At 38.8% G+C, this 280,276-nt stretch overlaps 6 protein-coding genes across 7 annotated transcripts; 2 read left to right on the top strand and 4 right to left on the bottom strand.

The window, feature by feature from the left end:
• The first annotated feature begins 13,784 nt into the window (after positions 1–13,784).
• On the top strand, positions 13,785–17,261 carry LOC134742111 (RNA-splicing ligase RtcB homolog). Its single transcript, XM_063675063.1, has 5 exons — positions 13,785–14,238; positions 14,333–14,463; positions 14,911–15,615; positions 15,950–16,114; positions 16,943–17,261. The coding sequence occupies exons 1-5, from the start codon at positions 13,947–13,949 to the stop codon at positions 17,168–17,170; spliced, it is 1,521 nt and encodes a 506-aa protein (XP_063531133.1). The 5' UTR covers positions 13,785–13,946; the 3' UTR covers positions 17,171–17,261.
• Positions 17,262–17,578: 317 nt separating this feature from the next.
• LOC134742110 (glycerol kinase 3-like) lies at positions 17,579–31,765 on the bottom strand. Its single transcript, XM_063675061.1, has 12 exons — positions 31,565–31,765; positions 31,242–31,370; positions 30,089–30,218; positions 25,382–25,599; positions 23,554–23,766; positions 23,243–23,345; positions 22,879–22,986; positions 22,061–22,223; positions 21,226–21,427; positions 20,721–20,850; positions 18,183–18,275; positions 17,579–17,878 (listed from the first exon to the last, which is right to left on the bottom strand). The coding sequence occupies exons 1-12, from the start codon at positions 31,634–31,636 to the stop codon at positions 17,775–17,777; spliced, it is 1,665 nt and encodes a 554-aa protein (XP_063531131.1). The 5' UTR covers positions 31,637–31,765; the 3' UTR covers positions 17,579–17,774.
• A 1,997-nt stretch (positions 31,766–33,762) lies between these two features.
• Positions 33,763–71,677, bottom strand: LOC134742107 (sodium- and chloride-dependent GABA transporter ine-like). 2 transcript variants are annotated; one of them, XR_010127922.1, is made up of 10 exons: positions 71,097–71,677; positions 49,093–49,286; positions 40,804–40,938; positions 38,365–38,578; positions 37,551–38,047; positions 37,337–37,449; positions 36,970–37,249; positions 36,594–36,826; positions 35,552–36,428; positions 33,763–35,518 (listed from the first exon to the last, which is right to left on the bottom strand). XR_010127922.1 is itself a non-coding variant. In XM_063675058.1 (9 exons), the coding sequence occupies exons 1-9, from the start codon at positions 71,501–71,503 to the stop codon at positions 36,282–36,284; spliced, it is 2,220 nt and encodes a 739-aa protein (XP_063531128.1). In that variant the 5' UTR covers positions 71,504–71,677; the 3' UTR covers positions 33,763–36,281. The 2 variants fall into 2 exon arrangements, 1 of the variants encoding a protein (XP_063531128.1); XM_063675058.1 differs by having other exon boundaries at positions 33,763–36,428.
• Positions 71,678–78,210: 6,533 nt separating this feature from the next.
• Positions 78,211–240,164, bottom strand: LOC134742125 (uncharacterized). Its single transcript, XM_063675087.1, has 133 exons — positions 239,821–240,164; positions 203,111–203,172; positions 202,235–202,436; positions 201,754–201,858; positions 201,525–201,641; positions 201,298–201,429; positions 199,601–199,716; positions 198,104–198,353; positions 197,302–197,567; positions 196,366–197,101; positions 195,010–196,182; positions 194,673–194,882; positions 194,293–194,586; positions 191,220–194,210; positions 190,464–191,132; positions 189,672–190,382; positions 189,382–189,573; positions 188,464–188,646; positions 187,140–187,271; positions 184,876–185,596; positions 184,568–184,743; positions 183,418–184,329; positions 183,034–183,171; positions 181,509–182,282; positions 180,500–180,643; positions 180,207–180,278; positions 175,220–179,389; positions 174,753–174,968; positions 172,918–173,100; positions 172,630–172,830; positions 172,238–172,528; positions 170,212–171,366; positions 169,802–170,137; positions 167,818–169,074; positions 167,140–167,445; positions 166,537–166,857; positions 166,083–166,400; positions 165,680–165,991; positions 165,281–165,595; positions 164,888–165,202; positions 164,478–164,789; positions 163,950–164,264; positions 163,538–163,864; positions 163,141–163,449; positions 162,602–162,922; positions 162,211–162,525; positions 157,829–158,152; positions 157,414–157,728; positions 157,008–157,340; positions 156,516–156,815; positions 155,952–156,275; positions 154,933–155,868; positions 153,741–154,670; positions 153,307–153,621; positions 152,907–153,215; positions 152,472–152,789; positions 151,265–151,585; positions 150,864–151,178; positions 150,370–150,696; positions 149,842–150,150; positions 149,451–149,753; positions 148,637–149,275; positions 148,242–148,553; positions 147,505–147,840; positions 146,279–146,887; positions 145,544–146,167; positions 145,036–145,350; positions 144,618–144,941; positions 137,472–137,771; positions 137,086–137,391; positions 136,365–137,000; positions 135,948–136,265; positions 135,503–135,829; positions 135,121–135,414; positions 134,711–135,016; positions 133,978–134,610; positions 133,098–133,418; positions 132,566–132,892; positions 132,160–132,462; positions 130,768–131,076; positions 130,032–130,652; positions 129,625–129,939; positions 129,216–129,539; positions 128,831–129,130; positions 128,425–128,730; positions 127,451–128,083; positions 126,645–127,268; positions 125,631–125,939; positions 124,604–125,533; positions 124,214–124,528; positions 123,284–123,919; positions 122,900–123,205; positions 121,503–122,132; positions 120,522–120,833; positions 120,077–120,412; positions 119,691–119,990; positions 118,534–118,836; positions 118,113–118,430; positions 117,171–117,488; positions 116,779–117,081; positions 116,104–116,439; positions 115,696–115,989; positions 109,953–110,255; positions 109,221–109,865; positions 108,466–109,098; positions 107,901–108,203; positions 107,523–107,819; positions 106,785–107,438; positions 106,042–106,347; positions 105,632–105,952; positions 104,522–104,827; positions 104,084–104,398; positions 103,687–104,001; positions 101,584–101,910; positions 100,571–101,500; positions 100,156–100,458; positions 99,766–100,077; positions 99,166–99,483; positions 98,789–99,091; positions 98,215–98,676; positions 97,776–98,132; positions 95,539–95,742; positions 94,847–95,029; positions 93,901–94,089; positions 93,045–93,809; positions 92,130–92,327; positions 91,293–91,487; positions 87,741–89,840; positions 87,269–87,651; positions 86,511–86,690; positions 85,514–85,784; positions 82,196–82,440; positions 78,211–78,927 (listed from the first exon to the last, which is right to left on the bottom strand). The coding sequence occupies exons 2-133, from the start codon at positions 203,165–203,167 to the stop codon at positions 78,538–78,540; spliced, it is 58,668 nt and encodes a 19,555-aa protein (XP_063531157.1). The 5' UTR covers positions 203,168–203,172; positions 239,821–240,164; the 3' UTR covers positions 78,211–78,537.
• Positions 240,165–261,469: 21,305 nt separating this feature from the next.
• On the bottom strand, positions 261,470–263,184 carry LOC134742088 (uncharacterized). Its single transcript, XM_063675022.1, has 2 exons — positions 261,869–263,184; positions 261,470–261,831 (listed from the first exon to the last, which is right to left on the bottom strand). The coding sequence occupies exons 1-2, from the start codon at positions 263,107–263,109 to the stop codon at positions 261,789–261,791; spliced, it is 1,284 nt and encodes a 427-aa protein (XP_063531092.1). The 5' UTR covers positions 263,110–263,184; the 3' UTR covers positions 261,470–261,788.
• Positions 263,185–273,408: 10,224 nt separating this feature from the next.
• Positions 273,409–275,032, top strand: LOC134742549 (uncharacterized). Its single transcript, XM_063675765.1, has 2 exons — positions 273,409–273,903; positions 273,959–275,032. The coding sequence occupies exon 2, from the start codon at positions 273,987–273,989 to the stop codon at positions 274,872–274,874; it is 888 nt and encodes a 295-aa protein (XP_063531835.1). The 5' UTR covers positions 273,409–273,903; positions 273,959–273,986; the 3' UTR covers positions 274,875–275,032.
• Positions 275,033–280,276: the final 5,244 nt, after the last annotated feature.

Below are 280,276 nucleotides of genomic sequence, written 5' to 3'. Positions count from 1 at the left end.
GCCATTGAAGTTAATTCGGATTAACTTTAATTCGGATTAACTTCAATGGCCATTAAAGTTTCAAAAAATTTATTAGAATTACTCTCAATTGCATCAACGTCTAATAAAATTACATTCGTGATATTTTAAAATGAGACAGCAAAATGACCCTGACTGAACCCTGGCAGTAGTAGCAGTACCTACCTACTACCTAGTAGAATTCTGGTTTGGTGCAACACAGACATACGCGGTTTAAGTCATTTAAATCGTCTTGATGAGCACTTCGGAGAGCCGTACCCACGATAGAGCTGATGCTGAACCCTGGCAGTACCTAATGGATCTAAGGTTTGGTGCAACATAGGCACACGCTGTTTTAGTCATCCGACTCGTCTTGATGAGCACTTCGGAGAGCCATACCCATGATAGAGCTGATGCTGAACCCTGGCAGTACCTAATGGATCTAAGGTTTGGTGCAACATAGGCACACGCTGTTTTAGTCACCCGACTCGTCTTGATGAGCACTTAGGAGAGCAGTACCCATAATGGAGGTGATGCTGAACCCTGGCAGTACCTAGCGGAACTAAGGTTTTGTGCAACATAGGCACACGCTGTTTTAGTCATCCGACTCGTCTTGATGAGCACTTAGGAGAGCAGTACCCATGATAGAGCTGATGCTGAACCCTGGCACTACCTAGTAGATCTAAGGTTTGGTGCAACATAGGCACACGCTGTTTTAGTCACCCGACTCGTCTTGATGAGCACTTAGGAGAGCGGTACCCATGATAGAGCTGATGCTGAACCCTAGCAGTACCTAGTGGATCTAAGGTTTGGTGCAACATAGGCACACGCTGTTTTAGTCACCCGACTCGTCTTGATGAGCACTTAGGAGAGCAGTACCCATAATGGAGCTGATGCTGAACCCTGGCAGTACCTAGTGGATCTAAGGTTTGGTGCAACATAGGCACACGCTGTTTTAGTCACCCGACTCGTCTTGATGAGCACTTAGGAGAGCAGTACCCATGATAGAGCTGATGCTGAACCCTGGCAGTACCTAGTGGATCTAAGGTTTGGTGCAACATAGGCACACGCTGTTTTAGTCACCCGACTCGTCTTGATGAGCACTTAGGAGAGCGGTACCCATGATAGAGCTGATGCTGAACCCTGGCAGTACCTAGTGGATCTAAGGTTTGGTGCAACATAGGCACACGCTGTTTTAGTCACCCGACTCGTCTTGATGAGCACTTAGGAGAGCAGTACCCATGATAGAGCTGATGCTGAACCCTGGCAGTACCTAGTGGATCTAAGGTTTGGTGCAACATAGGCACACGCTGTTTTAGTCATCCGACTCGTCTTGATGAGCACTTAGGAGAGCAGTACCCATGATAGAGCTGATGCTGAACCCTGGCAGTACCTAGTGGATCTAAGGTTTGGTGCAACATAGGCACACGCTGTTTTAGTCACCCGACTCGTCTTGATGAGCACTTAGGAGAGCGGTACCCATGATAGAGCTGATGCTGAACCCTGGCAGTACCTAGTGGATCTAAGGTTTGGTGCAACATAGGCACGCGCTGTTTCGGTCATCTGACTCGTCTTGATGAGCACTTAGGAGAGCGGTACCCATGATAGAGCTGATGCTGCACCCTGGCAGTACCTAGTGGATCTAAGGTTTGGTGCAACATAGGCACGCGCTGTTTAGGTCATCCGACTCGTCTTGATGAGCACTTAGAAGAGCAGTACCCATGATAGAGCTGATGCTGAACCCTGGCAGTACCTAGTGGGTCTAAGGTTTGGTGCAACATAGGCACACGCTGTTTTAGTCATCCGACTCGTCTTGATGAGCACTTAGGAGAGCAGTACCCATAATAGAGCTGATGCTGAACCCTGGCAGTACCTAGTGGATCTAAGGTTTGGTGCAACATAGGCACACGCTGTTTTAGTCACCCGACTCGTCTTGATGAGCACTTAGTAGAGCGGTACCCATGATAGAGCTGATGCTGAACCCTGGCAGTACCTAGTGGATCTAAGGTTTGGTGCAACATAGGCACGCGCTGTTTAGGTCGTCCGACTCGTCTTGATGAGCACTTAGGAGAGCAGTACCCATGATAGAGCTGATGCTGCACCCTGGCAGTACCTAGTGGATCTAAGGTTTGGTGCAACATAGGCACGCGCTGTTTTGGTCATCTGACTCGTCTTGATGAGCACTTAGGAGAGCGGTACCCACGATAGAGCTGATGCTGAACCCTGGCAGTACCTAGTGGATCTAAGGTTTGGTGCAACATAGGCACGCGCTGTTTTGGTCATCTGACTCGTCTTGATGAGCACTTAGTAGAGCGGTACCCATGATAGAGCTGATGCTGAACCCTGGCAGTACATAGTGGAAGTAAGGTTTGGTGCAACATAGGCACGCGCTGTTTTGGTCATCCGACTCGTCTTGAGGAGCACTTAGAAGAGCAGTAACCATGATAGAGCTGATGCTGAACCCTGGCAGTACCTAGTGGATCTAGGGTTTGGTGCAACATAGGCACACGCTGTTTTAGTCATCCGACTCGTCTTGATGAGCACTTAGGAGTGCAGTACCCATGATAGAGCTGATGCTGAACCCTGGCAGTACCTAGTGGATCCAGGGTTTGGTGCAACATAGGCACACGCTGTTTTAGTCATCCGACTCGTCTTGATGAGCACTTAGGAGAGCAGTACCCATGATAGAGCTGATGCTGAACCCTGGCAGTACATAGTGGAAGTAAGGTTTGGTGCAACATAGGCACGCGCTGTTTTGGTCATCCGACTCGTCTTGAGGAGCACTTAGAAGAGCAGTAACCATGATAGAGCTGATGCTGAACCCTGGCAGTACCTAGTGGATCTAGGGTTTGGTGCAACATAGGCACACGCTGTTTTAGTCATCCGACTCGTCTTGATGAGCACTTAGGAGTGCAGTACCCATGATAGAGCTGATGCTGAACCCTGGCAGTACCTAGTGGATCCAGGGTTTGGTGCAACATAGGCACACGCTGTTTTAGTCATCCGACTCGTCTTGATGAGCACTTAGGAGAGCAGTACCCATGATAGAGCTGATGCTGAACCCTGGCAGTACCTAGTGGATCTAAGGTTTGGTACAACATAGGCACACGCTGTTTTAGTCACCCGACTCGTCTTGATGAGCACTTAGGAGAGCAGTACCCATAATGGAGCTGATGCTGAACCCTGGCAGTACCTAGTGGAACTAAGGTTTGGTGCAACATAGGCACACGCTGTTTTAGTCATCCGACTCGTCTTGATGAGCACTTAGGAGAGCAGTACCCATGATAGAGCTGATGCTGAACCCTGGCACTACCTAGTGGATCTAAGGTTTGGTGCAACATAGGCACACGCTGTTTTAGTCACCCGACTCGTCTTGATGAGCACTTAGGAGAGCAGTACCCATAATAGAGCTGATGCTGAACCCTGGCAGTACCTAGCGGAACTAAGGATTAGTGCAACATAGGCACACGCTGTTTTAGTCATCCGACTCGTCTTGATGAGCACTTAGAAGAGCAGTACCCATGATAGAGCTGATGCTGAACCCTGGCAGTACCTAGTGGGTCTAAGGTTTGGTGCAACATAGGCACACGCTGTTTTAGTCATCCGACTCGTCTTGATGAGCACTTAGGAGAGCAGTACCCATGATAGAGCTGATGCTGAACCCTGGCAGTACCTAGTGGATCTAAGGTTTGGTGCAACATAGGCACACGCTGTTTTAGTCACCCGACTCGTCTTGATGAGCACTTAGGAGAGCGGTACCCATGATAGAGCTGATGCTGAACCCTGGCAGTACCTAGTGGATCTAAGGTTTGGTGCAACATAGGCACACGCTGTTTTAGTCACCCGACTCGTCTTGATGAGCACTTAGGAGAGCAGTACCCATAATAGAGCTGATGCTGAACCCTGGCAGTACCTAGCGGAACTAAGGATTAGTGCAACATAGGCACACGCTGTTTTAGTCATCCGACTCGTCTTGATGAGCACTTAGAAGAGCAGTACCCATGATAGAGCTGATGCTGAACCCTGGCAGTACCTAGTGGGTCTAAGGTTTGGTGCAACATAGGCACACGCTGTTTTAGTCACCCGACTCGTCTTGATGAGCACTTAGTAGAGCAGTACCCATGATAGAGCTGATGCTGAACCCTGGCAGTACCTAGTGGATCTAGGGTTTGGTGCAACATAGGCACACGCTGTTTTAGTCACCCGACTCGTCTTGATGAGCACTTAGGAGAGCGGTACCCATGATAGAGCTGATGCTGAACCCTGGCAGTACCTAGTGGATCTAAGGTTTGGTGCAACATAGGCACACGCTGTTTTAGTCACCCGACTCGTCTTGATGAGCACTTAGGAGAGCAGTACCCATGATAGAGCTGATGCTGAACCCTGGCACTACCTAGTGGATCTAAGGTTTGGTGCAACATAGGCACACGCTGTTTTAGTCATCCGACTCGTCTTGATGAGCACTTAGGAGAGCAGTACCCATGATAGAGCTGATGCTGAACCCTGGCAGTACCTAGTGGATCTAAGGTTTGGTGCAACATAGGCACACGCTGTTTTAGTCACCCGACTCGTCTTGATGAGCACTTAGGAGAGCAGTACCCATAATGGAGCTGATGCTGAACCCTGGCAGTACATAGTGGATCTAAGGTTTGGTGCAACATAGGCACCATCATGCCAGGGTTCAGCATCAGCTCTATCATGGGTACCGCTCTCCTAAGTGCTTATCAAGACGAGTCGGGTGACTAAAACAGCGTGTCCCTATGATGCACCAAACCTTAGATCCACTAGGTACTGCCAGGGTTCAGCATCAGCTCTATCATGGGTACTGCTCTCCTAAGTGCTCATCAAGACGAGTCGGATGACTAAAACAGCGTGTGCCTACGTTGCACCAAACCTTAGTTCCGCTAGGTACTGCCAGGGTTCAGCATCAGCTCTATCATGGGTACTGCTCTCCTAAGTGCTCATCAAGACGAGTCGGATGACTAAAACAGCGTGTGCCTATGTTGCACCAAACCTTAGACCCACTAGGTACTGCCAGGGTTCAGCATCAGCTCTATCATGGGTACTGCTCTTCTAAGTGCTCATCAAGACGAGTCGGATGACCTAAACAGCGCGTGCCTATGTTGCACCAAACCTTAGATCCACTAGGTATTGCCAGGGTTCAGCATCAGCTCTATCATGGGTACTGCTCTCCTAAGTGCTCATCAAGACGAGTCGGATGACCAAAACAGCGCGTGCCTATGTTGCACCAAACCTTAGTTCCACTATGTACTGCCAGGGTTCAGCATCAGCTCCATTATGGGTACTGCTCTCCTAAGTGCTCATCAAGACGAGTCGGGTGACTAAAACAGCGTGTGCCTATGTTGCACCAAACCCTAGATCCACTAGGTACTGCCAGGGTTCAGCATCAGCTCTATCATGGGTACCGCTCTCCTAAGTGCTTATCAAGACGAGTCGGGTGACTAAAACAGCGTGTCCCTATGATGCACCAAACCTTAGATCCACTAGGTACTGCCAGGGTTCAGCATCAGCTCTATCATGGGTACTGCTCTCCTAAGTGCTCATCAAGACGAGTCGGATGACTAAAACAGCGTGTGCCTACGTTGCACCAAACCTTAGTTCCGCTAGGTACTGCCAGGGTTCAGCATCAGCTCCATTATGGGTACTGCTCTCATAAGTGCTCATCAAGACGAGTCGGATGACTAAAACAGCGTGTGCCTATGTCGCACCAAACCTTAGATCCATTAGGTACTGCCAGGGTTCAGCATCAGCTCTATCATGGGTACTGCTCTCCTAAGTGCTCATCAAGACGAGTCGGATGACTAAAACAGCGTGTGCCTATGTTGCACCAAACCTTAGATCCATTAGGTACTGCCAGGGTTCAGCATCAGCTCTATCATGGGTACTGCTCTCCTAAGTGCTCATCAAGACGAGTCGGATGACTAAAACAGCGTGTGCCTATGTTGCACCAAACCTTAGACCCACTAGGTACTGCCAGGGTTCAGCATCAGCTCTATCATGGGTACTGCTCTTCTAAGTGCTCATCAAGACGAGTCGGATGACCTAAACAGCGCGTGCCTATGTTGCACCAAACCTTAGATCCACTATGTACTGCCAGGGTTCAGCATCAGCTCCATTATGGGTACTGCTCTCCTAAGTGCTCATAAAGACGAGTCGGGTGACTAAAACAGCGTGTGCCTATGTTGCACCAAACCCTAGATCCACTAGGTACTGCCAGGGTTCAGCATCAGCTCTATCATGGGTACCGCTCTCCTAAGTGCTTATCAAGACGAGTCGGGTGACTAAAACAGCGTGTCCCTATGATGCACCAAACCTTAGATCCACTAGGTACTGCCAGGCCAGGGTTCAGCATCAGCTCTATCATGGGTACTGCTCTCCTAAGTGCTCATCAAGACGAGTCGGATGACTAAAACAGCGTGTGCCTACGTTGCAGCAAACCTTAGTTCCGCTAGGTACTGCCAGGGTTCAGCATCAGCTCCATTATGGGTACTGCTCTCATAAGTGCTCATCAAGACGAGTCGGATGACTAAAACAGCGTGTGCCTATGTCGCACCAAACCTTAGATCCATTAGGTACTGCCAGGGTTCAGCATCAGCTCTATCATGGGTACTGCTCTCCTAAGTGCTCATCAAGACGAGTCGGATGACTAAAACAGCGTGTGCCTATGTTGCACCAAACCTTAGATCCATTAGGTACTGCCAGGGTTCAGCATCAGCTCTATCATGGGTATGGCTCTCCGAAGTGCTCATCAAGACGAGTCGGATGACTAAAACAGCCTGTGCCTATGTTGCACCAAACCTTAGATCCATTAGGTACTGCCAGGGTCCAGCATCAGCTCTATCTTGGGTACTGCTCTTCCAAGTGCTCATCAAGACGAGTCGGATGACTAAAACAGCGTGTGCCTATGTTGCACCAAACCTTAGTTCCGCTAGGTACTGCCAGGGTTCAGCATCAGCTACATTATGAGTACTGCTCTCCTAAGTGCTCATCAAGACGAGTCGGGTGACTAAAACAGCGTGTGCCTATATTGCACCAAACCTTAGATCCACTAGGTACTGCCAGGGTTCAGCATCAGCTCTATCATGGGTACTGCTCTCCTAAGTGCTCATCAAGACGAGTCGGATGACTAAAACAGCGTGTGCCTACGTTGCACCAAACCTTAGTTCCGCTAGGTACTGCCAGGGTTCAGCATCAGCTCCATTATGGGTACTGCTCTCATAAGTGCTCATCAAGACGAGTCGGATGACTAAAACAGCGTGTGCCTATGTTGCACCAAACCTTAGATCCATTAGGTACTGCCAGGGTTCAGCATCAGCTCTATCATGGGTACTGCTCTCCTAAGTGCTCATCAAGACGAGTCGGATGACTAAAACAGCGTGTGCCTATGTTGCACCAAACCTTAGATCCATTAGGTACTGCCAGGGTTCAGCATCAGCTCTATCATGGGTACTGCTCTCCTAAGTGCTCATCAAGACGAGTCGGATGACTAAAACAGCGTGTGCCTATGTTGCACCAAACCTTAGATCCATTAGGTACTGCCAGGGTTCAGCATCAGCTCTATCATGGGTATGGCTCTCCGAAGTGCTCATCAAGACGAGTCGGATGACTAAAACAGCCTGTGCCTATGTTGCACCAAACCTTAGATCCATTAGGTACTGCCAGGGTTCAGCATCAGCTCTATCATGGGTACGGCTCTCCGAAGTGCTCATCAAGACGATTTAAATGACCAAAACCGCGTATGTCTGTGTTGCACCAAACCAGAATTCTACTAGGTAGTAGGTAGGTACTGCTACTACTGCCAGGGTTCAGTCAGGGTCATTTTGCTCTCTCATTTTAAAATATCACGAATGTAATTTTATTAGACGTTAATCCAAATTGAGAGTAATTCGGATTAATTATTTGACTTTCATGCCCATTGAAGTTAATCCGAATTAAAGTTAATCCGAATTAACTTCAATGGCCATTAACGTCTCAAAAATTTAATCCGAATTAACTTTAATCCGAATTAACTTTAATGCAATTGGTTAATGGCGGAACTAATGGTTAATAAAATTGATCAATGGTTAATTAAAATTAACAATTACGGCCAACACTGCGTACACATAAGTTATCAATGTACTTAATACACGCTGTGTTAACTTATAATGTTACGATCGCATTGTAATGAATAATGAATATGTATAATTAATAATCTGTATGAATAATTTCGTTTGATATATTGGCTTACATTTGTACCTATTGTGACTTGTAACTTCGGCGTACATCGGTAAATAAAGATTTGTTTTTGTGTTTGTAATCCTTTATCATCGTATTTTCACGGAAACGTTGGTATTCGTCATGCTACTTCAGTCAAGACTGACTGAAATAGCATGACACGTTCGTACGTTTCCGTGAAAATACGATAAATAAATTAATAAACATTACAGGGACATTCTTACACAGATTGACTAATCCCACATACAAAACATCCATGACTCAGGTACAAATAGCTGTGCCCATCACTCGGGACATTATCGGGATTCGAACTCAGGACCATCGACTTCATAGACAGGATCACCACCCACTAGGCCAACCAAGCTCAGCCGGCTGCCGGGGGCGCAGTCGAATGCTGATAGTGATCCTGCGGCGCTCCTCTACAAGGCGGAGTCGATATTCGTTGGTGGTTTTAGACGGTAGTCCTACGTTAAAAAAAAAAAGGCCAACCAAGCCGGTCGTCAAAATGGTAAAGGATTATGCACTACACCTGTAATCTACCCCGTGAACTTGAGTAATACCTACCTCTGGTAACAAGGCGAGTAAGAGTATTGTGTCTATCAGTTTTTGAGAGACGTCATCATGCTCGCTTGTATAACTATTCGCATCTTCCCCTGCAACTGGCGACTGGCACCTGGCACGAAGACGTCAGACGGCGACTCAGCAGAGACTCATTCTGGCTGCCTGTATCCAGTGTTGGCCGAACGTTAATTGCAATTAACCATTAACCAGTACAAATTGAACCGTAAACCGTAACGGACAGTTACAGTTTACGGTTCAGTTTGTACTGGTTAATGGTTAATTGCATTAACGTTTCGGCCAACACTGCCTGTATCAGCTCCTGAAATTTGAGGTAAATTTCCATTAGAATCGTCGTTTAAAGTGATTTTATCAGTGCAACATGAACTTGTATTTACTTTCATAACTACATTGCAAATATTGCAATTGACTAATATCACTACACTACTGGTGAGCGTCAGGATGGCGGGTTGATATATATCTTGCATTATACCTACCGCACTAAAAGTATGCAGTTATATTGTACTTTCAGTGTACCTCTGTAAATATAATCACATTTAAATAAATAAAATCTTCTTCTTCTTGCTGTGCCATATCCTCAGCGGATGTCGGCGACCATCTTACGGAACTTGGTTCTATCCTGTGCCAGTCTAGACAAACTGGCAGTGTCATTAATATTGGACCAGCTTTTAATGTTGTCTATCCAGGTTAGCTTTCTCCTTCCTCTGCTCCTTTTGCCGTCGATTTTCCCTTCCAAGATGTTACGAATTATGTTATACTTGTCGTGTCTATAGATATGTCCAAAATATGAGGTTTTCCTTGTCTTTACGGTGGTCAAAAGTTCAAGTTTTTTGTTCATTCTATTCAGAACTTCAATGTTTGAAACTTTGTCTCTCCAGGAAATTTTTAACATTCTTCGGTATAACCACATTTCGAATGCATTGATCTTAGCCTCCATAATCTTATTAATGGTCCACCCTTCGACACCATAGAGAAATATCGACAGCACGTAGCATTTGACCATGCGCCATCGTAACTTTAAGTTAATATCCTTATTTGTGTAAAGTTTCTTCATTTTCATTAACGTACTTCTGGCAATTTCTATTCTGATGCGTATTTCTTTTTCTGGATCCCATTTCTCATTAAGTGAGCTACCCAAATATTTATAACATTTAACTCTTTCTATTATATTACCGTTTATAGTCAATGAGGTCGGTTCAGTTACATTCTTACCCACAATCATGCATTTGGTCTTCGCTATATTCATTCTGAGGCCGTATTCTTCTACTACAGAGTTGAGACGATCTAGTAGCTGCTGAAGTTCGTCCATTGAGTGGGCAAGAATAACGGTATCATCGGCATATCTGAGTTTCACGTTTTCGAAAGCTTCTTGAAATATAGATTCTGAATAAAGGTTGAACAACAGCGGTGACAGAATACAACCTTGTCTTACACCTTTTAGGATATTGAGGTCGCTCGTTTTCGACGTTCGACGTTGCTCGCTTGATGTTCCTACTTTTATGTTGGCTGTTTGATTCCAGTACAGGTTCCTGATGATTCTTTGATCCTTGCCGTCTACATCCGTTTTATTGAGTATTTGCATTAGTTTGTCATGTTTCACGTTGTCGAATGCCTTTTCAAAGTCAATAAAGCATGCGTAGACATCTTTGCTGAATTCCAAGCTGTTCTGAATCAAGACCTGCACTGCTACTAAAGCCGCTCGCGTTCCCAACCCGCTTCTGAATCCAAACTGAGTTTCTGATATATTTTTATCTATTTTATTGTATATTCTCATGTGTAAGATTTTCAGAAATACTTTTAGTGCATGACTCATAAGGCTTATTAATCTATGATCTCCGCATGTTTCTGCGTTCACTTTCTTGGGTAATGGGAGGAATGTGGATTTGAGCCAATCTTCTGGAAGCTGTCCTGTGTCGTAAATGTCATTGTAAAGTCTAACTAAAATTTGCATGCTTGTCTCATCCAATAACTTTAACATTTCCGAGTATATACCATCGGGTCCAACAGCTTTTCCGTCCTTCATGGTATTGATTGCCTTTTCTATTTCAGCTTTTAGGATTGGAGGACCTTCCAAAAATTCTTGTCTATTTGTGTTTACCGTAACAAGCTCTCCTCTTTAATAAATAAAATAAAAAAATAAATAAACCTTTAATAGAAATCAGTATATCTATCCCTAAAACGACCTAAGCTCAAAACAAGGCTCAAAACCTGACGTCAGGTTGGCGGGTGGACTTATGAAATCTCGTATTATTTCAAGCAAAATGTATGTAGTTATATTGTACCTTCGCTTCAGTGTACCTTCAATAAAAACCATTGTAGGTATACCTCTACCTAAAACGAGACATTTAAAAAGTAAGGGTTATTGGACACAACTTACTTTTGGAAGAGGTAAAGCTATTTTTTTTCATGTAGTTTAGTATCTTGCCTATTATTACCAATCAAAACTTTACATCTAAACATTCTAAACCCATCCATCCAGAAAAATATAAACTTTTCTATAAGACGTTTTTCGTCTCAGAGTGTACTAGTAGTCCATCATTTGGATTTGTTGATTTTTGAGTTTTGACCGAACTTGGTTTGTCATGGGCGGCACTATCATTTAGAGCCTCAAACAAACAACCAAAACCAAGTATTTGGTCAACAATCAACAACAAAGTCCGAATGATGGACTAGGTAGGTACTCGTACACTGCTACGAAAATCGTCTTATAGAAAAGATTTTTTTTTCTGGATGACATGGGTCAAAGCTTTGATTGGAATGATTGGAAATAATAGGCAAGATACTAAATTACAATTATAGTACACAATTGTATTTCTTTCATAGGGTTCTATCATCCATACTAATATTATAAATGCGAAAGTCTGTCTGTTTGTCTGTTACCTCCATACGCTTAAACTGCTGAACCGATTTACATCAAATTTGGTATGGAGATACTTTGATTCCCGGGGAAGGACATAGGATAGTTCTCACCTCAGAAATCATCCCTTATGGGGGTGAAAAGGGGGGTGGAAATTTGTATGGAAAACTATTAAAACGGATGTATGTAAGTACATATTATGTCGATGAAATTCGCATGGAGATAATATTTTTAGTTGCGAGGAAGGTTGTAGAACAGGTTTTATTTCCAAAATCATCCCGTAAGAGTGTAAGGGGGTTCTCATCTCTTCTCTTCCCGTCTCTTCTCTTTTCTTCTAACACTTAACGTGCCGCTGGTAGTGTATGATAGATGCAACTCAAGACCTGGAACACCTGGAGTGCTGCTGGGTGCAATGGATCAGGGGTAACACTCAGTATGACTACAAGCTCTTTTGATCCTTTTAAATCTTGCAGTTGTACACATACTCTAGAAGAAGGAGAGAGGCATCCATAGTCTACAGCAACTGCTTAACATCAGGCGGGCCATATGTTGATATACCAGTCTGCCCCACATTGACCTTAAGTCATTAACAATGTTGTTACATGACCATTATAAATTATCATTAAATAAAATTATTAAGTACTTATTATTTTTATTTATATCTATGCAGTATAATTAGAGCATACATATTTTGTAAGTGTTATGTTTCTTTGTATAAAGGGGATGCACCAACATATGTATCCTTTTGTAGTTTTGCTGAACCTACAAACACAAATTTTTTGCTCTTAAGATCTAGTTTTTGATGGTGTTTGACCCATTGACCAGTGACCCAGTCCATACATTACAGGGACATTCTTACACAAACAATGGACTCACCCTAATATATTTTCCAGAGACCTGCACCTTGCTGTCTCAGCCAATTTCGATAAACCAAGATATTCTATTGAACAAATGGCCCATGTCACTGCTGGTTTCAATCTGTGCCCTTCATAATCTACATACTGCTGTCTGTGCCTCATGTAGTCTGCAAAAAAAAGTAATGTGGGGTGTCAAAGTTACCAAGCTTTGGTTTTACAACAAGATCGAAAGCTTTTTAAAAGTCAAATTAAGCAGTATCAGTGGTGCTACATGACTAAGAAGATTGCTAGCCGTACTTCCTTTTGGTACTGGTAATCACTCAAGAAATTTTCCAAATTTCTGGGAATACTTCTAGCTTGAGACAGACCGTATTTAACAATATGTGCAATAGCGGCTCCGCCAGCACCATTCTACAGTCCTTGAATACGCGCGTCCATCCGGACCAGAAGATTTTTTTTGGCTTAAGTTGTTGAAGGGCTCGCCGCACGTCTCTAGCCTGTCAACCTGAACCCGCGCCGCGCTGTTTTCGGTGCTCGCTGCCACTTACCTCCAACTTTGGCTTCTCCACGCTGACCACGGAGTGAAAAAACCTAGCAAATTCATTACTTGTTCACCGGACAAAGGTTCTCCATTAATTAATATTTTTTCCGTACCTACCTCTACTGCTTTTAGAATTCATTTAATTCCAAAACGATTAAGGATCTCTTGCCATGATTTCTTGCATACTTGTATATAATGAAGACATTAAGTACGGAAAAATATTAGGACTTTTGTTGCAAAAAATTAAAAAATTATAACAAATTGTAAACCAAACAAGTGTCAATACTGTCAATGTCACTGAAAGATGTCACTAGAAAAAACCGATTATTTTTAAGCTGTCACGAGCTCGAGTCAGAACGTCCCTACTAATTTTGACAGCTCTCTTAAAAAAAAGAATGTCTCTGGTTTTTGGCTTCCTATTATTGGGTCGTACATTATTGGGTCGGGCTTTCTCGACGTGTGCCAATAATGCGCAGCCCAATATTTGAAAGCCAAGGACTCAAATTAGTGGACGCGTATTATTGGGTCGTACATTATTGCCCTGTGAAAAGAGTGGCTTCGTATTATCGCCCCGGACCAAGCCTGCGCGGACCGAGAATGCTCAACCCAATAATACACGACCCAATAATAGACGTACATCATGGACGCCAATTATTGGGCTGTACATTCTTGGGTTGAGCATTATTTGGCTGTGTATTAGCGGTTCCCTAATAATATATGTATAGCAAGTTACTCTATGATTTAATTTTGTACTTTTGTAGCTTAAATTGGCGACTACGATTATTTTTCTGTATTCAATTGAAATTACTTATATTAAACTGTACCATTATTGTGGTAAAAAGACTTAGATTAGTGCTTAATCGGGTGTGAAGCTATCAAGATGGTTGTTCGTCAATACAACGAAGAATTGAAGTATTTGGAAAAAATTAATCCATATTGTTGGAAAATTAAGAAGGGATTTCAACCCAACATGAATGTTGAAGGCATATTTTATGTAAATAATTCACTAGAGAAGCTTATGTTAGATGAATTGAGAAATGCATGCCGGCCCGGCATGACTGGCGGCTTTCTTCCCGGTGTAAAACAAATTGCAAACGTAGCGGCTTTACCGGGTATCGTAGGCCGGTCAGTGGGTCTACCCGATGTACATTCGGGATATGGTTTCGCTATAGGTAACAAGATATATAATCACTGGAAATTACTTAAACTCAGCCAGTTGTGATGTATGAATATTTTACAACATAATTTTGTATTGCTTTGTTTCAGGTAATATGGCTGCATTTGATATGTCTGATCCTAAGTCTATTGTATCTCCTGGAGGTGTGGGTTTTGATATTAACTGCGGTGTAAGACTATTGAGGACTAACTTACATGAAAAAGATGTACTGCCACTGAAGGTAGTACTAGTATTTATTTAAAAAAATATATTGTGCTCATGTCAAATTAAAATACCTGCAAGTTTTAACACATTCGCTGTGGCAATTAGCATAACTCATAATTAACCATACTTTTCATGGGGTCTTTTGACCCCCTACTGCAGTGAACATGTTAATTAGAAATACTAGCCTGTGCCCATAACTTTCTGCTTATAAATTATTAAACTGTTCCTACTCCTCTCATACTAATTTGCAACCCAGTAAATTGCAACAGACACAGGATTCAGCAATATAGGATATTGCAATTGTACAATATCTTAAAGTATCCTGTGCTGTTTTACACTACACTATTTGCCAAACTTCATTGAAAAGATTAAATGAAGGAGGAAAAAACATCCAAATACCCAAACATACATCCTTTCATACTTGTAATATTAATAGGGTAATGAAAACTTTTATCAATTTCAGGAACAATTGGCTCAGAGTCTTTTTGACCATATTCCTGTGGGAGTAGGCTCTAAAGGTATTATTCCAATGAATGCCCGTGATTTGGAAGAAGCACTGGAGATGGGCATGGATTGGTCTCTTAGAGAGGGTTATGTGTGGGCCGAGGACAAAGAACACTGCGAAGAATATGGCAGGATGCTCACAGCTGACCCCTCAAAAGTTAGTCTTCGAGCCAAGAAGAGAGGCTTGCCCCAACTTGGAACCCTTGGGGCTGGTAACCATTATGCTGAGATTCAAGTTGTAGATGAGATCTATGACAAATATGCAGCTGGAAAAATGGGTCTGGAAAGAGTTGGCCAAGTGTGTGTGATGATTCATTCGGGCAGCAGAGGCTTTGGGCATCAGGTTGCAACTGATGCATTAGTGCAAATGGAGAAAGCTATGAAAAGAGACAATATTGAGACTAATGATCGTCAGCTAGCTTGTGCTAGAATTAATTCTGTTGAAGGACAGGATTACTTGAAGGCAATGGCAGCAGCAGCCAACTTTGCCTGGGTAAATCGTAGCTCTATGACTTTCCTCACAAGGCAGGCTTTTGCGAAACAATTTAAAATGACACCTGATGATCTGGACATGCATGTTATTTATGATGTTTCACATAATATTGCAAAGACGGAGGAGCATGTTGTGGATGGAAAAGTTAAGACATTACTGGTCCACAGAAAGGTAAGATTTCATTTATTTTATAGTCATTAATTACCTGACTGTTGTGAAGGACATCTCACTACAAGTAGTTTAAATGACAACTCACTACCCAGGGCCTGACTTAAGAGTTCTGACCACTCTAGGCTGACTATATATATCTGCCCCCTGCTTGTCTCAACTCAGAGCTGCCGCCGCGCCCCCTTGGTCCTTGCGCCCTAGGCTGTAGGCTTATTAGCCTGTGGGTAAATCAGGCCCTGTCACTACCAAAACACCACATATCAACCACACATCAACCCCTTATCAGGCTGAAAGTTCAAAAATTACAATACAAAGAAAATCTTTGTTTTTCTCCTAGGGTTCCACAAGGGCATTTCCGCCTAACCACCCGCTAATCCCAGTGGATTATCAGCTAACTGGGCAGCCTGTTCTTATCGGAGGGACCATGGGGACTTGCAGCTATGTACTTACCGGCACTCATCAGGGCATGACTGAGACTTTTGGCTCAACATGTCATGGAGCTGTAAGTATAATTTGGCATGATTTTAGGTAATCTTACTAATAGTTCTGTTCTCTGGTCTGAATGAGAACTCATTGATTTTTAAGATATGGACACTACTTAATAGTTTATGATGATTTGTTTCATAATTAGCTCCATGCATGTTTTTTTTTTGTAATCATAATTTATATCGTTTGAACACCGGAAAAACTAAAAATACTTTTGTAAACCTTCACATTGATTTATTAAAAAATATTTAATAAGTTGAAAAATTTTGAGTGGTTGAAACGCTCATAATTTTTGACGCGAATTCGACAGAGCGTGATGACGTCACACGTTGGACGGTCCAACTGACGTTTGCTCGGTTTGCTACTAATGACACTTATGTGAACTAATCTGTCGAACGCGCGCGCGTTTCGCTCACTAGCTTTTCGCGGGCAAGTTTTTGTATTTATTATTTTATGCAATTAAATGATAATTTAATAACGGAAATGCATTTGTAACATGATATAACGGTAACAAACATCCGAATAAACAAATATTTCGTTCAAATATAAACTTCATGCATGAGGCTAATTAGCTGTAGGAACAAATAGGCCAAGCAACAAGAAGGTATAGAGGATATAATTGAAAAACCGAAAAATGGGACCTTTCAACCCCCTCTCCCCCCCTCCCCCGGCTCAATGGCTACGGCCGGGGAAAATTGTGTTCCAAGCATTTCCCTCTATAACTTTTTTTGAGCATTCGTTGCCTGACCTAAAAGCAAATTTTCTTCATAAACATAATGCATTCTACAGGAGCTATGTAAACACGTAATTTTATGTTATTAATAGGTTCCAATTTTATTTACAGGGCCGCGCTTTGTCACGTGCAAAGTCTAGGCGAAATATCGATTACAAAGAAGTCCTTGAAAAAATGGAAAACATGGGTATTTCTATTAGAGTCGCCTCACCAAAACTAGTCATGGAAGAGGCCCCAGAATCTTACAAAAATGTTACCGATGTTGTGAATACATGCCATGCGGCTGGTATCAGCAAGAAAGCTGTCAAACTCCGACCGATCGCAGTAATCAAGGGTTAAATAAGTTTTCCAATGCATTTTCACAATATAATATAATGAACTGTGTTAAGTAATTAACAATATAAGATCTTTTGTAATAAACGTATTTTATTATGTCTCGTTTATATTTTCACAAAAAACATACTAGTTAACCTTAACCTTTTCGACGCCGTGTCAAACACAAAAGCTGTCACACTGACACCACGTCACCGAAGTGTCAAAACTGAAATTGAACTTTATGCATATGCACATAGGTTGCTCTGTGGTCTTTGACCGATTAATCCGTCTTTGGCGTTGGACCTGCGGTGCCGATATATACGTCATTGGCGTCCAAAAGGTATCATCAAAAATCAACTGTTCCATAAAACTGAACATGGTTACTAAAACATTTGTGAATGGCACATTACAAAGGGTTAGTAAAAACACGTGTAGGAACAACAACTATAATCAAAAACAAAAACTGAAATCTAATAATGGTATACAATATAGCTAACCAAAAGCAATCACAAAAATATTATGTTAACAATTCAACTACTAATATATTAATACTTTATTTGTACAAGCCAACATTAACGTAAGGAAGTGGTATCTAATGACTAAGCTGGACTCACGAATGTGACATGAACTAGATAGATTTTAATTTATCGGCTATGACTACGAGAAGCGCGGTACCGAGGAAGAACAGGCCTGGAGGCAGCACTGCTCCTGTTCGATCAATCTCCTCTGAAACTGAACACCAAAAAAATTATATAAAAGCGTTATACACCTTCTGAGTCCTTCTGACATATTTATATTACTCGAGTGCTGCGATGTAATAAAGTAAACACCTCTCTCACTTTGCGAAAATTTCTGTGCTCCTGGCTTCCAGTTTGTTCGGATTAATGACTTGGTGAGCAATTGGCTGCTTTCAACCCCATTCACTTCGTGATTTGTTATCGGTCAACCGAAACTAAAGTATCTACCTCAACATTAGGTATTTAAATATAACTAGTTGACTACGGAACCCTAAAAATGTAGGTGAGAAATATCTCACCTGGTTTGAATGTGGACTCATCGGATTCTTCTTTCACCCAGCCCATACACCGCTCCAATGCGGTTTCCCATCGAACCCGTCGGATTTCGCGATCTATAACGAAACAACTAGATGTACCTATAATAATACTTTGTGGTGCTCATCCATAAGATAAGACAAGATTTTTTTTGTATAAAAGCATACCTAAGATTTTAATCATTAGATAATTTTACATGTGTAGGTTGCAAGTTGCAACACATTTTTCATTCATGTATTTAGTAGCCTGTGCCAGCGGTACTACAGTACACGTGTACTCACCCTCGGGCGAGATGGCGGGCAGGAAGGTGTCGGCGGGCGGCGCGGGGGTGCTGGTGGGCCACACGCGCTGCACCACCGGTACTACAATACACGTGTACTCACCCTCGGGCGAGATAGCGGGCAGCAAGGTGTCGGCGGGCGGCGCGGGGGTGCTGATGGGCCACACGCGCTGCACCAGCGGAACTACAGTACACGTGTACTCACCCTCGGGCGAAACGGCAGGCAGGAAGGTGTCGGCAAGCGGCGCGGGGGTGCTGGTGGGCCACACGCGCTGCACCAGCGGTACTACAGTACACGTGTACTCACTCTCGGGCGAGATGGCGGGCAGGAAGATGTCGGCGGGCGGCGCGGGGGTGCTGGTGGGCCACACGCGCTGCACCAGCGGTACTACAGTACACGTGTACTCACCCTCGAGCGAGATAGCGGGCAGGAAGGTGTCGGCGGGCGGCGCGGGGGTGCTGGTGAGCCACACGCGCTGTACCAGCGGTACTACAGTACACGTGTACTCACCTTCGGGCGAGATAGCGGGCAGGAAGGTGTCGGCGGGCGACGCGGGGGTGCTGGTGGGCCAAACGCTCTGCACCAGCGGTACTACAGTACACGTGTACTCACCCTCGGGCGAGATAGCGGGCAGGAAGGTGTCGGCGGGCGGCGCGAGGGTGCTGGTGGGCCACACGCGCTGCACCGGCGGTACTACAGTACACGTGTACTCACCCTCGGGCGAGATAGCGGGCAGGAAGGTGTCGGCGGGCGGCGCGGGGGTGCTGGTGGGCCACACGCGCTGCACCAACGGTACTACAGTACACGTGTACTCACCCTCGGGCGAGATGGCGGGCAGGAAGGTGTCGGCGGGCGGCGCGGGGGTGCTGGTAGGCTACACGCGCTGCACCAGCGGTACTACAGTACACGTGTACTCACCCTCGGGCGAGATGGCGGGCAGGAAGGTGTCGGCGGGCGGTGCGGGGGTGCAGGTGGGCCACACGCGCTGCACCAGCGGTACTTCAATACACGTGTACTCACCCTCGGGCGAGATAGCGGGCAGGAAGGTGTCGGCGGGCGGCGCGGGGGTGCTGGTGGGCCACACGCTCTGCACCAGCGGTACTACAGTACACGTGTACTCACCCTCGGGCGAGATAGCGGGCAGGAAGGTGTCGGCGGGCGGTGCGAGGTGGGCGCGAGGGTGCTGGTGGGCCACACGCGCTGCACCAGCGGTACTACAGTACACGTGTACTCACCCTCGGGCGAGATAGCGGACAGGAAGGTGTCGGCGGGCGGCGCGGGGGTGCTGGTGGGCCACACGCGCTGCACCAGCGGTACTACAGTACACGTGTACTCACCCTCGGGCGAGATGGCGGGCAGGAAGGTGTCGGCGGGTGGCGCGGGGGTGCTGGTGGGCCACACGCGCTGCACCAGCGGTACTACAGTACACGTGTACTCACCCTCGGGCGAGATAGCGGGCAGGAAGGTGTCGGCGGGCGGCGCGGGGGTGCTGGTGGGCCACACGCGCTGCACCAGCGGTACTACAGTACACGTGTACTCACCCTCGGGCGAGATGGCGGGCAGGAAGGTGTCGGCGGGTGGCGCGAGGGTGCTGGTGGGCCACACGCGCTGCACCAGCGGTACTACAGTACACGTGTACTCACCCTCGGGCGAGATGGCGGGCAGGAAGGTGTCGGCGGGCGGTGCGGGGGTGCAAGTGGGCCACACGCGCTGCACCAGCGGTACTTCAATACACGTGTACTCACCCTCGGGCGAGATAGCGGGCAGGAAGGTGTCGGCGGGCGGCGCGGGGGTGCTGGTGGGCCACACGCGCTGCACCAGCGGTACTACAGTACACGTGTACTCACCCTCGGGCGAGATAGCGGGCAGGAAGGTGTCGGCGCGGGGGTGCTGGTGGGCCACACGCGCTGCACCAGCGGTACTACAGTACACGTGTACTCACCCTCGGGCGAGATGGCGGGCAGGAAGGTGTCGGCGGGCGGCGCGGGGGTGCTGGTGGGCCACACGCGCTGCACCAGCGGTACTACAGTACACGTGTACTCACCCTCGGGCGAGATGGCGGGCAGGAAGGTGTCGGCGGGCGGCGCGGGGGTGCTGGTGGGCCACACGCGCTGCACCAGCGGTACTACAGTACACGTGTACTCACCCTCGGGCGAGATAGCGGGCAGGAAGGTGTCGGCGCGGGGGTGCTGGTGGGCCACACGCGCTGCACCAGCGGTACTACAGTACACGTGTACTCACCCTCGGGCGAGATGGCGGGCAGGAAGGTGTCGGCGGGCGGCGCGGGGGTGCTGGTGGGCCACACGCGGAGCGCGCGCCCCGCCGCCACGGCCGCGCCCAGTGCTGTACTCTCCATCATCAGCGGGCGGACCTAGACCATATTGACAAATCACTTTACAATGCATATTAAAATACACGGCACACACGCAGTACACCGCGCGCCTTCGACCAGTGAAGACGTGTCGTGCTCTGTGAAGACGGTCCTCGTAAATTGGACCGAAACATGTCGAGCTATTCGACTTAATAATACGTGAGTGACACGGTTTAAAATAATTTAATATGTTTGAGTCTCACGGGAGTTTTATAGTTAGAATCACTTTACAATGGGGAAGGCAACTGACAAAATTCCGATCCTTGTTCCGAATTGCTCTGAAATAGGAACCCATCGTTTTACGTAATTGTAAACCTATAATTAAAACTAGCGTTGTGGACAAGGTAAACTCCGAGACGCATGAGAGATACTTACCACGGGTATGCCGAGCGTGTCGGCCAGCATCTGCATGAGCAGCGCGTTCTGCGACATGCCGCCGTCGGCGAGCAGGCGTCGCAGCGGCGCGCAGTCTGCCGCCACCGCGCCCGCCACCGCTCGCGTCTGCTGGCACACCGCCTCCAGCGCCGCGCGCACCACGTGCGAGCGCCGCGTGAAGTTGCTCAGCCCGCACATTATTCTGAAAGTTCACGATAGTTCACTTCAAAAAGAAAATTGTAGAAGACCAGTCTAAGAAAAAACGACATGAAACACACAAACAACAAAAGTTGGTACTATTAGGTATAAGATTGCTGTAGATCATTGGTGGGCAAACTTTCTACATGGGGGGCCAGAAAGTTTAAGTAAAATCAGAGGAGGGCCAGAATTGCAGCAAAAATGCATTTTTATTATTCCACGGGATCACGGACCATATACTAATTATTTCGAATGACCTTCGGCGGGCCGGATAAAATCCTATCGCGGGTCGGAGTTGGCCCGCGGGCCGTACTTTGCCCACCACTGCTGTAGATGCATGCAATAGGCACACGCACTGGTATTCGTCGCATTTAATATGTAAATTAAGACTTTATAGACCAAACCATAATAACATACTTTTTCCTTGTTGTATACTCTGTGGCATTTGCGACTCGGCTAAATTATTTACTAAAGAACACTTTAGTGTAGGTAAGTACCTAAAAACCATAATAAATTTGATCATTTTGATCAATCACTTGTCGATTTGCCAAAAATATTGGAGTATGTCTCTGGTGACAGACCGTGTTATATCTTCTGCAATATGTCTCCTAGTTACAAATGTATATGGAAAACTTACCCCCTGGCGTCTTTCCTCCAGTGCGGCGAGTATATCCCGTTAAACGCGGGCACGAAGCAGCAGCTGCCCTCGTCGCTATCTCCGACCTCGGCGGCCTGCGTCTCGCTGTCCGCCACGTCCTCCAGTATGCCTAGGCCGTGTTGCAGCCACTGCAATGTGTCTCCTAGATAGAATTCCGCCATTATATCACACGGTCAATTGAATCAAACCGAGGCAGACTGACCAGCCGATGTGTCAATAAAATTTGAACCTTCTAGCTTAGAAGTTAGAATCGCATAAAGTATAGCTAATTCCTTTGATTACTTCTTTCTTTTACTTTGATTGATTCTTTTTTCAATTTTAATAAGGAAAATAATGATTTGATTTGGCCGAAAAAAAAGTGGTATCCTATCGAACAGGAAAAAAAGGGTACGCACATAGCCTTTTTTCCTCTTCATTACGATACATCTTCTGACGGGAAGATCAAACTATAAAACCAAAAAATAATTCTTATATAATGTATTTATTCCTGCGTTTTAATTCATACGTGGAAAATGAGAAAAAAAGGAAGTATTGGGAAAACAAACTATGCTAACTGTGCTAAGTGAACTATGATTTAGACGTACCAGCATCAGCTGCCTGTCTAAAATGAAATAATAATAATAATAATAATAATAAAAAGGAGTGAACAGGTTTTTAAAGGGTCGGCAACATGCAAGTAATATCTCTGGTATTGCAGGCGTCCATAGGCTACGGTGACTGGTTACTATCAAGCGGGCCCGTATGCTTGCTTGCCACCGACGTGGTATAAAAAGAAATAACTCAAAAATATAAACTACCTGCTATTGCAACGGATCCCTCTAAGGCGTAAACGGGAGGCGCGTCGGGCCCGAGCTTGTATGCTACCGTCGATAGGAGCCCATTTTGTGAGTGCACTATCGAATCACCTGTGAATAAATAACACAAAACTGTAAAACAAGTTTCGACATACCGACACGTAGTTCTTCAATTTAAATGGACAGCAAATTCACAAAAAACTAAATACAAGAATAGCATTTTATTACAAGCGTTCCGTTTAGTAAGCATTTCTATAAGGCGCGAGGCGGCATGACATTTTTTCGCGGGTTCAAATTACAGTCATTTAACAGATTTTTGCTCTACAAAACACATTACATTTTTTTTTTACTAACTGAATGTTCATACCTGTATTATATAAGAGAAAACAACCAGTACCAAATGTACATTTCACTTGACCAAATCTCATGCATCCCTGACCAACTAAAGCTGCTTGTTGGTCACCCAAGCACTGAAACGAAAGCACACAATAATTGTATAAAGAAGCCCTTTAATATATTTTAACATTTTTAACCCCTTTTTGAATAAGACATAGAGCTCTTTATTCCCGGAAGGTAAAAAGGGGTTAAAAATGTTAAAATATATTAAAGGGCTTCTTTATACAAGAGGTCATGAAATATGTTTTATACCCTAAATGTGATACCTCTTTATTTACTCACCCCAGCAATTGGCACGCCAAGTAGAGATCCCATAGAAATGTAACCATAAATTTCAGCTGAACTTTTTATCTTTGGCAATATTTGTTTAGGTATGTCAAAAAATCTCAGCAGGCCCTTATCCCACTGCAAACTTCGTAGCGACATGAGTTGGGTTCTGGAGGCGTTGGTCACGTCCGTGGCGTGGATGCCTCCCCGTGTGCCGCCTGTGAGGTTCTGAAATGAGGGCTACCGCGTATGATTTCGCCGCTAGGGGCGCTAGTGTAGATGAAGGTCTTTCAAAATGTCAAATGCATAAAAGTTTTGGGGGTTTCAAGCTTTTTCATCGGGAATTTTCACTCCTTATTCATAACTGTGGTAAATCTTTGTCCATATTTGGATGTCCATCATGGTAAACAAAAGATACTCGTATAGCTCAATAAATGTTAGTGGTTTTAAAAAAAAACAGCCAAGTGCGAGTCGGACTCGCGCACGAAGGGTTCCGTACCATTACGCAAAAAAACGACAAAAAAATCACGTTTGTTGTATGGGAGCCCCACTTAAATATTTATTTTATTCTGTTTTTAGTAATTGTTGTTATAGCGGCAACAGAAATATAGGGTGGGCCAGTGATAAATTCTCTTTTCGTTCTCGACCCCTTACGAAAAGAGAATTTATCACTGGCCCACCCATACATCATCTGTGAAAATTTTAACTGTCTAGCTATCACGGTTCGTGAGATAGAGCCTGGTGACAGACGGACAGACAGACAGACAGCGGAGTCTTAGTAATAGGGTCCCGTTTTTACCCTTTGGGTACGGAACCCTAAAAAGTGCCAACTAAAATATATGCAAAATCGGCAAAGCCAATAAGGTTCAACACTGCACTGGCGATATTTTTAGGGTTCCGTACCCAAAGGGTAAAAACGGGACCCTATTACAAAGACTCCGCTGTCCGTCCGTCTGTCTGTCCATCTGTCACCAGGCTGTATCTCATGAACCGCGATAGCTAGACAGTTGAAATTTTCACAGATGATGTATTTCTGTTGCCGCTATAACAACAAATACTAAAAATAGAATAAAATAAATATTTAAGTGGGGCTCCCATACAACAAACGTGATTTTTTGCTGTTTTTTGCGTAATGGTACGGAACCTGACTAGGGCCAATCGCCGATCAGTTTATTTAAAAAAAACTCGTGCGCGAGTCCGACTCGCACTTGGCCGGTTTGTTCAACTAATGAAATAATTCACATTCAACACTCATTGTATACTTGTCAACTTCTTATGAGCTTTCATTATTAACAATGGCAAAAAAGAGTAGAAATTAAAAAGTGGCAACACTGTAGTGTCGTCCCTTCCAAATTAATCTAAGAAAAACGGGACGATGCTACAGTGTTGCCACTTTTAAATTTTTACTCTTTATTGCCAGACTGTATAGTAAAAAGTCACTGCGCGCTCTGTTTGCTTGTTTAAATATAGGTTTCTTTAATTGGTACTTGATAATTTTTAGGGTTCCGTACCCAAAGGGTAAAAACGAGACCCTATTACTAAGACTCCGCTGTCCGTCTGTCCGTCCGTCTATCCGTCTGTCTGTCTGTCACCAGGCTGTATCTCATGAACCGTGATAGCTAGACAGTTGAAATTTTCACAGATGATGTATTTCTGTTGCCGCTATAACAACAAATACTAAAAACAGAATAATATAAATATTTAAATGGGGCTCCCATACAACAAACGTGATTTTTTTGATGTTTTTTTCCGTAATGGAACGGAACCCTTCGTGCGCGAGTCCGACTCGCACTTGGCCGGTTTTTATTATATACTCGTGGTCAATTAACAATACATAACATACCCATATTAGCCAGGAGTCCACTGTGCCAGCCATGCACTCCCCAGCGGCCACAGCATCTTTGATAGCCGTCACATTCTGCAGCAGCCATTTCAGTTTCACTGACGAGAAGTATGTGGATAATGGAAGCCCACTAGTCTGTGACACTGCATTTATTGCCTGTGCACCTTTGTTCTTGAGTAGGTCATCGACGATTTTAGATGTTCTCACATCTAGCCAAACTAGAATCATTCAAATATTTACTTCATTAGGCGGCATGGATTATGTTATGTTATTATGTTAGAGTAGGATAGGTGCATCAACAATCTATATCATTATGAATTTTAAGTTTTAGGTATATAGAATACTCGGTCCAAATGTGACAATTAGCTCCATGCATGAATTTATTTTTATTTTTGGATTCATAATTTATATCGTTGGAACACCGGAAATGATAAAAATACTTTTGTAAACCTTAACATTTTTTAATTAAAAAATATTTAAAATGTTGAAAATTTTTGAGCGGTTGAAACGCTCATAATTTTTGGCGCGAATTCGACAGAGCGTGATGACGTCACACGTTGGGCGGCCCAACTGACGTTTGCTACTAATGACACTAATCTGTCGAACGCGTGACGTCACGTGGCGTTTCGAGCGTTTCGCTCACTAGCTTTTCGCGGGAAAATTTTTGTACTTTTTATTTATAATTTTAAGTAATTAATTGGTAATTTAAAAACGGAAATGCATTTGTAACATGATATAACGGTAACAAACATCCGAATAAAACATATTTCGTTCAAATATAAACTTCATGCATGAGGCTAATTCTGAAACTTCATGAGATTTGTTCAGTTCAGGCAGTACCTTAACCACAGAATAACTAATAGTACTACCGTACAGAAAATTCACTGGTTCACAAAAGCCAGATTTAGGTATAAAATTATACCTACACTCGCCGCCTGCAAGCAAAATTGAAACTTATAACCGCGCACGAACCGTGAATCTTCTTTGCGCGCCGCAGTTTTATGACCGAGCTGCGAGTGTCGGCACGGGGTTGTCACTTGACAAGTTTTTGTACCTATATAAGTTTTTATACCTACTGATTTTAAGATAAATATGTAGGAATTACAAACGTTGATTCTGTAAACATACAATTTTTAGCCGGAGATAGTATGTCTGATTCTCACGGAAGTAGGTATGCCACAGAAGTACTTATTCCTTTGAAAATATGTCGGTCAATATAGTCCGGAATTAAAAAAAAAAGTTTTTTCTGCTTCCTTGTTCTTCCGTTTATTCAGACATCCGTAAACAGAACATTATCTTTTATACAGATTAGATCGCGATTTAGGTTTCGAAGCCATTGCGTATTTACAATTTTGCGCGAGCGCCACGTGACACGACTATCGTGCGAGCCGAGCGGCAGCCCACTACCATACTCCTTCCCGGGCGGTGCGCCGGCCAAATATACCTAAACTGCGCAGTGACACCCCCCTGCCTTAACCTCTCGAATGCTGGAACGCGGATCCACGTTAGTAGGTACTAGACGTGTGCGCCGATCACGATTAAAAAATGATCGGCGGCGGCGTTTGCCAAAAAATTGGCGGCGGCGGCATATTTTCGGCGTGAAATCGGCGTGACCTTGACTTTCATGTTTCTTAAGAAAAATCATAAATTTGTCGTTTTTTTTTGAAATATTGATCAATCCAGGTCGCTGGCCAGTGATTCCAGTGAACTAAGTAAAAGTTTTGAATAGGCTGTGACTCTGTGAGTAAAATAGGATTTGTAAATTAATAATATAGGATAGGTATAATAACCCGATTTCCCTAGTAACTTGGATTAAGGGGCCGTAGTCGATTTTGGAGCAAAAATTTAAAATTGATAGATTTAGTCGTTGAAATATACACGTTTTGTTACGTAATATCTAAATAACAAGTATTGGTTTCTATTAGCACGTCTTCTCATCTTGCCTTTTAATAATCAGGTCGCGAGCGTGCGTCACCGGTAATATATGAAAAGAAGGGGTAGTTTTTAAAAATTCATCAAAAATATATGGTGGTAAATTATACAAATTGATGTATAAGAATAGTTTCAGCAAATGTAGTAGATTGTTTAAGTATCAAAATTTTGTTGAAATTAAGTCGATTTTCAGAGAAATTGTCACTTCTTTTGAAGTAATTTCTGGAGAAAATTTATTTCGTCTAACTTTCATTTACACTACTTCAAAGTCATAATAATAAAAATGTAGTCTGATAAACGTCAAGTACAGGATATGTGCAGTACAAAATTACCATGTTTAGCCGTCCAAACTTTACGAAATTTACAAATAAGAGCGACAAAATCAGTGCTTTACGCGCGTTAACCTAAACGTCCATCAGAAAAGCCAACATTACTAATTTAGTGTCTGTTTTCAAAAAATTGATCTGATAAAAGGTAAGATAAGAAGACGTGCTAATAGAAACCAGTACTAGTTATTTCAATAAGGTAACAAAAGGTGTACAGTTTCACCGACTAAATCTATCAATTTTACATTTTTGCGACTAAAATAGACACCGGCCTCTTAAGGGGTTACCTGGTCCCAATGACCAACGATCCGATCTGTAACTCCATTTTCTCATGATTTCCATGGTTTATCGTATTAAAAATGACGGACTTTAACAAAACAGAACTCCAAAATCTTTGAAATTTGCTAGACATAGTGGTCTGCTATGGCTACCTTTTAACGGTTTTCTTGTCGTACAAGCACCAGGCTTACTGAGACGTATCTTCTTTCTCGTTTTCTCATTGCTGAGGATCGCGATAACATCATTGCGTTCGACCTTCTCACAATGCTCCAACTCGAGCACGTTTGGCATCGGCCTAAATACATGTGTTTCTCCACATCATGCGTTGAAAACCGTATGATATGTCCGAGGAATCTAAGGGCTCGCCCATGGCATGTTGTGAAGAGGGGAGTGGCGATATTGAGCTATCAGAGTTTGGGGTATTTTCTTTCTAGCTGTCCAAGGTTTAAGCAGCAGTCTTCGTCAACACCACATCTCAAAAGCACCAACCTTTGCCACTTCACACTTTATGAGACTCCACGTTTCGGTACCATACTGGAATATTGAAAAGACGAGAGCACGCAAGCGCACTTTATTTGCACTTCGAATACCTCTGTTCCTCCAGATCTTGTAGAGGTTAGCCATAGCACTCTTAGACATGACAGCTCTGCGGCGTATCTCGGCGGTGCAACCACCGGCACTGGTTATCAACCCAAGATATACAAACTAGCTCGCTTTTTGGTAATCGCCGTGCTTCGGTAACTGGGGGAATATTTGCCGTCTACTACCATCACTTTTTTCTTGGAACGGTTGATCTTAAGACCTCTCTAAAACTTTTATCTTCAATTTTCTTCAGAAGAGCCGACATTTCGATATATTTGCTGTTGTTATTCCCGTCAGGCAGGCGACAATAGTAGCACGGTGTCTTACAAGAACTTTTGTACCAAGTCATATTATCATTAATTATTGTTAGATGGCCTATTATGGAAAGGGCTTATAAGTTTATAACTACTACAAAAATGTTTGGTTAATTGAAAGCCCCAGTGACCCAGGTGACCCATAGCAACGAGTGACAAGAAATTGTTGCTTCACCCATTTACAGCTTGCACATTTCCGTAGGGCAAGCGAATCTACAGTGTTGTCACTCTGTCTCCCTCTTTCTTTTTTTAGGACATTGAGTCTCGAGAGTATTCGCAGTATTATAATATTCTCAGATTTTTGCTGGACTTAAATACAGTTTAAGACGCAAACAAATAAGCTAGGATGATGGTCGCAATATTAGCCAGTTAGTTTTCCTTTTCTATTCCACCTTGAGGTCCCATGGTACATGAGCCCTGTGTTTTCGTTGCTCGTAACTCGTAAGTCTTGTCATGAGTTCATGACTGAGGATTCTGCCTTCGTATGTGAGGCAATGTGTATTCACAATTAACAAGAACAAATCCTGCTTCATATACCTATCGCTATCTCATCTTTCTTGACGCTGAATACTGAGGATTACTCAGTTACTTTAATCGGTGTGTCAAACAGTTTGTGCAACTGGCTCTTCTGTTTTATTTAATTAATAATTGATGTATATATGACAAAAAAATCCATATTGTAATTCAAAAACCAACTTGGAATAGCTAATTTACAACACTCAAGGTCACGCCGATTTCACGCCGATCATTTATCGGCGGCGGCGGCGCGCCGGCGCGGCGCACACGTCTAGTAGGTACCTATTGAACTCTAATTATTAATTAATTAGAATTAAATAACTCCGCGGCACGCAGATTCACGTTTGAGAGGTTAGGTTAGGTAAATATTTATGGTAAAGTTTCTATTCAGAGCTTTTTATGAGCTCATTATTATTTACAACGACGGGACTTAATCGCGTAAAATAAGTTTTAAATTTACCTCCGACGAAAATAATAATGAGTAAAAATCGTGAAAGTTTAAATCAGCGTTTTTATGAGCTCACAAGTACATATTATAAATTTAAGTATTTATGTATTATAAATGTGAAAGTAACTCTGTCTGTCTATTATCTCTTCATGTTTAAACCACTTAATCCGATTTAAATACAATTTGGTAGGTATGGAGATAGTTGCAGACCCGAGGTAGAACATAGGAAAGCTTTTATCAATCACCAATCACCATCATCGTCCCATGCAGCATGCAGACCACGGGCAGAAGCTAATAATGACATAATTACCAATGGCACTATAAAGTGGTTGTCCAGTAGCAGAGTTCCATACAACAGTGGTTTCTCTTTGGTTGGTAACTCCAATACCAACAATATCTTCAGGATTTATGTCTAATTTTCTCAAATTATCTGCAGTTACCTGTAATATGAATTAAAACAACATATTTTAAGCAAATACCATTTACCTATGACCGATATTTATGGATGGTCAGTTATGGTCTTATGGTTACAGCATCCTATACAGAAATATAATTTACATCAAAGAAATATATTTATTGTGGGACGATCTACACAAATCGACAGTCCCTTTAAGTGAAGTGTAAGGAATAAGAGTTGTGTTGTGGGCACTAGAGAATTATATATATATGTATATATATTTGTATATACAAATATTTATGATCAGAGGCCAGAATTCTCATGGCAGTTTTAATTGTCATTAGGGATTTCTCACTTATCGACTTTCGATATAGGTACCGTACCGATATCGGTACAATGTATACCTACATCATATTAAAAAATATTAAAAGTAGAGGTAGATAACAAGCGATCTTATAGCTAAGAGCCATTTCTTCTAGATAACTTTTGAGTAGTTGAAAATGCCAAATAGATTTGCAATAAAAAAAAAATAACTTAGCTTCGTATTTAATTACTTCAGTTCCGTGTTTTTTTTTTTAATTTCACGTTCAAACTCTGTTTTAGTACTAACAAGTATTCCAATAGTTTCTTTATAAAATAATTAAGTAGTATTTTTTCCATATTATCTGCTTAAATTACTTCTTTTACAGTCAAATATCCATTAACTATTATACCTATTTAATAGTTTGTGTTCTACGTTGTATTGATATATGTGTATTGGAAGTCGATAAATGAGAACTCCCTATGACAATTCAAAAATGCCACAATAATACCGGTCTCTGATTACAATACATTGAATTTGTACTAAAGAGAGTGTAAAGAGAGTTTAATACAGGCATATAAAATAAAGTGCTGTACAACTTAAATTAGTATCCATACCACGAGTCACTAAAAGTGTCAACACTGACAAAAATATATTAACGTCTACATAATTCACTTTCTATACATTTTGCTTGCACTAAGTACGAGTATAATAATATGTCAGTGTTGACACTCATTCTCATTCAAAAATTGGAGCAGAAATTACCTCAATACATTCCACCACAGCATTTAAAATTTCTAGAGCGTCTTGTTCAACCCATCCTTCTTGCGGACTGAAGCGTTTTAGAGATGTTTGATGATAAGTTAACACTTCTGAAGTGTTCGCTGCAAAAACCTACGAATAATTTGACCTTTAAAATCACAAAAGGCAAGACAATATAAAAAAACAAAGGTAGGTATAATAATGATGAATTCAAAGGATAAATATAAATATTCATGTTTCATGTAATACTCCAATTATTCAAATTAATATCAGGATACGCGGTTACAAATGCATTGCAGAATATTTATAAAACAACTGGTTATTACCAAAAACTTTACGTTGGATGTTCCTTCATCTATGGCACCTATTAATGGCCCAAATTTTCCAAATGTACGCATAATATGTGGTTGGTGGACTGAATGTTTTCTATTACAAAATTAAGCAATTACATTGTGAATTAATATTTGACTCCAAACAGTATTCAAAAATTAGAATTGGATAAATCAAATCAGCTGATTGTCTTGAATAACGTTCATGAATGACCCCATACATAGTACATACATATTTATTGCTTGAAGTTTTACTAAAATACTACGATTTGTTATGTCACAGAACCCAAAGTATCCTGAATTTCAGTTGTTTGAATAAATTATGGTTTTAGTAAATAGATTATATTTTATTTCATTTCACTACTAATTAAAAATTATAAAAGTTACTTTCTTAGAGCATTTCGCATGTGGAATTTGAACGGTCTTAAGAATTGTCATTTTGACAAGCTACTGACATTGCTAATGAACGACCAAAAAAACACGGCCTAATCCATGCCTAATCAATGATCAAGTTGTTTTGAAGAAAAACGATTACCCAAGTTTTTTATCTCACGAAAGCTTTTTCTATTAAGCTTTAAATATTTGTGCCTTTTTTTACTCACTGCTTTCACTTTAGCATTTATATTATTGGCAACTTTGCAACTGCAAGAAAACTGGCAAGGTTAATACATCCAAACGTCAAAATCATGTCAGTGTCAAAGTTCAAACACTTGTCAAAGTGCAAAAACACGAAAAGGCGAAAAAGCAAGGCATGCAAATTTAGAGAACAAGTTTAAATTTGGGAACTTTTATCCATTAGTCGACAAACACCACATCAATAGCTAAACATGGTGCCGGAAATGCAATTGATAATTACTGAGAATAAGCACGTAATAAAAACAATTGTGAAAGACACTAATCCACGAGCTTCACATCTAGTGAAGTCTCTTCAAGAGTTTCAACAATTAGTAAATGCGACCCTAACTAACATCATAGAAGACCGTGGTGGGAGCAACCAAGGAGATAATGAAGGTACGATGTTCGTTACTGACTCATGTCCAAAAACCTTTAATAGCTACTGAGAGCAGGTTATAAAATATCTTTTTTTAGGGTTCCGTACACAAAGGGTAAAAACGGGACCCTATTACTAAGACTCCGCTGTCCGTCTGTCTGTCACCAGGCTGAATGAGGTCTGTCTCATGAACTGTGATAGCTAGACAGTTGAAATTTTCACAGATGATGTATTTCTGTTGCCGCTATAACAACAAATACTAAAAAGTACGGAACCCTTGGTTCCCCAATTGCGACTCGCACTTGGCCGATTTTTTATTTTAAACAACATGTTGTATAATAAAATCATCTAAGAACATCAAAATCATAAGATCTAACTGTAATTTATGTCATAATAATCTTTAAATTATTTTTTCATCATAAAGGATAACTTTATTAATTGGAATTTTTAGGACATTTTTTAAAATATTTATGCCAGATGTTGATACCACCCATAAAATATTATACCCCATTTATTATATTTTATTGTATTTTAAGAGTAGAGATCTGCTTGCCTCATTTAATTATATCAATTTCAGAATTGAATGAAGATAGTGAAAAAGATGAAGATGTTCCTGTTACCCGAAAGAAAAAACGGAAATAATTCATAGGTACATTTTCATTATTTTATTTTAGTAGTAAATATAGTCAAGAGTGATCAAAATGGGTACACCATGTTTCTGTTTTATGTCTTAAACCTAGGCAATTTTTCTTGTTAGTTTTTGTTTCATTAAATCTGGTATGGTACTTTTACACTACTTTTAAGATACCTAATTGTTAATAAGTTATAATCTGATAGAGGTGACTTGAGGTGAGGTGATTGACAGGAGTGAAAAAACTCCTTAAATTAATAAACATGTATTAGAACAACCTTCACTAAAAATTGACCTACATTAAACATTTCATTGACAAGTATGATTACCATTTGAATTAATTGTATGTTTAGCTAGGTTATTCTTTTTAGTGAAACATTGTTCTCCAAGTTATTGATATATGTAAATTATAAAGATTCTTTTATTGTTATAATTCTGTATGAATAATAATGCCAATGTCAAGACAGAGGTATTGGAATTTAACAATAATAGGGTCTACAAAGTATAATGTACCCATTTTCATTACTGTTGGGTGTATATATAAGTGGTTTGTAAATAAAACATCAAAAAGTATTTTCAGTATTGTTGGTATTATTTATTATACCACTAACATTGGTAACATCTCATAAGCAACTTAAATATTTACATCCCTAAATATTTACATAGCTTCATGTAGTAATACATGCATTATATTCTAATCTTCTAGTAAAGTGCATTGTACTTTCAATTTGTAATATCGTTTCATGTGAGGTAATTTATTGAATAATTATATTAAATTTATTTAATTCGGCTTTAGGGCATAGGACTTTTTTGAAAGTAACAACAGTTGATCATTATCACCTTAGACTTATAATTGTTCGTGATAAAATCTGCAGTCAATAGTAACTGACCATAACTATTGATACTGTTTCAAAATTATGATATGGGCAGTATATGAGCATGTAAGGGAACCACCTTGAAATTTGCATCTGACATAAAGGGAATTAGATTAGAATCAGTCTGAGCATAATGTGATTAGGGCACAGGATAGGCCCAAATGAGTACAAGTACTTCTTCAATCGTGGAGACAAAGAGTGCTTTCTATTATATACCCCAAAATACAATAAGCATTTTTTAAACTTTTTTGTATAGTGAATCATCAAGTAAATTTCAACTAATCTTTTATCGATAATTTATAATCAATCAACACAATATGTTATTGACTTTTCTTTTGTGGTGCAATAATAGTTATTTGTTATACAAGGGTGCAAAGTTGTATTTTACCCGCGAGTGTTTCAACACACGAGAAGTAAAATACATTTGCGCCCGTGTGTAACACAAAACTTTTCACCTCACTATAGCGAGGAAAGTGCAACATCCACAGGCGTTAGATCATCTTCATCACTGGAATCACTCATTTCTTTACGATATTATAACAGAAAACTCTGGAAGTTGTGTATTTTTACGCGAGTCGGTGAGAAAAGGTTTTAAGTACTTAAAAAAATTGTTGACAATGTTTACATTTCTGATGTATGAAATGTCAACGATGCGTTTTGAAATTGCATCGACTCAACTTGTGCGTTCAGAATTATATTTAACATCATTATAAAAAAACAAACGTTTCTTATGGAATTTTAGGGTTTATGACTTAAAATCATTAAATAAAGCTAAATTTGGTATTTTTTATTAGATTCTCAAACCATTTATTTAATGATAATTAACAGCGAACGAACCATTATCATGAGCGTTTTACGTTTTGTTACCTGTCAAGCTACTTAAACACGCTCCATCCAAGGTCAAATTACTTTCCCCACTAGTGGATAAAACGCGTTTTTCCCCGCTTGTATTGAAGGATAAACGACAACTTTCCGAGCTAGTGAGGGGAAAAGTGTATTTACTTTACTTACTTACAATCATTTTTTTATTTTACTTAGCAGTTATTAAATACTTGAAACAATAAATACTTAACTTTAAGGTGCAGACTGTTCAGCCAGCAGTGTTTTTGAAAAATCGTAAAAATATGACTGGCAACCTTGAGGCCTTTCTCAAAAATTAATCAAAATCAAAATTCCTTAATAATTACTCAAAATAACAATGATATCCGCAATCCCGGGTACGTGCCGGCGTCCGCCCAGTGCTTAGCGACCTGCGTTCGGAGGACCTGAGCTCACTGCACCTTAATTAGCTACGTAGAAACACGGCAATCATATCGTTTTCTTAACAGGAAACTTATAACACATGGAATGTTTTTTTTATCACAAAGAACTACTTTACTTTGAACTTATAATAGCGATTAACATTGATTCACAGCAATTTGGAATGTTACCTACATATAAGTTAATTTGGATTACTGTTTTGAAATACCATATATAATTAGATATACGTACTTAACATTTTAAAACTCGATATTTTCTTATTGAATGACCTTAACAATCGATATCCTGAGATATCTTCATATATAGCCTATTATGAGAACAATACATGTTAATATTAAACACAACTGCTTGACTTAGGTACAAAAGTCACGTTGTTATCTCGATTTAATCAGTAGAATGAGTGATTAGCGTTAACTTGACCGTAGGTACGGTAGCAGTAGCACACGTCTCGAGTGCTAAGATAATTGTGTCACTGCTAAACGTGATAGCATAGCAGTATTAGGTCAAGTGCCTGTACCTCTACGATCATTATAAATAAAAAATGTAATGATAGCGCGGAAAATATCTTATTCTACTATTGTCTTTATTTCTTATATATTTACTACCTATGTTCAATACATTCTTATATTTAACACGCGTCGGCCTCTTAAAGGTGAGAATGGTGAGATTATGCCCAGGCCGATTTATGGTATTTTCGACCGATTTTCTATAGAACATACTTTATGTATTTTGACATCCATTTAGTATGGCGTTCAAAATTACCTACATAAAAGCAAGCTCAGGACCACGACGACTGACAGTGCGTTGTGTTATAAATATATACGAGAATGGAGTTCAAGTTACCCTACCTATTTTAATCATTCTACTCCGACGTTTCATGCACGGCTCCATAAATAGGCCTGGGCATATCTCACCTTAATCGCAGCTAACAGATGAACACTACTTAATTTTGATTTATTAGTTAGGACTAGGAAACGATGGTTGTTGATAATAGGTAATGGTGGGCTGTTTGTCGTCGGGCGGCTCGGAGTCGGAGCCGCACACGTCACACTCGTTCACTCCACACTCGCACACTGAATTAGGACGGATGGAATACCGCAATTTCTGTAAATAAAAATAATTTTCATTAATTATGTAGCATTCTTGCGTACGTTTATATAACTTAAATTTATAGAATGATTATGTTTTTAGATATCATGATTGAAATCTATTTTCGTCAATTATCAAAACAGGAAGTGTTCAAACGATAAGAACGTAAAATATACGTACCTCTACTATTGTTTTTCCCGGCGCTCTTGCGACGATAATGCATGCATAAACTGGTATGCACAATAGCGAAAGAGACGCGATGACCCAGCCGAGACCCTGCGCCCACCCAGGGTACTGGTACTGGCGGTAGCTGGGCGGCGTGTAGTCCACGAGGCTAGCGACCCATAGCGCCAGGAGCAGTGCTGGCGCCGCAATTAACCAACATATTCGGAAATATAGCGATGGGTAGCGACCTGGAATATACAAAAAGCGATTTAATTATGATACCATAATTCTCATAGATACAGTATCAGCATCTGTGTATCTATACACTGCTGGTTTCCTACTGTTGCGGGTTCATTTCACTATTGACAGAATTGTTGAAATGCTGTCTCACCTGTCATTTGCTTGATGTTCTGGGACAGTTTGCCGGCGCCATAAAACCATGCTATAGCAACCACTTCAAAGAAGGCGAGATATGTGATACTGAGCGAGGCAGCGTAATAATCCATTAGTTGGAATACGTAGATGCCACTGTGTATGATGTGTGGTAACCCAAATAGAAATGACACCACACAGACACATAGTACCAACAGTTCGTGGTACACAAGCTTCTTCCGTATCATATCTGGAAAACCATCTTGAATTGAAGTTACCACGACTTCAACGATGGCAAACTGAAATATAAACTGTTTATTAATATTTTAATTCATTTTCAATAGGTAACTGATATAAAGTTAGATGACATGAAAGCAGCCAAGTACCTGGCTGTTTAATCCTAGGCAAAGGAACATAAAGAAGAATAAGACTGCCCAAAGTTGCGATGCAGGCATCTTTGCTATTGCTTGTGGATATACGACGAACAGTAACCCGGGACCTGAAATTATTTAACATTAGAAAGGCACATGGTTGATATTTTAAGGGTTGCTATTAAAGTACTAGGTTTGGTTAGTAATAGTTATACTAGTAAATACTTACTGTCAGCAATGACATCCTTAACAGAAGTGTTCTGTTCGAAAGCTATGTTTCCAATCGTAGCAAAGGTAAATATCCCCACGATCAGACTAGTGACGGCATTGACGAGAGATACGGCCAACGTGTCGTGCAAGAAATTGTTGTCAAATTTGTTATATGAGGCGAACATTATCATCGATCCAAAAGCTATTCCAATCGAGTTGAAGATCTGCGACGCCGCGTTAACCCAGGGCCTTGATGTCTTTAATAATTCCCATTCCGGTTTGAAGAAAAATCTTAATCCTTTGTCGGCGCCATCGAGGGTGAGCGATCGCCCAAGAAAGACTATAATCAGCAGAAATGGAAGTGTTGTTGTGATGTACCGCACTTTAGCCGAAGATTTGATACTTTTCCACAGGGCGAAGTACACTAACAACCAAGCACAGAATAAGCAAGCTGCCAACTCCCACCGCATGCCACCGGGATATTCGATACCGTCACTCATGCTTAATACCTTTTTCCTGAAAAAATAGAATTGCATGAGTAAAAGTAGGTAATAGTAGACCAGGTTATATCATTTGAAATACTTAAGAAACTTGATAATATATAGACATAGATAGTAAACATAATTAGCATTAAAACTTGTGACTAGGATTAGATGAATGAGGTTTTTATCTCGTACAGATTTCTGGGTATTTTTGTATTAAGTGATTCGTGGAAAATGACTTGTTATAAAAATACTGATAATACATAGAAACTTGAATCGTCTAAAAGATAACACTAAGGGAAATGAGACACACCATGCTTGACGCGCTTCAACAGAAAATATAAAGCTTACTCGAAGAATTGTTCAGTGGCCGTTTGAGATCCGTTTGGCTTGGTAAGATTATGAACAGGTTGCCAGCATTGAGCCGTATTCCATCGGTTGTTGCAGTTAGCCCACGGGACTACGGCCTTAAACGATGTGAAGAAATAGTAAATTGCCCAGGCTATTATTACTGCGTAATATGTCGACATTAAGAACGAGATCACCACGCTTGCGATTCCAGCACCTGGAAGCCATTAGATACAGAATAAATTACAATGTTGAGTGATTTAAGTTTGTATCTTTTTTATTTTTTTAGGCTCATGACTGTGCCTACATAGGTAGGGCTATTTGGGACCCATGAGGATACGCACTTTGATTCAAATGTTTCGACTTTTATAGTTCCACATAATCCCTTGGGTCGTAGATAGCTCTACTTTAACTATCGCACGGGAATGTAGAGCATTTTTTCGAAAGATAAATAGCTTCTCCGGGTTTTTATTAACCTTCTTCCAGTTCTTCCTTGTGCTATACAGGTTGGCAAAAAAATTAGTGCATTCCCGTTGCCAGGGAGGTTTTGGGATTATTACTGAGAATTTTTTACTACTGGGACCAACCACGAAATCGCGTTTTTTTTTACCATAGTTACCAATTATTATAGTTATAGGTACCTAGTTAAAATTTATAAACTATATTACTTACTTACGCATTGTATGCAACATGTAGATGTGACGTTAGCGCAGCCGATATACACTGTGGCTAAAAAATAAGTGCATTCCCGTTGCCAAGGAGGTTTTGGGACTATACTAAGCAACTTTTACTATGGGACCAACCCTGAAATCGCGAAAAAAAATTTGGTTGTTTCAAACATTTTGGCTGGTCCATTTTCTATGGGAGGGTAATTTTTTTTCGCGATTTCGTAGTTGGTCCCATAGTAAAAATTTCTCAGTAATAATCCCAAAACCTCCCTGGCAACGGGAATGCACTTATTTTTTAGCCACCCTGTATAGTACAAGGAAGAAGGTTGTACAACTTGGACATTTATTGAAGGTATAATAATACTGTATCGTTTACTACAACCATAATACTACCATTTATTGTAATATGTATTTTTTTATTTCTGTCTTTGTCTTTTGTATGTTATATATTAATTTTGTTGTTTTTCTTGTTACCTGTCGTGATTGTTTCACCGGATGGTCTCACCGGAAGATCAGCGCTGGAAGTCGCTAGCAACATTTCGTGGCACCTTTTCTTTCTATGTTTCTCTGTTTTGTATAATTTTATATTTTTGTGTTTGTGCTAACGAATAAATTATTTCTATTCTATTCTATTTATATTGTATAGCAGTTTGTATAAATGTCATTCAATTTATCTTCGCCGTGAATCATTACGTAAACACATGCGTGCGGCAAAACATGTGTTCTTCTTATATTGTTGAATTATTGAACCCGACAAAAGACTATTGTAGGTTACAAGATATTTGAGTAAATGTTCTTCTTCTTCCTTGCTCCATCCCACTTCAGGTGGGGTCGGCTCTCCTAATTATTTTGCGCCACGAGATTCTGTCGAGGGTTGTCGGATCGGGTAAATTGTTCCTCTTAAGTAATTAGGTCATGCTGGTCCACCATGTTGACGGCGGGCGTCCCTGGCCTCTCTTTTTCTCCGGCAGGTTCAGAGCTTTTTTGGCAACGCACTCTTCGCCCCTTCGCATCACGTGTCCGTACCACCTGAGTCGGTTCTCTGTGAGTTTTTCAGGTATAGGGGCTACCTTGAAGCTGCCACGAATGTACTCGTTTTTGACTTTATCAAGCCGTGTAACACCTCCGGACCACCTAAGCATCTTCATTTCGGCTGTATGGAGTTTTTGCACGTTAGTTTCCTTGATAGGCCAGCACTCCGATCCATAAAGCAGCGCTGGCCTAACAGCCATTTTGTAAACCTTTCCTTTAGTTCGCACGGGCATGTGAGTGTCACACAGTACTCCAGACAGCGTGCGCCACTTTTGCCAGCCAACATTTACTCGGTGCGCCACATCTTCCTCTATTTTACCATCTTCTGAGATAACCGATCCCAGGTACTTGAAATGTGTAACTTTAGGCACCGGTGTCAAGTCGGGGTAGCAGACAGTTGCTTGTTGGTTTCTGCCAGTGAACCTGCATTGCAAGTGTTCGGTTTTGGTTCGACTGACTTTGAGTAAATGTTGACTGTGAATATTAAGACGTACGTTCACGTACATTACTACACTTAGTCGTTCCATATAAGTACTGTTTCAAAGAATTTTATTTATAAAAAGTTACAGGTAGAGGTCCCTTATTATTCATACATATCACTTGCTGTTGCAATTTTGCACAATTTTATGTAACATTAGGAAGTCATCATAAAGTCATCACTTCCTGTTCAAGATGATTTTGATCCCTAGTATAAAGTAAGTACATACATTAGTAGTAACGTACCTGTATTATCTTAAGTTACCTGTAAACAGAGGACATATTTGCGAAAGTGCTCCAATTGGTCCGTGCGCAGTGTACTGTCCAATCGCTAGCTCCATAAAGAGCATAGGCACGCCACAAACTAGGAGTATTATGAAGTAAGGGATGAGGAATGCACCTGGAATAAAGAATATTTTGTTACTATGCTTACCGGCGGACACGTAAAAATTGTCGAATTTTAGTCTATCATCGGTAAAAAGATTTATAGATTTACACGATATCACGACGATCTGGTTAAGGTCGCGGGGAGCCGAGGCCGACGGCGACGAATGAGAGCGGCGCAAGACCGGTCGTTGTGGAGATCCCTGGGGGAGGCCTATGTGATGATGATGACACGATATATCTATATCGTGGTCTTTCTCCGGGACCACGAGGGCAATGTCGCTTTCGAAACTTCAGAGGTAATTTTCAACCTTATTTATACGCCGAAGTGTACTAAAAGTTAATAATAATGACCGGCTGTCAGATGCAGTTCACTTAGTGCAAATATGAACGAATCCGTCGAACGTATCCTACTATAATATTTGTAAATGTTAAAATGTTATCGATCGATGAGTCGATAGACGATTAACGGTGTGGTCCGTGTCATCTCTTCCATTCCACCTGATTTTAAAGCATAGCATGTCTGTAAACTGGTATTGTATGTACATGCTATAAAGATCATTACAACGAATGGCACGTTCATAACATTGTCCCGTCCTCTAGTTGCGCTAACAACGAATTGACCTACAGGAACTAGCGTAATTAACCTGCTAATTCGCCCACTGTTGATTGAGATTGAGATGATTGTTGTGGTCTTTTACCTTTTGGTTCTGGGCTTTGTTTCTCAAATAGGTAAACGAGTTTTCCTGTTTGGTAACAGGCTACACGTGTTTATGCCAACACATGTTATAGTTAAATGAAAATATAGTCAATTTTTTTTTTGTCCTTGCATGTATAAGAAGTAAAAATTATCGAACAGTAAAGTTGGGGTCAAGGTAGTATTTTTTCGTTAAATCTTTAAACATTAGGCGAACCGAATTATTTGTTTGTACCAGAGGCATTCGTAATGCGTTAAAATCGTGGTAAGTGCAGTTGTCATCATTTCGTAATATTATATATTGGTATATTACAACATTTGAAATGTAACAATTTACCAGAAAACAAAGCAGAATACCGCTACGGGTGATCAAATGACTATTTGTATCTTATGTGTATCTTATACTTAACTAGCGACCCGCCCCGGCTTTGCACGGGTAGTTCAACTAATTTACACAAAACCTTTACAAATTATACATATAAACCTTCCTCTTGAATAACTCTATCTATTTAAAAAAACCGCATCAAAATCCGTTGCATAGTTTTAAAGATGTATAAGCATACATAAATATACTCTGATTTTTTGTAATTAGATTCCAAAAAACTAACCTCACTTTTTCTCTTTTCCGTATGTTTTAAGAAACTAAACAAAGCTAAAAGGATACATCTATATTTATTTTAAATGCTAGAGTATGCAAAAGGGAAATTTGAGTTTACTTCTTTACATATTTTCCATTATTACGAAAGAAAAAGGATCTGAGTGAGGTTAGTTTTTTGGAATCTAATTACAAATCAGAGTATAGGGACAGACAATCCATCCAGACAGCAGGAAGCGACTTTGTTTTATATTATGTAGTGAAGACTGTACACGATGAAACCCGGCCACGCAGCCATTTTCAAGCAGCACTTTTCGCTTAATAATTTGTGGTTATCAAACTACATAATAAAATACGCAAAGCGCGGCAAATGTGCCTTGCTCGCTGAAGCCCCCGGGCCTTAGCCGGTCCGATGGCAAGAGGCCGGATGGCATGACGTTGGTGCCTTGGCAGCAGGGTAAGTGCTTGCTTTGGGACGCTACATGCGTCAGCACTTTTGCTGCTTCGCACATAAGTCGCACAGTAGGTTTAGCGGGGGCTGCTGCTGAGATAGCCGCTCTTAGAAAACGGGAAAAGTATGCGTGCTTGGGTAATTATTTGTTTGTTCCACTCGCAGTGGAGACCACTGGGTGTTGGTGCTCGGAAGCACGGGCCTTCTTTAGGGAGCTCGGGAGTCGCTTGCGTGAGAGGGGTCCGGATCCCCGCTCCGGGTCATTCCTAGTGCAAAGGTTATCTATTGCGGTTCAACGCGGAAACGCAGCGAGCGTGTTGGGAACTTTTGCGCCTGGAATGACCCGGGGTGGGTTATTTGATTAGTTGTTATTGTGCTTTTATGTTAACTGTTTTTTTTTGTAATTTATTCATTTAATCTAATAATTGACATTGTAATTGTATTTAGAATTATGAATTTTATTATTTATGTTTTGATTTATGTATTGCCTATTTTCTGTGTAATTTAATCATAATAAATAAAAACATAATAAAATTATCTGTAGAAACATAATATAAATCTGTGACTTTGAGTGATATATATACCACAGTACCTATATTTAGTGTTTACCAAATTCAGTAAAAATATTTTATTATTTTTAATTATATAAACCGAATTATACCTTAGATAGATAGCTAGATTTTAATAAATTATTCCAATTCGAATAAAGATTAATGTCAACGATTTAAAAGTTCTAATGTTTTAGGAAATCAATAAAATATAATTCAAATTAACTACTCTACTTAATTATTACATTCTCTTTTCACAATACTTAACATTGTTTTGATTGTGGTCAGATTGAGATAGTTCTTTAACTTTGTTGAATTTGACTTTTTGACAAAAAAATGACTCGCATATAAAAACAACTTTCAGTGCTTGGAGTAGAAAGTTTTCCTGACTACCTCAAGTAAAAAAGAGTTTCAAAAAGTATGTGTTTGGTAAGATGACATTCTAATGAGCATAAAACAGCTAACGAAAATATAAATACAGTTGTGGCATTGTAGTACAGTCACCAGCAATAATTACTAAGCGGGCGAGGTGTTCAACATTACCTTGACGCGCTCTTATTATCTTAACAATAAAGTCGCGTCATAGCTATTTATGCAACAAGTGCGGGAAGTGTGTGTTTGTGTGTGTGTGTGTGTGTGTACGAGTCGGAAATCGTCTTTACGCACGTGTATCATACAATGTTTTACTATGCATTGTGCGAGTAAATAATTTTAATTTAATTTATTTTATTTAAGAAACAAACAGTCGTTTACAAACAAGTTTACAAATATTTCTTAAATTAAGACCTGGAGTTTCATTATTGTATATAAATTGCAGTCTATAAAACAACAAAAACATAAAGTAGGTAGGTACTAGGTAGTAATAGTTTGAAGGTAGGTATAGGTAAAACTCACGAGAGCCGGCGGAAGATTTGTACTGAAACTGTAAATTATATCTAAAAGAAAATCCTCGCCGATTCTCGTGAATCGACCCATGAGTAGGTACAGGTAATAAAGTTAATAAGTAATGTAGGAATTAATAAGTAATGACATGATTTCCGGAAAGTGACATAAGTATACATAAGAAAAATTTACATAATTAATTAACTACCGAAAAACACATTTTAATGAATTAATGGAACAGTTAAACAAATCCAAATTATTAAGTTTTTCATTTTCGTTAAAAAGTTTACAAACACGTCTTATAAATACATTCGTCTTATAAAAAAACATATCATGGCAAATAAATTTAATTATTAAAAGGAGTGTTTTAAATCGACACGAGTTGCAAATTACATATTCGCACGTGTAGTACATATGGCCCTTTAAACTTTCGACATATGCACGAAAAGTGCTCTTTTCCGCACTAGTGCGAGAAAGTAGCACCAAATATAATATGTGCTGTAAAAAAAAATTGAAAACAAAAAGCACTAGTGCGGAAAAGTAGTACTTTCCGCATGATATTGGCTCCGTAGGAAACGCACTTTTCGAGCACATGCATTGTAATAGTACATTTCGATGCTAGTGCGGAAAGTATGTCATTATTCCACGAGTACCGAGATATCTTGGCACGAGCCGTAGGCGAGTGGCAAGACTCGAGACGAGTGAAGAATGACATTTCCGCACGTGTATCGAACGACGTTTTTTAATACAGTTGCGAAAAAATAAGAAAAACAACAAGTAAGGAATTCGAAACTTTTATATTATTAATTCTGTGACATCATTGACATCATGAAGAGGTGTTTTTTTGCTTTTATTCGACTAGAATGGATTTTGTTATTATTATTGAACCCACTTCAATGAAAGTTTTTTTTTCAAATGCATGTTCTATAAGACAGAAACAATTGTAAATATAAAACATTGTACTATTATTACCCAAATATCGTTATTTACGATTATTTGTGTATCTTATATTTATAAAAACAATATCGAATGTTGCCTTTGGAAACTTAAAACATTCTTGCAGTAAGAAAAAACGCCTCTTCTTTGACAGGTGTTCCGTTCCATTCAGACAACTTATTAAAAACGGTTTTTCAACATTAAAAAATAAACGTGTTATAATACTTATAATGATGAAGAGGTAAGTAATAAAATATGAAATATGCATATTTTTCGTATTCTTACATTACCAGTAGGTTTTTATGTTGATTACGACGTTTAAAGGAAACTAATATTAACACTCATCAATAAGTAGTCATGAATTGGAACAAGTATAAATTTAAAAAAATTGGAAAAGTAAAAAGCACTAGTTCGCGAAAACCAACTTTCCGCACGCTAAACAGCCACGAAAAGTGAGCACTTTTTGAGCAACTGTATTAAAAAGATTATTTTGAACACCTCGCCCACTTAGCAACTATTGCAGCTGACTGTACGAAGCAAGTGAAGATTATCAAAAAACGCTGGACAAAAATTCAAGGTATGATGGAATATAGTTGACGAAAAGTCACAGAAGCCCATACATTGTAAAATGATTGTATTTTTATTATAAATTACAGATTATTAAAATGAAAGAACTGCCTGAATATGTGCATTTGGTAAAAAGATATCATGCATCGCCGGGTTTGATCGTGTAGTCTTTAGGGCTTGCACCATTGACTAACCCGGGGTTAACCGGTTAAACTTTTTTTTGTTTGACGCAGGGGTAAATGCATTTACGCATCTCACCCTCGGGCTGGGGAAGTCCATTGGGGGGTGGTATGTAAGACTCGCTCCTCCCGTAACTTCCTCTGCTAGCCAGAGGAAGAGGAGGAGAATGAGAATACCCACTAACATCCCCTGCGGCGTTTCCGTCTATGCCGTTGAGGGGGGTGCAATGGGGTCGCGAGCATGTCGACCACGGCACACCCCCAAACCGGTTATACCTGGAGTTATTATGGTTACCAGTACAATTTGACACTGTGTTAACGGTTTAACCGGTTAACCCCGGATTAGTGGGATGGTGCAACTGGCGCTTAAAGATTAAAAATTTGGAAACATTCAAAGCCGTATTAATAAGCAGCCTATTTAACAATAATAAAGATAATGACTAATAATCACTTGATATCTCGAGTTTGCGATGTGTGAAGTATCAATTTACCGAAGGAATCAGCTGTAATTCACACCACATTGTCGTGTAGCTTAGTTTGTGTGATGGTACCTCGGTGTCAACTAGCCGCAGTTAGCGCGCTGGGACACAAACAAATCTCGGACACGATCTCACGATTTGTTGAATACAAAACATATCCTACTCCACTTATCGTGATTTACTCGTATCTCTAATTCGATACTGCCAAACTTACGTAGATTGATTACGATAATGACGTGTCTATTTTTACCGGAATAATACAGATAGCATTTTGCTTGAGACCATAACGTGACGGAGTGACTCAGGAGGGTTTGGTAACGCTGAGTTTACTTCAATTGTTTGTCGAAAACACTAAATACTTATAGTCATACTCGTACGTATAGTCTACTCGACAAACTGAAAACGATGAAAAATAGAGATATCTACTAGGTACTCCTAAAGCTACGTGTCATACCGTGTTGGGTTCGGAATGATGTATGGAAAAAAATATTCGAAGCGTTTATTAGCAGACAAAAAATTCAAAAGTATAGGAAAAAAAAGCTGAAAAAATAAAATATTAATTTTTTCACCAATATCTCAAAAAGTGTTGAAACAAAATATGTATTATTAAAGAGGAGGTAATTTCCTCCCCAAAAAAAAGTCCCTACTTGATGAAGAACTATATCTCTATTATTTATATTTTATACTTTTTATTCAACGCTGAACACAGTAGTGTAAAATCGAGTAGGTAATATTCAATATAATTTTAAAGATATAAAGATTTGTCGACGGGCCTAATAGAGGCCTCGGGCGACCAGAGGGCTGGCCACTATTTCGCACAGCATATTAGTATCGCTACACAGCGAGAAAATACGGCCAGCCTTCTGGGCACTTTGCCCGTTGACGGCGATTTAGGCCAACATTTTTACCTATAGGTTAAGTTTTATTATGTTTGATTTTGTTATTTTCTTTTAAAGATATTAAATATTCAATTAAAAATTTGAAAAATTGATGGTGTATTTTAAACATGTCAAAGAATGTAACACTGTTAGAAATTTATCTTAAAGTTGTTTTTTCAACAAGTTCCATTTAGCCCATTCTGACAGAACGGTAACTACGGAACTACATTGAGCATGCTCTTGGTCGTTTTTTAGGGTTCCGTACCCAGAGGGTAAAAACGGGACCCTATTACTAAGACTCCACTGTCCGTCTGTCTGTCCGTCCGTCTGTCACCAGGCTGTATCTCATGAACCGTGATAGCTAGACAGTTGAAATTTTCACTGATGATGTATTTCCGTTGCCGCTATAACAACAAATACTAAAAAGTACGAAACCCTCGGTGGTCGAGTCCGACTCGCCGTTGTCCGGTTTTTTTTCAATATATTACATACTACACGCCTACCTACAGCTACAGCTACTTATACATATGTTCGTGATCACCTGTTAAAACTTCTCTTTTTGATACTCCAGTCGGTAGGTTTGAAAGAAAAATATGTATCTAAACAGGCATTTACGCGCTAATAATTTTGATTTTGTACAATGTTAATATACCTACACTATTGTTATTGTTTATTGAGTAGTGCATGTCATTACACTCGCGAAATACGACGTTTCATTTTTCAAATATGGTTCAGACGTTTGCTATGAGCTGTGAAGGAACATAACTTTAGTTTTGATTCTTCGTACCTACTAATACGAGTATTATTAATCATAAAGTTATTCTGCCTGTCTGTCAGTTCCATCTTGATGCTTAATCCGCTGAACCAAAATAAAATTTGGTATGGCGCTAGTCCCGTGAAAGGACATAGTTTTTTTATATAATGGAAATCATCATTTCACTCAGACGAAGTCTTCAAGACAATTCAGAACAATTCTTCTCACTGAACAATTACCTACTAGCTAGTAGAATAAACAGCTGAATAATAAATATATATTATCCTATGGATACACATATAAATATACCTATTGCTTTTTTCACTTCTTCACGTGGGGTAAAAACCACGTCGAACGATTAGCATTAGAACGCCAATCATGGTGGTTTTTAGGTACCCTACTTTTGGCATGGGAACTTACGATGTCGAATTTAAAAACCGGCCAAGTGCGAGTCGGACTCCCGCACCGAGGGTTCCGTACTTTTTGTATTTGTTGTTATAGCGGCAACAGAAATACATCATCTGTGAAAATTTCAACTGTCTAGCTATCACGGTTGATGAGATACAGCCTGGTGACAGACAGACAGACGGACAGCAGAGTCTTAGTAATAGGGTCCCGTTTTTACCCTTTGGGTACGGAACCCTAAAAATGACGGAGATTATTGCCATACTCTGGGTCTGGGCCTTGCGTCCCGGATAGACGCATTAGTAAGCAATACAAACAAGATAATGTGCCAGTCTGCCAGTAAATATCATAAATAATCATAATAATACCTTTCATTAGTGTCAATGTCCTCATGGTCGCCTTAATTTATGATTCCGTGACATCGTGTAAGGATAATTTTTACCAAAGTGATAATAAAATGGTCGCGGAACATTCTGTAGAGATCGCGGTGCAATGCCACGAAGATCACGACGTTATTGTCATCCTAATGAGTGATTTAGCGTCGTCCGGCGACAGCATAACTTGTTAACATTAGCGTCGAATGAGTGTTAAATGGTCTGTGCAAAAATTGCGCTCGTCGCTAAAACATATGCTTAGATAGCTTCGTGTACATAATATATATATATTATGATTAACGCTTCGGAAACGACCGAACCGGACCGACTTCAATTTGTTTATTTTTGCGGGCAAAAATATATAAACCACAATTATCTCTGTTCGTTCTCGTTAATGAGTAAAACTTGGCAGTTGGTAATCTTACCTCCCCCGCTTTTGTAGCAGAGGTATGGGAAGCGCCACACATTGCCCAAGCCGACGGAGTAGCCTACACAAGCTAGCACGAACTGTATCTTGTTTGGCCAGAATGGCCGTCGTGGTTTGAGATGGTCCGTTTCTGCATCCTCCTCTTCCTCATCGCATTCGCTTTCGTGAGACCCCGTGTCTTCATCCGGCGGCCTGTAAATTAGAAATAAAATGTTAAAAAGTTGCTGTAGTTTACTGACGAATGAAGTTTCTTCTACTACTTTTATCTAAATTCTCTTTAGCGTTGACCAATTAACCTAAAAAATTACGCGCCGCTATTTATAATTAGTCTTTTTAACGAATTCACAGAGTGTATTGTAAAAATGTACACATGGTGGATGATGTACCTAGTCAACTCATTCTATCAGGTTTTTACATGCGTTTGTTGTAAATATTTCCTCAAAGTGTATAGAGTCGCAAATCACATGTATATTTGTGAAATGCACGTGTAGTCGTGTATTTCTGTATATGGGGTCATCATTAAACCGAAAGTTAATGCCAAATGACATCCATTTGTCACTAGGTAAATGGAAAATTAAACATGATAATGATAACTTAAGTCGGGCTTTACTAAACGCCTCCTATAGTTTCGGACTGCTGACTCTGCATACGGCAGCGAGGTTAGGTCCTAACCTTTATGGCTTACTTTTTTCTACTCTTCAAGTCCTAATACTTTACCAAAATATAACTTTTGTACTACTTGTTAGATCCTAACATATCAATTAGCCCGCGTAAGGATAATAAGTATTTAATTAATGATATCATTTTTATACTTAATTGTATTATATTTTTATATGTATCATCATCTTCCTCGCGTTGTCCCGGCATTTTTGCCACGGCTCATGGGAGTCTGGGGTTCGCTTGGCAACTAATCCTAAGAATTGGCGTAGGCACTACTTTTCACGAAAGCGACTGCCATCTGTCCTTCCAACCCAGAGGGGAAACTAGGCCTTGTTGGGATTAGTCCGGTTTCCTCACGATGTTTTCCTTCACCGAAAAGCGACTGGTAAAAATATTAAATATTTCGAACATAAGTTCCGAACTTCCACCTCACTGCTTTAGGTAGTCTAGTAGTATTCCTTTGTACGGGCGATGAGAAAAACTGGTCTCATGTAATGGTTTTTTCATAGAGGTTTTTTTTTTAAATGTATTGTTAACTTCATTTTTTTACTAGAGGTTTTTTAGTAATATGCTGAGTATCCTAATGTACTTCACAGTATTTCATTGCAATATTCGTCATATATTTGTATAAAATGACTAGTAAAATGTGCAATCTACAAACTAACCTATATTGTTTACTTTATACGAGCTCATACAAAAACACTCGAAGGTGATATATTATTGGCCGGTACTGTATATAAATATGTAAATATTAGTCAATCATGATAATGAACATATCTTCAAGTAGATAAGTACGAGTAAGTAGGCAACGATGAGGTGTTTTAATTTGTAGTGACATGTTTACATAACTAATTAAATAGGCAGGTACCTTCTCGACTAGGTGCAGATAACGACGACATTGTCATGCATGTCAAATTAAAGCTAGAACTTATCCCATTTTGTGCATTTATTTGTGTTTGTTATGTAGCGAAACCGTGTTTGTAATAAAATCTTATAGTTACATTTCTGTGAACGTTGTTCGTATCTAAAGTCAGTCAAATGTGTATATTTTTATGTCATAGAGGTAGACTATAATAGAGCCGGAAGGTGCCCATAGGAACTCTGCAATAAATCAACGTAACCCCATCGTACTATTTGCGTAGTTTACCGTGAAAAGTACAGTTGGCAGTAAAACATTTTTTGACACTTACCATAAGACTCATTTTTGGAACAGGACTGTATGTTTTAGAAGTTGCTTGTCGACCGCCATCTTGGTGATATCGAGTCGTGATTATTATTTTGTTTTTGCTCATTAACGTTGTTTAAATTGTAATACTGATAGCCAGTAAAATAATGTGGAAGTGTGCGGATAATGAAGAATTAATCTAGATACGAGTTTATCCATCGTTCTGGCGTCAACGCCAAGTAGCTCCACGTGGCCCTTGTATATGTCCTGCTATCGGTTTACAAGAGCTAATAACCGTACACTGTCTTGTACTAACCGTACAATATTCGTCTATATTATAGCTCTTTATACCTTAACACTGGCTAAATTGTCCCAATGGACTGAAACTAAAAACTGAACCGAACTGTATGTTTTAATATAAGTTTTAAATGGATTATGTATTGTGTTCCTTCAACGCGCGGAAGAATAATGATAGTGGCTCTACGGTAACTGTTTAACCTTGTCACTTGTCTGGTTTTAAAGATGGATAACTCGTGGAGCTGTAGATTAAAGTAACGTCATTTAGAGCTCAAGGGATTTAATTCTGACACCGATTAAGGAATTTTTCCTGATTATGAAATATAGATCGTAGAAAATTGTAGTATCCGATTAATTAGAATAATTAGTTTACCAATTATACATAACTTTGATCATGGCTTTGAGTTATTTGTGTGAACTCTGATGTACCTACAATAAAGAATAAGAAAATATCGTAAATACAAAATTCTATTTAGATTTAGAACTTCGAGATTAGAATGGATGTAGTAATTCAAAACATCTCTTTAAATAAGTAAAACACTTTAGTAACTACCGAGATATCACATATCATTCACACAAGTAACGTATTTTTCGGTTGTGAAAAATAATTTCATGCGTTAAGTAAGTAAAGAATACGTATTTCGATCATTAATCAGTTAGTGATAGAGCGTATGATTCATGACCGTCGTTCATTGTTGATTCCAAGATAAAATGCATGATATCAAAGTTGCAACCTTTTCGTTTCCAGTGAATTAAGGTCATGTCGGCCAAGGCGCGCAAGATGTAAAGCTAATGGGATTTTGAATGGGAATGATTTGAGCGCACGTTCTTATTGATAATGAAGTTGTGTTCTCATATTTTCAGTTCTTTTCTTTTCACTTTAAGTGTACAGTCGAGGGCATAAATATATGTATACATTCCCAAAGTTTCAAAAATATGTGTACGCTCTTACACCTTAGACAATAAAGTCGTGTTCATATATTTTTGAGCCATTTGTCTGGATCGATATTTTTGCTTCGTCTGTACCAAAAAATGCACTCGAAAATGTATTAATGTCAAACAGATGATATACGAACCGACAATTGAAAGCGTAAGTCACTCGGCGTAACATGATAATTTTTTTTTTTTTTCGATTTGATTGCTACATCATGGCTACATCACTCATTCTCACATTAGCACTTGAGTGCTTCCAACAGTAGCTCGGAATACGATAATTAGCACTCAATTCAGTACTTAAGGTCCAACAAGCCAGTGAACTCCAAATGATCGTCACTGAGTTGGTGAAGTAAAATAAACCATTCCGAAATAAATAAAAGTTTTGTTTAAGTTTTACATCGGATAATTTGTTTGACGGCCCCCGACCCCAGGGCAGACCAAAAAAGCGACGGCTCGATGTCGTGAAAGCCGATATGAGCGTAAACGGGCTCACACGAGAGGACGCCCAGGATCGCGCAAAGTTGAGAAAGGCTAATAGGAAAGCAGACCCTGGCAAAGGCCGGGATAACGCTAGGTAGAAGAAGAAGAATTTGTTTGAACAATATTTTTGACGCTATTTTGCGAGTTAAGTGCCTATGAAAGAGGCAAAATAACCGCCCTTATTTTACTAGGGTCCCGGGTAGAGATGGGTAGTGAGTAAATACTCAAGAGTAAATACCGAGTAAATACTCAGTATTTACTCAATTTACCCGTATTTACTCGTTTATACCCAATTTGGTGGGTATAAACTATTTAGAGTGCTGACACTTCTGACAGGGTATAGAAATCTGAAATAAATGTGTATTTTGTACTGGATTTAGTAGTCCAATTAGTAAAAAAATATATTTTAAGAGGGGCGTTCCATACATGTAACTAAGTGTCACAATAAAAAAAATCTAAAACCACCAACGTGTGGCACATCATTAAATTGGTCTTTAAAAATAACTTCAATGTTATTATGCACTTTTTTCGATAAATTTATTACTTTTGGAAAAAAACCGTTTCCAAAGGCCAAAATAATGTTCATCCCTCTATAACTTTTGGAACAAAGTTTAATAAAATATGAAAAAATAGCAAGAGAATAGACCCTAGAAAACACTTTGAGAAAAAAATATTTTAAACATGATCGGTCGGGTCATTTTTGAGTTTTCATTAAAAAAACTCTTCATAAAAGGACGTAAGTGCCGCGAAAACACGTAATTTGGCGTGTACGGGGATTCAGGATTCTAAAAGGCGGACCTGTGGATTCTATTCCAGTCCTCAGTCACTTATTTTAATGGGAGAGTGGAACCCAGCGTGGAACGACGCTTTTTAAGCAGCAGTTGGCCGCAACTAGATGGGTAGTTAGTAAAAACCCACCAAATATTTACCTAAAATACCCGTATTTGCCGTATACCGTAACTATGTATTTAGTGTGGTTAAAATATGATTTAATTATAGTCGTTAGTTTTCAGGCTGGCCCTTTCGGTTAACTCTTTGTCTATTGTAAGTAAAACCGCACGTGCTACTACCTGCAAAAAAAAGAATCGCTAACTTTGACCGCGTATACTATACGGCTGTACTATGTATAGTCGTTAATTTTCAAGCTGGCCCTTGCAGCTAACTCATTGTCTATTGTAAGTTAAACCGCACGTGCTACTCACTCAATAAAAAACGGTTCGGTCAATTTAATCGGTTATTGAATTACAATTTCTATGGAACTTGCAATAAGATTCAAAATGAACTACGGAAAAATTGCGAGGCTGTGTGGGGTCCCTCTACGGTTACTGAGTTTCGGCGAGTCGAACGCTACAGAACCAGTCTAAAATATGTCAACGAGATGCGTAACAAAGGCGCATTATCTGATATAAAATATATATTTATCGGAGAGCTTACTTACACTGGTTTTTGAGCGTTGGCCTAGGGGGTCATCCATAAATTACATCACACGAATTTAGTGATTTCACATTTGGCAATCCCGTTCCCTCTCGTGTGACTTCACATATTTGACAATTTTGTTTTCAAAGAAATTAGCAAATTGAATGAAATATAGTTATTTTAATAAAAATATTTTAAATAATAGGAATATTAGAAATTTTATGACACGAAACCGATACGATATACCGTTTCAAAAACTAGCTTATTTAGTTGTATCGCGAATACAAACAATCAAAACAATTTTCGACTACAAGTGAAGTTAAAGTGACGTCACAAAGTTTGTAACTCCTCTCCCCCTCCTCCCTAATTAATAGTTTTCCATTGTAATTGCCACGTATTTAACCGGTCGACTAATTAATCGAATTTGGGTAGTTTAAAAAAAATATGGGTGCTTTTTTATTTTTAGTTAGCCTACTTTGGTGTCCCACTGCTGGGCAAAGGCCTCCCCTCGTTTTTTCCATTCGACCCTGTCATCGGCATTTTCCCACCATTTGGGGTAGAATGCGTCCAAGTCGTCCCGCCATCTCCTTTTCGGTCTGCCTGAACCCCGGCCTGCACCGTCTATGGTGTTCCGTGGGTCCCACTCAGTAACCATTTTAGCCATGGGTACTCAAATTAATAAATTGGCAACAAAAACGGAGCCTTAAATTAATCAATATGAGTTGTATTTTTATGAATTTTGGCCACAATGCCAGGAAAGACAGTGATAACCTGGAAAAGCTGGTAATCACTGGTAAAATCGAAGGCGATAAGCCGAGACGCAGGAGCCCAATGCGGTGGACAGACCAAATTCGCTCAGCCCTTGATGTAACGCTCCACGGTGCCCTACACTCGGCGACAGACAGAAAGAAGTAGCGGCAAATTGTCCAAGAGAAGCTAGAAGTTACCTAGAAGTGACCACGACCCTCAGTGATGAGGTAACCGATAAAAGGAGGAGGAGGAGACCATATTTTAAAAAGAAATAAAACAATCTAAAATATTATACACAGCCAAATTATATTATTATATGCCCAATGAAAGTTCGTGTTTAATATTTTAGATTACCGAATATTGATAAGACAATAGCGTATTTGACTGTATTTAAAATTAATTATTTTACATCATGCATAAAATAAAGCACCAGAAGATTAATAGAGAAACGTAGACAGCAGTTATTTTTAGACACAATTTCTATTTTAAAGCCCGTATAAAACAATAAAGAGTACGTAATTTGATTGTGACGTCACATGCTAGTGTTTTATATAAATTCCGTAGTAGCAAAATCGTTTTGACAGTTCGAAAAAAGAAACTGATTTGACTAGTAGTCAAATACCTTATTAGAATTATATGCCAATGACCGAACCTTTTTTGCAGGTAGTAGCACGTGCGGTTTTACTTACAATAGACAAAGAGTTAGCCGTAAGAACTACTATAAATACTATGTAACAATCGCCGCGCTATCTGGTAAGAGCTATATTGTAAAGTATTTTCGTCGCAGTTTTATTTTAATAAAGAACTGGTTAAAAACTGTATAATATGTGAATCAGCTTGCAACATGCACTTATCTAGAACGTAAGTAAATAAGTAACTTTGAATGTAATTAAGTACCTTCTTATTTAAAACAAAATTGTTAACTATACTTTATCACGTCTATATCCGCTAAATTCCAAATTACCTCTCACTGATAATCACCTTTTTGCCCAACACTAAGCGTAATAAGCTTCTTACAACATAAATATCATTAATACACGTTAACACAATTAAATAAAAACCAATTTAGTACTTAAATCTCACCAAAATATTGAAATTTTGTTAATAATCGTTTTTACTCACCAAAATGAGTAAATACGAGTATTTACTGTATGCTTTGAGTAAATACTGAGTAAATACTCAGTATTTACTCACCCCTACCCATCTCTAGTCCCGGGTAGTTTAAATTAGTAAATTCCTAATCGTTTGGGTTACGTATTGAATATTGAAATTGGCTTCGAACAACATATAAACCTAACCTGCAGCACGTAACCGTATACAGGATGAGCAAGGAAAATGGAAATAAAATAATTTTATTCAGTATTGTCATAAATTCAATAACGGCTTCAGGATGCTGTTGGGGCTACCACGCTTTTGCAGTGCATCAGGCATGTTTGCGGAAGCACGAATGGACGATTTTCATGCCATAATGAGAAAAAGAATCGCCTCTCAAATGTATCGCCTGCGGGGTAGCACCAACAGCTTGCTGGTAGATATAGCCGAGAGGTGGGATTGTCCGTTTTTTAGCCACTGGGCGTCGGCTCATCGTCCTGTTTACCGGGACCCCAAATAAGTAAAAAAAAACTGTAATACCTAGGTTAAGATGTACTAACTCTAATATTATAAGTCTGTATATAACTAACAATCTATGGGCAATCTGGCCTGAAATAAAGAATTTTAATATTATTATTATTATTATAAATCCTTACACGTGACCTGCATACATGCACGACTATATTTTTTAACCGATTGAAAAAAGGAGTTTTTTAATTAGGTCACCTGGATCTTTTTTTGTGTATGTTTCCCGATATTTCAAGCACTGGTAGATCGATTAGGAATATTATTTTCACCACACCAACGGGTAAAGGCTCTCTTGATTGTTCAAAAACTGATAGAAAGTTGCATTTTATCCACATGTGGGTCAAAGTAATCTGATGCAAATTTTGAGTTGTTTCCTTATGTTGGCTAGTAGAATTGACTTTTAAATGATGATTTTGAAAATAACGTTCATTGCATTGTTCCTTGCATTGGTGTGGTGAAAATTTTTGTGTTTTATTCGGTGGCAAAATTTGTTTTATCTTCGTGCCTTGAAATCCTCGCAACGCTATGCTCGTGGTTCAATTTTGGAATTTTTCGTAAAACAAATAACTATTATTTGCTTGAAAGGACATCTTTGGCAGTTGGTCTCATTGTTATCGTGACAGCTTAGTAGTATCCAATAATGGGTTCAGGAAGATATTGCGTTGCGGGAGCTCTCTCTTATATTATTATTATACGCATATATATTGATATGTGCATTTTTCTTGAAAATTCTTATTTGGAGAAGCGGAACTGCTGATGGAGATCATTAAATTATCGGTCGAATATTTTAATGTTAAATAAAAGATTATTCACACTAATACCTAAATCACAATAATGCATCCCTAAATAGCAAGCCTACTAAGGTGGGGACGCCCACCCCCGCGACAAGGACGCGCCGGCCGGGTATTGCTTAAGTGAGGGATAGAGAAGGTCACTCTAACCCCCCAGAAGCCGGGTTAATGGCCAAGTTTGATGCCCTGACCAAAGGCAAGGTGTGCGGGTGGCGAAGTTCGGTCGGGGACCCAGTGCTGCGGGGTATAACGCGGTCCCCTGCCCAGGGTTACGGGTGAAGACCCTAACGGCGATGTCATCGGAGAGGAAGGGCTTCGGTACGGTGTACATTGGCGGATGGGGCAACGGATCTGGAGTACCGTAGGCGACAGTAGGGTCCAACCCGAACAAGTCGGCAACTCCTGCAGCCGAATCAGCTCCGCACGTAATGACCAGCTTCATTCCTGTGGGCCAAGCTGACTAGGTCGAGAGGGGGTCTCGGATGCTGGGCAAGTTCGTGATCCCAAACTGCGTCCCAGGCATGCAGCGCCTGTGGAGAGGACACTCCACCCAAGCCTGAAAAGGTGCGGATTACAACACGGGGAGTCGCAGTCACCGGTGATAAGCTTTGCGCTAATAGGCGTGTGCGCGGGCGCCAGGGGTGACTCCTGACGGTAGGATAGTCCATCGCGGCTAATTGACCAGTTACCGCCTGCCTCAGCTGGGCAGCCCCCGGCCAATAAGGTACTGGTCCGCCTCTCATCCTGCGCTTTTATAGGTGTGTGGAGCAGCAGGCATGTCACAGTGTCTGAAACAGGATGGGTATCTAATGCACCTGACAAAACAATGAGAAGGAAAAATAATTACACAAACGTCGTTAATATTATGCGATTCGCCACATGGAACGTGAGAACCATGCTTGACGGAACCGACAATACATCATCGGCCACCGACGGTGCACCAGAACTCAGGAAGACTGCCCTTATAGATAGAGAACTTCTCCGTCTCCGTATTGACGTAGCCGCACTGCAGGAGACCCGTCTTCTTGGCGAGGGCAGCATCCGTGAAGACAATTACACCTTTTTCTGGAAGGGAAAAATGACGGCGATAGACGTGAGCACGGTGTTGGGTTCGCTGTTCGTAACAGCTTACTTAGATGTTTTGATACACCTACATGTATGTCCGAACGCATAATGGCACTAAGACTAATGTCAACAACAGGTCCCATTACTCTTGTTTCAGCCTATGCACCAACCTTAAAAGCTCCTGCCGATGTCAAAGACAACTTCTATGAAGATCTACGTCAGTGTCTGGAAAATGTTTGCACATCCGACAAACTCCTATTACTCGGCGATTTTAATGCGAGAATAGGAAACAAAGCTGAGGACTGGCCGGAATGCATCGGTAATCACGGAATTGGCAATGTCAATGAAAACGGACAGCGCTTGCTGGAGCTCTGCGCGTCTCTGTCATTGTGTGTGACGAACACTTACTTTAAGAATGCACCTATTCGCAAGGTATCATGGAAACACCCACGCTCAGGTCACTGGCATCAGATCGACTATATTATCACAAGGAGAACGGACCTGCGGGATATACTTAACTCCCGTACATATCACAGTGCTAACTGCAACACAGATCATTCCTTGATTATGGCTAAATCACGTCTAATTCCAAAGAAAATTCACTCTGCTAAGAAAGCGCCTTGTAAAATTGCATTGAACACCGCCGCTATGCTAGACAAGAACTTATGTAAAGACCTAGAAAAACTAATTGAACACAAACTTAGTAACGGAATTCTGGAATCATCTGCTAACGCTGAAGAAATGTGGCAATTGATAAAGAGGGAAATAACGCAGACATCCGAAAAGGTGTTCGGCAAGAAAGGAAAGATTTCCAGTGACTGGTTTGGGGAGTATGAACACATTCTGCTACCATTAATTGAGCGGAAACGTACAGCTTACATAAACCTATTGAACAGCCATAGAGATCCTGCAAGACAAGCTGCATACAAGGCAGCCAAAGCAGAAGTGCAACGCACCAGTCGCAGTTGTGCGAATGAGTACTGGGTTAAACTCTGCCAGTCTATACAGCAATGTCGGGATGTGGGTGACTTTAGGGGCATGTACCAGGGAATAAAATCAGCAATCGGCCCGACAAAACGTAAACGTGCAGCGATCAAGGACCTCGATGGAAATCCGATTACCGAGAAAGCTAAGGAACTTGATAGATGGGCACAACACTACTCAAACCTGTTCTCTCAAGAAGTGTCTATGCACCCCGCCACACTGGCTAATTTGAGTTTTCGATCGGCGGTGACTGAGCTTGACAACCCCCCCACAGGCGAAGAATTCTTTGAAGCTCTCCAGAGTCTGAAATTGGGTAAAAGTACAGGTCTTGATAACTTACCTGCTGAACTTGTGAAAATCGGTTGCGTTTCTTCTCCCCTGTACACTCTCTTACTGCGCTGTTGGGATGAGGGAACTATTCCTCAAGACATGAGAGATGCGGATGTCATTACCCTATATAAAGGCAAAGGAGATAGAGGAGACTGTAATAACTACAGGGGCATATCCTTGCTAAGCATTGCAGGAAAGGCATTTGCAAAAGTTGTTTTGCGAAGACTGAACACCTTAGCCTCCCGGATCTTCCCCGAGTCGCAGTGCGGGTTCAGAGCTGGCCGTTCGACCAATGACATGATATTTACTCTCCGGCAACTGCAGGAAAAATCTCGTGAACATCGTGTACCGCTGTATATGGCCTTTGTCGATCTCAACAAGGCATTTGATACCGTGAGTAGGGATGGTCTATATGAAGTATTGAGCGGAATTGGATGTCCTCCTAAACTTTTATCAATCATCAAGTCCTTCCATGATGGCATGAATGCCTCCGTCATATTTGATGGTGAAAAGTCGGTGCCTTTTCGCGTAAACCGTGGAGTCAGACAAGGCTGTGTGCTAGCACCTACCCTCTTTAATATCTTCTTCTCGGCTCTGCTTCTGACTGCTTTTGAGGAGTGCGATGTCGGAGTACACCTGCATACTAGAAAGGATGGGAAACTGTACAATATTAGTCTTCTCAAGTCCAAAAACAAGCGTCTAGACGTAATTGCTAGAGAACTTCTGTATGCGGATGATGCTGCACTAGTTGCAAACTCTGAAAGCGAACTTCAGGAGTTGGTGACACGTTTTGGTCGCGCCTGTCGACTGTTTTCTATGAGCGTCAACACCAAGAAGACTGTCATCATGGTGCAAGGCGTAAGCCAATCTCCGAGGATCATACTCGACGGTGCTGTACTCGATGTTGTGGACCATTTCTGCTATCTTGGCTCTACTACCTCGCAGTCTCTATCTAGCGACAAGGAGATTGATACTCGGATAGGCAGAGCATCAACTGTTTTTGGGAAGCTTTTTGCGCGCGTATGGAGAAACCGTATGCTCACTACTTACACCAAAGTCCTTGTATACCAGACCTGCGTACTAAGTGTATTGCTGTACGCATCGGAAACATGGACTACATACGCGAAACAAGAACGCAAGCTCAACGCTTTCCACATGCGCTGCCTGAGGACTATTCTTGGAGTTACTTGGCAAGATAAGATTAGCAACGAGGTAGTGCTCTCAAGAACGCATTGTTGCAGCCTAACTGCTATGTTAAAGCAGAGAAGACTTCGCTGGCTCGGTCACGTACATCGCATGGACCCTGAGAGACTACCACGCCAAGTTATGCTGGGTCAGATAGCGGACGTAAAAAGACCTGTTGGGCGTCCAGCTCTACGGTTTAAGGACTCCTGTAAGCGGGACATGGACAGTTTTGGCATTCGGACCGACAGTTGGGAGAAACGTGCTGAAATGAGACCGGAATGGCGTCACGACATTAAGGTCGGAACATCAAAGCACGACGATGACTGGCTGGAGAACCTTAAGCAGAAAAGTCTTCGTCGTGCTCTACCACCTCCTGCGGACTCGCGTTTTGTGTGCGATCGATGTGGCAAGAAATGCCGCGCTGCGATAGGACTTTACAGCCATCAACGGCGATGCAGGACCCCATAAACCCACAAGCGCCGCAACAAGCATCTACAACAGATGATGTGGCCAATGATGATGATGATGATGAAATAGCAAGCACACTGTCTATTGCGGCGGTAGTATTGGAACAGTAGAACTGCCTTTATCTCTTACTCTCAACTTGTATTCATGGAGTTATCGCATTTGGGCCAATTATTATAATTATGTTGGCGTTATATATCTTTCCTGTGGACATAATAACATAAATGAGCTTAAAGTCTAATTTCCTTGCTTAGACCCTGACCCTTATGTTCAAAACTTGTACTTCTTAAAAACTGTATGAATAAAGCATTAGTATATATAATACGAGTACCTACCTATAGGTACTATACCCAAATCGTTAAGTATAATTGTCCACATGAAAACCGACCGTTTTCCGGAATTATTATTACCTATTTAGCCTACCTATTGTCTCATATTGAGCCTGGAGGTTATTACAATAAGTATTAACCATTATTTTTATTTACTTTTTATTTTTACTGAAATTTAAGGCTTTTGGCAAACGTCGAAATACTCGAAATGCATTTTCCTATATAATTGTCGCTATATGCATTAATTTAATTGCAATTTAGCTATATGAAAAACGTCTAGCGTACAATTTTTTAAAGTAGGCATAGGTATGTACTGTACGCGGCAGAAAGTACATTGTTTACGTATGATATAAAACAAATACAAAGAAGTATTTTAGTTTCATCTGGAAGTGCGATAAAGTGATTTATTGATGTCTGTGCAACAGACATTCATAACTGATAATGTAACTTGTGAATGTGAATAAGACAAAGCAATTTATTATGGTTAGTTTTGTCATTGTATTGTATAGGTAATATGAATTATGTACATAGTGCGTGCTGTGGTCAAGTAAAACTTATAATTAGTTTTCCACTAGGTACCCTTTAGTTACATCTTTTATGTTAAGATCGGTTAATTCAGTAGGTAATATATTTATATGTTCAAACCTTCAACTATTTTTGATATTGATTTGAACTTTACACAGTCTTATAAATAAGTAGCTACCTACCTGACTTCTATCAAAAATTTATGAGTTAGGGGCAGCTTTCCTCAATCGTACTCTACTAACTCTATGGAAATACACAGAGATTTCTTTGGAATGACTAGTCAGTTTAAGGGTTCCGTACCTCAAAAGGAAAAAACCGAACCAATAGAGCGTTTTCACATTGTCCGATCCGATATCGGATGTAGGATCCGACCTCCGCGTAGTCAGGCCGCGGGGGCGCGCCCGGGCCCCGTCTATAGCGGTCACTCACACTGCGACAAGCACTATGCCTACATGCCTACACATACGCACACACTCCGGTGTTGCAGGCGTCCATAGACTACGGTAACTGCTTACCATCAGGCGGGCCGTGTGCTTGATTGCCACCGACGTGGTATAAAAAAAAAAACAAACAAATATTATCGGCCCGACAGCTGACGGGGGGCTCCGACCTCCGAGACATGGCTGAATTTATCGAAAGCGCCTTTCCAATATCGGATGTCGGAAGGCGCCTATGACAAAAACAGCTGCAGGAGAGTGCCATATATCTTACATGTTACTTCCTTCCGACATCCGATATCGGATCGGACAATGTGAAAACGCTCTATTTATATATAAGATCACTTTGTTGTCCGTCCGTCCGTCTGTCTGTTAAGACCCTTTATCTCGGGAACGGGTAGAGGTATCGACTTGAAATTAAAACCATGCTCAGGTCTACAGCCCCTTGAAGCGGTGAAAAAATGAAACTTCTAAGTTAACGTAAAAAAAGGATACGGCTGTTTATGCCACAAAATATACGTATATTTCGAAACTCTCGAGGGAATCACAATTTATAGGGTACTTCCCGTTGACCTAGAACTATGAAATTTGGCAAGTAACATCGTCTTACACTACAAGTACAGGAAATAATCTGAAAACTATAAATTTGTCAAAAAAAAAGTTAAATTTGTACGGAACCCTCGGTGGGCGAGTCCGACTCTCACTTGGTCGGTTTTTTTATCAAATACAAGTGGTGTTTAGTTAGTAGGTATTTTGGATATATGTAAAGTTAAATGTTATTTTACAGGTGCGCGCGCTTATGGTGGTGAGAGAGAAATAACTATGCAGTGAAGGTAAGCAATTATAACATGAATCATCTATGGGTTCATTTCTGCGTGTAATCTTACTTATCTTTGTGTGTATCATCGAATGACAACCAAAAGCCACCAAGTATCAAAAACCTACGTACGAGGTGGGACCTACGTTGGCTACGTTTAAATTTCAGTTCATATTATTCGAAATAAGTTCCAAGAGTAGGAGTGATTTGCTGGACATAGTATCCGTCATACGAACTGGCGAACTGCGGTGCGGTGCGTAATATTAGGTAATTTAGGTATATATAGGTATAAGTATATAATTCGGTTTTAAAATAGTGGTGTACTGTAACGTCGATGTTCAGTGGATAGACACTCAAATTGAATTGAAAGACCTGCTGAAAGATGCCGTTCTATTAATTAATAATTATTCTATAAAAGTTAAATAAGTGTTTTTCCTGTACACGGAAGCATGGAGCAATAGTGAATACCAAAGAGCTTCGATAATTTAATGGAATGTAGGGAGTACACCGAGCTTTATGCTGTCCGCCCCTGTGCCATGGGAGTCGTGGGTTGCACGCAGGAGTATTAGCAGACGGCAGGGTGTAAGGATTGCAGAGAGTTGATATAATCAAAAATATACTAGGAAATACAATCAAAAATAAAACTACTAAAAATATACTAGGCAGTTTGGCGAGGAATATAATTTTAAGAAAATTGTTGTGTTGTACTTTGTGATAAATTAATACAAAAAAAAAACGTTGAAAACGATAGGCTAAATATGGGATGAAACCCGAACGCTTGTATGCTATGTTTTAGCTACCTGCAAACATTTCAGCACCTGAAATCGGCTGTCGCCGGTCCATCAAGTCAAAGGAAAACAGTATTTATTTAGTTTCGACTTACCTATTTGTTTTTATACAAACAAATTATAAATAATTATAGGAATATGAATGGTATAGAAGAGATTTGTGTGTCTCTGTCTATTTGATCTTGCAAATATGCAAAAAAATTGCCATGCCATGAGTGCTTCGATATTAGATATGAATGGATTTTTAAAATAATAAGATATCAAAGAGCCGACTAAAGGGGAACAAAACCCACTTTAATAAACCTGTATAACACTGAATAAGGAAAATAGCGGTAAGGTGTACGACTTTCAAACCGAAGGTCCCGCGTTCGAACCTCGGGTTGTACCAATGACTTTCTTGAAACTTATGTACGAAATATCGTTTAATAAGTATTTATACATTGCTTTTCGGTGAATGATAACATCATGAGGAAGCTGGACTGTTCCCAATAAGGCCTAGTTTCTCCTCTGGTTTGAGGGTCAGATGGCAGTCGCTTGCTTAAAAAACAATCTATGTCAATTCTCGGGATTGGGTTGGCGAGCTTACTCCAGGCTGAGCCACGGCTCACTTGGCAAAATGCCGGGAAAACGAGAGGAGGATTAATACTTGAATAGTAGGTAATAATTATTTAAATCTTACGTAGGTGAGTCCGAAAATTTTGAGATGCTACAAATTTAATTTACCTCTAACAACAAACAAAAACAAACACAGTTGCAAGATCGAAGTGATCCCATAGTGTTCCTTAAACAGAGTTTTGTATTGTACGGAGCACTTAAAATTAACCGATTTCACAAAACAGTTTGCAATCATTTCAATCAGCAGTTCCAGTTCATCAAATGTAATGTGTCAAATGTGTGTTTCCGAAAGAAAGTTACTATGAAAAATACCCAAAACACTAAAGGTATGTACTCTGGTCCTCTTATGAGATCCTGACCTAATGGCAATTAGACCAACTGAGAAGTACACCCTTCCCAAAATGTTTTTCTAAATCGGCTCGGCCATCTTCGAGAAATCAGTGAACGTACAAAAAAAACCGTTAAATTTAAAAACAAAAAAACAAAAAACAGCCGACTTCACTACACAGTATAACCTTTTGGACGCCAATGACCGATATTATACGCACCGTAGGTTCAACGCCTAAGACCGATTAATCGGTCATAGACCACAGAGACAACATAGACCTACATGCATATGCATAAAGTTCAATTTCAGTTTTGACGCTTCGGTGACGTGGCGTCTGGATGACAGCTTTTGTGTTTGACATGGCGTCGAAAAGGTTAAAATACAAATAGCACTTATCTAGAGCCAAACTTTAAGTTCCCTCGATTTTTCCAGGATCCCGTCTTCGGACCCTGGCTTCATCCTTGGGTATTATTGACAATGGAACCAATTAGAAAGCCTATCCTTTCATACAAAATAATATTTTCGCCTCACTAGCTCGGAACGCCGTCTTTTATCCTTTAAAACAAGCGGGTAAAAACGCATTTTGGATGGAGCGTGTTTAAGTAGCTTTTGACAGATAACAAAACGTAAAACGCTCATAATAATGGTTCGTTCGATATTAATTATCATTAAATAAATGGTTTGGACTTTAATAAAAAATACCAAATATAACTTTATAATTAATGATTTTAAGTCAAACCTTAAAATTCCATAAGTTTTTTTTTTTAATGATGTTGCATATAACGCACAAGTTGAGTCGATGCAATTTCAAAACGCATTGTCAGAAATGTCAACATTATCAAGTGTCAACTAAATTTTTACTTTAAAACTTTTCTCACCGACCGACGACCGTTAAAAATACACTACTTTCAGAGTTTCTGTTACAATATCGTAAAAAAACCGGCCAAGTTCGAGTCGGACTCGCGCACCGAGGGTTCCGTACTTTTTAGTATTTGTTGTTATAGCGGCAACAGAAATACATTATCTGTGAAAATTTCAACTATCTAGCTATCACGGATCATGAGATACAGCCTGGTGACAGACGGACAGACGGACAGCGGAGTCTTAGTAATTGGGTCCCGTTTTTACCCTTTGGGTACGGAACCCTAAAAATGAGTGATTCCAGTGGTGAAGATGATCTAACGCCTGTGGATGAAGTTTTGTGTAACACACGGGTGCAAATGTATTTTTCCCCTCACTAGCTCGGAAAGTTGCCGTTTATCCTTCAATACAAGCGGGGAAAAACGCGTTTTATCCACTAGTGGGGAAAGTAATTTGACCTTGGATGGAGCGTGTTTAAGTAGCTTGACAGATAACAAAACGTAAAACGCTCATGATAATGGTTCGTTCGATATTAATTATCATTAAATAAATGGTTTGAGAATATAATAAAAAATACCAAATTTAGCTTTATTTAATGATTTTAAGTCATAAACCTTAAAATTCCATAAGAAACGTTTTTTTTTATAATGATGTTAAATATAATTCTGAACGCACAAGTTGAGTCGATGCAATTTCAAAACGCATCGTTGACATTTCATACATCAGAAATGACAACATTGTCAACAATTTTTTTTACTTAAAACCTTTTCTCACCGACTCGCGTAAAAATACACAACTTCCAGAGTTTTCTGTTACAATATCGTAAAGAAATGAGTGATTCCAGTGATGAAGATGATCTAACGCCTGTGGATGTTGCACTTTCCTCGCTACAGTGAGGTGAAAAGTTTTGTGTTACACACGGGCGCAAATGTATTTTACTTCTCGTGTGTTGAAACACTCGCTACGCTCAGGATTCTATTTTAGAACCACTCGCTTCGCTCGTGGTTCACCTATAGAATCCTTTCGCTTGCTCGTGTTTCAATTCTACACTCGCGGATAAAATACAACTGCACCCTTGTATAACAAATAACTATTTTAATACAGTTGCTCAAAAAGTGCTATTGTAAAAGTGTATATTATAAAAGTGTAATTACCACATTACATTATGTTGAAAAACCGTTCTTAATAAGTTGTCTGAATGGAACGGAACGCCTGTCAAAGAAGAGGCGTATTTTCTTACTGCAAGAATGTTTTAAGTTTCCAAAGGCAACATTCGATATTGTTTTTATAAATATACGATACACAAATAATCGTTAATAACGATATTTAGGTAATAATAGTACAATGTTTTAATATTTACAATTGTTTCTGTCTTATAGAACATGCATTTGAAAAAAAAAACTTTAATTGAAGTGGGTTCAATAATAATAACAAAATCAATTCTAGTCGAATAAAAGCTAGAAAAACACCTCTTCATAATGTCAATGTCAATGATGTCACAGAATGAATAATATAAAAGTTTCGAATTCCATTTCTTGCTTGCTTTTGTTGCTTTTCTTATTTTTTCACAACTGTATTAAAAAACGTCGTTCGATACACGTGCGAAAATGTCATTCTTTACTCGTCCCGTGTCTTGCCACTCGCCTACGGCTCGTGGCAAGATATCTCGGTACTCGTGAAGTAATGTCATGCTTTCCGCACTAGCATCGAAATGTACTATTTTAATACAGTTGCTCAAAAAGTGCTACTTTTCGTGGTTGTTTAGCGTGCGGAAAGTTTGTTTTCGCGAACTAGTGCTTTTTACTTTTCCAATTTTTTTAAATTTTTACTTGTTCCAATTCATGACTACTTATTGATGAGTGTTAATATTAGTTTCCTTTAAACGTCGTAATCAACATAAAAACCTAGTGTTAATGTAAGAATACGAAAAATATGCATATTTCATATTTTATTACTTACCTCTTCATCATTATAAGTATTATAACACGTTTATTTTTTTAATGCTGAAAAACCGTTCTTAATAAGTTGTCTGAATGGAACGGAACGCCTGTCAAAGAAGAGGCGTATTTTCTTACTGCAAGAATGTGTTAAATTTCCAAAGGCAACATTCGATATTGTTTTTATAAATATACGATACACAAATAATCGTAAATAACGATATTTAGGTAATAATAGTACAATGTTTTAATATTTACAATTGTTTCTGTATTAGAACATGCATTTGAAAAAAAAACTTTCATTGAAGTGGGTTTAATAATAATAACAAAATCTATTCTAATAGTCGAATAAAAGCTAGAAAAACACCTCTTTATAATGTTAATGTCAATGATGTCACAGAATTAATAATATAAAAGTTTCGAACTCCATTCCTTACTTGTTGCTTTTCTTATTTTTTCGCAACTGTATTAAAAAAACGTCGTTCGATACACGTGCGGATATGTCATTCTTCACTCGTCCCGAGTCTTGCCACTCGCCTACGGCTCGTGGCATATCTCGGTACTCGTGAAGTAATGACATACTTTCCGCACTATTCGATTTATATCGAAATGTACTATTACTTCTCGTATGTTGTTATTGTTGTGCGTACTCGCTACGCTTAGGATTCTATTTTAGAACTACTCGCTTCGCCCGTGGTTCAACTATAGAATCCTTTCGCTTGCTCGTTTTTCAATTCCACACTCGCGGGTAAAATACAACTTTGCACCCTTGTATAATAAATAACTATTTTCGAAATCGATCTAATTAATTGTTAAAAGGTTCGCCTCTTTTTTTAAAGTGATTTATTCATTCGGAATAACCACCATAATAGATTTTAACCACGCATTTCTGAGGTCAATCATCATATGAGTTTAGGTCAACTGTGGGTCAACTTCACCAAAAAATGTTTTTTTTTGTTTTGCTTTTTTTCCGGTTTTTTGTATGTATTTGTACCCATAAAATGTAAGTAAATGTTATTTGTAAAACTGTCGCTCAAAAAGAATTTTAACTTGTTTTTAGGGTTCCGTACCTCAAAAGGAAAAAACGGAACCCTTATAGGATCACTCGTGCGTCTGTCTGTCTGTCTGTCCGTCTGTCTGTCTGTCTGTCCGTCTATCACAGCCTATTTTCTCCGAAACTACTGGACCAATTAAGTTGAAATTTGGTACACATATGTAAGTTTGTGACCCAAAGATGGACATGTAACGTAAACAAATTAATTTTAAACACGGGGGCCACTTTTGGGGGGTAAATGAGAAAATTAAAAAATAAAGTTTGTCAAACTATATCGTGTTACATATCAAATGAAAGAGCTCATTGTGAGAATCTCAAGTATATTTTTTGTATAATTTTAAGATAAATAGTTTAGAAGTTATTCAAGAAAATAGGCAAAAAATGACCAAATGCCCTTTATCTCCGAAACTACTAGGTCAAAAATTTTGAAAAAAATACACAAAATAGATCTTTACCTATAGATCACCGGAAAACCTATTAGAAATGTGCAGTCAAGTGTAAGTCGGACTTAATTACTTAGTTTTTGATCCGACCCCTACGGGTTTTTTAAAGACATTTCACATAAAAAATACATTGTTTAAATTGTGTAATGTGTAACCCTTGGAACGCGAGTCCGACTTGCACTAGACTAAAACCTAGTTGCTGCAAAGTGTAACTGAAACTTGTCACTTTTTGACTCATATCAATAAGGATAGCAGGATAAGTATTTGAACTAGGTCCCATAGTGGCAACATCGACTCAAAAAAGTCGTTTTGCACTAAGTAACAATAAAAAGATGTTTTTTTTTTACTGGTATTAACTCTGAAACTAGGCGAATTCCAAAAAGTTTATAGGACATTTTAGTCTTTAAATATGATCAGGAATATACTGTTAAAATCTCTCGGGTTCCTCGTGGACTTGGGCATGTTGTATAAGTAGCGATAGAACACTAATAGCCATATACATACGGCAAAACATTTTTTTGCAAAAAATAACTTGAAAGATTGATAATGAAAATAAGCAGTTATTATGCAAATTTTTCTTTGGTGTATTCGGGTAATTCCGAATACACCATAATTTAACGGAATTAAAGGTGGTTTATGGATTTAACCGACATTCTGATCTGACGTATTCGTCATTATATACCTACCCGAAAGTCAAAACTTATTAATGTCATTTATTATGATCGTCTATTCAAACACTACATTATGATATGTTTGTAAATTTAAGAGTGGAAAAATTACTGCCTTGGGTGAGACTTAAACTCACGGCCTCTGGATCGATACTCCAGCGCTCTTAATTAATAAATTTAAAAGTGGAGTAATTTTTTCACTTTTAAATTTATTCTAAGCTTAATAGAATCGTAATTTTAGTAAAAAAATATATATAGAAAGGAAGATGGGTAATTATTTAGCTCTATCATTGTATGAAACATGAGATACGATGGTACATTTCGCATTTTGTCGGTACCGAATAATGGAAAACTATATACTATGTTGAGTTATTAATGTCACTTTTGTTATTATTCATGCTTCTATTGTTTTCCAAATAGTGTTTGATGTGCTTGCCTTTTTAATCCGGTCGGCAATTTTAATCCGTGTTTTTGTTTCGTATCTACACAGAATCAGTTTATTTTGACATCCAGTTATAATTGATACAAATAATTGTACTTGCACAAACAAACGCGAGCTAATCCTTTAATATAATTTATCACTTTTGAATTAGACTTTAATCAGTTGTTCTACTTAAAATCCATCATTAAATACACATTGCTAGCCTCGTTTATTAACTTTTTGGCAAACTAATTTAATATATAATGTCATTAAAAACTCTTAACACAAAGTACAAACATAATTATGATTATTTGATAGGTATATGGAACGTATCTTTGTAATTTGTATGAAGGTACCTAGGTATAATGCAAAGTAGATTATACTTATATTAACTTTAGTAAAATGACTCTACCAAGATAATACAATAAATGACACGGAGTGTAAAGGTGCGAATGGTTGTTTGATAAGAGCAGCTAAATCTAAATAGGATTGTCGGGCAGGGATACCTGGAGCTATGCAGTATCGTTTTCTTCCTATGTACCTAAATGCACATGTGTGCTAAGATTGATAATGATAACTAATTGTCGAGGAACCATAGGTATGTACCTATATCCATTTGTTGACATAATACTCACGTAGGAGGTCGCACTAAATGAAACAGTTCCGTAGGCGAAGTCGGCACTCTTCTAATAACCAATTTACGCCCATCTGTGCATCCCATCCCGATTGATGCCAGAGATCTGACTGAAGGTGCTCCATATTGGTTTGTTCCACACTCGGAGCCTTCGGGGTATGGGGTCACCTGCTCATAGGGGCGCAGGCACCGGGCTGATGCTGCTCCTGAAGCGGTAGACACATCTCGGAGTCTGTGTGTATCGCTAAAGCTCTTCACCTTGCGCATTTGTCCAGAGGGCGTCACGATCGGTGTGGGTGCATTAGTATGGAGAAGCTTTGAACTTTCCTCGTCCGGGTCGTCATATTGGTCTACGTTTATTGCCACGCTGGGCACGGCGGCTTCCGCAGAAGATTCGGCTTTATTCATACTATCGGTTCACAGTGCCATAACTATGATGAATGATGTCGCGTACGTCGCTAGCGACGCGCGACGGCTAAATAATGAACGGACGCAAGCGAACGAGGTCGCTCTTAGCGTGGCGGACACCCGACTGTATTCGTCCGTCAATCGTAGCAATTGGTGAATAACTGCGATTCTGGGTAGTGGGGAGACCACAGGAAGGGGGGAGGGTAGGGGGCCGCGCCTGCGCTCGGCGTTGTGTGCTGGCGATGACAGTTACGTCACGGCTGCGCCTGCGAGTGCGATCACGTCAGACAATTCACATTTCATTTCAAGATAATATAATATTGTAAATTGTTGCCGAGCTCTTCTTTTAATCTTAACAGCGTTCGTTTAATCTTACTATTTACAAATATATACCATGACTATTCATATTCGTCCCCTTAACTGTGTCATCCGGGTTTATTATATTTGTACCCATTCATCAATTGAGTTATTTATTCAATGTAAACCGCTTACTGTCCCTACCTATACTACGTAAAATAATATTCTCTTCGGTTAGGTATCGTGGTTTTAAGTTTTAAAACTACTTATTTTAAATTGATTAAATATGTTGCCTATTGTTAGTGTGTTGTGTTGTGTAGTTGTAGATAATTCCAACGAATGATTTAAATGTCAAAGAAAAGAACTTTTTTATTTAGGTCCATCAGCGCTTTTGCTAAAATTCAAAACAATGAAGGTTTCATCAGTACAGCGATATCTGTGGCACGGCACAGATCATATTCTGTGGCTACCAGCCAGACTTTTTTCACTTGGACACCCTATACTCGTATACACAGTGGGAACGAGTAATCCGACAGATTTTAAAGGTGTATTCTTAACCGCATTTAGAGGCTAAAATGTCATTTAAAGTTTTCTGAAATCGGTCTTGTTTTAGACAATAGACGTACCTACTGACAGACATCAAAGTTTTAAAGAAACTCGTAAAATTTATCTGTTTTATGTATGTAAATAAAAAAAAACGTATTCGTTGTAAAAAATTTTTTCGCCAAGATGAAAAAAGTAAACGTGCCTTGTGTGTAGAAAACACACATGCACACACAATTATTTGTCGGATTGTCGAATTTGACCAAATGTCATAAAACATTTTCTGCTTCTTATGATCTCAAGGAATGCATGGTGAGTGGTTAAAGAATGCGGGGTTACTCGTTCTCATCGTGTATATTCTCCTGACTCATTATTTCCAGGTGCCCGAAACTTGCATACCTATAATATTGAATAAATAACTGTCAAACTTCTTCAATTCACAAAACAAAACTACTTAATGCCTAATTTTCTTTTAGCCAACAATGTAAATTACTAGTTTCTGACACGAAAACTATCCTATGACTTTCCCTGGGACTCAAACTACTTCCTTAACAAATTTCGTCTAAATCTTTTAATTAATTGACGTGTGTGTAATTTAGGTTTAATGAGTTTTAGGTGTGTGTGTTTTCATTTTTATTTTGTACTAGCTTTTGCCCGCGACTTCGTCTGCGTGGAGTTAGTAATTTGGGTAGCTTAATTTTTATCCAATCTGCTTTTTATCGATTTTCCATACAAACGTCGCTCCCCGGTCATTCCCCGAGGCTCAAACTATCTCTATACCAAATTTCAACTAAATCGGTTCAGCGGTTTAAGCGTGAAAAGGTTACAGACAGACAGACACTTTCGCATTTATAATATTATATAGATTAGCTAGTTATCCAGACCTGCAGTCGGTATATGTCCGTCTCGTATCGATTGCTCTACTTCTACTGCGTGTTCTATCATTTAAAAAATAACACAGACACATGCATATTTTGTTTTATTTCGATGTCAAAATACGGATGATGGTTGACTTGACCCCTGCTTATTCTATTGACTCCGGTCTACTCTACAGAAAACAGGTAAAGCAAAAACTTGTTAGATTAAAAATACCGAATTTTAAGAACTAGCGATTAGTTTTGAGAAGTAAATGTAATTCATGCCCTGCCATACAAATACGTGATATACATATATGTGTTTTTAAGATGGTTTCGCGGGTAAAAATATTAATATTAATAAATAAAAAAAACCGGCCCAGTGCGAGTCGGACTCGCGCACCGAGGGTTCCGTACTTTTTAGTATTTGTTGTTATAGCGGCAACAGAAATACATCATCTGTGAAAATTTCAACTGCCTAGCTATCACGGTTCATGAGATACAGCCTGGTGACAGACAGACAGACGGACAGCAGAGTCTTAGTAATAGGGTCCCGTTTTTACCCTTTGGGTACGGAACCCTGAAAAGCATAGTTCTTTGTAGCTCCTTCTTATTTAGACCTATAGGGCCGTTACATAATCTTTCAATTGTTTCCTTAAATAAAACCTTACTTTTCTAAAGCCACCTTAACGCCTTCTTTGTAGTTTTGACGCTTTGACGCTTGGTATTTTCACGCACAAAAACCTACTCTTGAAATAGTTATTTGTTATACAAGGGTGCAAAGTTGTATTTTACCCGCGAGTGTTTCAACACACGAGAAGTAAAATACATTTGCACCCGTGTGTAACACGAAACTTTTCCCCTCACTATAGCGAGGAAAGTGCAACATCCACAGGCGTTAGATCATCTTCATCACTGTTACATGATATTATAACAGAAAACACTGGAAATTCTGGTTTTTACGTGAGTCGGTGAGAAGTGTTTTTAAGTAAAAATTTTGTTGACAATGTTGACATTTCTGTTCTGACGTATGAAATGTCAACGATGCGTTTAGAAATTGCATCGACTCAACTTGTGCGTTCAGACTTCAGAATTATATTTAACATCACTATAAAAAATCTAACGTTTCTTATGGAATTTTAAGGTTTATGACTTAAAATTATTAAATAAAGATAAATTTGGTATTTTTTATTAGATTCTCAAACCATTTATTTAATGATAATTAATATCGAACGAACCATTATTATGAGCGTTTTACGTTTTGTTATCTGTCAAGCTACTTAAACACGCTCCATTCAAGGTCAAATTACTTTCCCCACTAGTGGATAAAATGCGTTTTTCTCCGCTTGTTTTAAAGGATAAAACACGGCTTTCCGAGCTAGTGAGGGGAAAATGAATAATAAGCTCTTGACTTACCATATTTGTTCATATTTCCTCTGTGAAGAGTCGAGTAACACCGGAATTCGAGACATCAGATGTAGATCGTTATCGCTCTAGTTGTTCGATTAAACTGGACGTTGCCAAAAGCTGGCAAACAATATATAACTTACCGAAAGTACACATACCTATACACACCCCCTTTGCAAATAACTGATGTTTGTCGCCATTCGTTACCTTTTCATTAGCGTTCCTAATTTACAAGTCCGTTTATATTAGTGATACGATACGCGGTACGTCGTAAGTAGGTACCAGCCATGTGGCATTCTTTGCTGGTAGTTGCTTGAGTATAGTTGTAATTGTGGTTTTTCAGGTGGGTATAATAAGCCTATAGCATTGGATATAATCTACAGGAATGCTGCTTTCTATCACACTTCTAAAATAATTTAACATTCAATATTTTACAAACCTGGATTTCATCACAACTATTCAAAACGAATGGCGGAAATATATAAGAATAGCAGTAGATCTTGCGACAGGTGACAGGTATTGTGTATGGGCAGGTACTATATAGTAGTGAAAAAATGTAGAAATCCATATCGGAGGTTTCGTTAATTCTATCGCAGCGGACAAATCTTTTGTAAACTTTTAAGACCTTAATTTATTTTGTCACTACATTTATTTAGGTATTTATTTAGTTTTAATATGAAGAAATACGAAATGCAGCACCGCACAAGATAAGGAAAATTCACGTCTAGTTTTCACGACAGTATCAGGGATTTATAAACGTTAATAAATAAACTTAATTTCTACATATATAAACTTATTTTACACAAATCGATCTGGTTCTTGCATTGTGGGAACTAGACAATGATATAAATACCTATAGAATTCATACTATACGAATTATCTGAAATGATTTCGGTCCCTAATCTGTTAAACAAAAGGTATTGTTCACTTTACTGCTAATCTATACTTATGTCGATAAGTATAGATAAAGTTTTCTCTACTGAGCTCGTTCACTTACCTGTACTAACAATGACAGTCTGTTAAACAAAATCCATTATTTATTTTGTGCGAGCGCGTGGCCTTTGTGCCTGAGGCTCACACACAATGGCCACGCGCTCATAACGGGACCAAGCCCGTTTAAAAATCAAATTTACTATATGAAACAGCCCATTGGGAGATAACACGTTTTGTTATCTACAAAAAAAAAATGACCACCCGCATGGTGGCTAATTGTTCTCGACAGTATTGATCTGTCACTTAAATTTGAACCTTAATACTATCACGATAGTTGCTTTTTAAACGACATTCTTGCTTAGGCACGCGCCGAAGTTGCTCTGCATAAAAGAAACAAAAGCATTTGTTTAACAGATTAGGGACCAAGCCAGAAAAAATCATCTGAGATAGTTCATTCATACTACCTATAGAAAACGCATCACGCAACAACATCCTGGGTCTCATTGGCAGGGCCGCCACTAGTGTCACTACTATGTTGTTTAGGGTTCCGTAGTCAACTATAGGAACTCTTATAGTTTCGCCATGTCCGTTTGTCTGTATGTAGTGTTTGCCTGTCTGTCCGAGGCTTTGCTCCGTGATTGTTAGTGCTAGACAGCTGAAATTTGTTATGGATATACAGTATATCCATAACAAATTCATTTAGTATTAAGTTATATCATATACTCGTACTATATCCGTACCTTAGTATTTCGGCTGAGAAGCCTAGACACCAGTACTTTATGGACGGCTGCACTGTATAGCAGGCTGTTTTGGATGCGAAAATTGATTTCCTCCTCCCTGGTGTTTGTAACGGTAATGGTGCATCCAAGGTACCGAAACTTGTCGACTCCAAACTAGACGGTACCCCAAACATGAAGACTTTCGCGCTAAGCTCGCGCTACGCTATTTTTGTATCGTTTTATGTGGAGGTATTCCGTTTTTGACTGGTTGATCCTGAGACCTATTCTAGAGGCCTCTCGCTCCAAGACACTAGCGGCCTTCCCCTAATAAGCCATCCGCGTACCCTATCACTTTGTGCTTGCCGCTCAACTCCAGCCCTATGTCCAGCGCCAACACTTTTCGTACGACATGTTCAAGGGCCAAGTTGAAGAGCACGGGTAATAAGGCATGTTCTTGTTTTAGACCGCTCATCACCTCGAATGCCTCGGTTAGCTCTCTGCCTACTCTAACACGCATCCTACTCTATTTTGTTGCTGCATTGATCATGGTACTAGTTTTCTAGGGATGTTAAAATTTACAAGAATGACATACAGAGCGTCCCTATCTATGCTGTCATATGCCTTTGTGAAGTCTACAAACAAAGACTGAACGCGTTGGGCGTACTCTCATTTCTTCTACATGAGCTGTTTGAGCAAAAAAATCTGGTCTGTCATGCTGCGGTTTCTACGGAAACCACATTGGTAATCCCCGAGGATTCTTTGGACAAGACTTTGTACACTGTAGTGAATAAATCAATTCAATAAAGCGATCCCTCGATGGTTTGAGCACTTCTTATTCGAGCCTTTTTTGTGAACTGGACAGATGACACCGACGTTCGATTCCTGTGGCTGTTCCTATACCAGCTCCCATATTTTCAGCAATAGCTCGTAAATTTTAGAATAGACAGTGCCACCGCTATTTTTCCAAATTTCTGATGATAGCCCATCAATAATTTAATAATTTAATATAATTTAATTTAATAATTTAATATAGATTAGAATGTATAAATTAGATTAATATAATAATTATACTTAATGTAATGGGTTGATACCTAAATAAATAACATTTTATTATTTATTTATTTTATTAATACCAGGAACCTTATTGTTTTTAAGTCGCATGATTGCTTGTTATTAGTCTAGTGAAACTAACCGTAAATCATTCAAAACTCTAACCTCATCAAAATTCAATATTCTATTTTAAAATTATTCAATGCTAGAGTATCCTTAATATGTGAATATTAACACTTACTTAGTAGTCTTTTGTTCGAGATACCGTAGGTACTTTTACTCAATCCTGAAAAAAAAAATACATATAAATATGCATAAAATGGCAAAGTATCAAAACTATTTGTCAGTTTTTTCAAGATCATGAATGTCCTGCATATTTAAGAAAATTAATATATTTTGAATGAATATACTTACCGATTATTATGTACCGGAGGCAAGTTACTTAGGGGGCCTATTAAATTTATTGTTTAATATTAAATACAACATCAATAGCCGTCATAACGGAAACACGTTCCGCGACTTTATGTAAGTCGATAGTGGGGCTTTTAGCCGCTTTTTCCCGCTGACAAAACCGAATAATATTTTCCCTTGTGGAACTATGATGGTTTTATTCCGTTTTGAAAGTATTTTATACATAAATCTTGCGATTTTTGTAAATAAAAATACACAACGACGTATAAACGACGGAAGTGTGTTTATTTTTTACAAGGCAGGTGTCAAAAGTTTAATTGCCATATTAAATATATAATGTTAGTTCCCGTTTCTGCCACGACACTTCTCTTGCCACACAGACTTCTAAAAGTAAGTAGCTTGATATAAAGAATATTTCGACCTAAGTTTAACCCTCTCGGTAAATATAACTTAGCAATATGAGTGGGCACGGAGAAAGATAACAAAAACACGATTATTTATTAATTGTTTATTTTTCCTAACCTAAGTTTATTTTACATAAAAATCTGGTGATTCCTTTCAGTGTATATTATGTTTTATGAATATCACAAAATTCGAAGGATTTTACGATTCTACGTTAATATAGATACAATATAAATCTAAAAAGGGCGCTGGTAGCGCGAGCGAGGGGCGCGGTTTCAAGCCGCGCGGCGCTCCCGGCGCCCTTGCCCGGCGGTCCTCCGACGGCGCGCATATATTAAAGCTAAGTGAGTAAGAAGAAAGGAGCCGACACCGCCCAGCGCCGGCGGAGGAGCGGGGCGAGGACTAGTAGTAGTGTGTCTTAGCGCTGGAACAGAGGGTTCGGGAAGTCAGGCGGGTGTGGTAGTGGCGCAGGCGGAGGCCTCGCGCGTCGCCACGCCACCAGCCAGCACGCCACGGCCGCCGCTACCGCCACGAGCGCTAGCAGAGCCGTCAGCGCTAACGCCACCGCCAGCCCGGCCGCTGACACGCACACCTCGCCGGCGCCCGCCGCCGGGTCCCCGCTGCCGCCGGACGCATCGCGCTGACGTGCAACACGCGACGGATCGCGTCTTTCTAATGTCAATATCTGATTCGATTCGACCTTAACTTCTTCTCGAATTTGGTCCTCTCTGGTCGACAGAGGGCCATCGGTGTCGATCGCTTCTCGTTTTCTTCGTTTGCCGTAAGCATCAGCGCCGCGGCAATTAACCTGCGGATATATAAAAAATAAATGTATCAAGTTTCTCAGAAAAAACTCGTTAATTAAAATTTTGTTACCACTAGGACTGGTATTATAAATAGATGGAAGAGATATATAGAAAACTTATATGCGGGTCAGGGCTTAGACGTAGAAGATATAGAACCTGAAATAGCAGTTGATAAAGATAGAATGGGTCCGGATATACTAAGGGAAGAATTTGACAAGGCGCTAATAGGTATACAAAATGGAAAAGCCGCAGGCGATGATGGCATATTCATTGAATTCATTAAGTACGCAGAATGTGACCCCATTAAACAAGAGATTTTTTCAATAACACAAGACATATACAAAACAGGAGTTATACCAAAGGATTTCCAAGTCAGTAAAACTATCACATTGCCCAAAAAGCCCAACACATTAAAATGTGAGGAACACAGGATACTAAGCTTAATCTCACAGGCATCGAAAATATTGCTGAAAATTATTCAAAATAGAATTAGACCAGTTATGGAAGAGTACCTTGGACCGGACCAATATGGATTCCGACAGAAAAAAGGCACGAGAGAGGCCATACTGGCGCTGAGAATGGTTGTTGACAGGAGAATAGACTTGGGCCAAAACACACATATAGCCTTTATCGACTTGGAAAAGGCCTTTGATAGGGTCAATTGGAAGAACATGATGGAAATTTTAAGGGAGGCAGGCTTAGACTTCAGAGACCGAAGAATAATTTTTAACTTATATAAGGAACAGGAGACAATTATTAGTGTGGGAGAGGAAAAATGCAGAGCAAGGATAAAACAAGGTGTGCGGCAGGGTTGTCCACTCTCACCCCTTATTTTTAATATATTTATAGAGTGTGCCATTAGAAAATTTTTAGAAGAAACTGAAGGAGGAGTCAAATTTAATGGGGAAAGAATAGTATTTATTAGATTTGCGGACGACATAGCAGCACTGGCCCCTAGTTCAACTGAATTAAAAAGAGTAATGGAACAGATGGATTTAACCTTTACACAATTTGGACTCAAAATTAACACTAATAAAACTAAAACACTTATTGCTTCAAAATCTCACCCGGTTAAGGAACAACTTGACATCAGAGGGACACACATAGAACAAGTAAACAAATTTAGATATTTAGGCAGCTTAATTACACAAGACTCCAGATGTACAGAGGAAATAGTATCAAGGATAGCAATGGCGAAAACAGCTTTCAACGCCAAAAAACATTTGCTTAAAGGCTAGGATCTCTAAGAGTACAAAAAAACGCCTAATTAAGATATACATCTGGAGCATCGCTTTGTATGGGTGTGAGACGTGGACAATGCGGCAGAAAGATAGGAAGCGATTAGAGGCTTTTGAGATGTGGTTGTGGAGAAGAATGGAGAGAATAAGTTGGACGGAGAAAAAAACGAACGAGGAAGTGCTGCGAATTGTGGGAGAGAAGAGAAACCTGCTGAGAACCATAGAAAATAGACGAGGCAGAATGATAGGTCACTTGATAAGACACGACACTTTCTTTAACACTATATTAGAAGGCAAGATAGAAGCGAGAAGGGGCCGCGGAAAACCACGAGCAAGCTACACACAACAACTGAAAGCGAAAGCAAATGTCGTGTCTTACAGGGACCTAAAGAACCTGGCCGAGGACCGAGAAAACTGGCGCATACTCCACCGACATGAGCCATGCTCTTAAATTATGATGATGAGGACTGGTAACACTGTTGTCACTTATGACTAGAGGTTTTTTGTTCATGGGTTTTTAATCATAAATATTAAATATTGATTCTGCTCTCTGACTTCTCTTAGTAGAGTTTCCTCTTTTTTAGGGTTCCGTACCTCAAAAGGAAAAAACGGAACCCTTATAGGATCACTCGTTAGTCTGTCTGTCTGTCTGTCCGTCTGTCACAGCCTATTTTCTCCGAAACTACTGGACCAATTAAGTTGAAATTTGGTACACATATGTAAGTTTGTGACCCAAAGATGGACATGTAACGTAAACAAATTTATTTTAATCACGGGGGCCACTTTAACTTGGGGGGTAAATGAGAAAATAAAAAAAAAATATTATTATAAAAAAACAAAAAACCCGACTGCACACTAAAAAGAGGAAAACAAGCCCCACAAGAATATTGTTTAATCAAATGCTTAATAAAACCAAACCATGGAATACCGTTTAAACAATATAAAATGCACTATGAAATGTGTTCGTAATCGATAGTTAAATAAATAAAAACTTATTCTAAATACAAACTAAATATAATTTATAAATGTTGATGGTAAGTATCGCAGGCGGGGACCAACAGAGGGTTACTTATAGTCATTTTGGTTGTTGGTTGAAATCTGAAAATCTGAAATAAGTTTTTATAACTATCGATTACGAACACATTTCATAGTGCATTTTATATTGTTTAAACGGTATTCCATAGCTTGGTTTTAGCATTTGATTAAACAATATTCTTGTGGGGCTTGTTTTCCCCTTTTTAGTGTGCAGTCGGCTTTTTTGTTTTTTTATAATATTTTTTTTTATTTATAACTTTTTAACTGTTTTATTTAACGAAAATTTTGTAGATTATTATGTAAGTATACGAATAAATGTAAAGAGAGAAACACGAACAAAAAAGAACACGTTATTACTATATAATTTTCGCTTCGGACGAGGAAGTATCGAAAAAAATCACTTAGAAAAGTAGACCGTCAACGACGTGTGCCCTCATGTGTGTGCCCGCGTTCGGGTTGTAGACTCAAGAATATCCCCCTCCGTACCGCACCGCGCGCCACAAGGCAGGCCACGCCCTCTTTGCCGGTTTACACTCGAAAAACATTACCCTCCTCCTTTGGCAGTCGGGTAAAAATAAAGTTGGTCAAACTATATCGTGTTACATAGCAAATGAAAGAGCTCATTGTGAGAATTTCAAATATAATTTTTTTTAATTTTAAGATAAATAGTTTAAAAGTTATTCAAGAAAATAGGCAAAAAATGACCATTCCCTCCCCCTTTATCTCCGAAACTACTGAGTCACAAATTTTGAAAAAAATACACGAAATAGACCTTTACCTATAGATCACCAGAAAACCTATTAGAAATGTGCAGTCAAGCGTGAGTCGAACTTAATATCTTAGTTTTTGGACCGACCCCTACGGGTTTTTTAAAGACATTTCACATAAAAAATACATTGTTTAAATTGTGTAATGTACGGAACCCTTGGAACGCGAGTCCGACTTGCACTTGTTTTTACGTCTCGCGAAGGAAAGTGTAGGTACATGAATGTCGTACCGGTTGACATTTTCCAAAGCAGACTCGTATGTTGCACTGGAAGCGTATGTTGTCGCTGCTTGGGAATTTGAAAGCATTGAAGGCGGCGCGTAGCGCACTGCCGTCCTCGCTGCGTTCCCAATCGTTGAAAATGGTGGCGTCAGTGGCGCAGCCGTCCGCGTCTGTCACCGTGTACTCGTTCTCCACGTTCGTCGATGCTTCGCTCGTCTTCGCGATACAGCTGCGTGCAAAACCGCCGTAGATACCTTCGAAACAGAGAAATCTATCAGTTAGTGGTTTTCATTTGTGGGTATTGGGACCGTGCACGAGGATATCGCCACACAGCGGTTGCAACTATAGACCCGTATTTTGTCACAACTACTTATTAAGCGAGAAGTAAGTAAATCGTAATAATTTCAGTGAAAACAATGAACAGAAAACTATTATAATCTGAGTCGTGACTGAAATAGTTTAGCTTTTGTAAATACGCGTACCGTACCGTACCATAAAAAAAATGTAATAAAAGTATGAAGTTCATGGCCTTCACTAAATTAAAAAGCTACATTGTTTCACTCCCTGGAGTGACGAAAGTCGCACTTTCCTCACTCCAGGGAGTGACGAAAGTAGGCTTGTTCGAGCTGCTGAGGTGAAAAAATACTTGTACAATTAGCCTCATGCATGAAGTTTATATTTGAACGAAATATTTTTTATTCGTATTTTTGTTACCCTTATATCATGTTACGAATGCATTCCCGTTTAAAATGATAAATAAAGAGTACAAAAATTTGCCCGCGAAAAGCTAGTGAGCGAAACGCTCGAAACTTTACATGACGTCACGCGTTTGACAGATTAGTTCACATAAGTGTCATTAGTAGCAAACGTCAGTTGGACCGTCCAACGTGTGACGTCATCACGATCTGTCGAATCGCGCCAAAAATTATGAGCGTTTCAACCGCTCAACATTTTTCAACATTTGAATATTTTTTTAATAAAATCATGTGAATGTTTACAAAAGTATTTTTATTTTTTCCGGTGTTCAAACGATATAAATTATGATTACAAAAATAAAAAAATACATGCATGGAGCTAATTATTGAACCAATTTTTGGAACACAAAAACATTATCTACCCGACCACGACAAAAAAATGGTGTGGAAACTTGTAAGCTTCTGAGCCCTATTTCTAGAAAAAAGGCTTCGTTTTTGGGACATGGGGTTGTATACCTTTTTAGTGTGGAATGGTGTCATATTTGATTACTGTCACTATTGTTTAAACCCCATTTAAGACCTAAAATCTGTTTTTGGAATCACATTTTTTAGTCCTAAACATTTTTCCTCCGTTTATTTTAGTAAATTTGATTTGCATAGCACTCGTATACCAAATATGGATCTACTCGCCGTAAAGCGATCGCAGCGCATAAGGTGGTAAAAATAGCCACTAACAGGAGTTAGCGTCTTTAACATTTCATACAAGAAATATGGCTCGAAATGGAACTTTAATTTACGATTAATGCTTATATATTCATTTAAATTGTATGGCGTAAGGGACCATTGTAATCTGTATAAAATGCTTAATATAACTAACTTATTTGATTTGATAATTATTAATACTGTATCCGTGTAAATAGCTTTGGAAATACCACATTATGATTATTATGAAATCTTTTTGTAAAAGATAAAATTGGGTATAGTAAGTTAGAGAGTTAAAAGACAGACATACCTACACCATCGCGGACTTTTTTGTAGACCAATGAAAGAGAGATAATTCCACCATACATTGTGTTGTTATAAATAATAAAGTTAATTCTAAAATCTCCATTAAAACATTGTCCGTTAGAGAAGCCCAGAAAATAGTATCAGCCTGGCTCAGCTCCCTTACGTATGAGGATATAGAGGATCTCATGAAAGTAGTCAAGTAATTATATTCACTCAACAACACACACACACACACACACACACACACACACACACACACACACACACACACACACACACACACACACACACACCTAAACAGTACCTATACATCCAAAATTGCACATGCATCACCTGTAAACCTAAGTTTAGTTATGTATGTAGTTTTAGTTTCACCCTGTCCTAAATTTAGCTTTGTAACTAGTATTATTGTTATTACCTACTCATTAGTAACTTCTTTAAATTTAAGTATAGTGTCTTATTGGCATTTCGCACAAATCATGTCACTGATATGTCGTGTCTGGATTGGTTACCTACGTGACAAGCTACGCCTAGTGTAGGAACCGGTACAACCGTCATTGTAAATGCATAAATGTACATAAATTGTCCCTTAGTTTTAAGACCAGTTAATTCTGTTTCTGCCTAATTCTTTGTGTACAATAAATGATTTTTACTTTACTTTTTTTTATCAGTATTTAAACCCGTAACCCTACTTTCTGTGTTTAAGTCGCAGTCGAGTAAAATGTTTTTATTCATATTCCTATTCCTCCAAGTTTCCTATTATGAGAGTATCCCCTGAAAGGGTATAAATAAGCGCTAAATCAGGATTCAGAAATTATTTTCTATAACAAGATGTATTTTTTCCGCAAAGATATCTAGGACTTTTTTGTGTATAATTTAATTAGCTTTAAACATTATTAAATTCTACACAAAAACAGGCAACAGCCTTACACCATATTTTCATAGAGAACGTATATTTAGAGTAAAACGCAAATTTCTCTAGGACGATACACATTTTCTAAGATGGCTACGATTCCTCGAGGTCCCCAAATGTCAAATAGTGTGGACATGAAAAAGAGACCTTTAATTAACATATTATGTACTAAATTTCATTACTGTCCAAGAGATTTCGAGTTTAGTCCTAATCCGATTGTGCTATAATGTTTATTGTTATAAATATCTGTCTTGTTTATGATAAAAAGATAAATTTTTTTAATGATTCAATTGGTGTTTCCATAGTTTTCAAACGTGGCTGTATGCCGAATGGGCTTTTGCCTTTCACGTCTTTACGACAAACAATATTAGCTATTTACGATACAAGTGCGGAAAAGAGGAAATTCGAAACGAGTGGCGATAAATTAAAACACGACCGCAGGGAGTGTTTTAAATCGACACGAGTTGCGAATTACCTTTTCGCACGTGTATCGTACAACGTTTTACAGTACATATGGCCCTTTAAACTTTCGACATATGCACGAAAAGTGCTCATTCCCGCACTAGTGCGAAAAAGTAGCACCATATGTACTGTAAAACAAATTACCGAACGGTATTAAACAAAAAAAAACTTGCAATATTAAGTAAGACGGGGAAAACTTCAAAATATGCGTACCTAAACTTAATCAAAATAGCTATCGGAAATACTTACTTGACGGTTGGACATCAACTTGTAAGACGAGGTTCTCTCCGATCTCTGCAGAGCTAACTTCGTCACCAGTCCTTGAGACGATGCGCATTGAACACGTGGGTGGTGGGCCAGTATTTGCGATTGTACCAGCTGTAGTCAACATGGACACATTGAACGCCAGCGTTACGTTCTTTTCACCCGTCTGGTATATACACTTGATGTGGAATGCCTTTGCGTTTGATGTTAGTAGTGTTGGGTGAATCTGCATCACGAGCACGAAGCTGGCCATGCCCTGCAAGAAGTACATTAAAACATTAAAGTGCAGGAATTCATTCTTAAAACCTATATAACCTCAAACGACGTAAATACGCCACCCTCGGCAGATGCTACATTTTTGAGGTGTTTGGGGTCGAAACGACTTTACAAGGACCTAGCGACGCGCCTTATAGACGCCACAGGTGACCAGAGGATGGCCAGTATTTTGCTCAAAGGATAAGCAGTGTCATCCAACATGGCAATGCGGCCAGCCTTCTGGGCACACTGACCATCGGCAGTGACTTGGGGGACGTTTTTTATTTATAAAGCCTTTACTTTGTTTATTTGTAGTTTATATTATTATTTTTAAGTTTATTTATAATTTACTGTTATGTGCTGTGTAATTAAGAAACCATATTATAAAAATAATAGTTGAAATACAATTATTTAGCTACCAATTCAATACATCCGCGGGTGTAAATACGTAATAGTTTTTTTGACCCGAGACTTGATATTTAGAGCCTATAGGTACTTACCGTTTTTTTTTTAAGTTAAAATACTAAAATCTTTGTTAGGTTTAATGTAACCCAAAATTATTAAACAATTGACGTAGCAGGGTTGGGGCCTACTAATATTTATATGATTGAAGTAGACATGTATGAACTTTATGCATACCGCGATATTATCTTATCACGAAGCTGCGCATGTGTTTAGGCAGCTTTACATTTATTCATTTAATTTAATTCAAAATGATTGTACTTACATTAACGTGCACCAAACCGCAATCTCCAAAGTGCACAGTGAAATCAATAAGTTCTTCGTGCTCGGGAATATGTACAACTAGTCTACAGCGTTCATCTTTGCTGTATCCCTTTACGTACAAAACTCCATTAAAGTCCTTGATCTTCAGGCTCACTTTTACAGCGTCAGCGAGACAATGCACCTAAAAAATGTGTTATTTATAACATATGTATACAAAAGTCCCTACTCTGTTAAGAAATAACAAGCCGAGGATCTATCTTATCTATATCTATCTTTGGCGTCGAATTATATTTACTTAATAAGAAATTTATAACTGTCCAAAAAATTACCTTAATACCTATTTCATGCTTATAAATTAAATATTTTTTTATTTCTCATGCTCTGAAAGAGGGTCATTGTTGGTCTAAAATGTGTGCAGAAAATGATACGTGTCTGCACTAGAGCATTTTACGTTCGAAGTAAGATTTTTTTAATTTTTTTACGATAAACAAATCAAATTTTAGTTTAAATGGGTTTGTTATACAATTTCCATTCTGATATTTGACTCTCCATTCCAAAAATAACAATACTTTTGCCTGAATTGTTAATTGAAAGTACCTTCAAGAAGTACTATAAAAATGTATACTTAGTCATGTTTTTACAAAAACCACATGCATTTTAATTTCCTCGTATTCGAAATGAAAAGTAGAGTGTTTAACTCGGGTGAAAGGCATCATTTCATCCCTTGGTTAACAAACTACTATAGATTAGTTTACGTACTTGCATGTCCGGCAATGGGAAGTCCGTACGATAGTTAGGAGTGGTAGCGTTGCAGTGTTCTTTCGGGTTTCCGGTGTAACCGTTGGCACATGTGCAAATGGAGCGATGCCCCTGTGCGGTGCAGATGGCGTGTAATCCGCAGGGCTCAGCATCGCAGGCTGGTATGCAGATGCTGTTGCGACATGTGGCGCGGTCGTCGCAGTCGGTGTCGGAGCGACAGCCCGCAATAGGCAGGCACTCGTCGCCACGCAGAACAAGGCCGCGACTTGCGTCACATACGCAGCGTCCGCGTGAGTCCACAATGCGGCCCTCTGACTCGCGGCATGGAACGCATTCACCGTTCGCATCCATTGCTTGTCCTTCTATGCATACCGCAGTAGGTGCTGAAAAATGACGTAATAGTTTGCAATTATATTGATATGTATTCAAATAAATTGATTGCATTATACTCGTAAATAATGTTAAAACTTACGTATATTTGGTGTGCATTCCACTAAAGCATTTCCTCTATATCCTGGTAAGCATTCGCAAACCATTGTCCTAACAGGAAGCGAGTCGACCACTCTACATTCTGCGTTATTTCCACACGGGCTTGTCTCGGTACAAGGTTCGACGCACTTAGCATTCAGACACGCGGTTCCTGCTGAACATTCTGAATCGGTAGTGCACTGGGGTTTCGTCGTTTTAGTGCAGCCTTGGTCTGTACTCTGGTAACTGGGTGGACAGACACAGTGCACCTCGTGAAGATGTACCCTGCACTTTGCAGGTTGTTCGCAGGTGTTTGCTGTACAGGGTTCTATGCACTGTGAGTTAACACATAATCTATCCGACGGGCAGTCCGAGTTCGCCCTACAACCGATAGGCGTACAGCCGATAGACGGGTTACCGGTAGTTCCAATTTTACAGCGACACGAAGCTCTATGGTTGGTTCCGTAACATTCGGCCGATGTTCCACATATTTCGCCGTCCACTGAACAAGCTGGAATACAGCGGTTATTGATGCAAGTTTCGTCGTCTGAACATTGTGAGTCTGATCGGCAAAGAACATCGTAGCACCCAGTGCGAGCATCGCCGATGAATCCTGGTCGACAAGCGCATACTGGCTTATGATTCTTAATTTGGCAATCTGTGTTTGGACCACATTCACATGGATTCTGACAAACCGAAGATATGCAGGCGTGATTAGACGTGCAGTTAGTATCAATTTCACAAGCGACGTCCGAAAAAGTAGTGAATGGGCGGCATAAGCCTCCTCCGCTGCTAATGTAACCAGGTGGACAGGTACAGATCATAGTGCGAACAGGCAATGTGGGTGAGACTTCACACTGCGCCGGTGTGGCGCATGGTTTAAGCACTGAACAAGGATTAACACATCTCGATGATAAGCATGCTGCTTTAGGTGGGCAATCTGCATCAACGAAACATTCTGCTATAATTTCAGGTTTACATTCTACATAGGGACTTCCAATAAATCCTTGTTCACATTTACACACTGCAATATGATTGCGCACTAAGCAAACTGCGTTGTTTCCGCAATTAGTTTTCGAGTAACATGGGTTAATGCATCTGTGGCCGCGGCATTCTTTGTCTAGAGGACAATCTCCATTTGATCTACATTCTATCGCATTACATCCTTCATATGCGTCTCCTTCGAATCCAGGTCGACAGCGGCAGAGTGGTTGATTTCTTTCGACGTAACAATCAGCATTTGGTCCACAGTTGCTATTCAATAAGCATGGGCTAACACAATTTCCATTCACACATGCTTGATTTGATTCACATTCTGAGTTGGAGCGACAACCAACAGTGCGGCAAGTTTGATAAGGATTTCCGTCAAAGCCCTCGCGGCATGAGCACGCCGGACGATGATTGCGTACAAAGCACTCTGCATTTTCTCCACAATTACATGGGTTCCGACAAATTCTGTTAACGCATGATTCATTATCGCTGCACTCATCGTCAGACGAACAACTGGGAGCAGGAAGTTGTGTAGGTCTGCAGGCGCCGCCGACATCCGGAATGTAGCCTTCAGCACAACGGCATATCAATGTGCGGAAAGGTACACTATTCGATACGGTGCATCTTGCATTAGCCTGGCATGGTTGTAATTCTGCGCAAGCTTCACGACATTGATCTCTGAGGCATGCTTGGCCACTTGGGCAATCGCTGTCCATTATGCATTCAGGCCCAATGATGACTTTTTCGCAGTTTGTTAGAGGATCGCCTATAGGGAGTGCTGGAGGACACTTACAAGATGCAGCGTGGTTTCGTGCGAAGCACTCTGCATTACTTGCGCATGCACTGCGCCCTTCTGTAGAACAGGCATGTCGGCAAACTCCTTTCATGCAAACGCTGTCATCATTGCAATCGGCATTAATTTCGCATTCTACTGGTTGACATCTGGTGTATGGATTGCCATTTGTGCCAGCTGGACAGCGACAGTTTCCTCGGTGATTTCGCCCGAAACATTCGGCGCTTATGGAGCATGGAGCCTCAACAATACAAGGATTGACGCAAGCGCTGTTGTAGCATGTATCGCTGTCAGGACATTCAGAGTCTGATGAACATCCAACTGTAAAAAACAAAAAATAGTTATTTGTGCAACAAGAGAGGAGTTGGTTTTTCTTGCGAGTGTTTATTTTGAGCCCCGAGAAAGCGAAAAATCCTATAATTGAATCACGAACGAAGCGAGTGATTCTAAGTTAGAATCTTGAGCGTAGCGAGGGACTCAAAAACACGAGATGTAAAATAACTTTGCTCTCGTGTTGCACATATAATTTTTCACCTCAGTAGTGAGAACATATTAAAGGTTAAAAATGTGTTATTTTCTATAAAACCGGCCAAGTGCGAGTCGGACTCGCACACGAAGGGTTTCGTACCATTATCTATAAAAACGGTCACCCATCCAAGTACTGACCCCGCCCGACGTTGCTTAACTTCGGTCAAAAATCACGTTTGTTGTATGGGCGCCCCACTTAAATCTCTATTTTATTCTGTTTTTAGTATTTGTTGTTATAGCGGCAACCAAAATACATCACCTGTGAAAATTTCAGCTGTCTAGCTATCACAAATCACGAGATACAGACGAGACAGAGACAGAGAGACTGGTGACAGACGGACAGACGGACAGCGAAGTCTTAGTAATAGCAAAGATAGATATAACTTCGTAATAGATGGATACAGACTAAGGAAAAAACGTGCCTCGAAAATCAAGAAAATTTGATTCTCGTTCAGAGGGCGCTACTAGCTTTGACCTACTGTCGTATAGATGGCGTTGACGGTTTCGTTTGTTATTTAACAATTTTAACGCATATCAATGAAAGAACATGGGTCATAATCATAAAAATAATTAATGCAAATAAAAAAAATCATTTATCCATATTTAAATACATTTTATCGTATTTTTATAAATCTTCATTTTTAGTTCTAAAGTGTGTCGACAGATGGCAGTGAATTTACTGGGGTTACAAAATTTACTATGACAGTACCGCTCTAGTATAAGTTACTCTATGGTAATATGGTCCCGTTTTTACCCTTTGGGTACGGAACTCTAAAAAGGGACCTTATTATCGATGGCGCCGATACGCCATTATAAACGATGCTCCGATATAAATACAATGCCGCGCGACGCTGTGCGGCGTAAGCGCCATCGACAATAAGGTCCCTTTTAATAGAAAATGCCCCAAATATATTTCGAATTACACACAATAATACTAAGAATAAATAAATAAAAAAAACGAATTTGTAATAGAAGTATGAAGTGGCAGTTCACTAAATTAAAAAGCTACTTTGTTTCATTCCCTGGAGTGAGGAAAGTCGCACTTTCCTCACTCCAGGGAGTGACGAAAGTAGGCTTGTTGCAGTTGCTGAGGTGAAAAAAATATTTATATTTTTTAACTTTTTAACAAATTTGTCAAAAAGTTTCCGGAAAGTAGGCATTCCTCCTGTGGGCAATATAAAACTTCACGGCAGGTAAATTTTCCTAAGATTCTCGTTATACAGCATTTTTTAAAGCAGAACCTACCTTTAGTGCATCCGATGTACGGGTTGCCAGAGTAGCCTGCTTCGCAGTAACATACGGGATGGTGTCGTACAACATTGCACTCTGCATGTGATCCACACGCGCACGGTTCAGCGCAAGCGCCATTTATGCACGCTTGAGACAGGGGACAGTCCGAGTTGGCCTTGCATCCCACTGGAACCACTTGAACGTCTGATGCTGAAATATACAAAATTGTTTGTTTAGTGGACACGCTCAGAAAAGTTTAATTTATCATCAGATGGAACAGTGTGATATTGTTAACAAATAACATTATAAAAATAAGCCTTAAAAGTAGACTTTAAAATGTAAGAAATTGGGTTGTACAGAAACAGAAAGCTATTTATGATTTTTATGACGTTAAAAATGAGCTTTTTTAGCTAGGAACAAGCGCTGGTGGCCTAGCGGTAAGAGCGTGCGACTTTAAATCCGGAGGTCGCGGGTTCAAACAATTCAAACCCCGGCTCGTACCAATGAGTTTTTCGGAACTTATGTACGAAATATCATTTGATATTTACCAGTTGCTTTTCGGTGAAGGAAAACAGTCGCTTTCGTAAAAACTAGTGCCTACGTCAATTCTTGGGATTAGTTGTCAAACCGGGCCCCAGGCTGCCATCAGCCTTGGCAAAAATGCCGGGATAACGCGAGGAAGAAGAGAAGAAAACGGAGCTTTCCATAATGTTCCATTTACTACAAACGCTGGTTTTCAGGCAGACCCTTAGTACAAATTTTAATCCTTCACTCGATGTCTACTCGATGTTTAGTCATATTGCGCGTAACATTTATTTGATAATGTGAATAAATTTTGTTTTAGGAACTTACGTGGTTGACATCTAACACGAGCATCACCAGAAAATCCTCTAGGGCAAGAACATTGCGCCTTGTGGTCAATAACTCGACACAGTGCGCCTTTGCCACAAGCAGAGCTACATGGGTTTATGCATCGACGATCCTCGCAGGCACGCTCTGGGCCGCATTCGTCATCGTTGTAACATTCCCATATAGATGGCAGTCTGGGTTCTAAAAATTAAATTAGAATTTGAGATACCCATTTTTAATCTATATATATAAACGTAAAAATCCTGACTGACTGACTGACTCACTTAAATCAACGCCCAGCCCAAACCGTAGGACCTAGAGAGCTGGATTTTTCAGAGTGGGTAGATTTTATAGGCATATTATTAGAATACAGGAAAAGTGATTTCAGCGTTTTTAAAAATTCATCCCCTAAAAGGGTTAAAAAGGGGTTGAAAATTTGAATCCATTACAAATGCTTTGAAACTTCTTAGAAAGGCATTGTATAATATTACAAAAAAAAGTTATTTCAACGTTCTTAATAATTCAACCCCTAAGGGGGTTAAAAAGAGGATGTAGTTTATATGTAGTACAAGTTTTCGTTTAAGCTAGGAACATGAAACTTGGTAAAAGGGCATTATATTATAATAGACGAAAACTGATTGCACCGTGTTTGTAAAGTTTTTATTAATAAAGTTTGCATAGGGAGCGAACATTTTATTTTAATAGTGGACTTGAAAATCTAAGTGTTGAGAAGGATGAAACTTCGTACTTTGTGAAAGACAAATTTCATGCGTTGTATAATTATTAACAAATTATTAACCGTCCCTACTGATATCTTTTGCTGCATAATGTTACAAATCCACGCGCACGAAGTCGCGGGCAACAGCTAGTTACTACATATACTAATTACAGATGGTTTGTAATTTTAAAACACCTTACCTAAGTTGCATTCTGTTCTCGGGTTTCCAGTGTATTCAGGTGGACATGAACAACGGGAGGCATGGTCGATAGATTCGCAAAGGGCGTTGAGTCCACACGGGTCGGCTCTGCAAGCTTCGACACAGCTGCCGCGGCGACAAGTTTGACTATTCGCGCAGTCTGAGTCTGCTGAGCACTCTGCATCGGGTGGCGCGCGGCAGCCACTATCGGGGGCCACACGTCCTCCATCCGGACAGACACAAGCCACAGCGCGCAATGGCAATACATCGACCGTTTTACACACAAGCCCGGTTTCGCATGGGTTGCCCACACACAGATCTACGCAGCGAGTGTTAACGCACGCTAGTGGACCCGAGCAATCGGAGTCGCTTGTGCATTCGGGGCCGACGTCGTAAGAGGCACAACCAAGCGAGTAAGGATCACCGGAGCGCCCAGGTGGACACGAGCAGACCGGGCGATGTCTTTGAGCTGTACATAGTGCTCCAGGCGCGCAAGCGCTGTCGGAACAAGCGGGGCGGCAAACTCTATTGAGGCGGTCGCAGATCTGCGTATCATCACAGTCTTCGTTATAGTGGCAGACGGCGGAGATGCAAGCTCGTCGTGGGTCGCCCTGTGTTCCCGCCGGGCAGCGGCACGTAGCCACGTGAGCGATGGCCTCGCACGTAGCATCCCGACCGCAAGGTGATCCCAGTATGCATGGGTCTTGGCAGTATCCGTTAATGCAGGTCTTGTCGAATGGACAATTGTCATCGGATGTGCACTCAGCTAAAAAAAGGAGATAATGTTTCATTAGAATTCTGAACTGAATGTAAACATTGACTTATTGGACATTAAGTAGTGTAAATTGGAATCTTACGTGTATAACAAGTGCGGGCTGGGTCTCCGGCTGTTCCGGGCGGGCAGTGGCAGCGCGCGCGGTGTTGCAAGGCCTCACACAAGGCGCCGGTGCCGCACGCTCCAGCGCACGCTGACACGCATTGCCGATTTACACACGCTTCCGCGGAGCCGCATTCTGAATCCGTTGTGCATTGAACGTCTGGAAGGCCTAGATATATAAAAAACAAAGTTAGTATTAAAACAAAGGATGGAAGAAGCTTTTATGAAAACATTGTTACAGTGCTCCAAGCTTGGGCAGCTTTAAATTCCACCTAAAGCAGTGGCTTATCGAGCAATCGTTTTATAGCTATGACGAATTCATTGCGTGTAAGGCATAATGCTTACTAATTATCATATGTTAATTCCACCATTTGCGGTATACATTATTATATTGACAATTATTATTAAAACATTTAGTTAATTATTATTAATCAGAACTGTTTGTACCTAAGAACTAGATCACTATTATTGGGAAATCACTATTATTAATTATTTATTATTGACTCGTAAATTGGTTTTATAAATAAATTATTATGATTATGATTATGATATACCTAAACATTTAAGTACTGTTATAAAACAAACCTAACATAACGGACAGACAACATTAAGCTTAGGAATAGGGTTCCGATTGTCACCCTTCGGGTTCCGAACCCCAAAAATTTGCATAGTGTAATTGATGTGTACTTATGGCTAAATTGTTTGATTTAGGCAAGCTGCCTTAGGGCTGGGCAAAGGGTGAAAAACTATAATAGGTGTACTACTTAGGCTACTTATATACACCGACCCACGGATAAAGACAAAGGTAAAGAAAAAAAATTGAATTGAATTGAACACATCTCCTCGTCACCGCAAAGAGTCTTCGTTACATTGCAACATTTTCAACTATTTCAAGCAATGACACAAACGTATGCTATACTACTAACCTGGCAAACACGCAACTCGAGAATCGCCCTGTAACGGCGGCACGCAAGTACAGGAGGCGCGATGCGCGCGGCCGCGGCACTCGGCGCCCACGCCGCACGCGCCGGGCCCGCACACCGGGACGCACCGCTTTGAGGAACACGTCTCCTCGTCGCCGCACTCTGAGTCTTCGTTGCATTCACCTCCTAAACACCACAAGGTATAATTAGGTGGTGTGTTTAATGTTCCATAACGGAACGCGAGTCTGTATTACTAATTGCAGTCTTTACTATTTTTACTCACCTTTGGATATTAGATAATCTTAACATTTTTTTATGCTACGCTAAGTTATCTTCTTATTATATTTAACATTTTATTACATGGCTAGGAAAAATTTACTAGACGTACCGTGTACTTTGACTAGCTAAAAAAAGTAATAAAGAGTATCGTGTATCTAATTTATACAGTGGAAATTTGTGTATATATACAATAGTGCATATTATAAAACATGCTATATTATACCCACTCATTTTATTTGGGTTCTTTTTTTACATTTCAGTGTCGTCGATGCCATTAGAAATCGCACCTGCACTTTAAACAATAAAATTTTAATCATTAGCATTATACTTGATAATCATATTATTACAAAATATTTTATAGGTAAACGAATAGGTGCGAATAGTCGAATGTAGACTCTACTGTGAAAATAACTTACTTGGACTACATTGGACGGACGCGTCACCCGTTAGTGGTTTAGGGCATTCGCATACTAGTGTTCGGAACGGTAGAGTATTGGCGACACGGCACACAGCGCCTCTCCCGCATGACGTAGCGTCGCAAGGATTCTTGCATTTGCCTTGCAGACATGCCAAATCGGAGCCGCAGCCAGCGTCAGTTTCACATTCCACGTCATCAACAACTAGAAAAAAACAATTATATATAAAATAAAACTATGAAAACGGATTATATAGCGTATATTGATTTTATAATTAGGGTTTATTATCGACTCAGGGCTGACCTGGACTCCCAACATAGACCGATTATGTAATAAACTGGCCTCGGCGTGCTTTGCTCTGTCTAGGCTTGCCCCGACGTTGTCTACTGACAATCTCAAAAAAGCATATTTTGGATATTTTCACTCAATCCTCATACAAGGAGTAGATCTATGGGCCACATCCGCTGATCGAGATAGACCATTTAAACTACAAAAGCGAGCATTACGAATCATTGCTAGAAAAACGGCCGATCACCCGGCTAGGGACCTGTTTAGACACCACAAAATCTTGACGCTGCCCAGTGTATACATACTGACCGCTTGCCTATACGTTAGAGCAAATACGCACAACTACTCAGCTTACGGTGTTAGAAGCAATAGGCGTCGCGCGCTAAATCTACTCGCGCCCCCGCGGCGACGGTTGGCCAAGGCCCGAGCATCTCTCAGCGTCTTTGGGCCCAAAATATACAATAAAATTCCAATTGACATAAGAAATGCAGGCAGTGACACAATTTTCAAAAATAAATTAAAGGCGTTACTAATTAAATGTGCTTGTTACGATATAAATGAATTTGAAAACCTAAGTGATAATTTGCAGTATTAGTAGTAGTGGATATTTGTTGCATGCATCTTTTGTTTGTAATTTAATCGAATCGATGACACTGACATTTTGTAATTTAATTATTAATTTATAACATTATTCTATGATTATTAACTTGAACCAATAACTGACATATTGAAATTGTATTTAATTATATCTATCGTACATTTAAGTCTAATCTTAAAGCACTTGGAAATATTACGTGTAAAAAATTGTATTATTTTTACCAATAAATAATCTGAATCTGAATCTGAATATAATACATCCCGACGTTTCGAACCCTTTACAGCGTTCGTGGTCAACGGGTGACTGAGGAAAAATTACAAAGTGTAAAAATACCCACATACTAAAATAATGAACAATCATAGACTATAAACTTTAAGGCTGGTTGTACATGCAAAATCGGTTCATAAGGCTAGTTATACACTACAATTATTTTCAAGTAAAGATATATATATACGCGATAAAAACTACGCCGGCTCCAACCTTACACCACGGACCCGAGAAAATTTAATTCCCTCCTAAATTGTAGGAGGGTATCCCAATATGGGACCGGCAACAAACTCGGCGGCGAGTTTTTATCGCGTATATATATATATCTTTACTTGAAAATAATTGTAGTGTATAACTAGCCTTATGAACCGATTTTGCATGTACAACCAGCCTTAAAGTTTATAGTCTATGATTGTTCATTATTTTAGTATGTGGTATTTTTGCACTTTGTAATTTTTCCTCAGTCACCCGTTGACCACGAACGCTGTAAAAGGTTCGAAACGTCGGGATGTATTATAAAATCAATATACGCGATATAATCCGTTTTCATAGTTTTATTTCATGAGTAACTATCGCGGTAACCGAAGACAATTATATATATTTTAAATGATACATTTTATCTTTTATGTAATGTTTTTCTTTTATGTATTTCATTTTATTGTATGTTAACAGCACTATAGGTATTTATAAGTAATGTTTTTAATGAGGGCTACCGCGTTTAATTTCGCCGCTAGGGGCGCTAGTGTAGATGGAGCTCTTTCAAAATGTCAAATGCATAGAAGTTTGGGGGGTTTTTATCGCGAATTTTCACTCCTTATTAATAATTGTGGTAAATCTTTGTCCATCTTTGATTAATCATGGTAAACACTAGATTTAAGAATTAAACAGGTTGAAAAAATAACGTATTGATTTAAAAATAAATAAGCATAGAAGAATATTGAGATCTGTTTTACTGGACCTACATCAACAGTGGCGCCAACTGGTGAGCACAAAAACGGTAGCCCTCATTGGTTCGGAAGAATGAAAGAATTAAACCTTGTTAACTGAAAGAACCTTGTTGAAGAATTAACTGAAATAAATTTACCTCGTCGGCATTCAACGTTCGGGTTGCCTACAGTACCGCGCGGGCATTCGCAGACAGGTGAATGGCGCGTGACAGTGCACACCGCGTCCGGCGCACAAGCTCCGGGACAAGGGTTCTGACAAGTGCCTCCACGGCACGCCAGCCACGTGGCACAGTCGTCGTCTACTGTACATTCGGCTCTATGGCAGGCCGTCCAAGGGTTGCCACGAGCTCCGCTGTCACATTCACACGTGGCAACGTGTCCACGCGCGACACAATGCGCCTCCGTGCCACAACGAATACGCGGACACACCTTTACACAAGACCCACCATCGCAACTCTCGTCGTATGGGCAGTCGTTGTTGCTGTGACATTGCACTGTGAAACATATTTGAAATGTAAGCTTTAAACGTTCAAACAACTATATCATTTGTAGTGAGTGAATGATAGATGTTTATACCTGAATAGCAGCCAGTATAGGCGTCGCCTTCGTATCCTGGCAAGCAAGCACAGCGAGCCCTATGCTGTCTAGCTATGCAACGTGCGTTGAGGCCGCAATTTGAGGGTCCGCATACAGGAGAGCAACGAGAGTCGACGCATGCGGCATTGTCGGCGCACTGGTCATCTCTGATGCATTCTGGTACAGGTGCGGGTTTGGGTATGATGATTCGTTCGCAACGTACAAATGGAGAGCCCGTGTAGCCATTGGGACAGGAGCAAACCGCCGAGTGCCGCACGCCTGAACAAATCGCATTTAATCCACAAGCTCCGACGCATGGATCAGTACATTTTTGATTAATGCAAGCGCGGTCTCCAGAGCAGTCATCGTTAACAACACATTCCGGATAGGTGCAGAAACCGTTGCGGCATGTTCCGTGTGGTCCACATGGGTTAGGATCACATGGGCCCATACTGGGTTGCACTGAAATGAGAAAAATATTGCTTAAAAGTGAGGGGACACTCCTTTAATTTTATTTTATTTATTTAAGTAAACCCAAAGGTCTCTACGTAATCAATACAAGTAGGTATATTACCATCCAGCTGTCTACATCCTAGGAATGGATTTCCAGTTGTTGGTGGTGGGCAGGAGCAAATTGGCGCATGATCAAACACACGACACTCTGCACCGTTGCCGCATGCGCCGGTGCAGGGATCGACGCACCGGTTTCGCACACAAGCACGATCGCGCGGGCACTCTGAACTGACGACGCACTCGGGTCGACAGCCGCCTGCGGCTGCATCGCCGCTGGTACCTTGCGGGCACGAGCACACCGCATTTTCACCGACGGCAGTGCACAAAGCTCCTGGACCACAAGGGGATGGATCGCACGGCGGCACTAAAAATACAATAATGAAATTCAATACCTAGAAATCAGTATTATTAGTTGTGTTTTTTTTTAAATATATTTACCCGATTTGAGCACTTCTTCACATCGTACAAAAGGATTGCCCCTTGTTCCCGGTGGACAAGAACAAGTTGGTAGGTGGTTGAAAGTTTCGCAATCTGCTCCTATGCCGCAACTGCCGATGCAAGGGTCACGACAGTGAGAACGTACGCAAGCGCGCGAAGGTGAACAGTCCGAGTCCGCCAAACATTCCGGTCGGCAACCCGTATACGGGTCACCGCGGAGACCTGGTTCACATTCGCAAGATGCGCCTGTGCCTCTGGTGCGACAGATCGCCCCAGGCCCGCAGGGTGACGGATAGCAAGGATCGTCTTTTGGTTTCTCTGAAACATTTGAATATCAAAAATAAGATACATTTTCTCGAAACGCTCTAGTATTAGCAAAATTGTAGGAAGCGCTTTTCGCAAAGCGACCTAAGAACGTTCACGCTCACGTAAATTTTGGGATAAACAGCTCACTCAGTTTCACTAGTAAAACCCATGCCTAAGTTTTAAAAGCGAAAGCCGAGCTTACCGTCTAACCTAACCTAACATTGTTTTTTTATCTAGCAACACATTCGTAATAATTTAAAGGACAAAGCAATCTTTTATTTGAGTCTGTCTTACGGATATCACTAATTGGACGACATTCAACAAGAGGGTTTCCAGTAGTAGAGGGGGAACATTCGCAGCGAGGTTCATGGGAGACAGGCGAACAGATCGCGCCACGACCGCACGCGCCGGGGCAAGGGTCTATGCAGCGACGATTGACGCAAGTGAGGCGCCATTCGCAGTCAGTGGAACTCAGACATTCAGGGCGACATAAAGGAGGCGCTCCAAAGTAATTCGATCGGCATCGACATTGGCCATCAATGCAGTCTGCGTTCGGTCCGCAGTCGGGACATCGTGTGACAACCTTAGACTCTACGTCTGTGGGTGCTGAAAAGTATATGCAATATTAGAAAACAGTTTTCAAATGAACGATATGATAAAACTTATTTATGTAATATATTTTACCTGGTGAACAATGAACAAATGGATCTCCAATGAAGTTTATTGGACAAGAGCAAATAGGCGAATGCATTCTAGTTTGGCAAAAAGCTCGGAGGCCACATACGCCTGGACAAGGGTCGCGACATTTGTTATTTCGGCAGGCGCGATCTGCTGGGCAGTTGGAGTCGGTGCGGCACTCGGGGCGACAACTGGTCTGATCGGAAAGCGCGGGTGGCCGGCAAGAACAATGCGCCACGGTGCCCTGTGCTCGGCAAATGCTGTTTGGACCGCATGGATTTGGAGTGCATGGGTCAGTTACCGTTGGAGCTAAAAGAATAAACGATTTTATGAAACAAGAAGATTAAAAAACATTACTGTACCAAGTATGTGATATTAATTGATATAATATTACGGATAAATATTTCTTGATTAGTCTTACCTATGACAGGGCGACATGCAATAAATGGATCGCCTTTTAGAGGAACGGGACATTCGCAAATCGCAATGTGATTGTAAACGTTACAAATTGCATCTAAGCCACAAGCATTATTGCATGGGTTGACACATTTATATTTAAGACAGGCCTGTTGTTTCGAGCATTCATTATCGTTTATACATTCAGGCCGACATTCAATGAAGGGGTTTCCTTGATATCCGGAAATGCATGAACAAGAACCGTTAGAACAAATTGCATTGATTCCACATGGAGATTGCGCACAGGGATCTAGCGGTAAATCTTTTTGAGGTTCATTAAACGGATAGCAATTGACAAACGGATTGCCGCTATAACCAGCTGGGCACGTACAAACAGCGAGATGATTCATTGCTCGACAGTCGGCAAATGTCCCGCAGGACCCACGACATGGGTCGACACACTTTTCTCGCACACATGCCTTGTCATTAGAACAATCCTCATTAATCGTACATTCGGGTGCGCAGTTTGGTGGCGCACCGGTGTAACCTTGCAAACAACTACAAATAGCTGATCCAGCAACGTCTCTGCATGTAGAATATCTACCACAAGGACTAGGTTCACATACAGGTGGTTTTGGTGGTGGAGATGCTACTGGTTTGATGCATCTAACAAATGGATCTCCTTCAAAGCCAGGGGCACAGGTGCAATAAGGACTATGATAATGTACTCGACATTGTGAATTTTCTCCGCACGTTCCAATGCATGGATCTACACATTTTTGTCTTATGCAAGCTTTGTTTGGAGGACATTCCGGATTCGTTACACACTCAGGTCGACAATTAGGAGGGCTGCCGAAATATTGTGGTAAACATGTGCACATAGCTTGACCGTTCAATGCTTTGCACGTGCTGTATGCTCCACAAGGAGATGGGGTGCAAGGATCAATAGGTGATTCTGAAATAAATAAAAATGATGTTTATTAAATGAAATAAATAAAAACTGATATTTATAAGCATACGATCGTTTAAACTCATTACCTTCTCTCAAAATGCAACCATCATAAGGATTTCCCACGTATCGATCGAGGCAAACGCACATAGGATAATGATTGACCATTTCACACCGAGTATTTGATCCACATAAGCCAGGGCATGGATTTTGACATTTGTTATTTATGCATGCGAGATTTTCTGGACAATCAGAGTTAATTAAACATTCTGGCCGGCAACCTTCATATGGATTACCGAAGTAGCCACTAAGACATGTGCAGCTGCCCACATCGTTACGCTCTTGACAAATCGCGTTTGGCCCGCAAGGATTAGGAACACATGGTTGAGTTGAGGTGGGTGGTTTCCGATCTGGTACTGAAATAAAAAAGTAAGCTATTTTTACCCGACTGCTAAAGGAGGAGGGTAATGTTTTTCGAGTGTATGTATGTATGTATGTACGTATGTCTGTTTCTTTGTGGCCTCCTGTAGCCTAACCGGCTTGATGGATTTTGATGTATGAGGTATCGTTAGATTCGTCTTGATCACGGGAGTGTCATAGGATACATTTTATTCCGAAAGTCCTACGGGATACAGAGATAATATTTCCTATTTCTAGAAAAAGGCTTCGTTTTTGGGACATGGTGTATAACTTTTTAGTGTGGAATTTGATAAGCTTTCTTTTCGCCATACACAGTATTCACATTAAACCCAGATATTCCGAGATAAAAAGAAAAACCTAAATAGATTTATACTTTTCATGATGGCGTTTGAGCCCCGTGGTCCCCGAAGCTCCAATTTTATGACACGCAAACAGGGATCCCTGAAATTGTAGGTATCAACTTTCATTACTGTCACTATTGTTTAAACCCCATTTAAGACCTAAAATCTGTTTTTGCAGTCACATTTTTAAGTTTTACACATTTTCCTCCATTTATTTTAGTAAATTTGTATTGCATAGCACTCGTGTACCAATTATGGATCTACTGATGTCTATTTTATTGAAGTCCACTCAATAGTTTACGCGCTAGAAGTAAAAATATGATTTACTATTCGGCGCCCTCTCAAGGCGGCTGTATTAATTTTTCTTTAATAAAACAGGTGTAAACAGGTTGTGAAGGGCATGAGGAATCTACCGATATGTCACTTTAAAAAATCCGTCCAGTATCCTGAGCTACAGGGTGTACTGATTTTCAGTATTTAAACCCATAACCCTACTTTCTGTTTAAGTCGCAGTAAAGTAAAATGTTGATATTGGAGTAGAACGTGTACAAATATATAGACAAAAGTGGAATTCATATTCCTCCAAGTTTCATATTAAGAGAATATCCCGTGAAAGGGTATAAGCGCTAAATCTGGATTCAGCTATTATTTTCTATAACAAGATGTATTTTTTCCGCTAAGTTATCTAGGACTTTTTTTTGTAGAATTGAATAAGCTTTAATGTTGTGTTACACCATATTTTCATAGAGAACGTATATTTATTTATTATATTTAGAGCAAAACCCAAATTTCTCCAGGATGGTACACATTTTCCAAGATGGATGCGATTCCTCGAGGTCCTCAAATGTGAAATAGTGTGGACATGAAAAAGAGACCTTTAATTAACATGCAAACCAAATTTCATATCTTTGCAAGGATTTCGAGGTGAGACTTAATCCGATTGTGCTATTAGGTAGGTATTTTCGTTGGTGGCGGTCAAGTTGGTCCCCGTCTGCGATACTTACCATCAACATTTATAAATTATATTTATTTAGTATTTAGAATAAGTTTTTATTTATTTAACTATCGATTACGAACACATTTCATAGTGCATTTTATATTGTTTAAACAACAGCTATGGAATACATAGCTTGGTTGTAGCATTTGATTAAATAATTTTCTTGTGGGGCTTGTTTTCCTCTTTTTAGTGTGCAGTCGGGTTTTTCTTTTTTTTTTATAATAATTATTATGTTAATTCATTTTACTACCTACCTTAACATCTTTGGTTTTATTGAAATACGATGTATTAGATATTTAAAAAGGGGTAGAAAATAGATTCAGCTATATTTTTGCTATAAGTTCAGTTATAATTCGCTTTGACTAGGCATGATCATTTAAATACAAGGCAGTTTTTTTCGTAGTACTTGCTAGAAATGTAACTATGCATCATACCTTTAATTGGTAGACATTGATCAAAGGAGTTTCCTTCGTATCCTGGTTGGCAAACACATTGAGGTGAATGACTGATGACGCGACATATGGCATTTTGTCCACAAGCACCAGGGCATGGGTCTACACATTTGTTATTGATACACGCCTTATCGAAAGTACATTCACTGTTTGTAACGCATTCAGGACGGCAGAATGGAGGTGTTCCTATGAAACCTGTTGAGCAGGAACAGGACGGCGCGTCATTTACAGCTCGACAGATGGAATTAGGACCACAGGGCGATGGTTCACATGGAGCCTTTCTTGGTGGTTGATCACCTGAAATAATATATTTCTTATTGAATATTGATTCTCTCGTTTTTGTATTTCAGATGTTAATAGGATATTTATCTTTACTTACGGTCGACAACAATGGAACATCTGGTGAATGGATCACCAGTAAAGCGATTAGGGCAATAGCATATCGGCTTGTGGTTGTGCACTCTACATTCAGCGTTAAGGCCACAAGAGCCTGCGCAAGGATTATTACATTTCTGATTGGAGCAGGCCATTAAACTTGTACAGTCTGAATCGACAGTGCACTCCGGCCTACACGCAGGTGGTGCGCCAATGTATCCCATTAAACACGAGCAAATTGCTTGCTCATTTATTGCTCGACATACGCTGTATGGTCCACAATGTGAAGGCGTGCAAGGGTCTCTTCTGATGGATATAGCTGAAAATAAATATATTATTAGAACATGTGGAGAAGAGTAGGTAGGTATACAATATATTCAAAGAAAATTAAAACGAGTTCCGGGCTTCTTCATTAATGTAACAGTCTAGATTGATTACTTACATGTAATAGGAGTGCAAGAGAAGAATGCATTTCCTGTTGTATTAGAAGGACAACTACACATTGGTATGTGATTATAAACTTCGCAAACGGCACCTTGACCACAAATATTTGCGCATGGGTTTTTACACTCATTATTAATGCATGAAAGGTGTGGCGCGCAGTCAGAATTGTGTGTGCATTCGGGCTGGCAGCTTATGTAGGGGTTGCCGAAATATTTTTGTCTACATGTGCATTGGCCATCTGTGCAGTCAGCGTTTGCTCCACAAGGGCTGGGATTGCATTTATCATATACAGTTGGTTGGGTTTCTGAAAGAAAACAATATTATAAGGAAAAATCAATGCCACCCCTTTTTTAACTCGTCATATTCAAAGATTAGATATACCTATACTTATTTAGTAAGGGTAACCTTGCTAAAATAAAATAAAGAAACCGGCCAAGTGCGAGTCGGACTCGCGTTCCAAGGGTTCCGTACATTACATAATTTAAACAATGTATTTTTTATGTGAACCGTGAGTGAAATGTCTTTAAAAACCCGTAGGGGTCGGATCAAAAACTAATAAGTAATTAAGTCCGACTCACGCTTGACTGCACATTTGTAATAGGTTTTCCGGTAAGCTATAGGTAAAGATCTATTTTGTCTATTTTTTTCAAAATTTTAGACCCATTAGTTTCGGAGATAAAGGGGGGGGGGAATGGTCATTTTTTGCCTATCTTCTTGAATAACTTCTAAATTGTTTATTCTAAAACTATAAAAAATATATATTTGAGATTCTCACAATGAGCTCTTTTATTTGATATGTAACACGATATAGTTTGAAAAGCTTTATTTATTAATTTTCTCATTTACCCCCTAAAAGTGGCCCCCTTGTTTAAAATTCATTTGTTTACGTTACATGACCGTCTTTGGGTCACAAACTTACATATGTATACCAAATTTCAACTTAATTGGTCCAGTAGTTTTAAAGAAAATAGGCTGTGACACACGGACAGACAGACAGACAGACAGACAGACGCACGAGTGATCCTATAAGGGTTCCGTTTTTTCCTTTTGATGTACGGAACCCTAATTAACCATAATGTTTTCAAACAATTTGTTGCTAGACATTTACCTATATGTTCTTGGATGTAACAATTCTGGAATGGATTCCCAGTGAAACCCTCTCTACAGCTACATACAGCAGCATGTTGATAAACTTGACACACGGTCTGTAGTCCACACGAGCCGGGACAAGGGTCACGACACTTTTGATTCATGCAAGCCATAGTACTGGGACAGTCTGAGTTTACTGTGCATTCAGGCCTACAGTTTGGAGGCGTTCCGATGTAGTTGTTAATACAAGTGCACACAGGTGCTTGATTTACAATTTGGCAGAGTGCGTTTGGTCCACAGGGAGATGGTACGCATGGATTCACTTCAGGTGGTGGAGTTTCTGAAAAAAATAGGTCGGTAACAAAATTTAATAAATAATAACGCACTTCGAGTACGAGTACTTAGTAAGTAAAACTAAATTTAACTTACTGTTAACTACTACGCATCTGATGAACGGATCTCCTTTAAAACCTGGTCGGCAAGAGCACATAGGAGCATGGTTGACTACTCTACACTCAGCGTTTTGTCCACAAGTATTTAGGCATGGGTTAATACATTTCTGCCTTGAGCAACTCTTTGTAGTTTCGCACTCCGAGTTAACAGTGCATTCAGGTCGGCAATTTGGAGGAATTCCCAGAAAATCGGGCTGACATGAGCAAGCCACATGTCCATTGTTGTTATTGCAAAGTGAATTGCTTCCGCAAGGGTTTGGAACACAAGGATCTTTGGTTGGTTCTGTAAAAAAACGTTATAGAATTAGGTAGTTTGACCTTTCATATTGAATAGTTATTTGTATTAGAGATAGACCAAGAAAAGTCAGCAACAATATTGATACTCAGTGCGTTATTTATACGTCATAATTTCATAGAATTTGACGTTTAAAATAACACTTGCACTGCGTGTGCTATAAAAATCGTTGCAAACTTATCTTGGTCTAATCTCTATTGACATTATAATAAGTGACGTTTCAGTAGACGACACGTCCGATCGTGCGAAGTGGAGAGAAAAGATAAGGAAAGCAGACCCAACAATCAGATGGGAATAATAATGCTAAGGAGAGAGAGAGTGTAGGTATTAGCAAAGGTAACTTTAAACCCGCAGAAGAGGAATATGTACGATACGCAAATATGCTTTTGTTTCCAAACCTAGGTATGAATGAATAAAATAATTACCCGGAGTGTTGATTATAATGTGGCAATATGCGTAAGGATTTCCAGTGTATCCTGGTGTACAACTACATGATGGGATGTGGTTGATAACTTGACACACGGCTGAAACACCACACGTCCCGGGACAAGGATCAACACATTTATTCTTTAAGCATGCTTTGTTATACGGACAATCTGTTTGTGTAACGCATTCGGGCCTGCATGCTTCGTAAGGATTTCCATAATAATCTGGGTCACATATGCATGCAGCAGCTTGGTTTCTTGAAACTTTACAATGGGCATTAGCACCACACGGCGTCGGATTACACGGGTCTGTCGGTTCAGGCAATGGTATTCTGTGACATGCTGTGAACGGATCACCAGTATAACTTTCTTCACAGGAACACATGGGACTATGCAGCCGTACAATGCATACTGTGTTGAGTCCACAAGATCCTGGACAGGGGTCTTTACATTTATAGTTTATGCATGCTTTGTCCATTGAACAATCATCATTGCTTGTACATTCTCGACGACACTGTGGCGGAGTACCTTCAAATGTCGGCTGACATGTACATACATAAGATGAACCGCCGTTAGTTGGTTTGCAAATACTATTCTGTCCGCATGGGGAAGGTACACATGGGTCAGACGGTGGTAGTTCTTCAGGAACAAATACTGCAATATAAATTTAATGAATGTTATAAAATGATTCTTTACGGAGAATCCGCATATCCAGTAAGATACTTTAAAGAAACATACCATAGCAATGGGAGAACGGAGAACCAGTGTATCTGTCAGGACAACTGCAGATAGGATTATGTTTTATAACATTACAGATAGCATTACTTCCACATGATCCCGGGCATGGATCTTCACATTTTTGATTAATACATGCACGCGATGGAGCACAGTCTGAGCTTTGAATACATTCGGGGCGACAATTAGGTGGATTTCCAATATAATTTGGTAAGCACGCACAAACTGCTTGTTCATTAATTTCTCTGCAGTTACTGTTAGGCCCGCATGGAGAAAGTTCACAAGGTCTATTTGTAGGCTCTGGGAATAAACAAATTAATGTATTTAAAATCGAAAACAGGTACATATAATACTTGAAATACCTTTAGCACCTATACTTACTTTCGATTATGCTGCATTGGCTGAAAGCATTACCCGTCATACTAGCCGGGCAACTGCATACTGCAACATGGTTGTAAACGTTGCACTCGGCATTCACACCGCACATGTTTCGACATGGGTCAACGCATTTGGATCGCACGCAAGCCTTGTCCAGAGGGCAGTCTGAGCTCAGCACGCACTCAGGACGGCAACCGAAATATGGATCCCCGGAGTATTCAGCGAGACATGTGCATATGCCGTTATTGCATTGAGCATTTGCCCCACACGGTGTCGGATTACAAGGATCTGTCTTTTGTGGTGGTTCTGAAATAAAAGCAATTTCCATAATGTCAATGTGCTAAAAAAGATCTGCGTTAACTATCATGTTTCCAGTCTCGTGAACATTCAATATCACTACATAGTATTAAACAAACTCGCTTCCTGCTGTCTGGATGGATGTCTGTCCCTATGTATGCTTGGATCTTTAAAACTACGCAACGGATTTTGATGCGGTTTATATGTATAATACATCAGCATTGCACCGGTGCGAAGCCGGGGCGGGTCGCTAGTATATTATAGATCGTACCTGAATGTTTACGGTTGCAAATGGCAAAGGGATCTCCTTGATATCCTTCTAGACACGAACACATAGGCACGTGATTAACCACATTGCATACAGCATTTACTCCGCATGAACCTAAACATGGATTTTCACATTTCATGTTTATGCAAGCTCTGTCATTGCTACAATCGGCATTTACAACACATTCCGGTTTGCAGTTCGGTGGGCTGCCAAGGTATCCAACATTGCATGTACACGAAGGGAGGCCACCGATGTCACGGCATATAGCGTTCGAACCACATGGCGAAGGTATGCATGGGTTAACCGGATCCATAAGCGGCCGTTCTGGTATTGGAGACACGTAACATTGTGAGAATGGATCTCCAGTATAACCTTGTCTGCATGTACAAATGGCGTTATGCTTAATAACTCTGCAGTCTGAATTAACACCGCAGCCTTTCGGGCATGGATTCATACACTTAAGGTTTTCACAGGCCTTATCCATGGAACATTCGGAGCTAGTTAAACATTCTGGCCGGCACATTGGAGGTGATCCTTGGTATCCATCCAAGCACGTGCAGATAGACAACCCATTCTGAGACCTGCATTGACTATTAGGCCCGCATGGTGACGGATCACAAGGATCATGTATTTCAGCTGAAATTAATAAAATATATATTCATAAACAAATGTTATCAACAAGATATACTAAATATTAATAGTAGAGTATGACTGTTAATTAAAAATAATTAGTGTATTAAGTAGAAATTGATACTCACATTGAAGCTTAAATGTGCATATTTTGTAAGGATCCCCGTAGTGTTGGTCTAAACAAGAGCAGCTCGGAATATGATTGATTACATTGCATAGCGCATTTAGTCCGCAAGTGCCAGGACAGGGATCATAGCATTTATTATTTCGGCAAGCTAGATTGGCCGGACAGTCCGAGTTAAGTACGCATTCTGGTTTACAGGCCTCGTATGGGTTTCCGAAATAACCTTCTAGGCAAGTACAAGACCCGGCGTTGTATTGTTCACGGCATTCTGCGTTGACACCGCATGGTGAAGGAATGCACGGTGTAGTGCGTTCCAGTTCCGTAGCAACAACTTCAAGGTAAGTACACGTAAGGAACGGATCACCAGTATATCCATTTTGACATAAGCATATCGGTGTATGGCTTACAACTCTACATTCAGCGTTCAAGCCGCATGAACCGATGCAAGGGTCTACACATTTCCTATTGATACATGCCATTTTCAAAGCACATTCAGTGTTACTAGTACATTCGGGTCGGCAATTGGGTGGTGTACCAACAAATTCGGGTAAGCACGTGCAAACGTAATTTTCACCATTTTCATTGCATTGCGAATTTGGTCCACAAGGAGACGGTAGGCATGGATTGACCTTCACTGGCGGTGCTGGAGCTGCAAAAATATGTACAATGTGATATTTTTTGTTTACCTATTTCGACAACTGTTCTTGTTATAAATATTTGAACATTGGTTACTTACGAATAAATTGGCAATATGAAAATGGATCGCCGGAATATCCAGTCAAACAAGTACACACTGGATTGTGGTTCACCACTATGCATTGAGTGTTACGACCGCATGCTCCTGGGCATGGATCAATGCACTTTTGATTAGAGCAAGCTCGATTTAATGCACATTCGGCGCTTATTGTACATTCTGGTCGACAATTTGGAGGGCTACCTATGTAGCCTTGAATACAAACGCACACCGCGTTTCCATTTACTTCTCTGCACTGACTGTTGGGCCCACACGGGGACGGTTGACATAAGTTGGTTGGCATGTCTGCAAAAGCGAGAAAAATAAGTATTACCGATGAAGTTCCCTACCTGCATTAGGCTAGCGTGAAATAAATAAATAAATTAATAGTACATTATGATACAAGTGTGCTAAGTTGGTCATTACACACGAGGCGATATTGTGCGCGCGAGCTGTAAGCGAGCGCGCAATAAGAAAGCCGATGTGTGTAATGACCAATGCACACGCGTTACATACGACGTTTTTCAACACACTTGCGAGAAAAAAAAAGATACTCATATAAATCAAATTTTAATAGTTAAAACAGTTAGTATTGTGTGTTGCATCTGTCATACTGCCGGCCGCCCCTCGCCCCGGCCGCGGGCGGCGAACCGAGCGGGCCGGTCGGGCCGCGCACCGCGCAGGCGGTCGGGCGCGCCGGTGCCCGCCAGTCCGACCAATTAAAGAAGGCTCCCTTTCCATGCATATTATTAGCAATCAGTTACCTTCTTAACTCAGTCGGATAATATAATGAAAAAGCACGAGTGGAATAATACACTAAAAGAGCACGCGTGTTTAAGAGGCCGTAGTCGATTTTGGAGCAAAAATGTAAAATTGATAAATTTAGTCGTTGAAATTATACACGTTTTGTTACGTAATATCTAAATAACAAGTATTGATTTCTATTAGCACGTCTTCTCATCTTGCCTTTTAATAATGAGGTCGCAAGCGTGCGTCACCGGTAATGCATGAAGAGAAGGGGCAGTTTTTATACATTCATCAAAAAAACATGGTGGTAAATTATACAAATTGATGTATAAGAATAGTTTCAGCAAATGTTGTACATTGTTTAAGTATCAAAATTACGTTGAAATAAAGTCGATTTTCAGAGAAATTGTCACTTGTTTTGAAGTAATTTCTGGAGAAAATTGATTTCGTCTAACTTTCATTTACACTACTTCAAAGTCATAATAATAAAAATGTAGTCTGATACTGGTATAGTATTTCTGAAGAGGAGTAATGTAATGCTGATAATAATGCCATCTCTGGGTTATGCTGGACATATATTCCTCAGCCGTGGTGCCCTGCTGAGCTAAAAAGCGGTATCTCAATTGAAAATTGCATGCAAATAAGTACCTTAAATTTGAATCATAACGTTCCATTTCCAGTTCATTCGTTTTTGAGATACCGCCTTTAGCATAAGGAGGGCTGAGTGTGGCTAGATATCATTCTTGTGTGTAGATAGTAGAAAACAAAATATACCAAAACAAATATTTAAGCAGGTAACTTAATCGTATTTAATTAAATCTAGAAGAATATATTTTAATAAAAAATGTTTTGATAGTGTTACTAACCTTACGTTGCAAATGAACTAGGAAACAAAATAAATTTGAAACGTAAAAGTAGTTTTTTTAATATGTAGTGCAAACACCGTACAATGACAGACTGACGTATTTAGACGAATAAAAAAACCAAATGACGTTTGGTTTGACGGGAAATTTTGAAATTATTTCTAAGTTGTTTTTTAATATAAATTCCGTTTAAACATATTTTTGGTCAGATTTATGTTAAGATATTAACAAACAGCGTTTCTTTATATCACAACCAACCTTGTAAGTTGTGTTGAGTTGTGCTCTTACTCATTCAACCAAACCAACGCAGGCAAGATGAAAAGCAATGCCGGCCGGGCCGCGCCGAATCTGTGTACCTTCTTGTATGTACATCGGTATAAGGGCAAGGTAAGTAAATTTTCGAGTTTATAATATATATATACCTCCTGAACATTTATTTATTATTTCATCTTTATCAAAAGCTTTGATAGAGGCTTCGGGTAAAGCATATTTATGAAATGTTGGCGATGGAACATGGAACATTGTAACATTTCAAATAACAGCCGTTGAACTAGCACCATTCTTAGTGCCCGTAAGGCCCGTCATACACGTTGCTCTGATTATCATAATTAAGATACTATTTTCCGTGCCTAGGTCTTAATCTGATAAATCAACTACAACCTGCCAAAATTAGAAAGACATACATCTACTGATAAAATACATCTACTGATAAAATCCAACCACAATACGTTACCTTTGTCGACATTTTACATGAATAATATCCCGATTCACTGATTTCTTGTTACCTAACATTAAATGTGACAATAGCACACCCTTAAAATGCATGCTCAACACTTGTCCTGTTTCGCTGTAAAATAACCTTTTTATACTTTTGATAACATCTTAACTGTTAATATATTTTCAGGTATTAAAAAGCTTTCAGAATAAAGTTGCGACACGGCAGGTATCGTGCTTTTCTTCGATAAGTTTTTCGATGTTGTCAATGGCAATTTCAGTGAACCTAAAAAAGGAAAATCTACCTAATCTAATGCGCTGTAACACCCAGATCACCGCACCACAAATTGTGGATAAAAAGCTTGAATGTTCTCAAAACTATGAAATATGCGACAAAAATGGATCTAAATTAAATCAAAAAAGTTGGATCAAACTATTGAAGCTTTCCAAGTTATTTTGGGATCAAGAAGAAGAAATGAATTAGGTTGCCTCTAATTATTGTTTAAAACATAGTCAGGAAATAAATTGTTACATACTTGCTGTTAAGTTATTTTCACGGAAGTGCGCTTAAAGCGTCGCTGTATTTGCATGTGTCTTAGTTACTTGGAATGGAACGTATGTAAATAAGTAGGTACTTATAAATAATATATTGTACTTGATTCAACATAAGTTTTCATTTATTTATTCTGAAAAACTGATTTATGTAGTTTTCTAAGCAAATGGAAATTGGTACGACAAAGATTACTACATAAATCAGTTTCCAATATTAAAGTTGTTACATGTAGGTAAAGAACCCATAAGTACGTGTGTGTGTGTGTGTGTGTGTGTGTACATGTGTGCGTGTTTACTGCATATACAGTCTCATTAGTTGAGAGCAGGACCGCTAGGGGCAGCACTAGTAGAGACGTGAACGTGAAATGTCCGAGAGTTTCTTATCTATTACAGTAATAACATATACTAATCTATGGTCTGGTCAAGTACAGGATATGTGTAATACAAAATTACCATGTTTAGCAGTCCAAACTTTACGAAATTTACAAATATGAGCGATAAAATCAGTGCTTTACGCAAACTAGTGTATTACTAATTTAGTGAGTCTGTTTTCAAAAAATTAATCTGATAAAAGGTAAGATAAGAAGACGTGCTAATAGAAACCAGTACTTGTTATTTCAATTAGGTAACAAAAGGTGTAAAATTTCACGGACTAAATCTATCAATTTTACATTTTTGCGACTAAAATCGACACCGGCCTCTTAATATCTAGGATTATGAGCAGTGATCGGAATAGGCAGAGTATAAATACCTAAACTTGGTAGAACAAAGTCATAAAGTGGAGACTGCCTTGCGATAACATTTTTTTTCGGGACTAAAGTCCCGGAAACGTACGAAGTAAATAATATTGTTATAAATACGGTAAAAAACAATGCATTCCTCGTTTTTGTTCAATACAAGCAATAGGCGTAAAATAAAATAACCAATTTGTTTCTGCAACTTTCCATATATATTTCTTAAATCTAAATACACACATATTGTCAATTAAATATTAGTTGCGAATATGATCCTGATTCTGACGACATATACTTAGATTTAAGAAATATACATAATCATTATTATTATTTTTTAATGTTATAAGCTTTATTGAAAAGATGATAAATAAAATTTACATTAATTGTATAAAACAATCATTGTACGTCGCGAGACATATTACAGAGAACAATAGTATTTTATACAATCGTGATATAATAGAGAGCTTTTCAGTCGAGTACCGTGTTTAAGCAACGAAGCTTGCTGAGTTGCTTAAGTTAAGGTACGAGATTGTAATATGTCTCGCGACGTACAATGATTGTTTTATACAATTAATGTAAATTTTATTTATCATCTTTTCAATAAAGCTTATAACATTAAAAAATAATAATAATGATTATGTATATTTCTTAAATCTAAGTATATGTCGTCAGAATCAGGATCATATTCGCAACTAATATTTAATTGACAATATGTGTGTATTTAGATTTAAGAAATATATATGGAAAGTTGCAGAAACAAATTGGTTATTTTATTTTACGCCTATTGCTTGTATTGGACAAAAACGAGGAATGCATTGTTTTTTACCGTATTTATAACAATATTATTTACTCCGTACGTTTCCGGGACTTTAGTCCCGAAAAAAAATGTTATCGCAAGGCAGTCTCCACTTTATGACTTTGTTCTACCAAGTTTAGGTATTTATACTCTGCCTATTCCGATCACTGATTATGAGCCAAAGATCGGTGGAATAAAAACGTCGTTTTGAGCAAGTGTGTTGAAATAGTTATTTGTTATACAAGGGTGCAAAGTTGTATTTTACCCGCGAGTGTGGAATTGAAACATGAGCAAGCGAAAGGATTCTATAGTTGAACCACGAGCGAAGCGATTGGTTCTAAAATAGAATCCTGAGCGTAGCGAGTGTTTCAACACACGAGAAGTAAAATACATTTGCACCCGTGTGTAACACAAAACTTTTCCCCTCACTATAGCAAGGAAAGTGCAACATCCACAGGCGTTAGATCATCTTCATCACTGGAATCACTAATTTTTTTACGATATTATAACAGAAAACACTAGAAATTCTGATTTTTACGTGAGTCGGTGAGAAGAACAGTAAAAATTTTGTTGACAATGTTGACATTTCTGTTCTGACGTATGAAATGTCAACGATGCGTTTTGAAATTGCATCGACTCAACTTGTGCGTTCAGAATTATATTTAACATCATTATAAAAAATCTAACGTTTCTTATGGAATTTTAAGGTTTATGACTTAAAATCATTAAATAAAGCTAAATTTGGTATTTTTTATTAGATTCTCAAACCATTTATTTAATGATAATTAATATCGAACGAACCATTATCATGAGCGTTCTACGTTTTGTTATCTGTCAAGCTACTTAAACACGCTCCATCCAAGGTCAAATTACTTTCCCCACTAGTGGATAAAACGCGTTTTTCCCCGCTTGTATTGAAGGATAAACGACAACTTTCCGAGCTAGTGAGGGGAAAAATAACTTTACCGGCTCATTACAACCGAGCCAATGATTTACAAAAAAAATGATTCCAAATTATCATCTCTTAAAAAAATAACACATGCAAGCCCACATTTTATCATGGACGCTCTTTATTACGATTTTAATAATTTACCCCCTTATTCATAAAACCCAGCAAACTTTTGTAAAATTGTGTCCCTTTCTAATAAACACAAATCTTAAAATGACAGACAAGCGTTTATGAATAACGGCATTAAGCTTTACTTTTTTAAGATAACATTTGCATGCTTAACCAGCAAAATATGTCACTGTACGGGAAAACCTTTCCAATATCATCTTGTTGTACCATTATTTATGCAAATAAAAGTTTTTATTTTATTTTATAGAAACATAATACTTACCAATAACTTCAGTACAGTACGAGAATGGCGATCCGGTATAGCTCGGTGGGCAAGAGCACATAGGAATATGATTGAAAACTTCACAAATAGCGCCGCTGCCACATGTTCCAACGCAAGGATCTTTGCATTTATTGTTCATACATGCTTTGTCGCGTGGACATTCGGTGTTCAAAACGCATTCAGGATGGCAACCGAAATAAGGATCACCTTGATATTCAGGTAAACATGTACAGGTGCCATCTCGACAGACTGCATTAGAACCACATGGAGAAGGAGAACACGGATCTATTGAAACTAAAATGAAAAAAAAAAAACAGTGTTAATTAGTTAGCTGTTTGCTGCTTACGGTTCTGTGTCATTTTACGGGATCACATTCTAAGCAACTTTATATTTTGATATGTAACTAACCTTCGGGCGGCATATAGTGACAGGCAACGAACGGATCCCCAGTGTTGCCAGGTGTACATAAACAGATCGGCATGTGGTTAACGACGCTGCATTGGGCACGAAGACCACAAGCTCCGGGACATGGATCCGCGCAGCGGTTGTTAATGCAAGCAGTTGCAGCACTACATTCCGCGCTGGTCACACATTCCGGCCTGCATCGAGGTGGTGAACTTATGTAGTTCGGTAAACAGATGCATCGAGCGCTGCCTCCGTATACTTGGCATTCTGAATTCGGTCCACACGGCGACGGGATGCACGGGTTGACTTCTGCAGGTGGCGGTGAAATCGACTCTACAACTGTAAATAAATTACATTGTATACATAGACAGACAGAAGACGATATCACAAGACATATATTTGTCAATAACGTAAACATTTTCTATTATTCTCAGGCACGAGAAGAGACATGAAATAAATATACCAAATTAAATAAATAAATTCTAACGTTCAAAAGAGATTAAATACTTAAATGTGATATTTTCTATAAAAAGGGACCTTATTGTCGATGTCGCTTACGCCATTTTAAACGATGCTCTGATATAAATACAATGCCGCGCGACGGTGTGCGGCGTAAGCGCCATCGACAGTAAGGTCCCTTTTCATAGAAAATGCCCCAAATAAGTACAGACAACTTACTTGGCATACAGTTGGTAAAAGGATCTCCAGTAAACCGTTCTTGGCAGGAGCATATCGGATTATGTGATATTACCCTACAATTAGCATTTCTAGCACATTGACCAACACAGGGATCAACGCACTTGCGATTTATGCATGCTTTATCTGTCTGACATTCGCTATTAATCGTGCATTCCGGCCGGCAGTTTGGTGGAGAACCGATAAATTCTGATAAGCAGCTGCATACTGCTTGAGAGTTCACCTCTCGACATTGACTATTCGGTCCGCATGGAGATGGAGTGCACGGCGCCGGTTTAATTTCATCTGAAATAAAATGTTTTACTTTTTAATTCAAATATATGACTATACTAAAACATAAAGAATTATTACGTAGCAGTGTAACAAAATAATACCTTCCAATTGTGGTACGCAGTAGGAGTATGGATTGCCAGTTAGTCCTGGAGGACAATAACATGTGGGTAGATGATTCACAACTTGACAAATACCATTTGATCCACATACACCAGGGCAAGGATTTTTGCACTTGTTTTGAATGCAAGCTAACATGGGTGGGCAGTCTGTATTTATGACACATTCTGGGCGACATCCTTCGTATGGGTTACCGACATACGATTCAATACATCTGCATGCGCCCGCTCCGTTTCGTTCAGAACACTCTGCGTTAAGTCCACACGGCGATGGCTCACAAGGAGAATCATAAACGATGGAATCTGTAAAAGACAATTATATTTTTATAAACTGATATAGATATCATACACTAAAGAAAAAGTAACCAAGTCCACCGGTGGCCGAGTCGGGAATCGAACTCGCGTCTTCGGCTAACGTCCTGACCACTAGACCACCCGGCCACGGCGGTACCCGTCCCAAATTCTATGCTATCTTTGAACGGCTAGGCGCCTTTGACCAACTCTAAGGGCGAGCAGTACGTGCTTGCACCTCCTATACGAATCCTTTACTTTACTACTTTCAAAATTTAAAGTCTGTTTTAACTTCCAAAAAGGAATAAAGTAAGGGTACCATTTTATCAAAAAAAGATTGTATGGCAACTATATGCATAAACGCAATATTTCACCGACAAAATCGCAATTTGTCTTATTTTCCATACTTCAAGATGGGCTCTCAGTGACCTTGACGTCACGTTCACTTATCGTTTTGCTAGGAGCGTTTCGCGAGTGAAGTACAACTGTTGGACTTTGATTATCATTTCAGATTTTTGTATTGATTTAAGGCTGTAGGTCCATATAGATTCCAAAAACAAACCTGATCGATTGATACCATTAATAAAAATTTGTCATCTAGCGTTATTTTAATTTTATTATTAGTAGGTATCTTACCTGGAATAGAATTACAGGAAACAAGAGGATCTCCAGATAAGCCGAAAGGACAGGTGCAGACCATAGCATGGCTAATAATTTTACAGTCTGCATTATATCCACAACTACCCGGGCAGGGATTTTTGCATTTTTGATAAATGCATGTTAAATCGCTTCTACATTCTGAATTACTGACACACTCTGGACGACAACTGGGAGGTTGGCCTAAGTAATCGGGTTGACATGTACATGATGGCGACTCTCCAATCACTTTGCAAACCGAATACGGTCCACATGGAGAAGGCGTACATGGGTCTCCCTGCGGTATTGGCATGGCAGCTGTAATCAGAAGTATTCGTGTCATGTTGTAATCAGAAATTGTTTCAGTGCTATTGCTCTTACATACTTTATAGAAGGAAACAAGCGAACGATGGTTACTTACGTATTGGAGTGCATTGAGTAAATGGATTTCCTGTATATTGGTTTGGACACGAACATATCGGGTTGTGATTTATAACTTCACATTTAGCTGCATAGCCGCAAGCACCAACACACGGGTTGATACATTTATGATTGTTGCAAGCTTCATTCTGCGGACATTCGGCGCTGATAGTGCATTCCGGTCGGCATGATGGCGGGTTCCCAATAAACGTAGGTAAACAAGAACATACTGCTTGATTATTGATTGAACGGCATTGGCTATTCGGACCGCATGGACTTGGATTACACGGTTCGACCAAAGACACTGCAATAAATACATCCATAGTCAACAAACTGGGCTGTATGCCATTTTTCTCACCCAAAAAAAGAAGGCGACATAAAGCAAGCGGTAGGGGTTTGCCGATGATGATGACGCTGATGATGTTAATTACATTATATTAAACCAAAATCATAATACAATACATCATAATCATAAATATCATACTCAGTGTAACTATATTCAATCAATACGAGTAGGTACATAATAAATTACCCTAAAATTGACTATAAACTAAACTAAATTAAAACTAAACTAAAAAAAGACACAATTAAGAACTTAGTCAAACCACTCATCCCGTGCCCTTCCAGAAGCAAAGGTGCCCACCACGCTCGCCGCGTTGCCACGCTGGATCGCGATAGACAGCCTCTGCATCAGGAATGACCTGGAACGAGGGTCATGACCCCTCCCCCTGAAACGCTGCCCCAATTCGCCTAAGAAAATTTTGGCCTCGGCACACCAACACCCGGACGTCTCCACTGTTAAAGGGACAAAAATATATCTAGTCAGCAGCGCCGAGTACTTGTCGCGCTTCCTAAGTGCCGCCGCTCCTGCCGTCCGGACCGTCCGACCATTGTACAAAGCGGCATACGTGCTGACACATGTCGCATCCCAAAGTAGACACTTACCCTTTTCCCATGGAATAAGTTAATTAAATTACATTATTAGATTATCACCTATTGTTTGGTATGTAATATTCCGGAATAAATAATTATTGATTTGCACTCATTCACTAATCACTATGATAGTTACTTATTATTTCATAGCAAATTGCTATAATTAGTTTATGTCCTGAAACATTTACTAAAAATTATTTAGTTTAAAAATGTTGTACAACGTACCTGTGATTGTATGGCATCCAGTAAATGCATTTCCTGAAGTACCTTCTGGACATGTGCAAATTGGTATGTTATTATAAACGTTACATTGAGCGGTTGCTGCACACATTGCAGGGCATGGATTGATACATTTGTTCCTGGAACAAACTCTGTCCGGAGCACAGTCTGTACTCGATACGCATTCGGGTTTGCAAGCGAAATATGGATCTCCCTGGTAGTCACTAATACACGTGCATTCCCCATTTCTGCATTGGGCGTTGATACCACACGGTGAAGGATTACAAGGATCAGATGGTAATTCATCTAAAAAATAGAACAGATTAATTAAAAATAAATTTAATAATTTATGAGTTCTTTAAATATTTGAAATTTTTTTGTGATTATTTTACCCCTTTCCGGTGGAATTGGTCTACAGGCAACAAACGAATCGCCACTATAACCTTGAGAGCATGTGCAAGACGGAGAATGATTAAAGACTGTGCATATCGCGTTTTCTCCGCAGCTTCCTGGACATGGATCACGGCATTTCATATTTATGCATGCCATGTTAGACGGGCAGTCCTGGTTAATAGCACATTCAGGTCTACAATTAGGAGGCAGTCCTTGATATTGTGGCATACAACTGCAAGATGGACCTCCATTTATTTCTCGACAAATTGAATTGTCTCCACAAGGATTTGGGACGCATGGGTTTCTCGTCGATTCTGGTGGTAATTGCAATGGTTCTAAAAGAAAGTACATCCAATCATTAGGCCGAATAATCTCACATTATTAAAAAATGTTATTGCATTTTTTCTACTTATACATTATTAATGTCAAAGTTTAAGGACTTACGTTGCGGATAGCAGCGGGTGAATGGATCGCCTGTGAATCCAGGCGAACATGAGCACAGAGGACTATGATTAATAACTCTGCAGTCTGAGTTTAAACCACAACGTCCGGGGCATGGATCAGCACATTTCTGATCAATGCATGCTCTATTGGTAGAACATTCCGAGCTAACGGTACACTCAGGTCTACAACCAGGTGGCGAACCGATGTAGCTAGCCATACACGAACAAGCGCTTTGTCCATTTACTGCCCGACAGACGCTGTTTGGTCCACACGGATTTGGTACACATGGAGTAACAGGTTCCGGTGTAGCTTCTGTAAACATGAATCAATTACTAGTGACTAAAAGTAGACCCATGACTGCTTTGGAAAGGGTATTCACATTTTACATACAGTAGCCGCAAAAAATCTATCATATTGTTATTTTTATGCAGGCATTCATCCAAAAATTCTTGAAATTAGACTTTATATCATATAAACAATGATTGTATCATCATCACGACTATATATCTATATACTTACGTCCCACTGCACGTGGCAATAGGCAGCCACGTTAGCACAATGCGGATTGGGGACTTCACACACACCAATTAATGTATGTTATAAATAATGAATTTCGTATTTGAAAACACTCAAAAGCGAATCTTACCAACAATAAAACCTAGATGGATCGATGTTTCGCCCTCGTTAGCCTCTGGTTTGAAAATAAATCGAATCATTACTTTACAATTTAATACCCACCGGGCTACCGCGAAAACTCGGCCAAACTAATTGTTTTAAAAATTTAAAAATGTACCCTAGGTTGATCGAATTGTCGTTTTCATACTTTCCTATATTATAAATTTCATCGAAATCGCTAAAGGTAAAGCCGTTTTTGAGAAATTACCAAAAAATTATGCAAATATGTCTAAAAAATATGATAGATTATTTGCCGCTACTGTATAGCAATATACTCGTGAAATAATGTGTTTGAATAATAATTACCATTCTGAATCAGGCACTGCCGATACGGGTCACCAGTAAATCCAGGCAAGCAAGTACAAGATGGTAAGTGATTAACGACAGTACATGTCGCTATCGTTCCACATGTGCCTGGACAAGGGTCTTGACATTTATTACGTATGCAAGCTTTGTTTGACGTACAGTCAGTATTAACTGTGCATTCGGGTCGACATCCTTCATATGGATTCCCTATATAGTCTGGCAGACAAGTACATGATCCAGCGAAGTTCAATTCTTTGCACACTGCATTAGCACCACAAGGTGTTGGATCACAAGGAGTTGGTATTTCTTGTATTACATCTTGAACATAGCAGTTAGAAAAGGCGTCGCCAGTAAAACCATTATCGCAGAAACACATTGGAGAATGGCTTATCGTTCTGCATTGCGCATTAGTACCACATGCATTGATACACGGGTCTGAACATTTTGAATTGATGCAGGCTTTGTTGGGTGGGCATTCGCTGTTACTAGAACATTCAGGTCTGCAATATGGTGGTGATCCGAAGAAGTTAGGCATGCAAGTGCACGATGGTGTCCCTGAAGTTTCCTTACAGATAGAATTCGGGCCACACGGCGAAGGCGTGCATGGAGCTACAGGGTCTTGCGTGGGAGCTGAAAATAACAGAAAAATAGTACAAAGAGAAAATAACCCATGCATGGCATGAGTGAATATCTCACTCGCGCCACAAGGGTTTCGTACCATTACCGTCACATTTTTTATCACGTTTTTTTTCTTATATCCGACTCATGCTTGGCCGGTTTTTATAAATTGTCGATATGAAGTTTGTTTAACAGGTACAGATGACGACCGGTCTGGCCTAGTGGGTAGTGACCCTGCCTGTGAAGCCGATGGTCCTGGGTTCGAATCCCGGTAAGGGCATTTATTTGTGTGATGAACACAGATATTTGTTCCTGAGTCATGGATGTTTTCTATATGTATTTAAGTGTTTGTATAAGTATTATATATATCGTTGTCTGAGTACCCACAACACAAGCCTTCGTGAGCTTACCGTGGGACTTAGCCAATTTGTATAAGACTGTCCCTATAATATTTATTAATTATTTATTATTATTAGATATATAAAAAATAAAACAAAAAAACGTTGCTTTAATTTTTCAACAATATTAAAAAAAAATTGTACGTTGTGATAGCGTAAGTAAATATACACATTATGTATAAATTTGAACCGTTTTAGAAGACGTGATGTTCTCTCTTTGATGCAGGACGAAAAACCGACAAAACTCGAGGACCAAGGCGCGAAATCTAGGTGCGAAAAATGTGCGAATCGTTTCCACGCCCGCGCGCTGATCTTGAATTATCAGTACTAGGTAGTAATTATCAGTACCTACCTAATCAATGTGTTGTTATTGAGACTTACCGAAGGGTACGCATCGCACAAATGGATTTCCCGTGTACATTCTTTGACAAGTACAGATCGGGTTGTGTTTCACCACTTCGCACTTTGCTTCGACTCCGCAGGCTCCCGCACAAGGATCGATGCATTTCTGATTGCTGCAGGCTCGATTCAATGGGCAGTCTGAACTGACTGTACACTCTGGTCGACAAAGCGGAGGGCTGCCAATGTAGCCTGATACGCAACTGCAGACTGCTTGTCCATTAATTTCTCGGCATTGACTGTTTGGACCACATGGAGAGGGTCGGCAGGGGTTTGTCGGTATTAGCACTGTAAAATCAAGCGCTATTTATACGCAAATCCAATGCTAAATGAATGAAAATTATATAAAGTAAGTTAAATTAATACCTTGGATTGCCGTACAGTCGTAGAATGCATTTCCTGTCATTCTCTGAGGACAGCTACACATAGGCACGTGATTGATTACGTCACAAATAGCAGTGGCTGCACAAGTGCCTAAGCATGGATTAATGCATTTATTCTTTGAGCACGCTTTATCTCTTGGACAGTCAGTGCTCAAGACACACTCGGGTCGGCAGCCTACGTACGGGTCTCCTTGATGCTCAGATGTGCACGTGCATATACCGTCGTTACAAATTGCATTGGATCCGCATGGTGATGGATTGCATTTATCGACAATATCAGAATATACTTGTGGTTTAGGAGCGCAGGATGTAAATGCGTCGCCGGCATAACCTTCAAGGCACGTGCATATTGGATTGTTTTGAGTTACGGTACATATAGCACTAATACCGCAAGAACCAGGACATGGGTCGCGGCATTTCTGTTGGATGCACGCTTGAGATGTAGGACATTCAGAATTTATAGTACATTCTGGTCTGCAATTAGGAGGACTGCCAACATAAGTTGGCATACATGCACACGAGGGTATATTTCCAATATCGTGGCACACCGCATTAGGCCCGCAAGGGGATGGTACGCATGGATTCCTATATGGCTCCAGCTCAGCGTTTGCAACTGGTGCTGCAAACAAAAATAGTTTTTACAATACACACTTATATAGATAACGTAATAATAGTGACTAAACGAAGAAACCAAAAATAACTTTTTCGAATGGACGCCCCCTTCAGAGGAAAGTTGACGATCGTGCACAAACCCTTCTCCATATAACGTACCTACATCAAATTGTTTAAAAATATTTCAATATGTCAATATCCTTTGATGAAAATTAAGACTACGTTTGTATGAAGAAGACGGTCGTCGTAAAAAGTGACAGCAAAGGAAGTCATAAAAAGAAATGTTGTATTGGAAACTTACGAGGTATAGGCGAACACCTTGCGAAGGGATCTCCTGTATATCTTGGTTTACATTGGCAGATTGGACTATGATTAATAACTCTACAATCAGAATTTATGCCACATGCATTAATGCACGGAGCTTGACATTTTCGATTGATGCAGGCCTTGTCTTTCGAACATTCAGCACTAGTAGTGCACTCTGGACGACATCCTGGAGGTGTTCCAATGTATTCGGGTAAACAAGAACACACAGCTTGCTGATTTACTTCTTTGCATCTGCTGTTTGGTCCACAAGGTGATGGGCGACATACATCTTTATGTGTATCATATTGAACTGAAATAAAATAAACGCAATGGTGAAAACTTGTTTCAAATTTGATTATCAATTTACTAGAAAATGTAAACTTACTCTCAGGTACACAGTAGCGGAATGGATCGCCCGTAAAACCTCCTTGACATGAACATTGTGGAGCATGATTGACCACTTGGCACAAAGCGTTCGGTGCACACGCGCCCGGACATGGATCACGACAGTTATTCTGTAAGCAGGCTTTGTTCGATGGACAATCAGTATTAATTAAACATTCAGGACTGCATCCTTCATATGGGTTTCCGAAATAATTTGGTTGACAAGTGCATGATCCAGCACCATTCAGTTCTTTGCAAATTGCATTAGCACCACATGGAGACGGTTGACAAGGAGATGTAAAGTCTTGCTCTGGCAATTGTGTATGACATTCAAAGAATGGATTTCCTGTGTATCCTGGTAAGCAAGAGCATGCCGGAGAATGGCTGATTACGTGACATTGAGCATTCACTCCGCAAGAACCAATGCACGGGTCTAGACATTTTTGTTTGATGCAAGCTTGATGAGTAGGGCATTCTGTGTTACTAATACATTCTGGTTTACAGTAAGGCGGAGATCCAATGAATCCTTTTTGGCAGGAACATGAAGGTGATCCTGAGGTTTCTTTACATATCGAATTAGGTCCACAGGGTGTCGGAATACAAGGATTTACTGGTTCCTGTTCGAACAGCTGGGCGATGCATCTTATAAATGGATTTCCAGTATATGAAGTTGGACAAGAGCATATAGGATTGTGATTGATTACTTGACATATTGCCTCTACTCCACATGCACCTTGACATGGCTTAATACATTTATTGTTACTACAGGCTTCGTTCGGTAAGCAATCGGAGCTGACAGTACACTCAGGTCTGCATGATGGTGGACTTCCGATAAATCCTGTTACGCAAGAGCACACTGGTTGTCCGTTAATATTGCGGCATTGGCTATTAGGCCCACAAGGGCTGGGTTGGCACGGCTCTGGCTTAACAACTAAAATATAAAAATAAAAAACCAAAAAGTTGTAGTTTTATCGAATTACATAACTGGATTTGTTTTTGTATACATGATTATTAAACTATGTAGTTACCTTCCATGGGTGTGCATTGAATAAAAGCATTCCCAGTCATAGCTTCAGGACATCGGCACATCGGTATATGTCTGATAACTTCACATATCGCATTGCTCGCGCATACACCACTATTACACGGATTAACGCATTTGTTATGCATACATGCTTTGTCTTGAGAACAATCAGAACTCAAAATGCATTCAGGATGACATTCAAAGTACGGATCCCCTTGATATTCCGGGATACATGTGCACAGTCCGTTATTGCATACTGCATTTGCTCCACAAGGTGAAGGATTACAAGGGTCGATTTCGTCCTGAGATGGAACTGTAAAAGAAAGTTATGAATTTACATATGGTGAAGTTTTTTATTTTCTTGGTCGAGCTCATACTTGTTAGAGGAGAGAGAAAGAGACAGAGAAATTAACCTTTTTAACAAACCTATTTGAGGAATGGTAAATACATATAATACATAGACATAGTATATACAAGAAGTTATAGACATGAAACCGAGCGACCAGGGGTAAGAGAAAGACATATTCATGTATTGATATATTCATGCATAATCCTTTTTCTCTTTCACTCTTATAAATTTCGGTATTTCGCTATCGCCTCCTTGCTATGATGCCATAACGTCGGTGATAAAGACAAAGCATGGCACTATTTTCTCTTTCCTTTTATAGGAATCGCAGTAAGATAAGACTATCTTTCTCTAACAAAGAGTGTCAGGCCCTTGGTATAAATACGAGTATTTATTTAGGTTTGCCTACAGGTGCAATACAAAAAATATTTATAAATGACAAGTTATAAAATAAGATTGCTAGAGTATTCACCCAATTACCTACAGGCAAACAGTAACAGATGTTGCTTACATGTTTTTTTAATCCTAAGTACTAAATATAAATCAAGGTAATGCTGAAATTAGGTAGTAGAATACAGAAAATAAGCTTAGTAACTAGTGAGATTGATACTATCCATAGTCTAAGTTAATATAAGTTTATGATATATATGTATTATTAAGAATTAAAATTACCTTGTAATTTACATTCAGTGAAGGCATCGCCAACATAATTATCGATGCACGTACATATGGGAGTATGATTTTGAATTAAACAACGTGCATTTAAGCCACATGATCCTGGACAAGGGTCTCTGCATTTTTGATTGATGCATGCTGTATTACTGGGACAATCCGAATTTATTGTACACTCGGGTCGACACTGCGGTGGAGCACCTATATAGGTAGGCAAACAAGTGCATGACGGGATACCGCCTATATCTCTACACTGACTGAAAGATCCGCAAGGAGAAGGTAAGCATGGATCCTGGGGTTTAAATTCCACGGGGACGGTCATTAAGTAGCAGCGGCTGAAAGGATCACCGGTATATTGGTCGATGCAGGAACATATTGGACTATGGTTTATAACGTGACATCTAGCATTCTGTCCGCATTGGCCTATGCAAGGATCTGTACATTTCTGACGAAGGCAAGCCATATTTGTCGGACACTCGGCACTGATAATGCATTCCGGTCTGCAGTTTGGTGGAGATCCCTGATATTCGGGCTGACAAGAGCAAACTGCTTGATCGTTTATTACTTTGCAGGCACTGTTGGGACCACACGGCGATGGAGAACAAGGGTTTCTGTGTTCTACAGCTGTAAAAGAAAACTTTATTTGAAATACACATATATATTTGTCATAACTTTTTACTTGTATGTATTTTAAACTAAGTGAATGTTTCTTTTGAGGAAATAAACCTCTTCTTGTCTTTAACCACACATATTATAATACTTATACCAATACTATTCATATAAAAAATGATGAATTTCGAACTTACGTCGTATAGGAACGCAATTCTGGAAGGGGTTTCCAGTAAATTCTTGCAGGCAGGTACAAGTCGGAGAGTGATTAATCGCTTGACATTGGGCGTTTACTCCACAAGTGCCAGGACAAGGATCTCGACATTTGTTTTGCTGACATATTCTATCAGATGGACAGTCGGTATTAACCGAGCATTCAGGTCGGCATCCTTCGTAAGGGTTTCCAATATATTCTGATGCACAAACACATGAGGCAGCGTTGTTTCGTTCCTTGCACACCGCATTGCTTCCGCAAGGTGACGGAGTACAGGGCTGCGGTGGTTGTTCAGTATCAACTTGCACACGGCACAAAACAAATGGATCACCCATATATCCCTGAGGGCACACACAGTTCGGCGTATGACTAACAACTCTACATTCAGCCATCGTGCCACAAGCACCTATGCAAGGATCGGCGCACTTGTTATTAATACACGCTAAATTATTAGAACACTGGCTGTTACTAGAGCATTCAGGGCGACAATTGGGTGGTAATCCGATAAATTGTGGCAGACAAGAACACGACGGTGAATCATTTATAGTTTGACAAACTGCGTTGGGCCCACACGGTGAAGGCTGGCATGGATTAACTTGAGGTGGGATATCCAGTGCTGAAAAATAGGAATTCCAATTAATAATAATCAAGTATAATATTTCAGAATAAGAAGCTAAATAAGTATTTTTCCGTATATTTCCAAGATGGCTCGGCTCGACTGATTTCGAAAATTCTATTTATTTATGTTTTAAAGGGTGATTATAGTTGGTCAAAATCTAATATTAATAACACACCTTTTAGTAATTTCGGTATTTTTATAGCAACTCGTGCATTTGCTGTCCGAAAGAATCATTTAGTAAATTGGAACTCGTAATGAAGACTATTTAAAGATTGGTATCGGATTTTAGACTCTTTTGTGAAGTCGGTTATTTTTTTGTTAAAAGTTATACTACTTACGTCTTGGAATACACCTGGAGAATGGGTCACCCGTGAGTTCGTTTGGACAAGAACAAATGGGATTATGGTTGACAACTTCGCAATGTGCCCGTATACCACAAGCTCCGATGCATGGATTCACACATTTGTAGTTGTTACAAGCCTTGTTCAATGCGCATTCGGCGCTTGTTGTGCACTCGGACCTGCATGTGGGAGGATTTCCAGAAAAGCCAGGCAGACAAGAGCAAACCGCTACGTTATTTATTTCCCGGCATTGGCTATTCGGACCGCAAGGACTCGGATTACATGGCATTGTAGATAATGGCGCTGTAAATTTAAAAAAATATTATGAGTACATACTTAATACTTATTATGTCATTATGATAACACTTACTTATATATAACATGTCATTATGATAACACTTACTTTGAACAGTATTACAGGTAACGAACGAGTTTCCCGTGAAACCTGGTGGACAACTGCACATGGGTACATGGGTGATGACTTCGCATATTGCGTTGCTACCACATGTATCGGGGCATGGATTTACACATTTCTTGTTGATACAAATTTGGTTTCTTTGACAGTCCGTACTTATGGTACACTGTGGTCGACAACCAATATAAGGATCTCCACCGTATTCAGGTAAACATCTACAATTTCCATTATTACACTCTGCATTGGGACCACAAGGCGATGGGTTACATAAATCCGTTGGTGTAGGATCTAAAACATAACACAAATGTAAATATACCCACTTTATATCATTAATTAGTGTTCTTTGTTGCGCAATTAATATGATAGGTATTACCTTCTTGTATAATATTGCAAGCAGTGAAAGGATCGCCTTTGAAGCCTTCTATACATGTGCACATAGAAATATGATTTAAAACGGAACAACGTGCGTTTTGGCCACATGCTCCAGTGCAAGGATCTCTGCATTTTTCGTTGATGCACGCAAGAGAGCTAACGCAATCTTGATTGGTGATGCACTCTGGCCGGCAGTTGGGAGGGCTTCCAAAGTATCCTGGAGAACACGAGCAAGATGCTTGCCCGCCATTGTTGCGACAAGATGCATATATACCACACGGTGATGGTACGCACGGGTCTCTTTCCACGACTGTCGGCTGTGTCACTAAAATAATTCACACGTCGAGTTTAGTTACTTCATATCAATTATCAATATTAAGAATAATTTAAACGATGAACGATGGGCTTACCTGGCTTTGCATAACATCTTGTAAATGGGTCTCCAGTAAAGCCTGATAAACAGCTACAAATTGGATTATGGTTGAATACTTTGCATTCTGCTTTCTGGCCACAAGGTCCAGGACAAGGATTAACGCATTTTTTATTGATGCATGTTCTGTCTGATGCACAATCAGAGCTTAATAAACATTCAGGTTTGCAAGAAGGCGGTTCGCCGGTGTAGTCGGGTAAACAACTACAAACAGCCTGATTATTAATCTCGCGACATTGGCTGTTCGGTCCGCATGGGCTAGGGGAACATATGTTTCTTATAGGTGTATCTTGAGCTAAAATAAATAATACTATATTAATCAGACTAGGTATTTAAATAAATATTATTATACTGACGACAGGTCACTAAAATAAAAATATTACTTACGAGAAATATTACAGATGCGTAAAGCATTACCAGTGTATCCCGCAATACAAACGCAATTAGGAGAATGATTAATGACTGAACATTCCGCATTAATTCCACATGTGCCAGGGCATGGATCTTGGCACTTGTTTCCAATACAAGCTTTATTTCCGGGACAGTCAGAATTAGTCACGCATTCTGGACGACATCCTTCGTATGGGTTTCCAAAATAGCCTTCATTGCACATACATGAGCCCACATTATTTTGTTCCTTGCATACTGCATTCGAACCGCAAGGTGAGGGCGTGCAAGGTCTTAATATTTCAGTTGGGGGTTGCAACGTGCATTCAGAGAAGGGATCACCAACATAGCCTTGTGTACATACGCACATTGCTGAATGGCTGACAACTCTACATTCAGCATTCGATCCACAGGCACCAACACATGGATCTCTGCATTTCTGATTGACACAAGCCAAGTGTGATGCACATTCACTATTGCTAATACATTCTGGTCTACAGTAGGGTGGTTGGCCCTTGTAATTAGGCATACATGTACACGATGGACTTTCATTAACTTCCTGGCAGATTGAATTGGGGCCACATGGCGATGGTTGACATGGGTTCACAACCTGAGGCGTACCTACAGTAGAAATTATTAGGATTAAACTTTTTTTTTAATAAAAACGATATCTTAGTAGGCAAAATAACAATAGTAAGTTATTGGTTTAGGTAGCTAAAAACAAAATTACACTTACTGAACACTAAAGTACACTGTACGAATGGGTTGCCTGAGTATGATGATGGACACGTGCATACAGGATTGTGATTTATAACTTTGCATGTTGCTCTTAGTCCGCAAGCTCCAATGCACGGATCTACACATTTCTGTCCCATACATGCTTGGTTCTGTAAGCACTCCGCGTTTACCACACATTCAGGCCTGCAGGCTGGCGGGATGCCTAGGTAAGAAGGTAAACAAGAACAAACAGCTTGATAGCTTATTTCCCTGCATTGACTGTTTGGTCCACAGACTGCCGTACTGCATGGATTTTCTACCGATGGTGCTGTAAAATAATAAATATGATAAAGATTGATGAAGATTTCTATATGAATGTGAACTTATATGCTTTTCTGTTGAAACATTCATAACATTTAGGTGTTATTCTTATTATTATCGAGATAATAATAACATTTCTCGATACTTATCGAGAAATGTTAATATACCATAGACGAATTTTTTGAGGATCAATATTTAGCGAACATGATATACTGAATTAGAATGAATTTATTATTATTTGTCTGTCTTACCATATCTCAGGACCATGGGGTCCTGGACCTTTGGGAGGCATGCGTGGGGCCGAAGCCAACAGCACAGAGGCCCTTTAAGACAAATTAATTTAAAAGCAAGGGATACACGTGGCAGATACCAACCCCGAGCGCACAATATGATACATCCGGAGATGGTCCCCGCCAGGTGCAAAGACTATTGCAGTGCAGCACTTTTGTGCTGCGATGGGATCTAAGGTCATAGGCTATTGATGATATGCAAGTTGGATGGACTGGATAATGGGCTATGGGAGAAGACTAGCGGACACCTGCCGTAACAAATAAAATCGTAACAATTAAATTAAATTAAACAATCAGTCTCAAAATTGTGTAAGACAGGTGGTGACTCGACTACTCATTTAGTGGGCCCCACAACGGCCGCACGCACAGTGCGACAATAGAGCAACACTTCAGAGCGGCTGTGAGGTTGTCGAGAGGTGAGTCTGCGGTAGCTAGATCCCGGTAATCCGTTCAGCAGGCCGCCGGCTTGCGACTCCACTCTGGCCGGCCAGTCAAGGCACGCACAGAGGCTATTATTATTATTTTTCTAATATAAAACCAATTGACATGCACGACTTATATAATTATAAAACAACCTATCAAATTGCTCTTATGTTTAAATTAAGTTTAAACCTAATAGTGTTGCATGATAATTATTGTACTTAATTGTAATTACATTTAGTTATTAAGTTTAGTTGTTAAGTAACATGTCCTATATTGTATGCCCTAGCAGGGTATCATGTACCTACTAAGACTAAAATGTAAGACCTTAATGTACTGATGAACATGATAACAATGGATTAAATGAATATGAATATTACCTCTCATTGGCTTGCAAAGTACAAATGCATTGCCAGCGAAACCATTGTTGCAGCTGCACATGGGGATATGGTTTACAACAGTGCATATGGCATTTTGGCCACAAGCACCAATACATGGGTCGACACATTTCCTTTGAACACATGCTTTGTTTTGGTCACAATCGGTGCTATAAACACACTCAGGGCGGCAGTTAAAGTAAGGGTCTCCGTGAAATTGTGGTAAACATTGGCACTGGCCGCTTAGGCACTTTGCGTTTGAACCGCAACGCACGTCAGCACAAGCATCGGTGATAAGAGGTTTGTCTGTAATATGTAAAATATTTCATTTTTAGTAATATTGCCAATATAAAGTCATGATGGATAACTTAGCTGAATATGTTGCAGCAGTTGTGTGTGATATATTTACCTTCCAAAGGCTTTACTCTGCAGCTCGTGAATGGATCTCCAATGTATCCTTCGATACATGTACATATAGGAATATGATTTAGGACATTGCATGTGGCGTAGACTCCGCAAGCTCCCGGGCAAGGATCTTGACATTTTGAGTTCATACACGCACGATCACTTTGACAGTCAGCATGAATAGTACATTCGGGTCTGCAGTTGGGTGGACTACCAATAAAGTTGACCATACACGAGCACGATGGTGTATTTTGTATGTTACGACATTCTGCGTTAGGACCACAAGGTGATGGAATGCAAGGATTATCAGAAACCGGTGGTTGTACATCATCTGAAACAGACAAAGTATACAAGTATAAGTATAAGTATAAGTAAAAATAACTATTATCTTAAACTAAAAGAATGATGCAAATTGCCAGGACAGAAAATAAATGTTTTTTTAGCTCAGTCAGTACTGATGAAAAATATCATTATAATGAAAATGAAAAAAATATGTACACACATGTGTAAAACATTAAGTTATTATAATGACTTACATTGGACAAAGGTGCAAATTGTAAACGGGTCTCCCGTGTAAGATGCTTTACAAGAACATATAGGGCTATGGTTAACCACTTTGCAGTTAGCATTGACTCCACATGGCTTTGGGCATGGGTTTATGCACTTGTTGTTGACACACGCCTTATTGTGAGGGCACTCTGTGCTAACGACGCATTCAGGTCGGCAATTAGGTGGCGAGCCCACATACTCCCGTAGACAAGAACATACAGCCTGATTGTTAACTGATTTACATTGACTGTTTGGCCCGCAAGGCGATGGATAACAAACATCAATCGTTGGTGGTAGCACGTGCGGTTCTAAAATATTAAAAAAAAAACAGTTTGAATTTGAGTTCAGTACAATTGAAGGCATGTTTACAAAAACAACATAACTAACATTTTTTGCGGATTTGAGTTCTTGGTATCATAGCATTCGTCTTAGCAGGATCTACACGTAGAGCAAAAGATAGTGTCCAAAAATGACCCCAATTGTCCAAAATCAGTTAATCCACTAGTTAAGTAAGATAAATCTGTACCTCTCTAATAGAATACAAAACATTATTTCTATAGAAACTTGTTTTATTTTCTTACAAAAAGAACATAACTGACAAATTTTTACAAAAATAGCATAAGTGACGAACTTATTTTTCAATTTTTTTCCAAAAATACTGGTCTTTGAAATGTGTAATCGCATATTTCGGAACTATTGGCCACTTACTAAAATCATCTATACAATGTTTATGTCTAATAACTAATATATAAGAAGACATTTAGTTTTTTTTGTTTCCTGTAAATTCATGTCTAGTGTATTTATGTTGTAAACATGCCTTCAATTGTTTCTATCTTTCATTTATCACTTAGTGCACCGGTTACTTACCCTGATAAACGCAGTACCTAAATGGATCCCCCGTGTAACTATTTATGCATGTGCATAAAGGGGAGTGATTCACCACTTGACATTCTGCATTAGTGCCGCAGGTGCCCGGGCACGGATCAGCACATTTATTGTTTAAGCATGCTTCATTTAATGGACAGTCAGTATTAACAACGCATTCTGGACGACAGCCTTCATACGGGTTCCCAATATAACCTTCTAAGCAGGAACATGATCCGGCACTATTTCTTTCTCTGCAAACGGCATTTACACCGCAAGGTGAAGGTAAGCAGGGTGTTGCAGGAGGCTCTATTTGAAGTGGAGTTGGTTGACATGCCACAAAAGGATCTCCCGTATATCCGAACGGGCATATACAATTAGGCGAATGACTAACCACTCTACATTCGGCATTAGAACCACAAACGCCCTCACATGGATTTTTACATTTGTTATTTATGCATGACAGGTGTAGGGAACATTCTTCGCTGCTGATACACTCAGGTCGACAATACGGGGCTGACCCCTGGTAACCGTCTAAGCAGGTACATGATGGTGCTCCATTTACTTCTTTGCATAAAGAGTAAGGTCCGCATGGTGATGGTGTGCATGGATTAACGGGCTCTGGTATTTGTTCGGCTGCAATTATAAATGGCTTAATGAATAAAATTTAAGCCTGATTTCACATACAACGCGTGTTATGTGTATAAGTTAGTTGTCAAACATTTTTATTACTTACGTTGTTTAAAGCATCGTGAGAATGGATTCCCTGTGTAGGTTGCGGGACATGAGCAAATCGGATTGTGGTTTACAACTTTGCATTCTGCATTTACACCACAGGACCCGATGCACGGATTGACACAACGTTGATTACTACATGCTTGGTTGAGTGTACACTCAGCGCTAATGATACATTCTGGGCGACAAGAAGGAGGTGACCCGATGTTGTTCGGAGCGCACGAGCAGGCGGCTTGCCCATTTACATTCCTGCACAGACTGTTTGGTCCACACGGAGATGGTTGGCAGGGATTTGTAATAACCGGTTCTGGAATGAGTCAGTTGTTGTAATTTTATCTGCTAATAGTAACCTATTATTTTATCTGTTTAGTAAATAATCGTTAAAACAGTTGGAATTTCTATTTTACTCACCTACAACAGGCCGACAATCTACAAGTGCGTTTCCAGTCATCCTGTCAGGACAAGAGCACATCGGTATATGGTTAACCACGGTGCATATAGCGTTAACAGCGCAGGTGCCCGGGCAAGGATCCTTACATTTATTTTTCAAACAGGCCAAATTTTTCTCACAGTCCGAGCTCTGCACACATTCGGGCCTGCATCCCGTGTAAGGATCGCCACGGAATTCCGCGATACAACTGCATTGGCCGTTTGAGCATACTGCATTTGCACCACACGGCGAAGGATTGCATGGATCATCATGTTCTGCAACATACATTTTAATTGTAATACAAATTGAATGTGTAACCCACCATAAGGAAGAAAATGTCAAAATGTGTATGTAAAAACTTACCTTGGACGGGAATGGGATTGCATTGCGTAAAAGCATTTCCTGTGTACCCTTGGTTGCACGAACAAACCGAAAAATGATTGACGACCTGGCATATTGCATTTAGACCGCATGAGCCAGGACATGGATCTCTACATTTCTGGTTGGTACATGCTAGGTTACTGGGACATTCTTCATTAATTGTGCACTCGGGCTTGCAGTTAGGAGGACTGCCTTCGAAATTTGGTAAACACGAGCATGACGGAATACCGTTCAAATTTCTGCACAGCGAATTGGGACCGCACGGTGAAGGTACGCATGGATCTTGCTCAGGCGTGAATACTGCCGGTGCTGAAATATAATTAAACAGTTACTACTTACATATGCGATCACAAGAATAAATAATGTATGATAATATTTAATGAGGCTTCTAGGAAATATGCTACTACTATTATACATAATTACTAACCTATGAACAAGTAACATCTAGAGAATGGATCTCCCGTGTACTTGTTTTGGCACGTGCATATTGGACTGTGGTTTACAACTCTACAATCTGAGTTTTGTCCGCATGGTCCCGGACAAGGTGATTCACATTTCTGATTTCTACATGTTTTGTCAGACGGACATTCTGAATTCACTACGCACTCTGGTCTACAATTTGGAGGATAACCCCTGTATTCAGGTAAGCAAGAACACATGCTCTGGCCATTTGTTACTCGACATTGACTATTAGGCCCACATGGAGAAGGTTGACATGGAGTTGGAGGAGGTAAGTTATCAAAATCTGAAATTACAACATTATGTTAAGAGTGATAAACAAACATAGTATAATTTATACAAAAACATACTCACTTAAGTACAGTGCAGTGCTTGATATACTTACATTGTAGGACACATTGTCTGAAAGGGTCGCCAGTAAAGCCAGATGGGCATGTACACAACGGCAAGTTGTTTACTACTTGGCATTTAGCATTCGGTGCACAAGTACCCGGACATGGATCTATACATTTATTTCTAGTGCAAGCTCTGTGGCTCGGACAGTCGGTGCTTACGACACATTCGGGACGGCATCCTTCATATGGGTCACCGAAGTACCCTGTAATGCAAACACAGGCCCCAGCACCTGAACGCTCTCTACATTCAGCATTGGGCCCGCACGGAGAAGGAGAACAAGGAGATAACTGAGCCACTGGTTTCAAAGACTGAGGAGTACACTGCACTGCCGCGTCGCCATAATAGCCCTCCGGACATTTACATATAGAAGTGTGACTAACAACTTGACATTCTGCGTTTATTCCGCAGGCATTTAAACATGGCTTTTGGCATTTTCTGTTAATGCACGCCATTTGTGGAGCGCACTCGCTGTTAGCAATACATTCAGGACGACAGTTCGGCGGTGATCCAATAAATTCAGGCATGCATTGACAAGATGGTATATTTCCACCAGTTTGCTGACATATGGAATTGGGACCACACGGTGATGGCTGACAGGGGTTGATAGGCAATGGTGGTTGAGCCGCTAAAATTAAAAGAACATGTTAAAAAAACACGAAACTAACTTAGCTTCAACGTACGTACTTCAAAATAAAAAAATGTTAACTTACGCATCGGTATGCATCTTGTGAAAGCATCACCCGTCATGGATGATGGGCAGGAACATATGGGATTGTGATTAATCACTTGACACTGAGCACCCACACCACATGTGCCTTGACAAGGATTTATGCATTTCTGGTTGCCACAGGCCTTGTCAAGTGGGCAGTCGGAACTGGAAACGCATTCAGGCCGGCACGACGGTGGTGCACCACGATAACCAAGTAAACATGAGCACACTGCTTGATCACTAAATACTCTGCATTGGCTGTTAGGGCCACAGGGCGAAGGTTGGCATGGGTTCTTAGGTGGTTGCGCTGTAAATCGACGTGGTTGTATTAAATTTCTTTCTAAAAAAATAAAAAATATTGAGGAATCCAACTAAGGTACCACTCACCTTTGACAGGATCACATTGTACAAAAGCGTTTCCTGTGGTTTGAGGTGGACATGAGCAAATCGCCATGTGAGTAACCACTTGACAAAGCGCATTTGTACCGCACGTGCTAACACATGGATCGACACAACGGTTTCGGACACATGTTTTATCCATTGGGCAATCTGAGCTGATGGTACATTCAGGGCGACATCCAAAGTAAGGATCACCATTATATTCTGGTATGCAGGTACATATTCCATTATTACAAACAGCGTTAGAACCACAAGGAGAAGGATTGCACGGATCATTTGGTACAAGATCTGAAAAAAGAAACTTAAACTTAGATACGTTTGTTCACAAAGCACGACACGTAATAGTACATTGTGCAATGTGGGGTAAGTGAAATATTGGCGACGAGGGTGATAACTCCGGACAGCCGCAGGCTGGAGGGAATTAAAGACCCGAGTTTGCAATATTCTTACCCCCGGATTTACTCACAATGTTTTTCATCAAACATGCGAAAAAAAAACTAAATTTTAAGCGAAACGAAAGCGTCCGCCATATTGTCGTTCTTTGACAGGTTAGACATCAAAGGCAGTGAAGGCACAGACCCATCCGCCATTAAGCCACGATTTAAAATTGTGTACAGTCCGTTAACTCTCAGAATGACCATCGAATTTTAGAAAAATACATCGGGTATCGGCGGTAACACGCGAAGGTGTTACTGCTGTTCTGCTTTCTTACGAGTATTAACCCACGAAAAGTTTTTAACTTACCGCAAAAAGTTAAGTCCCTTCACCTTCCCATACAAACGGAGTTTCGTTTTCATTTTAAAATTACGTGTTGGATTGTAATGAATGAAACTGCACATACAATCACATGAGGTATATCTGGGCATTTTCACTTTAACGTGTACCCCCCGTTTTGATGGTGTCCCTCGCGTTCAAAAATTTATTACTGTGATAGGTACGTATTTTTCATAATTTGAACAATAAAACGTATATTATAAAACGTATATTAAGTTAATGATTGCGACAATAATTTAGTGTATTAATACGCACTATGTAATTATTTTACATTTTTAAAGCAGCGCGGGTAGCAGTTTTTGAGGTGTCCCGCGGTAGTATGGACATTTTACAAGTGGCGACATTGATTTTTTTACTATGGAACGTCCATAAAAAAAGATGACGTCCCTAGTCTAAATTGGGAAGCCCGTCACACGAAAGTATTTTAATTTTTTTACCTTTGATTATTAAATTAAAAACGAATTTTTAATAACGGTATCTAAAACTGATGCCACCTGCCATGTCAGACTTGTAACGGTCGAAACTGCATGAAAGATTTTACTAATTCATATTTTATATATATGAATGGCAACACTGTCTATCATATGATCAAACGGCCACCATTTTAAAACTCCAGTGAGTCCAGTGTGCAAAACTTTTCCGTGAAGTAATGTTGTGAAAATATTAAATTATAAACAGTATGAATTAGTTATTTGTGACATAATAAAAAAACCGGCCAAGTGCGAGTCGGACTCGCGCACGAAGGGTTCCGTACCATCAAAGATAGGTATAACTACGTAATAGATGGATACAGTCTAAGGAAAAAACGTGCCTCGAAAATCACGAAAACTTGATTCTCGATCAGATGGCGCCACTAGTTTTGGCCTACTCTCGTATAGAGGGCGTTGACGGTTTCGTTTGTTATTTATAATTATATTTCTCAAGCTTCATTCTTCAGATATAAAAACCAGGTAGTCCTTTAACCTACTAGGCAACTCATCGCATGTTTAAAGTAGGTAGCAAAAACTTTAACTCAAACAGGTCTATCCCTACTTTTCACCTAGTCTTGATGGGGCGCGCGGCTTGCCGCCATTGCTCATTCTTTATTCTTGCGAGGCAACGAACGCACGTAAAATCATAATTTTATTTCGAAGTCGTTTAAAATGCCTATACGTAGTGCACTTAGTGCAGTCATTATACAATTTATACGAGAATACGAGATGTAAGCTGTGGGATTATTCGTTTCGTATTCGTTGTGCAATATAAAATATATTTGTTATTAAAATTGTTCATCATCCTGGAGGTTAGTCGAGAACTAACACGAAGGAATAAATCATCCTGGGGGTTGGTCGTGAATCAACACGAAGGAATAAATCATCCTGGGGGTTGGTCGTGAATCAACACGAAGGAAAAAAAAATCTTGGGGGTTGGTCGTGAACCAACACGATGGAAAGTTTGTTCGTACTTCGAACACCGATTGAGCCCGGGGGTTGGTCGTGAACAAACCAAAGGTTTAATTAAGATCGGACAGCGCGCAACGAAACAAAGGGCCCTAAATAATCATATTGTGTTGTGTTAAAGAGACGAGGGAGGCTTTCTCTTTATGTGGTTTTAGATGGCCCAACAGAAGAAACTCAAGCAAAATTGCCGAGTGATAATAGATTCTTCAGATCCTGAAGAAAAATCAGATACTTACTTAAGTGTAACTATTTTAACTATTTTTGTAAAAAACTTACACTTTGTGATCAAATACCTTGCATTTACTTAGTACCGCGCGGGCCGTGAGTCCACGACTGGTAACTATAAACCTGGGGGGTGGCCTAGAGCCGTCACGAAGATAGAACTTGCTTGGGGTTGGCCGTGAGTCAACACGATAGCAATGCATAACACAATTTAATAAATCTATAGCGGTTCTCGATCAAAACCACGCACATTTTAAAACACCGAGTTCAAGTTTTTCTATGTGCAATAAAGAATTATCTTTTAAGTTCAAGTTCAAATATACTTTATTCATGTAGGCCTATTTATGTAATCTAGAACCTTACGGGTTTTATTTTGAAAAACATTCGAAGTCTACCCTCGAATAAAAAATATTTCTTTTAAATTTATTCACCAGCGCTCCGCGGTTCAGTTTTGATTTGTGCGTGTCAAGAGACACGTCGGTCTAGCTGCCGAAATGTTCGGCACAAGACTACATTGCCTTTTAAAATAAATCCTTACATATAAAATATATTTGGATTTTTAATATCCAATTATATGTGACAGAACCTAACCCATAGTACGGTACTTTTATCCGCCCAGAGGTTGAATTTGAATAAACACGAGACTACCTCGTAAATTTATAATTGAAACAATACAATAGTACCTATATTGGTTTTATATTACCCACATAAGTATAACTTGTCTCTAAAAGTGGGAATTGCTAAATAGGTGTACCTAAATCACGTCACGTGATGTGAATCTGAGCGAAATTCCTAAACTTAAGCTGGATAAAATCTCTTTTACCACAAATGAAATGGAATAAACTAAGTGGTAATACCCTGCACAATGCATATATTTTGGTGACCATTTTTGAATGTTTATATATGCATATAACCATACAAATTATCGGGATACGTACGCCAATATTGTTATGGGATACATAAAAATATAAATATATTTATAATACCGTGATCGCTTAAAGGCATAGGCAATGTCAGTATCTAAGTACCTGGTGTCTGTTTAAAAATATGATTTTACTTTTTTAAGTGATATTGAATAATTAAATAATTTGAATCATCCAATTGTAACAAAGACACCTAACTGAATTGAATTACAGGAAAATGGGTTTATTCATCATTATCTATCTAATAAACCCAATGAAACAATTTGTGAGTACTGAATATGAAAGAAAGAAAGAAAGAAAATAACTTTATTTTGCATGAAATATGGTACAAAAGGTGGTCAGACAATATTATACATAAGTAACACATATTTCACCAGCATCTGGCATGCAAAAAACTAAACTTACAACTGAAGCTAAGAAACAAACGAAAACACGTTTCACGCTTATTTCTTCATAAATACAAGTTCATGCCGAAGCCTGACAAAGTGACCATTAGAGTACCATCTAACTGAGTTAATGATAAAGCGGTTTCGGTACAATTTGGCTAAATACACACACGAATATATTTGTTCGCATCTCTCACAGATATTTAAAATTTAATTTTTATGGTCGTAAATAATGGGTAACTAGGTAAATACCTATTAACCTGTATCAAAACTACAAAACGATTACCTTCCGATTATCTTTTAAAGGATCACCCTCAGATTATGCACATAAAAATATAAATACATAATTAAGAAGCTAATAGAAACCGTAAAAAATCAATAAATGACGAATGCACCTATGGTTCAACTCTCATGTGTCGGTCGCGATACTCTTTCAGCCATCATCAATACGATGGTACCATGCAATACGTTTTTGCCAAGTTTAAAATATATGTACCTTGATATTATAAGTTTAGTAACTGTAGTTGGTGGGGACCCACCACTTGCAATACCGCTATGTCATTAATATAGCACATTCATGACATAAGTCATGGATTAAAATATTAAGATGAATCCACTTCATATAATATTTGTTTTCTGAACTCTCAATACAACCATAGTAGCAATACAGCAAAGGCATTTTTTTTTATTATTCCGGCTTTAATGTTTACATTTTATAAATATACAACATTACGTCGCACAGTCTTTCGTTCCTTGCAGAGCGAATACTTGAATGACGGGCATAAGTTTTTAGATTTGATGCTTAATATCTGAATTTCTGTTGATTGATATTCATTTCATTTCATTGATTGCGTGGTTGATTGCTGTGCTGTCCCGTTCGCGCTGCGAGAATAGAAGCCGCTACACCAATATTTGTGAAAATATGGTTAATCGCGCCTTGCGGTCAATAATAGTAATTTATATAAAATAAAAAAGGTTCATATCATTTATATATTCTATTTAAAGGTACTCGTCACATGCAGCCATTTATAAATGTATACTAAATTAATTCCTAATGATGTTTGTTAAACGCTGATTTTACCTACTCAGGTTTAACTGGATATTATTATGCATTTTAATAGCTCGAATATATGTACATTAGGTACGTATATATAATTAAATGATAAATAAATATTCTGTTACCATTAATGGACCTTGGCCCATTCATTATATGTAATATGAGCGCAATAATAAACATTTGAGTTTGAGTAAATTACAATCTTATTTGAAAGATTACTTCGAAAGCTGAGTAGACTGCTAGTCTTATAAATTATTTTTGTTTAGAATACCTTTGGTGATGCCACACATATGACATACTTTATGCTTAATAACTCAACAGAAAGCATAATTTATGCACGTTCATATATTTTTTAGATTTCAGGAACGTGGTGGATTTTTTAATTTAATAAAAATCAAAATATAATTCTTCTTGGGTAAATCAAAGGACTTAAAAACGACGTTAGACATGTTTCGAGCAAATACATGTTTTTTGTTAAGTTGAAGCTCTCGGAAACGCGCTAGGCCGCGTGAGTCTTTGTCCATTGCACGCCGTGTCACTATTCGTTGATCAGGAGCTGCTGTAAGCCGATTTGCGCGTGCACACGCCTAATAACTGAATTTTCTCATTGTCGTCGTCTGCTCAGAGATCATCGTAAACAGGATGAGTCGTCGTGAGACAGACATCACACGGCCTACGCGTCATAAGCGTCAAGACGCGGGGAAAGACATCACAGCCACAGCGTATCCCACCCTGTATGGAGGTAACGCTGGGTTGTATCGTTAGCCTAAATTACGTCTTATCTTCGTAGATAATTACACTTAGACGAGCCTGAATCTTGTCATCAATAGTGTACTGTTCTGAGCCTTCAAAAATTCCGTATCGCGGACAAGCACTGCTAGTGAATTTTAATACATTTCACAAAAGGACATATGTCTTATGAGTTTACTCGTATTAAACTTTTTTAGCTCGAATTAAACTTAATGCAAAGTTGACCACAAATTGTATGGAATCTTAGTCAATTAGGTTTTATGAAGAACAAATTAGATTTTGTTTAAATATCCTAATACGTAAAAGTATATATATATATACAACCTGGCTATACCTAATATATGTATACCTTTTTGAACCTGCATTGCTAAACTTTCCCGTGCTTCTTAACAATGCCTTATAACTCAATTGGAACAGTAAACTTGTGTATAACATACACATATGTACATGGTAGATAATTATTCCTACAAATATGTTTTCAGAAATAAATATGCTATGATAATATTGATAATGGGAAAGAATGCAGCAAAACTTTCAACTCTTAACATCTACCTGGTTTTTATATCTGAAGAATGAAGCTTGAGAAATATAATACATGATCAAACGAACTTCAAAGTGAAGTTCGATCAGTATTATATGAGTAAGCTTCATTCGAAGATATAACTACCCTCCCTCCCCTATACCCGGAAAGAAAGTTTTGCTTTAGAAAGTAAAGTCTCTAAAAATAATGAGCAATGGCGGCAAGCCGCGCGCCCCATCAAGACTAGGTGAAAAGTAGGGATAGACCTATTTGAGTTAAAGTTTTTGCTACCTACTTTAAACATGCGATGAGTTGCCTAGTAGGTTAAAGGACTACCTGGTTTTTATATCTTCGAATGAAGCTTACTCATATAATACTGATCGAACTTCACTTTGAAGTTCGTTTGATCATGTATTTTAACGCATAACAGTGAAAGAACATGGGTTTAAATCATATAAAAATAATTAATGCAAATAAAAAAATAATTTATCCATATTTAAATACATTGTATAGTACATATGGTGCTACTTTCTCGCACTAGTGCGTCAAATAGCACTTTTCGTGCATATGTCGAAAGTTTAAAGGGCCATATGTACTGTAAAACGTTGTACGATACACGTGCGAATAGGTAATTCGCAACTCGTGTCGATTTAAAACACTCCCTGCGGTCGTGTTTTAATTTATCGCCACTCGTTTCGAATTTCCTCTTTTCCGCACTTGTATCGTAAATAACTATTAACGTATTTTTATAAATCTTCATTTTTAGTTTTAAAGTATGTCGATAGATGGCAGTGAATTTACAGTGGTTACAAAATTTACTATGACAGTGACAGTAACGCTCTATCTTATTATATCCTCTTTGGTACCGTTATGCAAAAACCAGCCATGTGCGAGTCGGACTCGCGCACGAAGGGTTCGAGCCTCCGATCTTATGGAACTGTCGGCCGAGAAGAAGCAGCCGAGGACACATTTCATTTCATTAGAGGAGGCATATCTTACTTTACTGCCCTTGGTATGTAATATACTAATGTCAACGTGACTTCACGTTGACATAAATACCAACCTTGTTGCACTTTGACAGAGCATTGATTGAAAGGATCACCTTCGTAGTTTTCTATACAAGTACAAATTGCCAAGTGACTTTGGACTCTACAGATTGCATTTATGCCACATGAGCCTGGACAGGGATCCACGCATATTTCGTTAATGCAAGCTTTGTCACTTGCACAATCAGAATTAAGTGTGCACTCTGGGCGACAATTCGGAGGGCTTCCAGTGTATCGTGGCAAACAAGCGCATGACGGCACGCCATTTACATCGTGGCATTCAGAGAAAGGACCACACGGTGAAGGCACACATGGATTGCTTGAAACAATGACATCGGCAGCTGAAATTATAAAATGTTATTTGTAAAACAGACGCCAAGATCGAACAAATTGGAGTAACTATCATACAAAACTAAGTTATAAATAGGCAATTACTTGGAATCTGATAGCATCGACTGAACGGGTCACCCGTATAGGTTGGTTGACAGGAACAAATAGGGCTGTGATTTATAACTTTGCATTCTGTGTTGAGTCCACAAACGCCGGTGCATGGGTTGGTACATTTCTGTCGTATGCACGCTTGCTGCTGGTTACACTCAGAGCTTGTGACGCATTCTGGCCTACATGCAGGTGGTGTTCCTAAATATCCTGAATTACATGTACACACTGCTTGATCGTTGGACACTTTACATATGCTGTTCGGTCCACATGGTGACGGTACGCAAGGATTTATTTGTATAGCCGGTGTATCTGTAAGGCAACAAGTATTTTCAATGAATTCATAATCATAAAATTCATAAATTATGTAATAGATTTTATGTACCTAGTATTGAGACATGACATGTAAAAATAATTTTATCAGTAAATGATCGTATCGTATTGTATCTTATAAATTAATATTTTTAAATATGTATATGATGATGTACCTATCTGATGGACATACCTTGGATTTTTTCGTAACACTGTTGATAAGGGTTGCCAATTAAGCCGTTAATACATTCACATGTTGGCACATGATTGACAACATTACATTGCGCATTAATGCCACAATTGTTGTTGCAAGGATTTTTACATTTATTTTGAATACATGCTAAGTTGGTGGCACAATCTGAATTTACCACGCATTCAGGGCGACAACCTTCGTACGGATTACCAAAATACTCGGGTAGACATATGCATGCTCCAGCACCTCGTTGCTCTTTACATACGGCATTAGGTCCACACGGTGAGGGTGAACACGGTAGTAGAGGAGTGTCTAGAATTCTGCATGCTATAAAAGAGTCTCCTGTAAAGCCTGGCGGGCACAAACATTGCGGAGTGTGACTGATCACTTGACATTCTGCACCTGTTCCACAAGAACCAGGGCAAGGATCCTTGCATTTATAATTGATACAAGCCAATTGATTTGTGCATTCTGAATTAGCAATGCATTCCGGCCGACAATTTGGTGGGGAACCCATAAAATTGTCGTGGCAAGCACATGACGGAGAACCACTGGTTTCTTTACATATAGAATTAGGGCCGCACGGCGATGGTTCGCACGGATTCACATATGGCGGCGGTACCTCTGAAATAATTATGTCAAGGGTTACATATTTGGTCTATTTAATAACATTATAGTTTTTACTATGTGCAAACAACTATGTGATTGTATGCGGAAACAAGACTTTATACATACCTTCTCTAATTACACATCTTGAAAATGGATCCCCTGTTAAATCAGAAGGGCAAGTGCAAATAGGATTATGATTTATAACCTGACATTGTGCTGAAATTCCACAAGTTCCTTTACATGGATCAATGCAACGCTGATTAGAGCAGGCTTGGTTAAGGTTACATTCTGCACTCGTAACACAATCTGGTCTACAAGTTGGTGGCGCTCCTCGGTATCCCTGAACGCATGAACATATAGCTTGACCATTTATACTTCTGCATTGGCTGTTGGGCCCACAAGGTGATGGGTTACATGGCTCTACAATGTCAGTGATAATCACAGGTCTGCATTCTAAGAAGGCATTCCCAGAAAATCCTTGCAAACATGTGCACATTGGTATATGATTATATACATTGCATATTGCATTACGGCCACAGGTGTTAACGCAAGGATCTACGCATTTATTTTCTACACAAGCTTTTGTCTGGGGACAATCGCTACTCATAAGACATTGTGGTCTACATCCAAAGTATGGGTCACCCTGATAATTTGCAATACATGCACAAATGCCATTGTTGCATTCTGCGTTTGGCCCGCATGGCGACGGGTTACAGGGGTTGGAATCAAAGGTATCTGTAAAGCAAAGTAATAGTTATGAAAAAACTTGATTGATCGATGCTCTGTGCTTACTTCTGGGTTATTTCATACACATTATCATTGCAAGATTATACATAATAAGTACGCGTAATGTGCAAAGATGCTTGGCTTGGTTTTGATTAAGTAATCAATCATTTCAAGTTACTAAACATTGGATACATGCTATACAAAATGTTCCTACGTCTGGACTCTGGAGGTTCTAGAAAGGCAGGCTTAGAGACTAGGAGCCAAAAAATTTGATATGGGTATAAATCATGCCAACAAAGTGGTAAAATAAAATCTTGAAAATTTTGAGGCCCGCGTAGAGAAAAGTGGGACTGATTTTTATGGCTAGAAACGTATGGTGTGTCGTTGGATATCTAAGACAGGATTAGGTGTGTCCATACTGTATTTTTCAATTCAGGGCTTCGTTTATGACTTATTAAACTTAGTGCCAATAATAGGTTAAATAGAAAGCTGTCAGAAAAACTCTCACACAAGATAATAAGCTTTTCAGTAATCGAGCATACTTAGTATAATTTGTATTTTTTTTATAGTAGCAGCTGCTTGACATGTTTTACTAAAGTTGAAATACTTATCTAATAATCACTCACCATCATTTTCTGGCATTAACAAGCATTGAGTAAATGGATCACCCGAATATCGCTCCAAGCAACCACATTGAGCTATGTGGTTGTATACAGTGCATTCCGCGTTGAGGCCACAAGCTCCCGGACAGGGATCGCGGCATTTCTCATTCATGCACGCTAGGTTACTTGGGCACTCTGAGTTCATTGTGCATTCTGGTCTACAGTTAGGTGGATTTCCGGTATAAGTTGGTTGACATGCGCACGAGGAAGCGCCTCCAATAACACGACACTCTGCATATAAGCCACAGGGTGACGGCAGACATGGGTCGCGATTCGCAGTTGGAAGTGGTGGTTGTGATACTGAAATTAATACGGAATTATTTTAAAAGCCATTACCAGTTTACCATAGGAAATTACCAAAAAATTGCCGCCAGGTAATTAATAAATATGTTTTTTAGGGTTCCGTACCCAAATGGTAAAAACGGGACCCTATTACTAAGACTCCGCTGTCCGTCTGTCTGTCTGTCACCAGGCTGTATCTCATGAACCGTGATAGCTAGACAGTTAAAATTTTCACATATGATGTATTTCTGTTGCCGCTATAACAACAAATACTAAAAACAGAATAATATAAATATTTAAATGGGGCTCCCATACAACAAACGTGATTTTTTTGCTGTTTTTTTTCCGTAATGGTACCGAACCCTTCGTGCGCGAGTCCGACTCGCACTTGGCGGTTTTTTTATATATACGACACCTACCTATTAATGGATAACATCTAGTGAACGGATTCCCTGTCAAGCCTTGTTTGCATACACAGATGGGACTATGGTTGATGACATTGCAGTTGGCATTTTCACCACACGCGGAAACACAGGGGTTGGAGCATTTTTGATTTGTGCATGCCATGTTTGACGGGCATTCGGAGCTAACGACACATTCTGGTCGACAATTTGGCGGTGATCCAACAAAGTTTGGTAAACAAGAGCAAACTGCTTGTCTGTTTATATCTTTGCATTGACTGTTGGCGCCGCATGGTGAAGGATTACAAGGAGAAATTTCTGATGGAGGTGCTGTAACAGTCAAATTTGGTTAAATTGTCGAATACTGCAGAACCTATATAATAAATTGTGATATATTATTAATGCATACTTACATTCCAACACGATTGTGCAGTGGCTAAATGGGTTCCCGGTGTAACCTTGTTGGCAAGTACAGATCGGCATATGATTAGTTACTTGACAGAAACTATTCAATCCACAAGTACCCGGACAGGGATCTACACACTTCATACCAGAACAAGCCCTATTAAGTGGACAATCTGAATTAACAACACACTCTGGTCTACATCCTTCATATGGATTACCGGAATAGCCATCTAAGCACTGACATGCACCAACGCCATTCTGCTCTCTGCAGCGGGCATTAGACCCACATGGACTCGGGCTACATGGCGTTAATACTTCAATAGTGTCTGGTAGTGTCTGAGGACTACAGTATGAAAATGGATCACCGATATAACCCACTTGGCATATACACATGGGTGCATGGCTCACTACCCGGCATTCTGCATTTGCGCCACAAGTACCGATACAAGGATCCACACACTTTTGATTCTGGCATGCGAGATTGTAAGCACATTCACTGTTACTGATACATTCTGGTCTGCAATTTGGTGGAATACCTTTGAATTCAGGCATACATGCACATATAAAGCTGTTTCCCGTAATTTTGCAGACGGAATTAGGTCCACAAGGTGACGGTTCACATAGATTAACTTCAACCTCGGCTGCCACTGTAATAACCATTATATCATTTAAAATAAATATATTAAATTGTGAAATTTTTTAAGTAAGCACAAATAGTTGATGCACTAATTGTGCTTAGGTTGCTGATAAATAAGATGGTACAGATGCTTTATCATCACTACATCGACATTACATTAGAATGCTTAACAAAGCAATACTCACATCGAATTGTACATCTGATGAATGGATCGCCTGAAAATGATGGCGGGCATGTACAAATAGGATTGTGATTGATAACATCACAAACTGCTGCAACACCACAAGCTCCGATACATGGATTAACGCATTTTTGATTGTTGCAAGCTTCTTTCAAAGAACATTCAGAGCTGACTACACATTCTGGTTTGCATGTTGGAGGACTTCCTCTAAAACCAGGCACGCAAGAACATATCGCTTGTCCATTTGATTGACGACATTGGCTGTTAGGTCCACATGGCGATGGATTACATGGATTTGCCGGTGCAACTGTGAAATGATAATAAGGTTTAAGGCAACGTACCTATATATTAGGTACGATTTTTTTGTACCTACTCAGGTAGTATTTAATATTTACCTAGCGTTGGTCTACATTCCACAAACGCGTTTCCACTCATACCTTTCGTGCAAGTGCACATTGGTATATGGTTAAGGACTTCGCAAACTGCATTCGTTCCGCAAGTTCCGATACACGGATTAACGCATTTGTTGTTTTGGCATGCCTTAGCAGGAGGACAGTCTGTATTATAAACACATTCTGGACGACACCCCATATTGGGATCCCCATGATAACCTGTCACACATGAACAAATTCCATTGTTGCATAAGGTATTTGGACCGCATGGGCTCGGTTCACATGGATTGAATGGATGTGATGAAGTTACACCTGGAAGCAATGTTTTGTCTTAAGAATACAATTCGTAATATACACGGGAAAAATATTAATAACTTGCATAATTAATTAATTTATAACAAGCAGAAACGTCTGTGAACGAAGTTATTGGGTGAGACTTGAACTCCAGACGCCGTTTCACCCAAGGCAGTAATTTTTCCACTTTTAAATTTATTCTAAGCTTAATTGCATAATGAATATAATTAAAAGTACCTTGAATTGGTTTTAATGTGCATTGTCTGAATGGATCTCCAGAATATCCATCTGGGCACAAGCATACTGGTACATGATTGTTAACAAAGCAATCTGCGTAGATACCACAAGAACCTTCGCAAGGATTTCGGCACTTTTCAGCTATACAAGCCTTGTCACTGGGGCAGTCAGAATTTATGACACATTCCGGCTTACAGAATGGTGGTGAGCCCGTGTACGAAGGTAAACAAGAACACGAAGGTAAACTATTGATATTACGGCATTCTGCATAAGAACCACATGGTGACGGAATACATGGATCTGTTGACGGGTTATTCGGTGGGTTGTCTGCGAAAAAAATATTAAAACATAGTTATCATAACATAAATATAGACAAGAGCATATGGAAGATAGAAATCTTCCATCACAGAAAATATATTTTTCGCACGTAGATATTGTATTGTACAATCTATGTAAGTCGAGATTTTATTTTGCACCTAGGACTTGTTACTTACATGATACAGCCGCACATGCCATAAACGGATTTCCAGAGTATCCGGGACGACATGAACATACTGGACTATGATTTATTACTTTACAATCTGTATGTTGCCCACAAGGCTTCGGGCAAGGATTTACACATCTTTGATTAACACATGCTCTGTTTGTTTTACACTCCGAATTCACAACGCATTCGGGTTTACAGTTCGGAGGACTTCCTATATAGTTCGTTAAACATGAGCACACAGGCTGTCCATTAACTTCCTTACAAATCGCATTAGCGCCGCACGGAGATGGACTGCATTTGTCTATTATTTGTATGTCACGATCTGTAAGCATAGTTATTGAATAATAGATAATCCATCACATACAATAAGTAATTCTTTAACATATCAGTAGAAATTCAAAAGCTTACCCGGTACCAGAGAACACATTGAAAATGGGTTTCCTGTATAACCTGCGTTACATTGGCATACAGGTTTATGATTTGTTACATAACATTCTGAGTTATATCCACACACTCCAGGACATGGGTCAGTACATTTGTTTTTAGTACATGCGGACGTTAAAGGACAGTCAGAGTCAGCTACGCATTCAGGTCTGCAACCTTGATATGGATCTCCGGTGTAATCATTTAGGCATGTACAAGATCCCGCATTTCCTTGTACCTTGCACTGAGCGTTCGCCCCACAAGGGGAAGGTTCACAAGGATTGAGATATTCATTCATAGAAGGAGCTGAAAATGATTATAAAATCATGAATTCACTTACCAAATAACAGCCAGATACCGTAGAAGCACTTCCTCTGTCAGAAGCGTTAGTCGAAGCTTGCTGGGCTCGGCGTCGTTTAGTGTTCTCCTTAGTCCGGCGACGGCGGCACTATCTCTAGCGGCACCATCCAAAAGCGGCCGTCGCGGCAACGGCCCAAGCTTACTGTAAGTGCTAGGTTATCTCCGCGTGCTCCGTTGTCAAGCAAAGGCATTATTAATATCCTATACATATAGTTACATCGAAATGTTACGTCCCTTCTGGAAGCTGTTTTGAAATCCAATATTATTAACGGTTTCGGCTTCCCGTTCCTGCTCCGATGATTTATTATGAATTTTAAGCGAATCTATAGATACGGCATTGATAAATTTGCTTATGAACTAAGCGATGGGCATGGTCAACACTCAGTCCTGAAGTCAAATCATCTATACCAAACTATAGCTTTTTACATTAGTACCTAGACCGTGTGAGGCGTGTCAATTTTCTAAACACTTTAAAGAAAGCACAATTTTCCAAGCATGAATTATCACGCTTTGCAAAGCGGGGGGTTACATGCATTTTGCATTTAAACGTTTAAGGCCGAACAATAATTTAATCACCACAAATAACCAACTAGTTTTACCTTATAATCATATAAAACCCCAAAATTGTATAATACAAGTGTACTCGTAATTTGCAGTTTACAAAATTACAAAATCGATGAATTTCAATCAAGGTAACTAACTTTCTGTTGTCGCGCAGCCCGGTAGAAAATATTATTCCAACCCTCCGCGCAACATGACATCAGCATATAAAATTAGAGGCGTAGTTAAACAATGATTTTCATCTAGAAGTAAGTACAAATTGTTCTCTCACCTCGTGGTGGTGTACAACCCTGGAATGGGTCTCCTTCGAGGCCAGGTTCGCAGACGCAGGAAGCACGATGGTCAACCACTGAGCAAACAGCTCTTAGGCCACATGCTTGCAAGCACGGATCCTTGCAACGCTGATTCACACATGCAAGAGCCGCTGGACATTCGGCACTGATTGTACATTCAGGTCGGCAATTTGGCGGAGTACCAATGAATCCTGGTTGGCAACTGCAAGCCGGTGTTTCTCCTGATTTTATACATATTGAATTTGGTCCACAAGGCGAAGGTTGACATGGATCTTGGTCTTCCGGTGGTACACTCACTACAAGAATAAATTTAAAATTATATAAAAGAGCTCTATTGATTCTCCTCAATTTCAACAGTTAACATAAAATAGTTAAACAAACAAACATATAAACAGTTCCAATTTTTTTAATACCTGGCGCAGGATAGCAGTATGTAAACGGATCGCCAGTTAACCCATCGTGGCAAGTGCAAATTGGTGAATGTGCTACAACTTGGCATCGAGCACCACGTCCACAAGCGCCATCGCAAGGGTCGCGACATCTACGGTCAATACACGCCAATTGCAACTTGCACTCGGCACTCACGAGACACTCGGGCCGACAAGATGGTGGAGAGCCCACGTGCCCGGGACGGCACGAACATGCAGCTGCCCCATTACCACTAACAGTACATTCGCTATATGGACCGCATGGGGACGGTGAACATGGTGATTGTGGAGGCCCTAGAAGTAAAAGACATATTATACCAATGGTACCATTTACATTTAATAATGCTTATAGCTAATGCCTAAATTGTTTTATTTAAAGATTTACCTGGTGGTTGTCGCGTTTCTGTACAGAATGAAAACGGATCTCCGGATGTACCGGCAGGACAAGAGCATGATGGTATGTGGTTATTGACAGAACATACAGCACGAGTTCCACAAGCTCCAGGGCATGGGTCTACGCATTTGCCTCCTTGACATGTTCGTGTAGGAGAACATTCACCGTTAGTGCTGCATTCCAATCGACATCCTACATAAGGATCTCCAAAGTATCCAGTAGTACAAGAACAGATACCGGCGTCACAAATTGCATTAGTTCCGCAGGGGGATGGATTGCAGAAATCCGGTGCAGGAGTTGGATTAACTGGAAAGGAAGTTGATATTAAATAATATCCTTAATATTAACTTAATCCGGCAATGATGGCTGTTCATAATTATAATCCGTTTATATTAACATCCATATCAATAATTATTAAAACTTACCAGATTCAGAGCACTGTATAAACGGATCTCCAGAAAAGCCTGTTGGGCAACTACATATTGGTATGTGATCGTGAACTCTGCATTCGGCTCTAAATCCACAGGAACCATCACATGGATTAGTGCATTTTTCAGCTATGCATGCCTGGTGTGAAGGGCAGTCAGTATTTACTAGACATTCTGGTCGGCAGTTAGGTGGTCCGCCTATATATCCTTGCAAGCAGGAGCAGGATGGGTTACCATTAAGTACACGACATTCACTATAAGGTCCACACGGGTTTGGATAACACGGCTGTGTTGGTGGAGGTGGTTGGTCTTCAATGGGTTCTACACATCTAATGAATGCGTCTCCAGTAGTTCCTGCTGGACAGCTGCATAAAGGACTGTGATTGATGACTTGACAGTGTGCACCTAGACCGCAAGTGCCTCGGCATGGATCGGCACATTTCAACTTATGGCAAGCACGATCTGATGGACATTCACTGCTTACTGTGCATTCAGGCCGACAATCTGGTGGTGCACCCCTATAATCGGGAAGACATTCGCAAGAAGCTAGACCACCGTTTTCTCTACAAATACTGTTGGGACCGCAAGGTGATGGCTGGCACGGTCTAATTGGGCCTTCTTCATTCTTCGCACACTGTTCAAACGGATTTCCGGAATAGCCCTTAACACACGCACAAGATGGAACGTGGTTTATGACAGTGCATTCGGCGTTAGAGCCACAAATTCCGGGACAAGGGTCTGCACATTTATTTCGAATACACGCCTTATCCGCTGAACAATCTGAACTCAGAACGCATTCTGGACGACATCCTTCGTATGGATTGCCAAAATAACCTTCTAAGCATGAGCAAGCTCCAGCGCCATCACGCTGAGTGCATACAGCATTAGCTCCGCATGGCGAAGGATCGCACGGCTGACGTTCAATTTCTGAAATGGAATTTTTTATTTTATTAAATGTACAGAACAGCAAATAAATATATGGTGTACAGTGTAAAAAACACACTGTAACAAACACTGCAAATTGCTGGCAGTTGACAATATTAAAGAGATTACTGAGAAACGTAAAAAAACTATCGTGCATGTACATGGAACCCTTCAAGATAATGGAAAACATGATTTGGTCTTAGATAGATTACCGAAATCATATAAAAATACACAAATGAAACGAAAATAACTATACTATACTAACCTTTTTCGGGGACACATTGTAGGAAAGGGTTGCCAGTAAATTTATCTTTACAACTGCACGAAACAGTGTGGCTGACAACATTGCATTCGGCATTTACTCCACACGACCCTGGGCATGGATCTATACACTTATTACGAACACAAGCTTGATTCGAAGGACAGTCCGGATTGATAACACATTCTGGCCTGCAATTTGGTGGCTGTCCGATATAGTTATCAATGCATTTACAGTTAGGTTTCCCATTTCTGTCCATACATAAAGCATTTGGTCCACACGGTGAAGGGTGGCATACATCAACTTGATCAGACGGCGGAATTATAATTTCATAGCAGCCCTTAAATGGGTCCCCAGTTTGACCAGGATTACAACTACATATTGGGCTGTGATTAATGACCTCACACCTAGCGGCATGACCACAAGAATTAATACAAGGATTTATGCATTTTTGATTAACGCAAGCCTTTGTAGAAGCACACTCTGAGCTAATAATGCATTCCGGTCGGCATGATGGCGGAGATCCTTGGAATCCTTCAATACACGCGCAAACAGCTGTATTATCTACATTTCGACAAATGCTATTGGGTCCACATGGGGAAGGATGACACGGATCTTTTTTATCTGTAATAATTTCAACTGGACGACATTGAGTAAATGGATTACCGGTAAAGTCAGCCATGCAAGAGCAAGACGGAATATGATTAATAACGTCACATTTCGCATTTTGACCACACACTCCTGGGCATGGATCTCGACATTTATTTCTGAAGCAGGCTTTATCTCTTGGACATTCTTGACTACCAGTACATTCGGGTCTGCATGATTCGTAAGGATTGCCACTGTATTCTGGTAGACATGTGCAAAAGCCATTATTACACTGAGCATTTGGACCGCAAGGCGAAGGGTTACATGGGTCTAATGGTGTAGGGGTAGTAGGTTCTGAAAAGACAATTTATTGTTTTTATAGACCATTCGTAATTATAATGGATAGTCATACATTTTACAGTCATAAGACTACAAACCTTCGAGAATTGGCAAACATCTTGAGAAAGGATCGCCTGTAAATCTATCATTGCAAACGCACACTGCTACATGATTTAGAACATGACAGTTTGCATCTACTCCGCAGGATCCTGGACATGGGTCTTCACATTTTTGTCGCACGCAAGCTAGCTCGGCCGGGCATTCAGAATTGATTGTACATTCAGGGCGGCAATTTGGTGGTGATCCAACATATCCGGGTAAGCACGAACAGGCTGGTCCACTAGCCAACAATTGGCAGCGGGAATGAGGACCACAAGGTGAAGGGGTACAAGATGGGGGCCGTTCGGTGGTCGAAACGATTTCTAAAATAAGTGTAGGTATATTAATAATGTAAGAGTAAACCAGTCGAGTTTAATTTATTTAATAAATTGACTGGAACACAATCGGGTTTGTTTTAATAATTTAGAAATGAAAAGTCTATATAACTAAATCAAAGAAAGTTACCATTATAATAATTTGGAAATCTAACATGATTATATTTTCGGAAATAATTATCATCAAAACAAATTGTTTCTAAGATCAAAGCAAACATCGATACTTACGATAACATTGTGTAAATGGATCCCCAGTCATTCCTGCTGGACACGTGCAAATAGGATTGTGAGTTTTAACTTGACAATGGGCTCTTAATCCGCAAGTATTAGGACAAGGGTCATCACATTTCTGGTTGATGCAAGCTTTAGAGGTATCACATTCACTATTCACAACACACTCCGGTTTGCATGACGGGGGTGATCCCACGTAGCTTGGAAGACATGAACATACTGCTTGCATATTGACTTGTCTACATTGGCTGTTAGGTCCACAAGGTGAGGGCTCGCATGGGTTTTGTGTTGGAGGGGCTAAAATAAATGAAACGATATTTGTAAAGATATGACAGCCTTCTGACAGTCCATGTATAAGGGGTAAATATTATTCAGATGTTAATCTTATAATATTATGTAAAAAAGGTATGCTTTTAACTAGTTTATTTATTATTATTTATATATATATATATATTTATTATTAGTTTATTATTTAAAAAAATTACTTACGAGTATATGTCAACTCTTTGCACTGGTAAAACGGATCACCAGAGAAGCCTTTTGGACAAGTGCAGATTGGAACGTGGTTTTCGACTAAGCACTGAGCCATTTGCCCGCATGTTCCAGGACAAGGATCTATGCACTTGAACCGTGTGCACGCCAGCTGTGGCGCACAGTCATCATTGATCTCACATTCCCTGCGGCAGCCACTGGGGCTATATGGATCGCCGTCGTACCCTGACGAGCAAACGCAAGCACCAGCCCCGTTGTGTTCCCGACATTCCGCATTTGGTCCACAAGGTGACGGCGTGCATGGACTCGATGTTGGAGTCATCTCAGTAGCTAAAATTAAATTCAATTTATATATGATCGCCCGCAGTTGAATATGCATTATAAACACTACTAACACACTTACATGATATCACAACTTGTATGCAATTTCTTGACGCATCTCCTGTAAAACCTTGTTGACAACTGCATATAGGTCTATGATTTACAGTCAAACAGAGGGCATTCTGACCGCATGCACCTTGGCAAGGGTCTCTACAGCGTTCATTAACACAGGCTGTATTGCTAGGACATTCAGCGTCAATAGTACATTCGGGACGACAATTAGGCACTCTTCCTATGTAATTTGGCATACACGAGCATGCTGCTTGATCTCCAATTATCCGGCATTCGGAGTTCGGCCCACACGGAGTTGGTTCACATGGATTTGAAGGTACTTTCTCTAAAATATCGTTATAAGTAGTTATATATCATTGTCAACTTAAAATATAATATTATGTACTTCCCATTGTACCAAGTGTTATGCTTTATAGTATACTTACTTTCTTCCAACTCGCATTTGGAAAACGGATCGCCAGTGTATCCAGGTGTACAACTGCATATAGGATTATGTGTAACGACTTGACAACGTGCATTATATCCACAAGTATTCGGGCACGGATCAATACATTTCTTGTTGACACATGCCTTATCTTGTGGGCATTCGGAGCTCACAATACATTCAGGGCGGCAGGTAGGAGGTGTGCCGATATACCCGCTACCGCATGTGCATACGCTATGACCGTTTACTTCTCGGCATAAACTGTTAGGTCCGCAAGGAGATGGCTGGCATGGTTTTACGTTATCTTCTCGTCCAGGAGGAAGTTCTGTAAATGTTCATTTATAAACATTGAATATTTAAATCTGTTCTGTAACTTAAATATAGTCATAATTTTAAAACTAACACGGGACTTAATCGCGTACAAATGGATTCCACGAAGACGAAATCCCCTGTCCCTCATTTTGACCCTCATTTCAATCAAAATGAGGGACAGGGGATTTCGTCTTCGTGGAATCCAGTAATTAGCAAATGTAAAGGGGAAAAACATCCCACCACATACCATCGGATGTCGTGAATGTTGTGTGTAGGCAAAGTGACAACCCTAGCGTACAAGTTAATAATCAAGATCAAGTGCGGGTAGTTCGCATAACCCGCGCGGCAAGATGTTAATACAATTCCTCGCCAGTCTGCCTGTGACCACGAACGTAACGTCACGTTCGAAACGTCAGGCCATAAATAAACGTAAGTTTGTACGCGATTAAGTCCCGTCATCCCGTGTTAGTTTTAAAATTATGAGTGAAAATCGTGTTAGTTTAAATCAGAATATTAAATATTGTCTACAAATATGGAAAGGAAAAGCTTAGCGATTGCTAGTAATTAAAAAGTAAAAACAATTTAACTTTCAGTTATATCGCGTATAATTAAGACGAAAGTGGAGGACTCGCGCGATTCGCGCGAAATCGTCTTTTCATACGAAAGTAGTCCGCATTGTGTTTTCCTCTCTGGATATTAAGTAATACTATTGAAAATATTTTGACACAATTTGTTGTATATCAACCACAGCCCCTACGTTTGATTTTTTTTATTATTATTATTTTATCTGGCCGGACAAAGCTCAACAACGGGAGTCATGGAAATCAAGGGGAGAGGCCTTTGCCCAGCCATGGGACACTATAACAGGCTATTAAAAAAAACCGGCCAAGTGCGAGTCTGACTCGCGCACCGAGGGTTCCGTACATTACACAATTTAAACAATGTATTTTTTATGTGAAACGTGAGTGAAAGGTAAATTGCGGTTTACAATTTATGACGTATTAAAAAAAACTACTTACTAGATCTCGTTCAAACCAATTTTCGGTGGAAGTTTGCATGGTAATGTACATCATATATTTTTCTCAGTTTTATCATTCTCTTATTTTAGAAGTTACAGGGGGGGGGGGGGACACACATTTTACCACTTTGGAAGTGTCTTACGCGCAAACTATTCAGTTTAGAAAAAAATGATATTAGAAACCTCAATATCATTTTTGAAGACCTATCCATAGATACCCCACACGTATGGGTTTTTTGCCATTTGGCTACGGAACCCTAAAAAGGCTATTAAGTGTTAGGAGCATTTAAAAATTTGTATAAAATCTCCTTTTCGCTCATTTTTACCATAATCTAAAAATCGACCGCTGTATTTCTGTAATATCCAGAGGAAAATGAGGACTACGTTTGTATGGAGAAACGGCCGTCCCCTTTCCTCTTAATTTAAAATTTATCCTGATGTTTCGAGCCCTTTCCCATCAGCCCTCGTGGGTACGGGTAAACAAATGGGAAATGATGAATTTTAAATTCAATATACACGACATAATCCGTTTGATTTAATGACGAGCGCGTATCAGGTCAATTCGAATATTTGAATAATGGTATTTAGTTATCGTGCGTCTCGCTAGGGCTAATTCATGTACGGACAAATACGAGCAAAATGCACTATATCTGAACGATATCATTTAGACGTCATTCTGATATCAGTGTACGTTCGAATGGGCTATATGTCCAGCTGGTTTCCTCTATAGGTTGTATTTCTCAAACGATTCTGGCGATATTTTTATGAGCAGCTTCGATAATTATATTATGGATTTTTTTTGGTCGATTTAGTCTTTGGATTTCAAATTGGCGGAGTCAGTGAGAGTTCGCGATGTCTACTGTACAGCTCATATAGCTACAGTCCGTGAGCTCTAAGAATGATATTCGGCTTTCGGGTAGAATTGAACGTAATCGTGTAATAGAAAATGTCAATGTCTTTTTCATTTAATTGGAGTCCAACACGCAAATTATATAGAGCAGTTAATACCCCCGACACATATTATTAATTTGATATGTTACGGCAATTTATTTTCATGGAAAATGAATTGAATGAATTAAAAAAAATATTTCTATAAGTAATCAATTAGCTCTATACATTTTCTGGCTGAAGCAGTAAAAGAAGGTATGACATTCTCTATTTAAATTATCGCCGGAGTAACTCAATTCTCATATTCACGTGCCGTCGCCGATACCCGAAGTATCTATACTTTACAACCCTGTGTCACTACTCACTACCATGAGTTCCGTAAATGACAGTCAATAGTGAGAAAGTTACGGAAAATGTATGGAGAAATTGTACAGTGCCTCTACCGGTCACGTAAAAAACTATAAAGTTCAACTGGTAGGTACCACAAACGTTTTAACGTGTTTTCGATACATGCCTAACTTCACACCTAACTATATAACGAAAACTGAGCCAGAATGATTCTAGGTAAATCGGTACTTTACGCGAATAAACGTGCCAGATGTCATCGAAAAAAAGTAAAAAAACGTGCGTTTCCTTTTTTTTTCGTCCATCTGGACAGGCTAAAGCTCTAAGCCATACTGCGTACGTGCGTTTCCGACTCGCCATTTCTGTCAACTTGGAAATACAACAAATACACAGATGCAATTAGCCTCATGCATTAAGTTTATATTTGAATGAAATATATAGTTTGTCAAGGGCTGTCTCATTTCGGGCGTAGACGGAGAGAGTCATACTATCTTTGTCTTACACTAGTACTAGCACCCAAAAGAAAAGGATGAGTATAGTTTTTTTTTGTTCTTATTTACTGACAAGATTTGCTTGACCAACTATATCCTTTGTCTTATCTTATAGTCCTGTGACAAACTATAGCAATTTTATACGACGATTTAAGCCGGGCTTTTGGTATGAAGTTAGCTGCATAGTTCGTACGAGCGCGCGTTTAATAAACAACTTCAAGTGTATGTATTATTATTTATTTAGTCGATGTGGTCTTGTTCAGTTACGCGTTTGTACTTACAATAATTGGTCCTCTAATTTGTTTGTAAAACTTATGAAAGTGGCTACATTAACTATGGATGAAGTCGTTCCTTGTGACGGTATGAGATGTGTCAACGTATTACTCGACGAAGGCAAGGTAAAATCGTTAAACTTTGTACGAAAACGGGATATCATTTCCGCGCCAAAACCAACACACGACTTTTGTATTCTCAGATAAGTCAGTCGCATAAGAGAAAATTCATAAGAGAAAATTCTGTACGGCCGTTTACAAAACACAAGGGATTGTTGTTTTACTCCAATTAAGGCGTAATTAGTGTGACAAAGAAAAATGTAATATTTGTAAAATTCTATCTAGTAGTAGTATGAGTATGCCCTGTGCGCTATGATCAGCTCGCCTCGATACGCTAGGAAATTCATTTAAGTACAAAGAGTGAAGATTGGACAGTTATTACGAGAACATAATCTTTCGGCTTGCCTTACTCCAAAACTCTAGGCACGCCACTGATGATTTAGCCCAGAATTTTGAATTCAGAGAATTATAAACATTATACGATAGCGTAAATAATATTATTAATATTAAATTAACAATAAACACATCGATACTAGAAGAAAGTAAATTACGTAGACCGCGTAGACGTGAGCAAATATGTCAATGTCAAAACTGGTAGTTTGCTAAGGATTTCTATAGGTAATTTACCATTTACTCATACTTTTGATATTTAGTTCTTTAGGTGACACCTAGAGGCGCTATACAATACTCCGATTTAATTCTTGCTCTGTTTTTTAGTATACTTAGAAAGGGACAGCATCGTTTGCAGTGGAGTGAATTTAGGCACACAAGTACGTTAACAAAAGTAAATATCTGACGTACGGCGCGTTTATTCACTTAAAGTAAGTGAAATTTACTCTGGCAACTGATGGTAGAGGTACTGATGGCATTCTAAGAGCTCACGGACTCTACTTATTTTATTTCGAATAACTATCGCTAACCGAAGACAATATTATATTTCAAAACGATTAACACAATTTATAAACCCTTACAAGTGAAGGTCCTAAAATGGTTTTACCTTTTATAACACACTGAACAAGCGGATTTCCGGTATATCCAGACATGCACGTACAGGTAGGCGAATGGTTGACTGTTCTACATTCAGCGTTTACTCCACATGCTCCTGGGCATGGATCTTTACATCTGTTGTTTGAGCAAGCTTTATTCCGATCACAATCGGAATTAGAAACGCATTCTGGCCGACAACCAGTGTACGGATCTCCGAAATATTCTGGCAAGCAAGAACAAGATCCAACTCCATTCCGTTCTTTGCATAATGCATTCGCCCCACATGGTGAAGGATTACAGGGATTTGGCAGAGGTTCAGGTGGATCTGTAATAATCATATCATACATTATTATCCTTTATGGGTTATGTAATTAAAACAAATCATGAATCTAAAAACTTACACTCAACTCGAGAACATCCACTGAAAGGATCACCTGTGTAACCTGATATACAATTACATAATGCTACATGATTGGCTACGGAACAGTCCGCGTTCAAACCGCATGAGCCGGGACAGGGATCTATACACCGCTCAGTTTGGCATGCAAGATTACCAGGGCATTCCGCATTGATAGAACATTCTGGTCTACAATTAGGTGCAATACCAATATAGTTTGGTAAGCATGAACATGCAGGCGCTTCTCCCACTACTTTACATTGAGAATATGGACCACACGGTGATGGTACGCATGGATTTCCTTTAGGCCCCTCAAACATAGGTTCTAAGAAAGAAAACAAAAGATTAAGTGATACAGCATATAAGACAGAAACAGAAAAGTCAAATAATGACAAGGTATTGAATATATACAGAAAAAGGATAGCATGCAAAAGTACAGTAAGTTATATATTGAATGAAAAACTGAAAAACTTGTCTGTTGACAAGCTAAAATAAAACTTTTAATACTTTTTAAACATATTTTATTGTTTGATGCTCTCTTACTTGGTTCTAACTGGCAAGATATGAATGGATCACCAGTGTATCCAGCTTTACACGTGCAAATAGGATTATGATTAATAACTTGACATCTAGCGTTTATGCCACAAGTTCCTGGACATGGATCTTTACACTTCTGTTGAATGCATGCTTGATGCTGAGGACAATCTGTACTTGATACGCATTCTGGCCTGCATGTGGGCGACCCAACATAGCCTTCCTGACATGAACACACGCCATGACCATCGACCACCTTGCAGTGACTGTATGCTCCACACGGAGAAGGCATGCATGGATTTAAATCGGTAGTTGGCGCTGCAATAATTATTTTATTGAATTACTATTGAAAATAGTTAACTACATAAAGTATAAATTCTTTAATGAATTGTAAATATATACTAACGTATTAGTCGAGGATGACAGGAAACTACGGGATTGCCTTCATAACTCTCTAGGCATAAACATACGGGATTATGATGGGAAACCGTACATTGTGCATTAATGCCACAGGCTCCTTGGCATGGATCCGTACATTTATTATTCGAACAAGCCTTATCCCATGGACAATCATTATTTGTCACACATTCTGGTCGACACCCGAGATATGGATCTCCGAAATATCCAGGAGAACATGTACATGCTCCAGCAGAATTTCTTTCTGTGCATACAGCATTAGGGCCGCAGGGTGACTGAGAACATGGGTTTGTTTCCTCTTCGCTCGCCACAATAACTGAATATGTAATAATTGTTGATATTAATATTGATGATAAAATTATTTAGCATTATATTTAACCCAGAGAAATCCAGATTCTTACCGAAAAAGTGGCAACCACCATATGGATCACCAGTGTAACCCTCCCAACAATGGCAAACAGCCTTGTGGTTTATTACAACGCATGCTGCGTTTGTGCCACAAGAGCCCGCACATGGATTGACACATTTTTCCCGAACACACGCGAGGTTACTAGGACACTCTTCATCGTATATACATTCAGGTCGGCAATTAGGTGCTCTACCGATGTATTCTTGCAGACAAGAACACGCAGGCGTTTCTCCTACCACACGGCACTGGGAATTTGGCCCGCAAGGAGAAGGCACACAGGGATTTCCCAGCGGTCTTGGTTGTGATTCTAAAAATATTTTTTCTTATTTATTTTAATAATTTCATATAGCTATTTCATAATTAGTTAAGGCGCGTTTTAGTTATAAGACTTTATTATATTGGCCGAATTTAGTGGTTAATTGCTAACGTTGTTAATGTATAAGTGCGTTAGGTGATACTACTCTTAAATCAGAGTTAATAATAATTAGAAAGTTACATAAGAACAAATCAAATATCTCACTTGGTGCTTCCGCGCACTGTACAAATGGGTCCCCGATATAATTTGTTGGACAGCTACATAATGCATTGTGATTAACAACAGTGCATTTCGCATTATTGCCACATGCTCCAATGCATGGATCTGCACATCTCTGATTTTTACATGCCTTATTAGGCATACACTCACTGCTGACCATGCATTCGGGACGACAAGAAGGTGGGGACCCAAAGTACTGCTCTTGGCATGAACATATTGCATGACCAGCGTTTACACGGCACACGCTATAAGGCCCGCATGGAGAAGGTACACAAGGATCAATTGGATCAATCTTTCCTAAAATGAAAAACGGTTTTTATAATTTTTGAATTTTGACTACCCTAATTCACATATGTAATAAATTATTATTTTATTGTTTTTTTTTTATCTCGTACCGATATAACACGATGAAAACGGATTCCCTTCGTATCCTGGTAAACACGCACAAGAAGGAGCGTGTTTGTGCACCCGGCATTCAGCGTTCATACCGCAAACTCCTGGGCATGGATCTTTACACTTGTTATTGAAACAAGCTTTGTCTTTAGGACAATCAGTGTTTAATACACATTCTGGTCTACATTCAACGTATGGATCTCCGTAATATTCTGGAAGGCATGAGCAGGATCCGATACCATTTCTTTCTTTACAGATAGCGTTTGCTCCGCAAGGAGAACGATAACATGGGCTTTCTTGAACCTGGGGTTCAATATCTAAAAGATGTTAAAAATTTTATAAATCTGTTGTTCCAAGAGTATAACGGTTAACTATTTATTGTATTTTTAACTTACTAGGTATGAATGAGCATCCTGAAAATGGATCTCCCGTATATCCTTGTTCACAAGAACATACCGGTACGTGCTTAACAACCGTGCAAGTAGCATGCACTCCGCACGAACCCGGACACGGATCTCTACATTTTTCGGCAAGGCAAGCTAGGTTTCCAGGACATTCCACATCAATAACACACTCTGGTCTACAGTTAGGAGGACGACCCACATAGTCATTCAAACACGAGCATACAGGTACACCATTTATCTCTTTACATTGAGAATGCGGACCGCATGGGTTTGGTATACAAACATCTATCGAAGGCGCAGGTGGCCCTGGTGAAGTAGGTACATAAAATAAGTAAGTTGTTTTAAAACAGGTATAATAATTATCAAAACAACGTAATAAATGTAACTCACTTTCATCAATGTAACATCTTGAAAATGGATCGCCAGTAAAACCACTCAAACAGCTACATATTGGATTATGGTTGACCACTTGACATTGCGCATTAATACCACACATACCAGGGCACGGGTCTTGGCATTTTTGATTGATACACGCTTTGTTAGGTCGACAATCGGATGTGGCAATACACTCAGGCCGACAATTTGGTGGAGAACCAATACATTTTTCTAGGCATGTACAAACAGCATGTCCGTTAAATGTACGGCATGTACTATAAGGGCCACAAGGTGAAGGGTGGCACGGATCCACAGGTTCTGGCGAAACTATAGAAAAAGTTAAAGACGAAAGAGAAATATATGAAATAACAGTTAAAAACAGAGATATACAAAGTAATATGAAGATTGAAAGTCTTACTCGTAATAGGAGAACATGCATGAAGAGGGTTTCCGATATATCCAGTCAAGCAGTAACATGAAGGTGCGTGGTTGGTCACTGTACATTCTGCGTTTTGCCCACAAGTACCAGGGCATGGATCCACACATTTATTGTTAAAGCAGGCTTTGTCTTTTGCGCAATCAGTATTCATTACGCATTCAGGGCGACAACCAAGGTATGGATCTCCGTAAAATTCATCTATACAAGTGCAAGAACCAGCGCCACTTCTTTCTCGACAAATGGCGTTGGGTCCACATGGCGATGGGTTGCAAGGATGACTTGGTATCTCTTTTGCAACTGAAAAATGGTGTGTAATACATGCTGTCAAAAACTACAATAATGTAACATGCAGAAGAGTGAAGAACAATTCCCTAAAACCAATAAGTTCTACACTGATAATTCAATAGAAACATGCATATAATTCATAACTCACCTTCAATGAAACTGCAGCCAGCAAATGGATCACCGGAATATCCATCATCGCAGGAACAAATAGGCTGATGATTTTGCACAATACACCGCGCGTTGAATCCACAAGAGCCAACGCAAGGGTTGACACAAGACCCGGCGAGGCAGGCTAGAGCTAGAGGACAGTCTTGATTGATGACGCATTGAGGGCGACACGAAGGCGGCGCGCCTAAGGTGCCAGGTTCGCAGGCGCACACAGCACGACCGCTTTCACTGGCACACGTAGAATGAGGCCCACATGGCGAAGGTAAACATGGATCTAGATGAGGAGATGGCGGCTGCTTACCTTAAAAAAAAACAAACCTCAGTATTTCGACTCATAGCTTATACATATAACATTATTTTTTAATGTTATATATTATGACGGCCTCCTAGGCTAGTGACCCTACCTAAGAAGCTGGAGGTGCCGGGTTCTACTATTGGATTAATTATTTATTTATTTGAATTTATTATATTAAAATAATAAATCTGGTTTTAACTAAAGATTTATATAATAGTACATTCTATAGAGTCATCAAAACTGTATTTACAGTAATTTCGTTTCTCTACAATAAGAGGGGCAACTTACTCTTCCAGTAACATTTAATGAACGGATCTCCTTCGGGCAGGTTCTCTGGGCATGTACAGATCGGATTGTGGCCCACTACATGACAGCGGGCATCAAGACCACAGCTGTGTATGCAAGGATCCTTGCATTTTTGATTTATGCAGGCTCTTGTAGATGGGCAGTCTGAGTTGACTGAGCACTCTGGGCGACAAGCAGGAGGCGATCCGAGGTAACCTACACGACATGAACACGCCGCTCGCTGGTTCACCACTTGGCATTCACTGTTAGGACCGCATGGCGAAGGTTCGCAAGGATTTAAAGGAGGATCTGTAAAATAAAAATAAAACTATTGTAGTTTGTACCTAACGTCTCGTTTGAACTTTCAAACGAGACGTTATAGCTATTAATAATAATAATAAAAAAAAAATATATATATTCTTTATTTGCTTTAAATACGCCATACGTTTATTTTACGCCATTTCTTTATCAGCCGATAGCTGTTAATTCTCCTGTCTCCAGGCCTAGTAGCATGGTCGTGTTTGTATCGCCTGTTGTGGCATGCGTCACTTTCGGACTTACGCACTTGTTAAAACGTGACAGGCATGGTGACAGAAGATAAAGAGGCAACCATTTTAGCCCTACAGGAACTAAAACTAGATTTTAACGTTTAATGCAGAATATGTTACAAGTACTACTTACGAGTTACAGTAACTGGTCGACAGGATGAGAATGGATCGCCCTCATAGTTTTTGAAACAAGTGCAAACCGGCACATGGTTGGTGACACTGCATTCAGCGTTTAATCCGCATAAGTCTTTGCAGGGATCCCGACAGTGATTGGATAAACAGGCTAAGTTATTGGGACAATCTGGGTTCATGGTACACTCTGGTCGACAACCACCTGCGTAAGGGTTTCCGATATTCGGCGGTATACATGAGCATCGACCTACGTCATTCACTACTGTGCATATAGTATTTTCTCCACAAGGTGAAGGATTGCAAGGTGTAGGTGGTTCATTCACTATTATAACACATCCAATAAACGCGTCTCCCCTGTAACCCTCTAGGCAACTACACAGAGGCGTATGGTTAACGACGTCGCACTTGGCATTATTTCCACAAGCGCCAACACACGGATCTGCGCATTTCTCGTTTATGCATGCTTGATTAGACGCGCATTCTTGGCTTATGACACATTCTGGTCTACAGAATGGAGGAGTTCCGACGTAGTTGGAGCTACATGAGCAGACGGGATGATTAGATTTAATTTCACATATGGAATTAGGCCCGCAAGGAGAAGGCACACAAGGATTTTTTGGTACAATCTCTTTAGGTTCCATCTCTCCACAAGCAACAAAAGGATCCCCAGTCTTATCACGTCCACAAGCACATATAGGATTATGATTTACAACTATACAATCTGCGTTAACGCCACAGCTACCCAGGCATGGGTTGACACATTTCTGATTGACACATGTCTCTATTTGTTGACAATCTGAGTTACTAACGCATTCTGGCTGACACATTGGTGCGACTCCCCTGTAGCCTGGCAAACACGAGCACACTGGAAATCCGGTTGGTGACACAAGACAACGACTGTATGGCCCACAAGGCGAAGGGTCGCACACGTGGTGCGATGGCGGAGATTCAATAACAGGCTGACATCTTACATAAGGGTCGCCCGTCTCACCTGGTGAGCAGTAGCATATTGCGTGATGGTTAACAGTTTCGCATTGGGCTCTTATACCGCAAACATCTTTGCATGGATTTTCACATTTATTGTTAAGACAGGCTAGATTAGTAGCACAATCGCTGTTAACAACACATTCAGGACGACATGACAACTGAGGATTGCCATAGAAATTTGGTAAGCATTGACAACTCAGTACTCCATAAGAATCTTGACAAAAAGCGTTAGCACCACATTGAATGTTGTCACAAGTTGTTGCTTCAATAGCTGAAATAAATAAAAAACTTATTATTTGCTCATAACAACACTACTGTACTTTGTACTTTTTCGAATACCAACTGTAAATATAACTTTGTCATCACAAATGTATAATTTCTCTCAATCTAAATGTCTCGCGTCGCGTCTCATCACTCAAATGTACAAACGTTAATATACCTAACTAGAAATCAAATCAAATTATTTTATTAAAATAAAATATCTTCATTTTAAGCAAAATAAAGATATTTGATATTTTTGATATTTGTGTTACTCGTATTATAAATATTAAATATACCCACTCGAGAAATTTCAACCGAAACCGCCGTAATTGAGCCAATTATTAAAAAAACCGCAAAAGTGCGAGTTGGACTCGCCCACCGAGGGTTCCGTACTATTTAGTATTTGTTGTTATAGCGGCAACAGAAATACATCATCTGTGAAAATTTCAACTGTCTATCACGGTTCATGAGATGTAGCCTGGTGACAGACAGCGGAGTCTTAGTAATAGGGTCCCGTTTTTACACTTTGGGTACTTCCGTACCCAAAGTGTACTAAAATGGAAAGTTTCGAAAACCACGGAACTTTTACTAAACTCCTATAAGTAAATTTTCCGAACTGGCCTAAGGTGCCCTGTCGGTGGTTAAAAGGTCCTGTATAATCCTGTAGCTAGACTACAGGATGTCGTGTAAAAACTGTTATTTAACAATCTATTGAACTCGAAATAAAAAGCACTTACGTCTGGTTGTGGGTTTGCAATATTCATAAGGATTTCCTTCAAAGTCCTTAATACATCGGCATATCGGATCATGTCGATAAACAGTACAATCGGTGTTCATACCACAAGAACCAGGACATGGATCTACACACTTATTCTTTAAGCATGCCTTATCAAATGCACAATCTGAGTTAAGGACACATTCTGGCCTGCATGATGGATTACTGACAGCGTCTGGTCCCAAGCAAACATCGCAAATTGCAAATTGATTCCCATAAGTATCACACGGAGCGTTCGGATCACAAGGGTTCGGAGTGCATGGCTGTGCAGTAGTGTTATCAGACGGAATGATAATGGCTGAAAATAAAAAGAAATGTTAGCGAAAAATATAGAGCATACCTAAACAATTTTAAGTGCAATAATATACTTACGTCGATAGGTACATTGAACCAACGGATCTCCTATATAACCATCTGGACATAAACATGATACAGTGTGATCGGAACAGAGACAAGCTGCATTTAGACCACAAACATTTTTAGTTAAACAGGGGTCAGCACACTTATTATTGACACACGCTTCATTCGATGGGCAATCCGAATTCATTGTACATTCTAGTTTGCATTCAACATATGGATCCCCGATGAAGTCCGTTGGACAGTAGCACTGAGCTTCATTTCCGATATCCTGGCAAATTGCATTAATGCCGCACTGCACCTTGTTACATGGTGATATTGCCTTGTGAGATTCTGGAGGTAAGCAGCAGAGTAAAGGATTCCCTATTAGTCCATCTTCACATACGCACACTGGACGATGGGATTCAACATGACATTTAGTATTTAAACCGCAAGCACCTGGACAAGGGTCTCTACACGTATATCCAATGCAAGCTCTATTAGCGGAGCACTCATCATCTACTTCGCATTCTCGTGAAAGACAGCCTTCAACACCGTATGGATTACCAGTGCTACCACCTGCACAAGTACAAGAAGCTTGACCATCATAGTTAACATTACAAATAGCTTGCGGTCCACATGGATTTGGTGTGCAGGGATTACGTTGAGCTTGACAACCAACATATGGATCTCCACTATAACCAGATTTACAGAAACACATTTCTCTGTTACTGCTTACGTAGCAGTCAGCATTCGCACCACAAGGGCTTGGATTGCATAAAGTGGTATCAGGTGGCAAATATCCTTGAGGATTACAAGATTTGTAGGGGTTGCCAATAGTACTTTCAGGGCAGTAACATGCAGGGGCCCGGTTAGGATCACAACGCGCGCCTGATCCGCATGGGTTTGGATCGCAAGGATTACGAGCTTCTATACAACCTCTTACTGTGTTGGGGCTTTCAATAAAACCTCGTAGGCAAGTGCATTTTGCAAAGCCATTTGATAATACGGTACATTGGGTATTCGGTCCACAAGGTGAAGGATTGCAGGGATTACTTGGTAGTCTACAAGTTTGTCTAGGGGGATTTCCTTCATAATTTGGAAGACAGAAACAAGCTGGTTTGTTGTCTATTAACCGACAGCCTGAGTTTGGCCCACAGGGGTTGGGCTCACATTCATTGCCTTCTGGTACTGAAACAGGAAACAATGTTTACTTTAGTTATTATATTTCTAAAATACGCTTTCATTTACGTTAAGTGAAAGCAAAACCACCGCTTTTTAAGATATGACGTATATATATAGCCTAGTATAGAGTAAATACCAATAAAATAAAAATAAAATAAAATAAATAAAATATAGTAAGAGTCATTTATTACTTTATGACATCTATTTCAGTTTCCGTGGAAATATAATAGAATAAGAAAACATTTATTGCCCCACAACAAAAGAGAAATAACAGGAATATATTTACAAATATCATAAGAAATTGGCATGCGCGACAAAAGGAACGGGCTCAGCATATGCTGCGCCAGCCACTTCATTAAGAATTGACCGCACAGCGCTGATTTTCAGTCCGCCCCCTTACTGAACCACATTGATATGTGTGCGGGATATTATTTTTAACAGATATATGCAGGTTAATTTTAGAATAATTAAATTAAACGAAAAATTACATAGTTAAACTCTAGCAAAGTATTATTACGGTTTCACACAGTTTACAAAATTTTATACAATTAACAAGTCTTCTAGTTTGATAGCTACAAAAAAAAGACTAAAGTACTTTTCGTATGAGAGAATACTTATAATAATTTTAACAAATTATAAAGTATATATCGTATAATATGAAATAATATCGAAATAAACAAATTTTGTATTATATGTAATGTTTATAAAGACACAAGTTGCTACGTTACCAATCATTTATTCCGATATGTGACAGTTTCTTATATAGGTTCTAAGTAATAATACTGTTATCTAGTTTGCGTCGGGAACAGCGACATCTTTGAAGTAATTTGAACAACAAAGTAAACATACTCTATATCGGCTCGAACATGTAACTTACTACAATTCTTGAACGGGTTGCCAGTCGATCCTTTTGGACAGTAGCATATGGGATTTCCATTGTCGATCTCACACAATGCATTAATTCCACATGGATTTGGGATGCATGGGTTTACTGGAGGATCACATCCTAGCATGGGATTTCCATTGTATCCTGGTAGACATTTGCAAGATGCACGGTGGTTTATAACATCGCAAATAGCATTAATGCCACATCTACAAGGCGAATCACATCTACCGTTTATGCAAGCCTCGGAATTTGCACATTCATTATCGAACCTACATCCTTGTACTGAAACAAGTAAAATAAAAATTGCGTGGCTAAGTACCTATACTTGTAACTTATTAATAATAAGAATATATAAACCTTAAGCAATATATAATTACTCTTACCTTGATAACATTCCAAATAAGCGTTACCCGTGTATCCTTCAAGACACTGGCATTGAATACCATGGTTCGAAGAGACGCATTCGGCGTTATCACCGCATTTGTTTGCGGAGCAGGGGTTAATGCAGACTCTATTTAATCTATCGCACAGCAGATGTGGTGGACAGTCATCATTATATTGACATACTGACGATGAGTCAATAACTAAAATCATATAAATTTCTCAGTAAGTTGCACTATTATGCTGAGATATGTTATCCATGACGCAAAAGTTCTAGCAAATAAGCTTACCTGGCACACATCCAACATATCCGTTTCCTTGAAAACCTTGAAGGCAGCTGCAGTCGGAGCCATGATTCGTATTTATACAGGCTGCATTGGGTACGCATGGGTTGTGTATGGCACATGGGAGTTGACATGCATTATTTATACAAGCCTCGGTGATGAGACAATCTTCGTTTCTAGTGCAACCGGCTGTGCGCAATGAAATTGTATTATACAAAAATTACAGACAATTGTGCATTAAAAAGTCAAAGATTATATACATTAAATAGTTACTCCCCCGACTACTTAGAACCCATGAATTCAATAGTTTCAAACCTCTTGAATTATTAAGATTAAAATAACAACAACCCGTTAAAATTATTTTATACACAAATTATTTTACAATAAGTTAGATACCTCACTTACTAACTCAAGAAAATTAAACAAATCTGTGGAAATAATACGTGTAGTTTTGAAAATTGGTAAAGTTGTACCTTTTGGTGTCCAGATGAACATACTAAAAGTCCTCGGGGGTGGGGGTTGTGCTGAGGGTGAATAGGTAATTCGCAACTCGTGTCGATTTAAAACACTCCCTGCGGTCGTGTTTTAATCTATCGCCACTCGTTTCGAATTTCCTCTTTTTCGCACTTGTATCGTAAATAACTATTTTAATCTACGATCAATACTTTAGGAGCTACAGGTTAACAAAGAGGTGAAAAATAGACGACATAAGATAACGTCGTTTTTTCGTAGTTGTTCATCATAACTGAAATTTTTAGTATAGAATAAGCAAGTTGAGTCACCTGCTGATCAAAAATAAAAATAAACCGGCCAAGAGCATGTCGGGTCATGCTCAGTGTATGGTTTCGTACTTCCGTAGTTACCCGCCCGGCAAAATATACTTTTTGCAAAAACTCAAAAATGGCTTAACCGATCAGGTTTGCTATAGTTTTTCTTGAAAGTCTTTAATAAGTTTTACTTTCACGATTTCTTTCATATTTTTAGTATGTTCATCTGTACACCACAAGGTAGAACAGGGACCGGCCCGCTATCCCTTATCGGGGTTTTATAAGGGTATTGCATAAGGCTTAACTCACCATACCCTTTGCCAGACAAAACCCTTTGTTTTGCTTTTAAAAACCCTTATATAAAGCTACCACATTTGAGTAATCGGTAGCCCAAATACCCTTACAAAACCCTTATCATCCGCTCACCAACACCTTGCATATTGCTTATAAGGGTTAGCCTTATAAAGGGCTTCCCTTTTAGCATATAAGCGTGCTAATTTAAGTCGTCTACCTTGTTCATAAAGCACACATTACTTCGAATCTGAGCGATCGTCGGCGGCGACGGCGGCGTTCTTTGACTAGGCACGTATTTTCTTTCCTTTTCATACACTACCGTAGATATATACTAATCCTGTCTCTTTCAAGCAAAGGGAAACCTTTATAAAAAGCGCTTAAAGATAAGGGTAACCCTTATTAAGAGCTAGCCTTATTTTTGGTTAGCTTTTCGGTAAGGGTTAGTCAAAGGTAAGGGTATGAATGGGCTTGCAGTTCAAAAGGGAAAGTCTTTCAATGTGTTAGCCGTGTTTAAGTGTCGCCCATTGAAAGGGTTTTATCGCGGAAAGGGTTGTCCGGTCCCTGGGTAGAACTATACCAATTTACTAAACTACACGAATTATTTCCGCAGGTCGCCTATTTTCGGCTTAATTGGACGTAGCTATACATCCATGTTATACGGTGGCAGTAGATTCGTCAAATAACTACAAACGACAAATACCGTAATTGTAAGTGATGGCCTTTAACGTATTGCATTTTGTAGTAAGTAATATTTAATTATTAGTGTGAGTTAAATCTTACTTATTTTAGGGGAACATTTAACAGCAGGATCTCCGTCTTGTCCAGCGGGACATGAACACATCGGTCTTTGCTTGATAGGGTGGCAATTGGCTCCAATACCACAAACATTGTTAAAACCACAGGGGTTTTGACACAGTCCCATAAAGCAGGCTTCTGTCTGTATACAGTCTCGGTCAGATTGACATGGTTCTGGTGCCTTAGGTGTCCCAGGTGATGCTAGTGTGTTAGATGGTAAATTAGTTAACGTGTTACGTTTGTAGTAAGATATTATAGTATATTAGAGTGTCTTTATTTACAACTACTTATAGGTGAAACAAATGATAAACGTACTGTACATATTTGTCCGATAAAACAAAACCATAAAGTTCTGAAAATATTACATTGTCATTGAAAAATGTATACCTAAATGATTTTCTATAACAATTTAACCTGTTCTTACATGTATGCAAATTATCGAAGTAGCATACCTCTTACGCAGTTGTTCCCAGTGATCCCATCGCACATGCACAGGGGCACATGGTCGACAACGATACATGTCATGTTCATTATACACAGGCTCTGCATCGCACATGGGTTCTGGCACACTCCGTTTATGCAGGTTTTGTCCGTGGAGCAGTTCGATTTCACTTTACAGCTAGTTACGTTGTAAGAGTCATTATTCGGATACGCTGTTTCCGTAGAAGTCACGTCAGTATATGGAGTCGAGTCAGTCCAGGCTAGTATGTCTACATCTTTTCTACGTGATGATAAATTAGCGTTGGGAGTTGTTGAATGTGAGGGACTTGTATATGTGTTACCCGTTAGTTTAGGCGCTGTATTAGTTTCACTTGTTAGCTCAATTTTTACTTCCGGCGTTGTTTCGGTTATTTTATAAGCGTTTGTAGTAGTTCCCTCCCAAGGGCTAGTATAGTCCGTATTATTTGCGTAAATTGGTGTAGTGTTTTCAGTCGAAAAATCATTATCATGTGATGCCAAATTATCATTATTTGTGATATAATCATCATCATCCGAGGAGGTGTGAATTCCGTAGGAATTCTCGGTCGACATGTTATCAGGTACATATTCATCAATTATGCCCTCGGAAAGCGTATTACTCGTTGGGGGTACTGTCTCAGTTTCGGAAGTTGTATTTAAGATTGTCGTTGTCTCGTACCAGTTATAGGTTTTTTGTTTGCTTTCGTTCCAAGGCTTCACGTAATCCGTATTCATCGGTATTACATTTGTAGTCGACAGTTTAGTGACATTATCTAATGTTGCAGACTTATTCATATTTATTATGAGTTGGTCATAGCTGGTAGATCCCTGAACCCTAATAGTATTAGTTGTATGTTCTTCCTCTATTTTTGTATCTCTATTCAGTACCGTCGTTGTCTCTGGCAAGTCATAGGTATTTGTAGGATCTTGTTCCCAAGGTTTCGTTATACCGTCGTGCGTCGTAACCGTCTTGGTTTTTGTAAAATTTTCCGTATCTGAATCGCTATATATTATACCTTCTGTGTAGGTTTCATCTGTAACACTTTTTTTTGGTAATTCAGTTGTATAGTCATGCGTAAGAGAAGTAGTTATAGATTGCTTATCGTCAACGGTTAAACTTATTGATGTTTTATCAACATAGGAAACATCTATACGATCTTCCACAGTGCTTTGAGTTGGATTTGTCATGACTGCATCAGGGCTGGTTGATTGTGGTATCTTATTTGTTACTTTTGGTGTAATTAATGGCGTAGGATATGTTTCTGTCGAATATGATTTTGTAGTGATGTCACCATTCGTTTCGATAGAAATAGTGGATATCGTAAGTTTCTCTGTGACTGTATTGATTGAAACAGATTCAGTGATATCGTTCAAAGAAGTTAAATGGGAAATTTCATTTGTTCGTCCCATAGGCGTGTACAAATTGTTTTCTGACGTTAAATGTTCACTTTTGGTTGTATAATCAGTTGTGGCAGTTTTACCTATATGTGTCAGGTACGCTTCCGTATTGACTGAATTTTTATGTGAAATGTCCCTAATACTATTAAAATCTGTCGAAATAATAGTAGTTTCCTCCATACCGGTTGTTGTTAAAAATGTTAATTGATCTGTAGTTTTAGTTTCAGATATGCCTGATGATTTAGTTATCGCTTGTTCCGTAAATGTATATGTTGTATTTTTACTTGTATCTAACGCTTCTGAATTCGTCGATGATTCAGTGGATGTAAAATCATAATGAGATTTAGATGAGTTAGAGCTATATGTGGGTTGTGTATCGGGCAAATATGTTGTTGTATCTGTTAAAGTTGCACGCGATTCATTGTCTTCAGCAGTTCTCGGAAAATCAGTTTCTGTAAAACTAGATTTAGTGGTTTTACTAATATAGAAGTCTTCTAAATGAGTCGAATGTTTAGTCGAATCCAATTCGTTATACAAGTCTGTAGTACTTAATGAATGACTTGTTGTGGTTTCCCTTGTATCAAACGCTTCTGAATCTGTTGACAAAGATTGTGTGTGTACATTTTTACTGGTTGTTTGTTCTTCAACTGTTGTGTCATACGGTTCCAATGTAGCTGTAATCATATGATCATTCGGTTCCTTAACAGTTTCGCTAAATCCACTTGTTTCGGTGCTATAAGAAATCTCATCTATTGGCTTTGTGAATAGCTCTGTTACAGAGTTATATCCAATTATTGTAAAGTTATCAGAACCTATTGAGTAATTAAGGTCAGTTATTTTGGGGTCAGTATTTGTAGTTGACGATTCAAATGATTCAGGTGATTTATAAAAAGCAGTTTTTACAGTTGTGGGTGTTTCAGTAACTGACTCAACTATTCCTTTTTCAGTTAAATGTTGCATGTCTTCACTAACCATATTGGTGATTACGGAAGAAATATCTGTGCTTTTGTTTTGTGCTGAATAAGTTGAACGTTTTGTTGAGTCAAATTCAGTATGCGATTCAGTAATACTTAATGAGTGAAGTGTTGTAGTTTCACTTATATCGGACGCTTCTAATTTTTTTTCCAAAGATTGTGTGTGCAAAGTTTGACTGGTAGTTTGTTGGTTCACGGTTGAATCATACGATTTATATGACACTGTAGTTAATAGATCATTCGATGTCATATCATGGGTATTACTAAGTTCAATTGTACCGGTGCTTGTTGAAATGTTACCTGTTAGGCCAGTATAAGGCTCTGTTACAGAATCGATTTCTGTGTTTGTAGTCTGCGATGCAATTGACCCGGATGAAAATAAAGAAGATGATGTTTCAGTTACTGTCGCAAAACCTGATTCAACTGTTGAATGTTGCATATTTTCAATAACTGTGTTGGTGGTGACTACAGGTAAAACACCTGTTTTTTTAGTTTCATTAACACTTTTATTGAGTGGTGTTGTAATAGTATTTTCTTCTGTGTCTGGATCAGTTCCTTGTGGAGATTGGACTTCAGTACTTAAAGTTTTATAAGATTCAGTAGAAAATGAAGTTATTTCCATATTCTGCGTGTATGGAATTTCACTAGAGACAGTCATAGGGTTTACTGTATTTCCAGTAACTTCAGTTATTTTGTCATCTAGGGATATTTCTGTATACTGTGTTTGAAATGCTAAATCTGCTAAATCCATAGTTACTTCGGTTTTACTTGTTGAATCAAATATTTCTTTCGTGTCTTCATGGGAAGTCAAAGATTCCTTATTAGTAACCCCTGAAATGGTTGTAGTAGCCGTAGAATATGTACTCAGACTATTTAAGGTGTTATCTTCATCTTGATTGGTGGCAAATGCGTTTGTATTTTCTGTAAGAACATTTTCTATTTCTCCATCAGTTTCACTTGCTATACTTGTAATTGTTGAAGTATTAGCTAAAATCGTAACAGGGAATTCTGGCCTGTCCCTATGTTTGATTGTTGCATTGTACGTACTGTTTGCGGTGTCAGTGAAATTGCTTCCTAATTTTCTTTGATTATCTGGTGTTTTTGTATTTTTATTTTCGTTAGGCGTTGCTGTTGAACTTTTTGTTGTATAGTTGACTGTTAATGGCTTCACCGTGCTTTCAAAATGGACAGTACTACTACTTTCCACTAGTTGATCAGAATCTAGAGTAGATGAATAATTGCTTATAGTTTCAGTAAAAAGGGCAGTCATTTCCGTTACACTGTCATATTGTTGACGAGTTGCTAAATTAATATCCGTGGTAACAAACTCTGCTGAGGAAGAATATCCAGACCTTTCAGGGGAAGTATTAGTTCCTGTTGATTTAGTTTCAGTGATCTGCATACCACTTATAGTGTTAATATCATTTATTGTGTTCGTAGAAAATGTTGTCTCTACGCTGTCGGTCATACGTTGTAATGAACTAACGGTAGTTTTATCAGTGGGGGTTTCTGTGTATGATTCAATTTTGACACTAGACTCTCGGTATTCTACAGTAGGTATGTTTGAATCGATAGTTGTTATAATTTTCATTTCATCTTGATGGTAAGTTGTGGATGTAACGTTAATTGAGTTAAAATCCAATACAGTAGTTGTGTCAGTAATATTAAAATAGTCGGGAGACATTTTAGTCGTGTCAGTTACATCAGTTTCGCCTTCTGTTCCCAGATTTATGGTTTCCGTGGTTGTATCGAGGAATATTTCAGTTAGTGGGTCATTTTTAGGTGGAACATCTGTTAATAGGAACGCAACAATAAAATAGTTAGTATTATTCATTTATAATCTTGTATTAACAAAATGTACATAATTTTTTTTGTTTAAATGTATTACATGTATGTAGATAATGATTATTATTTCGTGAGATGTGTCAGATAGAAGAAAAAGCGAGAAAAGAAAAGAAAAATTGTCGTCAGGGAGTCATGCAATATAAAGCCAAACCCAACCACGAGAAAAAATATAAAAGAATAGAGTCAATTACGTGTGCCAGGTTTAAGTGACAAAAATTTAGTAAGTAAAAGTTATTTACCAGATTTGACAGGGATTCACTTTAATATTAATTTACACACAAAATAGTCATTAACTATGCATCGTAATTAATAGTAATTAAGTCGCTTAAACAGGCACACGTTTAGGTCAATTATACATTTCAGTAATTGATAGAAAAACGAATTATCAGATCCTATGAAATATAACTACCCCAAAGTCTCGAAATCCTCACTGGGTCTGCCGAGGTAATGTAGCCAGAACTTTGTGGCGTTTTATCGGACAAATGTATATAGGTACGTTGAAGTTATAGCAATTACCAGTTCATCTGGAGTTAGTTTTGCTATTCACATAGCTACTAAGAACAGCCGTAGACCTGCTAGCATTATAGGAGTCCACGATACGTCAATTGTTTACAATGGCATGTACATAATATGGATGAATAGATGGTAGTCTCATTATATATTTAATTTAGTTAAAGCTAAGTAAGGCACATTATAATGATGTTTTTTTGTTTAAATTTTTTTAGTTATTTATATTACACTGGTATATTTAGTAGGTACTTACTTTCCATGCAGGCCCCTGAAAATGGGTCGCAAGGTACTCCTGGACGACAGTGTGCACAATTTGTAACAGGCCCTAGCAAATAAAAACAAGAATTACTTATTACCTGAAAAAAAATCTACAAGATATATTATTACTATTAACACATTCAGTGCTAGTGCGTGCTACGTGCGTAGCCGATAACATGTGAAAACCCTAATGTAGCGAAAAGCGACTACGGACTGAGCGCCCGCCTAGTGGCGGGTTGCTGGCAGTGAATGCGTTAGTAAAAATAATGAATATTGTGCATGAATTACCTCTAGAGCAGACGGGTTGATGGTTGGAAACGGCGCAGTGTTGGCCAGAGGCGCAAGGACCGCCACGCTCGCACGGGTTGGCACAGCGCCCACCTGCACACGCCAGATTCGGCGCGCATTGTTCATCCGAAGTGCACTCTAACGCTGTGCATACCGAAATGTTGATTAATTATGATTGTAACAAGCTTACATTTTCTGTGACAGTAACTGATACTGACTGATTAATGAAATATAAGTTAAATCGAAAATTTTAAATGAAAAATTAACAATGACTGCTTAAAAAATATCTGAAGTGGAAACAAGATTGTAGACATCAATTTTATCACAAAAATATGAGATTGTATGTAATTCGAATTTTAAGTAGCTCTTACAACAATATTTTTGTATTGCACATTCTAAATACTTCATTATATTAAATAAAACTCACGGCAGTACAATGCGAGTATTCCCTGTTTTAATAGAATATATCGAATTATCAAAGTTTAATAACCAATGTTGTATCAGGTTATTCAAACCTTTCTAACTGATTATAATGTGTAATTAAATATATCATATTAAAAGCAGGGCTTCAAATAACAGGACGTAAGTAAGCGGTAAAATTAAAATATTATTGCACACTCTGTCTCGTGGCAGCTTTATGCATTATCATTTTGTAATCAAGCTCCAGAAGCATTAAAAATAGGTATATGCATGCACAACCATCACCAAAATGTTTAAGTGGAAGTTATTTTCAATATGATAAATGTATGTCTATGTATATTTACACAAATATATTTCTCGTGCTTGAAAACTACCTGATACAGAAGAAGTTCAAACTGTGGAAAAAACAACAACAAGAAACATGCTAGAAAAAGGAAAGAAATAGACAAAGAGCTCGCATGAAATCATAAAGTATAACTATCAACATTTCCTGCAATATGAAGACAAAAAAGATTATTAAGATTGGTACAAGATGCTAATAAACTAAGATTCACTAAATATTATTTAAAATTGCAGCGCTATCAATTACCTTTAATGCAGCCATGATTTTGATCGTGTGTGAATCCTTTAGGACAGAACTTGCAAACTGGATGGTGGTCTTCTACTGAACATGGAGCACCACCGCAAGCGCCTTTACAAGGGTCTCTGCATTCGAAGTCTCTGCACGCCAAGTTTTGCGGACACCCATTGTCTCGTAAACATATTGATACTGCGGTGTGACAGTCTTCGATGCAAACGCAGATAGCGTTGTGCTCCACAGCTTCGCATTGTTTTCCCTTTGGACACATGGGCTCCTTTGACGCCAAGCAGGGATTCACACACTTGGAATTACGACATGCCGCATTAGAAGGACATTGTTCGTCCCGTGTACATTCTGCATCTTCCGGTGCGCAAGTTAATTCTCCTTTATCATTTAATGCAAATCCATTGCGGCAAACGCACACGGGTTCGTGATTTCTAACTTCACACTTTTGGTTTCTACGGCAGTTTTGGTAGTTCAGGCATGGATTTCGGCACTGGCCTGCATCAAAGTCGCAAGCCAATCGAGGCGGGCAAGACTTAGTTGGAGAACATGTGAATGTAGAGTTTGGCTCTGATGATGGTGTGCAGGCTGGATCAGGCCGGCAGGACACCCGTGGCTGCCCTACGTAACACTGTGGGCACGAGCATTGCGGCCGGTGCGCCACGGACTCACACAGCGCATCCTCACCACACGCGCCGCGAACAGTGCAAGGGTCCACGCAATGCAAGCTTAGGCAGGCCTTTTCAAGTGGACACTCCTTATCGCTCGTACATTCGATACCTAGGAAGATGTGAAAGAAGGAAGCAAAGTCGAAAGAGCGGTACCTTCAGCCGCGAAGAGGAAACTTTCTCACGAGACAGTGCATGCTTTTCGAAACTGATAGTTATGACGAGAGATATGTATATAACGGTATATTATAATACAAGCGATATGTACATGAAGCCGAACAAAATGTTACCGACTGTTTGATAATTCAAGCACGAACGGTGAGAATGCTTCCACTAAGACAACATGTTACAGTAATTACAGGTTTTATCATCCATCCACTTTAACCAAACGTGTGTAGGCTTTCTACTTGGGTGTTAATCGTATCTTTAGTATATGTAATAATCGAATATTTTGTTTGCAATCGGGGTATCAAAAGATGTTAAAATTATACGAAAAGTAGACAGACGTAAAGTAAATATTAAACAAAAAAGTTTATATTATTTAATGTATGATTCCTTCACATCCTTGGACACCCAAATTTGAATGCATATATATTGCCCAAAAACCATTGTATTTACATACGTGGTGTGGGGTGATCCTCTAATTTATAACATCTTATAATTTGAATGCTTACCAAAAACTACCCACATTTACCTGTTCAGCAGGCAATATTCAAAAATATCAATATTCTAATTTGCCGAATCTCTCACATGAAATACAATAGCATACACACTTTTATATCATGTTTTTGATGACGAATATCTTTGTCGTGCATTTATACAAGTGATCTTAACTCATGTTTTATCAATAGGTAGTTACTTACTAGTATGGCATTCAATATCTGCTTGTCCTTCCGTGCCAGGAATGCAATGGCAAACAAACTCTGCTCCTTCTCTCAAACATTCTCCGTTGATTCCGCAACCAGTTGTTCGACAATCAACCACACTACGCTCTTGAGAACCTGTAAAAGTATTTTAAAGTCTTAAAATGTTGTTAGTTTTCCAGTCATGTTTCATACGTCGATTAGTAAGTAGAAACTTCTTTAAAAAAATTGCGCACTGTCATTAATCTGAATTCAATCAAATAATAGCTACTGACATATATTTTTATTAGTATTTATTAAAACCATCAAACATCATCAGTCTCATCACTCTAATTAGATAAGAGAATTCACTTAATGATTAATTTGCGCCCAGTTAATACTTACATTCTATATTTGGGTCACCGTTAGGGTAGTTGCGTGGGCAGTAACATTGAGCTTCCTTATTATGCCCAATACGACACTGTGCATTCGTCCCACACGCTTTGTATGCGCAAGGCTCCATAGCACCACAGAAACACTGTTTTTGTGGCTCACCAGCGCAGTTTGGCGGGCATGTACACTCGTAACTACCATCGTCGAAATCCCGGCAACGAGCATTTATTCCGCAAGGATTGCGCAAACAGCTGCCCGCTGCTGGCTTAGAACATTCATATTTAGGGTTCCCTAAATAATTTGGCGGACAAGAGCATTGTGGTGATCGGTTCATTGCACGACAGATAGCATTGATTCCGCATGCGCCTACGCATACATTTTTACATTTTCCTTCTTCCAGGCACACTTCATCAGCACCACATTCTTCGTCGTGCTGACACTCGTAAGCATTACACTCGCTTAATGGATCACCTGAAAATCCGCTAGGGCAATTACACACGGCTCGATGGTGGGTCGGTAAACAAACTGCATTTTTCCCACAAGATTTTTCTTGGCAAGCCGGCTGACAAAGTTTTGCGAAACACAACATGTCATCTCCGCAATCTCTGTCATTGTTGCACCCAGGAATGCATGCACCTTGAACGCATATCTGTCTTTGAGGACATTTGTTTTTCGATGAGCATAATGTTCGACAACCGCCGTCAACACATTTTTCTCCACATGAACAATCCAAATTATTATCGCATAGGGATATACAATATCCACTGTCATCACATGGACAATATCCATCACAGTGCAATTGTTTTCTTTTACATTCCACAAAAGGATTACCGGTGAAATTTCTAGAGCAAATACATTGTGCTCTATGATTTAAAACATTGCACTCTGAACAAATGCCGCATAAACCGCTTTCCTTGCATGGATCTAAAACAGTATTAGAATATGATAGTATGTAGTTAGATGCTTTAATTTAACCCAAGTATCAACTTTTCTATACAGCTAGTGTAGCGCCGTGGGTACTTAAGTTGGGGCACTGAAGTCCCACAATAAAAAAAAGGAAAAATCTGTTCTGAATAATAAATATATTAAAATGTTTTGATTTATCAACAGTATGATAAGGTTAGTTACATAAACTATGTAACGTGTGACGAATGTACCATACCTTTGCATTGGCCGTTGAAACAGGCTTGAGATTCATCACAAGCGTTGTCATCTCTGCAGCCTTGCTTACAAATTCTGTTTTCACAGATTTGCCCATCGCTACACGCTTCGTCACTATTGCATACAACTCGGCATATTCCTCGAATGCACTTTTCGTTAGATAAACATATGCCGTCACTGAAAATTGTTGTTGGTATATTAATAATACATTTAAACAATATTGATATCCGTTTTATAAGCTAATAATGGCTACAACTAATACTAATACTGTTTAACAATGTCTCAATGTATACAATTCTTAATTCTTACCTTCTACAAGATGGATGACAAGTGTCGCCGTAACAGCTAAATCCATCTGCACAATTCTTATTTCGATCACAAGGAGTCATTTCTCTCCTACAAACCGTTCTTGGGTCTCCAACTAATGCTGGTGGACAACTACAAACAGGGCGATGATCTTTAGTTGTGCATAAAGCGTTAGAGCCGCATGTACCTGGTTCAGTACAAGGATCACTACATTGTCCTGATATGCACGCAAGATTGTTTGCGCAGTGAGAATCTGTTTTGCACCCTGTTACGCACAAGCGCCCATCACATACTTCGTCGTCAGAGCATTGCTCGTCGGAAGTACACGCGTAACGGCACACCCCGGCGTCACACCGTTCGCCCTGCAGGCACTCAGCGCCGTAAAGCGTACAAGCCGGCCGGCATCGGTCGTCCTCGCACCTCCAACCGGCAGAACAATCTGTATGCATGCGGCACTGTAATGTGGGCGTTCGCACGCATCCTATATTGGGTGTCGGGTTTGGTATAAGACCATCTGGACACGAACAAAGTGCTTTCCTGTCCACTGCAGAGCAAAGTGCATTGGGTCCGCATGGATTTATGTCACTGGCACATGGGTTTTCACAAAAATTGTTTTTGCAAAATTCATCAGGACCACAGTCTTCATCATGCCTGCATCCGTATTGACAAGTATTTCCTAAGCATATGTGTCCTAAGAAGCAGTCATTATCTACTCTGCACGTTACTGAAAAAATAGGTATCATTAGTGAACGGGTCTCTATATGTTTTGTCTTTATTTATGTATATCCCAACTAACATTAGGCGCTAAATATAAGGGGTAAAAGAGATATATAAGCGTTTGATTACTCCTGAGGTTCTATTGACGACCAGTGAAACCTGTGTCGAAACGTCGGTAAATAAAGGTAACAAAATAAATTCGCGATAGACCCGATTGTAAATGTGATTTAATATGTATTCAAAACGCGAAAGTCTTAAATGTTATATAACACTAGCTGCTTAACATGCATAATAGCGGCCAAAAAAGCTACAGTGGATCTTAAAGCCATAGATGAATCTCTTAAACACTTTTATGTCACCTCAACCTGAAGGTTAAGACTTTGCAGCTATTGTACAGCCGTTCTACGTCTAAAAGTTATAAAATAAGTGCTAAGTGTCGCCTAATTGTTTGTTGGGATATTATAAGTTATTATATAAGTATGTATATGTATATGTATGTATGTATGGTATGTTATTATATTATATTTAGTTGTTGTTGTGAAAGTAGCACCGCCCACAATTTCTCTGCTTTGCCACAAGGTTGACTGTTAGAGAATGCCTAATGGCATTAAGTCCGTCTTTTGTACTGTAAGGTTTTCTTTTGTGCAATAAAGGTTAAATAAATGGCGTTGCCGCCAAGCATTGCATGTAGGCACTTCTAGGACCCATTTATAAATAATAAAATAAATATTATAGGGACATTCTTACACAAATTGACTAAGTCCCACGATAAGCTCAAGAAGGCTTGTGTTGTGGGTACTCCACGGGTACTCAGACAACGATATATATAATACTTATATACATAGAAAATATCCATGACTCAGGAACAAATATCTGTGCTCACCCACTAGATCGACGACCGGTCTGGCCTAGTGGGTAGTGACCCTGCCTTTGAAGCCGATGGTCCTGGGTTCGAATCCCGGTAAGGGCATTTATTTGTCTGATGAGCACAGATATTTGTTCCTGAGTCATGGATGTTTTCTATGTATTTAAGTATTTGTATACGTATTATATATATCGTTGTCTGAGTACCCACAACACAACACAAGTCTTCTTGAGCTTACCGTGGGAATTAGTCAATTTGTGTAAGAACGTCCCCATAATATTTATTTAATTATTTTATTATTTATAAATGGGTCCTAGAGGTGCCTACATATTCATATTCATATTTATTTATTGCATCCATGGTACACAGGTGTTACATATATAATAGTTTCACATGGGCCCTGGTAGGGCAAGGCAATTATCTTAAATCTAAAGATTAATTTATATATGTACAATATATTTGACAGTGTCTTATTTAACTTTTAATAATTTCATAGTTGTATTATATAATATATGTATAGTTATTTCTGAAGTCAATAACTGATTTTATTTTACCAAAATTTATAAAATTAAATATACAATAATAATATACATGCTTAAAACGATTGTAAGTTTATGTCAAAAATATCGATACCTATATAATGTCAATTTCAATGCAATAAAAAAATACAAATGTAAGCACTTACATAGACAAGATCCTTTAGAACACCGTTCATTAAGTGCACATTCTTCATCCACTTTACATGGAGGAACGCACATTGAATCATGACACATATGGCCATTTTCACATTCTCCAGCGCCACCACATAAACGGGGAACTGAAATAATATGTTTCATAGTTTCTAATCTTCCAATTTAACAATTATGTATTTCTGATTAAGATTTTTACTTTATTCCTAACAAAAAAACATGGTAGGTAGGTACAGACGGTACAGTAATTTGAAAATACACCATAAGCTGCGGGGGGTCAATTTTGACTGCGGTATAATTACAACTAATCGAAATATCTTCCATATTTTACATTATTAACTAGCCACACACAACACATATTTTTCGCTATATGGACACATATGGCACTCTAGTTAACAATGTAAAACATGGAAGATATTTCGATTAGTGAAAATTACCCCGCAGTCGAAATGGCCCCCCTGCACCTTACACGGTTTATTATTTAAGCTGGCCGCGTCTAAAGTTAGATGAGAGTTTCAGGTGCAATTATTTGTATTTATTTACATACTCGTAGGTACACTAATACAACCTCACCTCTGCCGTCTCTGTATTGCATACAAATGTGTATGCAGGGTACTAAGCTAATAATTTTGCTCACTCTACATGGTATATGTTATGTTTTAAAAAAGCCCCAATATATGACAGAGAGACAAATACCCTAGTCTGAACATGGTCCGAAATGTTCTTTGCTGGTTTTTAGGGTTCCGTACCTCAAAAGGAAAAAACGGAACCCTTATAGGATCACTCGTGCGTCTGTCTGTTCGTCTGTCACAGCCTATTTTCTCCGAAACATATGTAAGTTTGTGACCCAAAGATGGACATGTAACGTAAACAAATTAATTTTAAACACGGGGGCCACTTTAGGGGGTTAATGAGAAAATTTAAAAATAAAGTTTGTCAAACTATATCGTGTTACATATCAAATGAAAGAGCTCATTGTGAGAATGTCAAATATATTTTTTTTATAATTTTAAGATAAATAGTTTAGTAGTTATTCAAGAAAATAGGCAAAAAATGACCATCCCCCCTTATCTCCGAAACTACTGGGTCAAAAATTTTGAAAAAAAAATACACAAAATAGATCTTTACCTATAGATCACAGGAAAACCTATTAGAAATGTGCAGTCAAGCGTGAGTTGGACTTAATTACTTAGTTTTTGTTCCGACCGTTTTTAAATACATTTCACATAAAAAATACATTGTTTAAATTGTGTAATGTACGGAACCCTTGGAACGCGAGTCCGACTCGCACTTGGCCGGTTTTTTAAATATAGAACTCACTTCGAACACATTCTATATCTTGATTTCCGGTAAATGCATGTGGACAGCTACATTGCACCACGTGATTTTCAGAGCGACAGATAGCATTCAAACCGCAGCTTTTTTCCACCTGACATGGATCCAAACATTGACCAGTAATGCATTTCTCTGATGAACCACATTCTTCATCCAAAAGACAGAGAGCTGCAATAGAACATTATTGTCGAGGCTCGGAAGTAGCTACTTGCTGGCTGAGGATTCGTTTTAAACGGACGACCTTGGGAGTCCGTTTAATTGAATCCGAAGCCAGCAAGTAGCCTTCTTGCCGAGTCATATACCTAGGTATAGTGCTTTTCTCAAAAATGGCGCAATAAATACAAATATAATAGAAATATTTTACAGAAGCAACGTTCTTACGTATATATTTTCACAGAAAAAAGTAAAAACAATTGATAAGATTTGCTTTGCCGCCTTTTTATTTTTTTTAATTGAAAAACGAAGTGTATTTTTTTGCCGAAAATACGCCAACCTATTTGAGACAGCTAAATAGTCGCAGTACCAACATTATAATAATAAGTACTGATCATCTGTTTGGCTGTTTAATGGACCTATGCCTTCATTTGATATGGCCACTTCAACTTTTAAAAAGTTTGGAACTCGACAAATAATGGAATTTGTATGCAACATTGCATTGCAGTCCCGAAATCGAGACTGCAATGTTTTTAACTTTTAAATTTTTTGACTGACCATAAACTACGCACTTCGCGACTTAATTTTTAACCGGCAACGTCGACTTTGCCGTCCATTTTTGAGAAAACAAATATTTCAGATGAGCGTATTATAATATTTGTATATTGTAGATGTATTGTACTTTAGTTAGATTTATATATATTTTAGAATAAGATGATATATGTATATATGACTCAAAATTGTGTTTACCTTTACAAATTCCTTTATGGCAGTATTTGTCATTAGGACAGTCTGTTTTCCCAGTGCATATAATTTCACGAGGGCTACATCCATTTGGAGAATTAGGATTTCCTACATACCCTGTTTTACATTTACATTGTCCCACATGTCGAACGGCAATACATTCTGCATTTTTACCGCATTTTATGTTTTCACATGCATCTAAAAGAAAATACATGAACGTCATAAGTACGCATCTTTTTTTAAGTCTGGAAATTAAAATTTACGTTTGTTCATTCGAGCATGTACCTGACACTTACCTGTACATTTGCTTATAGCACCAGTAACAGTACAGCGAGCGGCTGCCGGGCAGTCTCTATTATATCGGCATTCTTGTGCTTTACGACATCCTTCCTCGTAAGCATTGCCTACTGTTCCGGTAGGACATGTGCATAGCGCGCTGTTTCGTGTGTTCTTACATTCAGCCCCACTCCCACAAGTATTAGATTCGCACCAATTAATTTCCACGCAACCTCTGTAAGGATCGCCAGTATACCCGGGTTGGCAATAACATACACCTTTATGATTTTCAGATGAACAAACTGAATTGTCTCCGCAGTCGTTTCTCATCAGACATGCTATTTTACACATATTTTTATCACACATTTGGTCATCCGTACAGTCATTATCAACATCACATTGTTTTCTTTTACAACTTTGTCGTGGATCTCCATAAAACCCAGCTTTGCATGAGCAAACGGGCTTATGAACTTGACCTAAACAGTTAGCCTGCCGTCCACATGGATGTCCGTCACATACTTTGACACATTGCGGAATTCCATTTCTGCTTACAAAACATTTTTCATCTTCAGCACAATCATCGTCGGCCATGCACTGAACTTCCTTAGTGCACACTCTATTTAAGCAAAATTGAAAATCTGGGCAGGTATTATTAGAGTTGCAGGTTAATCGACATGTTCCTTGAATACAAACTTGATCACTTAAACATTCCCTTGAGCTTTTACATAAACCTACAACAAATAAAACGGATAAGCAAATAGGATACGTCGAGTAAAACAAACAAAAATGTTTTAGTCCCGCAGTTTACGTACCGACACACAAATTATCGACACATTTAGTGCCAGAAGAACATCTGCTGTCATCAGTGCAGTACTGTATTGGGACGCACCCAAGCACTGGGTCCCCAGTATAGCCAGGTGAACACGAACAATGTCCGATATGGCTCCTGGAAAGACAATCGGCATTTCTGCCGCAAGCTCGTGGAATACTACAAGAGTTTACACATTTGTAATTGACGCATGCTTCTTCTGACGAACAATCGGTATCTTTTGTACATTCGAATTTAGTGCATTTTTTGTAAGGATCCCCTTGGCTATTTGGCAGGCACTCACAAATAGCATTATGTGATTCTACTATGCACTGCGCATTTTCACCGCATAGCGACGATTTTTGGCAGGGGTTGATGCATTGATTGTTAATACACGTAGTTTTTTCCGAGCAGTCATTATTTGAAAAACAATCGCCGGGTAGTTTGCAAATGCCTTTACTTGTGTCTAATACTGTTCCATTAATGCATTTGCATGCATAGGATCCATGTGAATTTTCGCAATCTGAATTTACGGGACAAGGATCGGTCAGGCATTCGTTAATATCCTCACAGGCAATATTATTCAAATTATAGCCTATTGGGCAAGTGCACGTTGATTTATGATTTATAATTTTACACATACCCCCTTGACATGCAGAATCATCGCATTTATCTGAAAAAAAAAATTACAAATTATAAAATTAATTATAAAATAATTTTGAAATAATCATTAACTATGGAGATAATAATAAAAACTTACCGGAACATTTGTTACTTCTACTATTGCAATATTTATCACTGGAACAATCTGAGCTATCGACACATTCCACTTTGAAACATCCAATATTTTTGTCTAGTGGATTGCCGAGATATCCTTTTTTGCAAGAGCATGCAACTCTATGGTTTAAAACTGAACACATTGCATTCAACCCGCATGCTTTAGTCTGACAAGGATTCTGGCATTTTCCTCGTATACAAGCAAGTGAGCTGTCACATTGTTCATCTCGTCTACACTGGTTTGGTAGTATACATCCAGTTTTATAAGGATCACCGATTGCTCCAGTTGCGCAAATACATTTGAAAGACCCTATTGTGTCTTCACACTGAGCTGATGGATGGCATGGATTGTCTAAACATTCATTAATATTAACACATTCGTCAATATTTACTTTAAAACCAGGTAAGCATTGGCATGTTGTTGATTTACAACGTTGGTTACTAAGGCAATCTGCATCTGATTTGCAGCCAGGTATACATAATCCAGAACTGCAATGTTCTCCGTGCAAGCAGTTGCCACTGGAGTGGCAGATTTTATGGCATTTATTATCGCTGCATTTCTCACCAATCGCGCACCCAGTGTTATCTTGACAAGGCACTTGGCATAAAAATCCAATACACATATGATCTGGAGGACATTCGGATGTTCTACTGCACGCACTTGGTATCCGTACACAACCTTGTTGAGGAGAAGGCGTTCCTTCAAATCCGAGTGGACATTCACATCTTGTACTGTGATTAATTCTTGAACAAATAGCATTCGGACCACACACTCGTGTTGCCAGACATGGATTAACACATTTGTTGTTTATGCAAGATTCTTCGCTGGCACAATCGTCATTAACTCTGCAGCCAACTAAACATTGTCCGCCTACGCATGCTTGTCCAATGCCACATTGAGAATGCTTTGCGCATTGTGTCATGCAAAAATTCTTTAGGCATATATCTCCTTTATCGCATTGGCTGGAGTTTTTACAAGCAGTTAAGCACTGTCCATTATAACACACATCCCCGTCGCAATGAGCATCATTATCACAGGTTAGCAACTTTTTCTTGCAAGCATTACCGCCTTGAATGCTTTCATAACCTTCGGGACATAAACAGATTGCTTTTCTATCTACAAATTTACACAGAGAGTTTATACCACATGCTCCGTCACATGGATTTACACATCGTCCTGCGACGCAGGTTGCTTCCAACGGACAGTCATCATTACCATTAGGACAATCGTCCTGAACTCTACATACTCCTGTTTTATCAGTTGTCAATCCAGCAGGACATTTACATGTGTACGATGTAAGATGTGGCTCGCAGATGGCAGTTGGATGACAAGGGTTTGGATTGCAGACCTCTATCTTTCTACAATTAACCTCTGGTAGTGGATCCGCTATATAACCGCTTGGGCATTGACAATTTATTTTATGATTTTCTGCTATACATACAGCATTAACACCACAAGAATCCTCGGCACATGCATTATTACAAGTATGTGTCATACGGTTACACAATTCGTGGGTTAAGCAATCCGTGTTATATATGCATGGGACTGATTGACATCCTTTTTCTAGATCATCGGGATTGCCGGTAAAGGGCCCAGATGGACACTGACATTTTGCAACATGGTTATTGGTAACGCAGATAGCATTCGGACCGCAAATTTTTTGTTGACAAGCTGATGTACATTTTTTAATAGAACCAACATATTTACAAATCTCATTTTCTCGACATTGTGCATCATCGACGCATTGGTTTTTATTGATAGGTAAACATCCATCACGGTCATTGGGATTTCCTTTAAAACCCGTTAAACACTCGCATTGACTTTTATGGCGTCTAGTTATACATTTTGAATTCTGAGGACAACTAAATGACAAACAGTTGTCAAAACATTTCCTTACACCGAGTACATCTTTTTGGCATGACTTGGTATTGTCGCAGTCATCATCTTTTTCACAGCTTGGAGTGGATGGTTGCTCACAAATAGAAGTTACAGGATTCCAACGGAAATTATCTTTGCAATCACAGCGTGCACTATTGTCTATCACTCTACACACTTCGTTAGCGCTGCAAGCTATAGTTGAACATAAATCTATACACCTATTCGTAGACCCATCCACTGCCATGCAAAGTTGCGGCTCTGTGCAGTCGCTGTGTCCATTGCATTCAATTACATTTGGTTCGCCATGCTCTAAATAGCAACCAGATTGAACGTCATTTGCTTTGCCCACGTACCCTTCAGCACATAAACAATGAGCTTGATGATTGGAGCTAACACACAATGAATTAGGTCCACATTGCAACTTACTGCAAGAATCCACGCATTTTCTTACATTTTTTGCTACCTGAAAGCATATTTCAGTGTCTTTGCAATCACCATCTGTCATGCACTTATTATCGGGAACACACCCATGTTGCAAGTTGTTGGGATTTCCTGTATATCCGGGTAGACAATGGCAAATGCCTTCTTCACATATTGATTTCGGACCACAAGACATTTTGCGACAAGCATCGACACATCTGGATCTTTCACATATGTATCCATCTGGGCATGTAGCATTATGAGTACAAGTGCAACTGTTGCCTTCGGTACACTTAGAAATGGATACATGCGAACAAAGTTCGTACGGATTACCCACATAGTGGCTTTTGCAAATACAACTGAAACTTCCTGGAGTATTGATGCAAATTGCATTCTCAGCACATGGTTTAGAGCTACATTCATCTATATCAATGCATTGTAGATTTGGATTTCCAATATAACCTGGTGGACAGAGGCACTCGACATGTGATCGTGTTTGTTGACAAACAGCGTTCCGACCACAAGATGCTTTAGCACAAGTTATATGTCTCCGAGGAAGGCATTTGAAATACGGATTTCCAGTATAATCTTTGTTACACTTACAAGCGTTTGAAAGTCCGTAAACGCAATGTGCATTATCCCCACATCCTGGTTCGCACGTTGGTGGTGAAATAGCTAAAATATAAAATATTATTTATGAAGGTGAAATGGATACGAAAATATTATTTACGTTGAATTTAAGAGTAAGTATACTTACGTGGCATGCATAGCAAATCAGGGTTTCCGACAAAGAAATCATTACAAACGCATTTTCCACTATGTTCATTGCACGAGGCGCCTACTCCACATACTACGCCTTCACATCGCTGGCGACAACGCCCCGCCACGCAAGACATGGGCTCCTCACACGGCGCGCCCGGCCCGCACACGTCTCTTCTGCAAGAGCCCCCCGGGAATGGATTTCCTACCATGCCCTCAGGGCACACACATGTTGGCCCTGACTTTGATATAATACATTGTGCACGAGAAGCGCATAAGAACGAATCGCAACCTGGAAATTGATTTTTATTATTATTGACATGTTAATTTATGGATAGGTTGATTATTTTCTATGTTATTATTAAAGTTAATATTCACCGGATATGCACTTTCCACCTTCTGGTTTAGTGTATCCGGGATTGCAGCGACACCATGCTGCGTGATTATCGACTTCACAAAACGCATTATGCCCACAAGAAACGCTGCCGCAAGGTGATAGGCAAGTGCGGTTCAAGCATGATAGCGTGTTCGAACATTCATTGTCTGAGCTACAAAGTTGTTTTTGTGTCGGCTCTTCCTCGACGCTACCTACAACCAAATTGAAAGACTAATTAAAAAATTAATTATTGTCAGAAAACGATTACCAATACAATAATTATTTGACCAATATTACTATATGTAATGATAAATCATTACATCAGGTATAAATACTCACATCCAGTTTTATAAGGATCTCCAATCATATTTTGAGGGCATTCGCATTGAAAACCACCCTTTTTGTCGTGACATATCGCACCATAGGCACAGGGAGCGCTATGACATTCATTTCTGTTAGTGCAACCTGTATATGGATCTCCCTCGAATCCCGCCATACACATACACCTAGGTGGGTCACTGGGCGTACACTTTGCATTAATTCCACAAGTAAACCTCTCGCATGGACTTTTGCACTTTTGACCGTCAGTTACGTCTAGATAAAATGGCGGTGGGCAAACACATTTCCCAGGTTCAATACATTTTTCATTAGAAAAGCAATCAGAATCGCTAATACAACGTTTTTGATTTATGCTACAATGCCCAGTAGTGATGTCTTGACCATAACCTGGAGGACATTTACAAATAAAAGAACCCACTGTATTCATACATTCCGCGCCGATTCCGCACACAGGCTGACCAGCAGTGCATTCGTTTATATCTTCGCATGAACCATCGAGAGTTTGAGAAAGTCCGGCAGGGCAAGCACAGTAACTTACTCCGTCTAAAATAACTATGCACTCAGCACCCTTCCCGCATTTTTTATCTTTTGAGCACCCTGATAGAACGCAATGGCCATTTACAACTTTGTATGGTGGCTGGCATTGGCAGTTAATATCATTGCACATTTCACATAGGTTATAAGGGTTGCCACTATATTCCGAGGGGCATTTGCACTCGTAACTTCCCGGTAGGTTTTTACAGATTGCATTTAGACCACACGGGGAGTGTCCATGTTGAGTGCATTCGTTGATGTCTTCACACAAACCCGTTTCTTTGCTACGAATGTACCCTTGAGAGCAAATGCAGACATTTTCTGCGTCGTGTGATATACATTGTTCGCCGAGAGGACAAGGATTAGTGTCACTGCATTCACTTGGCACTTTGCCTGGCACGCATCCATCAATATAAGGGTCCCCGTGGAAACTGCCAGGACATTCGCATTGGAAGTTTCCAGGAAAATTTTTACACACAGCTCCAGTGCCACATGGATTAGAAGGACATTCATTTATATCTTGACAACCTCCGAGAGATGACGGATTTCCAGTGAAACCACTTCGGCACGTGCACTGAGCCGTTTGGTCTGTCAATAGGCATTCGGAGTTGCTACCGCATTGTAAAGTTTCGCAAGGATCTACAACAGACGAATAAATAGTAAATTATGATTCAAATGCTGTGTTTATTATAATTATGTATTTATGGTTTACAGTCAGAAACAAAAATAATACGTTAAGTCAAATGGTTTTGTTACTAAGTTGTATTTGTGTTGTACTGTACGTATTTATTTACTTATAGGATGATATTCTTATATACTTACGCCTGCATTCATTGCCAACATTGGGATCTGGACACAAACATCTTGAGTTTTGATCGCATATAGCATTACCGGGGCATTCATCATTATTTTTACATAAAAGGATTTCAGCACATCGTACTCGTGGATCCGGATCGGGCACTGTGCCTTCAGCACATTCACAGCTGTATGAACCATCTCGGTTAATACATTCTGCGCCAACACCGCATGCTCCGTCAGTTTGGCATTCATCGATATCTATGCACTGTTTATATGCATTTCCCGTATAACCTTCTGGACACTGGCACATGAAGCTACCCAATGTGTTTGAGCATCTCGCATTTATACCACAGCGGCCGACTGGTCCAACAGAGGTGTCACATTCATTAATATCGATACAACCGGCTGCTATGTCTGTAGGGTCGAAAGTCCAACCATCGTCACATACACAGAAAGCTTCAGCGCCATCTGGTTTGCAGTAGGCATGATCTCCGCATTTTACATCATCGCAGGGAGCGCGACATTTTACTGTCGGAGGTGACCCTACGAATCCTGTAGCGCACTCACATTCATAAGACCCCAGCGTATTAATACACATAGCATTTTCTCCACAAGTCGATGTTTTTGTAGCACATTCATCAATATCAGCACAAACAGATCCTTTTGCATCGAATCCCTCTTTACAGAAACACTGATCTTCTATACATTCAGCGTTATTTGTACAGTCAAAATTAGATTTACACAGAGTATTGACGTCAATCTGAAAGCATTTCAATTAATGTAAATAATACCTATCGTCGGCTAAAGTCACAAACCTCGTAACTCCATTTCAAGGAAATTAGTAATTGGTACCTTAGCCAACAATACCTCTACCAATCTCGACTCTATGCAATAACGTTATGAAGGTCTGATCTTCGAGCTAACTGTGCAAACATAGTATAACAATTGTCATTTATTTACCTGTTCACAGGCGACTTGTGGGTCAGGTTTGGCTCTGTATCCTTGAGGACAGATGCAGTTGTATCCGGGCGCAGCATTTTCGCAGACGGCGTGCGTGCCACAGGGGCGTTCCAGCCCTTCGCATTCGTCGACGTCGCGGCAGCCGTGTGGCGCGCGCGCATCGCCTGTGTACTCCGGTTCGCACGCGCATACGTAACTGCCCACCGTGTTGGTACACACGGCGTGGTCGCCGCACACCTTCTTGCTACTCTTACATTCATCCACGTCTGGTGTAAAAAACAACTCACGTCTAAATTACATCTACCGCCGGCGCACCTCATATAAAGACATACCGCACGCAATAGGAACGCCAACGGCCACTACGAAGTCTACGAAGAGCAAGAAACAGGAGAACAGACGACTGAGCATAAAACAGTGTTAGAGAAATCGACGAAAGTTGTGAAGTAGAAACTGGAAGGAAGAAGTTTTATCTAATAAAAACAAAATATTTCACGAACAAGGATCCGTCAATGCCTCTTGTCGCCAACATAAAACTTATTAAGTAGCTACAAAAATCTTCGGGCGGTTGTCTTTCGATCGCCGATGGGAATGCACCAACTAGCTGAAAATTGGTTCGTTACATTTGTCGATAAATGTTTCGAATGAAGTGATAATTAGTAAAAGCGTGAAGCTACCGCGCGTCCGGATGCGGTAGTGTTCAGCGCGATTCGTTACACGCGACCGAGTTACAATACCACAAAGCGTTAGGCCACACAGTAGTAGAGTAGGTTAGCGGTTCACTTGACACATTTTGGTTGCTCACCAGTACATCCTACGTCTGGGTTGCCTTGGAAACCAGGCGGGCAGACGCAGCGGTAAGCGCCGGGTAGATTTTGGCAGAGAGCTCCGCGACCGCACTGGGCGCGCGCGCACGCGTCCAGCTCCTGGCAGGCGACGCGCGGGTCACCCTCGCTGCCGGGGGGACAACTGCACTCGAACCCGCCTTCCACGTTTCTGCACGTCGCACCTGCGCCGCATGCCGACCCGCTTGCGCACTCATCCACGTCCACACACTAGCCCGATCAAAGAGGACTCAATGACACGCATGTTATAATTAATTATGTATAAGTACGTACGCTATAGCTAGGCTGTTTCTATAATGAGGTAACTACCTAACTACTAAAAAGTAAGCACATAGATACTAATCACAGATATATTATACAGAATAATCGATATCTTATTAGGCACAAATATTCTGTCCATGAAGTTACTTCCGTGAGCCAAACGAAGGGTCACCAGTCACCATCACGTAAATACAACAATTATATGGAATTTTCTAATCTAAATATCAGTATTCTTTTTTCACGATATTTTTTTCTATTGTTAATAATATAACTTATAAGTAAAGCCTGACCGGTAATATATGATCATTGTCAAGGGGGCGCTGTTCATTCTCATGTATAGGGTGACAGTTGTTCATATAGTATGAAAAAATTAGTTCCAGAGAAATTCCGCAACATGGTGATGATCATATATTCCTGGTCAGGCTTTACCAAATGTCGATATGAGTTTTGGCAATTGTTGATGAAATTTTAAGTAAAACTACCTAATAAAGTGACACTTTCCCTGACTAGTGTCAACGACTATTACCTATGACTTTTTTAATTTGCATGGTTCATCGTAAAAAAGTCACGATCTCGGTGACGTCAGAGGATCCTATTTAATTGTCAAAAGTGTGGATGGATATTAACAATCTGGATTTTGTTTTATAATACATCAAAAAAAGAAAGTGAGAGAGACAGAGAGAGAATTTGCTTCACTTCTGTTGTATTGAGAAGGGTCAAGGGTGCCTTAACACAAATTTTGGAAAATGTAACTAACTGTAATAATAGTTCAATAACTATTACAGTAAATTACATTTTCCAAAATTTGTGTCAAGGCACCCTTCTCTACACAACAGAAGTGAAGCAAATTCTCTTTCTCTTTCTCTCTCTCTCTCTCTCTCTCTCTTTTTGATGTATTTTAAAACGAGATCCAGATTGTGATTCATCCATACTTTGACAATTACGCAGCGTCTTACGCAAGCGAACAACTAGCGAACGCGATGCGAAGCGGTGCAGCCCACGGCGTTGGCGTTCGCAACGAGATCTCCAGCGTAGAACACTTCTATAGGTATCAAAGGATTAATTCACCCCGCGCCGCATCGCTTCGCTTCGCGTTCGCGTGTTGTTTGCCTACGTAGTACACTGCATTAGGATCCTCTGACGTCGTTTTAGCTTCATATGAAATATTTTTTAAATTCAGTGCAAAAATAACTTACACCATCGAATGGACTTCCAGTGTAACCAGCTAGACAGGCGCACGTGTAATTGCCCGGATAATTTTGACAGATAGCGTTGATTCCACAAGCGCCAGGTCGTCGACATTCGTCGATATCTAAAATTTATAATGATGAAGGAGTTATCTGATTGAAAAATTCAACAACGGGTTTTAATGTAAATATGTTAATAGAATTTTACGGATTCGATACGAACCAATGTTGCTAATTAGGCCAGGAAATAATGCTCAAAAAAAGGTATAGAGGGAAATGCTTGGAACACAATTTTTGACTTCGTAGCTTTGTTTGGACTAGTTAGGAGGTGAACATATCAAAAGTCCCCGGCCATAACCCTGGTGCTGGGGGGGAGAGGGGGATTTGAAGGTTCCATTTTTCGGTTTTTCGATTATATCTCGGAAACTATGCGTCTGAGCGACTTGGCCACTTATACAAAATGAAAAGAGATTTAATTTGTTACAAGTTTTATTCAGTCAAGTTTTTCGATATCTTGTATAGTTTTTGAGATATCTGCTCTTCAAGGCTTATTTAGGGCTCTCATTTTTATCTTGATTATCTATATCAGTGAAGCTGCTAGGCCGGGTTTGGGATCGTTTTCGTATAAATCGGGGGTGCTGAATTCATTGATGGTATCAACATTGACACCATTCCTAAGTAAAAACAAATTTTTAAAAATTGTTTTTTTATAAAACTCCTCTTTACGCTTAATCCGCCAAACCGATTTCGTTGAAATTTGGTATAGAGATGGTTTGAGTCCCGGGACAGTACATAGGATAGTTTTTATAACCAAAATCATCTTTTAAGGGTGTGAAAAGTGGGATGGAAATTTGTATGGGGAATCAATAACCGCTGAATTTATTTAAATAATATTTGGGATGGTCTACATGTTTGATTTAGTTGATATTGATACCAAACATGACTTCAAACCTAAATTTAAACAGTATTAACCTCAGGAATTCAACTTCGGCGAAGAAGCTGAATTCCCCTCACACCAAATTTCACACCTTCAAAGTATGATTTTTGAGATAAAAACTATATTATATCCTGTCTCGGGACTTAAAACACCTATTTACCAAATTTCAACTAAATCGGTTCAGCGCTTTAAGCGTGAAGAGGTAACAGACAGACAGAGACACACTTTCGCATGTATAATATTAGTATGGATTTAAGCGTGAAGAGGAGTTAAAACAAAAGTTATTTGTTAAGTTTTTATGTTTTTACTTTGGAAAGGTCAATGTTGATATCATAAATGAATTAGCACCCCCAATTTATACGAAAACGTTACCAAACCCGGCCTAGCAGCTTTACTTGATGTAGATAATCAAGATAAAATTGAGAGCCCTAAATAAACCTTCAAGAGCGGATATCTCAAAAACTATACAAGATATCGAAAAACATGACGGAATAAAACTTGCAACAAATTAAATCTCTTTTCATTTTGTATAAGTGGCCAAGTCGCTCAGACGCATAGTTTCCGAGATATAATCGAAAAACCGAAAAATGGAACCTTCAAACCCCCCTCTCCCCCCCAGCACCAGGGTTACGGCCGGGGACTTTTGATATGTTTATATCCTAACTAGTCCAAACAAAGCTACGAAGTTAAAAATTGTGTTCCTAGCATTTCCCTCTATACCTTCTTATTGCTTGGCCTAAATAATATTTATATCGTAAAGGAAACCTACCTCGGCACTCTTCCTCACCATCTCCTTCGAATCCACGATTGCATTTGCAGATGAAATGAGCAGGCAAATTGCAACACTCAGCGTTTGCTACACATCGTGATGCCACTGCTGGGTCTTCACATTCGTTTATATCTGGCGATTACAAAAACGACAAATACAATCTCAAAGTTACTGAACACAATAGCGCAAGTATAATAACTATAAGTATCAGCAGTCTTTGTACATACCTCTGCAAGTAAAACCATCTCCTTCGTAGCCTGGGAAACAGGAACATTGGAAACTACCCACCGTATTTGTACAGTGAGCAAAAACATCACATGGCCGTTCCTTGCATTCGTTTACATCTAAAACAGCGACACGCACGATAATTAAGTTGTTGTCATGCTTTAATAATACATAATTCTATTGTTTCTTGTTTTATTAAGAGAGGTTAAAAGATGGTATGTGGAAACTTACCGGCTTCTTGGCAATTGCATCCTCCGAAACCGTCATTACAATGGCACACACCGTTCAGGCAAGCTCCATTTATACACTGCGCGCCATCTTCTTTGGTACAATCGTCTAAAATATTACATAAATAGGAGCGTTGTAGTACGTAATTGTAATTATAATTCAATTTTAGTGTAGTGTATAAGAATTAATAATATTAAAGTAAAAGCGCAAGTTCGACCTGTGCCATGAGTTCACGATGCTGTTCTTTTATTTATTTATATGTTGTTGATGAGTGTTTCTTAGTATTATTGAAATTTAGACTATAAGTAACTACTATAAGTACCTAATGGATTTTATTAATAAAAGTCCCATAAATAGTCATTTCGACTTTTACTAGTTCCCGTGATTCTTCAATAGAAAATATTCAAAGGTAATTAGGTTATTTTAATTTCTTGTTTTTAATATAGCTTTTCAACTAGAAACTCAATAATGGCAATTGACTCACCTGTGCATTTCAGCTCCGACCTAAGTTCGTCGGAAGCTTTATAGCAATCTGGCACACCGTCGCATAATTTCGATAATTCATATAATTGTAATATTTGTGTTGATTCGTTTACTTGACAGCCAAAATAGCCGTCTTCTAAATTTAAGAAAAATACTTCTCGTTTTATTCCTAAACCTATTCCATATTGGCCTTCTGTCGCTACCTGTAAAACAATTGAGAATAATTTTCACACGTCGCTCGCCTGTTTAGAATCACAAAATAATTTTCTAATAGTTAGTACAAAAAAATACAATATAGACGGATACAGGAGTGATATTTTTTTAAAGACTTCGGGTTCCCTTATAGGGTAACCGTTAAAGTTCCTTAAACGCTGCTCATGTGTTGTTGCAAATACTGTATGCCAGACACTTTGGACCGATTGAGACTACAATGGACCGGTACTTAATAAGTACATAATAGCTCTCTTTAAACTATTTCTCCCAGGGCTGCAGCCAGGCCCCCCGTTACCTTTCGCGGGCCCGATTGTATGAGTTTTAGCAAATTAGCTCCAGTTTGGACAAACTAACTGTCCTAAGGATGTTTATGACGCCAGCCACTGGTCAAATTATAATGTTAAGTATAGTATAAATCTTTTCAAATGATTTGTACGTCTAAGACCCTAATAATGGCTTTTGCTTAACAGATTAGGGTCTTAGACGTACAAATCATTTAAGAAGATGCAGACTATACCTATCTGTTTAACTTATTTAAGGCAAGGTTACCTATTAAAAGTTCATCTATTCCGTGATCGATCAAAACATGGCCGAAGATATTGGCCTTCTATAAATATTACAATTCACCGTTGTGATGTGATGGGTAGGTATATGAAGTACTTACATGTGTCGTTGTGGCTAAAAGCGTCCAAACCACTAGAGGTAAGGTGTCTATATACATGGTCTCTGAAACAAAATAAAAAGATAAACGTTAAAATATTATATTAGACGTATAATTTTACCAAACCAACTGTTTAATAGACGATTTACCCTAATAAAGGGTTAAAAAACAAAAATTTAAAATATCGCTTTACCTCCTACATATTTTTGTAAAGATATACAGCTGTGTGCAATACTCGTATAATAGCAGTCAATAGGAAATTGAAAATTAGGGGAAAAATATAACTTTAGATCAATTATATTGGATCTTTTTTTATAATTCTTCTACATTACTTAATATTGTTTCAAAATTAAGTGTAACCTTTACTTAAATAATATTGGAAGTGTTAAAAAAATATCATGAAAAGCCGCTTTTTTACTACCTCGCGGAAATTCTTATAAAAACGTAACAACCTACGAAAAAATACAATTGTGTACTAAAATTGTAATTTAATATCTGGTATATAATTTCTAATCAAAGCTTTACATCTAAACCCATGTCATCCAGAAAAAAATAAACTTCTATAAGACGATCTTCGTCTCAGTGTACTATAGTAGGTAGTCCATCATTCAGACTTTTTTGTTGATTTTGACCACATATATATACTTGGTTTTCTTTGTTTGCTTGAGACTCTAAATGATAGTGCCGTCCATCACAAACCAAGTAGTCGGTCAAAAATCAACAAAAGGCCGAATGATGGACTACTAGTACACTCTGAGATCTGAGACAAAGATCGTCTTGTAGATTTTTTTTTTCTGGACGACATGGGTTTAGATGTAAAGCTTTGATTGGAAATAATAGGCAAGATACTAAACTACAATTATAGTACAAAAAGCCGATTTCATGATATTTTTTTATCCTTTCGAGTGGCATACGTCATTTTTGAGTTGAAGGAATTTCGATTTTATTTTAATTAATCAAATTCCAACTATAAATAACGTTAATTGCCCGCTAGGCGGTTCCTGCCAGTTCAAGGGTTATACTTCCAATATTATTTAAGTAAAGGTTACAATTAATTTTGAAACAATGTCCAGTAATTCAGAAGAATCCAATATAATTGATATAAAGTTATAGTTTTCCCCTAATTTTCATTTTCCTATTGACTGCTAATATATTGCACACCGCTGTAAGTAGGTAACTAATATTGTTTAATATTAAATAAAATATAAATATTACGCCGCCGTGTGCACTATAAATAATGAAATTGTTTCTAGTGCACACGGCGACGGCGAAGACGCTAACACATAGTGTAACTGTAATGCTGGCACCACACTTCGCCTTATTTGGCTAATATTCGTGTTGCATCTCTTTCCTTTGACATACAAAACAAAAGGGATGCAACACGAATATTTGCCAAATACAGCGAAGTGTGGTGCTAGCATAAAAGTTCCAATACGGGTCAAACTAAGCCAAGGATATCGAAATTGTAAGGAAAGTAGCAATGTTCGTTCTTAGATGTTAGCGATTAACGTGTTCATAATTATTCAACATTCAGATATATAATACAATACAGACAAATTGATATTGCAGAACCTTATTAAATCTAGTATTCTTGCCGTTACCAGCAAGCAACCATGTTGTTTCCGTTTATAATTGCTAGTCGCGTCGCGACAAAGGCGAAGGCCGCCTTACGAGGTCAGATAACTAACTGTGAGTGGCACTTATTTTGCCCACTTAATGTTCAATTATTATACTTCGTTTTTATATTAGAAAGAACTCCACAGAAGTAAGCGTGCAGTTTTTATCAGGCTCGTTAATAAAATTGTTAATACCTACCTAATAATGGAACTATCTAATGTAGCATGATCAATACTAATAATTATGACCAGCGGGCTGGTTACTTCCTTGCTCAGAGAATTGGCATCGCAATTCAGCGCGGCAATGCTACCAGCCTTCTGGGCACCTTACCATCCGGCGCCGAGCTAGCTCCCATTTTTTACTAGTAAATATGTAGATATTTTTAGTTAATTTTATTTTAGTCAATCATTAAACATTGCCTTTTCGTCCCAAAATTTACATATATACTTCGCGGAACCCATTTTTGGAAATACCCCACTTTGGTTTCAAAATTAGATACATTAGTCGTAGAAACAATCACATCCATCTTCAATATTCCTTTTGACGATAGATCTTGGACCCAGGCTAGCCTACCCATTAGGTTCGGCGGCCTAGGTATCCGCAAAATTTCTTGTGTTGCTCTACCTGCGTTCTTGTCCTCGGTGCATGGTGCTCAAAGCCTTATAGAGAAAATATTAGATACTTCCATTGGATCTATGGAGGCTGCACACCGAGGCCATGAACGTTTGGTCCATAACCTGTCCCGACACGGACCCGCCTGCCAATCCCTGCTCGCAGAGGCAATGGGACGAGCCGCTCTGTCAACTAGTACGGAAAAACCTTTTAGATACGTCAACTAGTTCGGCAGACCGTGCTCGTCTCCTTGCGACTGCGGAGTGGGAGTCAGGTCTGTGGCTGCAGGCGCTTCCGTCTCCAAACATAGGTACTTTTTTAGATAACACCACCTTCCGCCTAGGAGCTAGCTTACGTTTGGGGGCATCAACAAATCAGCCACATCGCTGTCAATGCGGCGCCATACTGGGCCACCATGGCCTCTCATGTGTCCGGAGCGCTGGTAGAATGTCCCGCCACGCCAGTATTAACGATCATCCGTCGGGCCCTTGTCAGTGCGAAAGTGCCGGCAGTCCTCGAGCCCAGCGGGCTGGCCAGTGACGACGGCAAGAGGCCTGACGGAATGACGCTGGTGCCTTGGAGCATGGGTCGGCCGCTAGTTTGGGATGCTACTTGCGTTGATACCCTGGCACCGTCCCATGTTCTAAGCACCAGCGCCACCGCTGGCGTTGCGGCATCCTCGGCCGAAAGCCTCAAGCGCCGCAAATATGCCGTCCTAGGAAGTAGCTACATATTTGCGGCGTTTGGTGTTGAAACCTTGGGGCCATGGGGACCAAGTGCGCGTCGGCTGTATAAAGATTTGGCGACGCGCCTAATAGAGGCCTCGGGCGACCAGCGGGCTGGCCACTATTTCGCACAGCGTGTTAGTATCGCTATACAGCGTGGAAATATGGCCAGCCTTCTGGGCACCTTGCCCATTGACGGCCATTAAGTTTTATTATGTTTGTTTTTGTTAATTGTTTTTTAAATAAAGTAAATAGTTAATTTAATTATTTATGTTTTTATATTTTTATGTTTGTTAGAAATAAAATGTCACACAGTTGGTTTTAAAAATATAAAAAAAATTATGTACTTCAAAATTTCACCGCAAAATGTGACCGATTTGGAACCACAAGCTTACTTCTGCGAAGTTCTTTCTAATGCTAAAAAAACGAACTATATTTTTTTGGATGATAAAAAATTGTCTCTAATACGTATGTAGGTAACCGTCGTAAATATATAATACATATATTATGATTAATTTGACCGAATGCATATTTTATCTTAAAGCGGACCAGTCACTATCAATAAAAATATCTTTGTAATTACATTACTATTGACAGTGTACTTTTCGAATAAAATTAAATCATTTTCAAATTTAAAACACAGGGATGACAATATTGATATAACTGACAATATGACAAAAATGACAATAAGGGGAAGGAGTGGGTAATAGTTTAACCATTTGACATTCCTTTCTAGTCATTCGATTTGGAACCGTACCTAAAGCACAGATTAATAAATACTACCCTAAAGCGGGATTTACATTACAAAATTAGTGGCGTGAAATTGATTTCGTGACAGTAGTTTTACCAACAGTTTCACGTGTAATTAAATATTTTCATAATGCATGCATTAATTTCATGAAAGTAAATCAATTTCGTGCCCTGCACGATTTTTTGGTAAAATTAGTGTCATGCAACTAATTTCGTAGTCGAAAAACTAGTGTCGCGAAAGTGCCTGCGCTGTGCGGACGTGTAGCTTCGATGCTGATGGGGCCGTGGTCACTGCGATACGATGCGATATGAATTTCACGACACTAATTATTTCACGAAATTACTTTCGCATATATCGAAACTACTTTCGTGAAACTGATTTCAACATGCATGACACTAATTTTGTAATGGAAATCCGGCTTAATTCTTGGCAAGTATGTTGCCGCTACCAGGCGTGGCTCACTTCGCGAATTCGTCGCGTGGCTACATGTACATGCGGCCCACACCAATTTTGGTGTCTAGCAGTAGTACTTGCCGCGCACCATTATGGAACGGACGCCCGCGCCTGCTCGCGCTTGCGCTCATATCTCTCGTAATAGACGCGTTTTGTTAGAGAGTGAACGTTCTGTACCTAGTAATATTATTTATTCTGTGCCGCTATGGAAGTGTTAACCCTTAAATGCAAAGGGTAGGATGCAGGCTACACAACAAAAATATCTAATTTTATACATAATTAGATAAAATCTATTTGTTCCTATATATTATTTCAATATAGTAAAACTAATCCGTTTCCGATTTTTTACTTAAATGTACGAAGTATTTTAATTTATAAAAAATGCATTCGTTTTAAGACGAAATGTCGGAAAAATCCAGAAGTTAATGATTTTTAGTATGTGATTTTGAAGGTTTTTTTTCAGGGTTTGTAATTATATTATATTTAAAAAATTTATCATAGGTATATCACATATAGTGCACCTTTCTGATGGTACAGTCAGCTGCAGAGAAAAGGCACCCCCCCTGCATACAAAGTTCTGTAAATTAGTATGGACGTGGGGTACCTTTTCTCTGCAGCTGACTGTACTAAGATTTTTCATATATATCTTACTGAAAATTGTATATTTTAATAAATATGATTTAGCCTATGCAACTTCTCAGAGTCAAAGTCAATATAATCTTTATTCAAATAGGCCTAGCAACAAGCCCTTTTAAATTGTCAAGCTTTAAATATTACCTTAATCTAAATATCAGAGCAATTTATTGATGCAGTTATTATTCATTATTATTTACAACGACGGGACTTAATCGCGTAAAATAAGTATTAAACCCACCTCCGACGTTTCGAGGACGGCGTTGTCCCCGTGGTCTCGGAGAAATCGTGAAAGTTTAAATCAGTGCAGTTATTATTATTCTTAAAAACATTGAATTATTATAGATATGTCAAACTTAATAATAAGAATTCACAAAAGGATCGTCAAACACCAATATTGTATAAAAAATACTAGTCTAGAAACTTTCTAGAATAAAAATCTAAATGTCAAAAAATACTGATTACCTAACATAAGTATTCATTGAATTATCAATTTCATCATTATTAACACAATAATAAATAATTAATTATTTTCAATCACAATCCCACGGTATTTCATCATTCATGTAGTCTTGTGTGCTATAATAGGCTTTAGAGATAAGTTTACGTTTTACATATTTTTTAAATTTATTAACAGATAATTCAGTGATGATATTTGGAAGTTTATTATAAAATCTTACACAGTTACCCATGAATGATTTTTTAATTTTATGGAGCCGAGTGAAGGGTACTGCAAGCTTATGCTTATTTCTAGTATTAATATTATGTATGTCACAGTTTTTTTTAAAACTGGCAATGTTTTTATGTACATACAGAATATTCTCATAAATATATTGACAGTGCACTGTCATTATGTCAATTTCCTTAAATTTATCTCTAAGTGAGTCTCTATGGTTCGATATGTTTAGTTAAACTATGTGTATTTATCATTTTATGCTTTAAAGAAAACAAGCCTATACAAGCGAGCGCTAAAAATGTACATTTATCTGTTCAGGCTAAGCAGGGTATACCTACAGGTATGTGCTAACTACATTCGTAGGTAGACCAGTGCAGCACTATGCTCAACCGTAAATCAATGTCGTTGTCCTTTAGTTGTCGCGGCGTCCACTGTCCACTAAACGTAACACCGGTGACAGATAGATACACGCGGTCACGTTATATAACCACAACAATGTTATGAATTCCCCGTACAGATGTAGTGCATAATTGTTTTTCACATCACCTATTCGAAATTGGGCTTTTTCTTACCTTTGGAGTTTTGAATGATTCACGGTTAGTTTCACTGGACTTATATTGACCGGGATATAGACGGAGTAAGTTTCCGTGAAAATACGATGGAAAATAATTATGCACTACATTTGTAAGCATAATTATTAATTATTATGCTATCCGTATTCCGTATACACAACATCACCGGTTTTCGATGACCTTGATTATTCAAATTTGTGATATAAAGTGGTTATGTAATATATTGAATAATGTTATTCAGTACTAGCTTTCGCCTGCGACTTCGTCTGCGTATAATTCAAAAATTCCAAAAATCTTCTAAAGGTCTTCTATAATAATTGGCCTTCGTTTGAACTTTAGTGAAAAGCTCGTTGATGTCTTTTGTGTTATTGTTTTGTTTTGTCTTATGTCCGTGGCAAATTGGCAATACGTCAAATCCATTATAAAGTGTAATTACTAATTAATTAACTCATTATGGGTAGTTGATTTTGGAGGTCCTTAGAAAAAGTATGCAAGTTGGTCTACGAAATCTTAACTTAAACTTAAAGTCTACGAGTTCAAAAAGTTACCTTGTAATCGACTGACACCTGCCGTTACTATTACGATATGAGATATGAGTAAAGCCGGCCTAGCCAAGGTGACAATCGCTATCGCTGTGACAACGAAACGATTTGTGTCTTTCTATAACTCTTCCGTATTAGTGCGACATCGACAGTGACAGTTGCGTTTCGATCGCTACGGAGCGTAAGCGATTGGCATGTTGGCTACGCGGCCTGATTGTCTTAAATGCTCCACTCAACTTTAACTATCGATACTCGATAGGTAATTAATATCAAAAAGTTACATAACACAAAGGTGAAAAAACCAAAAATTATTTTGCGGGGAAATTAAAGCTAAGAAACTTGTTGATTTGAATTTCCACGCAATATAATATTTGATCAAGGTTCGACATATTTATTTCCCAATAGCTTTCTTTGTGACCTTCCACCCAGATTTAAAAATTGGGCCTTGATCTAGCGAGCGCGAAGAGTCAGTATAAGCTTGGGCAAAAATGCTATTGTATGTTCGGCTGTGCAGCCTGTTCTCCTCTAAAGGTCACATTTATCAACCGATTGACGTAAAATTTTGTAAGTTCGATAATAATATGTTTTTTTTTACTATTCGATTACATAAAACTGTAAAATGGCGGAGCATAGGCATTACTTTTTATTTATAAATATATACATACTGGCCCCACTACTATAGTTATTTGTTATACAAGGGTGCAAAGTTGTATTTTACCCGCGAGTGTAGAATTGCAACAAGAGCAAGCGAAAGAATTCTATAGTTGAACCACGAGCGAAGCGAGTGGTTCTAAAATAGAATCCTGAGCGTAGCGAGTGTTTCAACACACGAGAAGTAAAATACATTTGCACCCGTGTGTAACACAAAACTTTTCACCTCACTATAGCGAGGAAAGTGCAACATCCACAGGCGTTAGATCATCTTCACCACTGGGATCACTCATTTTTTACGATATTATAACAGAAAACTCTGGAAGTTGCATATTTTTACGCGAGTCGGTGAGAAGTTTTTAAGTAAAAAATTTGTTGACAAATTTGTTGACAAATGTTGACATTTCTGACGTATGAAATGTCAACGATGCGTTTTGAAATTGCATCGACTCAACTTGTGCGTTCAGTTATATTTAACATCATTATAAAAAACAAACGTTTCTTATGGAATTTTAAGGTTTATGACTTAAAATCATTAAATAAAGCTAAATTTGGTATTTTTTATTAGATTCTCAAACCATTTATTTAATGATAATTAATATCGAACGAACCATTATCATGAGCGTTTTACGTTTTGTTATCTGTCAAGCTACTTAAACACGCTCCATCCAAGGTCAAATTACTTTCCCCACTAGTGGATAAAACGTGTTTTTCCCCGCTTGTTCTGAAGGATAAAATACAACTTTCCGAGCTAGTGAGGGGAAAAATTTATTTTTCATGCCTAGTCACAAAGTTTTAAGTACCAACACAATAGATAACATACATAATTGTAATTACTCAGAATCAATACTGTGTAACCAGTCAAAAAGCACAACTATGTTAAACTATAGTACCTAGCTATTGATGACAAGGTTTCTAACATGGATGACACAGTTAACTATTACGTAAGCTCTTAAGGTCGCAAGACAAACAGTGCGACAATCTTCAAACATAGAAACCTTGACATACCTACATATATTTGCGATAATTTAAAAGCAATTGTGTAGAGATGTGTTTTGGAAAAATACATCGGGCTAGCCCTGTCATACATACTTAAAGCAAGGGATAGACTATTAGGCGACAAATGTCCCACGACACGTGTCGCCATCGCCAGCGACGTCGGATGATGTGGCGCGACGTACAATGTAATAAATATATGTTAGTAGCAAGTATGCACATATGCAAATCTGTCTGCAGCGCATAAGGAACTAATAACATCGGGAAGTACCTAAACTATGTTTATATGTCTTCGATACTAAAATAACAGTAAAGTAACAGCCAAACAGGATACATTTCGGAAAGTGTGCCGAGGAACTGCATAACCTTATTCCTCCGTCCCATTTTTACCATCGGACTACAAGACAAACGGCACTCCGGCATCGCTTCATGGTAGGAACTCCAAAAATACGCACGAAGCGTTTTGCTTCCACATTTCTTATGCGAACTGCCAAGGAGTGGAACGCCCTGCCCGAGTCTGTGTTTCCGCATGAGTACAATCTGGGGCTTTTCAAGTCAAGAGTTAATAGGTATCTCATAAAATAAAACTATGAAAACGGATTATATCGCGTATATTGAACAATATACGCGATATAATCCGTTTTCATAGTTTTATTTCATGAGTAACTATCGCGGTAACCGAAGACAATATTAGGTATCTCATAGGTAAGCGTGCTCCACCGTAGACCGCATCATCACTTACCATCAGGTAGGATCGTGGTGAAACGCCTGCCTACTACTTCACAATCTGGCCAATCCATCTTTTCATCGTCATTTTAGTGCCTAGGCTATAATAATATAGCTCTCAATTTAAAAAGCTCTAAAAAAGAAGTACCTAAACTGTGTTTATATGTTTTCGATACTAAAATAACAGTAAAGTAACAGCCAAACTAATACTTCCCAAACTGCCCAATCCAACTTTTCATCGCCATTTTAGTGTCTAGGCTGTAATTTAAAAAGCTCTGAAAAAATCCCAACAGCGCCATCCGGCGAGTTAAACTACTCGTAAACTAAGAAACGAACTGTCACTGATATATCACCCTTTACTGAACACAACAACCAAATTGGTCAAGTCGTTTTAGAGTCAAATGGGAACATTCATTCGTGTGCAAAAACATATAATAAAAATCGGCCAAGGGCATGTCGGGCGGGCCATGCTCACTGAAGGGTTCCGTAGTTACAATTCTGCCAGAATAGGCTCAACGGGAGCTGTTAGTAAGTATCATGTACATTACAAGCATAAGGGAGTACCTTCGCAGCACTTTGTATACGTCTTTTTACTAAGAATTCTTTTTTTTTCGCAGTTTTTATTTTACCGTTCTGTCGCCATGCATGACATGTATCCATGCCAAAATGCAGCTTTCTAGCACTAACGATCACGGAGCAAAGCAGCGGACGGACGGACATGGCGAAACTATAAGGGTTCTTAATACCTAGTTGACTACGGGACCCTAAAAAACGGCCTCTCACCCTACCCTACGAGGGTTGATCCGTATGCACCACCCCTGACCTCTTTGCTGTCACTTGGTTATTAAAACCTTTTTGCTGTAGGTTTATAGACATTTAGAGGTTATTAAAAAAAATAAAACATTTTTAAATGTCGAACTATTATTGAGCTACAGCTTACTGTAATTGTTGAGTCGTGGTTTTTTGTATGAAAATGGATCCTGTTGAGCAGAGGGCGGTAATAAAATATCTACAAAAAAAATATTTTACACCAACTCAAATCCATCAAGATATTGTGGCAACTGTAGAGGAGTGTGCAGTATCCTATGACATAGTGAAACGTTGGTGTCGAGAGTTTAAGTGCGGAAGATCAAGTTGTGAAAACCAACATGGCGGTGGACCACCTGTAACGGTCACTACAGACGAAAACATTAATAAAGTTCACGATATGGTGTTACAAGACCGGCGAATACGTATCAGGCAAATTGTTAAAGAGAGACTGGCTTGTCATATCATGTAGTGCAACAGATACTTACTAAAGAATTGGGTATGAACAAGATCAGTGCAAGATGGGTGCCACGAATGTTGACCATTGATCAGAAAAGACATAGAGTATTGATTTGCCAGCGTCTGTTGGATATGTACCAAGCAAATAAAGAAAATTTTCTCTATAGATACGTAACCATGGACGAGTCTTGGGTACATCACTATGATCCCGAACTAAAATTCAAAGTAAGCAGTGGAAACACAGTGGTTCTCCGCCACCACGTAAATTTAAAGTGGCATCGTCTGCAGGAAAGGTTATGCTGTCTGTATTCTGGGATGCTCAAGGAATAATCCTGACTGACTATTTGAAAAAGGGAGAGACTATTACAGGGGCCTATTATGCAAACCTAATTCTAAAATTGCGAGAGGCTATTAAAGAGAAACGCCGGGGCAAGTTGACAAGTGGCGTACTCTTCCACCAAAACAATGCTCCCGTCCATACGTCCTGTGTCGCTAAGGCTGCCATACACCAAGCAGGCTTCGAATTGGTGGAGCACCCACCGTATTCACCTGACTTGGCCCCCAGCGACTACAGGCTATTCTTTACGTAGAAAATTTTTTTTTGGACAATCAAGAGGTGATATCTGTTGTGGAGGAGTGGTTTTCAGAGGTCGGACATTTTTTTTTTTCAGGAGACTATTGAAATGCTGGAGCACCGATGGAATAAGTGTATTAGTGTTGAGGGAGACTATGTAGAAAAATAAAATATAAATCTTGTATGTAGTTCCATTGTAAGAGGGTTAGGGGTGGTGCATACGGATCAACCCTCGTAAATATGCTACCGTCACTCGACGTTCCACCAGCGGTCAAAACAGGGTTTATTTAGTACATGAATAGCTGCATTCCTAAAACATTACCGTTTCGTCAGAAGTCTCATTGCTATGTATAAAGTACCTAGACTAATAAATCAAGATTACGGTAACATAATGGTTATCCGTATTAACAGTGTTCCTTTATTTTGCCGAGTAATGTTTCAAAATTCATGAAAATGTTTCTATTCACCGAATTTCACTTCACTGAAAACCGTTTTTTTTATGAAACTGTAAGAGGTTTAAAACAATATCTGAAGAGTGTATTTGCAAAAGAAATTATTTTTATAATAAATAATCCCCCTTGAAAAGATAGTCCAGCACGGCTACCATGAGTTGACATTTGATATTTACGCTAACGAACTGCGTGAACCAGGGACCGGCCCGCTATCCCTTATCGGGGTTTTATAAGGGTATTGCATAAGGCTTAACTCACCATACCCTTTGCCAGACGAAACCCTTTGTTTTGGTTTTAAAAACCCTTATATAAAGCTACCACATTTGAGTAATCGGTAGCCCAAATACCCTTACAAAACCCTTATCATCCGCTCACCAACACCTTGCATATTGCTTATAAGGGTTAGCCTTATAAAGGGCTTCCCTTTTAGCATATAAGCGTGCTAATTTAAGTCGTCTACCTTCTTCATAAAGCACACATTACTTCGAATCCGAGCGATCGTCGGCGGCGACGGCGGCGTTCTTTGACTAGGCACGTATTTTCTTTCCTTTTCATACACTACCATAGATATATACTAATCCTGTCTCATTCACGCAAAGGGAAACCTTTATAAAAAGCGCTTAAAGATAAGGGTAACCCTTATTAAGAGCTAGCCTTATTTTTGGTTAGCTTTTCGGTAAGGGTTAGTCAAAGGTAAGGGTATGAATGGGCTTGCAGTTCAAAAGGGAAAGTCTTTCAATGTGTTAGCCGTGTTTAAGTGTCGCCCATTGAAAGGGTTTTATCGCGGAAAGGGTTGTCCGGTCCCTGGCGTGAACTCGATCGCATTCCCTCTTGAACGCACCGCTACGTCAATGCTAGCGTTAACGTCAAGTAATCGATTTCTCGACGGCACTGAAAGTGACTCCGCCATAGTCATAAAAAGTTACAATCGTATCAAATTTTGGTTGGTACCTACCTACATTTATTCCCGACCCGTGCAGTTACAAGTGTTAGAACTAGGTTAAATACGAGTCAACTAATCACGCATTGCTTGGCACAACAGGTATTACACCACATTATGAGATGTAAGTGCACGGATATGCGTTCATGTTCGCATGTACGAATATTGTGTCAAATCGAGCGTAAAATGCGTCCGGGCGTCGTCCGTGCATTCGCTTGCGCCATTCACTTTCACGTCGCACGGCTAGCCGCTGCCGGCGCGGCGCTCGGATCTTAGCCGTGTGTGTGTACGGCTACAGAAAGTGGGCTGCAAAACAATGCCTTTACACCAGTTTCTCTCCTGAGAAAATGTTGTGTGTCATCTTATCGATGTCCGCTACTCAGTCCGTATGCGACAAAACATCGTATTGTTATTTGCCGTATTGTTTAACGTGTGTTCTTCTTTCTCTATTAAATACTTTTCGCGCGAAGTCTTTTATTTAATAGTTTTAGAAAATTATGCTAGTTTCATGTAAATATGCATTTAATGAACTTGTATTCGTTCATAAAAGCCGTTTTCTTGGTCCACATCGTAAATAATTATTTAGAAAAGGATACATTTCTTGAGTAAGAAATCAGGATATACGAGTAGGTACTACTAAATTTTATTTAATAAGTGGAAGAAGAGGGAAGAGGCCTACTACGTCTTAGATTGGATCACCAACAGGCCACCATGATGGTTATGACTGCACTTAAATAACTGTATTATTAGGCTCCAGAGTTTATTCCATTCAGGAGGAAGAGCAATTGAACAAGTAACTGTCAAATTTTTTTTTTTGTGACACACTTTTATTGCTGACTGTACTTCTTCTCGTTTGCATGTCTATCGAGTACTTCTTGAGACCTTTATAATGAGCCTAAACTTGATGTGTTTGTGTTTTTCCATCGAGGAGTTCCTTTGGCTACCGTAGGCTGCATCATCAGAACACCTCCATGTTAGCACATTATTGCATTGTCACCGGAATTACGACAGTGCTCCAAATTTCAACTGAATCAGATACCGGGAAGTGGTTTAAATTTTAGTTACAAGATTTGAAGCACTATATATATATATATATGTACAAAGGTAGGTAGGTATATACGCAGTGAAGCTAAATAAAAGTGTAATAAAAGTGTGTAAAAAGTAGCTTAATCTTGAAATGATCGAACGAGTTAAAATAATAGAACAACGCAAGGCGACCGTTTAGAGGCACGGCCGAGATAAGAATGGTTTGCAGCAATACTAGTAACTGGCCTTAAGGCAATTCGTGTGAGGTAACGGATCTTACTATATAGCGGACTTACTTCTGTCTCAGTGACTTACCCGTAATTCGAAACCAGTTTCAATTATTATTACTCATACAATTTATACATAAAACATACGTATATTATCGTAATTAACGATGTTTGCGATAAAAATGAGATTAACTTATAATCAGACTAATTTTAATCAAAACAATCGTTTGCAATAAATAGCTCTAAAATCAACTATAATAGTTAAAGTCTACATAGGCATCTATTTTTTATAACCTCTAAATGTTGCCTGAGTTCTCTTAGGTCAGAGTTGTATAAATTATTAGGAATTAAATAAAACAAGAGATCAAGGGACCTACAAGTACAAAAAGTCTTTAATCGCTGACTGTACTTTTCTTTTCACAGGCAACTCTTATCGAGACAATTCTAAAAACCCCAAACACAATTAGGTTGCGTTGTTTTATCACAGAGTAACTATTGTCTCCATCATCAGACCACCTCCTGTCTCCATCATCAGATCAGCTCGATGGTACTATAATATTGCATTGTCACCAGACTTACATATATATGCAAATTTTCAGCTTTATCGGAAACCGGGAAGTGGGTCAAATTTAAATTGCAAGATTTGACCCTTACAAACATGTTACATACATATTACATACATACTTACATAGGTACATTGCAAGTTAAATAAAAGCTTGTAAAAACAACACTCCCTATGAACTCACTCTATCTCTTCTCTTATTTGTCTTGATTATGCTAAATTTAACAAATCGACCCAAACAAACTATCGAATTGCAAATATTGCAATCTAAAGGTCGATATGAATTATTAAACAAAGCATCAAGCGCTCGGTCGATCTGTTCTCAATATATTATTTGTTTGATGTTGATATGATATTAGTCTTAATTCAATGCTTCTCGCTCGCGCTTTTTTATAACGGCGGTTATAATCTCCTGAAACTGATTAATGAAAGGAAAAAAGGCGTATTTTAATTACCCAGCTGTACCACTATGGAGTTCGGTTACGAGGTTAATTTTGCCCGTCACTGTAGGTACTTGAACTTGCCGGTTTTCATTTTCTTCACTATCTTGAAAGGACCGGATTTGGCGACGATTAACTTTAGACCACAATTTTCAAGCTAAGTTTGTGTTTGACAGATTTTAGTTGTAGCTCCTATTTTCTACATGTTGTAATAAATAATCATAAAGTCAATGTTACAAGCATCTTGCCAGTGGGTGGAATGTTGTAATTAAAAACTTAAATCGTTTTTCATTTGTCTCAAGGTATTTGTATGGAAATCGCTCCACCGACAAGAGTCTAACTCTTAAATACATGATGATGATGAAAGGTATTTGCGAAAATCGAATGGATTAAATAAAACTATTTGTTAAACACAAAAAGTAACATTGATTTATTTGGAATTCCTGTAGCTTATTCTAGTCCCCCTTTCTCAACCCTCTGTTAGTTTGACGTTAATCGTCAATTATCACCCTTGACATACACTACGTCAGCTACGTGTTTGTCTACAATATTCCAGGGTGGGCTATCTTTTTAAAGCTAATAATGCAAACCTTTTATTTAACAATTTTGTTGGTATATTTTTTTTTTCACTTTCGTAATTGACGTTGCGGGGTTACAATTTTTTTTCTTGTTCACCTGATGTATTACCGGCGGGTTAGGCCCCTTAGGCCCACTTGCACCATTCCAGGGTTAACCAGTTAAATCTGGAGTTACCATGGTTATTGGTTACCAGTACAATTTGACACTGGGTTAACAGTTTAACCGCTTAACCCCGGGTTAGTAGGATGGTGCAAGTAGGCCTTATTAAGGTTTATGTTTTAGGTTAACGTTTTTGTATTGAGGCATTCTTTGGCAAGGTGCCATAGCATAAATTAAAGAACAGATCTTTTTACACTCGTGTATTGACGTTAATCTTAATTCAAAGGTAAATTATGGGTTAGGTTGGATATAAACTTACTTAAAAGGATTCATAGATGTAACTATAATGACATGCTGATGCTGGCTGTTCTAACTGAACTGAAGTATTCATTATAAAACTCCTGAGATAATTATAATAAGTACGCATTATATACATATCTACCGCTCGAAAGAACTATAATATTAATGTAGGAATGGAACGTAAGAGGATAGCGTGAAACGGAACGTAAGGGAGAGAGAAGGATGACAAGAGGTGCGAAAGGGACGGGGAGAACGATTTGAATGGTGAGCGAGCGAACGTGCCTAAAGTGTTAAAATATTCCTTAAAATTAGTTTATCTTGTTTAAATAAAACAAGTCAGTGTTATTTTGGTTTTTAGAGGCAATCCCGGACGAGCCCCCAAAATTATGTGGGATTATGTTTGGCCTCTTAATAAAAAACCAAAATAACACTGACTTGTTTTATTTAAACAAGATAAACTAATTTTAAGGAATATTTTAACACTTTAGGCACGTTCGCTCGCTCACCATTCAAATCGTTCTCCCCGTCCCTTTCGCACCTCTTGTCATCCTTCTCTCTCCCTTACGTTCCGTTTCACGCTATCCTCTTACGTTCCATTCCTACATTAATTACTAGCGACCCACCCCGGCTTCGCACGGGTGCAATGCTGATGTATTATACATATAAAACCTTACTCTTCAATCACTGTCTATTTAAAAAAACCGTATCAAAATCCTTTAAAAATGTAAGCATACATAGGGACAGACATCCATCCATCCAGACAGCAGGAAGCGACTTTGTTTTATACTATGTAGTGATACAATACAACACTTACTCACTGCTCGACACTAACGACATCAACGCGCCTCGCGAGTCCTGATGCTGGTGCTGACGCTGCACGAGTGAAACTTCGTACAGAACCCGCGGACTAACATCAATAAGGTCTAGTTTCTCCTCTGGGTTGGAAGATCAGATGTCGTTTACATAAAAATTTCAAAAAGGGGATTCTCAATTTGGTTGTATGTTTTTTTGATGTTTCTTACTACAGCACTCCGTCATTTCTCAATCGATTTCGAAAATATTTTTTCACCTCAGCAGCACGAACAAGGGTACTTTACTGCTTAAAAAGAGTGAGCAAAGTCGCATTTTGCTCACTGAGTGAGACAAAACGACATTCAAGTGACGTTTATATTCGAATGTCATTTCGACGAGTGGGGCCTAATACAAGTTCGAAATACTTGGATTCTATTCCCTCTGTCCCTTTCACGTCATTAGCAAAAAGAAAGAGACAAAAAAATGTTCAAACGTCATTCAACGGTATGTTGACGTTTTATAATAGACCCCCGAAATAAATCAGAACGCATTGTTCCAAAACACCTACGAGTATGAATTCGTAATATACAATTAATAAAAAAGTCAAATTTTATTGAAACACTATATGTGACGTTTTCAACCAAAAGGTACCACATAGTCGCTTGTTGATAAGGTTGATTTCTAATTGAAGCTATATGGAAATAGCGCCTTACTGACAAGCGACAATAAGTACCCTTTTGGTTGAAAATGAAAATGGCACATATTTAACGTATTTTATTGTACAATTAAAATAATGAACTTAAAAAAAATGCAGAGATTATAACGCAAAATAAATAATTCTACTTTTAACGATCTCAACTATAGTTGACAAATAGTAAGTAGTATCTACAACTCGGCCCCTATCTTACAGTTTTTTTTTTAACAAAAAAAGTTGTCGATTGAACTGGTAATTGATATTCGTTATTTACATATTAATTCACTGAAATTTATTTCGTTTTGTTTTTGTGTTTTATTGCGGTAATTAAACGTAATTGTTAGAATATATAAAAAATAAAATAAAATATCTTAAGAAAAGATGAGCGAAAAAGTGATGAAGAAGGATTACATTTTTCAGGTTGTATTTTTCCTCCCTAAACATGTTCTCACTGCTGAGATGAAAAGTCTTGCGTACTGCACGAGATCAAAAAGCTCACCAGCTCGTAAAGGCTCTCTTCATCCTTCCAAAACTGATGACTAAGTTGCATTCTATTCACAAAAGTGGCAAAGTAAGTTGATGCAAATTTTGATTTGAATCCATAAAAAATAATTGAATGTCAATTTATTAACGTCATATTGAACATGTGCCTAGATAACGTCATATTAACCATGAACATGTGCATAAAAACATGAACCTAGTGGAGTGAATGACTTCATTCCTACAAATACAAATGTTTATTTCATAGAATATGGTAGGTACAAAGACGCGACACAACAACTAAAATGTCAGAATCTGTAGAGAACTTGTTTGTTTTTATTGTTATACCGCAGTGAATTCTAAAGCAGCAATTAACATATGTTACAATCCTTACAGAATGTTACCTTAAGTAAGAACATTCTTAACGCGGGAGCTACCTGAGCAAGTGAGCATTCCCGTTAAACCGGATTTGTGTTATTTAATGGAAGGAGTAAAATCTCGCTTCATATTTTCCTGATATCTATGAATTCCTTAGGATTTATTTATTGTAATGTCAAATCAAAATCAAATACAGGTAAGATTTTTAAAATATTTATGACCGCTCTTTATCAATTAAGTATTAGGTACGGTTATCTATCTTGGATTATTTGGGATTAAGTACATAAGTAATGTAACTGCAACTACACAATTTTGATAGCATAAGTTCAATAATAGCATTGAACCTCCGTTTTCACCATGTCATTTATTTTAGTTCCGTATGAAATCGAAAGAAATTGTGAAAAAGTTAGTATCTATGGAATAATGGATTGCGCGATACGTTTGGTAGCCGTATTACGAACGGTACAGTACGGTAATAGTACCTACCTCATGCGTTTAGCTCATAGCGGTACCTTCCCACTGTTTCTAAGGCAATAGCGGACTCGAATGTTATGCTCTTGATGTTATCACTGCAAGGTTGTTCAAGTCACATAACTGGTACAGTACCTATGCATAGACGTATAACTAAGTAATTCACATGTGTTTTTCTTATTAGAATATTTCTTATTGGATAGACTATTTAACCACGATTTTGCTAGTTATAAAATAAACACTAAACTCGCGAGTAAGCACGCTTGCGCTTGCCCGAGGCCATAAAAGTTATGCTTATGTTCGGTTTCATGAAAATGAAACCGTAACTAAAATTAAAAATTAAAATAACTTGATGTCAATGCCGTACAGATGTAGGCAATCTACTTAAAAACGTTTGACTGTAAAAAAGGAGTTTCTAATTACCTAATCGTTTGTTTCCGAAAGTTGCCCACAATCATGGTATACGGGTCAAAACTAAATTGGGGCGGGTCCATGAACCCCTAGGCCACCCCGCCACGGCGGTGCCCGTCCGAATTTCTCGACTATATGCCATCTTAGTAAGACTAGGCGTCTTTGACCAACTTTAAGCAGTGCGCGCTTGCACCTCCTAAACGAACTCCTTACGGATTTACGTTGTAGCGAGAGAGACTGGTGCTGCCATCTATGAACAAGTTTGGGATCCTTATCATAATTTGCACACAGGCATACGACATTGAGCAAAGATTATCTGCCTATCATAGCTAATCGTTAGCTGACGCTATCTAACATTAGCTTACGACCCTCACCTTTTTCTTTACACTTAATTACCTATACGACACCCACTAATACAAACACTAATTACAATTTAAAACCTGTACGAGGTTACAAGTCATAGGGATATAAACCTTTACTTATTATTAATTGATATTAGTACTTTTCCTACCCTTGTACTTTTATTTGTCATTTGTCAGGCTTGAAGAAAAGTATGTATGAAAAGTTATTCTATTCCTCTTAACCACACTAATGTTTTAAAATCGCCATTACGGTATTGTGTGTAAATAGACACATTTTACAGCAAAAAAATTTCTACTAACATAATAAACCAGTTAATTCATAATAGTTTTTATTAAAAAGAAATTGCTGCCGACACCATCCGTTTTTCCGGTTAGGTGATAAAGCAGAAAATAAGCAAAATAAAACTAAGACCAAAAGTTGGGGAATCAGTAGGACAACAATAGTAATTTACTGATTTATACATAAATTAATTAGTTTATTAGAAAACACAATTCCCACAATGAGGAGGTCACTGGACGGTCGATGCATCAGTCGTAAGGAAAAAAAATAGTATTATCATTGGCAAGTAAGTCACAGTTCATTAAAAACAAATTTCACCATAGTGCCACGCTTTGTAGTTTTTAGTCTCTTAGTTATACGTGCGGGGCAGCACCAACACTCTCCTGAGGGAGGGTGATTGCGGAAAGGGTTGATAGCCCTCTCACAACTGCATGTTCTGCATGTTCGATCCAATGAGCATTATGTGTTTTACTAACATTAACGTATATTATTACAAGCTTTTATTTAACTTGCAATGTACCTATGTAAGTATGTATGTAATATGTATGTAACATGTTTGTAAGGGTCAAATCTTGCAAGTTAAATTTGACCCACTTCCCGGTTTCCAATGAAGCTGAAAATTAGCATACATATGTAATTTGTGTGACAATGCAATATTATGGTACCATGGAGCTGATCTGATGATGGAGACAGGTGCTGGCCATAGGAACTCTGTGATAAAACAACGCAACGTAACCTAGTTGTGTTTGGGGTTTTTAAAATTGACTCGATGAGTATTAGTTGCCTGTGGAAAGAAAAGTACAGTCAGCGATAAAAGCTTGTACCAAAAATGATATTTTTGCCAAAACCATTTTTATATAGTTTTATAGTATTTTTTTTGTAACGTACTAATATAGTCTTGTAGACAAAAATATGGACACCTGGTATCTGAAATAAATATTTGTATTTCATTTGTTTTCATATTTAATTTTAAATAAATATTATAGTAGTACATCCTTACATATATTGAGTTGACCCCACATTGCAGAAGCCTAAGACAAAGCTTCTTTTCACCTCAGCAGCTCGAACAAGCCTACTTTCGTCACTCCCTGGAGCGAGGAAAGTGCGACTTTCCTCACTCCAGGGAGTGAAACAAAGTAGCTTTTTAATTTAGTGAAGGCCATGAACTGCCACTTTATACGTTTATTAAAAAAAAAAACCTGTATTATTCTGTGTAATTCGAAATATATTTTAACCTTTGATATGTTCTCACTACTGAGGTGAAAAATTATGTGTGCAACACGAGAGCAAAGTTTTTTTACATCTCGTGTTTTTGAGTCCCGAGAAAGTGAAAGATTCTAACTTAGAATCACTCGCTTCGCTCGTGATTCAATTATAGAATCTTTCGCTTTCTCGGAACTCAAAATAAACACTCGCAAGAAAAACCAACTTTCCTCTCTTGTTGCACAAATAACTATTGTTGGTACTCATACAACGATATATATATAAATTATATAATATACAAGTACTTAAATATATAGAAAACACCCATGGCTCAGGAACAAATATTTGTGCCCATCACACAAATAAATGCCCTTAGCGGCTAGGCCAGACCGGTCGTCAAAAGTACCTATCAGGTCTACGGTCTACCTATTACCTTATACCAAATTTTTGGACTCTAGTTTTTGATTGTAAGATATTTTAAGTAAATGTGTCGTTCTCAAGTAAAAGGTACCACATTGTCGCTTACCACAAGGAAGCTCTGACAGGTTATTCGTATCGTACAAAGACGCAAGCAAATTTCACCCTTATGGTAAGCGGCAATGTGGTACCTTTTACTTGAGAACGACACAAATAATGACTAAGTAACAACAAGTATTATTGTTGCTTTCCTCAATAAATGTGCTAAATAAATTTTCACCAGACAAAATATCCGCGGCAGTGGATAAGATGACTAAAAATGTACAATAATAATTTCTTTGAAAGTACCCAGTGGTAGGAAAACTAATATTGTATGCATCGTTGTATAACCAAGTCAAAAAGCTCGTAGCGTCCTTCTTAATAATTCTCTCCTTCAGCTGCACCTCGCCTCAAATACGTAATCACGGCACTCGCCTTTTTTTCATTGGGTGATCCTTGCCTGTTAATAAACGTTTTATTTTTTATTATTTATTTATTTTGACCTCTCTAATACAACTGTTGCATAGAATATGTGTATATCTTTGGCGTTTCTATTATATAGGTCCTCTCATATAATAACAGAGTAAATGGTCTGACAGACAAATCCCATTTAAAAAAAACAAACAAAGTTACTCGTATTTACATCTCTATTAGATACGAGACTCATTGCCTCGGACTATTTTATATTGAAGATAATGTTACAAGGAAAACAAGCAAAGATGCCGCCGGCCCTACTTAAAACTTCGGTAGTTTAAACAAAAAGTGTTACAATATAATATCGACACCTAAAGCAGTCACGCAACTCATCACAAAACTGTATACGCTTGATTGTTTCATGTGAGAAATGAGTAAACCGTACATTTTATTTTTCACATTACGTATTGAGCGCATGATTGTCATTGGAAGATGGATGGGTGACGCGTGAGAGTATGGGACTGTTCCGTCATTACGGAGGTATGGAGTGACATAACGGGCCCTGCAGGCGCGCGACCGCTCGGCGACAGGTGCGCGGTGCCGCGATACACCGACCACCGACCCCCGCCATATGTGGTCTGCGGAGTTATCGTTAGCCGCTACCTCAATTTTATTGCTTAGAATTTTATCGTTCAATGTATTTAAGAATGAAGATTATCCTTCTTTCTAAAGCATCTATAATATTTTCTCTAGACAAATCTTTTCCTCTATCTGAATCTTCATTTAGAATGCTTAAATGACAGCATACCTACAAGTGCTTAAATGATTTTTGATCGGACCGCAGAGCTCTCCTCCAACAACACGACATATATGTATGCTTAATCAGTTGAATTGTATATAGTATCAAATTTAACTGCGAGAATTAAAACAGCCCAGCCCAGTAGTTTTTAAGAATTGTTTTATGTGATATGAATATGATGGTCAAGCCTTAATAGTTAATAACTATATAATTTTTTGAGTTATAAGGTATCCAATTAACAGCGGTTTCTTAAAAATAGACCGTGCGAATTAAACATAAATTCACAACAACAGTAAAGAATAGAGTCTGTCGAAACATTACAAGAAAATATTCTTGATCGTAGCTGATTACAATTAACCGCTTTGTGGGATTTAATTGCATTAACAACAAAGGAACCTTGGCTCCCCGGACATTAATAATAGATGACACTACTTTTAACAGTTTATTTCGACTATTATCTCGCCATTATCGCATTGTATTATGCGAATAATAATTTTTTAACAAAAAATATTAAGAGGATTTACGGGAGCTGAGATTTAAACATTTTAGGCGAAAAATCCTGCGTAAAAATCTCAAAAAACGAGGTTTCGTACTTGACTGTTTCCTCCTCCAAAACTTAACCAGATATAACTAAATTTTGAGATCTACATGGTAATGAAATTATCTGTGTCGAACTGTTTTGCTTTTTAGGGTAAGTAATTGATGTGAGCTTTGAATACTATCTTGCTTGTCTTTGCGGCCTAGTAAATTAGGCTGTTTTTACGAATATTTGAAAAAAAAAACAGAAAAAGCAAAACAGTCCGACACAGATACTCGTATTAATAATAATAATAATCTGTGTTGAGAACATCATTGCTCTAGCTTCAAACACCACGGAGAAATGACCACTCCTGTTGCCTCTTAAGTATGCTTTTGGCAATGTGGCTGTGCTAAGTTTTAAATGATAAATCATCATCTTCATCTTTCTCGCGTTGTCCCGGCATTTTGCCACGGCTCATGGAAGCCTGGGGTCCGTTTGGCAACTAATCCCAAGAATTGTCGTAGGCACAAATTTTTACGAAAGCGACGGCCATCTTGACCTTCCAACCCACCTAGGCCTTATTGGGATTAGTCCGGTTTCTTTCACTATGTTTTCCTTCATCGAAAAGCGACTGGTAAATATCAAATTATATTTGGTAGGTACGTCCGAAAAACTCGTTGGTACGACGGGGTTTGATTGAACCCGCGACGTCCGGATTGAAAGTCGCACGCTCTTACCGCTAGGCCACCAGCGCTTTTAGCTTTTAAATGATAATATTGACAAAACAATGGTTACAAAGAAGAATAGGACTTACTGGTACGAGTACAACGGCAGCAGTTTAAATATTAATTTATGATAAACTATTTTCATGGCTGTATTTCGTGTCTGGGGCCGCTTCATCTTTCAGCATTATTTAAACCATCAATCTATTTTTAATTTTCCATTTTTTAATAATCAAAACTAAATAGCGAAGAACATCACTAATCGTAATCAGGTCTTGAAGTCATCAGACGATTCACTAAGCATAGTTCAAATTAGCTGCGACGTATTCGCATTGTAATGGACAATGGTTTTGCCCACCAAGAGAATAATTTTACGAATTCTGTTTTTACGAAGCTGTAGCATCCGGTACTCCCCAGGTTACGGCGGCCAGTTCGAGGTCACTTCTCGATACTCATTAAAATTTTGCTTTTTAGGGTTCCGTACCCAAAAGGTAAAAACGGGACCCTATTACTAAGACTCCGCTGTCCGTCTGTCCGTCCGTATGTCCGTCTGTCTGTCACCAGGCTGTATCTCATGAACCGTGATAGCTAGACAGTTGAAATTTTCACAGATGATGTATTTCTGTTGCCACTATAACAACAAATACTAAAAAGTACGGAACCCTCGGTGCGCGAGTCCGACTCGCACTTGGCCGGTTTTTTTTATTTACGCACGCGGTCTGGATTGTATGTCTCTCAGTTACTGTAACTAGTTTTTGACACTGAATTTTCGTAAGTAACGTAACGAGAATATTTGATTCGAGCCTACACAAATAGAAAAGATATTTTAATTTAAGACGGAAAACTCTCTCAAACACTGTTTTTCAAATAGAATAATATAATTTTTCATCTAACAAAAATGTCTTAAGCTAAAGGGATATTACTTTTTCAAAGAAGAATCAAATTTGTTCAGTCCCAACTTTATATATATATTAGGTGCAAATAGGACAGATTTGAGTTTAAGAAATATTTATTTGAAACAAAATGTTATACAGTTTTAGTGTGAATATGCTAGTTCTTAAAAAACGTATTTGTTTCAAGTAACCTACATGAAAGCAAAAAATTTCCCATTTCAAAAGAAGATCCATTAAAATTCTTCTACAAGATTTTTAAGTTTTTAAGAGTAAACTATTATTTATTGGTTTAACATTTACGAATTCTCTGCAGTCAAGATATAAGAAGTTTAAATAAAAAATACACCGTTTTAAGTTAAGATTTAGTATTTTTTGGCTTAATTTTAATAGTTTTTGGTTTAATGCTTATAAACTCCATTCAAAATTCAAGAAGCTCTTAAATCAAAAATTAACACGGGTTTACTTCAAGATTTATTGCATTCTTGGCTTCTATCCCAAATCCTTGTTTTAATGTCTACAAGCTCCACTCGAGAATCAACAAGTTTAAATCGAAATAATCGAATAATAACAAAGTTTTGCGTCAAGAGCTAATACATTCTTGGCTTGATTTTACTAATTATTGGTTTGATATTCTTGAAACTACACTGAAGATTCAAGATATTTAAAAAAAAATATACTTCATATAAATAAGTCATATCTTAAACGGACTATTAAAAACTTTAGGTTTCTTACACTTCGTGGTGTTGCCACTGCACTAAAAATGTCTCTAAATTGGTTATTGTGATTACTCGTTTAGTTTATCAAAGGACTGTCTCATTTCAAGCAAGAGAGAATCATACTATCTTTGTCTTAAACTAGTACTAGCACCCAAAAGAAAAGGATGAGTATAGTTTTTTTTGTTCTTATTTACTACAATTTGGTTTGACCAACTATATCTGAAAGGGTGTAGCAGGATAGCCTTTGAAAAATTACCCCCAGAGATTTTTGTTCAAAACTATAACTAGATGATGCCCCGTGAGGAGAAAATATTTCATACAAATTTTTAACCCTCTACTGCCCACTAGAACCTCACGGCATCCATTTAACCCTAAAACGTTTTTATTTATTTTCTCCTAAACTATGTAACTGACGGATTTCATATTTTGTACAACCTAAAGATCTTGTTAAAAAAAATAATTGTAGCACCCTGTATAACAAGTTCGGCTAGTGGTACTAACACCATTTTTTTAAATGTGAACCAACATCTCATCTACATAATATTCAAATTTCGTATACACAGAATAACTAATAGTACTACCGTGGAACACTGCGAAAAAAAAATACCTTGGTATACCTTCTCTATGTAACACGTAAAGCCTTGTAATAGATATTATTTGAAAGAAATTACCATTGCCTACCTATGCCTATTGAGCCACACGCGCGCCGACATGCAAGCCAAACTGGACGACCTACGGCGAGACGCTTTGGAGGTGGGACTAAAGATTAACATCCGGAAGACCCAGGAAATGAGGTGCGGAGCGACGAGCTCGTTGCCGTTGCTCATCGGCACAGAGGGAGTGGAGAAGGTCCACAAGTTTACGTACCTCGGTAGTGTAGTGTCGGAAACAGGAGGGACCGAAGAGGACATCGCTTCGAGAATCGCCAAGGGGAAATCAACCTTCGCACAGCTCCGTCCGGTATGGCAATCGCGGAAACTGACTAGGAGAGTTAAGCTCAAGATATTCCGGTCCAACGTGAGAACCGTATTGCTGTACGGATGTGAGACGTGGAAGGTCACTAACAACATCTCGCGTCAGCTCCAAGTCTTCATCAACCGCTGTCTTCGCCGTACCCTCGGTGTATACTGGCCCGAGAGAATATCCAACGTAGATCTGTGGGAACGTTGCGGTGAGACTCCGATCGACCAGCAGATCAAACGCCGCAAGTGGAACTGGATCGGCCACACGCTCCGAAGGGACCCGGATCACATCCCGAGGCAAGCCCTAGACTGGAATCCCCAAGGAAAGCGGAAACGTGGTCGCCCTAAGCAAACCTGGCGGCGGACGATCATCGCAGAGGCGGCGACCATTGGCAAGACGTGGAGCGAAATGAAGCGCGAAGCTCAAGACCGAACGGGATGGCGGAGCACTGTGGATGCCCTCTGCCCCATCTAGGGGATATAGGACCATAAGTCAAGTAAGTCAAGACCATTGCCTACAGCCGGGACTTTCAATTTTAATCGGACTTTTCGAAGGTGGTGCTAGATTAATATAAATTAAAGTCATTAGCTCTTATACGAACATTTTTATTATTATTAGATAAAATAAAACAAGTTTTTACTGAACTAAAAAATAATTCTCTATAGGTATTAATTAGTCTTCATCACTGTTCTCGTTAATTAATTACGGTAAAATTATCTAGATAGCCATCAAATATATAGTTTGTCAAAGGACAGCTCGCCACAAGCTGCCCTGCGTTGACTGATTGCACTGGTAAAACCAGCTGGCGATGCATTGGGGCCGTCACATTCTTACGCCTCGCTAAACATATTACTATTTAAAAAACCGGCCAAGTGCGAGTCGGACTCGCGCACCGATGGTTCCGTACTGTTTAGTATTTGTTGTTATAGCTTATAGCGGCAACAGAAATACATCTGTGAAAGATATATCTACGAAACCCAAGAACACTGAAATTGACTTTTTACGGCTATAATTAGGTTTTAGTTTCATGGTTTTTCAGATATCGTAAATGACACAAATCCCATATAGCTTTTACAGGTACAAAAATTCAACGATATTACAATTTTCCGTTTTTCATAAAGGAATGATTAGAGTTTATCAAACTGTTTTATTTCGTAATTACAATACATATAGGTAGGTAGCAGTTTTATAATCATCCCGAATGAGTAATCAATTCACCACGTAATCCAGCAAAAAAGGACACATAAGGTACCTCCTTATGTGCTCAAGTTTCGTCATGCCCATATGACCACATTAACTTTCTGTTCTGTCTTACATGTATGTCGTGATCACCATAATAAAAATAAAAAATAAAATAAGCCTTTATTGCTGTTTAACACAATAAATGTTTTAAGTGGGTACCTTTACACTATATTTCTTTAATACTACACTATATATATATATTTCTTAACTAAGTGGATCGGCAACCGGTTTTCGTCTCCTCCTTTTTACAGCTTGTCCTTCGACATAGGCCTCCTCTAAATCTTTCCATTTTGTTCTGTCCTTTGCAGTTCGTCTCCATGTTGGGCCAGCTATTTTCCTTATGTCGTCTTCTCAACGTTTGAATTGATGAATGATCACCATAACTACTAATGACTCGCGAAATAGTTATAAAATAAGTTGTTTCAGTAATGAAATCAATATTTTTAATATCGCACTTGGGTGCGCCGTCATATTTTTATTTATTTAATCATAATATACATATTATTTAAAATTCTAACATTTAGTTATACTTTTGACAAAAAACAATAAACCTTTTTAAAAATAATTATAAGTCTAATATCTTGCCTACCTAGTTAGTTTCAATGCCACTATAGCAATTAGTTAACCTAATAGGCCAGTGTTCACGGATTTACTGGCATCTATACCAATTTCGCTAACTTCAAGGTTCCAAGCATTATTCAAAATAAATCAATAAAACTATTTGACGATGCCCGTTAACAACATCCAAGCCACACGTATGGTAAGTATTAAATGAAAGACTTGCAGACAGTTATATTTCATTTTATCGTGTGTAATAGCCACATTAGCCACCCTCAGATATATCGGAGCGTAGGCACTTAGTGCTCTCAAATATCTGAACACTAATATATTGCCAAGGGCATGGGCATGGTGCATGTTCCTATATTTTTGAGACCCCTTATAGGTATCTCATATGTTTTTAATTACGTCTTTGGCTTAGGTGCTTGTACGACAATAATAAGTTATTCTCGGGAATACCAATATACGAGGCGATACGGCAGTACCATCGCGATTAAGCAAAATTTAGTCACGTATGTCAAAGCGAACAGTTATGCATAAACAAACCTTCGCTGCGTCCCATGGTTGAACGGTTTCTTTACTTTATATACTATGTGTATAGTGCAGGTATATCTTCTTTGTACTCTGAGTTTCTCTTTGTTATTATAATCACCAACTGTTTTCACCCTGGGGAGTTTACTCTTCAAATGATAAAGAAGGATAGCAGTATAAAATACTTCCCATTCAGACTAGCAAGCTATAAGGTTATGGTATGTAACTAGTAAGCCCACTATGCGATGATGGCACCTAGAGAATCTGCTTTTACATGTTTTATGTGTTTCAATGTTCCTTATGTACATTTAGTCTACATCGCCTAGATGTTTTAGATACGAGGGCTGATCCGAAAGTCGTTAGCTGCTCCGGCTCTACTCATGCGATCACAATATTATTTATACCATTGTGAGGGATATTTCAATGCTAATTATGGCTATGTTTTTTTTATTAGTGCGAATATATATTTTTTATTACATATTTTAAACTGAAAGCTGTTTTGTATGGAGTTACGAATTCCTTAGAAAAAACGGCAATTTTAGGCACAATTAAATTAATTTCGTATTGAAACCTTTGAAAATCGAACTTAAATTTACCCGGGACTAATTATTCTGTTCCATCTGCTATTTCTAATGTATAAAGCGATAAATAATGTTATATGTATATATATTTTATTTTAAATATCAGAAATTTTTACTTTTAATGAAATGACTCATTGTTGACACCTATTAAATCATAATAATGTTTACTCAATTAAAACGATTTACATGTAAAAAAAACGGTCGAGATTCGTAATTAACAGCACCTAAAAAACTATTTTTTTTAACATTACTGTTTATAAAATGACAGCATATATGGAGTCTCAATTACTGATTTTCATGACTGATGGTTAGCCTTCGACGCGTCAAAGTAAAACAAAATAAAAAATAAACTAATCGTTTTCTAAAAATTTATTTACACCAGTTCAATAAGTACTGAAAGATCCCTCACAATGGTATAAATAATATTGTGATCGCATGCGTAGAGCCGGGGAGCAGCTAACAACTTTCGGATCAGCCCTCGTATCTGTAACATAGAATTACATGCAGTCGTCCAAAATTATTTTATGGAGTAATACTTCCTTATATATTTTGGAATGCCCTATAAGTATGTTGCACTAATTGAGTTATCCACCATGTAGGTACTTACTTATGGCGCTACAAGCTTCAATTTGCTATTAATCGTTTGTCTTAATCTGTTATTTTGAAATTAAGTAATTGAGGCTTGTAAAGTTTTATGAATACGGGGGTTGTTTTATAGCACTATCGCTATAAAACTACTAACCCTCCCTATGGAAGTAAAGTTAAAATGCAAAGATGCACAATTGCACATGTGAAACGTTTATATTTATTTTATGTGATTTTAAATTGCATCCACTGGTAACCGGCTATCATGAGGCAATAAAAGCTTTCGCAGTGTAAGTTGTTACGGCTTCAATACAGAGAAAATAAGTGAATACTTCTATGTATATACCTTAGTAGGATATATGACATATTGTATAAACATACTTATTTAGAAACTTATCAAAAGATTTTTTTTTATATTGACTCGCGCTATGTTTGTTACTCGTACCACCGCCCACACTGTTAACTGACGGTTCGTAAACCTTATTACAAAAGGCATAAGGTGCACCGATGGACAAATAAGACTGTTAAGAGTGTTGCTGTTTGTACCGGTTAGCCGTTAGAGATAGAGTTGTTATACATACGCTTCAGAAAAAAATACAGTAGGAATATTTCGGAGGCCTGTTACGATAAATTTAACTTAAATGACTTCATCATGCATCTGAGTGACTAACTTGCTATTACTAATTTACATACTTTAGTATTAATATTTAAACTTCCTTAAAGATAAAGATAAAGATAAAGAAGCTGAAAAGCTTATTAGCTTGTCAAATTAAGGCCGTTCCATCGGGTTGCCGCTGTCACTGTCACATTTCGCAAGAAAGAACGGGAAAGATCATGCGCGCCAAGTGTCCATTTTGATCGAATTTTGTCGATTTTTATTTATTATTTATTTTAAAAACGTTACCTTACAATATCAAAATTCGAAAGCTATGAAATTACTATTTAAGTTAAGATTGTTTTTTCTTCTTTTTTTGTTTATAATTATCACATAATAAATAACCGAGTAAAGTTTGATTAAAAGTCCGAGTTAGAGGTTACTTTGGGAATTAATTGTATCGAGCGAAGTGTCATAATTCGTGTATCGGAAGCTATGTTATTAAAGATAATATAGTCAAGAACTACATATATTTTTTCCACGTCTACGAATATCAACGCCTCTTAGAAAAATATGATCATATAAGGAGATTTTTCGCCGTCTGGCTCAGGGAACCGCTAAGGCGGTAATGAAATGAATTAAGCGAAATGAATGAATGAATTAATTAATTAATAAACAGAAAAATATTAAGTCGAGCTCTGAAAGTGGCTCATTTTTCATCTATAAAGCGGGCTAAAAGTGACACGTTTCGACCCTAGGGAGTTTTACTCTCCAAGATCACTATTTAATTAATTTTTGACGATTAGTAATGAACTTAATATTTTTCGCTTTATTAATTAATTCATTCATTCATTTATTTCGCTTAATTCATTTCATTACCGCCTTAGCGGTTCCCTGAGCCAGAAGGCGAAAAATCTCATTATATGATCATGTTTTTCTAAGAGGCGTTGATATTCGTAGACGTGGAAAAAATATATGTATAGGTAGTTCTTGACTATATTATCTTTAATAACATAGCTTCCGATACACGAATTATGACACTTTGCTCGATACAATTAATTCCCAAAGTAACCTCTAACTCGGACTTTTAATCAAACTTTACTCGATTATTTATTATGTGATAATATATTATAAACAAAAAAGGAAGAAAAAAACAATCTTAACTTAAATAGTAATATCATAGCTTTCGAATTTCGATATTGTAAGGTAACGTTTTTATAATAAATAAAAATCGACAAAATTCGATCAAAATGGACACTTGGCGCGCATGATCTTTCCCGTTCTTTCTTGCGAAATGTGACAGTGACAACGGCAACTCGATGGAACGGCCTTAATTTGACAAGCTAATAAGCTTTTCAGCTTCTTTATCTTTATCTTTAAGGAAGTTTAAATATTAATACTAAAGTATGTAAATTAGTAATAGCAAGTTAGTCACTCAGATGCATGATGAAGTCATTTAAGTTAAATTTATCGTAACAGGCCTTCGAAATATTCCTACTGTATTTTTTTCTGAAGCGTATGTATAACAACTCTATCTCTAACGGCTAACCGGTACAAACAGCAACACTCTTAACAGTCTTAACTGTCCATCGGTGTACCTTATGCCTTTTGTAATAAGGTTTACGAACCGTCAGTTAACAGTGTGGGCGGTGGTACGAGTAACAAACATAGCGCGAGTCAATATAAAAAAATCTTTTGATAAGTTTCTAAATAAGTATGTTTATACAATATGTCATATATCCTACTAAGGTATATACATAGAAGTATTCACTTCTTTTCTCTGTATTGAAGCCGTAACAATTTTCACTGTGAAAGCTTTTATTGCTCATGATAGCCGGTTACCAGTGGATGCAATTTAAAATCACATAAAATATAGGTATATATAAACGTTTCACATGTGCAATTGTGCATCTTTGCATTTTAACTTTACTTCCATAGGGAGGGTTAGTAGTTTTATAGCGATAGTGCTATAAAACTTTACAAGCCTCAATTACTTAATTTCAAAATTACAGATTAAGACAAACGATTAACAGCAAATTGAAGCTTGTATCGCCATAAGTAAGTACCTACATGGTGGATAACTCAATTAGTGCAACATACTAATAGGGCATTCCAAAATATATAATGAAGTATTACTCCATAAAATAATTTTGGACGACTGCATGTAATTCTATGTTACAGATACGAGGGCTGATCCGAAAGTTGTTAGCTGCTCCCCGGCTCTACTCATGCGATCACAATATTATTTATACCATTGTGAGGGATCTTTCAGTACTTATTGAACTGGTGTAAATAAATTTTTAGAAAACGATTAGTTTATTTTTTATTTTGTTTTACTTTGACGCGTCGAAGGCTAACCATCAGTCATGAAAATCAGTAATTGAGACTCCATATGTATATGCTGTCATTTTATAAACAGCGCCGCGCTGAGTCACATCAGTCGGACGTAGACGTGTGCGCCGCGCCGGCGCGCCGCCGCCGCCGGGCTTTTTTGCCACGCCGCCGCCGCCGATAAATGATCGGCGTGAAATCGGCGTGACCTTGAGTGTTCTTAATGTGCTATTCCAAGTTGGTATTTGAATTATAATATGGATTTTTTTGTCAGATATACATCAATTATTAATTAAATAAAACAGAAGAGCCAGTTGCACAAACTGTTTGACACACTGATTAAAGTAACTATGTAATCCTCAGTATTCAGCGTCAAGAAAGATGAGATAGCGATATATGAAGTAGGATTTTTTCTTGTTAATTGTGAATTAACATTGCCTCACATATGAAGGCAGAATCCTCAGTCATGACAAGACTTACGAGTTACGAGCAACGAAAAAACAGGGCTCATGTACCATGGGACCTCGAGGTGGAATAGAAAAGGAAAACTAACTGGCTAATATTGCGACCATTATCCTTGCTTATTTGCTTGCGTCTTAAACTATATTTAAGTCCAGCAAAAAACTGAAAATATAGATGTGCGAATACTTTCGAGACCCAGTGTCCTAAAAAAAGAAAGAGAGAGACAGAGTCACAACACTGTAGATTCGCTTGCCCTACGGAAATGTGCAAGCTGTAAATGGGTGAAGCAACATTTTTTTGTCACTCGTTGCTATGGTTACAGTCACCTGGGTCACTAGGGCTTTCAATTAACCAAACATTTTTGTAGTAGTTATAAACTTATAAGGCTTTCCATAATGGGCCATCTAATCTAACAAGAATGAACAATAATATAACTTGGTACAAAAGTTGTTGTAACAAACTGTGTCAGACGAAAGGAGTGCCGGGCGTCCGTTGGCTCGTTGGGTGGACGACATTCGGAAGACTGCGGGTCACTTCTGGATGAGATTGGCTCAGGACCAGAGCGAGCGAAAAAAGCGAGCTAATTTGTATATCTTGGGTTGATGGTTACCGCCGAGATACGCCGCAGAGCTGGCATGGCTAAGAGTGCTATGGCTAACCTCGACAAGATCTGGAAGAGGTATTTGACGTGCAAATAAAGTGCGCTTGGGTGCTCTCGTCTTTTCAATATTCCAGTATGGTACCGAAACGTGGAGTCTCAAAACAAAAAGTGTGAAGTGGCAAAGGTTGGTGCTTTTGAGATGTATGTGGTGTTGACGAAGACTGCTGCTTATACTTTGGACAGCTAGAAGAAAACTCCCAAACTCTGAGAGCTCAGTATCGCCACTCACCTCTTCACAACATTCCATGGGCGAGCCCTTAGATGGACATACCATGCGGTTTTCAACGCATGATGTGGAGAAACACATGTAATTAGGCCGATGGCAAACGTGCTCAAGTTGGAGCATGTGTGTGAAGGTCGAACGCAATGAAGAGGTCGGCTTGCGGCAGTTGCACCGTGCAGTCCACACGGCTTATGACCGCGCGAAATGGAGACAAATTTTACATGTGATTGCGATCCTCAGCATTGAGAAAACGAGAAAGAAGACGTCTCAGTAAGCCTGGTGCTTGTACGACGAGAAAACCATTAAAAGGAAGCCATAGCAGTCCACTATGTCTAGCAAATTTCAAGGATTTTGGAGTTCTGTTTTGTTAAAGTCCGTCATTTTTAATACGATAAACCATGGAAATCATGAGAACATGGAGAGTTACAGATCGGATCGTAGGTCATTGGGACCAGGTAACCCCTTAATCGTAATTACTAGGGAAATCAAGTTATTATACCTATCCTATATTATTCATTTACAAATCCTATTTTACTCACAGCCTATTCAAAACTATACTTAGTTCATTGGAATCACTGGCCAGCAACCTGGATTGATCAAATTCTCAAAACAAACAACAAATTAATGATTAAATCACATTTAGAAACGGGTCTATCGCGAATTTATTTTGTTACCTTTATTTACCGACGTTTCGACACAGGTTTCACTGGTCGTGGTCGCGGCTAACTGACGTCCCAGCAAAATGTCAAAACAGAGATTTGTGTGACTACCCGATAAGTTAACTTTTATGTGTAGTGGGTGGTTTGAAAATGTGATGTCTACCTCGAACTTTAAATGCACTTTTCGTGGGGTAGTCACACAAATCTCTGTTTTGACATTTTGCTGGGACGTCAGTTAGCCGCGACCACGACCAGTGAAACCTGTGTCGAAACGTCGGTAAATAAAGGTAACAAAATAAATTCGCGATAGACCCGTTTCTAAATGTGATTTAATATGTGTTTAAACCGCGAAAGTTTTAAATGTTAAATTAATGATTTTTCTTAAGAAACCTAAAAGTCAAGGTCACGCCGATTTCACGCCGAAAATACGCCGCCGCCGCCAATTTTTTTGGCAAACGCCGCCGCCGATCATTTATTAATCGGCGCACACGTCTAGTCGGACGTTAGGCAGCGCGCGGTGCGTGGTGCGAGCGTAGCAATATATTAGTTATTTTGTGATTGTGATTATGGATTATCAATGGCGTAGGAAGGAATGAGAAACCCTCCGCGCGCGCATGCTGTATCGGGCGCGAGTCACGCCCGCATCGCGCCGCGTCCGCGCTGCGTTCGCGCGCGCGATGAGGGCGTGTTGAGAGCGCGAGGCCGGCGCATCACGCGGCGCGGACGCGGCGCTGCATCACGCCGTGTGTTTGGCCAACCCTTTAATCGGGAGTGCCATATTCATTTATGGTATCACAATTATCGTATTGACACCATTCCGAAAAAAATACTATTTTTAGGGTTCCGTAGCCAAATGGGAAAAAACGGAACCCTTATGCATTTGTCATGTCTGTCTGTCTATGTCTGTCCGTCCGTATGTCACAGCCACTTTTTTCCGAAACTATAAGAACTATACTATTGAAACTTGGTAAGTAGATGTATTCTGTGAACCGCATTAAGATTTTCACACAAAATTAGAAAAAAAAAACAAAAACATACTTGGAGAACTGAAACTAAAAAACAATTTTTTCATCAAACCCATACGTGTGGGGTATCTATGGATAGGTCTTCAAAAATCATACTGAGGTTTCTAATATCATTTTTTTCTAAACTGAATAGTTTGCGCGAAAGACACTTCCAATGTGGTAAAATTCCCCCCTCCCCCCCTGTAACTTCTAAAATAAAAATGATAAAACTAAAAAAAATATATGATGTACATTACCATGCAAACTTCTACCGAAAATTGGTTTGAACGAGATCTAGTAAGTAGTTTTTTTTAATACGTCATAAATCGTAAACCGCAAATGGTCCCGCCGGAAGATCAGCGCTGACCTTCGGGTCAGCATTATGCTGAGGCGAGACCATTTCGTGGTAAACTTCAACTCCTACCTATTTTATAAGTTCCTATAGCTTTAGTTATACTTTTGTATGTAATTTTAGTTTTAAGTTTATCACGAATAAAACATTTGATTTGATTTGATTTGATTTACCTTTATTCAATCAATTTGTCGATATGAAATGACTCTAGGGTTTCAATTAGTTGACTCTACTGGTTAAGAGTTAAAGTTCATTAAATTTAGTTTTGTAAGGAATACATACTAGTTACTATTCTAAATACTTGCATCAGAGATGACGACAGCGCGCTACCGGATAACGCGCAACGCGGGAAAATCAGCTATCCCGATATGGTCAAGTATGTGCCCTGTTCTACATGCCGATGCCGTGTGTGTTACATAAGCGCTCGCGAGGCGCCACCTAGTTTAGATGATCGCCGTTATCTAATGCTTCCACTGTCGTCATAGACATAGGTATCGATACTAATAATAACATTTAGCAATAGTTAACTTGTAGTTCCAATACTAACAGTAACTGATAAGTTTCGTCCATGTGTTACGGTACCTACTTAGGCTGCTTAGATATTTCATGGTTGAAGCAATTAGCCTAAACAGCAGCTACAAGAACCACTTTTAAAACTGTAAAGTAATTTTTCAGGTTGTCTTAACGCATTTTCGCAATTCTAATAAGATTTTAATCATATTTTCCATTAAATCAATAACTTCAAACATTAGTAAAATTGCTCTATATGTACGATAGGTACATATTTCGCATCTAAGAGAGAGTCTCAATGTTATTGTATCAAGTTGAAAGTAAAGAGAACAAATAGGTAGGTAGTGTAGAAGAGAATGCGAGCGCGGTCGCGGGGTCGAGTCGTGTGAAGTTGCGACATGGCTCGATTCAGGTTTGTATGGGGAGAAAACTATAGCAGTTCCAACCTTGAGATCATCGGTGAGTGTAGGGACTATGGTGTGCGGGGCTCATTCCTCCCGGTTGAAGCGATCCGCCTTCCCTCGCCGGCAGGCGAACAGCCGTTTGACAACTCCGTAGAACTCGCAACACACCAGACTGTGGTACTTTGTAGCGATACACTGTTTGCTGTACAGCTAAAAACACACCATCACTTCACTGCACGCACCCTCCAGGGATCGGAGCAAACCGTTCGGAAAACGGGCACTCGACAAACGAAGTAGCGACGGCCGATCGGCGGTTGGACGTACGACCAAGTTTTTGGTCGGACAATGACTGAGCGCGAAGTCGCAGGCTGCGGCGCTCGCGCACGCCCCCGCGCGCCCTCCGCGCCGCCGCGCCCGGCGCCTGCGCGGGCTGCAACCTCGCCCTCTACTTCCCAATGGCCGAGCTTTGGCGGTTCCCGCTCTACATTGCACCAGATAATAAAACTGCAAGGGCGCACGGGTCTGAAACTCGTTCGTCAGCTCACAAAATAATATTACTTTCTACCTAAACTGGTATGAGGATGAAAAAGAAAAAAAAGCTCTCTGAAATTTGCTTAGGTCCTTGTACGAAGCAGTTGGCCGGTTGCATTACATTTTGATAGCATAAGATTGTGCTTAATTGGCCATCCATTATTCATTTTCTATCGTACCAATAAATCTATATTGTGTGTGAGTAGTTTGCTATATTACAAAGCATTCACGTCGCAAGCATTTATCTTATTTAAAGCTAGGCCGCCCGCGCCCGGCGGATGCGCCCAATGACCATCCTTCGTTTTTTCTCGCTACCAATTACTGCTGGTTTTTCGTAATGGCTATTGAAAAGCACAATTGTGGGTAATAATAGTCCCACAATCGAAATGAGTGTGTCAGATTACGTTGCTTTATCATTTTAATTCGAAAAAAGTGAAGTAATGATTCATTGTGGACGTTTGCGAGAAATTACATTTAGAAACTCACAGATAGGTACCTATCTACACATTTGTCTCACATTTATCTACGTTAGGCTAAGTGGGTAATTAAATATGGGTGTTGTTATTTTCAGCGATTTTTTTTTTAAATCCTAGAATAAACCGATCCTATCAACTTAAATAAATATTATAGGACAATTTTACACAGATCGAGTTAGTCCCACAGTAAGCTCAGTAAGGCCTGCGTTGTGGGTACCTGGGTACTAGACGACGATATATACAAGTCAAGATTCATCGTAGCCACGCCGTTTTATCGCCTAAATAGTGTTTAGTTTTAAGTTTAAAAAACATAATGTATGTTAGTCTGTAAGGTAAATACCTTACAGACTAACATACATATATAATGGGCCTTGTTGCCTGATTTATATTTTAAAATAAATAAATAAACATGCATACAACATGTGTAGTTATATATAAATAAATTAATATATAATTATAATTTAGAGAGCGCTGGTAAGAGCGTGCGACTTTCAATCCGGAGGTCGCGGGTTCAAACCCCGGCTCGTACCAATAAGTTTTTCGGGACTTATGTACGAAATATCATTTGATATTTACCAGTCGCTTTTCGGTGAAGGAAAACATCGTGAGGAAACCGGATTAATCCCAACTAGGCCTAGATTCCCCTCTGGGTTGGAAGGTCAGATGGCAGTCGCTTTCGTAAAAACTAGTGCCTACGCCAATTCTCGGGATTAGTTGTCAAGCGGACCCCAGGCTCCTATGAGCCGTAGCAATAACCCGGGATAACGCGAGGAAGATGATGAATATATAGTTATAATTTAAGTTGCGGACAAAAAACTGACTGACTCGTGACTACACTGAGCTGCAAGGATACTTGATTAAAAACCTACTTGTAGTTTATAATCTAATGCGATGAAGCTTGATTTCATATAAACTGAAGCATAAAACGAAGTGATGCAAACCATTGCCTCATAACATAAAACAATGAGATTTTTTTCTGGCGCTGGCCGTTTTTGTCGTTCCATATTTTAGACATAAACGCGCGCCGGCGCAGCGCCGCTGCTGGGATAACAAATTAGTAACGGAAACAGTCGCTACCGACGGCTCTCCACGGATTACTATAGATTAGATACCATTAATTTAACGCTGTCGACGTCTCCATTGAGAACTTTATTTAGTTTAGTTGGTAAGGAAGTTGATGTATTTAGGCACATATTTTTGATAAAAAAGTAAAATGTCATGTCAAAATTATACTGTCACATTACATACTACCCACGAGAAAATATGTATAACTTTGAGCGTTTTTAGGGTTCCGTAGTCAACTAGGAATCCTTATAGTCGCCATGTCCGTGACCGTTAGTGCCAGAAAGCTGTAATTTGGCGTGGATATATAAATCAATGATACCGTAAAATAAAACCTAGATTTTATACTTACATGTAGGGGAGTTTCGCTTGCAACCATTTTTTGATAAAGTTAATATTTCTGGAAATATTCGCTCCGAAAAAAACATGTATCCCACGGGTTCAAAAAAAATGAAAAAAAAAATGGTGAAAGTAAAGCTTCATTAAGACGCAAAAAGTCTTCCCTTCTTAGTAAAACAACGTACAAAACGCTGCGAATGTACTGTATGTATGTACATGATACTTAATAATTACTAATAGCCTCCGTTCAAGGCAGCCTATTGTGAATTTGTGACGGACGGGTAACTGCGGAACCTTACACTGACTGAGCATGGCTTGACAATCCCGACATGCTCTTAGCCGGTTTTCAAACATGCGCTAAGTAACCATTGTTACGTAGCATACAATTCATTCAATGTTGTCGTCAAGCTCACTATACTTATTAACCTATCGAATGAGCTGATGCCTTTACTGATACTGGAAAACGATATGTAAACATACTACATACCTATACGAGGCCTGGACGTTAGTGAGATGACGATAACTGATTGCTGGTGTCCTACTTTATTACCTACATATAACATGAGTTTCACCTGATTATCCATCTGGTTACTTGGGCTTCATAGTCGCCTCCAACCTCCTCTTATATAGCGACCCCATTCCGCACACTAAGTTTACCTTAAGTTCATATGATGAGTGGTTACACTTTCGCGTAACTGCAATGTGTTCTATTATTATGAATTACTAATATCTTCGGACGATATAACCCTTCGTATAATTATGATTGAACTTCACTTACATTAGCCATCAACAATTCCCTCGGATCACTGTTCACACTGAATACTGATATACGTTACTTACAATCTACAAGAGACACCTCATTATTGTAATATCACCACAAGAAAGTTCTTGAATAGATCCAAAAGCAAATAATCACTCTTCCCGTAGATTTGTTCGCACACAACCTCCTTTTCATACTGTCGTTCTGGCGTCTACCCTCTTGTTTCCACCCAAAAAATCACAACCACTTAGAAGCGGTTATTTAACTTAAACGTGACTACGAGCGCCATCTACTCCATGACGTTGGGAACTATTAAACGATTCGCGACATTCGTAAAAATGTGACATCATCAAAGTAGCATAAAGTAAACTTCGATTTAAAAAAATCTGAAAAGGGTTAAAAAAATGTGTAAATTATTGTGCTATTAATGCACAATAATTTACACATTTTTTTCGTAATTAATCTAAATTTACCTTGAAAGTGTTAAATATGTATGCAGCCCACATGCCTGCCTCGCTTTATGCTACTGGATCCAGTATCACCATACTGGATCGTTGCCGAATTTAGTTTTAACATCCTTGTCGAGTATATTCGCCTCGAGTCGTGAGTCATTTTATTGCAGCGTTCGCCGACCTGTTTATTTTACCAAAGAAACAAGTTTTGCTTGATCCAAAGAAAATTGGAGCTATTCTAATAACAGTAAACTTCCCTTCATTAAAATGGGGTTGGCAACTGTCAAAGATTTGCATAGATGCCGCTTTTTCATTTCATTTCATTTTTGCTTAAAGGGCTATAAAATTTAAAAAATAATACAAGAATATGACACAATTCTAGGGATTGACCGGAAAACCTCTATGCTAGTGCCATCTGTAAATTACTTCCACCGGCCAACCCCATTGTAATTGAATTCAATAATTTTCTATTTCACTTTTCCACTCACATACCCAAACTAAATTTCGTTATAGCATGTATTAATTTTATGTATCAGGTAAATTTTAATTATTATTACATATTGTGTATTGATAGTCATTTGTCGCGTGTTCATCACGCGACAAATTCGTATTATAATTAGATAGTTTTATATTATATTTTAGTTACACATCGTAAGAGTCGACATTCAGGAAGCAAGAGTCACTGCTGTTTTACGAGTATGTTAGCTCTTATGGGGACTTTAAGCTGAACTTAACTCAAAACACCTACATAGAAAACAATATAATAATCGATAACCAACTCGTTTCTATAGGTAACATGTTACGCAAAAAGGTGCAATAGCAAACCGATACGTTATTGACATGACAGCGGTTACTTTCACTGGCCTCCAATAGACATGAGGAACATAATATCAATCAATCAAACAACCAATAAAAGAGAAGTAATAAACGCCGTCTGAAAGAAATATCGCATCATTGTATTGTTACTTAGAATAATAACAGTTATATGTTTTTTATAATAAATAAGTTTTACGGAATAATAAGTGTCCGTAGACCCAACCGACCAACTATTGAGTGCGAACACTCGCGACTGCAGTATTTGACATAAGTCAAAGTTAGTGCTTTAAAGCTGCTTTTATGATTCTGAGTTATTAGATAATTCATTTGTTTTACGAACTGTTACTGCAGTAAAGCAAAACAATAGCTGGCTCTCTCAATGCATATTTAACTGTAGAAAGCGATTATAGTTAACATCAACAGTCGGGTATAGAACCGTTCTTATTTCTAATTCCCAACGGTTTGAATGTGGTTGTTTTCCACGGCGGGGCGCGGGCGCGGCGCGTAGCGGTGACCGCCTAACGGTCGCGGAGGTACTCACACTCTTAGGGCACTAGTTGTTTCCAGCTACTCGGTACTCGGTACTACACCCAAACAGAGAATATTTGCTCGGATACAAGTCATTACCATAGCGTCAGTGTCACGGTCGGGCTGCCATCGCAATCATGCCGCCATCGCACAAGGTTGCAATAATACGTGCGCACGTAACGTTATGCCATAGCATAATAACCCCGACACTATAATTGAAGACACACGGCAACAGGAGACAAAATAGCAATTTGTCATCTATAAACCGTACTTTTTTTGTGAATTAATTCCGCAAGTTTTTTGTGAATTGATTAAGTTGTACGATTTTCAAAACTTACAACTTCAACGTCATACTTAAATTGGTAAAGGTCATCCGCATAAAATATTAATGCTAGAAGGTTGATTCTTTATAAACTCGTAGAATTTATTATGAATCATGTTTTAGTACCTACCTAACAGCTGTTACAATTGTTACAATTACGATGCCGATCGTAGGTATACAGTTACAGACGGGTGTATAGACATGGACAAATCACTTAAAAAAATCGGTATCAACTCAAGTTATTTCCCAAAAGACTGTCACGTATATCGCCCAAAATCGAGCGTTTGCCTCACTTCACTAAGTCCTCAAGTCTATTAGGAACCGAAAATAAAATTGAAAACCGATTTGTGTATTTACACTTACAGTAGTTTATTTGACTGCTACATAATGAAAGGCATTAAAATAAGTGTGGATTTTAACGCCTAATTAATTATGTACAGTTACATACTTACATACTTAAGTAGTATAGACTGGAATACAATTTTAAACACAAGCGACGTAAACAAAGCTGTTAACATTTTTTATAACACGCTAAACGATTGTTTTGTTAAATTCGTTTTACCCGAGTTAATCACTCTACTTTTCATTTCGAATACGAGGAAAATAAACTAAATGTGTTTTTTTTTATAAAACGACTATATACATATATATAGTATAATTTTATATCATTTCTTAAGGGTTCTTTCAATTAACCATTTAGGTAAAAGTATCGATATTTATGGAATGGGGTTAAATATCAGAATGGAATTGTTATGAGAATGACTAGTGTAAACTTTGTGTTATGTTATACTTAGAAATAGTTTCATAAATATTTTTATCTACACACATATCATAAACCCTCTATGATGCCTTCAAAATCCGTAAATAATGGCCAACATTAAGATAAACTGTTTTGTTAAAGCAAATTTTTTATCTGTGAATTTCGATAACATTATTTTGTTCAAATTTCGAACATCTCTGAAAAACAAAGAAATTTGATTTGACCTCTATTCTAATATCAGTCGAGATGACGTTTTATTCGAAATGAAATGTCAATTGCATACAAATTTGACAAATCTCGCTTGTTAGTTGGTATCGAACGATATGGCAATCGACCCCCACTCTAGTTCGTCTCTGAATTTAAAAAAAACTACGGATGCGTGACATGCGTGAAAAAAGTTTTCTTTGCCGCCATTTGACGTGCAGTTTATTTTTTAATTAGTTTGTAAGTAAAAAATAATTTGTTTTGTTGTTTTTAAAGTAACTCTAGTGAAGTTTCGTGTAAAATGTGCGATAAAGATATTTCGGAGACGCCACCTCATATCCGCGAATTCCACCAGAGAGCAACTATGCCCCAATGTCGGCTGTAATATGAGGTTAGTGAATATATCATAGAAAGTTTATAATATGTGTGTAGATAAAGCAGTGTAACTGTACATAATTAGGCATTAAAACACTCTCGAGTTGTAATGCCTTTCATTATGTAGCAGTCACATAAACTACTATATTATGTCTAGTTTACATTTTGCTACACATTTGCATTGGGCAACTGTTATGATAGCTGTATCGTTATTATCAATAAATAAATAAATAACAAATCCATTTAAAACCAAATGTCAATTGCTTATCGTTAAAAAAAATCAAAAAATCGTACTACGATACGAAAGTAAAATGCTCTAGTGCAGAAACGTATATCACTCTCTGCACCATTTAGAACAACAATTTGACCTTCTTTCAGAGCATGAGAATTTGTTGAAATTTCATTTAGAATAAACGTCATCTCGACTGACATTAGAATACAGGTCAAATCAAGCTCGTGTTTCTTACAGTACAGATGTTTGAAATATGAATGCCGTTGATGCCGTTATAAAATCGAATTTGATGTTATTTTGCGCAATAATAAAATTTTCACACAAGAAATTTGTTCTAATAACTAAACAGTTTATCTTTATGGCGGCCGTAATTTGCGGTTTTTGCACGTATCTTAGAGTGTGTATGATATGTATATACTGTACTGTTTAGATAAATATACATGTATTAAACATAAGCAGGGCCGGATCTAGGGTAGAGCGAGTGGAGCGGCCGCTCTAGGCGCCGGATGGCAAGGGGGGCGCCAAAATGGCAAATGAGAAAAAAAATAAGTTTTAAAAGACGCGAGTGTGATGCGGGCCCAAAATACGGTTCGTTTTGCTTTTGGGTAAAAAGCTTCAACGAAGGGCGCCAAAACCCGATTTCGCACTACCCTGATCAAGGACTCGGGCCGGCACTGAACATAAGATTATGAGCCTTTTATTAATTGATTAAAAATACATGATTGAAAATAATAAAATAAATAAAAATTACCAATATACATAAATATTTAGATAAGTAAGGTTTCACTCACTATTATTTAACTACTAATCAATTTTTCAGGTAGTATGGCTCCATCGATACTGTCGATGATCTCGCCAACGTAAAAGTGGGATCCACGTGGGATCTAATTAATATTTCTTGATTAAAACATATCGGCCATCGGCCATAGCCAGTGTACGGTAAACAATAAAATTATGGGCCTCTAGGGCTCTAGCCAGACACGGTTAGAGGTAGAAATACCAAATGCTCTTAGAGCACGACGTTGTTCGGTGGTTGTTGTAGTTGTCTCGTAAAACCGATAGCTGGATTTTACGAGAAGCGCGTGGACTACCGGCCGTTGACTCCAAAATTGTGGTTAAACACGCTTTGGGGATAATTCTCCATTCACTGCACACTACCACATTAGATTACTGTATAATAAAGCTATCGATATTACACATTAAACAATATTTATGACCAAAAAACAAAAGAATTAATCACGAGGCTACTATCAAGATGGCGTTCGAATCGAACCGGATGTCCTTTTACTACTAAAAATAATAGTGAGTGAAACCGTACTGATCTAAATATTCTGAAATATGTCTCACGATACTATAATTTCAATTATTACCAATATACTTATATCACTGAACAACCAGATGGGGTGGGGTGGGATGGGTTATAGGTACAATCGGGAAACTCATGCATCTTTCGTCCAAGCATCATGCAGCAGTATGGATAAACCTCTTTGCTTCATTCAACCTTTACGCATGTTGCCCGTCCTTAAAGTTTGTCCATTGTTGATCAACTTAAGTTGTTTTAAAACAACTTTTACTTGCGAATTAAGCTTCCTTATATGCAGTGAGGGGGCATATCTCGAAGATTTGGCACAGTCGCTGTGGGTGTGATTTCGCCAGTCTGCGCCACTTTCTCCGTGTGGCGCAATGAACGCGCGAACACATGCCGCCGTCGTCGCGGAGTAGAACATCCGCGGCGCGCTCTGTGACATTTTAAAATATATCAAGGCAATCCGCTTGATCACTCAAATACAGCTAATAACAAATAAGTATAAGCATTATATCTGCTTGTTATCCACATCTCACCACCCATCCCACCGCTCACTTTGCGGAGGTGTGACGTGTGTCAAATATGGATATTCAAATATTGTTTTCGTCATTCCTAGCAATTTTAGAGCTTATAACTAGTTCTCAAATAGGAGTTGCTGAATTAGCAACAGGAGTCAAGGCGGTTTAGTGATTTATTGGCCACAAGAAGAATATATACCTATATTACTTAACAATAAAAACGGTCGGTCTCTAACCGGATACAGGACCTGCTGATAATACGCGTTTTTTATCAAAACTGTTCTTTATTTCTAGTTGTAATGATAGTAGATAGCTATCTACTTACTATCATTACACCACCACACCACGATTTACCTGTATTAAACTAGCTGTTGCCCGCGACTTGGTCCCTACGCATGGATTTTTAAACATAAAAATCTAGATTATATATGCAGATTGTGAGAACATTAAACTTTGTGCAGTAAAAGATAGCAGTAAGACAATTTGTTAAATTGACATAACGTGACATTTGTCTATCACAATGTCTTAGGGTAGGGTAGGGTAAATGTACCCTATCTCTACCCTCCATACTACTCAGTTTCAAGTCTCACTAAAAAAAAATCTCGATATAAACCTTTGTAACTTTTTTTTTAATCTTATTTATTTTATAAGCCATACAATACCTCTCAACCTTGATAGACGAAGAATTATCCAAAGCGCTAAAAGCATTTTTATTGTATTTAAAACAAAAATATTTTCAGCTCCATTTTAGTACATTGTGATTTTCTAAGAAGTTTTAAGTCCCTCACTCAAAAAACTAGTCATAACAGAGACAAACTTTCAACCCCTTTTTAACTCATTTTAGAGAATGAATTTTGAAACAGTTTTTGTTCATTTTTAACTTTGTGTATCTACGAAGTTTCAAGGTACCTCGTTTAAAAATAATTGGTAGTCGATACAAACTTTCAATCCCCCTTCAGGGATGAGTTTTCTAAAATGCTGAAACCTATTTTCTTGTTTTCTAATTTTATGTTTAATTACGAAGTTTCCCTTCTTTAATAATTTCGCTCCCGATGCAAACTTTCACACCTTTTTGAAAAACACTGAAATTGCCATTGCTGTATTTTAGTATTTTTTTTATTATGTCTTTCATTTGTACTCGATACAAACTTTACACCCCGATTTATCCGCCTTAGGGGATCAATTCTCAATAACGCTGATATATTACTTTTCGGCTATTCTTTCAACGAAGTTTAAAATCTCTTACTCAAATCGTGTCCGTTTCCGTTACAAACATTCTACCCCCTTTTCATCGCCTTAAGGAATGAATTCTCAAAAAGGCAAAAAAAATCTTTTGCCGAATTTCACCTTCCCATACAAACGTAGTTTTGTTCTCTTTTTAAAACTACGTGTTGGATTGTAATGAAACTTTGCACATACAATGACATGAGGTATATATATATACATGTAATTAGTTTATATAGCTCCAGTTTATAAAACAAACGAAATAGAGCATAACAATTTTTGTATGAAAAACTTAAATTCGCTGTATTTTTTTTTACCATGGTATCTGAAGCTACGTTTAAACTAATTACAGGCAATACAGGCATAGATATTCCGTATCCTATAAGTTTCAGAACAATCTAGCTAGTCGTTTTAAAATGAGAACTACGTTTGTATGGAGAACCGAGCTACCCAGGTTCCTGTCTCTTATGTAGCGTCTTACGTAGGCGATCGATGCGCGAACGCGAAGCGAAGCGGCGCGACGCGGCTAAGTCAATCCTTTGATGCCCATAGAAATGCTCGTGTGATGCGTCCTGGATTTTCCCCAGGCTACTATCCCCCCACACAGTCCTACAGCTCTACTTGCCCTAGTGTAATAGAGCCCAAGTCAAGGTCAAAAAAAAAACTCATAGAAGTGTCCTACGTGAGCGATCACGTTGCGAACGCGACGCGAGACGAAGCGGCGCGATTTGCACGCCAACGTCAGGCGGCGTGGAAGAAACAAACCGTTCTTACGTATGTAAGTGTCCTAGGTGAGCGATCTTGACGCGATGGCGAAGCGGCGCGGAGCGGCACGGAACGGGCGCGATCAATCCATTTGATTTTTTGACGCGAATACGACGCGGCTAGAGGCGTGGCGCATGTAAAATACCGGATTAGATTTGATAAGTCGACTCACATCACATTTGATTTTTTATAGATTTTACTGTAATTTATAGGGAAAATAAATTAAATTATTTCTATCCGAAGTTGATTATAACGCCACCTATGGACCGTCTTGTGAACTACGTACCCTGGTGGGTGCGTAATGTAGTTAAGCTTTCTAGGGTTCGGAGGAGAATAGAGAGAGTCCCATAGATGGCGCTGTTAACACACATAATACAAAAATCGACTTTATTAAATATGAATAAGGTCGGTATCTTTCTAGCATCAAACCCGTGCAGTGCACGTGTTTTATAGACGGCCATCGCATCGCGCCGCGCCGCGCTGCCCGCGTTCGCGCGAGGAACGCTCACCTAGGACACTTCCATACGTATCAACGGTTTGTTTCTTCCTCGCCGCGTGGGCCGCCGCGTCGCGCCGCTTCGCTTCGCGTTCGCGAGTTTCTTGTTTTTCAATTTGATACCTTTTCATGAAGTTTCAAGTTCCTAGCTTACAACAAAACTTTCGCCCCACACAAAGGATTCACCCTTAAAGGATGGTATCACTGAAAATATCCAAAGAAATGAAAGCAAACCGTGCTCACCATACAATGCATCGAATAATTCCCAGATCTTAGACTCACACGTACTCACTGAAAACGAATTGTCAGAAAATTCGATATCAATTTCTGATAAAGTATCTAAAAGCTTGGACGGTTTGCCGCTGGGGCCAAATTCACTCTTACCACAACACGAGCTGCAAGAAAAAATTACAGAACTCGAAGTTGCACTTTTAAGTACACAAAATGAACTGGACGACAAAACTATTGAAAATAGTGAGCGAGAAAAAAAAATTTATCGACTCCGCCTTCGCCCCCCCCCCCCCCCCACTCTCGCATACCCAGGGGAAAATCTGCTTAACATGCAGACAAATATCGTCAATCTAGAAAGGTTGGTCAAAAACATTGAAATAGAAATAGCAGGTCTTGCTAAACAAATGGAAATCCTATTACTAAAAATTCATAGTCCTAATAAAAAAACAACTGAGTCGCCTACATCAGGATTATCTGTCTCAACACCAATCAAAATCTGTCAAAACATGGAATCTTATAAAAGCACCGAAAATAGAGGACCTACAATTTTTATTTACGGTACCCAAAAATGCATCGGTCTGGCGGCGGCATTAACGCACTCTAGAGAGTACAACAACTATATTAACTACGAGACAACCGCGCTGACTAAGCCACACGCTCGTAGCACGGAATTGATGAAAAACTGCCTAGCTGCGAAGTTGAAAGTACAAGACAAGCTGGTGGTATGTACGGGTGAAAATGACCACGACACAAGAACTACATTGTCAAACCTGCGAAGCCTGCTTGATAAATTTACTGAAAATACTATTATAATACTAAGTGTAAAAAATAACCATTATATAGACACTAGTTATCTTAATTCTGAACTCCAAGATTTATGTAGTCAATATAAAAATTGTCATTATGTTGACTGTTCTCGAAAAAATATTCATACAATGTGTAAAGCAATAAATTACACCATACTGTGTCGATTATAACAACACATATTTAAACTTCAGTGAGCTGAAAAAACGTATTATTGTTACAATAACCGCGACCTAAATAAAAATGACGATTTGCAACAAAAAGGCACTATCCCATACTTTTTTGCACGCATGAAATCTAGGCTTAAGGGAGACACTAAAAAGGTGTCAACTACGAGTATACACTCTTCTCAAAAAACAAAATTATCGAAGAATAGAATATATATGAAGAACCATTAAATTATTCCGCAAACAGCGATGGAAATGCTCTAAACCGACACACAAATTTTATAGTACTCCATCAAAACATTGCAAGCGTGTTACAAAAACGTGAATTATTAGACATAACCATAGCTGAGCTGCGAGAAGAGGGAAGAGATCCTGATATTATTTGTTTGTCGGAAACATTTGTTAAAAAAGGCTCTGAACCGAATATTAGACTTAAGGGGTATAAATTAGCTTCTAATTTTTCAAGGGATAAAAGTAGAGGGGGTGTTTGTATTATGACTAAATTAGGGTTAGAATTTAGGGAATTAACGTCTATAAATAAATATGCCCGTCCAAAGGTTTTCGAGTGCTGTGCAGTTGAAATAACACACAGCAAACTGATAATAATTGCCCTGTATCGTACACCAAATTCTGACGCTAACGTGTTCTTAAACGAACTAGACGAAATTCTAAGTAAAATAAGCAATAAAAAGGAAAAAAAGATAGTTTTGGCTGGTGACTTCAACATAAATACACTTGTACACAATAAAATCTCTAACTATCTTAACGATCTTGTTAAATGCCATAACCTAACAATTCACAATTATAAACCTACGCGATTAAACTCATGTATAGACCACGTCATTAGCAATATTGAGGGAGCACAGGGTCAACTTCTTCCGTTGGGTCTTTCGGATCATGAGACCGCTCAGATACTTTATATCCCAGTTCAGAAAAAACACTTACGATCAACTGTAACATACATAATACGCAGAGATTATAGCCCAAGTAACGTACGTAAATATCGTGAATGCCTAAAAGCTTTAACTTTTTCTGAAACATACCTCGCGTCGGATATGAATGAGGCCTTCAAGTCTTTTCATGATCTAATTTGTTTATTCAACGAACTGTGTTTTCCATCCATAAAGTGTAGAGTCTCAGTTAATCGTAAAACACAGAAATGGATAACAAAGGGACTGAAATTAAGCTGTAAAAATAAACGTGCTCTACGCTTTAAACACTATAAAGAGAACTGAAATAAATATCATATACGAAGGAAAAAATGACCAAAGCCTCTAGACTATAAAGAGAAAAATTCAGAAAGTAGATGTAAATACAAAGTATATTCAAAGATGCTACTTAATTGCATAAACACTTCCCAAAGGCTACACAATTACAAATTTATACAAAACTCTACTAGTAAAAGTAAGGCATGTTGGGATATTATCAAAGATAACCCGAATCAGCACCTTACGAGCGAACACTATATTACTGAAATCAATAAGGATGGTACTATGATCGAAAACCCCACTCAAATAGCACATGAATATAATAGCTACTTAATCCAACGTACAAGTAACAATGCAACCTCAACCATAAAGAACACGAATTCTAAATATATCAATAACACCATATTTCTCACCCCTGTAAGCCACAATGAAGTCAGTAACATAATAAGATCACTAAAAAACACAAATTCCACTGGTTATGATGGATTATCGACTAAGATTTTGAAATTATGCATCGACGAATTAGTACCTATAATAACTCATCTATAGGTAATTAATTTATCATTCGAGGTGCGATGCTTTCCAGATGCTTTAAAATTGTCAATAGTCACACCACTATACAAAAAAGGAGACAGGTCCTCAATGTGTAATTATCGGCCAATAACGCTTATACCGGTCATATCTAAGATATTCGAAAAAGCTATGCATAAAAGGATCATGTCGTTTTTAGAGAAATATCAGATTTTAAAAAGAGAACAAAACGGATTCCAAAAAAATAAAAGTACGACACTTGCCACTTTTAACCTTATTGACGCTGTTATCCGAAATATTGACAATAAGAAACCAACTGTTGTAGTGTTTTTCGACATGTCTATGGCATTTGATTTCGTGTCACATGACCTACTAATTACTAAACTTCAAAATCTTGGGATGAGAGGGCCAGCACTGCAATGGCTCAAGTCATACTTAAGAAACCGACAGCAATGTGTTGAGATAAGAAGCTCTGTACACTCAACTATAGTTAATCATAGATCTTCGTACATGGAAATTAGCCAAGGAGTGCCACAAGGTAGTGTACTAGGACCCCTACTTTTTTGATATATGTCAATGACCTACCAGATATAACTACACATCAATGTACGCTATTTGCTGACGACATATCAATTCTAGTGACATGTAATGATGAAATTCAATATAATAATGACATTAATAATACTATACGATCTATAATCGAATGGCTTGAACTCAATAATTTATCTATTAAAACTCAATATATCCAATTCCGTAGTGTAAGAAACAACGGAAAGTCATTAGATGTCCGATACAACAATACACAAATTAAGGAAGTTGAAACTGTAAAATTCTTAGGAATCACCTTAGACATGAACTGTAGTTGGAAGAACCATATAGACACAGTGTGTGATAAACTGTTAAAATTTGTATATGTCCTGAAACGACTTCGCAACATATCTAGCTGGAACACAGTACTAATGGCATATCACGGATATGTAGCGTCTCAGTTAAGATGTGGACTCCTTCTATGGGGTAATTCCACTGACACGAGTAGGGCTTTTATAGCACAAAAAAAAAGTTTAAGGGCAATGTGTGGGGTACATCAACGAGAATCTTGTAGGCCATTATTCGCGAAGCACGAAATTTTGACATTACCATGTATGTACGTTATGCAAGCTGCTGTTTTTGTAAAGAAATGCCCTTATCTGTTCAAAAAGGCTAAAGAGGTATACCATAGATGCACAAGAAACCCAAACAGACTTGTAATTGATTTTGTACCCAGTAGCTCCCTTTTTATGAAAAACAGTTATTATATGTGTATACAAATATTTAATGCTCTTCCAGATAATGTTAAGGGTCTCCCTCTTAATTTATTTAAAACTCAACTTTATCGTTGGCTGGTAACTAAGATGTTTTACACTATAGATGACTTGTTTGCATGTAATAGTATTAAGTAGAATTTAGATAGGTTTAAGTTTAGGTTAAGTGTACATTTGCATGCTAACTAGCAAAATATATCTTAGTGCAGAAATATGTTATCTATACCATCTCATTGTACCATATGTTAAGCAAATAAAGAATATTTATTATTATATATTATATTAAAATTTCATCCCCTTTTTATCCTCCTTAGAGGAAGAACTTTTAAAATCACTGTTTTTATATTTATTTTAATAAAATACCATTTCACGAAAGTACAATGCTGTTTCGCTTCTACATCATGAGTGTAACAACGCCCGTAACTTACATAATTGTAGTAACAGTCACGCATATTGTTCGTCCAGTCCATAAGATTTAATGTTAACCTTTGCGGGAATGCCATTATTACCGTCCTTGTGCAATGCCTTGAAGGCCTTGATGAAGCTCGCACTGCGGGCGTCGAGCGCTGACAGCTCTGGCAGCGTAGGCCGCCGAGGGCCTGCCAATGCCAATCTGTCCTTACAATCTAAAAGAACGACAGTGTAAATAAATTCAAATAGTTTTACGTCCAACTTGATGTATACAGTATACATACTTTAGCAATAGATGCTACGTGACATGTAACACGCGTGGGAGAGCAAGGCGACACCCATGGTTCGAAAGCTCCTTCTCCATTATCTAAGCGCAGTGGCGTTAGTCGCTCCTTCTTATACTGTTATTTATGAACCCAATTCTTTTTTTTGGGACTAAGCTATCATGTACATATAATGGCGATATAGAATAGAATAGAATAGAATAGAATATTTATTGCTCTGTTGGTGTACAGGTCTTACTCTTAAGTACAATAGTTCCATTACAACATGTTACCCTAAAAGAGTATTGCAATTACATGTACATTAAAATATGCAAAGACAGGGGTACATAAATCTTTCAATTATAGTTTGTCAAGGGACTGTCTCATTTCAAAAACATAGACATGCAGAGAGAATCAAACTATCTTTGTCTTACACTAGTACTAGCACCCAAAAAAAAAGGATGAGTATAGTTTTCTTTGTTCCTATTTACTGACAAGATTTGCTTGACCAACTATAATACTTAAACACGTACAGTATTAGTGTTTTAATATTATTTTATAATTTTAGAATAATACTTATTTGCATTGAAAAACTCTTGCAGTGAATAAAAAGTGTGGTCTATTAGGTAGGTTTACAGCTTGTTAACGAGTTTTGTGTATGTTTGCTCTTTAGTTTTTTCTTTTGGAAGGTAATTGTATATTCTTACAGTCATTAAGTGAGGGTTCTTATTACTAATTTGTAAGTTACTTGAAGGTATGGCTATTTTATCTTTATGTCTAAGATTAAGTATTGCCAATTTGCAGTAAAACATCTTCTGCGTTACACGTGTAATTTAGCACTTATACAAGAATTAGGGTCACATTTAACACGGTGTATAAAATGACGACAATTTTCATTAAAATTTATAAAATCACTGTTTCAACAGAATAATTAAACGGATGGTTGTGGATGTCTGTCTTCCGCATAAATGAAAAAGGAATAGGTATAAAACAGAAACTCGGCTGGAAATTTAGCTGTGAAGGAAAATGGATTAATGAAATGTGAGTGGTATGGACGATGACGATACAATGGTAATTAAGGTCACATTTAACACGGTGTATAAAATGACGACAATTTTCATTAAAATTTATAAAAACACAAATAATTAATCTTACGCGTCCATAGACCTTTTGATCGACTTTAAAGTAATGTAGGCGGCAATGACTGTGCAGTTTATCGAAAAGTTTACTGTTCAACAAATACGATCCGTGAGAAATATGATCCTACGTTACGGTTCCCTCCATTTGATAGATTCTCAATATACAAGAGCTGAAAAACCTAGAAATCATCAACATTAAGGAAATGTTGCTTGATATAATTAATGACGTACCACCAACCTTCTGACAAGCCTTGCATTTGTAGCGGAATATCATGAAACTGGTGGAAGATATATTTTGTTTGTAATCCGCGGTTGAAAATTAATAAAATTAATCATATCCGATTCAGATAATGTCACTCGTAGCCTACCCAAAACAACATAGGTACTAATAGTATATTGTGTCACAAGGGAGCAAAATGACATATTTACAGCGAGGGCGTACAATTGAATCCTGAGCGTAGTGAGGGATTCAAGTGTTAACGCCCAAGGTGAAAATCATTTTGCTACCATGTGACACATACTGCTTTTCACATCACCTATGAGGAAATTACATACATATATTAGGTTTCAAAACATTATTATTTTAAGCAAAGATCGATACGGACAAAGTGCAAAAAATATGTATACACGACCTTAGTATAGGTACATACTTCTGGCACTTTGTCCGTATCGATATTTTCAGACGTGACTGTACTAGCAATTTAAAAGTACCTACAGCTCATAACTATGAACCTAATATCTTTTTAAAGACATCAGCAAACACATAAAATGATACAATGAAAATCAAGTACATTTTTTTTGTAGATTTTTCTGGTAACATATTAGCTCTTACCCCTTTGAACCAAATCTTCGGAAGACCACTTTGAAGACTAAATAATGATATCACTTATATTTATTATTACAAGGTTATTGATTTAAACTAAATATTTACAAATTTATACACAATCCAGAACCGCATAATTATGCTTTGTGAAATATTTGTACAAAACTTTTTAAATTGCATAGACAAGTATGGCTGCGTTTAAGGAGACCTAAAATGTCAAAATAAAAATTAAATTATTAAAGTAATGTTTTTTACGTTTCTTTGTAAATATTACGCTAATTAATTAATTTACTTAATTTAAATATGCCATTAATTAATTTAAAATACGCTAATTACATTTATTGTTTACAATTACAACAAAATATTATTTAAGTCAGAAAAATTGTATGCACGTAATCGATTATAAAGAAATTGTAATCGATTATATGCATACTAATTTCATATGCCTTTGTGTCAATATTTCATACTGGCAACAAAATGTCCTTGAACAGAAAAGTGCCACTTTGATACCTCCTAGCAGGGAAGAAAAGTTCCCTTTTCGAATAGGTGATGTGAAAAATATTGCTGCTTACCTGATCTGAACTCTGAACTGTGTTTAATCTCCCATTCATAGGTATATCAAACAAAATCAAACCAGATACATTGGAAATTAATGTTATTAAATATATTTATCATTCAAAATCAACATTTGAAATCTACAAACCCACATAAGGAAACTACTAAAAATTTGCATATGATTACTTTGCCTCACATGTGGATAAAATGCAACTTTCTTATTAGTTTTCGAACAATCAAGAGAGCCTTTTCCAGCTGATGTGGTGAAAGAACAATTATTTGGAATTTTGTGTGTCTGAAGAAAGTTTTTAGGATAAAAAAGAAAATAATAATAGCACATAATGGCCACTTTACCAGTGTACATTGTAATAATAATAGCACATAATGGCCAGTGTACATTGTAATAACAATAGCACATAATGGCCAGTGTACATTGTAATTATAATAGCACATAATGGCCAATGTAAATCTCCTTATGTAGGTATTACAACTGTTCCATCTATTTCCCTTGCTATTGCTGTACTCCCTTACAATGTTTTTCGCATGTGATTTTGAATAAGTATTTAGGTACGAACACTAGAGCATTACTCGCACCTACAACCCGTAATCAATGCATTAGTGCAGCGGCGTATTTGAAGTACATACCAAGTGTTTTATGGCAGAGTACTTCTTACGAAGTATTTGTTCTTAAGCATGCCCGTACTGTTAAATCTCTGTTTTTAAAGGAATGATGTGGCGGGAGCGTTTACTTGCGTTCGGGAGAGCAGCGCGGGCGCAGCGCCGAGCGGTGACACAGCGCTAAAAATAGAGCGCGGCTCACGGCCTGGCTGGCGGTCAATCCTGCCCGGACGCACCCCTCCCTCGCTGAAGTCCCCCACGTTCCCCAACGCCATCTTGAGATCCATGAACCGCTGCGGACACTAAGCTCTAGATTGCAAGGCCATTGCGTTTAAACTTAAAGGGCTTTGCCATCTCAGCCCCTCCGAGACATAACCTAATTGGTTTGAGGTTTAAACCAGTCTCATTATTTGCAGTTTTGTCATTAAGTAAGATAGATGGATACACAGATTGGAGGCATTTTGGTACCTAAGTATTTTGTATTCTTGGTATTTTTGCAAGAGCAAGTAGGTTTTGGGTTTAATTTTTAAACATCCATCTCCGTAAAATTATCGACCTTTATTTACCGGTTGAGTTACGAAGCCATGCATATATCTATTTGACAATTTACTACGATATTATTATCACCTTTACTGATCTTATTTTGACTGATCGATGTTGATTTATTTTCCTAGGGACCCCTTCTAATGCAAAAACTAATTAAATGCTATAAATAAAATAATAAAAGACATTTCAGATGAGCTCAGCGCTTATAAAAACACGGTCAATAAATAAAACCAGTCTGTCATTGGTCATAGATAAGTTTTATGTGGGTAGATTAGTAAATAGAATGTTACAAGAATACATATTCGACATATCGTCCTCATTGACATAGTTAGCCTGTGCTACCCTGTATAAATAAACTATTTAACATTTAACCATGTACAGTCAGCGGCCGAAGTTGCTAAGCGGGCGGGGTGTTCAAAATGATCTTGACGCGACTTTATTGTTAAGATATATAAAAGCGTGTCAAAATAATTTTAAACACCTCGCCCGCTTAGCAACTTCTGCTGCTGACTGTACGACGAACCAAAGGATAGGGATACAATTAATGGAAATGGCATTGATCATCTCCTTTGTGTAAACAAGTTTATATCCTAATAGTTATACTCTAATTACAGAGCAATCTGAGCAATTTAATTTAGCTAGCAAGGTCGAGATAGATGTGCTAGATATTAGATAAAGACCGACGCGCGAGTTCATGCGTAGCGTTCATTGTTGTAGGCTCTAAAGTAAGACAATAGGCAGTACATCGTATCTCTCGCTTAATCGTAGAGGACTGTTGCAATTCTCTGCCAGATTAACTGACCTATAGGATTTCAAACCTACTCTTCATGAGGAAAAAAATGTAATGAGGTAAAAAAGTACCTACTGTAAAACATTGTTTGATATTTTTTTACGGTTCTATGTTGTGAGGTAGGGTTGCAGCGCAAGGCCGTACTGGCAGGATCGCCATGTGAGGTGATAAAGATAAAGATAAAGATTCTTTATTTGCAAGAATACTTAATTCTAAAATACAGATGTTGTTTTGTTAAAATATGGTGTACAGTATTCAGTCGCATAACGACATGCAAATTTTCAAAAAAAAAAAATGTTATCTAATAGTATAATTAATAGATTAAAATTCCAATATTAAAATTCATAATAAGTAATTGATTGATTAATTAATAATAAGAACACTTAACTTAAATAAATACATTTGTCAACCATTAATTCTTAGGTACTACTGCAAATTACATTCCAAATATTCCTTAACGCTATAGAAACAGTGCTCTAACAGAAAACTATTTAGTTTTTTCTTGTATTCCATAGCGTTTAGTTGTTTTATACTGTTGGGCAAATTGTTGTATAGAACTATGCACATATTGTACGCATTCCTCTTATATATATCCAAGTTGCACCGGGGTTGATAAAGTACATTTTGGTATTGAGTTCTCTGGCTTGAGAAGAATTCAGATCTCATTTTAAACAAATCTGGACGGTTTTTTACAAGTAAACATGCTTTTTTAATATACATGCATGTCAGCGGTAATATTTTTAATTTCTGAATTAGTGGTCGGCAGCTATCAGTTACCCAGGCTCTCATTATTGCACGGACACATTTTTTTTGCAATAGAAATGCTCTTTCGACATCTACCGAATTTCCCCACAGTAATAGCCCATAATTTAGTACTGACGATACCACGCCGTGATAGGCTGTGACAGCTGCCTCAAAGTTGACAGTATATCTTAATTTTCTTAATGCAAAGACGAACCTATCTAATCTACTGCACACCGCATTTACATGTTCTTTCCAGTTTAGATGCTGGTCAATGAATAATCCTAAAAATTTAATATTTTCACATTTTGATATAGATAAATTATTGTAATTGATATTTAATTGAATTGGAATACTATTATATGAGTAGAATTGAATAAAAAATGTCTTTGCCATATTGATATTTAAATTATTTTTACATGTCCAATTGTTAATGTCAACCAATGCATTATTTACGATAGTCTCGTATGTATCAACTTTCTCACCCCTTATTAATAAAGTTGTGTCATCTGCAAATAGTATACACTTATGCGAGATTGCCCGTGGTAGATCATTGATGTATACTAAAAACAATAGGGGACCTAAGTTGCTCCCTTGAGGAACACCTAGTTGTACCTCACGAAAATCTGAACGATATTTGGCTTTAACAAAACTCTTACCTACTTTTTCTATTTTTACTACTTCAGTACATTGTTTTCTTTGTGACAAGTAGCTTTTTATCCAATCAAGTGCAACTCCTCTAATCCCATAGCATTCAAGCTTTGCAAGGAGTTTGTCGTGTTCAACACAGTCAAACGCCTTACTTAAGTCTAAAAATATTGACAATATTGGTATTTTGCTGTTCAGGCTTTCAGATACATATTTAACTAAATCAAAGCAAGCCAATTCAGTTGAATGTCCTCTTCTAAAGCCATATTGTTCTGCCTGCAATAGACCGTTTTTTTCTAAAAATCCCGTTAACCTTTCACACATTGCTTTCTCAATTATTTTGGAAATAACTGGAACAATTGTTATGGGCCTATAGTTATTGGGATCCTTACGGTCTCCTTTTTTAAATAAGGGCTTCACCACGGACAGCTTCAACTGCTCGGGAAAAACCGCTTGATCAAACGAAAGGTTTATAATATGAGCTATAGGCTGACATATCCATGGGGCAATCAACTTAAGAATATATGTTGTAATATCATCATATCCAGAGCTCCTACTATTTTTAAGTGACATTATGATTTTAAAAACTTCTTTGGCATCAACAGGTCTTAAGAATATTGAAGAAGAATAATTATCAATAGTATTTGTTACATTCCTTACATTATTGCTATTTACATTAGATTTCGATACGGTGATGTTAATAAAATAATCATTCATTAAATTACAAATATCTTTTGGGTTATTAAATGTCGCATTATTAAAATTCAAAGAATCAATCTCGTTATAACTATTTGCACTTGATAAATTAGCAGATATTATGTCCCATGTCGCCTTACATTTATTTTTATTGCTTGATATATAATTGATGTTATTGATTTTTTGTGATTTAATAATGCATTTTTTTAGTACATTGTTATAATTTTTGAATTGAGTCCTATTGTATGATTTGTTTGTTTTTAGTAATTTATATCTTAAGTACAATTTTCGCTTTATATAACAGGACTTACGTATTCCTTTTGTTAACCATTTTGATTTCTTATATCGATTATTCATCTTGACCTTTATGACCGGGAAGCATAGGTCATGAAATAAGCACACTAATTCATAAAACAATGTAAATGCTTCCGTAAGATCGCTTGAGAACAGTACCTCAGAGAACGATAGCGCTGAGATACACTGTATGAATTTGGCAATATTACCTTTATTAAAATCTCTTTTGTAATCAAACCAAGTCAGACATTTATTTTTTCGTTTAACACTAAAAGTAATTGTCTGAGCCATGTCATGATCAGATAAGCATAGCTGATGTGTATATGCTTTAACTTTATCTACGTTACTGGCTATCTGATCAATGCATGCATTTATCCTGGTGGGGGAACTTATGTGCATTGTAAAATTATAATTTTGCAGTGTACTTTTTAAATCTTTTGCAAACTGACCATCTTTTATAACATCAATATTCCAGTCTCCAGAGATGACAATTTTCTTTTTCTTAAATTTAGAGGTTAATTGGAATAGCAATATATCGAGCTTGTGGATAAAGATCCCAATATGAGATTTCGTTTGTACTGGAATTCTATAAATAACAATGATTACCACATCCAATCCTATAATTTCGATTCCACAACACTCAAAATAATGATCTGTGGCTAATTTCGACTCAAACTCTATTTGTTTGACCTGCAAATTTTTGTTTACTAGAATAGCTGTGCCACCTCTACAGGCGTTTCTGCTATAGAATGCTCCATGTTTGAAATTATCAAGTTTGACATTTTTTTCTGAACCTTTTTTTAAGAAAGTTTCACTGAGACAGATTATATCGATCTCCTGGCTTTTTGAGTGGAAATCGTGTAATGCAATTTGTATCTGGTCAACGTGTGTGGGTAAGGAAGGTGTAATACAATACAATATTCATTAAGAACGAAAGCTTACCTTATATACCTATGTATTACAATTTTTAAATGTAATGATGGATTCTATTATGGCATTGCCCATTTATAACCTAAAACCTCAGCTATTTGATTGATTTTTTTAAACCAATCTACCTGTACATGTATACAGGTAACTAAAAAATAGAAAACCACAAAATAAGGCTCTTAACTGTCGTGTCGTGAATTTCCTATGAAAACAGGTCTTTTTTACCTTTTTAAAAAGAATATAGGTCACCAACAACCATTTTTTGATAAAGTGAATATTTTCGGAAATAATCTCTCCGAAAGAAACCAATATGTGACCACCTTCTTATTTCTTAGTTTGTCTTTTAATATATTCGTAAAGGACATGGCCACTTGCGGCACAGGAAGATGATGTCACTGCTTCGACTGGTTTTGCTTATTATTCGACTGGTGTTTAGCGGAGAACTAAATGCATTAGGTATTCGACCGGCTATTTGTCAATGTTCGGTCAAATAATCACCTGTTGATGTTGCCTATGTTTATTTTAGAAATGACAGAAGTTTGCTGAACTAACAACCTTCTTCACAGAGTCGACCTTAAATCTAAGAAATAAATATATACCTGTTAGGTTAGGTTAGCACCGACTTTCCGACTAAAATTTAGTACCTAATTTATTTCACTCGAGGTTAATAATAGTTATTTGTTATACAAGGGTGCAAAGTTGTATTTTACCCGCGAGTGTAGAATTGAAACACGAGCAAGCGAAAGGATTCTATAGGTGAATCACGAGCGAAGCGAGTGGTTCTAAAATAGAATCCTGAGCGTAGCGAGTGTTTCAACACACGAGAAGTAAAATACATTTGCGCCCGTGTGTAACACAAAACTTTTCACCTCACTATAGCGAGGAAAGTGCAACATCCACAGGCGTTAGATCATCTTCATCACTGGAATCACTCATTTCTTTACGATATTATAACAGAAAACTCTGGAAGTTGTGTATTTTTACGCGAGTCGGTGAGAAAAGGTTTTAAGTAAAAAAAATGTTGACAATGTTGACATTTCTGATGTATGAAATGTCAACGATGCGTTTTGAAAATGCATCGACTCAACTTGTGCGTTCAGAATTATATTTAACATCATTATAAAAAAAAACGTTTCTTATGGAACTTTAAGGTTTATGACTAAAATCATTAAATAAAGCTAAATTTGGTATTTTTTATTATATTCTCAAACCATTTATTTAATGATAATTAATATCGAACGAACCATTATCATGAGCGTTTTACGTTTTGTTATCTGTCAAGCTACTTAAACACGCTCCATCCAAGGTCAAATTACTTTCCCCACTAGTGGATAAAACGCGTTTTTCCCCGCTTGTATTGAAGGATAAACGACAACTTTCCGAGCTAGTGAGGGGAAAAATAACATACAAGTACCTAAACCTGAAACTAAAGTGTTCAGTGTTTCTTGATTTATTGAAGTGTTAGTATTATGTCTTAAGCTTTATTTCTTATTCAATTTGAAGCACACAATTGAATAGGTATAGGCGGCGCCGGCGCCGTACGCGCTTTACTTAGCCCTGTATTCCAAATTTCTTATCTTACGCAAATGAGCGTTGAACGCAGAAACCGGAATAAGTGTGATCTCCAACTACTCGTAGCTGATACATATTTCAAGTTCACACGTTTAGTGGTTGATCTGAGGTAAAAGCTTTCTAGCACTTATTAAATGACGGGAACAGCCGACCTGCGCTCGCGCCCAACCAACTCAGACATGGCAACGCATTCCTGGAACTTTAATTTCAATGTCGGCCCTCAACTACATTAAGATCATTCTTCAACCCGGCCGTGGCATGTAATTATTTTTACCTTTTACAGTACTTAAATTTTAAATTTAGCTTTGCTGGAAGTTTTAATACTTTAATAGAAGTGCTCACGTATCTACATTCTCAACTCAACAGTTGATAGAGCATAAAGTAATTAAAACTTTAACGCGTCAGTTGAAATTCAAAAAAGTTTCAGACTTCAGTCAATTTTAACGTACAAAACATCATGCGAAATACATGTACAAGGTATCTGAACATAAAAAATAATACAAATATTTCTGATATCTTGTAAATCAAAACACACATGATATGCTTAACAAAATACAATTACTACTTTACCTAAGCAGCTAATTATCCATCTGACCTTGCAATTACTGATATATGATAAAAAGAATTCAATAATATTTTAAGTATTCAATTTATTTTATTATTGATTGTACTGCCATAGCCAATTGTGTTTTATACAGACTCTAGTAGGTATAATAATAGATTCGTAATTGGCAATCCATAATACTCTTTTTCAATATAGTAAAAGAAGGTTTGCCAAGAATGAGATCATCAGAAGACCTCGACGGATGACACAAGACGTGATTCAACAATATATTAGTAGGTAGCGGGCCGGAAAATAATTTGTTAAAGGTTTTTGAAAACTAATTTACTTACGTGCTGTAACCCATCCCGGAAGTAACATCAACTCATTTCGGATAAAAACAGCTATTGTATAAATTTATACGCATATTTATGAATTAGTCTTTTTTATAGCTCATAATATTCTTGTATCGGTATGTTTGTTTACAACACGCGTCTGTTGTTCGTCTGGGAACAAAGTGTATAATCCTTAAGTTTTTCTAAATGGGTTTTTCAAAAATATGTCAAGTGATAAGGCTCGTTTTTTTTTTGTGTTTGTCGGTCCGTTTGCTCAAACAGTTAGCAAGCTATACGTATTCAGGCAATGTTGTTCAAACAGTATAGGTGTGGGCTGTGGCTAAGTAAGAGCGGCCCCGTGCTATATCCGCCGACCGCTGTTGAAATCGTCGTTTACGCAACGCATCTTCGGACGAACCGGTAACACACTTAAACAGACATGGCGACCGTCTATTGATACATTTCTCAAGGAATTTTACACACGCCATTGCTTGCTAGTACTGAAAGCTAATTTAGTAGTAGCTAATTAACTTTGATTGTAACCGTTAGGTATTTACGAGGTAAGTGTGAACATTCATATGTTATTTTGTCACTACTGGTGAGGACCTGTAAGGCTCTTTGTTGTTTATGCATTATGTTATGTATAGGTTCTCCATGTAATTAATAAATTAGATTTTACTTTGTTATATTTTATTTTGCCTAACAATATTGACAATATTTTTTCATTCATATTTAATTCCAATTGCTCAGGTAGGTACATAATATTTTTGTAACATTATTTCTCGGTCTATCCCGTCTTTTTGTAACGTAACTACATATTATTTGTTGACTGTTCCCACGATAAGTTCTCTAAGAATAGGATCGTCATCGTCCGATATCTATCATCCGATTCATTAGCGAGTTCTCAGATGCTTGAACCAAGGTTGTCAAAACACAACATAAAATAATAGACGTAATGATGAATTATGGAAAACCAGAGGTCACTTTGAAATTGGCAGAGACCGGCAAAGATACTTGACAATCTTTATTTTATTTCTGTCAAAGAATAGAGCGCCAAACTAAGACTATAAATCAATATGCAAATAACTCGTCCGTAGAATGATATCCAGCAGTCGTTCAATTAAAAAGGGAAAGAGTGTTTAGGAATAAAACATAAAAAGCTTTGTCAGGCCTGTGTGCGGCTGAGCAGAGCGAAGGGAAAAGGAGAGGTGAATAGTGGGGCCTGCATAATGCATAAGATGCGGTGCAACGGCCGATGAACCCTGCTTGCAATTAGTCTAGTGCAACTACGCCAAGGCAGTACAGCTGTCGAGATGCCTTCCAGATGGGTTCTCACGCGACGACGCGTCCTTACCTACCGGCTACCGGGCACCGCCCACGCGCTCGGGCCTTTTACTGCACTTTGCCAATCTCTGGCAGAGCTAGCTAACTAACTATAGCATCAGAGCCATGGGGCACTCGCGATACCCGTCTCCGGTTCAACTACAGTAATCGTTTCCTTGTACCATTAGATAAATGAAACTTTATCAATACACCTTATAAAACAAAGGGGACGCCGCTTCTATCTGTCTGTCTTACAGGAACTATAAATGCATTCAAACAGAAAAGGGGAATTCAATATTTCATTGTTAATTACAAGAAAAAAAGTATTGATAAACTTTAAACGTAAGGCCGCACACTGTTTAAGTAGGTATAAATTACACCACTCGGAGAAGAGAGAATACGTTTAATTTGTGAATTTTGTTATATCTAACTATATTTACAATTTTATAGAAAATATAAAACTGGATTATTTTATATGTCAATATTTCCTGTTTCATAATATGACATCAGCATCCTTGTAAGATGAGAGCTCAATTACACAATGATGAGCTTACCATGCCGCAGAGATTAAAGATTAAATCATCCAATAATCTAGTAGTTATGAAAGAATCCAACAGGATATTCTTTTAATTGCAAATGACTACACCGTAGTCAACCTACCTACATAGATAGATCTAATTAAGTTTTAATAAAGTAGGCAGCATAGACCTCGAGAACCTTGGGTTCTATCACAATTAATTTGCTTCTAGTAGAAGCGAAGAGTCTGGTGAAGCATTGTCATAAAGCACGCGACGCCGGCGCTGCATGCATATTACATTGTTTTTACTTGCCTATAGAATTAAAAATTAATTATAGAACAGTCATTTAGATAGTTCCTGTTGTATAAATACACACAAAACCTAGAAATAGTAGACATTCGTGTTTATTTGTGTTGCAAACAGGCTTGTCATACATTACATTGTAACCGAAATTCTTTGACCTGCCAACTTTATTTACGTTTGTCATTGCTATCTACGTCCGCGTAAAATAGGTACAAATGAATGCAAATGAACTAACAACACAGCATGACAACATATTTTTTAAATAATCAACTATAATATAAAGTAACTAAATTTATCTTTGGTCACATATAACTATAACTAAATAAGTACCTATATGAAATAAATAAAAAATATTTTACTACCTAAGCTTAGACAAGAAAAACTTAATTAAACTACTATGTATACAAAACACATGTACCTGATATTCATTATTGATTTGTACATATTTGTAACATATTTTTTAAATAATCAACTATAATATAAAGTAACTAAATTTATCTTTGGTCACATATAACTATAACTAAATAAGTACCTATATGAAATAAATAAAAAATATTTTACTACCTAAGCTTAGACAAGAAAAACTTAATTAAACTACTATGTATACAAAACACATGTACCTGATATTCATTATTGATTTGTCATAGCTGTAAGTAGGATTACAAACTCGTACTTGTTGAGCATGATAGTTTATAGTTTCTAGTATTAAGTTCAATGTTTTTGTACGCCGTTTGGTAAAATATAGTGAAACTGTACATAATTATATAAACTGACCACCACTGTAATTGTACCTATATTTACAAATAAAACACTTACTTACACAACTGAATAAATAAATAATAAAAGTAAGTATGATTTGTGTACCCATATTTTTACACTTGACTGTAAATGATATGTACAGTCAAGTGTAAAAATATATATGGGTACACAAATCATACTCAAAAATATGTCCCATAGCAACATAAGAATGTCAGCGAATTAAGAACTATGGGACATATTTTTGAATAAGTTGTCTACACCCATATTTTTACACTTGACTGTACTATAATTCTTTGAAGAATGCAATTATTGCAAGTTGTATGGATTCTACTCCACAGTAATAAAATAAATGCATGTTAATGCCACCAAGCGCCTCGCATCGTTGCTCCTGCGACACCAATAAGAGAATGAGGCTGTTTTGTTACCAAGGCTACCGAGTTAGCCAATTTTATTTATGCCCACCCTCTAGCATTTGAACTCAAATGGGTTCCACAGACAACATTGATGCGATTCTTTACGGCCAAGATGTACAACTTTATGTTCGTGTATCCCCCTAAGACACAATTTGAACTTCAGGGTAGACGATTACTTTTGGCAAGTAATATCGTATACTACAAGTACAGGGAAAAATCTGAAAACTGTAAGTTTGTAAAAAATTAAATAATCAAAATAAGTTAAAACTGTACGGAACCCTCGGTGAGCGAGTCCGACTCGCACTTGTCCGGTTTTTTATGGATAAATTAATAAAACAAATTTATTCATCACCAAAACAAAACCATAAAATAATCCAGTGTAGGTATATAGGTATATAAAATATCCGCAACACAGGCTTGGTCAGGTGGCATATAGTTACTTACTTTCTGTAACATATATTAACATTACCTACGTTCAAATTCAAAATATTTCGAGAACTAAAATTACTAAATTTTAAAGAATGATAAAAAAACCTCAAAATATGGACTTTATCGTTTTACCTTGCACTCTTTATCTGGATTTGCGTTATGTACAAATACCTACGATCAAATTACAAAACGAGTAGCGAGAACTAGCTCTATTCCACTGTATAGGAAAATCTCTTTGCATCAGTTATTGACATTCCGCATATCAAGACTGTCTTTTAAGTAGAAAATCAGCTTGCGGTGGATTCCACCGCAGCGTTTGACCTGCCTTACAAAGTGCGCAAACGCCGCACTCGGAGCTGCGAGGCGTGTCGTGTACGACTCCCGTGCCGTGCTTTAACTGTCACAGATAATGCCATGAATGCTTAAATTTAAATAAACCTACTACCAGTAGCCGTTTGTTAATGTAAGTGGGCAATCATACCGCATTTAGATAATTATCATTCACGAGGGATTACCTCACTTATTATAAACATAATAATGGCCAGGAGCATGAGTTCCGTATCCGTAATCAGACTGCCGAAACTATACCAATAACCATATTCAATTATTATGTATTCATTAATGAGTTATACCTTGATCGCAATGATCGCCGTATGTGCGTCTAATAGGTAATAATAATTTTACTTTTGAATTTACTTTGCATACCTATACCTATACCTACCCATACATAGTTACCTACGAAGCTGAAGCGGGAGGCACAGAATCCATATCCATATAAGTACTAATATTATAAATGCGAAAGTGTGTCTGTCTGTCTGTCTCAACGCCTTCGTGAAATTAGGTCGAGTCATGTATTACTGCCGTGTTATTTTTAGCACAACATTTTATCTGAGTACTAACGGATACCTCATAAAAATTGTCCAGTGACATTTTGTAGTTGTTAACTGCCGTGCCGTACGGGATCCTAAAAAGCAGTGCAATAAAGCAATAAATTATAATCTATGTCTAATGAAGTAATAAATATAGTTAATAATTGATGAAAGAATAAAAACTAAGGAGTATTGAGGCATGATTGTTTGTGGTTACAGTTGGTGATGTCACCGGGTGATGTGATGACGGAAGCAGGCAAGGTGACGAGGTGGGCACCAGCGGTCGCCTTGCGCCGTACGGTGGGCGAGCCAACCACGCTACATAATGTCCCTTAGGTAACAGATGGTTACATCATTTAAGAAGAAACGCTTGGGCGCTGCTCTGTCCATATGAAAAAGACTTGGTTTAGAACTCGGGCGGTTCTCCCTCGAATCGCGGCAGGGCTATCATTTCCTTCTTATATATAGCTTTCCTTTTGCATAATATTTAAAAATATCTGAACTGTATGAGGGTTCAAATATTGTTCAAATGTAATTATAAATATAGGTTTTTATGAGTGGCGCTACTATTTTCCGAAAATCGTTTTTTCCTAGTTGTGATTTCTGCCGTTCGCAATTTTTACCACTTTTTATTTTCTCAATAGCTTTGTTTCCTGAAAGCATCTCAATTCAATTCGCAATTCGCATATTGTCCTATTATATTTATTTTTCAATAGATTATTATCCTAACAGGATTTCCAACCTTTCGCGTAATTTCCCACTATATTTCATTTGTTTTCATCACACTTGCTCGGCAAGCGTGCTATTTCACACATGTGCAACGGGAGGTATAATCTATGCATTTTACTCCCACGGGAGTTATTGCTTTTTTTTAAAGTATGTCACTAACTCTCACGAACCATGTAGTAGTCATGTAGGAATAAAATGAGTTTCAAAATACTAAAGTTTATAATTTAACTGTCTTGTTTATAATAATAATAATAATAATTTTTACGGCTAAAGCGTTTGGATGATGCGACACTTGATCGGCTTCGCCTGGAGGCTCTCTCTGCTCGCGCAGCCTCCGCCTCGGTGCGAGATCTGCCCGCCACGTCGCCGGATCCGGTGCCCGCACCCGACCTGGCACCGGGGGCGCCGCGGGTTGATTTTAGTACCGACGAGGTGGATTTTGCGAGTCAGAGCGTGAGTACATCTGCCAATGAGCAACTGAGGAGGACGAGGAAGAGGCGATTACGCAGTATCGCGCCACAACCAACTCTAGGCCACGATTACCACGTCTGCCTATAAATAGACGCAATCTAGCGCTAGTGGGAGCCCTAAACGCTTTACTAGAGCCACATTTACGGACTAGTAAAGATTTAGATGATACGCACTCGATCATGTACTGCGCAGCCATCGCGGCGTGCCGTGTTGCTCGAGTCAAGTTTCCGGACGCTGAACGTGCACCTAGGACCGCCGGAGGTGTCCCTGCATGGCAAGCGCGGATTGAGCGACGTATCAGCTCGTTTAGGACTCTCATTGCAAAGCTAATCTGCTTTAGGGGGGGCAACAACCGCCCCCGAGTAATGCGCTTTGTGAACCAGGCGTTCGCGGGGACGGATGTCAGGCCCCGCGACTACATGGCCAATGTCACAGAGCGCATCGACTTTCTAAAGCAGAAAGTCTATGCATGGGCAAACCGTATTCGCCGCTACAGAAAGCGTGTGGATCGATTCCAGCAGAATCGTCTTTTTCAAAGTGACCAAAGGAAGGTGTACCGAAGGTGGGAGGAAGCCGACTCTCGTGTGTCCGACGTGCGGCTACCGGATGCTACTGCCATGACTGATTTCTGGCGTAGCATCTGGTCAGTGCCTGTGGAACACACGGAGGGCGGTTGGATAGACGTTGTCGAACGTGAGTGCGAGAACATCGAACCTATGGGGGCTATCACCATCAGCCCCGATGACGTAAGTTGTGCCATTCGTACGACCCAGAACTGGAAAAGTCCTGGACCGGACGGATTGCACAACTTCTGGCTAAAATGGTTTCGATGCTCGCACGCACGGTTGGCAACGCAGTTCCAACAAGCCCTAGAGCTCGGTTCCCTCCCACCTTCCCTAACAACTGGTGTAACCTTCCTGCTCCACAAGTCCGGTAGTACCACGGAAGCAAAGAACTACAGACCCATCACGTGCTTGCCTACACTTTACAAGCTCCTTACATCCATTTTGAGAACAAAAATTAACGCGCACATTGTCGCTAACAACATTTTGGCCTCCGCTCAAAATGGATGTAGGGTTGGGTCCCGTGGTACTAAAGAGCTCCTCCTCATAGACATGACCATATGCCAGCAAGTTCGGCGGAACAGGGGGGCCCTCTCGGCCGCCTGGATTGACTATAAGAAGGCCTATGATTCGGTGCCTCACTCATGGCTGAGAAGGGTATTGGAGCTGTATAAACTTGATGCAGCTTTAATATCCTTCCTAAGTGCGTGTATGAGGCAGTGGATCACAGTCCTTCGTCAACCAGGAGGTGGAGATGACCGCCCTGGCCCGCAGGACTTTATAAGGATCGAGCGAGGAATATTTCAGGGTGACAGCCTGAGTCCCCTGTGGTTCTGCCTAGCTCTGAATCCCCTCAGCACCCTGCTGAAGGATTCAGGGTTAGGTTGCCAGCTTCGGAGAGAGGGTGAAGTCATTTCTCACCTTCTGTACATGGATGACCTCAAGCTATTTGCGCCAAATAACCAAGACTTGATGGTGCTATTAAAAACCACAGAAGTTTTCAGTACCGCCATCAGAATGGAGTTTGGTGTCGATAAGTGTGCGGTTATGCATGTACAGCTGGGGGAGGTTGTAAATTCAACAAATTTACAACTTTCTGAGACAATGTCTTTCAGATCTATCTCTGAATCAGAAACCTATAAATACCTTGGTATGTCACAGTCGTTGGGTATTGAGGGCGAGGGTATTAGACGGTCGGTGAAGGAGCGCTTTTTCAGTCGGCTCACAAAAGTCCTTAACAGTCTTTTGTCAGGAGGCAATAAAGTGCGCGCCTTCAACGCCTGGGTAATGCCCATACTCATATACTCCTTTGGCATACTAAGGTGGACTCAGACCGAGCTGGACGCCCTGGATCGGAGGGTCCGTCTACTACTCACCACACACCGTATGCTACACCCACGCTCGTCAGTTATGAGATTGTACATCTCACGGAAGTGTGGAGGTCGAGGCTTCCTTAACGCCAAAGATCTCCACAACCGCGAGGTGTGCAATCTCAGGAATTATTTCCTTAACAACGAGTGTGGGATGCATCGTGATGTGGTGGCAGTGGACAGGCACTTCACGCCGCTCTCCTTGGCAAACGAGAACTGGCACAAACCTGTGGTACAAAGTGCTGCGGGCCGCAAGGCGGTATGGGAGAGTAAGGTGCTACACGGGCGGTTCTACAAGGCCCTCATGGGACCCGATGTAGACCTGCTCGCGTCGGTGAACTGGTTACGATTCGGGGACCTCTTCGGAGAAACCGAGGGTTTTGCCTGTGCAATTGCGGACGAAGTTATGATGACGAACAACTATCGGAAATATATCCTGAAGGACGGTACGGTCGACATTTGTCGGGCATGCCGCCGTCCCGGAGAGTCACTCAGGCATATCATTTCCGGTTGTTCTCATCTTGCTAACGGCGAGTACTTGCACAGACATAATCTTGTAGCCAGGATTATTCACCAGCAGCTTGCTCTTCTATACGGCCTTGTGGACTGCGAAGTACCGTACTACAAGTATTTACCTGTGCCAGTTCTCGAGAATGGTCGTGCCACGCTCTATTGGGATCGATCTATTATCACTGACAGGACTATTGTAGCCAATAAGCCTGACATTGTGATAATAGATCGATCGCAGCGCCGGGCCGTGCTCGTCGACATCACCATCCCCCATGATGAGAATCTCGTGAAAGCCGAGAAGGACAAGTCCAGTAAGTACCTAGACTTGGCTCACGAGATAACCGCCATGTGGGATGTTGATTCGACGATCATTGTCCCGATAGTCGTTTCAGCGAACGGTCTCATAGCGAAGAGTCTCGACCAACACCTTGAGAGACTCTCGCTAGGTGGTTGGATCAAGGGTCAGATGCAGAAGGTGGTGATCTTGGACACGGCGCGGATAGTCCGCCGGTTCCTCTCTCTGCGGCCCTGACCACCGGCAGCTTGGGCCCTGCCCCGCTGCTGGCGGCACCCTAGGTTAGGTTTTTTATAATTTGTTTATATGTATTTTGTATTGTTTTGTAAGTGTTTTTATATTTTACTTTTATATGCATATTATAAAAAACCTAACGTAAGAAAAATAATAAATAAAGAGAATAATAATAAAACGTTTATGTATTTAGACAACAACATCCACTTTGTTAGTATTCTACAAACTAAAAGCTAAAATAGTACATTTCGATGCTAGTGTGGAAAGTACGTCATTACTTCATGAGTACCGAGAGTCCGAGATAAAACGGGACGAGTGAAGAATGACATTTCCGCAAGTGTATCGAACGACGTTTTTTAATACAGTTGCGAAAAAATAAGAAAAACAACAAGTAAGGAATTCGAAACTTTTATATTATTAATTCTGTGACACCATTGACATTGACATTATGAAGAGGTGTTTTTTTAGCTGGGTGTTTTTGTTATTGAACCCACTTCAATGAAAGTTTTTTTTTTAATTCATGTTCTATAAGACTGAAACAATTGTAAATATAAAACATTGTACTATTATTACCCAAATATACTTAATTACGATTATTTGTGTATCGTATTTATAAAAACAATATCGAATGTTGCCTTTGGAAGCTTAAAGGATGACTCACGTTAGACCGGGCCGGAGCTTTGTTTTCTATGGAAAGCATCACGTGATCACCTGTCATGTCATAGAAAAGTAAGCGCCGGAAGCTCCGGCCCGGTCACGGCCCGGTCTAAGGTGAGTTATCCTTAAAGCAGAAAGAAAAAACCGAGTCGGACTCGCGCACCGAGGGTTCCGTACATTACATAATTTTAACAATGTATTTTTTATGTGAAACGTGAGTGAAAGGTAAATTGCGGTTTACGATTTATGACGTATTAAAAAAACTACTTACTAGATCTCGTTCACGTTCGTTTGAAAACCTATCCATAGATACCCCACACGTATGGGTGTGATGAAAAATTTTTTTTTGAGTTTCACAGAATACATATACTTACCAAGTTTCAACAGTATAGTTCTTATAGTTTCAGAGAAAAGTTGCTGTGACATACGGACGGACAGACAGACAGACATGACGAATCTATAAGGGTTCCGTTTTTTGCCATTTGGCTACGGAACCCTAAAAACGCCTCTTCTTTGGCAGGCGTTCCGTTCCATTCAGACAACTTATTAAGAACGGTTTTTCAATATTCAATATAAAAAAATAGACGTGTTATAATGATGAAGAGGTAAGTAATAAAATATGAAATATGTATATTTTTCTATTAGGTATTAAAAACCAACTTTCTTCTCTTGTTGCAAATAACTTATGTTGTATGTTGTACTATTTTGTGTGTGTATGTTTATGTTTAAGAATATTCAATTCGATTAATTTAATAGACATTTAAATTATATGTTACACAATTTTCAATCGTGGCTGTATGTCGGATTGGTATGTGCCTTCGATGTCTAACCTGTCAGCAAATGACAATATGGCGGACGAATGTTTGAAATGTCACCGTATTTTAGAATAATTTTTTTAGTTTTTTTTTTTTGCAAGTGCGCAAACAAGTCTTTAATGCACTCCAGCCTGCGGCTGTCGTGGATCTAAAGACCTCGTTTGCAAAGTTTCACTTACCCCCCTCGTTGCACAATGTACTAGTACAATCACATTTGACAGAGCCCAGTTAGGTGCGACGACGGTCCGACGAGCGAAGCGAGGACAGGAGGAGTGTGCTATGTAAACTGCGACCAAAACAGAGTAGAACCAACATATTTTATTATACAATATTGATTTACATTACAATACAATAAGAATAATTATCCAAGTTATTCGAATGGTTAGAAAACGTATCAGGAAAATAAGCTATTTAAAAAATGTGCGAATTGGTTAGAAATGCTTTTTGGAAAGGAAACTATTGAGAAAAAATAAAAAGGTAAATTTTGCGAATGGAAAAATCGCTTCCAGTAAAATTCGATTTTCGGAAATTAAACGCCACTCGTTTTTATATTTTGTTTTTTTTACTTAAATTGCCTGCACGACGGTATCGTTTTACATTTTCAACGTGGACGCAGGCGAGGACAAAACCAGTTTAAATTAAAGAATGTGCGAAAGAATACAATTTACTTAAAAGACAGATTTTCTAACAAAAATGCTTCTTTTTATTAGTAGTATTTTTTGTCTCCGTATAAGCACTTATCGCAAAACATTAGCAATCGGCTTTGGCAAAAACTGTTCCGGAATATAAAAATCTTCCCAAGCATAACGTTTTCCGTGTTTCTTTGCTATTACAAGTTTTAACACATGTGCTGTACTTATAAAATAACATTACCAAACTTTAAAAGACGTATTTTTAATATCATTATTTATAAAGCTGTAGAATTTTTAGATTAGGGAAAAGTCTGATTTAAATTTGTAAAATATTTTGGTAGAGATGACGTAAGTTTTACCTTTAAACGATCAATTCTTGTATATATCTATCTATCTATCTACATATATATATATATATATTGGGGGATCTCGGAAACGGCTCTAAGGATTTCGATGAAATTTGCTATATGGGGGTTTTCGGAGGCGAAAAATGGGAAAAAGCGCATTTTTGAGTTTTTATGTTTTCCGAGCAAAGCTCGGTAGCCCAGATATTTTATCTAAAAAAAGTACGTAGAATTAATAGGTTATTCTCCTACTAGTCAAATCAGTTTCTTTTTTAGAACTGTCAAAACGATTTGCTAATATGGAATTTAATTAAATATGAAACATTACGCAATGACGTCATGGTCAACTCACCTTCTTTTTATACTTCAATATTGATTAAATAGAAATTGTATTTAAAATAACTGCTATCTATGTTTTTCTAATAATTTTTTGGTGCTTGTTTTTAAATACAGTGTAATTACGTTAAAATCAAATAACTATAAATGCGTCTATCCGGTGTTGAGTACCTAATAAGGTAATTAAACCAACGATTGGCAATATGATACCCAGAGGGACCCGTTTCCATCAAACTTGGATTTCACGGTGAGTTCAATGCTCGAGTCGAGTGTTTGAGCAGATGCCGTAGAGCCGACACAAAACAAAGACAACCAGAAGTGAAGATGCTTACACTAATAAAATCAGTCGGTCGGCGTACCTAAAGAAAAAGTAGAGCGCTATACAATACATGTATACCTATGTCGTAATATTCATAACATTAGTTTTTATGACTGTATTTATAAAAGTTATTTTGCTCCCTATTGTCTGTAAATAAATCATTTAATGATCTCCAGTATTTTTGTAACAAGCTTGTTACCTCATTTCTTAATTAGACATCGAAGGCACGGTACAGACCTTAAGCATTCAGCCACGATTGAAAATTGTGTAAAAATATTTTAAAAGGCTATTAAATTAATCAATTAAACATTTTTAAACATAAACAAAAATATTAAATTATAAACGTATTTTACTTATAACCTACTTGGTTCTTATGAATTTGTCACAATTAAAAAAGAAAGTTATAACTGCCTAGGGAGTTACAGATTTCAATGCATAACTCCCGTGGAAACAATATAGGCCTTTTCCCTTCAGTACACCAGCATGAAATAAGATCTTTTTCGAGCAAGTGTGATGAAAAAATGTACTAAAATGTAATTACTACACTTAAACCAAAAACATGGAACAAAGAATCAAAACCATACACAATCATAAAATTAAACTATCGGCACTACCAACAATCTGCTTAATATCTACTTATGTAATTTGTAATTATTTATGTTAAATTGTGGTATTTTCTATAAAAAGGGACCTTATTGTCGATGGCGCTTACCCCATTATAAACGATGCTCCGAAATAAATACAATGCCGCGCGACGCCGTGCGGCGTAAGCGCCATCGACAATAAGGTCCCTTTTCGATATTTTTGGATATAATTATTTACGTAAAGTAACAAGAATATGTAATGTGGAATAGATAATAGCTTCCGTTGCGATGAATGCACAATGTTAGCTGCTTCTCTACTCTACTGCTGCCGGTAGCGCCTGTGCTGATACGATACGAACACAAATATACGAGAACAATACGTGGCTAACCGTGTCATCGGCTCGCCTTTTGTCTCCGCCGCGCCGCCAGCTAAACCCACACACACGGCCACCTGTTACACAGATACGGAACCCCTACTGTACAATTATTTCAACGACCCCCAACTAAAAACTTAATTCAAAAACATTATGTCGTGCTCATTTACAGTATAACATGACCGAATGCTATCTATGTAAGTAAGTAAGTATATGTGTTTTATTTGTAAAATTAAATATAGGTAGAATTACAGTGGTGGTCAGTTTATAAATGTAGGTACAGTTTAACTATATTTTGCCAAATGACGTAGAAAAACATTGAACTTAATACTAGTAACTAAACTACCGAGTACGAGTAATAGTAATAATGTAATCCTACATTATACAACATTTTATACAGTATTTTATACAGGGGAACTCAGTCGATGCTGATATAATATTTAAAACACACAAAAAAAATGTGTAAGGTCTCTATCTGGGGCTTGGTATCTGGATCACTGCAGACCTTTATTTAGGCACAATAAAATTTTGACATTACCTGCAATGTACATCTTTGAAATATGTACTTTTGTCAAAAAGCACCCCACATGTTTTGAAACTATCACCATGAGGTCTTAAAGAGGTACCCATCGACATAATCTGTATATGCCCAGGACAAACCTTTCACTGAGCAGAAAAAACGTGCATTACATGGCAATACAATTATTTAATACTTTTACTGACGATTTTAAAGCCCTTCCAATAAAATTATTCCAAAAACACTTATTTGACCATTTGATAGAGAACTGTTATTATTCAATTGATGAATTTTTGACATTATGTAAATTATAGGTTATAGATATGTCGGCGGCAGATCATAAAATCGGGCATATCGAGATATTCCTAGGCATATCATGAAACGCCGCCATTTCATGATCTGACTAGCGACTACCAGCCATATAGTTCAAACCTCAACGTTTGACGATTTGCCTGGCGACGTTTAGGCATATCAAATAAGTAGGGTGTGATATTCCTAGACAGATTATGAAACGGCATTTCATGATCTGCCTAGCGAGCATCAGCCATATCGTGCACACCTCAGGGGATGATATTCCTAGGCAGATCATGAAACGCCGGCAATTCATGATCTGCCTAGCGACCACTAGCCATATCGTGCAAACTTCGAGGGTTTCAAGTGGAAAGATAAATATTAATTATAAATTAGAATCATGTTGTATTAGGTGGCTATATTTTGCGATTTTACAACAAAACAGAATGCGAAAGCAGCTAAATCACGTATGATACCGTAGATAACTAACAGTTAAACTCGATCAGCTGATGCTTTTCCGCCATCATGCCGCAAAC

The sequence above is a fragment of the Cydia strobilella genome, chromosome 6, assembly GCF_947568885.1.
Source record: "Cydia strobilella chromosome 6, ilCydStro3.1, whole genome shotgun sequence".
Taxonomy (NCBI): Eukaryota; Metazoa; Arthropoda; class Insecta; order Lepidoptera; family Tortricidae; genus Cydia; species Cydia strobilella.
This window is presented reverse-complemented; position numbering and strand designations above follow the sequence as displayed.

What these genes read in the sequence shown, in the direction of transcription:
- LOC134742110 (XM_063675061.1), bottom strand. Translation starts at nt 31,636, where the DNA reads ATGCGTACATTTGGAAAATTTGGGCCATTAATAGGTGCCATAGATGAA. An exon ending in CTGTGGTGGAATGTATTGAG is followed by an intron (nt 30,219 to 31,241) that starts GTAATTTCTGCT and finishes TTCATATTACAG; the next exon opens with GTAACTGCAGATAATTTGAG. An exon ending in ACCACTTTATAGTGCCATTG is followed by an intron (nt 25,600 to 30,088) that starts GTAATTATGTCA and finishes GAATGATTCTAG; the next exon opens with TTTGGCTAGATGTGAGAACA.
- LOC134742125 (XM_063675087.1), bottom strand. Translation starts at nt 203,167, where the DNA reads ATGTATATAGACACCTTACCTCTAGTGGTTTGGACGCTTTTAGCCACA. An exon ending in AGATCCTTATAAAACTGGAT is followed by an intron (nt 194,883 to 195,009) that starts GTGAGTATTTAT and finishes ATTTGGTTGTAG; the next exon opens with GTAGCGTCGAGGAAGAGCCG. An exon ending in ATGCACATTTAAGCTTCAAT is followed by an intron (nt 109,099 to 109,220) that starts GTGAGTATCAAT and finishes TATTAATTTCAG; the next exon opens with CTGAAATACATGATCCTTGT.
- LOC134742549 (XM_063675765.1), top strand. Translation starts at nt 273,987, where the DNA reads ATGCATCGTGATGTGGTGGCAGTGGACAGGCACTTCACGCCGCTCTCC.
- LOC134742111 (XM_063675063.1), top strand. Translation starts at nt 13,947, where the DNA reads ATGGTTGTTCGTCAATACAACGAAGAATTGAAGTATTTGGAAAAAATT. An exon ending in GGGATATGGTTTCGCTATAG is followed by an intron (nt 14,239 to 14,332) that starts GTAACAAGATAT and finishes GCTTTGTTTCAG; the next exon opens with GTAATATGGCTGCATTTGAT. An exon ending in AAGATGTACTGCCACTGAAG is followed by an intron (nt 14,464 to 14,910) that starts GTAGTACTAGTA and finishes TATCAATTTCAG; the next exon opens with GAACAATTGGCTCAGAGTCT.
- LOC134742088 (XM_063675022.1), bottom strand. Translation starts at nt 263,109, where the DNA reads ATGCACATAAGTTCCCCCACCAGGATAAATGCATGCATTGATCAGATA. An exon ending in TTTTTAGACTTAAGTAAGGC is followed by an intron (nt 261,832 to 261,868) that starts GTTTGACTGTGT and finishes CTCCTTGCAAAG; the next exon opens with CTTGAATGCTATGGGATTAG.
- LOC134742107 (XM_063675058.1), bottom strand. Translation starts at nt 71,503, where the DNA reads ATGAATAAAGCCGAATCTTCTGCGGAAGCCGCCGTGCCCAGCGTGGCA. An exon ending in CATTTAGTGCGACCTCCTAC is followed by an intron (nt 49,287 to 71,096) that starts GTGAGTATTATG and finishes TCTAATTTACAG; the next exon opens with GCCGCCGGATGAAGACACGG. An exon ending in CGGGAAAAACAATAGTAGAG is followed by an intron (nt 36,429 to 36,593) that starts GTACGTATATTT and finishes TTTTATTTACAG; the next exon opens with AAATTGCGGTATTCCATCCG.